This window comes from Drosophila teissieri, chromosome 2L (assembly GCF_016746235.2).
Source record: "Drosophila teissieri strain GT53w chromosome 2L, Prin_Dtei_1.1, whole genome shotgun sequence".
Lineage (NCBI taxonomy): Eukaryota > Metazoa > Arthropoda > Insecta > Diptera > Drosophilidae > Drosophila > Drosophila teissieri.
This window is the reverse complement of record NC_053029.1, coordinates 12808650-13097007: the sequence shown is the minus strand read 5'-3', so window position 1 is coordinate 13097007 and position 288358 is coordinate 12808650. Positions and strand designations below refer to the sequence as shown.

The 288358-nt window shown below is 41.3% G+C and overlaps 17 protein-coding genes across 31 annotated transcripts; 4 read left to right on the top strand and 13 right to left on the bottom strand.

Annotated features, from left to right (window-relative positions):
* Window positions 1-544: 544 nt before the first annotated feature.
* Window positions 545-56394, bottom strand: LOC122620482 (CUGBP Elav-like family member 1). 6 transcript variants are annotated; one of them, XM_043797968.1, is made up of 10 exons: window positions 56169-56377; window positions 51616-52735; window positions 46068-46285; window positions 44639-44721; window positions 41655-41703; window positions 12366-12544; window positions 8196-8676; window positions 4212-4679; window positions 2159-2299; window positions 545-1853 (listed from the first exon to the last, which is right to left on the bottom strand). In XM_043797968.1, exons 2-10 carry the CDS (start codon window positions 52449-52451, stop codon window positions 1582-1584), a joined length of 2727 nt encoding a protein of 908 aa, XP_043653903.1. In that variant the 5' UTR covers window positions 52452-52735; window positions 56169-56377; the 3' UTR covers window positions 545-1581. The 6 variants fall into 6 exon arrangements, with proteins under 6 accessions (XP_043653903.1, XP_043653911.1, XP_043653935.1 ...); XM_043797976.1 differs by lacking the exon at window positions 4212-4679 and having other exon boundaries at window positions 56169-56376; XM_043797984.1 differs by lacking the exons at window positions 545-1853; window positions 2159-2299 and having other exon boundaries at window positions 4311-4648; window positions 56169-56387.
* Window positions 24749-37442, bottom strand: LOC122620473. Its single transcript, XM_043797956.1, has 2 exons — window positions 34136-37442; window positions 24749-32515 (listed from the first exon to the last, which is right to left on the bottom strand). Exon 2 carries the CDS (start codon window positions 32305-32307, stop codon window positions 27088-27090), a length of 5220 nt encoding a protein of 1739 aa, XP_043653891.1. The 5' UTR covers window positions 32308-32515; window positions 34136-37442; the 3' UTR covers window positions 24749-27087.
* On the bottom strand, window positions 46332-47856 carry LOC122620519 (ribokinase). Its single transcript, XM_043798020.1, has 2 exons — window positions 47700-47856; window positions 46332-47645 (listed from the first exon to the last, which is right to left on the bottom strand). Exons 1-2 carry the CDS (start codon window positions 47753-47755, stop codon window positions 46472-46474), a joined length of 1230 nt encoding a protein of 409 aa, XP_043653955.1. The 5' UTR covers window positions 47756-47856; the 3' UTR covers window positions 46332-46471.
* Window positions 56395-65506: 9112 nt separating the features above from the next.
* Window positions 65507-66052, bottom strand: LOC122611450. The gene has a single exon (XM_043784554.1). It carries the CDS (start codon window positions 66050-66052, stop codon window positions 65507-65509), a length of 546 nt encoding a protein of 181 aa, XP_043640489.1.
* A 27781-nt stretch (window positions 66053-93833) lies between these two features.
* LOC122611714 (CUGBP Elav-like family member 2) lies at window positions 93834-199474 on the bottom strand. Of its 3 annotated transcripts, XR_006325548.1 has the most exons (12): window positions 199362-199474; window positions 169086-169993; window positions 134942-135447; window positions 127988-128070; window positions 124377-124425; window positions 108094-108275; window positions 107734-108031; window positions 107444-107650; window positions 102151-102300; window positions 95593-96021; window positions 94179-94264; window positions 93834-94120 (listed from the first exon to the last, which is right to left on the bottom strand). XR_006325548.1 is itself a non-coding variant. In XM_043784988.1 (10 exons), the coding sequence occupies exons 2-10, from the start codon at window positions 169787-169789 to the stop codon at window positions 95753-95755; spliced, it is 2448 nt and encodes an 815-aa protein (XP_043640923.1). In that variant the 5' UTR covers window positions 169790-169993; window positions 199362-199474; the 3' UTR covers window positions 94775-95752. The 3 variants fall into 3 exon arrangements, 1 of the variants encoding a protein (XP_043640923.1); XR_006325549.1 differs by lacking the exons at window positions 169086-169993; window positions 199362-199474 and adding an exon at window positions 135778-136191; XM_043784988.1 differs by lacking the exons at window positions 93834-94120; window positions 94179-94264 and having other exon boundaries at window positions 94775-96021.
* On the top strand, window positions 145771-149026 carry LOC122611745 (protein toll-like). Its single transcript, XM_043785037.1, has 2 exons — window positions 145771-146507; window positions 146560-149026. The coding sequence occupies exons 1-2, from the start codon at window positions 145771-145773 to the stop codon at window positions 149024-149026; spliced, it is 3204 nt and encodes a 1067-aa protein (XP_043640972.1).
* On the bottom strand, window positions 194704-199497 carry LOC122611715 (2',5'-phosphodiesterase 12). 2 transcript variants are annotated; one of them, XM_043784990.1, is made up of 4 exons: window positions 199362-199497; window positions 197347-197657; window positions 197180-197288; window positions 194704-197114 (listed from the first exon to the last, which is right to left on the bottom strand). In XM_043784990.1, exon 4 carries the CDS (start codon window positions 197087-197089, stop codon window positions 195407-195409), a length of 1683 nt encoding a protein of 560 aa, XP_043640925.1. In that variant the 5' UTR covers window positions 197090-197114; window positions 197180-197288; window positions 197347-197657; window positions 199362-199497; the 3' UTR covers window positions 194704-195406. The 2 variants fall into 2 exon arrangements, with proteins under 2 accessions (XP_043640925.1, XP_043640924.1); XM_043784989.1 differs by having other exon boundaries at window positions 194705-197288.
* A 29674-nt stretch (window positions 199498-229171) lies between these two features.
* Window positions 229172-231637, top strand: LOC122625911. Its single transcript, XM_043805970.1, has 3 exons — window positions 229172-229326; window positions 230139-230309; window positions 231308-231637. The coding sequence occupies exons 1-3, from the start codon at window positions 229272-229274 to the stop codon at window positions 231511-231513; spliced, it is 432 nt and encodes a 143-aa protein (XP_043661905.1). The 5' UTR covers window positions 229172-229271; the 3' UTR covers window positions 231514-231637.
* Window positions 231638-233286: 1649 nt separating this feature from the next.
* On the bottom strand, window positions 233287-234382 carry LOC122625954. The gene is made up of 2 exons (XM_043806025.1): window positions 234239-234382; window positions 233287-234167 (listed from the first exon to the last, which is right to left on the bottom strand). The coding sequence occupies exons 1-2, from the start codon at window positions 234297-234299 to the stop codon at window positions 233773-233775; spliced, it is 456 nt and encodes a 151-aa protein (XP_043661960.1). The 5' UTR covers window positions 234300-234382; the 3' UTR covers window positions 233287-233772.
* Window positions 234383-234821: 439 nt separating this feature from the next.
* LOC122625052 lies at window positions 234822-236314 on the top strand. Its single transcript, XM_043804909.1, has 3 exons — window positions 234822-234965; window positions 235083-235268; window positions 235731-236314. Exons 1-3 carry the CDS (start codon window positions 234914-234916, stop codon window positions 235955-235957), a joined length of 465 nt encoding a protein of 154 aa, XP_043660844.1. The 5' UTR covers window positions 234822-234913; the 3' UTR covers window positions 235958-236314.
* Window positions 236315-236450: 136 nt separating this feature from the next.
* LOC122625045 lies at window positions 236451-237130 on the bottom strand. Its single transcript, XM_043804898.1, has 2 exons — window positions 236803-237130; window positions 236451-236746 (listed from the first exon to the last, which is right to left on the bottom strand). Exons 1-2 carry the CDS (start codon window positions 237043-237045, stop codon window positions 236507-236509), a joined length of 483 nt encoding a protein of 160 aa, XP_043660833.1. The 5' UTR covers window positions 237046-237130; the 3' UTR covers window positions 236451-236506.
* A 440-nt stretch (window positions 237131-237570) lies between these two features.
* LOC122626475 (probable G-protein coupled receptor CG31760) lies at window positions 237571-262633 on the bottom strand. The gene is given in 13 exon segments (XM_043806750.1): window positions 237571-239295; window positions 239359-239543; window positions 239603-239852; window positions 240812-241020; window positions 241090-241234; window positions 241294-241403; window positions 244827-244980; window positions 245405-245706; window positions 246845-247256; window positions 247681-247873; window positions 253229-253415; window positions 255003-255481; window positions 262548-262633. Coding segments are annotated over 12 exon segments (3303 nt in total). The 5' UTR covers window positions 255462-255481; window positions 262548-262633; the 3' UTR covers window positions 237571-238598.
* LOC122626471 (uncharacterized protein YFR016C) lies at window positions 241306-243994 on the bottom strand. Of its 4 annotated transcripts, XM_043806745.1 has the most exons (3): window positions 242662-243994; window positions 241497-242389; window positions 241306-241403 (listed from the first exon to the last, which is right to left on the bottom strand). In XM_043806745.1, exons 1-2 carry the CDS (start codon window positions 243944-243946, stop codon window positions 241524-241526), a joined length of 2151 nt encoding a protein of 716 aa, XP_043662680.1. In that variant the 5' UTR covers window positions 243947-243994; the 3' UTR covers window positions 241306-241403; window positions 241497-241523. The 4 variants fall into 4 exon arrangements, with proteins under 4 accessions (XP_043662680.1, XP_043662681.1, XP_043662682.1 ...); XM_043806746.1 differs by lacking the exon at window positions 241306-241403 and having other exon boundaries at window positions 241448-242389; XM_043806747.1 differs by lacking the exon at window positions 241306-241403 and having other exon boundaries at window positions 242221-242389; window positions 242655-243994.
* On the bottom strand, window positions 245953-246721 carry LOC122626472. Its single transcript, XM_043806749.1, has 2 exons — window positions 246636-246721; window positions 245953-246561 (listed from the first exon to the last, which is right to left on the bottom strand). Exon 2 carries the CDS (start codon window positions 246490-246492, stop codon window positions 246031-246033), a length of 462 nt encoding a protein of 153 aa, XP_043662684.1. The 5' UTR covers window positions 246493-246561; window positions 246636-246721; the 3' UTR covers window positions 245953-246030.
* Window positions 262634-267665: 5032 nt separating the features above from the next.
* Window positions 267666-270313, bottom strand: LOC122626483 (gustatory and pheromone receptor 33a). The gene is made up of 5 exons (XM_043806759.1): window positions 270284-270313; window positions 269785-270221; window positions 269028-269429; window positions 267906-268371; window positions 267666-267847 (listed from the first exon to the last, which is right to left on the bottom strand). The coding sequence occupies exons 1-5, from the start codon at window positions 270311-270313 to the stop codon at window positions 267761-267763; spliced, it is 1422 nt and encodes a 473-aa protein (XP_043662694.1). The 3' UTR covers window positions 267666-267760.
* A 4582-nt stretch (window positions 270314-274895) lies between these two features.
* On the top strand, window positions 274896-277768 carry LOC122626368 (protein rhomboid). Of its 4 annotated transcripts, none has more exons than XR_006326702.1 (4): window positions 274896-275183; window positions 276838-276981; window positions 277272-277441; window positions 277510-277651. XR_006326702.1 is itself a non-coding variant. In XM_043806608.1 (4 exons), exons 1-4 carry the CDS (start codon window positions 274935-274937, stop codon window positions 277729-277731), a joined length of 795 nt encoding a protein of 264 aa, XP_043662543.1. In that variant the 5' UTR covers window positions 274896-274934; the 3' UTR covers window positions 277732-277768. The 4 variants fall into 4 exon arrangements, 3 of the variants coding, with proteins under 3 accessions (XP_043662543.1, XP_043662545.1, XP_043662544.1); XM_043806608.1 differs by having other exon boundaries at window positions 277262-277441; window positions 277510-277768; XM_043806610.1 differs by lacking the exon at window positions 274896-275183 and adding an exon at window positions 275942-275978 and having other exon boundaries at window positions 277262-277441; window positions 277510-277763.
* Window positions 277769-278756: 988 nt separating this feature from the next.
* On the bottom strand, window positions 278757-283413 carry LOC122626584 (mucin-2). Its single transcript, XM_043806901.1, has 5 exons — window positions 283326-283413; window positions 282756-283091; window positions 282615-282695; window positions 280127-282553; window positions 278757-279886 (listed from the first exon to the last, which is right to left on the bottom strand). Exons 1-5 carry the CDS (start codon window positions 283411-283413, stop codon window positions 278757-278759), a joined length of 4062 nt encoding a protein of 1353 aa, XP_043662836.1.
* Window positions 283414-288358: the final 4945 nt, after the last annotated feature.

Sequence of the window (288358 nt, the reverse complement as noted above, 5' to 3'; positions counted from 1 at the left end):
AATCCAACTCCGCTCGCAGGTAGCACGTGAAAAAACAATATTCAGACAACAGCTGCACATTCGGCGACTCCTAGCATATGCATATTTCATGCGTTAACGCCAACATTTGAATTGCAGCAGCCGAAGGAGTGGAGTGGAGTGGCATGGAGTTTAAGGACTTCCAGCCAGCTCAGGATGCTTTTGATTTATGGCAATGGGAACCGTTGCTGGATTCCCCCACCCACAGCCCCACCCACTGCTCCACCGACTCAAACATCCTGGCCTTCTGGTCCGCAGCTATCAGCGCCAGTTGAGTTGTCAGTTGGCGCATAAAGAATGCATGTACAATAGCATAAAAGTGATAAGATCTCTTTCAACTTCTCGGAGGATGCAGGCTAAAGTTCTTTAAGCCGACTCCACAATCTCAACTTAATCCTGCATTTTAAGATATTTTTAGACCGTATTGAACTTCACTTTTACTGAAAATCTGTACCGTCTGGTTAGACAGAACAGGCTTAGAGTGAGTTTTCATACGCTTTTTCTTGAAAATAAAAGTCGCTACATGTGTTTTGAAATATATAATATTTTATTTGTAAATCTTTGAAACCGCTTGACTTTATTAATATGTTTTCTATACCTTTCAGTAAAATGTTAAGCTAATTACAGACTACATTACATTTTACTGTTTATTTGTCTGATTTTATTCAACTAATTTTGCCCTCTAACATCAAGAACATTTTAAGTACAAATATGACAAAATTTTGTTTTGCATTAAGATATCGTCTATATATATATAGTTTTAAACTATTAAAGAATAAAATATAAGTTTAAATAAGGATGACAAGCTAAGCCAGAAGTGAAAAGTTTCGCTTAAACTTCATCAGCTTCATTTAGCTGGATAAATTAGTTACTTGTTCAGTTTTTCACATGGGTTTCAAAACGATTTTTAGATGAAATATTTTTAGCTATCCCCTTAAATGTTTTTCACTACGAGCGGAATTTCGAATGTTTTTTGTTGGATTGCGCCCCGCTACATTTTATTATAATATTTATTTCCTTAAATTTAATCTAGTGATTATTTTCTATGTTTTATCTCTTGGTTGGTGCAAAAGTTACATTTTCTCTTCATTACTGGTTTTCCTCTTCTGTTTGCTTAACTATTTGGCTTTGAAAAATACTTTGGCGCCACAACGCAGTTAACCATTTCTGTATTTGATGTATTTATATTTTATTCTGTAGGATTTGTTTGCTGACCACGTTGAATAGTTAGGTGGATTTAATGAAAATGTTGATGGTATTCAGCAAATGTGATTACAAGAGGGATGCAACTTTTAAGCTACTTCTTTGGTAGGGTTAATTTTTGCGGTTTGTTTTTGTGCACTCGACAGCTTTAGTTGTAAGCTTTCTATTTATCTCTAGTTTTGTGTTCACTTATCAGATACATTTTTGTAATTGGTCCTTTGGTTTCAGAACGTTGCTTAAAAGGCACAATTGTTTAAACTAGTTTCATTCCATTTATTTGTGAATTGCTGGTGTGCTGGGTGCCTCCCTGGCCACGCCCATTGAAGCCATTTCAGCCATTTTAGCCCACTTCTTAGCTGCCTAGTACGGCTTGGCCGCATCCTTGGAACGTTTAAGTTGGACCTTCAGCCGCTTGGTGCCGATTTGAAAGCCATGCATCGCCTGGATGGCCGCGTTGGCCGAGTGTGGATTGTCGTAGGACACAAAGCCGAAGCACTTCGACAGGTTGGTCTGCTTATCGATGAACACCTTGGCCGAGAGGACATTGCCGAAGGGCAGAAACGTCGACGCGAGATCTGTGTCAATGAACTCCTGAGGTAGGTGATAAATGAAAAGATTGCTGCCATCGGGACCTGGTTGGAGAAAAATAAATTTTCTTAATATTTTTTTATAATATTTTTAGGGTAAGAGAAGTTCTTTGATTGGGAAAAGATATCTACACTGCACTCAAAATTAAAATTATTTAAAATGAAAGATATAAACATGGATAAAACCTTTAAACATCCTGAATAAAAATGTTGTGGTCTTATTCTGTTATCATTATAATTGCACATAATGTTTGAGGTCCTACGTAGCTGCTCTCTTATACATTTATTGTTGAAAAAAGGTATGCTTTACATATATTTCTTAGCTCATTAGCTATGTAATTGAAGCTTACCCTCGATCTGCTTGCCAGCCACGCCGGCAGCCGCCGCTTGAAGGGCGCTGGGGGTCAGAGGTTGAGAGGCGGCTCCGTAGGCGACTCCATTTGTCAGTCCGCTCAGGGAGGATGAGTAGGGGTCGGCGGCATTGGGGGGCCCTAAAATGTTGGACGATTCAATTAAAATTATTGGCTGCAAGTATTTACTTTGAACAACTGAAAAGAAGTGTGTAAACAGTTATTTCGTTTTCCCACAGAACAAATTTTCCACAAACAAACACTTACAAGGAGAGAAATGGACAAACACATACACACACACACACATACAGTGGGACACAGAGAGATACACGCAGAGAAATATGTATGCAAATATGCACGAGAAGCATATCTGAACAATAAACGAACCCAAGTTGACTTAACGCATATGAGATCTCGCTTCCTTATTTATGATTATTTTTAGTGTTCCTTTTCACACATTGTGCTCAGCCATTTCATGCTATTTTTTATCCCCTTTTCGCGGCTCTCGTCCCTTTATTATTAAATTTTATTTTATTTTTTCCTCTTTGTTTGTGTATCATGGAAAAATTTGTTAGCCTTTGTTGTTCGGGTTTTCCCGCGTGGCGCCTGTTTTTTAATTGAGCCTGCCAGCCCATGAAAAAACTACATTTTTGAGGCGCCCCCGCAGTTCGCTTTGTGCATTGCCCAAAATTGTTGTTCTTTTTCCATAATCTGCAACAAATTTATTACTTTCCTTTGGGCTATAATTTTATTTTATTGCATTTGACGATGGATTTTTTTGTCGGAAACGAGAGCTTTGCATTAAGTGCCATTTGGTGTGTAAAAGGATAGATCAAATTCATAAATCCATTAAAGTTGCTAATTGACGAGCTAATTGCCGTGGGCAATGTAAAAATATGCTCCCAAAATGATTACTAACTTACCAATTGGGATTTGAGTGTATGTAGACTCCTGCATTGAAATATGACTACAATTATAACGCCCACTTTGTTTTAAAAATTTCGAATCTACTTGCATTATATATTAAATGCGCAATCTACACATTTCTGACATTTCTTCGAAAGCTTTCTGCGTCGTTATTTAAAAAGGATTCCTGCTAGAAGTCAATTTTATGCGTACTGCTACGCAAATCTTCCCTTCCATATTGTTTTCATATTTTCCGCTTTGGTGTTTTTATTAAATTTTTCCTTTTTTTTTCAATGCAATCATGAATGTATTGTATGAAGCACCATTTATTCATTGTTGTCAGTAACACGGACTTGATTTTTTTGGCGTGCGCTGGTTTCCTACCATTTTCCTGTTTTATCAATTTAACTTTGCTTTGTTTGTTACAAAAAAATGTTTTGTTTTATTGACAGTGATGGTCAGAACGTAGAAATACAAACATAAAATGTTGGAACTAGAAATTTTCACACAGAAATTTAGCCGAAAATTGTAATCAACTGATCAAAAAAGAAAAAGTAATTATAAAAATATGGTAGAGTTTGTTTTGGCGGAAACTGAAACATTTCTCTTTAATGACAAGGGAATGGCTATAGTATATAGCCTCTGCAATTTGTAGATAATCACCTGCAACATCAACTAAAACGAGTTTTGTGTAGAGTTAGTACTTTAGATATAAATAGGATAGGACATGGCGGGGCGAGGTAGTAGGCTCATGCTGTTGGCAGAAGGGTTATATTACTTAGGATAATACCGCTTGGAGTTAGTGTGGTTAAGTGCCAGAGATAATACTCTGTTTGATAACAATACACAACAAACAGAAGAACACAAAAGATGTACAGAACACATACAAATACAAGAAAAGAACAGATCGTCCCATTACCCAATACGACTGATATATATTTTTACACTACTTCAAATCCTTTGAATTTTAATAAATGTATAACCCTTTCTGTTATTACATAAACTATTGAAATTGTCTCGAAATATAATTTTTTTTAATACTTCATCAAAGTAAGTATAAATTTAATGATCTACAATTTAATAGCAAAAACTGTCTTTGGTCCATATTTTTCTATGCGAAAGAAACCCTTTTAAGTGATCTACTTACACAGCGCATTGAAGGTCAGCGATTGGCCGCCGCCCCCCTGCTGGGTGGGCGTGGCCGAGTGACCGATTAGCTGCGGCATGTTGTAGGTGGTGGCGATGGGTGGTGGTGGGGCGGCCGCGAAGGTCAGCCGCTGGTTGTGGAGGCCGCTGGTGGCGCTGCCGCTGCTGTTGTTGTGGCCGCCGCTGCTGCTGCTGCTGTGGTGGAGGGACAGCTGGTGGTGGGCGGAGGGCGTGGCTAGTAGGGTTACCAGATTCTGCATAGACATGGATGGAGCGGCGAGCAGTCCAGCGCCAGCAGCATGCCCGGCGGCACTTGTGGGTGTGGGTGTGGGTGGTGGTGCGCCGCCAAGTGGGTTAGATGCTGCTGTGGCTGCTGCAGCCGATAGAGATGCTGCTGATGCGGCGCCGATGCTGGGACTGTGCTGGCTGTGGTGGGCACTGTTTTCCGGTGGGTGGTGGAAATTTAGTCCTGATTTTCCATAGTTATTTTTTTGTTTTGTTTTGTACAGTTTGAGTTGGTTGGTTTATGGTTTAAGGTTTTGGTTGAGTTGGTTGATTGAGTTGATTGATTGTTTTGTTTTTTTTTTGTACATGACCACAGAGTCAATCATAGACATACCAAATAATGTTCAACGAATATTTATATATAAAAAACATAGAAGAAAACACACACCCAATTGGATTATTTACATATACAAAAAAATTATAAAAAATTAATTTTGATTTAATTTTTTGGTTTTGTTTTTCGTGTTTTAATTCATGTAAATACATACAAATCAAAACAAATAAAAATTAAAAAGTGTAACGAAACATGAAAATAAACAAAGGGGGGAGGGAGAAACAAAAACAAAATGAAAATGGGAAACATGAAATGTAATATAAACTAAAGTATTTAAATTAAAAAGTAAAAACTGAACAGCAATAATAATAAAAAAAAGTTTAAAAATAAAAATTCAATTTAAAAACTTAAAATTTAAATTGTAAAAAATGAAAACCAAAAATAAGAAATCAATTTAGAAAAACAAAGATGCAAAAAATACGTATGTATGTATGTATCAATAAAAAGTAATCAAAATCAAACGTGTAAATGCAGAGACATAAATTCAGATCAATCGAATGCAGTTAGACATAAACTAAATAAAATTATGTATATTAATAGCATAAAGTAATTAAAAATCTAAGAACGCTAGCGGAAGGAAACAGGAAATGAAAAATTCTCCATTTCCCATTTCCGGCTTCAGTTATTCTTTTATATTGCATACTTGGCGGCGCTGGCAAAAGATTGAAAGCTGTTCTACACAAAACAAGAATCCTAAAAACACACACAGAGACAAAAAAGAGAGAGAGGGAAAGAGAGATAGAGAGGGGGATAGAGGGAGCAGGCAGGTGTGGTATGTGTGCGAGGGATACAGATGAGCACAGACATTCACATAAGGAGCAGGGCATTGTCTAGCATATTTAAGGAATATTTTTCAAATTGCTTCCTCGCTTTGAATGAGCTGCCAGTAGATGCTTTTATATTCTATGTGTGTGTGTGTGTGTGTGGGAGCATAGTTTTCCCATTCCTGGCTGCCACGCCCCCCACGGGCAGACCCCGCTTTTGTGGGCATAATAAAACTTTAAGTGTTCTCACCTGCGGATAACTTCAGGTTGTTGCTGTTGCCACATTGGAATTGCATTTGTTTACCTGCCAGACCTCGGGCTATTGGGGCAGTCTCTTTTACCATACACTATGTATGTACGTATGTATGTATGTATGTGATGCCCCTTCTTTTCGGCCACCTTTGATGGTGCTTTTTGCCCTTGGGGCCTTTGGCAAAGTCTTATAAAAATTGCAAGTCGGAAAATGGGCAAAGAAAAGCAGGGAAAAACCGTAGGCGAAGACGCTTTATTCGGTATTCCTTTGTATTTGCTCTCATCTAAGTAAGTCTTCAAAACTTTAAACATGGCTTTGTTTACTTATTATTCACCAAATTAGGTTGTGCTTAAGTTCTATGTGGTTCGACATTAATTTAAAAATTTCCACGCATTTTTCTTGACTTTTCATCCCACAAATAATAGGTCTCTACTAGAAAAAGCCACAATTAAATAATGTTTTCTGCAATCTCCGGTTCCCCGAAAGTGGTCAAATCAGCAAACGTTTACGAGTCTGCCGCATCCACTTAACGGCTTCATTCGGCACTTAAATATAGAAAAAATAAAGGAACGAAGGAGAGCGCACAGGACACGTTCCCTTCATTTGCTGGCCATCACAGTGCGGAGTCGTCGAGTCCTTTGTGACCCCTTCGACCGACGTCTAGCTCCTGGATCTGGCATTTAAAAACGTCATTTGTTATTCAAGTGGCATACGTCGTCGCTCTAAGTTCCCCTAACTGCCCAGCAGTTGCCCCCCCTGTCCGCCTACGTTTACTGCCGTCCATCGGTGGCCATCGCCTCCTCCTTCTTTTGTCACTTTTCCCCAGTCCGAATGCTCTTTCGCATATCCTGTTTCTTTGATGGATGTTTCAGCTATAGGATGGCTTTCGACTTTTCTGGTCTACCATTTGAAAGCAATCTATTTCAGATCAATAAGGTTCACGACAATATATATGTATTAGTTTTTAATTTTAGTTTTAGACCTCCTATTCCATAACTTAACGTAAGCAACCCGCTATTTTTGTTAGAGAATCTCATCCACCTCAAAGTCCCCATTTCAGTGGCAGATTTTTTGCGCTTTGTGCGATTACATCACGCGCCGCTCAACATTTGGTTGTCTGTGATTCCCCTTTTATTTCATTTTTTCCCCTCGCCGGTGGCTTTTGCTGTTTGTTCAAGCTCTCGAGCTTGATTTGTTATGCGCAAAATGTCCACGTTGGCGTCGAGACTGGACAGGGGGCGGGGTGGGCGTGGGCGTGGCACGTCGGTCATTCTAATGAAGCGGCGTTGCATATGCAACACGTTTGCATGGACGCCAGAAATCTGGAAGCCCGTCTGGGCCCATCATCCTCATCATCGTGTCATCTCGTCATTGTCGTTGTCCACCTTTTAATCCTATTACAATGTTTTTGTTTTATTCATCAGGCAGCTGAAGAGCTTGGCCTGCTATCCTTTCCTTCCTACTCCCAACTTTTCCTGTTTACTTTGCCTTCCGTCTCTGACTCTGTCGGCTGCATTTATGCAAATTTTGTTGCTTAAATTGAAATTAATTATTTGACAGTTGTTGCTGAATTCTCTTCTGCTGCACTTCCCCTTTGCTTTTTTTCCTAGCTTAAGTCTTATAAATAAAAAACGGAGTGATTTTAACTTTTTTGAGCAAACTAACCTTCGGGATTATGAATGTCGTGTATCTTGTAACCTTAACATTTCGCCATTTAACTAAGATTCATTTTCATATTATATTCCTTATATAATATAATAACAACATTCTTAGATAAGAGAACCTAATAACGTGGATTTAATGTTTAGTGACCTTTTAAAGCGATTGACACAAGTTTTATATTATTATTTTTTCAAGCTTTTCACAATATTATTACACACACTTAGAATACCACACATATATATAAAATAATTAACAGGCCGCTCATTCAAATATTTTCTTAGAAGACATAAAAAATATTTTAATGCTATAAATACACAACATTTAAACTGCCTTTGAAATCGAATAACTTTCAAAGAAATGAAAACAACGATGTTGTGAAACCCGTTGGGTTGTAATAAGAAACACATATAAAGTGCGCGATTGGAAAAATTAGGGATAAACAAAGAGTAGAACACACGTAGTGAGCAACGAGCAGATGTGTGCAGGAAACGAGGACAGGTTGAATGAATAGTTACGGATAGAGAGATAGATAGAGGTTTATAGAAAGGAAGATGCAACGATGTTGTGATAACCCGTTGGGTTGTACTAGAAGGGTGTTTAGGGGGGGAGCAATTTGAGGGGTTGACTAGGAGGACGAGGCCTAACGGAGTAACCTAGGCTGGAACCTGTTTCGCGGAGTCCACTCACCTGGCAGATAGTGCGCCGGACTGAGTCCGTATCCGTGAAGTTGTTGGTACAGCTGAAGGTGGGCCGCCGCAGCGGGATCCGCCCCCAAATAGGCGGCCGCTGCTGCCGCCCCCTGGTGGGCGGCGTTGCTGGCGAGGAGATTGGGCGCCAAGGACGCACTGAGGGCGCTGGTGGAGTTCAGGGGAACGAGGGTGGTGGGTGCCGTTGCTGCAGAGCCAGCCTGCTGAACCTGAGGCACTGCCGCCAGTGCGGCCGCCATCGACGGATTGGGACGTCCCGCCGAGGGCGGAGCGGCTATGAGAGCCGTAGCGGCATTAATGGTGGGCGTGGCCGCACCTGCCGTCGCACCGCTCGGCGTATTGATGCCACAGAATGCGTGAATCTGCTGCATCTTCTTTTGGTCTTTTTCCTTTTGCGTGTCCGCGAACTTTACGACCAGCGGAGCTGAACAACCCTCCATGGTCTGACTTTGATGAAGGGCCTGGAAAGGATAAGAAATAATCACAATAATTAATAACAAAGTCTGTGTGTAACTATTTTATTTAAAGCTATAATTTTTAATTTAAGACTTTAATGTTTTCAGTTCGCACACCTGGCGTGTAAGAGATGTTTATATATTTGTATTACGTATACGCAGCATTGACAGCAACAGATCAGTGTTTTAGTAAATTAGTGTTGTTTATTGCTCTTAACTCTTTTGACTTTTAAAGCTTACTTTTATGTTAGCATAAATACTTTGTAAGCTAACTCGAAGTGTATCTAGTACATGTAGTCCTTCGTAGTTTATTATATATTATATTATCCGCAGATTTGCCGTTCTTTATAAATGGTTGTAAAAATTAAATTGGATTCAGTAAATGTGATTAAAGTTATAAAAAATTAAGTCTGTTACATCTATGTCGTTTCTTTATATTCGAAGCTTGTTTTGTATTAAAGCCTGTTATCTTTTATGTCGTTTCTTAATTTTGAATAATGATTTTCCCACGCTCTTCCAGGCCAAAAAATCCAGCCACCCTGTGCCACTCTGTGGAAAACTCAGCTTCAACTGTGCAGCCATGGCGACCTGTTTAAAAACTCGGAAATTTCCCTAATTACTTTGTAGCCAAGAGCAGCAGCAGCAGCAGCAGTGTCGCGATGGCTGGAGAGCGGGGTGGGGCAAAACAATGCGCCGGCCATAAAAGTCGCGCCAGAGCCGCAAGAATTATAGCCAATGTAATTAAAGAGCACTTCTGGTGGCTGCCACGATACAGGCGAATGGGATGCAGGAAAGGATGCAGGCCAGAGTTGCCACCGCCGCCACAATTGAGCGGAAGTTTCGGCCCGGGTCGCCATGGCCCCGGCTGAGTTTCAATGATAAAGTCTACATAAACCGGAAAATAAGTAAAGTGGCTTGCCAAACCCCCTACTCCCTCATCAGACCACGGCCTAAATGCCTTCGCTAAATGTTTGGCCTGGTTTTCGTGACGCGCCCAGAGTTGCCAGCCTCCCCGATTCTCGGCCCCATTCCCGTTCGCAATCCCAATCCCGTTCCCGCGCCATTTTGTTTGTTTTCGGGCTTAGCAGAAAGGTGTAAATTAAGTCGCCTAAGCGGACAAATGGCTGTGTGGCCTAAACTATCTGGGGGGCATGCTGGTGGGTCACTGTGGTTGCAGGAGAGGGTGGTTGGATGAGTGGGTGGTTTGATGGTCGGGTGGACATGCGGAGGCGGCTTAAGTGCGCGTCATTATTCTGAAGCTGTAAGCCGACTTGCCGCTGCCATAAAACTTATCAAAACTGTTTTCGACCTCTTAATGCCGCGAATTTGTGGGTGGAGCTTGCATAGAAGTTCTTGCGGTTCTGCATCAAGGAAGGCAGAGAGAAGTTTATGTTTAAGAAATTACCGGGACAGTTTTAGGATTTCAATTTGTTGCCAGTCGATTGACTACTGAGAATATTATTGTCAAAGTATTGTTGATGTGCTTACTTTTACAGAGGCTTAGAATCTCGATGTGACTTACAATGGTTGGCTAAATATTAAACTTCGTGTATTTCAGCTTTAAATTTTAAGTGTATGGTATATAGATTGGTAAAACGATAAATGGCATTGTTCCCTATAAAAACGATTAATATAAAAGTTTAATTCTTTTTTCAACAATGGTTTTCTTGTTCAAACACAGCTCCTTGAAAGCACTCCATTTCTTGAACATTTCTTACTTGGAACACTCCCAAGTCACCTACTAATCCCCAGTCATTTTTCACAGCTTGGCCTAACATCTCACTTCCCCCGGAGCAGCAAAAAACGGGTTAAATGACCCGTTGGGCAACAGTGGGCACTGGAGACTCAACCGCATGCCCAACATGGCCAGAACTCGGCGTCAACCACTTGACAAATTAGCGAAACGAATGCGAAAAATAAAATCTGCATGCGTTGAAAAATGCTATCATCATTTAACCACCCACCCATGCCAGCTCGCATTTTGTGCTTTCATTTGGGTAGAGCATTTTTGTGGGGCAAAAAAGAGACTTAATGGAGGAGCAGAAGCCGAGAACAAATTGCCGGGCTATAAACATGGCACATTAATATTAAATGCACTTTGCCAGTAGCTTCAGCTTCAGCTGGAGCTGGAGCGTCTTTGGCTTGGGGCTGCGTATTTTGATGGGCAAGTCGCACAGCTTTTGCATTGCATTTCATGGGTCCGCATACTTTCAGGCGTCAATAGACTGCAATGACTTTGCAACCCTTGCTTCACTGCGTCGATCCAAATCATTTGGTCCTGGACAGGCTGCTCCTTACTCCCCTTTCCTGCTTAATATCCTTGGACCACTTGGCCCCAGCTTATTGCTGGCGTGTGCGTGCCTAGCATCCCGTAATTTGACTTCAAATGCATTAAAATCGCTGGCGCACACACATGTAAAGGTACAGTAGTAACCGTAGGAAAGGATTTAAGCTTTTTTGTTTACTAAATGCTGCAATAAGTTATCTGATCGATTTAATACCTAAAAAGTATTTTTGGTTCAAGTAAGCCAATTGAAAGAACTAATTGAAGTGTTCAGAACTCCTTTAATCCCTTCAGTTAAGAATTAATACGTTTTATTATGGCGTTTGCCAGTCTATCAAGTACATTCGAGAGGCATAGGAAAATATCCTTGAGGCATGTTGTAGCCTGTGCAGAGCCCACTCCCATACATTACATGGCCATGTTGGTGTTGGTGTGTGTGGTGGTGTATCTGTGTTTCTGTGTGCTGTAGTGTGCATGTATGGCTTTATAATGGCAGTCCGCCCACAACAACATTCATCTTGCAAAAGGCGACAAATTATGTGCAATATACACAGGACAGAGACAGCATGCTCGGACTGTCCTGCTCTCTCTCTGCCCCCAGTTCATTTCCCCCCCTCCCACTTCCACTCCCCGCAACGCTGCATGTGTTTGTGTTTGGCTGTCGGAAGTTTGTAATTTTGCCTGTTTCCGGCACAAAACTTGCATTAGTCTCTGCCATTGCGCTGGTGTGAGTGTGCTGGTGTGTGCTGGTGTGTGTGAGTGTTTGCTTATAAGTGGGCGTGGCAGGAGCGGAATGTGGAAGCAGGATGGGGGTTACTTGGTTGCCAGGATTACCGTTGACTTCTTCCGCTGCCAGAGGCGGCGTCTTGCTTGCGTTCCAGCTTCCTGTTTGCAGTTGCATGCGGTTTTTGTTGTTGCTGCCGCCGCCGACGCCATTGTGGAATGAAGCTGTGCTAGTATGCTACTATGCCTGCATGTGTGTGTGTGCGTGTCACCGCCTCTGTGCTGGTATGTGTGCCGTGAAGAAACGTGTTTTATATGCGCGACTCTTGCCGCCGCTGCAATTAATCATTGCGACAGTTTTTCCCACACTAGCCACAGCACCAAAAGCCAATGCAGCGCTTAAAGAGGCAAAGTGACTTTAAGGTGATCGTTTCGGCATTTGCTTATCATTTCTATCATCATTTATGCTTTGCTAAGATCTTAAATTACTAACCCATCTGATTTAGTTTAATTGATATATTATTCAAGAATATAACAAGTGTTGGATTTTTAAAATTTAAGTGTCTAAGAGTATGCAACAATTTTAGGCAACTTCAAGCGGATTTCCTTTTATTCCCATACATTTAAGTGAATTCCCCTTAACTAACACCATTTTAATAGCTGTTTTTAGGTCATTTTGAAAGCTTACCTTGATGGCTCCGATGGCGTTCTGCTTGGTGGCGAATGTGACGAAGGCGCAGCCCTTGCTCTGACCAGCCTGATCCCGGAGCACCGTGCACTCCTCGATGGTTCCGTGGCCCGTGAAGAGCTGCCTCACATCGGCCTCGGTGTACTTTTTGTTCAGCATGCCAACGAAAAGTTTGCGTTCTGGAAATACATCAACGGAAAAGGCGAAATGAAAGAATGTTTTCCACTGAATGCTTACAGTAATAAAGATTAAATAAATGCATGTTCCAAGTAGAGTGGGGAAATTAGCATAAATAACAATTGTGGTTGGGCGAGAGCGGGTCAAGAGGTCGTCCAACTACAAGCATTTGGCTTGAAAACTCCAACTTAGTGGGCTGCCAATGTGGCAGGAACTACTATGACGCACTGCACGGTGCTTCATTCAGAGCCGTAAAAATGTTCTACCAACTGAGGCTGCTGACTGATTTACTGACTGACTGAGGAGAGATGCAGGCGTAATGGTCACCATAAAAATGTCATTAAAACCGCGAAATGAGTACATGTTTGTGGGGTTTAACGGCTTTAAGGCTTTTGGGCAGGCCAAAACGACATACGAATGAAAGAACAGCAGTTTTCGAGACAGATTTTGAAGTCAAAAAGAAGGTTTTAAAGAGATATCTACCTATTTAAAATCCTTCTTAAAGTATCCACTTATAAAATTTACAATAATCAGTAGAGTAATTACTGCAAAATATGTAAAATACTAAATATAAAATAAGAGCTGATTTAACGACAAATTGCGACATCACTGACTCGCTTCAACCTACAACAGGTAACCACATGTTTGGTGGATTTTTTATGAACTCTTAGCTGACGCTTAAATTCTTTAATGAGTGTTCGTGTTGACTCCATTTAACGATCGGTCAGCGGGTATTTAACCTAAATTGTGGCACACCCGGCGTATGAGTGATATTTTGGGATATTTCTTTTGGGAGCTCCTTGGTGCGAGAGAGTTGCAATTAATCAGGGAACAACTTTGTAAGCAGCTGGGACCAGTAAAGGCGAAGCAACTTTAAACTGCTCCAATAAATCGCTTTCGCCTTTGGTCCTGCCATAGATTTGAGATCTCTCCCCTCATCGAAACGAGAACATTTGTAAGGGAAAAGTTTTTATGCATGGCAATTGTTATGCTTTATCTTGGTCCCCATGTGAAGCGGGGGTGTTGCAAACTTTTTTGGGAGCGCACATGCAAAAGACTAAAAACGCAATCGCAACAAATCGAATCAATGCAACAAGAACTGGGGAGCTGCAGCAATAAGAAAGAGGAACTTTTCCTCCTGCAACACTTTCGAGCACACACTTCTGCGTTCTGCTCTATCTGTAACTGCCCTATCTTGGCTTAAAGTTTCCAGAGACAGCACATACAGCGTACTATGCACATAAGAATTCTCTTAAAAACAAACTAAGCGTGCGTTCAAGCCACTTTTGGATGCCGTAACTCTGCAACAGGGTGGCTCAAAAATGTAGCATTTTAAAAGTAATAAATGTGGCATAAATATTTTGTAGGAACGTGAATAACAAGTAAATGGGTGAAATATGTATTTTTATTTAACATTTTTATAAACTATTTACCGAAGCCTGTGAGACCGAAATTTGTATGGGTATGGGTATTCCTGGTAATGATATTTTATTTCAGGGTGAAGGGTGAAGCGAGTTCTACCATGGCACACTTGCCATCCCACCTGCGTCGTAAAGTATAAATATAGAAAATGGTGTCGCTGCAAGGGAAGTGATTGGAAATTGTTGCTTTCGCCTGCAGTTGGCATCGCAGAAGGTGATGGTGATGGTGAAGGTGATCCTTGGAGGCCCCCAGCCAAGGCACTCAGAACGCACTCAAGCCGCCCAAGGGGGCGTTGGCAATGGGTCTTATCTGTGGGCGTGGATGAAACTTTTTTCCAAAAAGAGTGCAAGGCGCAAGGCATTCCTGTGTGCTAAATACATACGAAGTTGTAGTACTTCCTCGCCAGGTTTTGTTTGCCATTGGAGTAAGGACTCCACCACATCCACGTGCTGCACTTGCCCACTTTTGGGTCTCTGTCCGGCACATGTGGAAAATTTATTTGAGGTTAGTTCAGGTGTGACACAAGAAGTAACATTTTATATATTTATTGTATGGATTTGCCATTTTAATTTGAAACTTTGCCAGCGCAGATACGAGTGGCACGAAGGAAAAGGGCTATGACAAAAGGAGGTTCAAACTTATTGCAGGCACCTGAGTCTCTGCGTTTTCCCCCTTTTCCCCATTTTCCCTATTTTCCCCATTTTCCCCCTTTCGAGCAGCTTGTTAAGGACCTCTTTTGTATTTGGCATCGCTGATTGGAAAGTTTTATGCGCACGTGATTTTTTCAGCGCTGATAAAAGCTCGCTGGGAAAGTCCAGGGCAGCGAGAAATAAAACCCTCAAGAATTTCCTTTTGTTCTCGAAACTGATGTGCGCTAAATTGCCTGAAGTTCTATTTAAGGAATTTGTTTAATTTGAAAACACCTTAAAATGTGTCCAAATGTAAATTGACTTCGATTTTAATGCGTATGAGCAGGTCGCTTTACCAGGTTATTGCCGGTGCAATCTCCGCATTAATTTGGCTTTAGGCAGTTTATCATTTTCACCTTTTTCGGCAGCGGCCAAGAAACCAGAGTGTGGAAACTGACGCCAAATGGCAGGAATCTCATTTGCGGAAAGTCACTGCCTTCTGCATTCTGCCTCCGTTGGCTCACACTTTCGGTGCATCTCTGTGTCATTCCTGCGGGCCATTACAGTTGCAGAAATTGCAATTTCACGACAATTACCACAAATTGGTTTCCTCAACTGGCTGGGCGAACATTTTCGTTGCGTTTCGTTTCGTTTCGCCCTCTTCGTCCCGCTTCGTGCCTTCCGCCCCACAATTATGCAGCAAAGTTGCAGCCCCTCGGGGGGATTTTTCAGGATGCGGGATGGGCGGGCGATCGGGGGGAAGGTGAAGACTTCCGCCTGTGGCATATGCATTGTAAGTTCATCCTTGGGAGCCAACTCTGCCATATGATGTCGTTAACTGTCTTAAGATTTATATGCACAGTCAAAAGCGGAAACTGCACTTATGTGTGTGGGCCCAAGGGGGGGTGAGGCTGGTAAGGGGAGGGAGGGGAGGCACAAATCTACTGGGTCCTCATATATTTCACTTCACACTTGAGACATCAACTTTTGTGTCAAGTCGGTTTCTGGCCCCCAAAAATGGTTGGCCCCGGGCAAAGTTTGTCATGTGCATAATTTACTTTTTCCACACACATGAATTGCGTATCTTTTATCTTATTAGAGCTTTTCTGTGGAGTCAGCCAAGCATTAGATTGCATTCAATTTGCATCGCAATTAAATTGCTCGCCTCTTGCCTCTTGCTTCTTGGAAAAAACCTTCGACAGCTCTTAATTATTTGCCACAGTTCTGTTTGTTTGGCATAAACAAATTAATCGCCTTGTGCAAATGTTTGCGAGCCAAGCTTCTTTCGATTCCAAAATCCCTTGCATACTTTTCGAAGTCAGTCAGACGTGAATGCGAATATGAGGCTTATAAGGACACCCTTTAAAAGCATACACTAAGTATATAAGAACTCTTAGCACCAAAAAAATACAATCATTTTGACAAATGTTAGAGATTTTAAAGTATATTTATATGTCTATCAGATGTACCTAAATATTGTTACCTTCCCTTAAATGATTTTTGCATAGCCGATTGCCCCGCTTTTACTCTCACTCGGTGTAAGCCACAAACAAAAGTCAAACGCATTAACCAGAACAATGGCATCCGTGCTAACGAATGAAGCGCATAAAACTTATACCAAAGCCACTGAAAGTGGGGTAAAATTCCTCCGGAGGGCTGTCAACCGAGATTTGCATACATCGCAAGTATGGATGGCGCAGAATTTGCTACTAATGCGAAGCACATTAAAATGAGGACATGAGGAGTGGTGGAGTGGCGGGGAAGCGAAAGGATAAATGTTAAACACGCCAGCCAGATTTATACAAAACACACATTCAAATCACACTCGGAAATACGAGATGTGGCTGTGGAATTCGAATTGGAGGAATGCAACATTATTCAGAACATTTTGGCCAGGGGCTCAGGAGGAGCTGCGAAGTAATACATATGTAAAAACAGATGTGAACAAGTTGGCTAATGGCTATGACTTTGCTCTTCCTCCTCCGCCGCCTCCTCGTTTCTCGTCCACCAATAAATGCCACATGAATGCCGTTTAAGCTGGGCATTCTTAAATACCAAACATATATATTCGGCTGAGATTGTAGTTGATCAGAGAGATGTTTTGCCTATAGCCTTGACCTTAGCTCTTAAGTGGTAGTTCTCTGCGCTGCAGCTTAGTGTTAAAGTATGATTCGAATCACGAATTAATTAAGGCACACTATAATGAAGCTTGTCTCAGACTGAATCTAATCACATTTTAAGCTACTTAGGCAGCATACCAGCTCCTCGTCCTCGTCTACCAGGTTTCAATTAAAATTGAGCACAAGACGCGGCCAGCCTTAAGCTCAATGGAGTTAAGGATATGTGGAGGACTCGGCAGCATCCTAGTAGGAAGCTTCTCTGCCGATCCGCCATCTCTAAAAACAGTTAACGTTTTCAATTATAACATAAACACGCCGGCAACACTGTGCATACAACAATGCATAATCAAGAGAAAGTCTTAACGCATTACACTTGGCATAAACTGGGATATCAAGCCATTAATTATACTTTGACATGATATGTGTATACTATTGGAATTTACCCACATTAAAGCTACATTAAAGTTTTATTACTCAAAATCAAACTTTTGCTATGCGCTAAACTGGGAATGTTCATCAGATATTCGCATTTTCGTGCCATTCCTTAATTGATAAATGCAAATTGTTTGCATGCTGTCAAGGAAATTATTGTTTTTTCAACTGTAAGTGGCATGAGTTGCAGCTCCTGCTGCTGTTGTTATTACTGTGTGTGTACTGTACAGATTAAGCGCTGAGCTCACACGAGGCCTGATAAATGAAAATGGCATGCACACATGTGCAACAGCAGCAGCAGCAACAACGCAGCAGCAGCAGCAACAACGCAGCAGCAGCAGCAACAACAACAGCTGCAGCAATTTTGAAGTGCTGCACGAGTTGGAGGCAACTTTTCACATATTTGTATCTGTTTGTGTTGTTAAGTAGTTTGGGCGTTTTCAGCTCGCAGTCTCAGCTGCATAAATATTTATTGCAGAAAATTCATGTGTGCCGTGGAAGGCGCAGCCATTTCACATACGAGTAGCATACTTTTCGCCGGTCTTGTCATAATTAATTTAAAGCCCCGCCAATCGAGAAAAAATGTTGTAAACTGCTGAAATTATGATGCTCATTCGTGGCCATCAAAATGCACTAAAATGCGAATTACATACTTACAGCCATATACTCGTATGCTTGTTCATATTGTTCATATATGTATTCCCCCATGGGCGGAGTTTATGGCCCGGCCCAAAGGGGGCAGGCAAACTTATTGCGGTGCAGAAATTTTTATGTTTTAATTCAATTAAGCTCCCTGGCGGTTCCAGGAGGAAGGATCCCAGACGGGCGAAGCCTTTGTGGGCGACGCATTTAATGCGCACAAATTTTCGACATTTCTTTCCCGCCCTACGCAGCGTATTTGCATAATTTTGCAATAATTGACAAGCGGAAAATGTTGATGCGGAAACGGAAATTAAAATGGAATTTTCAACTAAGCTTTTTTCATTCACGACACGGAGTTTCGCCACCCGGTGAAACGTCACCGTAAGGAATAATTATGTGCATGTAATTAAGTTGCAGCAAGAAAAGAGGACTTGCAGGTGCAAGAGTTGCTATGATGATATTTTCCTAGAGCGTTACTTATTTAAAATGTTGAGAATGTTAAGAACGGGCTAATCTTTATACTGATACATAGTTACAAAATCAAGGAAAGTTGTATATTAAGCGACTCAAACACTTTCCATAGTACAGCCTGTTCTACACCTCACCACTTTTCCTGGCCACAAAATACAATTAACCGCCACAGAAGCTAATGCCATTGGTTGAGCCAACCGCTGCGACAAATGAGCGAAATCATTAAAATCATCCTGCCCCGGCACGAGTCCCAATCCCCGTGACTGCCCACTCCGCTGACCACGATCCACTGCCACTCCGTTGACAGGAGCTGTGCGCCCGGGCACGTTTCGATTACGTTGGCAACACTTCCGGCCCGCGAGCGCCGCAATTTCCGCAGCTGCAGCAGCAGCAAAAAAGGGGCAGCTTCCCAGAAGATGATGTGGCAGGAGGAGCGGGATCGGAATTGGGAGTGGAGTGGAGATGTTGCAATAGGCAAAGTGCCAGCAGCCAAAAGGGGATTTCGACAGGAGCCAGGGGGAGATGCTCATTTTTGCCATTCGCTTGAAGGGTTCATTTGTGTGCTGTGCGAGCAATATCTCTTGTGCTCCATTTCGATGCCCTTCATAAGCAGTATGCTTACTTTTAGAAAGGGTATGTGCCCAATATTGGGGAATTTAGGCCTTCAAATCAAAAGATTACGACGCAGTTAGTAAGTTAACTAGCAGCTTGCTGTAATCGAAGAGCTATCGACATCAATATTGAAAACAGTTTGGTTTGCTTTTATAGTTAACTTGTAGTTATGTAAATGTTACTAGCATCACAACATCTGAAAAGAATCATAACCTTTGGTCGTAACTTAACTTTTTCAATGATTACTTTTAAAATTATTAAACAATGGAGGTAAAAGGAGGTAAAAACAGTGAGTACATTTAAATATTAAAGGGTATTTGAGAGCTTTGTCTCCCAGTTTTGGGACTTTTTATAAATATTGTTTCGATGCTGTTTTGTTTTTCATTTCTGCAGCCATTCGATGACCGCTTCTGGCTGCCTTTGTGAACTTCATTCAATTACCGCTGCCAGTGGCTATTCCTATTCTAATGTTTTCCCTCCCATTTTCCCAGCCCAAAGTTTCCTTGGCCCCGACGATGTTCTCAAGTGCTTCACTGGCAACTTGCCCTAAAGATGAGAAATGCCTGGGAAAATGGGGAGAGGGGAGCAGAACAAAGCGGCAAGTGCAATGACGAGGGGTGGGGGCATGCCACCCAGTCCATAAACATATTTTTCCTAATTTTTCCTATTCCTTCTATATTATTTTTTTATGTATCAACATTTTACTTAAGTTCTTGGCAAGAGGCAGCACTTGGAGATTGTTGAAATGGAACTACAAAGAAGTTGTAGTCTCAAGTGGAGCATGGAAATGACTTAATGAAAAACCACTTGACCAATATCAATCAGCAAAATGTGCACTCTGCGTTGGATTTTCCCTCTTTTTGCTGCCTATCTGGCGTCGACTTACTAATTGACAACATAATCAAGAACTAAAACGTCAGCAAAATGCAGCAAAGCATCTCGTGGATATGCAGTTCGGACAGGTTAAGCAAGAACACCGAAATAGCTGACAACTTAAGCTCATTTGGCAGCAGCTACACGATTAGTTCAATTTCCAATTCGAAAATAAATAATTTTTGAGCTATCTCATTATTTGCCAGGTCTGTTTCGGGCTCTGGCAAACTGGTTCTGTGACGCACGTGCTCCGTAGACAATAAACGTTTTTGTTTTCGTGCATGCGAGTATTGCTGAAGGGGGAGCGTTCAGACATTCATAAGATACATTTTGACGTCGTATCTTATGTCATTTTATAGCTCATGCCTTGCTGCACATTTAATCTCGTAGATTCCCAACACTCCCCACACTCCCCCCACCATCCGGTGCTTCCAGGTGTTTCTGCATATTTGCGGCTGTGAGATGTCACGTCAAAGGTAATTTTGATTGCCAGACAGTCAGCCAGGCAGCCAGTCAGCATCTTTCCAACAAGTTGCTCAAATCTTCTACCCAACACTCGTAAAAAACTTCAACGTGTCCCTGGTTTTTGAGCTGCTTTTTTGTTTTTTTTTTTACCTTTTTATACTTTTTAACATGCCTCAAAATGCGCTTTGCATAGTAATCAGTTGGAGATCTTTAGTGAATTTTTGGAATGGCCTTAGGCGATTACTTTCCTGACAAATTACAGAGAGGTGTGTTTATAATAGTGCTGATTTTATGTAATACTATCAATCTACATTTTTGGTAAAGATTCAATGACAAATAGGCTTAGGACTTGGGATCTTTTAGCACATATAAGTTACTGAAATAACTCAGTGAAATGCAATGCCAATTTGTTTAATACTACCCATCACGCAGTTTACGATCAAAGAGATAATTTTAATTGAAAATTCAAACTTTAGCTTTTGACTACCTCCATGAGCACACTGACCACTACGGTAAATGGGAATTTGCTTAATCCTCCTCGTGGCATCTTCTCCGCCTTCTGCACATATTACCAGTTTGTCCCAGGCCGGGCCTATAGGGCATTCCCGGCACATTCTAGACTGGCAGACCTAATTAGCTTAAAATTCCTGGAGCGGAATTCATCTTCCATTTGCGTAGGCTGCAGGCAGGAGGACCCCAGTGCTGCAGCTCAAGGATAACAGTCTACCAGATGCTAGTGCATGGTATATCTGTGTATGTGTAGACGTATTAAGATGCTTTCGGGCTCGACTTTGCTCAGATAAATAGGCAATAAATGCGAATTTGTCGGAAAGTTTGCATATCGGCAGCATTTTGCAGCAATCAAAAGTTCGGTGCTCGATTGTTACGAGCTCGCTTTGTTTCGGGCCACATGTAAATATATGCAGATACGCCTCACAGATACGAATGTATCTGTTTGAGTTGCCCCCCTGCCACATCCGAATCAATTGATTACGTATTCCGCATTGTTGTGTATTTGTCGCGACAGAATTTCATTTCGTTCTTATGGGACTTTCAGTCGTTCTGTCGATCAAGCGACCCATTGAACCCCTCGTGTCCCGCCCTACCCCTTAACCCCCTGGTGCCCCACCCCAGTCAATCGCTATTGAACTGTAACGCATTCACCATTTGTTGCTCTCGTTGTATTGTCTATGCAAAATTGCGGCTGCTGCTCATTCTGCGGTGTGCGTTGAACTCACTCGTTGTTCAACTTTTCGGTCACTTGTCGCCCGGCATTCGATGTTTGATTTTGAGAATAGCTTTGGGGCTACCAAGGGGTTAAGGCACATGTACATGTATGTGCCTTCCCGGCCAATTGTCAAATGGCTAAGAGTTCGCCGGGAATTAGTTGCTTATAAAGAAAAGCGACTCAATAATCAGATTTTCCATGGACATTACAATATTCCTAATGTTGAGTATGGTTTTGTATCAGTACCATTTATAGCACCAGCTTATTAATTGGCCCATATTCTGTACATTCCTATGCATATTCCGGCTTTACATACATACTCCAATTTGCATTCAAGTCTGTGAAAGGTTTTTGAAGCTTCAAGAACTCAGACATTACCTTAGCGTTTGGGGAATTGCAACTTCTGGCTGCTGACAGGGGTTCCTTTGCTACTTCTTCTCCATCTGTCTAGTAGCCCCCCATTCCCAGGAAAGCCCCACCACGCCCATGTTAACCCATCAATTGTGCTCCGTCTAACTCGGCGCATGACTTGCATATTTATGTGATATGTGTTTGCGAAATGAATTGTTGACTTCGACTTTGCGTCCGACTTTGACTGTGACCAAAAGCAGCCAAAGTCAAAGCGTTGATAAATAAGCAGCCAAAGGGGAATTTACTCGCAGACACGGAAAAAATAAAGAACAAACGATGGTGAAAAAAAAAGAACTATAAATAAATAAAGTGCATGTATTTCGAAAGCAATTCGATGCAGACGAGTGTCGAGCGGGAAGTAATAATTGTATGGCAAGATCAAGTGACTTTTGGGGGGCGGAACCCAGAAAAGGGGGCGTGTGTGTCAAAATGGCTGTCAGTCAAAAGTGAAGTGTAACAGCTGGATGGATGTGTGGATGGATGGGGGATGGGGAGTGTTACATAAGGTTGTTGGTTTCAGAACTTGTGGCAAGGCATTATAAATGAATTTTCTCCACCACTCTCCGCCCCTTTCTCTTTTAACGTGTGCAAATGCGTTAACATAAATGTAACACGTTTCGCTGTGGTAACACAACTGCAACAGCAACTATCCACATGTCACGTAGCTTTTGCATGCCAACGACAGGGCCCAGAACACAGAACCCAGAACTCAGAACCCCAAAGACCCCAAAAATCATGTGACCCAAGGCATCCCAAGGAACTGTCACATCTCCGAGAGCAGACAGGAAGCCAGCGGCAAGAGGAAGAGCGAAGGAAAAGGCGGAATCAGATGGCAAAGTCACTTTCCTTGTCAGGCGCTGCAAAATATTCTAAATTATGTACTTATGCACACGTTTCGTTCTACATAGCAGAGGTTAAAAATACGAATCCAAAACCACTTCAAATTGATTAAAATCCCTCGGTTGCTAGTTGATTAATTTTTTAGCACAGCGGTGCTAATCAACGAGGCACGAATGTGGTACTCAAGTTATTAATACATAAACGAACAATAATTTGTTGAGATCAAACGTTGAATATAATAACACGTGCTTTGAATACTGCTTTGTAAAGGTAAAAATAAATTACAGAAAAAAGTGAGTTAAATATTTAGTTTATTTTATTGCTCAGAACTTATTTCTTTCTACAAACAACGCAAAATTACTTTACAAAACCGAGTAAAACACAGTAAAACCGACAAGATCCATTTATCCAGGATTTTCCCCACCGAAGCGTTTTTTTCATACGCCTTTGCCGGGGAGTTCAAAAGTCCCATGACAAAGCTAAAATTTAATTAGCCGCCTAGCAAGTGGCGTTTGCAAATGAAATTACCCAAACACATTTACACACACACACAGAGCAAACGCAACGCAAGCTCAACATGTAACATACAATTCCACATGCAACCCCCCTCACCCCCTCCACCGCATTCATACACACACACATACATATTGGTTTAACATTTAGCCACTTGGCGCGAAAAGGAAATAAAATACACGACAATCCAACAAAAGAGCAGGAAAATAAAAACACGAAAGTTTCATCGAAACATGGCACACTCGCCGTTTCGCCCCGTTTCCACCGTCATGTTTTCTCCGGAAAATTGCTCTGCTGGCGCCCCCTAGCGGGCGGTCCGCCCACCCGCTCTTGGCTTTGTAATCCTCGCGAGCTTCACAATAAACACGAAAATATAATTTGCAACGTTTTTGCAGGCGACGCGCTTCCGCTGCCAAAGCGCAGAAATGCAATGAGTTTTAGACAATAGTGGCCACAGTGAGTGATCATTAAGAACAACGTGTGGAGTGAAAATTTGTAATTAATTGCAATTTATAAACAGAGAAAAAACTTTTAAATACAGTTGTTCTATATATGTATGTACACAAATAAAACCTTTGGGCACTTCATTAATTATTTATAGTTTTTAATTGTCTTGTTAAAGCTAAGCTGTCAGATGCGAACGATAAAATGTCATCAAGCCATATCTACTTCGTTATAAATTAAACTGGTATAAAGAGGTTAAAGAAAATCAATTCTGCATGTGGAAATCTGGTATTTCTGCCAATTAAATGTATATAAATGTATGGATTTTACTAAGTAGTTCCTAAACTAATTAATTAAGTTCTTAAAAGATATACCATATCTGATAAAGTATTACTAACGTCAATGTTAAATATGTGAAATAATTTAAGATGTATACTTTTCTGGTCCATCCGTCTTACGGAGGCCCCACTGTGCTCGGACCGACTGGGCTTAGCTGGACGGTGGTCCGTGCAAGTAACACTAATTACCTGGAACTAAATATGGCGCCGGATTCGGCGGCGGGAGCCAATACGTTGCCGTTATCGCCGGATACAACTGATGGCCATTTGTGGCCATGTTTGTGGACATGGAGGACGGCTGCAGTGGGTGGTTGGGGTGGTTGGGGTGGCTTTGGTGGTGCATCGACGGTGGTGGCGAGTGCTGCTGATGATGTGGCGGCGACGAGCTCGCCGAGGAGCTGCCCGAGCTTAGTTTGTTGTAGCGGACTATATGATTATTGTTGTTGTTGTTGCCGACGACGGGCGGAGGAGAGGCTGCATGGACCTTGCCCGATAGGGGGCGCTGCTCGCTGACTCCGCCATTTCCATTTCCGTTTCCGTTGATATTGCCGCCAATGCTGCTGTTGTTGTTGTTGTTTAAGGAATTGCCGCATTCCATGATATTTGGGTTTTTCATGTTATTTATTGGCCGCTAGATGGCGCCACAGCAAATACAAAAAAAGGATTGGTCAAAGGACTCAAATATTTTTGTCTAACTGCAACTTTGCTTTGCTTTGGTTTTTTATGGGCCTCCTGGGCTAAATTAAAAACGAAAGGCAATATTTTATTTGCAATTTTATTAGCAAGGGCCGCCATTAAAATGCCACAATTATTCACTTGTGCATAATTTGAATTTTATTTGCACACACACGCGACCGTTTCACTATTTTTTAGCACGACGTTTTATGGTCTACCATTTTTGTACAACTAATTAATTTGCCATATTGTCCGGCGAGTGCAGTTGGCCTTTTGCAATAACGCAGTATTTTTTATTGCCGTTCTGCGTTATTTACTTTCAATTTGTTGCACATCCCCCATCAACGCAACGAGTGCTAATGGGACGGACATGATCCGCCCGTACGGGTTGGCCATACAGATGGACCATATTTGCTTTTATTGTTACGATTATTATGGCGATCGCATAGCGCAGTTGTTTGATTTTGCATTTTTATGTGCGTTAAGGAGCCTCGCCAGCGTTATTAAAATCATTGAAAAATCCAAAGCAAATAAACAAAAATTTTAATCCATCCAGCTTTCGCTCGAACAATTTTTATTGCCGTTCATATGACATTTTGAGGTGTATCATTTGGATAATAGCAATATTATGTCATTGAATATTAACTGCACTCTATGAAATGTGAGCAAACGTTTAATATTCAATTTAAATGTGGAAAAAACTGCACAATTCAAAACTATTTTGGCATGTAGCTTATACTTGCTTTAAACATTTTCTCCTCTGCTTAAATATTCACAAGTGTCGCAACTTAGCACCAAGGCACTCCCACTTGCTGGGCTTTCTACATATCTGTGTATATAACACCTGTGCGAAGCTCTAATCAGCCTGAGCAGAGTTTTAGAGAGACGAATGTCTGTGTTTATACAATAAATGAGAAGGGAGCCCAGGGTAAATAAGTAACTTTAGACCCAGGCGGGGAGTTTTGAGATGGAAAACTAAACAAGCCGACAACTGTTCGACACCTAGACATATACGAGCGATAGGATTGTGAAATTTCAAGCTTATTTATCCAGCTACAGCAACGCCATTTGTTTGACACTGAAGTTTGGCTTGTTTCCTTGGGAAGTTTCCCTCAAAACTGAATAATAGATCAGTTGGTGTTTGAAATTATCATTATACTTCTCTTCATGTCTTGTGAAAAGAGCTATACTTCAATATTAACATCTTTCAAATTACTTGAATGATTTGGTTTAGTTTGCGATTGATTGCACAAAAGTGCAATATTAGGGATTTTGTATGTTTTTTGGATACAAGTTTGCAGTAGTTTCAATTTCATTGGGCATTTCATATCTTTTCGAAAAGCAATTGGCCAGAATTGACTTTGCGGCTTCAGCTCTTGTGCGAATTCTATGAAATTTGACTTGAAATTTTTCTTGAAGCACTCGTATTTTCCAATTTTTAGTTTATCCCTCCTGACTTTTCCCCCCTCCCCCCTTCCACCTGACTCGACTGTCTATTTTCAATTTCTTCTGACCCAGCTGAAATTGACGTTTGCCAGTCTATTGACAGACGGCCCAAAGAAGATGATGATGATGATGACGATGATTACGATGCTGGGACTGATGTCGGAGCTGATGGCTTCTTGTTTGTACATGGCCAACATATAGACATAAATATGCGTAAATAGACAAGTTTGCCCGCCTGTCGGCCGCAGCTCTCTTCTTGGAATGTAACTCAGAAGAAAGTGCAAATATTGACGAGAGTTTCCATTTTGCAGGTGGCCCGAAGTGGAACAGTTTTCTGTTGATGGCTTGTGACATATGCGAAACCAATTGATTCGTCGACCGAATGGCTATTACTATACATATGTATACACACGTGCTCCATGGGGACATTTTCGTAATCATTTTGTTAACGCTTCGCTGCGTTCCAGACGATTTTCAAATGTGGAGTACTTTTTTCCAAGTGAGCTAATTTGCTGTGTATTTTTGTAGCATTTTCTAACCTAGTTTTGCGTTAACTTTGTATTATTATCTTGCTGTCTCGTGCGCCTCAAAGTGCAAATTACCTGGCAACAAACTCGCTGGCAATTATCGCATAAACTTCACATTTACACTTTGAACTTTGCTTCTGCCACAGCACCTCATGTGGTTTGTTATCTGCTGTTGTTATTATTGTGGTTTTTTGTTATTATTGCTGTTGAGGCACTAATTGATTTGGGCCTAGGGAGAGCAATAAGAAACAACCTTTTGTAGCAGTCACTTATTTTTTATTTAATTTATTTTATGCAAGCGAGCAGCTTTAAAAAACTTTGTTTCTTCTCCTTCGCCAGTGTTTCCTCAAGTGTCGAACAAGTGTTGCCCTATCCAATAACCGCAGATCATGGGTAACACTTTTACCAAAGTTTTCAGGGTTACGTCTTTTTGGCCTAGTTGGCGGTTGAATTTAAATTACGGCGGTAACATTCCCCCCCCGTGAACGTCCTTCTGATCTTCACCAATTTTTAAACCGACGTCCAGGACAGCAATCTTGGCCACTGGGCGGACCATGATGCCTTTTGGTGTCCATATTGTAGCTCTGCGTACTTGTCCATCTTTGGCCATCACTACGTCAGTAATACGTCCTTTTGGCCACATGTTCCTCGGCAGTTGATCGTCGACAACGATAACGACATCACCGATAGCTATTGGGGGACGTTTGGTAAACCACTTGCTGCGTCTGGTTAAACTTGGGGTAAATTCCTTAACCCAGCGATTCCAGAATTTGTCTGCGAATAACTGAGTTTGTTGCCAACGCAGCCTTAGATCGGTATTGCCATCTGCCATACGCTTATAGCCGTTCGTCGATCCCAGAAGTAAATGATTCGGGGTGAGTGCTTCGTCGTCGGCTGAATCTAAAGAGACAAAGGTTAGTGGTCTGGAATTGATGATACTTTCCGCTTCCATAAGGGCGGTTTGAAGAGTTTCGTCGTTGAAGTTGTTTGTTGGGCAGATTGCTTTCAAAACAGTTTTGACCGATCGGACTAGTCGTTCCCATGCGCCTCCCATATGAGGTGCTGCAGGCGGGTTGAAGTGCCACTTAATTGCTTCGTATTTTATGGTGATTTCATCAAAGTCGATCTTTTGAAGTTCTTCTTTCACCATTTTCTCCGTGGCTTTAAAGTTTGTGCCATTGTCAGAAAAGATTTCTTTTGGAGTCCCGCGACGTGTCATAAAATTCCGCAGACACATAATGCATGAGCTTACATCGAGTTTGTGGGCTACTTCTATGTGTACGGCTCTCAGCGTCAGGCAGGTAAAGAGGACTCCCCACCGTTTTTCCTTGTGCCTGCCAACGTTGACCAGTATGGGACCGAAGTAGTCGACTCCCGTGTATGTAAAGGGCCTCTCGAAGCAGGCTAGTCGGGCGACTGGTAATGGAGCCATTTGAGGTACTTCGGGGCTGGCGGTGGCAATTTTGCACAGTTGACAAGCCTTTCGAACTGTTTTATACAGCACTCGTAGACGAGGTACGTAGAAGTCGTTTCGAATACGATTTATCGTTGACTCGTGCATCATGTGATGTGATTTTTCATGGTAATATTTTGTAATTAAAAATGCGATTTGGGAGTTCTTTGACAGAACGATGGCGTTGTCAGGATTTATGTTATCGTTTCTTCCCTGAATGCGTAGTACGCCGTCTTCGTCCAGGTAAACGTTCAGGGCAATCAACGAGCTTGACTTGTCAATGGCTGAATTATTTTTTAGAGCGGTTATTTCAGCTGAATACACCCTGGATTGCGCCTGTTTATATAGCCACGATTTTGCTCTATTTATGATTTCCGGGTCTAACGTTGTCGGTAGTTGATTTCCGAGACATTTGGCACGTATTCTTTCAATGTATAGCACGAATGTTGCCACAGCTCTGTATAGGCGTCTCCAATCAGAGAAGTACTCTACTGCAAAATCAAAATACTTTAGTTTGTTTACAACGAAGATATGCTTACGTAGTTCACACGGCTCGCTGTTATCGAGAATAATGTCTTGTAGTGGCCATTCGCTTTCTGGCTTGACTAGGAAGTGAGGGCCTTTTAACCAGCGATTAGCGTCAGGTGTTTTGATAAATTTGGTAGCTGAGTCCGCAACGTTTTGCTTTGTGGGAATCCATCGCCATTGGTTTCGACTTGTGTTATCGATTATCTCCCCAACTCTATGCATAACGAAGGCTTGAAATTTCCGTGGGTCCATATCAAGCCACTGTAGAACGGTCTTAGAGTCTGTCCAGTATGTACTTGAATTGATGTTGAGCCTTCTAACATTCATGGCCTTTTTGGCGAGGCCCACTCCAATTACAGCGGCCAGTAGTTCCATGCGTGGTATTGAGACTGGTTTTAGTGGGGCGACCTTACATTTGGCTGCTACCAGTACTGTGTCGACGTCTGCTCCTCGCTTGATACGAAGATATGTGACTGCTGCGTAGGCGTACTCGCTCGCGTCTACAAACGTGTGTAGATCAATCTGGTCGGCATTCGGCAGCAAAGTGGAGTAGAAGCGAGGAAATTCCAGTTCGGTAGCTTGAAGCAGGACCGTTTTCCATTGTTGCCATGACGTGAACAGGGCGTCGGGCAGTTCTTCGTCCCAGTCTATGCCTGCACGCCATACTTTTTGCAGAAGCATTTTAAGGCCGATCGTGTAGCAGGATAACAGGCCCAAGGGATCAAAAATCGACATTAATACTTGTAGGGCTTCTCGTTTTGTTGGTATGGATTCTCCATTTAGGACGTCTCTTTTAAGTCTCGCGAATCTAAAAGTATACTTAAAAACGTCGTTTGAGGGTTCCCAATACATACCAAGAACCTTCTCCGGGCCACCAAGTTCTTTGGGATGTTGTTCGGCTATTTGCCACTCTCCAAAATGTTTGAGGATAGCGGTAGAGTTCGAGATCCAATTTCTTATAGTGAATCCTCCCTCAGCATGAATGTCTCGGACTTTTGATGTTACTGCGATCGCCTCAGAGTCGTCGGTGTAGCTGTCTATAAGGTCGTCCACATAATGAGCCTTTGTAATTGATTCGAAAGCTCGGGGACATTGATCCTTAAACTCCTGTGCGTTTTTGTCCCGCACATAGTGAGCAATACAGGGCGCGCAGCAAATTCCAAATGTCATTGCCCGCATGACGAATGTGCGGGGAGTTTTGTTGCCCTTGCTAAGCCACAGAAATCTTTGAGCATGCATGTCGCTTTGCTGGATAGTTATTTGATGAAACATCTCAGCGATATCCGCGCACACGCCTATACGACCTACTCTGAATGCCATAAGAACCTCGGTTAGCGGGTTTAAGAAATCGGGTCCGTTCAGCATAAAGTCATTAAGGGATTTGCCGTGACTCTTTGCAGCTGCATCCCAAACCAATCTTATTTTATTTGGCTTGTTTGGGTTTAGAGCAATGAATATAGGGAGGTACCACACACGGTTTATGTCCTCTGCTATATCTTTGGTTTCCAGTTCGAATGCGTAGTTTTTGTCGACTAGGTTGTCAATTTGGCCTTGAATTTGATTGAATAGCTCTGGATTCTTGTTAATTTTTTGTCGAAGACATTCGAGTCGTTTAAGTGCGTTTGAATAGCTTTCTGGGAGAATTACATTTTTGTCTCGCCAGAGCAGTCCAACTTGATAGCGACCATTTACTTTCTTGCATGTTTCCTCCAGAATTTCCGTAGCCTTTTTGTCGTCTTTAGAGAAAAGCTCCCGCGGTGTGATAGGGTCTGTGTTGAAGCTTTCTCTTACCGTCTTGTCGATGTCGTCCCAGTTGCAAACGCAGTGATGAAGGGAATAATTTTGGGTGGCATTACTTGTGCCCTGAATACTCCATCCTAGCATACATTTTGAGGCGATAGGCTCATTGCGTCTTCCTTCGCGAATTTTGCGCGGAACAGCAAAGGTCCAGTTGTTTGCGCCAATTAGAAGCATCGGTGCAGCATTCCAATATGATTTTATGGGCAATCCATGTAGGTGCTTGTATTTGCTGCCAAGTTTATGTGCGTCAACGGTTTGCTTAGGTAGGGCAAGGTGTTTGATTGAATGCACGTTGTTGAGCCACAGTTTTCTTCCACTCCCCATCTCCGATATTTTTACCTGGGCTTTGAGAGACATTTCCTCCGTACGGGTGGTGTCTCCGGTCCACTGCAGACAAAGTGGTTCAGAGGACACAGGAACCTTGAGGAGCTTCAGAATTCCTTCATCGATAAGTGTTACAGATGAGCCCTCGTCCAAAAACGCATACGTGTCGACCTTTGCTCCGCTCCCATATAGTGTTACCGGCAGGATTCGAAAGTATGATTCACCGAGGCCAGTTTCTTGATGGTGGGTACTGACGAGTTCGGGTTTAGGAGCTTCCCTGTGAAGGAGAGGGTGGTGTTTTGATTGACAGTTATCAACGCCGCAATCGCGTTTTGAGAAACATTTGCGACGGTGCATCTTTAGGCATCTGTAGCAGGCCTTGGCGTCGTTGATTATATGATGTCGCTCCGGAACAGGCAAACTTTTAAATTTCTCGCATTGGGCGGCGTAATGTTCGGTGGAGTTGCACATGACGCATGAAGGGTTCGGTTTGGCGTCGTCCTTCTTCTGATCGTCTTCGGACTCACACATTCCTCCGGTTGATAAGTGCGTGTGGGTATTCACGCTCCATGAATTTTGTGCAGGTATGACTGTGGAGGCTGCTTCTGCTAAATTGTATATCCAGTCGCTAAATGATTTTACAACAGGGATAGAAGCACTGCGTGGATGCATGGCCCAGCTTAATTTATGCTGAGTGGGCAACTTGTCAACAAGCTCGCGCAGAAGCATTGGGTTGTCAAGATGTGCGTACAGGTTACAGGCCTCCATTGTGGCGCACGCGTTGCGCACTGCCATCGCAAAGTCGATTAGGGACTCCAATCTATCTTTGTGTATACTAATTTTACGGATTTTGTCGATGAGCCGGTCGAGGATCTGTTCTGGTCGTCCAAAGAAGGTTTTTAGCGTCTTGATAACCTCCGGGACGAGTGCCGGCAGTAGCAGCTTATCACGAACCAATTCGTAGGCTTTCCCTTTGAGACACTTCTGGAGACGAAGCATGTTTTCAGCGTCTGAAAATCCAGCTACCGAGCAGCTGTTCTCGTACATGCTTATGAAAATTGGCCAGTCTGCTGGGTTGCCATTAAAAGTCGGCAGATCCGCTGGTAATATTTGCCTTGCTGCTAGTTGGGATGCAGTTGGTCCAAATGATAGGATGTGTCTTTCCTGTGTCCCCTGCTGCTGTGCAAGTATTGCATATTTCTGCTCGATATATTTCTTTTCCACTTGGCGTGTCTCTTCTAGCATCTCTATCATCAAGTTTTTTGAGCATGGAATATATGATGTCTCAGCTGGCTTATTGGGATTGGATTCGGTTTGTATTATGTCGCCATCTTTCGGCAAGGTATTTGTCAGTTCGTTGCGTTGTAAAGCGGCTTGCTGTGAGGTGGAAGGGGTATCGTCGACAAGTTTGCACAAGTCGCACGTCCATTGTGACTGTGCAATAGAGGCATCGACTCCAACGCAGGCGAAGTGGTACCATGCCTTGCATACGTCGCACTGCACCCAGTTTTGGACGCCGCTGGATAGTCGGTTCTTATTGCATGAACCGCAAAGAGTTACATCTCTCTCCATTTTCGAGGTCGGTTTCTTCGTCGTGATCTACTTCAACAGAATTCTACACATACATAGCCTTCATACGTGTACGTGTGTATCTTGGCTTATAGGTATGCGTGTGTTCCGTGTGAATTTCACAAATGGTTGGCGTCACTTTTAATTGCGCTTAATATTAAGTACTAACAAAGTTTTTTAAAGAAATGTTGAGGCACTAATTGATTTGGGCCTAGGGAGAGCAATAAGAAACAACCTTTTGTAGCAGTCACTTATTTTTTATTTAATTTATTTTATGCAAGCGAGCAGCTTTAAAAAACTTTGTTTCTTCTCCTTCGCCAGTGTTTCCTCAAGTGTCGAACAAGTGTTGCCCTATCCAATAACCGCAGATCATGGGTAACACTTTTACCAAAGTTTTCAGGGTTACGTCTTTTTGGCCTAGTTGGCGGTTGAATTTAAATTACGGCGGTAACAATTGCTGTTAAATGAAAATATTCAGAGCGGAAAGTTACGCTTTTCCATTATAAGCGCCCCATTCGAGGCATGATAAAGTCTAACGTGGAGGTCTCCACTCCGAAGAATATCGAAAGTGGGTTTGAATAATGTGAGACGGAAGAGGTTTCGGCATAATTCAGCATAATAGCCCACTTATGTAATCGTAATGAGGAAATAATCAGATCAACTTGGCTCTATTCAGTAAGTGAATATGCAGAAGCCAAAGGATATAACTATGAAAATTCAGACAATGTTGGGAATACTAGGATTGAATAATATTGAGCTCCCTCCTTTGTTTATTTGTGTAGATTCTAAAATACATTCAAGTATGTTCGAAAACGTATTTGAGGTTTCGAGGCTTTTGAGGTTTTGACGAGCCGTTGACATTTTGTATTTAATACGGCCTGCACTCAGGTTTTCTTTTCTGTGGCGTTTGCCTCGTGTGAGGCTCCTCTAAACTGAAAGCCAAATGAAAATTTGACAAGTGACAATTTCCGTTTGTTTGAGTGATTATTTTTTGAGGGACAGTTTTACCCAGCCCCATGACTCATCTTCGTTACGTGAGGGAGAAATCAGATTACAATTAGTGGAATTTCGTATTAGAGATCTAAACGCACTTTCTGCGTTTTCTCTTCGCCCTAAACACTGGAGTAAAGTTATTTCAATCACCTAATGGGAAGCTGAGTTCGGATGACCTTGTAGGTGAGAGCGTGTCGTAGTGACGAAGGGTGACGCAGGGTGCTGAAGGGGCAGAGCTGAAGGGGCAGAGCTCATCGACAGCCTTCATTGGAGGCTATTTATGGCCCGGCACACCCAGCTCCAAGCTCACACACTCGAGTCAACCGAGCGGAACGCCAATTGGATCGGAAATCGCCTTTTCGTCTGTTATTTTTGCCAGCTTACATCGGTCTCACCCATCCCTCCGCCCAAATTCCCGAAATGCCCATTGACTGTTCTGTATTCAGTGTGAATTCAATTATTTTCTACGCGATTACTTTCAGGCTATTTTCACAGGTAAATATAGTTGGGCAATAAGTTCACGATATGCAGTGGCAGTGGGTAATGATTGCAATGGCCCAGGTTATTGGAAACTTTTATGAAATATATTTTAACAAAGTTCGAAAGCCTTAAATCGCATTATAACATTGCAGTCTGTAATATTTTTGCAATGACCCCAGCTTTTATCTAGTGCCCACTGTACTTTCGACTGAGTCAAGCCAGGTTCTTATCCGTCCACTAATTATGCAAATGCTATGTGCATTTCAAGTCTCATTTGCACACTCAAAAATGCGCTTGATTTGCGTATTTGAATCGAATTTTCTCAGCTTTTCGTCGGGTATCTCGATCCGAAAGATACCTGGTAATTGATCGCACGTCTTGAACTTAAACTTTGACACGCGCGTGCGCGGCAATTGTAATTTCCGCTTGGCTCACAAGTGGCTGTGTTTCCCCGATTACGGCGACACGTCTCCGATTTGAGAGTATCTGTTAGATACTCGTTCAGAATTTCAGCGATTTGTTGCTGCTATTTTTTCGGCGCTGTATTTTTTTCGCAGTCGATCCGAAAACGCGACTGATGTCTGGGCGATTGAGTGACAAACTGCTGGCGACGCTGTTTTTTCGCTGCCGTTTTTTCGCTTCGTTCTGCGGTTTATTTTACTTGATTTTTGTAGTTGTAGTTGTATCTGGTATGTACTTTAGCCATTGTGTACTCAGTTCACGATGAGCCGCATGGCGACGTCAAAGCAAAAGCAATGGCAACAGCAACAGCAACAGCAACAGAAGCAAACAGTTCGAATACAAAAAAATATTATCATCATTGCCGCCGTTGCCTTTCGGGTTTTGTGTCAAAATGGCAATAAAAAAAAGCGTGCTGGGGGAAAATGTGCTCGGGATAATGTGAAAATTATGAAGATTAAATGAGCTTTAAAGTGCACTGCGGTGGAAACGAAAGGACGTGTTAAATGCACTTAGATTCTGAGGAAAATGTCTTTTAGTGTTCAACAGGTTGCCTAAATGCTGCGATTTTTAAAGCTATAACTGAATAATCAAACTATATCCTGGTTATGAGTGTTGCCCATATACACCATACAGTTGCACCATCAATTTCCCTTTTTCATGCCAAGTCTACGAACTGTATCTGTTGTTTCAGTCATATTGCTTATATATTTCCATAATTACTCATGTTCGCTTGTGGCTCGGAACTTCTACCTGAGCGAGGCACCAACTTTATGTTTGTTTTCGTTTCGCATTTCAGCAGTCAGATACAGTGCGTCTCATTCGCGGCAGTTGTTTAATTAAACAGTTAACAGCTTTTGGCTAAAAGCTTTGCTAGCCAGATCATAATTCAGCAGAAAGTTATACACAATGCTGTCAGCTGACTCGTGAAGAGTAATATTTTGGGTAAATGCAGGTTGAAGCACCACCGTTCTTATCGCTCAATGGTACAAAACATTTCAATAATATCAAAGCCATGTGCCATATGCCACGAGCAAGTACTGGGAAAAGGGGCGTTGGGCCAGTGGAATTATAAAACAATACGCCCCCTAATTACAGACAGAGATGTGGATACAGATACAGCTACTGCTGCGTTGCAGATACAGATACAATACGAAAACACTTGAAAAGAACAGACGCACAGACCATTTTCGATAATTGAAAATAATAATTAAAATTCCCTGAACTGAAGGGGGAGGAAGGAAGAGCAGATGGATCGGAGCTGACGTCCACAATTGGAGTGAAAGAAGCCCATAAAGGCGGCAACAACTGCAGGGCATACATAATACAATTTGTATCTGCTAGTGTATGCAAAACATGTCGCAGTATTCCCTCATTCTTTTGGGTCATAGAGCCCGTTAGCCGTATTTGTCCGTCAGAAGTCATCATGGAATTGGTTGTCATTCACTTTGCGCCTCTGTTTTGTTCACTTAGCTCCACCTCCCCAGCTCCCCATTTCCATAGAATTTATAACCCCTTTAGCCCCTTTGGGCGTGCGTGATTTCTTCAATTAATTGTTGTCTCCAAGCACTTTGAACACTGCACAATGTAGTTCTTTACAGAACTTTTTCCCATCATTGTCTACACCTAATTGGAGGTCCGAGAAGAACGAAGAACTAGTCGGTCCATTGTGCTCGTTGCAACAAAGGTCCATGAAAATATGCATAATTCTAACTCAGACAATGACAATTGCCAAGGTATTGCAATTCATTCTGCAAAGAGTTTTGTGCAATGCGGATTGCTCAAGAAGCTTGGTAAACATTTGAACGAGGAACTTATCAATTATGATGGAGTGCATGTAACAAAGGAAAATTGAATTTATTCAACATGGAGTCTCAACTTACTATAGTATTTACCAACTTATTGATTATGTTAGACTAATTCAATTGGGACGCCGATTCTAAACATTTATGAATATAAAGTTTCAGTCAGTTATCTAGTTTGTTATGTTTCATGTTTGGGTTTGACTTAATAGATTGAAATCTCAAGCGCATTGCAATATATTTAAGACGATATGAATCTTTAGGATACATCGCCAAAGTATCCCCAGTATCTATAAGCCAACTCCGAGTGGAGAAATTTCCCCGGTCATTTGTCATCTCTACAGCTTTCCCATGCATCTTTCTTCATGCGGCTTGCCATTTTGGCTCACAAATCTAGCAATTATTCACATATTTCAATTACCGCTCGTCAAGCGTAAGAAATGCCTTGTGCCACACATGACAAACTGCAGCTGCGAATGTGAATGCAATTGCGAATGCAACTGCAATTGCAACACAGAATGCAACGCACTTTCAACACGCAACCGACGAAATTTCTCCATTTTCAGTGGTATTTCCCACTCGATCGCAAGTGGCACGCAATCTCTGCCTAGAATCTATAGCCCAGTAGAAAGATATAGATACGAGTACGAGATGGCCGAAGCAAAACAAACTGCAAACCAAAACACCAAACAGCTGACTTGCCGCCTTATATAAACAGAAGCCCGGAGAAAAACGCTAATTTCTTTGCGAAAAAAAAACAAGCCCATTATAATGAAAACGAATTTAAAACTGGTTGAGACCACAGCCGGTTCGCTGAAACTATGAGGAGAATCTTGGAGAACTGGGAGCTCTGGGAGAAGCCGGCGGAGAATGACTCAAACTGCAGCCGAGATTATAATTTATTTAGCTGGCTCTCGTTTTTGCTCCTTTTGCACTTAATTATTCGTTTGGGAAGAGCTTTGCATATTGTTTTCGTTTTCGATTTCATCGCATTCTCTGTTGTCATTTCTTCCGCCGTGTTTACTTTTTGGCAATTGCCAAACGGGATGACAAATCCAATCGACTGGGCTGCGAATGCCTTCGCTGTTCTGGCATGAGAAATTAATGTTTTAATGGCATTTATTTCGGGCACCCCCTAGAAATCGAAATTGAAATATGTCCGAGGTATGTCTGCCCGATATTTGCGGTAGATTTAGCAAAGCTATTAACTTAATGTGGGCTAAATTTTGAATTATGGGCAAATTCTTCAGTTGGCCAAAGAATATAATAAGGAATGCGACTTTTTAAGATAAGTGGATTGATATCTTAATGCCTTTCATAATATTTTTAAGGTAAATGCCATGTTTTGTGTTGGATTTTAAAAATAATTTTAACAACTATATCTACAGGTTCAAATACTATAACAAAATAATGATCTTAATAAAAATCTTTAAATATTTGTGAAATTGTATAAACTTTCTCCACAAGTAGTTTTTATTACGTTATGCGGTTAATTAATTTTATTGATTTATTTTGAGCAAGCTAACAGTTAGTTAGCACACCGCACAGTTGTCAGTTTCGAAATGGTTTTCTTAATTACTGAATCAATAATGACTAAGTACGATCCACGCGTATAAACGTACAGCGAGACATAAGGGTGAACAATTCAATCAATTGGCTGTGCCAATAGTTTATCAATATCTTCGAGATACACAGTGCGAACGTTTCGTTTTTCAATTAAGGCTTTGCGGTCGGCGTATATTTAATTTAAAGAATTTCATTTGTAGTTGACCAACCACAACGTGCGGCGAAGATACAAAGATACGGCGATCGTGTCGCGAATGAATGACAGACTACGGCACGTATCTCTCGGATAGTTGAGCGCGACTATCGACTAACGAATTACGAGTAACGAATAACAATTCCCGATCGACGATCACCGATCGACTGAAAAGCCCGCGGGCACTACACTTTGCCCCGCGATCAATTGCGCTGCACTTTGAGATACAGATACATTTGCCACTGGCAACGCCGCTCTTGCCGGCTCTCTCTTTCGCTCTCTCTCTATTTCTATCTCTTTCTGTTTCGGTATCGCGCTCTCTGTCTAAACAGCTGTTGCGGACACTTGTGGCTCGCTCACATGAAAGCCAATTAGCCACGCTCGTTGCCTTTGGCTATTTGTTTATTTATGTTTGCTGGGGAGTCATCAGCGGTTGACAGTTTCTGGTACATATGAGTATGAGTAGCTCTCTCTCTCTCCCATTCGGCCGCTGCTCTCTGTCTCTCTCTTGGAGCCGTATTCCTGTCTCTTTCAAATCGGTACCGGGTTGACTCAGCAGTTTTCCGCTCGGGATCGGAAACACGAATCGATTACTCTAGGTTACTGATATGATTTCGTTATTACTGGGTTAGCTTAATCAGTTATTAAATTTATTAAATTTCTTCACTCGTTTTTGCAACTAGTACTACAATCAAAACCATAGCTATATAAAATCAAATTAACTTAACTCTCATAATTTAAAAATATGTTTGCTATGAAGTCATTATATCAGTCAGCTAGCTTAGTGGCTTTTAATTTGCAAGCGAGTTAAACAATACATTTTGTATTCACAAAATAAGTTTGTGAGTTTACAGCAGCCTGAGCCGGTATGACATTACATAAATCACTGCACTTTAGCTTAAATCTCTTTGGCACGTCTTCGCAAACGAGTCTCCCCTGGACCCCCCCGTCCCGCCCCCTTTTGCGCCTCATGTGAAGTCCAAGTCGAGATTTAACAGCAACAGCAACAACAATGACAATCGTCTTTTCTAACACATTTAATGCCAAGTCAAAGTTGTGTGCCCGCTTGACAAGATCGCGCCGACCTAAAAGGTTTCGAGACGCGAGCAATTAACATCTGAGCTACAAAAAATACTGGGCGTATAGTTGTGTATCTTGCAGATGTATCTACATCTATGTATCTAGCTAAACGAGCGATCACGCCAAGCGGGGAGCTCGAAAATCAATTGAAGAGCAGTGCGGAGCGGCCAACTCTGTGAACATAGAAAAGCGCTTTGTTTTCGCTGCCAGGCCCGCAGAACTCTTAGTAATTGAATCGAAAAGTGTGCTAATGCGACCGGCAGTTGAGCTTCACAGTATCTCGCAGATATCGGGTCACACACAACTGTGGGCTGTAACTGCAACATGAAAATGCATTCTCAGATCTGAAGATACCGCCACAGAAACATTCGCTTAAGTGCTGAAGAATCTGACGAATGCTAAAGTCGCAGTGAAGATTAATAAGGTGGCATACATATAATATTTATATTCCTTAGACATTTTGTTCCTAGCAATTTTGAATTAAAAACACACTTTCTTTGTTCATTCTTGTCATCAAAACAGAGCGGTGATTTGCAAATTGATTCGTCCTCTGACAATTTGCCAAGCATAGGCCCATTAATTCGAAAGCCAAAAGGCATAGCAATAAAATGGTGTTCATAAATAAAAACCTGCCTAAGAGTATCTACTTGCATTTGCTCGCATCTCATTAATTTGCGATGATTTTGCATGCGGATAGTTGGCCAAAATGTGCGACAGAGATGGCGACAATCGATGGCCAGAAGATGCCGGCAAAACCAGCAACAAAACAAGGCATTCTGAGCAACTCGACAACTAAGCCAAGCCAAAAGGGCAGGCTAAAAAGGCGGACAGCTACACAGACGACGACAAACGGCAGCTAAAAGTATTTAGAATTTCTGGCATTTTGTCAAGTGTCGCCAAAACATTTCGCACAACACGCACGGTTCTAAGGAGAGAGTGAGTGAGAGATGCACAGAGTGAAAGAGAAGGCAGGCAGTGGAATGAGAGAGAGGGGGCGATATTTGTGTGTAGTAAGGCGAATCTTGCACTTGTTGCATTTTGGGAAATTTGTGTAGCATTTGAAAATGTTGGGCATTTGTTTTTTTGCCAATACACTAACCAAAGTGGATAGTCTTGCTTTGGTCTAAAATCTTTTAAATATAATGGAGGAGATTGGGATGTTTTGCACCTCAAAAATTAATAAAAGCTATGATATAAGTAGAAAGTATAAGTATAAAATATCAAATTGACTTGTATTAAGCATTGGTTGTTTCCACATTTTGTTACAGATTTTTAATTTAAATAATATATTAAATTTAACTTTTCGTAATTTAATTTTTTTAGGTGCCTGTAATTGTCTTAATGCTACAATAAAAGTACTTATCTCTGTTTCTTAAATTGAGCAAACTGTTTGTTCTCTTATGCTAGATTTAGCGATTAATTTCCGCCAACCCATTGCAAAATCGGTTCGAAGTGCATTTAAAAATGTTGTTAATCGAACCGTAAAGTTAAATGTGAGAACATTTTTCAAGAATTCGCACTCTCGGCTATTTATCTTAATTTTAGTGAAGCCATTCGCTAATAATTCGTTTATTAATCGCTGAGACCAAAAGCAAAAACCAAGAAGCGAACGGAGAGCGAGATTCTCGCTCAGTTGGGTGCCAATTTTTCGTTAATTTACCATAAAATTTCCGTGTTACGTATTTTTAATTTTTTGATTTATTTTTGTCACGCGTACACACTTGACGCAATATCGGACGCAATCGAGGAGAAACAAAAGCAGCGGCAAGAACACGCTCAAATGGCTTTTGGATCACTCGCATATCTATAGTGAGCTATGGCGGTGGATAGGGGAAAAGTGCTTTCTGCGAGGTGGTTGGCCCTTCAGCCACTTGAAAGCAATCGCAGGCGAAGGAAAGCAATTATGTAAGAAGGGGAACACGGGACACGGGAAAACACAAAAGGAACAGCAATCGATGGACATCGAGGTGAATGCGAACGATGCCCTAAACATTTCCGTTGCATTCGAGCAATGCGAAAGACAACAACAAATTCCGAAGTCACATGCACGCACTGCTACACTAACACAAACGCAAGGACACACCCAAGCGGAAACGGAAACGCAGCCCATAAGCGGAGAGCCAGAAGGAGACGCAAGAAGGACACGGCGAACAGTTGCCGTCGAATTTGTGGGATTCCAAAAAGGAATAATGGTTTTGCTAATCTAAACAACATAAAGAAGTGGAAGGATTTTGAATATTTTGTAAGGTGTACTTCAAGAACCCAGAACATTTGGTGCTCTAAAGAAAATAATATTCTGCCAGCCGCACAAAATCCGCTGTGCAAGCTTGAGGCACTTTTTTTCTAAAAGTAATATTTCATCAACTTTTGCTGGCGTTTTTTCAACGACAGACTTCCATGTTTTCCCCCTTCTTTTCAGCACTCACCCTAATCGATTTATTGGTCTCACACAATCCAACTAATACACGATTGTAGCCAGTTAGCCTTCTCCATTCCGCTTTTTCCATCCACCCGTCCTGTCAGTTTGAGCATTATTCATTTTCATTGCCGCATTCCCTGTTCGAATTTCTTTTCCATGTGTTGTTTTGTGTAATCAAATACAGGCACCCCCCATCCTAGCTTGTGATTAAGCCCAAAAGGCTCATGCACACTGATAAAAAAAGCACGAACTAGCAATCAACCGACCGGAGACAGGGACAGGGACAGAGACAGGAGAGTGGGACAGAGACGGAAGAAGAACAAATATCCTCGGATTCGATGTCTAAAAAGGAACTTACCATTTCTGTTCTCACTATCCGCCGGCTTCATCTGAATGGGATGGTGCATCTGTCAAAGAGAAGGAAAAAGCGAAATTGTTAAAAAAATGGGTAATATTTTTGAGATGTGTGATTGGAATACACAAAAAGTGTTAACTTATATATAGAGGCCCCTCTTTCAAAATCCTAAACGAAGGAGGAACCGAGAAAATCTATTTTAAATCTTTCATTTCAAAGCTCTGTAGAAAAACTTTAAATTTATGCTAGGTTTGCTTAACCCAATCCCACGGATGCAACGAGCAACAGATCAGAACCCTTGTGAGACAAACAATGATTTCAATCGTTTATTGAAGTGTTGCTCAATCTCATTAGATTTGAATTTGGCCAAATGCAAATGGAAATCACTAATGAAACAGCTCGCAAGGGAAAAGGAGTGGGCGAAACTAAAAGGAACCGGAGAGCCCATTTCATTAACGTGGCCATTAGCACTTGAAAAATGCAATTCAATGCGAGAAGCTTTTAACAAATTTCCCATTTATTTTACATTCGTTGTGCGAACTGATAAGGTCCTTGGTCCTTGATACTGAGTCAGTATCGGAGTTCAGTCAGCCGGTAGTGGCCATTACTTTGATTTCAATTAACTTTTCATTCAAACGGTTCGAGCAGCGGAAATGATAATAATAATACTTACAACGATATTAGAAAATGGAGCTTCAATTGCAGGAAACTTTTCCCATTGGCAGGACGAAAAAATAGTGGGGGGTATGTGGCTGTCCAGCTCCGGACAAAGTGACTCAATGACTGAATGATGTTCGGAGCAAATTGAAATGAAATGCTTACGGGTTGAGGCCTTCCCGCATCTCTATTCAAACCAAATAAAACCGAGTCGAACCGAACCGAAGTGGAAGCCAAAGGGTTTTTGCACAAATTACGAGAAAATGTCACCGCCTCTGGTAGTTGGTCCTTGGTCCTTCGTCCTTGCTCCTCGTCCAGCCACCGACTTGTCCCCTTTGGAACCCCTTCCACTTTTATTGTTGCGCCATTTTGCTGCTCTATTATTCAAAATTGACAGTTGAATGAGTAAAATGGCCGTCTGGCTCAATCTGAGTTGCTCCTTTCTGGCATTTCATTTAGCTGTCCGTCTAGCTAGTGTGGATGTTTGTGTTGGCTAAATCCTAAATGGAAAACCCTTTTCAATTTAATGACATAGAGGCTATAATGCGATTTGCAGAAAGTTTGTTTTTAGACCTTCTCTGATTGTCAATTAGCTTTACAAATATTGTGGTTGGTAGTTGGATTTCGTAAAAAACAACAACAGATTGCTCAAATAAATTGTGGCAACACTGAAAAAAGAGTTTCATTTGATGTGAACTACTCGATAACTTGAGATGGACTACAAATATAAATAAATAAATTTATAAACCTAAGTATTTTAAGATATTTAGGTGTCCAATTGGTTAACAATTTCATTTTTCATTGCATACTGGCGGGCTTTTCATTTAAAAGTTCTAAATAAATGAAGCGCCCCATTTTCTTGGCAAGGCGTGCAACTGTATCTGTTCACACGTGCCTGCAAAAGGAAGAATGTGGAAAAGGACAGCACTTGCCCTGGACACTTAACACTCACACATATTTATTGAGGGAAAGCGGGCAGTTGAAAACAAAATATTTATTGTGGCCGTTGACAAGCTGGCCATTTCCTACACGTGTGTGTGTGTGTGGTGCGAGTGTGTGTATGTGAAAATGGGGACATTTTAACGTCTGTTTACCTATCGATTATTTCAGGTAAATTAAGTAGCTTCGGAGCTGACGGGAACCCCACGTCCTTGTCGACATCGATGTCCCTTACGTTGAGGGCAGCCTGCCAAATGCATTAAAGGATCAGACATGCTCACACACTCACACCCAGTGGCATGCATACCCACACAAACACACATAGCTGGACGACCAGGCACTTACTTATACAAACAAAGATCCACCTTGCCCACACACACACATGTGGTCATTATTTTGACAATTACACACGTGGCGCCATTTGGCCAGGTCCTTTAGCCCCATTCCACGTTCCTCCCAAATTCACTGCTTGAATGTGTGAGATGGGGTCTTTGTTTTAGTGCTGGCCGAACGTTCCTATATGGATTTTCCATTAACGATTTGAATATGTAAATGATGGAGCGAGTGCCAACTGTGGTTGCAAGATAAGCGAAGATTGGTTGAATGTAGTAACATCTCCCTTAAATATATATATTAAATAAGACGATTCTATTTATGTAAGTTAAAGAGCTGATAGATCAACCATCTACAAAATGTATCTACCCTTTTATTTTCTTATAAAACTCGCAATTAAGCTTCGTAATGTTTGCTTTACATTAATTTGTGAAAATGGTATGTCACTCATAACATTGATTTTCACTGCATCTTTTGCAGATTTCAGTGATTGAACCACTGTGCAGGGTAACATCAGTCGGTGGCTCTGCCACTCCCCGTGCCCCCTGGTGATCCAATCCGCCCGGCAATCTTAGTGTGTTTGCTTGTGCGTGGAACGCTTCATTTAATACGTTAACAATGAGATTGTCCTCAATAATTGAATCCACTAATTGACTGATGATTACATTTTGTGTTGGCCACACACCAATAGTCCACCAATGTCCACCCAGCGCACCCAATTTCGATGCCCGACCCCGAAAACCATGCGTTGAAAGTATGTCATCGATCCATCGGGTAGCAAGCGGTTGACTTTCTCAAGCTGTATTATTCAAAAGGGCGCACAAACAGTAACTGTACTGGGCACATGTGTGTTGTGTATGTGAGCTACGGAGAAAGGCACACACACGCGCACACATACATACGCAAATACGAAAAGAAATGCACACATACATGGAGACAGAGAACAGGAAAACGGGCAGAACTCAAGCTACATAGATGGTATAGGGGTGTTGAATCACTGTGTGTGTGAGTGGGTGTAGGTGTAGGGTGTAGGGTGTAGGCTGTTGGGAGGTACTTACCCCATCCAAGGTCTTGATGTTGTGCAACGCGTCCTGGGCGCGCAGGGCGGCCTTTCTTGTATAGTAGGTGACAAAACAGCACCCTGCAAACGAAAATGAAACAATCGAATACAAATCGAATACAAATCGAATACATCTCAAACGAGTCGATAGACAGTAGCACAGAACATATGGATACAGAACGCACACTATATATAAACTGTACTATAGATATTTATTAATCGGATGCATTAGATATTATTTACTTGGGACCAATACAAAGTTAAGCTCTTATTTCGGTAAATATTGGCTTGTAGCCTTTTTTATAATGCTTCTGGGGCAAGGCTTATCGGGTCTTAAAGCTAGATAGATATAGATCTATGTTGGCATGCAGAGTTTTGGACACGGGACGAGAGCTTCATGCAAGCCATGCGGAGCAAATGGGACGTGGACAAAAATCATGGGGACTACGGACTGTGTGAGGATTCAAATAAAGTATATTATTTCGTTTCTAGGTCTAGAAGTTTTTTTTCGTTTATGTTTGCTTAAAAGATCCTAAGGTTCGCCAGTATAAAGCATAGATTCTTTTACTTAAATTTGTAATCGAAATGTTTTCCTTATCTCGTAATTGAATTTAATGTTTTGCTACGTATTTATCTAAACTCAAGTTCACATAAAATAAACAATAAAACGTGTGTAATATATGGTACAACATTTTCAATAATTAGCATTAAAAGTATATGCTTTCCCTTATATATCTGTGTTTAACCAGCTTTATGTACTTTACTTGTTTCACCAGCGATAATGTCATGAAACTTCGAACGCAAGCCGACTCTTCTGACCCACATAACTGAACACAGCTCCATTATAACGATTAAATTATAATCCTTCTCCGACTCGAAGCCACATAACTCAAACCCCTGAAAGGGTGGTCATCATCGAGTTAGCCGTGCTCGAACACCTTGCTCTGAGGATTAATCCACCCATACGCATACTTTGGGGCAGGACTCACATCAACCCCTCTAGACCATAAATATGCATAATGGAATTTACCTTTTCGCTTCCGAGGAAAGTTTGCAAGCAAATGCGCATATTATTCTAATACAGTCAAAAATTAACCAGAGCAACATGCTCATGTCCTGCATCCTGCCTCTGTGTGTGTGTGGTTGTGGGTGTGTGGAAGTTTTTCCCGTTTATACACGCACAATTATGGCCAATTACCCTGGCCAAAACTTTGCCCAACACTGCATTCCTGCCCCAAACACCTGTGCTCGGGAGTTTGGGCTTAATGTTGATGGGTTCGCCATCAGCATAATCATATTACTTGATGCTTATCCGCACTGCCGGGGGACCCAGAATGGATGGACATTGTTGAATTTCATTGAAACCCTCCCAGTAATACGCCCATTTGTATGCCCCGGAGCTAGGGTTTCCATCTTGTGGGACTCACCTCGGCTAATCGATGTGACCTTGTCCCGCAGGACATTCAGTGTGTGCACGGGTCCAAACTGCTCGAACATTTGGCGGAGCCTCGTCTCGTCCCAGGTCTTCGGTATTTGGCCCACGAACATTTTGATGTTGTCCGCATCCGGCTGATCCTTGATCGAGTCCGGACTGTTCGATTCCATGAGTTCCATTTTGATCGAGTCACGCGTGGGACTTTGGGTGCTGCAATGCACAGACAACTTTCAAGATTAATAATTTCGTAGATGTGTTTAATAAGTTAAATATATTTATATATATTTTCGTTTTCTATGCGATATAACGCTAGGCAATAAAAAATTATCAAATGAAAGTATGGCCCTCTAAAACCTTAGTAACTTATTTAATAGTTTCTATGCAAATAATTGAATTTTATGCCTTATTAGCAGGTGGTTCATTAGCAGTCTCCACGGCAGTTTTGGGAGCTTCCTCTGCGGTTTCCGCAGACTTTCGAGGTTCATCGGTGGTCTCAACGGGCTTCGGTGGTTCGTTGGAGGTTTCCACTGCTTTCGTCTGATTTGCTTCTAGAATCGGATTTTCTGGTGGAGGTGCTGGTGCTGGTGCTGGTGGTTTATCCACAACTTCTAGTTCATTCCGAGAAGTAGAACTAGAACTAGAAGTAGAACTGCCACCACTAGGTGGAATGACACTGAAGGTGGGCTTCGTATAGCATAGGTCATTCCTGGCGCTCTCCTTGCCGGGAAAACTGGGCTGAGTGCCGCGGCGGCCCATGGAGTAGGCGGCGCAGGAGTGGGCCGCACTGATGTGATGCTCTGTGGACAATTTGGGGAACCGGGCTATGTAATAGGCCAAGCTGCCCATGAAGGCATCTCCTGCCCCCGAGGAATCGGCCAAGTGCGGCACCTCGGAGGCGGGCACATGAGTGCACGTATCCTTGGTCTTCTTCGACATGTAAACCGCTCCTTGTTCTCCCATGGTAATGATCACGCTTTTGGCTCCGTTTCCAATAAGAGTTTCGGCTGCTGATCGGGCCTGGTCAGGAGTTTTCACTTCCTCCATGTCGGTTAGCTTGGCGGCTGCCTCCTGGTTCACAACCAAAATATTGGGCAAACCAATCATGCCCTTTGGTATGTCTTTTCTCATGGGCGACATGTGGAGCAGGGAAACCCCTTTGAACTGGCGCAACGCGCACATGGTGGCATTCATGTCCGTTTCCAGTTGGCAGAGCAGCACCTTCGCGTCCTGGAAGGATTTCTTAGCGCGGCTCACATCCTTAGCCGTGAGAAAGGCATTCGCACCTGCCACGTTGATCTTGTACTGCTCTCCCTCCTCAGAAACCGCGATTTCGCTCATGCCCGTGGGATTGTTCTCCACCTGCTGGACGTGCGTCACATCCACCTCGTGCTGCTGCAGGTGGTTCAGGTAGTCATCGCCGGATTGGTCCTTGCCCAACTTTGCGACCAGGACGGTGGAGGCCCCCAATTTGGCAGCTGCCACACACTGATTGGCCGCCTTGCCGCCGAAACTGGTCTCCATGTACGTTCCGGCGACCAGTTCACCAGGTTTCGGCAGTTCCGGGACATATCTGAGGTAATTACTTGGCAAATTAGGGGACTTTCTTTTCCAATACAGGACTTACGTTATGTAGTCGATGTTTGCCGTCCCGAAGACAACCACATCCACCGACTTTCCCATTTAGAAGGACTGCGTAGGCCGTAAACACAGTACAAAACTTAATTGAGAATTTGGTGTGGGGGAGAAAAATCTACATTTCTGACATATAACAATACAGATTACTTGACCTAGATCTGAGGTATAACTTGATTGATATCTTAAGCTAGACATGAATTTATTTGCCAAAATGTAAGTATGTTATTTTTAGTAAATAAATGCCACCTTGCCAACTGCTTCTTCTCGATTGAAACATGTATTTCCATCACTGGCAGATAAAGTGATAGAAATTCTCAAATGGAAGTTTGCAACTTTTTCATTGAACTTTCATGGACAACATATTGTGTTGCCGACCCCACAGAATACAACTCCAATACTCCTCCGCTTCCTAACTTCATTTGCTAATGACCATAAAAAAGAGAGGGGATAACAACAAGCTGAACCATTTGTTCTCTATCTCTGTCTGCTGCCGAGTTGGCTAACAGCATAAAATACAAATACTAATTGTTATTAGCAAACTAATCTAATCTAAAAAGTTGTAAACGTTGTTACTTTTGTTTTGTGGTTGACCAGTCTCTCTCACTGCGAGTTCCAGGATGGAGGTTCCTGCGCTCAGGGGAGGATTCGGGAGTGCTGGTCCTTGAGTGACTGGGAACGCATTGAACGCTCCACTTTGAGGTCACTTTCAGTTGGTTTTTGTGTGCTGCCGAAAAAGTTTTCCCTTTTTGCCCAGCCGATGTTGTTCTTGCCCCTAATGGGGGTTTATTGGGTGCTCTTGATGGTGTACGAAATTGACTTTTGGTTGGCTGTCAATTTGGCCGGGGTCTCCGTTACGGAACCGATTTGCCGTAAGCAGAAGTTGTCAAGCAGCTTGGCCAATAAATTTGGCCGCTTAATTGGCTAAGCCAGTTAGTTGAAATCGCTGAGCGACAGCGGTATGATGGCATCGCTGATGTCTCGCTCATTTAATGGATAAGTTGGGTGTTTAGGAGACCAAAATCAAATAATTAAAAATGCAGAAATATTTACAGGCTTTTCATATAAATAAATAGTATTTTTGGCAAACAAATCACATACACACTCTGCCAAAATCACCTCACGTTACTCTTGTTCATGCTACTTTAAGATATTTAAGATAATTGGAAAAAATTAAAAAAAATATATATATTTTTTTTTTGGTAAACAGTTTGATTGGAAATTTTATTTCAACGAGATATGACATTCCATTTTTGGACCAATATTTCGAATGTTTTGGTCAAAATACTGATATTTAAATGGCCTGAATTATTAGAAAAGAAGGACACAAAGAGCTCCAAGATTTCCCCGTATGCCTTCATAAAATAGCATTGCATACTTTCAGGCTGACAATTGAAATTGCCATACATTTCTTGGCAGAGTGAGTGACAAACTTCTCCCCGCTTCGGTACATTATTAACTCGAGCTATCGCACGGAGTCATCTGAAACGATGCCATTTAGGAAATTACTTCCAATTTACTTTTAAATTTCTTCATTTTCCAATTTCCTGCGTAAGTAATTCCAGCGCTTGCAGCCGCCATCCATCTACCCTTACTCCCTCAGCCAGTTATGAACTGCCTCCGCACCCTGAATGAAAACGCTGCGGCAGTCGGTGAAAAGCCGCGTGAAAAGCGCCGCGGCAGCCGCGGGCCATCGAATGACAAAACGAAATTAATCTATTAGGGCCGGAACGAGGATGAGCCAAATTGTCTATGTCAAGGTGATAAATTCAGGCCTGCCTGCAGGTGAATGAGCCAAAATGGGGGCGTCGAATCAGCTGGGAAAAAAAAGGAGAAGGGCTCCCGAGGTAATCCATCGCGATTCCTGGCCCTGCAGCATAAATCTCCACGCATCTAAGCATTTACGCATCAGCCAAATTCTCGGGTGTGTTAGCATAAATTTGAAAAAAATAAAATTCTAAATATAAAACAAAAAAAAAAGATTTCTGGTAAAAGGAGCAGCGACAGGTGTGCTGCCCCTGGAGTCGAGCAGGCAATTATTTCAGCCGGGCGCGAATCCTTCGGGGAATCAGGTGAACGCTCCCCGAGCTCCAGCCTCCCTCCAACTAACTATCCTCCTGCTCCACCTCCGCAGTCTCCGCCAAAGTTATCTCCGTCGGTCTCTCGGGGCTGCGCCTCTGCATTAATAATTCAGTCTATTTAAATGCGACCAGGCCTAATGAGAAAATCGCCTGCGGTGGGAGCTGAAGTGCGTCGCAAGGTGCGAAGGGAGTGCTAGTTGGTGGTAGTGGGTGGCAGTGGGTGGCAGCGGGAATGGGGGATTTGGGCCAGGACAGCAGGTGTCTTCCAGCTCCACCGCCAATGAGCTTGGCGATGATGGTGATGACGATGTTGCTATCGCAGCTCAATGCGCGAATCAACAGCTTGGTCCTCGTCGAGGGGCCTCAAATGTCCCCGAACAGTGAGTCAACAAAAAAACTCTACTTTAATGTCTTGAGTACACAGAACTCATTAAAACAGGTGGTTATATGTACATTTGCTACCAAACTGTGCAAAGGATGCTTCAGCAAGTAAATTAATCCAGATTTGGTAGCAAAAGTTTGGATTGCAAGCTATCTTGAGCCACAAAATCTATAGATATATCAAATATATATGTATTTTCATTTCCCCACTTGACTGGACTTTTAAGACTCTATGTTATAACTTTATTCGTAACCACTGTGCGATGCGGCGACATGGCTATGACGTGGCACTTAATTTATGATGGCAGTTTGTTATGCCGCGCCCGTCACAACAAAAACAAACAGCTGAAGGATAGAGGACGCAAAAAGTATATATATTCACAAGAAGTCGGGGATGGATAAGGCTGCAGACTCCCTGCGTTGGACACAGGCCGTATAAAAATGACCCAACATAAATTGAATCATTTCAGTTTTATTATTTAATGGTCGAGCACGGCAGTAGAGAAAGTTGGATAGATGCTAGTAGGAGTCCTCTTGAACTTATCGTCCTTGGGATCTTGAGGATGCCATAATATTATAATTACAATGTCCTGTCAATAATCATACGCCATTATCGCTGATGACTCGGGCTATGTGAAAATTGTCGCCTTGATGACACTGGCCAATTAATAACATTAATGCAATGGCAATTATCATTAGCTACTTGATGGCAGCCTCGACCTTCCGCCCACTCTGCCTCCCAATATAAGCCCCGTCCCTTCCCCCGTCCCTTGGCCAGTGCACATTGTCACTTATTTTAATTAAATATCGCCGGTGAAGTGGGCCGCCGATGGATTCAGCATTCGGTGGGAATTTTTTATAATTTCCGGGCAAAGGAAGCGCACAAATAGAAAATGTGGCGCACGTCCGAGAAATAACCATTTGAAATGTGATAGCCAAAGTTGACGGCAGGATGGTGGCGGGCTGTGTCCTGGGAAGCTGTAGGAAATTGAAATGCTCCATAACGGCAAGGTGATATGCAAAGTGATAAGCGACGAGGATGTGGGCATGAAGCTGGGAGTCTTCTTTTTGGGGAAAGGACGACAAAAGGGGTTGCCTACTTCAGCATGTTTCCTCACTTTGGAAAATATTTAAGCACAACTATTAAGTGACTTTCTATGGTCTTGTAAGCTGTTGTTTCCATTTTCTGTTACATTAAAAACGTATCCCTTGTATGCAAAACGAGACTGCATAGTTGGCAAGTGAACCATAGTATAGTATACTTAGCAGAGCTTGGACAAATGGAAACGGCTATCTGCATTTCCCTCGATTTTCCGCGCAGCATCAAATCATTTGAGTGTAATTAGCAGTCATTAGCCAGCAATGATGCGAAAAAAAGGAAACAGAGCCAGGAATTCGGATTCGGATTCAAATGATGGGATAAGAGGGAAGGGGAGTGGCACTCACCGATTTGGGCCGCCAGTTGGTGGCGGTGGTGCGAGAACGGGTGGTGCGGGGGTAACAACAACAGTTGCACCACCCTGGTCGCCTAATGAAGTTCTGGAATTAATGCTGGAATTCAGCTGCGTTGACGGTGCTGCTGCTGCGGATGCTGCTGCTGCAGCTGCTGCGGTTGCTGCGGTGCCTGGTGTTGCTGTTGCAAGTGGTGGTGGTGCTGCTGCTGTTGCCGCTGCAGATATTGCTGCGATTGCCGTGGCCGCTGGCAGTGCTATTGGGCTGGAATTTATTTGGGTGTGCAGCAGTGTCTCAAACAATGTAGTCGACATTTTAGCCGCTGTTGCTGCCGTTGCCGTTGTTGTAGATAACGCTGCGATGCTGTTGCTGTTGCCACTGCCGCTGCCACTGTTGGTGGGCCGCAAATAGGGATGGAAACTTTTTGCAGCTCCCGTGAAAGTTGTTGGCGCTGCAATGGCACCTGAAGTTGCACCCGAGCTCGTTAGATTCTCTAAATACTCGTACTTGACCGGCAGTATCTGCGGATGTTGCTGCTGTTGTTGCTGCTGCTGCAGCTGGCTATTGTTGCCTGTATTTAAATTGTTATTGCTGTAGAGGCTGTGGTTGTTGCTGCTGCTGCTGTTGCTGCCGGCACTAGAATTGCTGTTGCTGCCATTAGCAACATGGGCAACAGGTGCCGTTGCAAGCATTGTTGTTGCTGCTGCCGCTGCTGCTGCTGCTGTTGCCTCTGATGTTGCTGCTGCTGCTCCAGTTGCTGCTGCTGCTGCTGCTGCTGGTGAATTGCCGCTGAGTTTATCCGCGTGCAGACTCAAGGATTGCAACATCATTTATTACACCTCCGCTTTGCTCTTACTGCCAACTCCTGCCGCTGCTGTCGCTAATTACTTTTAGTGCCGCATTTGGCGTCGCTTGCTTTTTAATTTGCTTCGGGTTTTAGTTTTATTAAAATGGTATATTTTTTGCTGCCGGCAGGAGGGTTCTATTTCTGTGTTTAGTTGTGCTCCTCTTTGTTTATGCCTTCTTTATCACAGTTTTTTCGCTTTCACAATTAGCCTCTGTGTTTACGCTTTTTGTTTTTCAACTTTTATAGATGGTTGAGCTGCAGGTTCAGCTGTAATTAAATAGAGAACAAAGTGGTTGCCGATTAAGAGACATGGTCAAGTCTTTTTATTACTCATTACTGGGAGTTGAGCTAAATAGATAAATGGCAAAACCTATACACATTAACTGATTAAATAAGTTTAGATCTAACATATTAACATTGTCTACGTAAGAGCCTTTAAAGATAGATTAAAGCCCAATGCAATTTATTAAAAGCGTCAGCTAAATTGGAAAAATTGTATATGATTTCCGAAATATGAGCAGCTTTTGCTAATATTAATTAATATTTTAAGTATCCACTTGGAAAACCGCAGTCAAAATGGCCGCTCTTGGAGCCCAAACCACGCCCACTTTAACTAATCCCGCCGCCCACCGCCCCTCGTAGCCAAACTGCATAGCTAAGCGCATTTGAATGGCAAGCGTATTGACTGACAGACTGACCACAGTACTTCGGCCACTCGACTGTCTGCATTCAAGTGCCCGCTTTGATGTGCACACCGAAGTACCTCGCTACACACACACTCTGTCATTCAGATGCACACCAATGCAAGCACACTGAGAACAACTGAAACGGAAGTTCAAGAAATTTAAGTTTTGCGCTTAAAGCACTTGCACTTTTATGTCATTTCTATTTAAATGCGTGGAATTGCGTTTTATAAGGATGATTTCAAGTTATTTTAAGTTTGTGCATATATATTTCTCTCTGTGCAGATGCTGGCATCTGCCGCTAAACAGATAAGCATGTCGAGTGCTCACATGCCGAGGAGCGAGGGCTCAGTTGGCCGCATAATGTTGAAGGCTCCAGCTAATTAGTTAAATTGAAATCAAATTATTTGTTGTCGCACTTGACTGGCCACAGGCATGGGCGCCTTAATTAACGCCCCTGCACATACAGCGATTCCGTAGATATCTGTGGATATAGCCTGATTGCTTGGTGGGTAGTTCGGCGGAAGAGCATATACATGTGTATGTACACATGGAATGCCATTACGGTTGGCCTTATTGCTTTACGGCCCGAACAGCTGCATTAAAGCCCAAATTTAAACATCTTAGTGAAGGCGAGTGAATCGATTTTCTAGTTATTTACGGTGGTGTCACAGTTAAATTGTCGGTCCAAATTTGGTTGGAATTCTCTGCACATCGGTTCAAATTCCAATCGAAAGTTCAAATTTGTTGAAAAACATTTCTCTGAATAATAATGTGAGGTATATGTATAACTTTAATGGCGCCCAGCTGCAGTAGATACTTTATACTTTATACCATTTAAGAAGGTTCAATTTCAGCAGAATAGTTTGGTGAGTACCATAATGTTCCTAATCACCTCATCGCATAACTCCTAAGTTAACCAGGACTGGCAGCTTTCAAAGCAACATCCTTTTGCCCAAATTTAGGATTCACTTAAGGCACACACTTTAAGTCCACGGACGAGATGCTCTCGTCCTCCGGATAATCGCGACGGAATTCGACGGTTTTTCTATTATTTTTTAATAAATTTCAGCGCTTGCATATTTTGGCGCTCTTCTATTTACGTTGCCCGCTTATTTATTTTCGCAGCGCGCTGAGCGCTTTGTTTTATTTTTTGGCTCCGTCCGCTCCTCTTGGCCGGGCTGTGGCAACTGTCGTCGTCGTCGTCGTCATCCGCATCCGCATCGCTGTCGTGCCATGGGGCGCTTGTTGCATCCCCCACAACGTGCCCCCGAGCTGAGGCAAGCGTGTTAGGAAGGCAGTCATCGGTTCGCCAGCGGCGTGCTCCTGCTCCTGATTCTGCCCCAGCCACGCCCCCACCGTCGCCACCGTACCCACCGCCCACCGCCTGGCTCCTGCGGATTCTTGCCACGCGCTTATCCCAGCGCCATCAAACGATGGCGACGACAGCAGAGTCGTTGGCGTCAGGGTATGCGATATTTGGGGAACATTTTGGCTGTATTATCAAACTTTTCGAGGAGACCAAATGGGATTTAAGACTTTAAAGGATCATGAAAGGTAAATATATGAAAATGTGCTGCTTAAACTTTCAGTTAAGACTTTAAAGTTGGTGAAGAATAAAGTTGCAACTGCTTTTCAACTTTTAAGTCATATATAAAAAAGAAATCAACTCAGGAGACAGCTTTTAAGTTAATGTGGAGGTTGGATTATCAATCCAAACCTTTAGTGGATACTAAAAATCATTACAACAGGGTATTAGCCGGTCGAGGTGAAGCTGCACGCGATTAGCCCGACTGCTGCATTATGAGCAGTTATCGGCGCTGTTGCTTCTCGTAGCTTCAACGCACATACAGCCAGTGGATATAGCCATATATATATATGTGTATAGCAGGAGATCTGTGGGGGGGAGGCGACCAGCTGTGCCGTCCTCTATGCTGCTGCTGTCACCTTGTAATTTTATTTATCTATTGATTATTGAGTATCTCTTTTCTATTTATTTGCCTTTGTTTGCCCACGCAGCGTTGACAGAGAGCTACCCCCAAAGCCGGGGCCCAACCACCGTGTCTCCACCCCAACCCCAAACACCAGCCCCAACCCATGGACACCCTTTGGCATTTTTATTAAACCAGATTCCAATCCGGCTGGGTGAGGGTGTGTGAGTGGGCCCCTGGCTGTTTTTTAATTAACTTTAGTGACAATATTTTGCCCAGCTGCCTTTGAGCTGGGCAAACCATCACCACCACTACCATATCCATCCCCTTGCTCCACCCATCGGAACCGAGAGATAATCAAACTTTGGCCATTGTATGCAAATGTTGGCAACGGAGTCTTGGTCGTGCTCTTGGTCCCAGGGACACTTTGACCCCGATTCTCGGTGCTTTCTCTGTCAGCGTCTTGCCATTCTGACAGTTGACATTTCGTAAAGATGTCACTTGTCCATGGTTGCATTGTGAACTGTAGCTGTAGCTGAAGTGTATGGTGTGGTATGGTATGGTATGGTAGTGGAGTAGCAAGACATGTCTCGTTCACACATCCCCATATGTCCGATTCACAATCCGACCCTCCCAGCGTTCCCCCATTCCCCCATTCACTTGTTGAGCGAGTTTCCTTATCTTATCTCGACTTTTATATGCTTGCTTTATTGTGGTTTTGCTTTTTTCCCCTGCTTTTTGGAGACAATATGGTGTACCTTTATATCCAAGTTACTGGAGTTGGACGACCGGGGATGAACAGGTCTTTATCTTTAGTGCAGACAAACTTCAGATAGTGTCTTAGTTTCTGCAGAAGTATGACTAATCCCGCTTGAACGGCGGAGAGACAGGTGAAGATAAGTGGATTTTACATATGAAGTAGGACCGAGTATCACTTCTGCGATTAAGAGCTAAGCCAATGCCATCTGTGCTATTTGCTATTTGCGTGAAATATAGTTCAACTGCGCACTTCAGTGAGTTTGCTTTACAAAAAGGCACTTTAAAATGTGTCACGAGTTTGTTTTCCTTTGAGCGACGAATACTTACATCGAAATGTAAAACTGTTCACTTGATTTTAAGCCAGTTCTGTATCGAATTTGATCACACCTTATGCCACAATGCCTTATCTGGGGCAGATATCAAGGGCGTTTAACTGCAGATACCAGGTAAATCAATCAGGTAAATCACTCAAAAGCACTCGCGATCTGCACTGGTCGAGTTCAACGAAGGGGACAACCGCACGTAGACGCCAACGGAGTACAACTAACGTAGCCGAAATTCCGATTCCGATTCCGATTTCATAATTCTCGGCCACAAAACGCAGCCGCCTCTCGCACGGAAAAGTGTTATCTGCAGTCTGATAAGAGCTTATCGCATAATTGCCCGCTGATTGCCGCGGCAGGTAAGTAAATTTCACTCTGCCTTTCTCTCTCACGCTTCACTGTGTTGTCTCTGGAACAACATTTGCTCCGTCCGGAGCGACGTTCTCCTGCTACCAAGTCGAGTTTTTTTTATCGCCGCGAATAGTACAGGTTGACGAGCTCTTTAATTGACTATCTTATCGACGATGCAACGATGACTGGGGAAGGGGAAGTGTCTAACGTCTAACGAATGACCGGGCTTAATCAGTGCAAACATTTGGCCCGCACTGGCTACCAAAATGCACGACAACAACAAATCCCAGTGCGAAAGCGAGCTCACAAAACCGGGCAAATATCTATCACAAAGGAGTGCAGGCAGTCGCAGCAATTACTTTCCAACTCTCGACTTCGCGCTCCATATATCCGCACTATAATGCTCATAAATATAAACTAAACTCATGCGAGTGGCCGCTCTGAATTTATATGTACGGATATATCCTCGGTCCGCTCCGCCTGTCCGTCTGTCCCTCTGTCTGTCCGTTCGTTTGTCCGTCCGTCAGTCCGAGTGTCTGCAGGGCCATTACACAAATACCAGTGCTGCCGGGGGAGAACGGAGAAAATGGAGACCAATGAGCTTGCCACGTAGCCAAAGCCAAAGCCAAAGCCAAAGTATCGATGAGTTTCGAGTGGGTGACTTGTGGGGGTCGTGTGACCGGACAGCCGTTCTCAGCCGTGGCCATAACAGCGACGTCGACTCTCTCGAACTATATACTATATATATACATTTATATCCTATATAGAAGCGGTAAATAACCGATACGTGTCGGTGAAGGAAAGCTCGGTTTTGTGGGTTTGTTTGTCATTGTGCCATCAAATTATAATAAGCGACTGTTTAGTGGTAAATGTGTGTCACTTTACATACGGCCTATGTCTCGCTCTATCTCCCTCCCACTCACTGTTGCCATCCCCCTACCCCCTCCAAGGACTATAATTATGGGGTTATTGGGTAAAATTGGTTTTCACATGCCTGGGCCGGAATCGAAACTGAAAAAATCGAAAATGCAATTATCTATTCACGGGCTGAGTTACAAAATGGTTCTATTCTTAGGTAGACCAATTAAGCGGAAGTTCTGAGATGAAGATACAAAATACATCACATTAATATAAATCAATTGCTTTGATCAAATCAAGGCTATCATGTACTTGTAGTTTTCAGACTTCCATTCACAAAAAAGTTCCCTCAGTCAACTATCAGTTGATAAGGTTTTCGTGCCAAGCTCTTAAAGAATTTGACAATTGTACGAAATAGTAATAGAACTCCCATGATAGATTAGTAATAATGCTATTAAAGCGAACACAAATACCTAGATAGTGCAGCTATTATTAAATAGAGTAATATTTGAGGATACACGCATTGTTTTTATGGTGTACATATAGAAGATCCCACCACAGTAGTTTTGGGCCAAATATAAATTAACGCAGTATACCAAAATGCTCTGATTCCAATCTGCTGCTTATCGGGAGCTAGCGTCTGTACCTAACTGTTTACCGATTTATCTAATCTGAGATTCTTATCTCGACCAATTACTCCGCACTTCCTCCGATGCCATTTGCCCCGTACCATACAAAAAACCTAGCCACAACTCACGAGTTGCGACATATACAGTGGGTCACGTCTGCTCCCATCGATTTACAGGTACAGTGGCCGCTGGTGAATGGCCGCCATGAAAAGTCCGCCATTGAAAACAATGATATACGTTGGTCTATTCGTATATGGATAGTTACTTTAGATACATACGTGGATTGCTTCTTTTACACGAAGGAAAACACACCAGAAAAGGAGTGAAATCTTCTTCGTGTAATACAGTTCTCTACTCAACCTTAAATCCCTACGAACTTTTTCAAGTGAAACCCATAATGAAACAACAATATGGAAACTACTTCAACAAATGCTTTTTAGAATTTAATTACTATCATTTTGTTTACTAAGTCTTCTTTTTGAAGAGTGTTCATGTAAGGCCAGCGGTAACCCTTTTTGTTCTGGCCATTCGAGTTTCGTGTCCTTCTTAGTTGGCCCTTCTACTTCGCCTGCCCCGAACAGCGATCAATATTGAATTGAATTTGACCAATGGTTATAGCCACGTTTCGGCGAAGACCTCGAATAGACTTTGGTCTGTCGGCGGGAAAGCGTGTTGGTGGTAAGCGGAAAACGTTATTTAATAATTTACGCCGAGGCATTTCGGAACTGAAGTTGATTCGAGTCGAGTCGAAATATGAAACGCCATACTCTTACCCTAAATTCAGAATTCACTCTTTGTGCTTGCTGGCTGTGAGTGAGAACCCTTCAATTCCAATAATATTATTAGAAACTCAACTGGAAAATCGAAGTTGAAGAAGCCACAGGAATGCGGTTGGAAATGCAACAAAAGCCAAAACACAGTTTAGTGGTTGAATAACGACAACAGCAGGAGCCAGGACATGCTCGTAGTCCTGTTTCAGATGGAGGTCGAGGAGGGTCGAGGAGGGTTGGTGGACCAATCGACAGACCAACAGACCGACATACAGACCGAAAGACGGACAGCCAGACAGACGGACAGTGAGCTACTAATAAAGCCAGGTGAACGCAGGTGGAGAGCTGGGTCGCCGGCCAAGGCAGACAAAAGGAAGCACAAATAATATAAATTAAATGTGGGGAAAGTTGCCGCATCTCCGCCACCCACTCCCCCTCCTCCCCTCTGCTCCCCTCTCCGCCGTCGCCCACTCGAAAGAAAAGCAAGCTGAGTAATTATTTCCGGCAGAGCGGGCAGCCGAGGAGGAAAATGCCGGAGCCGGGGAGTCCTTGCGGCTTGGCTGCAACACATGGCCGGACACTTAAACCGAAGTGGAAGTGTGGCAAACGGGGTTGGAAAATCTATCTGGGCAATAATTTCGGTTGACATGCTTGCGGTAATTATTGACCGTAATGACAAAACCGTATACGAATACGGCAGCAAATGGAAGCCTCAAACCAATCCCGAAACCCTGACAAATTGCTTTAGTTTTTGGGGTCACCTGTGTGTGTGCTTGTGTCTGCTAATTGGATATTGGACTCGGGATAGGCCATCACCATCGCCATCGCCATTGGTATCTGCATAATTCAGACCATCTCACCTCTAAACAAATAAAAATTGTCAACGGCATGGCGATATAAACAAGCGATTCGCGAGCCATAACTTAAAGCATCTTCTTGTTATTTGCACTGGACGCTCGAGATTTATGGACCACTGTGCCTATTTATAGCGATGTTAATGAAACGGAGCTGTCGAACGCAACACAGACCGAAAGTTTGTCCAAAAATTAATTAATAATACTTTGCATTGCTTATTTTCGGATGGGCTCTCTTAGCAATCTATGCTCTTCCCAATTTTCCACGATCTATTTTCCGATTTTTTGTCTGATTTTGCTGATTTTGCTCAATTCATTTCAATGCCGGCTATTTCTGTTGCAATATGGCCCACATGTTGGACATTCGGGGGCAATAAATACTGAATGCGACCGGCAGAGTATCCCGAAAGTATATTCCCAAACGATCAGCTGGAATTTCTTTAGGTTTCTACTTAAGTAACTCACTTACTTCGATTCCAATTGGCCGTATGTGGGGGAACTTCCGTGGACTAGAACGATTCTTTTGTGTGACAAATTGGACGGGTGATTGAGTTTAGTGCAGATACAAGATCCCACAAGACACACGACCGATGACGAGGAGCAGACGGATCGGGGATCGCGTGAGTTGAACGACAAATGAATTCACTTGATGGGTGAAGTGCGAGGTCAAATCTCTCTTGGATGCGACATGCCGAACGCACTCGCGGAAACACAACTCGCAGTTAATGATACAGATACGCACACGATGCGCTGCAGATACAATCAACAAACAATAGCCAAGGCAAATTACCAGCACTTCGAAATAAATTTATTGCATTTCTAGAGGCGTAGGTGAACCTTTTTTTGGAATTAATTGTTATGTTTAATTTAGGGGCACACGAGCATTGAGTAAATCTTGTGTTTTTTTAACGGTCTAATTTTTGAATAATAATTTTTAATAAATTTCAAATTATAACTTGGTAATATTTTGTATTTATTTTCTATTTCGAGATCGGTTGGCACTTTAACTGCACTTCCTTACGCGCCACGGCTAGAATTTCCACACTTTTGAGCAGGCACCGCCAGTCACTGCAGTGACATGATTTCCAAAAAACTGCACTGGGCCAAAATATATATAAAACATTATTTTATATATACTGCACTTTAGATCCGTGTGTGCTGTTCTTTTCGGCCGTGTGAACGTGAAAACGCGAGTGGGCGGCGACGACGATGCGCGCGATTTTCTCGCGTTTGGCTGGCGGAACGTTCAAGATGGCACTGCCGGCGATTCGCGGCGATCGGATCGACTTGACAGTCCATGGAGCCGCCCAGCGGACGGACCCGGACCCGTCGTTATTTATTCCGGAATATAAATTATAAGTATAAATAATATTTGGGGGGAGTAAAACTTATGCATGTTCCATGTATTTATTTAGAATTTAATTGAATTTGCCGGCGGCGATGTTGTGAATACCGCTGGTGCTGATCATAATTTAAATCAAAACACAAATTAATTTGACGCTCCGCTCTCGCTGCACTTGCTGCTCTGTTTAGTACCTCAAGTTTTTGTGGGGGAAAACTGACGGCAAGTGTCCACCGCGCGGAGAGCAAAGCGTCGCTGAGTGGGCGTCATCGGAAAATTTGGAAAATCTGAGTGAAAAGTCGCGAGCCGCATCTCTTGGCTTCTGCGATCGATTTGCTGCTTTTACGAGCTGTCCGAGCAGAACCAAACAAAACCATAATAGAACATCTGTTCTTCTGTTATTTACGTGTTTTCTTAATTTCTTCCGATGGTCCCACAATGCCGGGCTAGGTGAGTTTCCTGCTATTATTTTTATTTTTCCGTGACATTTTGTCAGGCGGATTAGTTTGGCCGTTAGCCTGACAGGCTCTATAAGTAGACACTCAAGTGGGTGGCAATCTAATTTGGCTGCGCTGCTCGAACAATTTGAATATTGCTCGGGGGATTAATGGCTGTGGATATGACCCATTTGGATTGCACTCTATAAACTAATCGAGCTGAGATCGCTGGCCTTTTTTATGGGACTGTATTATAAATATTAAAACGTAAAATTCATTAAAAATCGGGAAGTATTTTCCACACAGCTCTGAGAGGTTTTCATGGATCATTCGAATGGATCATTCATCTCGCAACAATGTCAAGTTCATTCCCTCTTTTCATGCACATATGTACCTACATATAAATCAGAACAAAAGGTCTTATTTTATCCCACACAGACATTGACATGGTTACCGGTCCAAAAAAGGCTTAAATTAAATGACATCGCCAATTATTCAAGGCACTCACTTTGCGTTCCATGTCAATGGCTGTGAGTTCCATAATCTTTTTGTTATTGCGATTTTACTTGCAGCTAAAGAGATATTTAAGAGCCTTAAAATTGCGAAAACAGAGCAAATAGCTGTTGGTCGTACTTATTTTATTTACTCCTTTTCTGGCCTTCTGGACATATAATTATCAGCAGTCAACGCAAGGGGAAGTAAGGGATTTGGATAAGTTACGACTATATGAGTACTGTGTACTGATTGTCTCCTTTATACACTTTTATTCAAAAATCAAGAAACTATTTATTATGAATACAACTAAACAACTATTGAATATGATAAAGCACATTTTATTCAAAAGACAATCTTGCCGGTTTCCCTGAAAACATATGGCACATTCCCTCTTATTTGCTTTTCATATTAAACTTGTATAGAACATAAAAGGGCGTTTTCGAATGGACCCAACCAAATCGCAGCGCACAGGGTATGCAAATCCGAGAGCGGCCAGCATAATTTTGCACGTGTTTCGAATAAGTTGAAACTTTCCTTTGGCAAACTTTGTGAGCAGCCACGAAAGCCACCACCAACCAACTCCAGCCCTCGGATAGTTTTGTGGGCGTTTAAAAATGCGCGACCGCATTCATTAGAGAAAATGGCTTAAATACTTGGCCAGTCGAAACTGATGAATGGCGGCTTAAGAATCCCGGATTCGGGAAGCAGAACTCCCCCAAATGCAACTCCGAAAGCGAGGCATTCGTTTGTTTGCTTGACTCTGGGCTCTGGGGTCTGGGATTAAGTTTTCTCGGCGGGAAAAGTTTCGTTTTCCACTGCTGAACCCACTCCAATGGATTTGTGTTATCGCCCTTGCTGCATACTTTTGTAGCTCAGTGTCGACCAGCTGCGAGTGCATTTGCGATTGCATACTTTCGGGCGAAAATATTTTTGCCTGCCGCTATTGGAATTTGCAAATATTCTTATAAATTATTATATCAAAGTTCGGCATTACTTATGGCTGGCTGGCTTCGACAGCAAACTTTTCCCCACTTTGAGCACTTTTCCTGCACTTCTCACAACTTCTTCACTACTCACTCTCTCTTACTTGACACTTTAGTGTAATTAGTTCTCCTGCGGTTGCAGCTTTGTGGGAAAACCTCTTTGGCTTCTGGCGGTGAGGAAAATGCACTGGCTTGAGCGGGCATCCGTGTTTTTGCGGCTTTTTCATGCCCTTTGATGTGGCAAAAATTTCAATTAATGCAATGCAAAATATACCTTTATACCTCCTTATAACTCCATTGCTCTAGTTGTTAATCTCGGATAATCGCTCTTGTGCCGCAAGCAAAAACTGCGTAACTGCTTAACTTTCCTAAGGTATTTATAAATGCTTGATTAGGCAGCCTTGAGGTTGGCTTAAATAATTCTAGACACTATTAAACTGTGTAACAAGTTATTCATAATAAACATTTACTGTTTAATAAGCAAACTTATTAATTTCCCATAAGAATTGGGCATTGAATTCATATGTTATTAAGCAGTGAAGCAATTGTAGCAATATCTTGGCACTTAACTTTGTATATATTAATAAATAAAAATCATTCATTTCAAGATTTAAATGATACAGCTTTTTAAAGGTCCTATCAGAAAAGGAAAACATTTAATAACAAAAACTGATTTTTATCAATTAATTTCATGGCCATAGAAAGGACAAAAGTCATCGAGTTTGCCACAAGAAACTTTCCGTTTTCGGGCAGCTTTAAAGATATTACACTTGACACTTTTCAATTAGTGAGGAAAATTTATTTTAATTGTGACAGTAACATGTTGTTGCCATCGCCACCCAGTCCAAAAAGCAGCAACAACAAACGGAAACTTTGCCAGGACAATACAGAAGCCTGGCAAACTAAGGCCGAAGTCAAGGAGCACCCTAGGAGCCACAAAATGTCAAAAGAAAACTTTTCTGGCCAAGATTAATTACAATTGAAAACAAATGAATGCAAAAACGATAAGCAGCCGAAAGGATTTCCACAGCACTTTCCCGGGAGCGGGTTGCGGGGAAGGCCAAATGGAAATGAAAACCCAAAACTGAACTTTGCCAATCGAGATTGGAGGTGGAGTGAGGAGGAGTGAGGCGGCTGAAGGAGCTCTAATCAGAGAAATGCTGTTGAAATAAGTGTTCACACCTACAGCAGAAGCCAGAAATGCAAGAGCATTAGCTCTGCACTGAGAGAAACTTGTTGCGGGACTTTCAGTCCATGACATAGGGTATTTCTGCAAGGACAATCTAAGGAAGGTATGGTTTTTTTGTTTTTGTAAATAAAGAAGATACGATTTTTTAAGATGAGTTCTAAGATCTAAATATCTACTCTGCTATAATAATTATATTACTTTTTTCCAAGTGCTGGTAACAACTGTTTGGTAGTCTAGTTTTTGGGGACCCCAACTTTTGACCGAAAGAGGTGGCAAAGTTTCGGTGGGGTTCGCTGGCTGGGCAAATATTTTGCAGGCCAGCCACGTGACCTGTTTAGTTTTTAGCAGGGAGTTAGTCTATTTCGAATAGGCCCCAAGTTCTTCACTGGGTGTGGGCTCTCTTTGTTGGTGGAGTGCCAGCGGTCAATGGGCCAACATTAGCACCACTTAACCCGCAGCCCGGTGCAGTGTTTTCAATGTGAAAAAGTGGAGGAGCCTTGGGAAAGTTTTCGTGCATAAATCATGAAATTAATTAATTTTGACACACATTCCCCCCAGTCGCTTTCTTATGGAGTAGCGCCATAAGCAACTTTGCCATCAAAGTATTTTATTCCTCCCTTTTTTTTGTGCAGCGCTCCTCTTTGCCAGAAATTAAAAGTAGAATTGAGAAGTGAAACATTAACACCAACAACAACTGAACGGGAAAAACTTGCCTTGCCACGCAAACTTTTCCAACGTGTAGCGGGGGGTGGTGGGGGGAAAAGGAATCAAGTTGGAAATATGTGCAAAATTCATTCAGTATTCGAAATATTCCCAACTTGCTATAAGTTTCGTATGTTTCGCCTTTTTTTCGTTCCTTCCAATTTTCGCAGTTTTTGTTGCTGCCAAAAATAAAACTTGCGCCGTGAGTTTAATTTTATTCATGCTGCTAAGTGAGTGTTGAGTGAGTTTTCTGGGGGAGAAAAAAAACGTAGGAAAAGGTAGGCGAAGTTTGCGCCCAAAATGTTTCACTATTTAATTGCATAATTTGAGAGCGCACTGAGATTACACCTGCCGGAAAAATAAGTTTTCGCGGACGATGGATATACAGTATACATTATGAAGGTGTATTCACACAACATAAAGAACGAAAGAAAATAAAATGAAATATGAATGAGATGGTCAACTCAGTGGGCTATCATCCTTTATACAGCTGCGTAATATTTTGGGACAAAGATCAAGAGATCATAGAGGTGCTGAATTATGTATAAGAAAGTAGGGAAAATTATCGTAAGTAAGTTTTTTTTCATTTCCAGCATAAGAAGTAAGATATATTTTGGCTATTTTATATGCTAGAATTTCAGTTTACAAAAGTCAAACTAATAACCACATGTTTATGCTGCAACATTATTCTTTATTTAAGTCATAGAAAGGAAAATGATGGATATATAAGAATCAAAACAAATCGATGACATGGCCCCACAATAGGTCCTTGTCTTTATCCGAGTCCTTGTCCTCCTTGCCCAACTCGTCCAGCTTCTTCTTGAGCTTTCTCAGCTGCTTTTCATCGCTGAAGATAGCGTTGAATACGCGAACAGTAAAGTTATCGTAGATGCCCAGCCTCTTAAGGATTCTCAGAATCCTTTTTTCGAACATGGTGAATGTCATATCCTGTCGCAATAATGGTCCATCCTCGGAAAAGGTGCCATTTCGGTCCTCTGGCTCGCTGGTTGAACCCAAGGAGGCGTCAGTTCGCTGGAGAAGATTGAGCTCATTATATGCCATTATTTTTTCGTCCAGTTGATAGATCGGAAGATCGGCAGCTTCTTGAAGTCTTTTAAAGTGCTCAGAAAAATCGGCAGCCGTGGCTTCTTTGAGGCGCTCTTTCAAGCGGGAAGTAACGACATCGTTTAGCTTCTTTAGTGGAGCCAAGGATATATTATCCTGGCTGTGGATCCCCTGGGCAAATACCAAAATCGTGGCCAAAACAATGACTGCCATGACTACTCTCAAGCAACTGCTTGGAAAATTCACGGATCTGTCGCCTTATAAAGCTCGTTGATGGTACTGATAATCATGAATTATGTACAACTGACAGCTCGTATAATTCTGAATGAATGTGGGCCAGGTGAGAGATGAGTGATTTGTCGAGGTAACAGCATAATTGCATTTTATGGGTTGTGTTATTACCTTACATATTTACGACCTGCCAAGAATTGAGGTTTGTGCTTCTTAGTTATCAGTCAACGCATTTCCAGTATTATACAAGTAAGCTTAAACGTTATGTCGTACGATTGTTACATGCGTCTAGTGGTATAATGGTATGTATTTATGTTCGGATTTAGTTCTGCATAACTAAAGAAATCGTTACTTTCTCTGATTTGCTCTCTGAAAGCATCGAATATTATTAGAAATATCTTTATTGCCTAACTTATATGTTTTAAGATTTAACCAACGTTAACCTAAACCTCCATTTAATACCTTTCAATGCTTTCTTCTCAGGCAATTAAACAAATGCAGCACAGTCTTTTACTGCTGGGGAATTGTAAAGCAAACATGGGGAGGAGTGCTGCAGCTGGGGAATGCGAATGAAATGCAAAAACATTAAGCCCGGCCCAGAACTGGGCCCAGAGCAGAGCCAACTTCGCATGCAAAGAAGAGCGGCAACTGTGACAATGTAAGCAACTGCGGAAAGAACTGCTGGCAGGGAAGACGGGTGGGGAGGGGGTCTGCATTTGGGGGGGGGGGTGCTGGGCTCGGGTGGTGGTGGGAAATGGGAAAAGTGCATACAAAATTGGCCAGTATGGGGGAACAAAGGAAACAAAACGACGCCGTCAGCTGCAACGCAGAACTGCAGCTAACCGAAAATGGTAATGGCCTTCGATGGGTGGCGCAAAGGGGATAGAGTTTGAAGTGGGCGGAGAAGGAGGAGAAGGGGGAGAAGGGGGAAGTTTCAATGTTTCAGCTTAATGCGAAAATCTTGTTGCACGCCGCCTGCAGCAAACGATTCAGCCTCCAGACCATGGCGAAAAGTCTATTGTTTCACAATCATAATTCTCCTGTAAGCTCTCGGTTGAAGGGTTTACAGGGGATGGGGGAAATGGGTGGGAGGGGGGAATTGGGAAATATTCCCGGTTGCAGGAAATGAACATCATTAATTTTGCCATTCTGCATTTGCATTGGAAATGGCATTTCAATATACGCTTCGCTTTCAAGATTGCCAAAACCATTTTCCGCTCAGCCAAATAGCCTTTATTCCAGCTACAAGCTTTCGTAGCCCCCTCTCGCTCACTCCGATTATCGCCCGTCCCGCTCGCACTCTCTGTCGGCGGCTTGGAAAAACTTTCAACTGCTGTGCGCGATTGCCGCGACGTGACTTAATTTCCACCGCCGGCAGGCATACGGCTAAATATTTGTTCTATGCGCAGGGGGAGGGGATTTTGGGCAGAGGTTAGTTAGACAGCTGCACTGAGAGAAAAGTTGTGGAGCAACTTTACTCACTTTACTTTCACTTTCAGTAGTTCCAAAATCATGAAACTGACTGCTTATCTAGTACATAACATTACTGTATCATTCCATTTAAACTCATTTATATCGAAAGTTCATATATTGTATTATATTTATATTATATATTATTATGATTATTACATTAGAAAAATGTTTTATTTTTTAATTTCTCTTTAATTTTAAAGTTATTATCTGACGATTCTCCCTTAACAAAACCTAGAAAATCAGCTAAGTAACTATGTGTTTATCATATAAGTAATTTATTGCAGTAACCAAAAACAGATCATGAGATAGCCAGTAGTGTCTGCCAGTGTATGTTTCACTTTGAGCATTTATCAATATATGGACATGTCCTGATAACTCTGTCGATGGGAATTGCGGCACGTAGCGCTCGACACTCAAGTGTCCAAGTTACCAAGTGTTGAAAAAGCCGTGCATAAAAACTAACACGTACGCACCGATCTGATCCGAACTGAACCGAACTAAGCTCCCACTGCGGGGCAATCCCACACCCGATGGCCAGCTGGGGGACTAAGCCAGTCCAAATCAGATATATACTACAAATATATATATGTATATATACATATATGTGTTATATAGTAGGAGAAAGTCCGGCAGTGGGCTGAAGAGCGAAAATCAAAGCTAAGCACTTTCAATTGGATTTATGCGTTTGCGATGTGCCCAAAGATGCGAAACGGAATCGGAATCGCGTGCCCAGCTGGCTAATGTCTCAATTTCCCTGGTTATGGGTCTCCATAATCCCTCCTAACCCCCCGCCCTTTCCCAATGGACTTTCTTATTAATCAGCACAAAAAGTTTGCCGCACCAACTTGCAGTTCTGCCGATAAGCAAATAGCCCAAAAACTGTTTACACAACGCATACATGGCCAATTATCCTTACCCCAATCCCTATCCCTATCCCTATCCCTATCCCTATCCCTATTCCTATTCCTGTGCCCATGTGTGCGTGCTAGAATTAGTGTTTGAGTGCCTTTGGTTATTAAGTTTTATGATCAGTTTGTGTTTTGCGTTGAAACGATTTATTTAGCTAGGCGGAATTAATTGGAATTTTACGTGTTGATTTCCTCCGCACTTACACAAGTGGAAATGAGTCGGCAGGCGGGGAAAACCCCCGAGGCCAGCCAGGAAAATCTCCTCTACGCTCAGTTTGTCTAATCGATTATAAATTGGAGTGAATGGAAAACGGAGAGGCTTGGGGAAAATGTAAACATTTCACAAAGGACCCTTTTCCATCTGCTCCGATTCTCAAACATCTGATGAGAGTCTAGAAGGGTTTCTTTAAATTACAAGAGCATATGCTTCTTAACTCAGCGAAAAGTATCTGCAGATATATATGATTGTATATGAAAGTTAATATCTTTTTAAGTCCTCGATTATTGTATGTAGATTTAAGCTCCTAGGGTAGTTTAAATATTAAGGTAGCTTAAAGATATCATTATAGAAAGTGGTTTTAAATTGCGAGCTTAGCGGTATTAATATTGATTTATTTTGAACTTTTAAATTTGGAAAGAAAATACCTTCTTCCATGAAGCACATACAGTTGTAACCCTGCAATGAGTATAACTCCTTAAGCGACAAGTGCAGTTTCCACGGTATTTAAGAGGAATGAGCGCCTGTGTCCACTCACTTTGAACCAGTCTGTAGTACTGCACCATTTTGGGCGGGAAACCGCAGTTAATGCCAGCAACAAAAGCGACCCAAAACCAAATCGCTTAGCAAACAATGCGAAGGTCCTTCGTCCTCGTCCTCGTGCTCCTCCGCAAGTCGAAAAATGGCCGTTACGACCACACATTATATGCGATTCAGCAGCTGGGCAGTCCGAAATGCTTTATGCGATTATTTGCTGAAATGTTGCGAGCGGGTTTCGCTATTTGTTTGCCTTGGGCAGTTTCCTTCTCCATTTTGTGGGATTGGATTAGGGCGGTGGCATTCGCAAACATTCCTGTGGCCGGCAACAAAAACGATTCTGTGGCATATTTCATGTTTGCTCCAGGAGCTTTCCTTGGGTCTACGGATCAAAATCGCTCAAGTGTTAAAGTTTCCAGGCCGAAGATTTGCATGACAAGCGGGTAAAAGTGGCTGTAGTGCCTGCCACATATACCTTTATTGAAAACATAATACGCCTTTCGCATGCACGGTTTCCATTTCATTGCTCTCGGTCCCATTCGATTCCATCCACTTCGATTTCATTCTGTTTTTTGGCTATTTTTTCGTACGGCGCGTGACAAAACTCAACTTATGCCGGCTTTGAAATTTACTTTGCCCGGCTAATCCGGGCGAGGTACTAGTCCTGCCAGAGCAGGACTCAACTAGTGAGGGAATTGAGGAAGCAGGGCCAAAAGAAGTGGCTCCTAAGCCGACTGTCCAGTGCGTTTTTTTCCGAGGGTTCGAGTGGCTGTCACAAACGATTCTGGCCAAGAGCCATCGCAAATGGTCAGCACCATGGGGTCAACGATGGGAGGCGGCCATGTCAATGACCATGAAATGGCAGGATGGCCAGGAAGGGCGGATTACCGAGGGGTTCAATCAGAACCGGAGTTCAGGACTCAGGTCACAGCGGCATCGAAGGGCACTCAACAAAGCCGCTGGCTTCAATCTCATAGGAATATTTAGATTTCACTTCTAAGCTGCAGATATTAAACGAATTTATTGCACGGGTATGAGCAAGGTATACATTTTATTATAAACTACTCTATTAAGAAGACTTGCACACCAATTTATAGAAAGTAAAATGAAATAACTCTTTAACACCTTTGTTAAAGATTTTTCAGGGAAACCATTAAAGTTTCCTTCCTAGGCTGGCCCTTTACCTTGAGCCCATTTTTACAAAAACATTAACCTTAACCCTCGAGTGTCCCCTGGTAATCCTTTTATGTCCTGTGCCCCAAGTAAACAATCTGCGCACTTCATTTGGCCAACAAAAACACACCGGACACACAATTTACAAGCTGAAAATCTCCGACAGCTTACAAAGACATTTGGTAAAAAAAATTTGGGGCGCACAACTTAATCGAAAACTTTTTTCTTGGAAAACTCTTTGGAGGGTTTGTCATTCCTGTTTTGGTTTTTTTTTTACGAGCTTAAACTTCTGTCCGAGCAATGAAATTAATGCAAAAAGTTGGCTGCTTGTTGCGGTGGCCGGAAAAGCGAAAACCTTTTCGAATTTCTAATGAGCAAAACAACTTTTTTCGGACACACTTCGGCCAGGTGAGAAGCTGAGGAAATTTGATTTGAGTTGAGGGCCAGCCAAGCAAAAGTTTTTAAATAAAAATTATAAATTGTCAACGCGTTAAATTAGGGTCTGCCATCCGCTGTTAAAGGGTTAAAGGTTTAAATTGAAATTGAATTGGGTGTCTGCGACTGACAGTCGAGGGAGATATTTTGCCAGCAACATATTGGAGATTTTCCCTTCAAAGGAAAACTTGCAAGCACCCAACCCATCCCGTAAAACTGAAGGGTTCGGCATTTTTTGCCTTTCCACCGTCTTTGCCCGCCCCCGGGACTCATAATCTCCCCGGTAATCTTTTAATCCAGTCGAGTGAATTTCGTACTCGATTGTGCAACAAAGTTGCCAAAGGCTGTCCAAGGAAGCGGGCCGGAGTTAACTTTCGACAGCAGCTAAACATGTGAGCGAGCTTCCACAGCCTTCCACAGTTTTCCACAGTTTTCCCATCCCCTTTCCCCGCACCTGCCATTACATTAAACTCGCCCAACTTTGATGTCATCTTTGTGCTTAGGCCCCACAAACAAAGTTTCCCTGGTCGCTCTAAAAAAAACTTTTTTAATAGTAATGGACTTTACTTCTCTGCCACTCAGAGCACTTGCCTTTTTTTTCACCAGCACAACAGCCCACCAGCACGCGATTGCTCTTTTTTTGTGCAGTGTAAGCCGAGCGGGCAAAGCGAGTTTGCAACCAGGTAAAATGTGACTCCACAGCTTCAAAAAGTTATTTCCGCCACAAATGAACACGAGATGCATTTTTTCAGCGTCTCCCATCGATACGATACGAGTGTGATGAAAGTGGTCCAGGGTTCGGCTCCTATGTCCTCGCTCCCGGATCCTGCCTCCTCGATCCTGTGTCCTGGTTCCTGGTTCCTATTTCCCCAGCACTTAGCTCGCAGGCCAGACTGTCTGCCTGACTGAGCTCCTTTTTCATGTTACCTGGCTGGCTGGCATAAGCCGCTTAGCTTTTAAGCAACTTTGAGCATGTAAATGGCAGACAAATTCTGGTATTTTTGCCATTCGGCTGGCAAATTTATTAAATATGATGCGACAGCCCGCACACGTTTGACATGTGTGCAAATGATTTTTTATAAACTTTTTGAAAAGCGGGCATAAAGGAAATTAAGTCGATTTTAATTGCAGATCTTCCGGATTCCATAGTATTACGCATACGCCCAGTATGGCATGTGTTTTTTAACATTTTTTAATTGCCTATGTCTGCAAATATTAAATTCTTTTTTTCGACATTCAAAATGAATAAATTTAAACAAATGCCTTTATAACATACAAATGCATTTATAGGTCTCTTACTTTTATGCTTAGTGTCACAGTCTAAATGAAGATGATAAATTGATGAATGAACAATATTCTTATGATTTCTATTCTGTTGAAAGAATCCTGTAAAGCAAAGTGCATATCACCTTAAGTTCTTGGAAAAATGTAATGAAAACTTCCTGGGTGGATTAGGAACTAGTGATAAATAATGCTCATAAGCCGTGCGTAGAAAAGCATGTTTATCAATTATCACAGCTTAAAGTCAGCCAGTTGGAAAAGATACCGAAAGAAATAAACTACAAAAAACTAAAAATAAACTAAAACCGAGTTTCAATTCTTGGCAAGTTTTCCAGGGTTACAGGGGACATAAACTAAGCTCTAATGCGCCAGCTAAGGATACAAATTACGAAACAATGACGTCAACGTGCCTGTCAACAACTTGGCCAGACAATAGTTGTGCTTGGGGCAGACAGTCCCGGAAAATGGAAAACGGGGAGGGGGAGGGGGCGGCGGGTACGAGGAGTCGGAAGGAAAAGGGAGACGAAGGTTAGGCGACAGGTGCAACGGACATTTCTGTCGCATACATACAAATCACGTGCGAGATTATGCCGAGTCCGGTTTGGACTAAGCACTAAGGAGCTGGGCGAAAGGACGCAGGACGCAGGACGAAGCTGTACGGTTGCTATTGGTGGTTACAGCACGTACGGAAAATCAACGGAACGCAGCGCCACCTGGCGATGACAGCGTGACTCACGATCGGCTTTATATGGTATTTTTATTTATAGGTATTTTCCATTGTATAAAAACATACAATTGTAGTTACCATTGGCTAATGATACTAGCCCTAACAATTTGGAAAGCCCAAAGCAGGTAAATAAATTTCTTCTTAATATTCCCCAACCATTTCGAAACACACATCTCCATTAACATTGTGAAACACACAAAACTATCTGAGACCTCCGCCCCCCGCCGCCCGTTTCAAGTTCAAATGGAACAATGCCAAAATAAGGCTTTCACTCCGATGGAGCTGAACTGAGGTGATAGGTCATGGGAATGGGAATGGGCATGGACATGGGCATGGGCATGTGCATTGGTTGTGAATGCGAACGCCTCAAGTAGATTTAAATGAGCTCAACATGCATTTAAATGCAGCCTGATTTGATTACGAAGCACGGGCTCCAACCGGAAGGGAGCCACTAGTATGTGGGGATTGCCAACTGCTTCTTTCTGATATTATGGCTGTGCACACAGCCTGTCACAGCCATCAACAATGGCGCATTGTGGCTTCGGCTGGCTGCCTGGCAGGCCGAAAACAATGCAAAACGCTGCGAAAACAACAGTCAAAGGTGCGAAAATTAATATTTGCCCTGGAAAACCAGAACCACAGTGGGAGGAGGAGTGGGGTGTGCAGGTGTGCTGGAAACTACTACATCTGGAAACGCATTGTCTGCCCCAGCAAGTAAGTGTGTAGTAATTAGTTTCCTTGGCGGGCACAGCGATGTTCGGAGCTTGAGATCAAGGCTATTTCCTAATGAATCCGTGGTGAGCATTGAAGTTTTAGAAGCGAAGATTCATACATACTTTCGCACTCAAACTAATTATTAATTATCATATCTATTATTCGTAATTTCTATTATTTGTAAATAGAAGAATTATACAATTTATAATTCCAAACAAGGTAAGAATTAAAAAATAAAACAATTTTAGAATTTGATGATCCCCTGGCAAAACCTCTTCGCAAGGCACCCAATCAAGCAAAGAAGTGAATGAAATAAGGCGAACCAGCGGGGCGAGCCGAACTTAGGAAGTTCAAGTGCTTGGCAGTTCTGAAACGAACTCCTTGGCCCCGAGGATAACCAGGATATCCACCTCCCCGCACCGCGCACTCTGTCACTTTGCTGGTTTCGGATCAAATGCATCACGCGGCTCAGTTTGGGGTTTCTGTTCAGTGTTCAGTTGGGTATGATTGCGATGAAGTGATGGTGGGACGCTGGGATGCTGGGGAGCTGGGATGTTGAGATGCTGGATTTCGGGTGCAGGAGTGGCTGAACTGCTGCCAGCTGTTGAAGGAGCAGCCATTGTTGTTGCTTAGGAGTGGGTGGATGTGGAAGTGAAAGTGGATGCGGATGCGGTGCTGCCCTGCGGTGGCTCATTGTTCGACTGCAGCGCGAAGGATACGCATGTTGGTGGCAAGTCGGGATTGGATTGGATTTGGTAATGGGTGGGGCCATTGGCGCAGGCAACTTAAAGTGAGCTGGCTGAAGTGCCCGGGGGTGGGGATTTGGGTTGCTAAGCCATAAGATTCAGCCTGCCAGTGCCTTTGACTTTGACTTGGACTGCACTTGGCTGGGAGCTTCGAATATGGCTAAACCATCGGCCACATGATACTCACGCAAAAGGCATTTTCGAGAACTTTCCATTAATTAATTTAATGAACTTTTGCCCGGGCTGCCAGTACGTCAGTACGTCAGTCCGCCAGTCAGTCAAGCCAAGTCAAGTGCATTAAAGCCTTTTGGACAGCTGCATTTCCAAGCGGTTGGACAGCTTTTGCAACACAACAAACTCGGTATGTGGGCTAAATAAAATAGTTATGCATGGAGTTGGAAATATAATTAATACGCAATTAAATTACCTGCAGCTTAAATTAAATGAAAAATACCATGCTGAGAACAAAAGCTGGGGAATTATGTTTATTCACAGCAATTTTTTTGCACAAAGCTGTTCAATTTCATTTCTACTAATGAATTTATACAAACTTTTAAGGTATCGAATTTTAGTTTAATTAGAACAGGTAACTAGTTGGTATCTACAAAAGGAGAATCCGATTACCAGTTTAATTATTAATTTGAAAATAAGCATTCTTAAATCCCGCAATGCGCGGAAATTATTTTTGCTGAACTAAAAAATCTCTTTAATTATACAGAAAAGACAAATTAATCAGATTAAGTCGAAAAATCAGGTTCTTGTTACATGATATCATGTAACATTTTTTGCATACTCAATTCTACTTAAAATAATAGGAAAGCCGTTTCATTACCTTTACTATTTTTCCACAATGTCTAACCATTAAATTATTTTTCCACAATGGCAACCATTAAATCCACGCCATCTGGAATCGCTCGCCATTTTCCTTTGTACAAAACAAAGTCTCTGCGAGTGGGGAAATCTTTCATTATTTCGTTAGAAGCATCCAGTTTCACCTTCGTGCTCATAACGTCCTCGCACAATTAAATTCGAATCGGGAAAGCTTTCAGCTTTCAGCTGCACTCTGGGCCACAAATTATGGCCATCCGCCCCAGCTCTTCATGCCAATCATTTTGGCCCATTCAATGGCAGAACAAATGGCCAAAAGCGGCTGCCAAATGTCGGCCTACAAAACACATATAGAGATGGATATACAAAGGGAAGACATTCGGCCGCAATTTAACTGCTGTGCAGTCGCGCATGAAGATCCGCTGGCAATCTCCCTCTTCCCCGTTTCCACTCTCCCCTGTCAATTATGGTCTATGGACATTAAATGTCATTACGCAGCAACAATCAAAAAGAGCGACAGAAGCAGCAGCGGGGGAAAGTGGGAAAACGGGGGAAAACCGGGGGAAATGTGGGGAAACCTGGGGGAAGAAGGGCGAGCAAGGGAAAGCCGGGGAGACAGAGAAACAAGCAAAGCATGAAATTAAAATGCGCCTAAGATGTATTCTCAACTGTCATGATGCTGATGATGCCAGGAGTTGTCCTGCCAAAGGAGTGGCTCCTGCATCCCGTCGTTCTGCTTATAATTTCATTTTTCACACCCAACTCTCATTGACAAAGTGTGAAGGACGCAGGCCAAAGGCGAGGATACTTCTTGGCTCCTTGCCGTTGCCTTTGCCTTTGCCTTTCATACTCTAGCCAGGATTTGCCAAACTGGGCTTACACAATGCCTAGATGGCCAAACAGAATATCTGCGATGCTACAAATTATTATAACTACAATTATTATAACTAATATATTTATAGTTGAATTCAAACCAACCGTATTTTCTAAGGTTTTTCTTTTGTTCCCGTATCATTTTCTGTATAAACTTTATAAGAGTACCTCAGCTTCTACACACTATTGTCATAATTTGGTATCTCGGCTCTTGGATTTTTGTGGGAGCCTTGCCAAAGCGATAATAACAATAAAATAAAATGACGAAAGTGCCAGCGGCAGTTGAGAATCAGCCGGTGGGAGCAAGGACAATGCTCGGCAGCCTTATTAAATTTATATTTAAATTTCTCGTACTGCGGTTGGCACTGCGTACTGCGTAGTGCGTGAGGGCTGGCTGTAGAAATTTAATTAGTTTCAAAAACAAAAATTGAATTCTCGCCTCATTTGAAATGCAAAACCGAAAGAGAGGAGTCAATTAAATGAATGTCAAAGAACAACTCCGAGCATTCGCAATGTGTCTCCTCTCCTCTGTGTTTTCGGGTCCTGCCTCAACAATTCCTTTGACACACACTGGAATTCCCCAGAAGGAGGAGCCTGGCCACCGTGTCCTGTCAGTGCTGCTGCTGTTGTTGTTGTTGTTGTCTTTATGGCAGTCGCCTCCTGTGGCCGCGCCCTCTGTTATTGTAGCCATGGAAATGAATATTAATGCCACCAGGATTCTGGCAGTCGATGCGATGCCGAGCATCGAGAATCGAGGCCAGGGACTGGGGACTGAGGACAGGACACCAAAGTCCTTTGCCCACAAGGGCTCAGTGCGCACTTTGCACAGCATTAATATTTATCAGCCCGAATTCGGAGTTGCTGTTGATACGGGAACCCCCTCTACACCTCTGTCCGTCCACGGGTAGGACTACATATTTTGCATACCCTTTGCCCTTGTCCTTTGCCTATAGTATTTCAATAAGCGAATGAATGCGAATCAAGAAACATGTCTGTGGTGTCCGCAATTGCAGGGCATGAATGCATAACTAAATTATAAAAGTGCACAGAAATATCAGTAATATCAGTAACTGGTTTTCTGTTTTTGCGGTATCACAAACAGTAAGGTGCCAGCATCATTCGAAATTCTTGCTCCAATTGGTTGTAATTAATTCGAACTTTATTAATTGGCGTTGGTTTCAATTAATTTGTAGAGCTTTATTTTCATGTTACCAGCTGCACTTTAAATAGAAAATTCGAGTATTTTAACTGGAAAAAGGAAATTAATTTCTCCAAAAATTAAATGCTCCGTAATGTCAGTTTTGCCAGGGCAAGCGAGCAATCTGTATAATCCCGGGGCTCTGGACATCAGCGGCTATCATTGCCCGACACTCACTGCACACTCACCTCGCACCCTCACCCCTCACCCCTGACCCCCCGTTGCTCGAGGACACTCTCTTTATATGGGCCCATTATCAAGGGTAATGAAATTTACTTGTACACGAAATAAAATTATATCATTAACACCTGAAGCGTGCAGAGTCACACATGTGTCCGCATATATGCATATACTCGTACATATCGATGGAGGCATCGGTGGGCGTGCATTTATTCCACCCACTGTGCACATGTTTACACTGTCTGCACGGCGACTTTCCGTATCGCTTAAAACACTCAGAAAAAACGGCTAAAGGGATGTCTCGATTGTTCCTCGAATAATGCAATTTGTTAACATTGGCTATGCCGTGTTAATCAGCCCCGCAGCGCCGGGGTTAAAGCAATTTCCCTCCGCTTTCGACTTTCGATTGAAATGGCACTTTAAAATAGAACTTGGTCTGCGGATGGACGAGTGTTCCTGTGGCTCGTCGCACGTCGGATTGGTGGCCGGAAGGGAGGGCCCCCAAGTGCAGGAACTTAATTAATTAGCTGCCTAAACTTCGTTGTGAAGTTTTTGGCCACAATCTGATTTCTTTTGAGATTTCTGCACTGCACTGCACTGAGCCAAGCCAACAGATGGCATGGCAAGACCATGCAAACCAACCTGGACCTGGCCACAAGGATCATGGCCTCCAGTTGCACCATCGATGACCATCGAAGGGCTTACGGGTGAGCTGAAATAGATGAAAGTTCGCAATATTTCAAATTTCACATATATAATTTAATTTATTAAGGAGCATCTTAGAACTAACTAACTACTATAAACTGCAATCGTATCCCTGAAAGTTTGGTATGTAAAAACTCTTTCTCATTCTTTGCCTTACTGAAAGATAAAGTGCCACATACAGCTTCAATTCAAAATACGTCTAATTAGAATGTCCAGGGTAACTACCAGTCGACTCCCCTTGGTAGCTTTCCCTTGTCCACTTGTTACTGTTTTTCTTTGGGATTTTCGGCTCGGTTTTTGCCTGTTAAGTGCAGGACCTGAGCCGGACGGAGCTTTTGTGTTTTAGTTTCCAGCTGCAAGCCGGACACGAATGCGGCCCAGTGAATGGCCAAAGAGGAAAGTCGGAAAAGGCGGAAAACTCGGTGGGGGAGCGGGAAAGTAGGGATTGGTAGGGCCACAGCCACAGCCACAGCTGAGCCCTGACCGCAATCGCATTGTGGCATTGTCCACATCGATGTTGTCGCCCTTTATTTTTGTTACCGGTTCGGGTTTTCCCAGGCTTAATGGCCTGCAAAGAGCAAGGAGCCGAAGAAAAGGGGGAGCTTCAATTGATTTTTACTTTTGTTTTGCGATTTCCGACAGCTGAAGGCGACTCCTCGAAAAACTCCGCCCGGAATCGCAACACTCAGCACACAAATCCGCAGTAAATGAAAACCAAAGCTCGAAAACTTTCCACGGAACTTGTCATCGTCTCTCGTTGCGCTTCCCTTCCGTTAGCCGAAATTAAATTTTAGTTATTAAATCATCAATTCAATCAGACAATTAGGAAAGTTGTCAGCTGCAAACTTTGCCAGCCACACAAACTTGCTGACATATGTGAAAAGCCAGGGCCCTTTACGCCCAGCCCCCATTTTCCGAGTGACAAAAACTTTGCCGAAGAACATTTAAGGAAAATATTCCTTAGTTAAAAACTCAATTTGTTTTTCGAGAAAACTCAATTTGCGGCTTTTGAAGTAAACTGCAAATTTTCAACAGATTTTTAAGGGAATTAGAGTCGGTGTTTTTTCTGTAGTGGCAACCAGAAGCTGGTTGCTGCGGTCACTCTGCAGTCGACTTTTGGTCTCTCGATTGATTTCAATTTCATTAACGCCTCGACTTCCACCATTCCCAACCTCGACAAACTGTCTGTTTGTTTGGCTGACAGCTGTTGCCAATTTCTGCTTTTGTCTGACTTCACGACCCCCGAAGATTGGCAGATGACGTCGAAAAAGAAGGACATGATGTGGTCTTAAAGACAATGCCGATTTATCAGGACTCAAACTGCCATTTAAAGTCTAATAAGTTTTAAAGATCAGCTTTTAATTCAAAAATATAATAGGTAAACTGTCTGGTGGCTTTTTTTAAAATATCTGAGATAAGACATATTTTAAATATTTGCTGTTTTATAACTTCACTCGAAATTCCACTTCTTTTATTCCATTCGTTTGCCGCTTGTTTCACCGCATTTGTGCAATTGATGGAAATTGCCTTTGAGCAACTAATGAAAATGTCAGAATTTCTAGTCCATTTCCCTGCCCACGGTGGCCAAAAGGAAATGCTCAGATGCTAAAATGCTAAAATGCCTGGGTCCAGGCTCGACCTGGGCATGATTTTCAATTTGTGATCTTAATCAGCAGGTGTCCTCTATGGCTTTCTCTTTCACTTATTGCCCCACCTGCAGCCTGTCCTGTGGTTGCCTATCAACGGCACCGTCATTGTCGTCAGCATCGTCATAGCTTTTTATTATTTTCATTCGGGCTTGACTGCCTACTAATAGTGGATGTTGCTCTTGCTGCCGATGTTGCCTTTGTTGAAAGGTTGCTATGCATTAACTTTTGTCATTCGGACCATCCCCACAATTCCTCCCTTTATTCTCCACCGGCCAGCGAACAATGCAATGTGAATTGGCAGGACAGCTTCCACTTTTACGGCGTTTATGCGGCACTCGTATAGTGAAAACCTGCTAAAAGCGCTGTGCATAACGTCCCTTTCATGAAAATACCTAAGCTTTAAGCAATTACACAGATAGTGAAAGAAAACTTACTTATTGCTGCTAACAAAGAAGTATTTCTATTATTTAATCAAAGTTCTCAACGAGGTCATAGTTAGTTGCGTAGTTATTTGGACAGAAGTCAATATGAATTCATGAATTCTCTGCCATAAACGCAGTATTTCATCTAGATAGGCCGCTGTGGTCCACTGGTCCAGCCAGAATCGAAGAATCTGTACGGACTCCAGAGTCCAGGATCCGAAGTCTAGACCAACTTGAGAGCTCCTGCCAGTCCCGCTGCTTTTTGGCCTGCTGCTGTGCCCGTTTAATTAAATTACACCAAATTGTTTGGGCCGTCCTTTGCTCGCAAAAATTATATGGGGTGAAATGTGTAGAAAATGATAAAAGCATGCTACATCGAAAACATTTTTAAAGTCGGGTTAAGTCCTGGTAATTGCTCTCTGATTTTTCACTGTTACAATTTCACAGTTTGCAGCAAATAATTCTCTATTTGTTTTAAATTTAATTTTAAGCAAAGTTCATTATGATACACTTAATGCGGTATTAAATATTGCTGTTAAGTGTATTAAATATAAGTTCTTTGAATACTAAGGTATAGAATATGATAGCTTATATTAAAGATATCTAGTTGTCAGTTTGTAGTTAAATTGAAGCACAAATTGAAAATCTAATTTGGAACATCTGCTACGCACATCAACCTCTTGTTTGACGATTCAATGCGTGGCTGATTTCCATACGAGTGCCTGTGTGAGTTGTGCGTGTGTTGCTATATGTTATTAAAATACAATTGACGTTTGAGTTATGAAAACTTGAATGCGGCACATGTTCAAGTATTCTATGTGAAATATATTGCCGCAAATTCAACACGTTGCCAAGCCAAGCAAATTGTTTGAAAACAGAAGCGAAATCAAATCGCAAATAACGCACAGACCTCATTTTTTGAGTTTTTTCCTTCCCCCAACCGGAAACTTTTACATTTTCAACTAGTGTTGACGAAATGCTAGCAAAAAATAGTATGATTTTCGTAAAAGATATAATTTAAATCAAAATAATATATAAATAGAATCCTAAACTATTAAAGATCAGATTTAAAATAGCAAGATACAAGATAGTTTAAAGCAGTCCGGCTTTTTCTAGCATTTATTTTCTTTGGCACACGATGCTGTACTCATCCCAAAATTTGGCATCTCTGCAGCCCACTTGAAATTTACATTTTGCTTGCCTACTTTTTGGGGCACGCAATTCAAAGTCATAAAATATAAGTTTGCACTGCGTAAATTGTGGGCGGGCTGGTCACAGCTGCCTAAATGTATTTTAATTTGTTTGCCTCGACTGCCGACTGTGTGCAGCAGTTAAATGGCGAATACATGAAGCTCAAGTTTTTAATTTTTCGGGGAGGGAAAACTTTTGCGAATCCCCGCAAATGATTAATCGCTGGAGCGGAAATACAGCCGGCAGCTGGCTCTCCTTCGCCAGAGAACTGGAGAACTGGAGCAGCACCGGACAGCCCGGCAAGAGTTGACAATCCAAGTTGGGTTAGGTAACTGCGGCGCTCGTATTGATCAATCACTGTCACCTGGCTGAGGAAGTGAAAGAAAAAAGGGGGAGGAGAAAATCTATAAACAATATGATAACCATTTGGCAATAAACTCGAATGTGATGTGTCTGGCGTTGTCTCTGTTGTCTCTGCAGCACTTTGAGTGATTTGATATGGCATCTATATCGGCGATGGATATAAACGCGGACATCACCCCGCGGCTTCTCTTTGATTGTAACAAATTTCCAATCTAAGCGAATGCGGAAGAACGGAATCGCAGTGACGGATGCGATGAATGTGGAGTGTGGAGTGGCAAGTGGAAAAACTGGAAAGCTATCGGAGCTTGCCACCCAATTTTCCGCCTCCCCGGCGCTTTGCGGAGCGCCAAAAAGTGTCACTTTTTATGAGCGATCATTTGTATTTCCCCCTTTCGCTAGTTGTATTTGCTTGTTTGTCGTTTGTCAATACACTTTTTGCCCTCCTCCGCTTTTCCGCATTTTCCTTGCGCTTTCCTTGTAGCTTCCATTGTAACTTTATGCTCTTGACAAATTCGAGTTTAAGTGGATTACTTTCCACTGTTGCATGTTGTTCGAGGAGCCATTCTGATTCCACATCTTCGTCCTTCAGCTGATGACTCATTAATTGTCCGAACGGAGCGTTCTTTGCGCAATTAATTTTCATTTTCATTTGCATTTTACGACGCCGAGTGCTGGTCATAGTTTCAGCTGAGGTTCGAGAGTGGTGAAAAATTTCAGCTCGTGCTTACCATTTGTGCTAATGTTCGCTTATGACTAATGAGTTAAATCTTAAATGGTTGCTAGTTAATTAAATTGAGCTTACTAATGAAGGTGGGTGTTGTATCAAATAGTTAGTCTAAACGGTAAATACATTTTTTTAAAGGCTTACATACTTATTAATTGTCTTCATTTAAGGTGAACTGTGTTAGAAGAAGGAATTTTCAAATATTTATAGTACTTAGCTAGAATATAAATATGCTGCTATGAATTCAAATAACTATTTTATTACACAGTTACGCAGTATAAGAAACACTTTAAGTCATCGATTGATTTTTCAAGTACCTCCTTATAGAGAACATTCTGGGTAAATCGCCTGATTATACCCTCCAATATCGCCAAAATCTGCAGACACTTGGCAATTCCGTTTGAAGGGAAACCCTTTTCGCATTCTTAAAGTCCTCCCATGTGAACGATTAGTGCCCCGAATGGGAGCATCGACCACCCTGCGACACGTGCGTAAGTTTTCAATTTCGCTTTCATTTGGCTCTATGTTATTTGTGCCACACGAAAGCGAATCGCCACTCGGCATTGAATACACTCGAGCACACGACCAGAAAAGGAGGAGGACTCATAAAAGATTTAGGCCTCGCTGCCATTACGAAATGCAATTTGCAGGAACTTTTGATTTCGCCGGCAAGCAGCAGGTCGGGTCAAAGGACCAAACCTTTTATTGGTCTCATTAAACGAAAATGTTTGCGAGCTTTGAGTTCCCGGAAAGGGAGTCCTGTCCCTTTCGATTCCCAGCTTCCCCCGACCACGCCCACCACTTATTTTCGAGTCAGTCCACGTTCTGCGAAAGGTGAGCGGCGTTGATTTTGAAAAGTTTCTGCGGCCCACCTCGAGGAGCAAAGTACTCCAAAGATTTGAATGCTCTCCAAGGCTGACATTTTTCGCTGAAGTGGACGTGATTCGATTTGGATTCGCTTTGGTTGCCATGCCCGCCCCGCCCCCTCAGGAAAAACCCGACATTGGGGCGGAGAAACTTTGCAATTAAGCTGGCAATGAAGCGCAAACAGGCAAGCCGGAAAATGGAATCGAGAACGCAAACTGGAAATCATATTAAATTTCAACAAATTATTTGTAATTTGTTTAGGTCGGGAGGAAGAGAGCGAGATCGAGAGCGTACCTCATCCCCGTATCTGCATATTCATATTCATAGGAAAATTGAATTTTCCCAAATTATTTGCTTGGTTAGTTTTGTGGCTTCCACAAAATTGTTTGCCAGCACACAGAGGCGCAGCTGCAGGGGGGCATCTTCTTCATTATCTTGCGAGCACAATGACTGCAAACCGGACCTGCTCTGTCATATTCGGATAACTCTTCGAGTCGAGTCGTAATTGAAATGTGTGATAGCGCACACAATAGACATTAGTTTCCCGGCACAAAGGAGCTACAGAATGGAAATATTGCATTGCAGAAGAGTGTATTCTGAACATATAATTGGAAAACTACGGAAAATGGAGAAATCTGTACCAAAATGTAAAAGGGGTATTTTCAAAAGAGCAAATCAAAACACAAGTTATGTGTTTGGTTGTAATTACTATTTAATTATATAGTTTTTACTTATGCTGTGGTATATTTTATGTCCATCATAATATCAAAGTTTGAACAGAGTAAAGTTTGTCCTTCTACCAAAGTAAGATATCCTTGAGTTATGTGCGGTGCTCACTTTCCGTCAAATGCAATTTCGATTCTAAGGCAGAAGTGACTACCGCCAGCAGCAAATCGTAGGATTTACTCTTGGAGTTAAAAGAGGTATACTAGATTCAGTAAGAAGTTTGTCGATCTCAACATGTGTGCTTGTAGAGATCTCAGGCGCTATAAGAGCTAGAAATATTGAGCTATAAGCTAAACTGTTTAAATCTGACTAAAAGAAGTTTACTTGAAGTTAAGTAAAAGTTATCAAGGGAAGAGCATTCAAATTTTGCTAGCTTGCTGCCCACATGACTTGTCCTTTTTTTGGGACATGTTCAACGCCTTCTGAGCGATTAGGTGCCACATCGAGGGCGAGGAGAATTCTGCTGGCATGTGTATCGATAAGAACCCGGTAATGACGACTAAGTCGCAAAATCCAATAATGAAAATTAATTTCACACTCACACATTCACACATACGAGCACACGCAAACAGAGTGTATGTAAGCCACAGGCCCTGTGGCAATTTATGCCAATTTGGCAGGGGGAGCGATGCAGAAGGATGTGTAGACAGTCAGTTCCATGCCTGAAATATTTTTGACACCTGCAGAATTCCTATTGACAGCTGTGCAGGCGAAAGGGGCGGCGATGGGCGTGTGGGAGAGTGGGCGTGGTCTTTGGAAAATTCACGCTTGAATTTGAAGCGTTTCGAGCTCGGGATTTAGGTTCCCAAGAAGGGGTTTTCCCCGAGTTTTTCCACGCCGCGTGAGTGGGCGGGCATACGTGAATATTTTTGACAGTTATTTTAATGAAATTATGCAAGCACACTTGCACACATTCAACCATTCAAAGAGTGACGAAAGGCAAATGGCAAAGGGGTGGCAATGAAGGGTGGCTCTTCGCCTGCAGCTGATTCGTGGTCTGTGGGAGTGGGTTATTCACTCCGCATGTGGGTTAATCATATGCATTTCGAGGTTTTGTAGGCGACCAACGCTTGCCACGCAGCATTTTGGTTATTTAATTAGCGCTCCACAAGAGCTCCTAACTGGAATGCCTGGCACACTCAATTAAAGCTCACGTGTCCGCAAACATTTTGTGTGAACTTTGTTAAAGTTAAGGCAATGCCCGATAATAATGTATATATGCAACGAGTTGATATGGTATACTGGTATATATCACTTACATGATTTAAATATTTAGGAACAAATATTTTATTAAACAGAAATCAAAGAGATTGAGCACATATATTATGCATTTGTGTAGGTTTACAGATTCAGATTGTTTGCCAGCTAGCAGACAACATTGTTAGTTTGTTAAAAATCAAACCTCGAGTAAATCCTACTCATTCAAATTCGCAAGCTACATAGGCTGTCTGAAATCGGGTAACAATTTGGCTGGCACCATGTAATCGAAATTGTGTTTTTCAAGTGCTCGCCCCACTTCTTTTCCTTTGATTCCTTTGGATGCCGTGTACCCTCTGTGATTACGCCATGTCATCTCTAGTGTGCCAGCGACTTTTGTGAAATTCCCCGAGTGGCTGTGCTGCCCACGAAAATTGTCGCACTGCCGGGGAAATTATCCCCGGGGGTTGGCGAAGGTGAGCACGTGTTGAGTTCGCAAAGGAACACGGAAAAGAAGGAAAGTACAAAGTTTTATTTGATACGTTTTTGATTTGCGTTGTCAGACAATGTCAATGTCTATCCCAGGATCTGTCGCCAGCTCCTGCTGAAAACAATGACAAGTCCTGCAGGAGCTGCGAGATTTGCTGATGCGGGAGATACGGGAGCAGTTTGGGGATATAAGGGAAGGAAGGACGCTGGGACAGACAAATGCGCCAAGTTCTCAAGTGCATCATGACACGTGAGTTTTTTGCTGAACATTTCGGTTGAGTTTTTGGTAATTTGATTTCCACACCGAGATTTTCCCGAGGGCGGGCGAGGAAATGGGTGGAAGTTAAAGTTAACGCTACATTTGATGCCAATGGCAAAACAAATGCGACAACGTGTGAGGAATTCTCAAGTTGCCATCCGCATTTCACCTTCGCTGGGAAGCGTACGTATTATTCTGCATATTTGATATGCTGGGCTAATAGAAAGAAAATTGCTTCGATTTTCCCTAAGCCAGATAATTGGTTTGGGCAATTGTAATTTGTTTACGTCGCTTTTGGGGGGTGAATTTCTGCCGCAAGAGGAATAAGATTAGTGGGTTTTAATTCCAAGGTGGAACCGATTTGTTAAATTGTAAATTGAACAACCGGCATTTTAATTGTTAGTGTTTCGAATGTATTTCAAGTAAAATTTATATCACAATTCTTATATCCCCTTTAATATGAATCCTTATATTGCCTAAAAGGCTTTAAAATAACTGGCTCGTTAGTTTTGCTCTGTATCCTTGATATTTCTCTTTGTACTACTCATACTGCGACTCGCCGCCCTGCGAGCTTTAACTTTATTTTTTGAAAAACATCGCACGTATTTGTCGTTTCCATTACAGTTGTGCTGATTTTGATTTGCTGCCCTTATGTCGGCTGCCTGATGTTGCCCCCCATCCAAAAGTGCCACCCACACCGCCACTGTCAGTCAATCTCAAATTCACTCAATCAGTCAGCCCAGGCAGTTTCAGTTAGTCGTTGCGTCAACACGTTGCCAACTGGCAGGAGGGCAGGAGGGGCGGCAAACACCTGCCACGCCCACACATTTGGGTTATATGTTTTGTTCGAGTCACGTCTGTTGTTGTTGCGAATCCAACCATTTTTTGCAGCTCGTTTGCCGACTTATGACTTGTGCGCCAGCACTCATAGGCAATCTCTATCCCCCGCCGGAGGTGGGCGGCTTCAGGTGGGTGGGCGTGGCACATTTGTCATACTCAAATTTAAAATTCAATTTACTTGCGTCATAAATTTAATAGCATAGCCAGAGGCGAACGCCACAGGCACAAATGCCAGTTGATTTACCCATATGCGAGTATCCGAACGTCAACGTGCGAAGGGTTAAGACTGGCGGAATGGGTTAATGGGGTGGTGGGAGTGGGCTATATTAGCCAGGGTGCTCTGAGCCACATATAAAAATGACGATTGGATCACATTGGAATATTTTATTGGTGCTAACGCAGTGAAATCAGAGGAAATATATTACAGAATTCGCGGAAATGAATACCCTAAGGCAAATCGTAAACTGGAATCAGATTTTAGAAACAATATTCAATAGGAACGCAATTCTCGTATACTGAAACAAATCATATAACGAATAGGTTGCAACAAAAATTAGTTACAGGCATATTAATAGGACCTATACAAAAACCAGTTGAAATACGAATTTTTATTATTTTAAAGATAAATAGTAATATTCCTTAATTTTAAGTAAGCACACCCAAAATTGCACACTTTTGCCGAAAGAAGAAAGAAGCCCCTTTAAGTGGAAGCCCCCATTTACTTGAACTGCCTCTCATTAGGCATATAAAACATGGTAATTGCTTAGCTTGTTAGACGTTTGCAAGACTTTTAATCCACACACACAGACTCTAACCGAAAAAAAATGCTAAAACTAAAAAGGAAATCTGCACGCAGTCCTCAAGGCGTATACGTAATATGCTAAACAAAAGTGCGCCAATTAGAAGGAAAATTCCAGTTTTAAGCCCAGCCCCAACCCCAAAAACCGCAGAAGCCAGAAAGTTGATTTCTTAACAGTACCCCTCACCAAAACCCGCAAACCGAATGTCAGAAGGAGACAGTCGACGAAGTTGGAGCAGCTCCAAAACTCTAAGCCAAAAAATGTTGCTGCAGTAGACCACAGAATTAAGCAGAAATGAGTCTGGCTCAGCGTGTGTGTGTGTGTGGAATTGGGTGTGTGTGTGGAAATGGGTGTGTGGACATGGGTGTGTGGAATGGGCGAATGTGGGCGAGGGATTTGGTGTGTTGTCAGTAACTTGTCTACTTGTTGTCTGTATCGTGTGGCAGTTTTTGGACACTGGGAGCCCAAATTTCAAAGCCCCCACTTCGAGACATATGCAGCAAAAAGATGAATGCATTACAAATGAAGACAGCTACAGGCAGGTCAGATGGAAAATACCCTTAAAAAAGAAAATAGCACAATGCTGCTCGCTTACTTTTGTACATATTTAATTTTTTAAATTTTAATACGATGCTGAATTGCGCTTAAATATTTAAATAAAAAGATAATTTACTTTACAAACCCTAGTAAAATTTTCTTTGTAAGGGCATCTAATATTCTTATATCACATTTTTGGAATAGCTTAGACACATCTTGCTATATTTATATTTGATGTACATTTTGTGGCACGGCCAGAGTTTTGAACAGAGCGATGGAAAAGTCGACTGACAGTCGGATGGAACTGAGTGAGATATTCTGATTTGCGTCTTGTCACGCAGAAATAAAGCTAAAGTCCATTTTAATTGAGTTTTTCTCATGCTGCAAAATGCTTTCTGCAAATTTATGACTGCACACCGACCGACCGACCGAGCAGCATAAAATTGGACAGCAGCAACTGAACTGCACCAAATCCAAGCGAACCGAACCGAACCGAACCGAATCGAGCCGTATGAATGGGGAATGTGTAATAAAATGCATTTTAAGCCATTTTGTCACATGAATTTGATTTAATTTAGATTGGGACCGTCAGCCGGCAAATATCAAATGAAATGAAAGGAGCGTTAAAGGAAATGCTGAATATGAGTGAAATGAAATGGAATTGTGTGTGGCTCAAATTTTATGGTCGAATGTGAGGCAGTTAAATTGAGCATCGAAAGCAGCAAGTACCGAGTATTTTCATGGAAATATGGAAAAGTTTTTCTCTCCTGGGCCTCGACAGCTCCTGGCTCCTTCTTATTTTCTTATTTTCTTGCTGGTGTATGACAAAGTTTTCCTCGTCTGGCGCTTGTTATTTACCACGTGCACCGCTCCATTTCAAAGAAAACAACTGGCAAGATTTCGAGCAGCGGATTTCCCTCCTCTTCATTTCCATTTTTCCGGCCGACCCCCTTCGCTACTTCAATTGAGCGGTGGCGGCTGCTTTTAATGTTTCTGTTTTTCCGTTGTTTTATTTTTATTTTCCTTTTTATTTTGATTTGGCCGGCGGCTTCTTGAACCGCTCAGCCCCTCCGGAAAATCTGCGTAATCACCGGCAGACGGGCACGGGAAATGCGAAACAGGAAAAATAAGTTTTGCCGCAAAAATAAATAAATAAATAACATTTTGTATAATAAAACGCAGGCGGCAGCGGCGGCGGCGGGGAAAAACTCGAGTAAACAACAGGAAGCATAAATTGTGTTATTCTAACTAAAAAGGAAAACCGATGCAAGCGGGAAAACTGGTCGAACTTTGATGTGATTAGGGATGGTTGGGCGGAAGTGGTTAGCTTCGACCACATTGGATTTGGCCAAGATTGGCCATAAATTCTCCAATATTTGCGTAGATAAACGACGTCCCACTTTTTCGTATAGGTACATATATTTATATTTATCCCCTGGCGAATTAAACATATATTTAACATGCTTACACTGCAGCGTATAATCTTTTAATCGATTCAAAAATTATGGTATGATCCCCTTGAGATCATGATTTAATCAAAGTTTCAGGTGAGGGGTTTTCCAGAAATAGCCAGGATCTCCCATGAATTCAACTCCCAACAGCAACTCCCCGGCACATTTGCCAAATCAATATGCAATATCCCACAAGTAAAGGATTTCAAACTCTCACTCGAATCCAAACACACACACATACGCCACATACACACACACACACACACACTCAGTGGGCAATCATATTGATGGGTGGAAAACTGAACCGCCTGTCATAAAAGCCGCACACACAAAAATACGAGTAGTTGGCTGCATCGAGGGGAAGTGTGGCATGAAAAGCACAAAAACTAGGTTAGTTGCCGAGATTTTTTACCTTCGCTAACATGACCCCTCTTGCCCTCTTGTCCTCTCCCCTCCCTTCTCTCCTGACAAGCCACCCCCCAGAAAAATAACAATTGCACCTCCTAACCCCTGATCTCTTGCACTGCCACTCGCCGTCCCAAAGCCATCCGTTCATGTCTCTGCCAATGCATTTCAAAACAGGAGCTACAGGAGCTGCAGGAGCAGCGAATCGGGAAAGGCGTTCGGCCACGCCCCTCCGCCGCCCCCACCATATCTGTCAAGTGAACTGGAAGTGATACGGATATATAGGGGTCGGTGTGGCGGAGGAGCCATGGACGGAGGAAGAACGCTGAGCGTGTTCACGTGCAAAATTGCAGCGATTCCCCAGCGAGTTTCGGTTTCTCCTTCAAAATCGAATTCACTTTGCTGAGTACACTGAGAGGAAATCATGAACCAGCTGGAAAAGGGAAAAGTACACCTTACTTAGCTTTGGTTATAAACGGAACTATTTCTAACGTAAACAGACATATTTTCTTACTTTTAATTGAAAGAATCATATTAGGACTGAAAACTAAATATTGTGGTGAAGTAAACTCCCCTTTTTTCCAGTGCACTCCATGTATGTGTGAGGCTGTGACGTTGTGCGTATGCGAGTGCAATTCGAGTTCGATTTGGAGTGTGATCGATGACGATGACGGGCAGGATGCGATAAGGGCCAGGATGCGATGGGAACAGGAAACGGACTGCCAAGGATTTTAATCAGCTGTTGTCGCTCTCCATGAAGTTGGTTCATGGGAGAAATCCGATCGGTTGCGGTAGCGTCCATAAGTCCTGCGAACACCAAAGATATGGCCAGTAGGAAAAGCAATTGAGCTGCTGATTGATTTGCGCTGGCCTTACATAGAGTTACGATGCACTAGGTAGGAAATCCAAACGAAAACCTAAAGAGCTTCAAACGTAGATAAATAGTTTCTTCATTTCTTTTGATGAAGCTATACCGCTGGTTTGTAATTCTATCTCTATCGCTTCTTCCTAAGTTAGTTGTTATATTGTAAACACAGTTTATTTATAATAGCTAACAGAACAAAACTGATTTTAAGTAATATGTCACCCACTGTTTCACATCCTTTGGTAACCCTCACAATTTCCAGTGGTGTTGAGCAATAGAACCCATTAGCATTTGCCTTGTTTCGTTGGCTCCTCGTTCTAAGTCACTCCCACGGCTTTTGTATTGCACACCATCTTCCTGGCCACAGATTGTTTGTCGACATTGCAACGCCGCTAAATTGTTTGTCTTTTGTGTGTGCGTTAGTATCTGTGATGCTGCAAGCCCCATTCCCCCCACTAACACTCCTCTACATCTCTCTCTATATCCCCTTAACCCGGCCTCTTGATTTTGGGGGAGCCCCATCGATGTGCGTGCAATGCCATTAACAATACGCCCAATGCCAAAAACGGGCAAACGCGCCAAATCCATTGTTATTTCGGTGGTCGATTGTTGTTCTTCCGGCTTGCGTGAGCTTAATGTGGCCCCAGCCACGCCCATACTCCATACCCCACGCCCCTTCGGGTAAATTGTGCAAACAAACAGCGGATGCTGGAGCGCAGGATGGGAATGGGCTATTCGGGAAGGATGCTGCTAACTGCACTCAGAGAAACCATTGTGTTTTGCATAGTACTGGGACTCACTTCCATTTCGTTTTCCGATTACAAATTTAATGATTACTACGGAAACGTACACATTGCATATTGTTTTTGCCAACTGTATGCAGAACTTGTGTGCCACAAATCGGTTCAATTTTGGTGCCCCACTCTGCGCCACTCCTCTCCTCTCATTGTCTGGCACAGTAGGAGGATAATTTGGCGGATTGGAGGGCGGTCGTAGTGGGGCTGGGCTTTTGTTTTTTCAGCTCGGTTTGTTCTCAACTGCAATAATCTTATTAGCAGTTTGTTGTTCGAACCTAATCAATTACCAACGTAATTACAAACTTTGCTAATCTGACTCGGTTTCCCCAGAAACGCTTTTCCAGCCCAGGCCTTTTCCCCCATATTGTTCATGACCGTGTCAGTGTTGGTGTTGCTGTTCGTGTTGGTGTTGGTGTTGGTGTTCGTGTCCCTGTCCGTGTTCATGTTCACGTCTAGATGGGAATACATCCTGCATACATGTTCTACCAATCCCACGGGGCCGTGGGTGAAACGCGCTTCGTTGATGCGGCTCAAATTTAGTGGCCTAAATAGCGATTTATCCAGTGGAGCATAACAAAAGATCTCATCAAACGTTGGCAAATTGTTAACCAGAAACTGATGGAGATGGACGGGAAAGCGGTTCAAATTAAGCGCTAGTTAAGGGGTTTTCCATTAAAACTTTGTCTTATTCCCACCCTGGTTTCAGATTTAAAACCATTTAATTGTAGCGCGCATTTGGTAAAGAAGATAATAGTACGCACGCATTTAAATATAAATCAATATACATTTCGCTGAGCTAAGCTAAATGGGTTTTTATAATATTAATGAATCAAACTACCAAAATCTTTAGCAAAACAAACTAAATGAAAAATTCGATGGCATGATCAATGAGCCGCTTATCGTACGCCAACAATAAAAGTTTAAACCGTCTTACCACTGCTACGTTTATCTGTTGGGATTTGGCTAGAGGATTGCCGAAACTTTTTGGCTTAATCAAATGCCAAAATATTTGAATATGCCAAGACGGAATTATTGCCGTGTATGCCCCGTCGCGCCCCTTGGCATTTGCTGTCGACAGAAGCTGAGGAAAAGTTTCCACGCATGATTTAAATGGGAATAAATCTTGCGTTAAGACTCGACTTGGATTTGGATTTGGATTACGCAAGGCCTGCAGAGGAGCAAAACGAACTGCTGCGTCACGTAGTTGGTAAATTTGTTTACACGTCCTCGCACCCGGTTTTTAGAGTCTCGCCAGGACCAAAACCAGGATTCAGCACCCTCGGTTCACCCGCCCGCGGCAGCTCCACAATTGGCACAAAGTTTCTCATATGCAAATCGCAAGTTTAGCAAAATATTTCGTTTATTGTTGAAGTTTTCCTTTAGTTACTCTCGTTCTCTCCCTCAGTCGTCAACATTTTGTATGTTTTCCGTTCATTTTTCTTGACTTGCGCTGGCTGAAAGTTTTCCTCGCAAACTTTTTTGGCTCAAGACACTTTTTTGATAAATTATCCAGCGTCAGTTTGTGTAAGTTTGGGCCAGTAAAAACGCGCTCTCCTTTTTTTTTAATAAAAATCATGACACCTTTTATTGATTTACTTATTCTGTTCGGATGCTGATGTGTGATTGTGTGTGGGGTTTGGGTGTGTTGTGTAGCAATATACACTGAAGACTCAATAAATACATATAATCCATTCGCTTAACTAACTGCGTTTTATCACTAGAATTACGTTCTCGCTGTTTACTGCCTTAAAGTAGCCTCGGCAAATAATATCTAATTCGAAACTTTTATTTCCGCTCTGCATCTATTTTAAATTGCATTCTACTTTCATTTGTCCAAAAGTGAAATTCGCTTACATTCTAGTCAGAACACACAGCCTTGCTTTGTTTCTCTAAAAAAGTACACTTACTTGCTAATTATTAATTACACATTTAATTACACACAGAACACTTCATGTTGTCAAGCTTACTCCTAGGGTGAATGCTAATTTCTGCGCTGAAATTATGTTTAATTTAAAGCCACATCCAGATAGTTTGTATAAAATGCACACAGCTTAGACTCTACGTGAAACAAAGAGTAACGATCAATTTGGAAACTCAGTTACGAACGTAAAAGAACTTAGCTATCCATCTGATTTGTCAATGCTTTGTTCAGCTTCAAAACCAATTTATTGAATGCGAGACGTAGATATTATTCCGTATTCTCATAAATTTACTTTGTTAAAATTAGTTTGCTTTACAAGCTTATAAAATGGCTTTCTTGGCTATCGTACAACATGATTGCATATTAGTTTTTTGTTTTTTTTTTTTTTTACAGATTTTCCATTATTTTTGTGGTATTTAAATGTACAGTTCTTGGAATTTTTTTTGCGACAGCAGTGGAATAGGCAATCTCTTTTAGGATTCTCGAGACTCAAGCGGTTATTATTTACATATTTCAGGGACCAACGCGTCTTAAAAAACGATTTGCATTCAACTGAAAAGATATGAAATTAGATTTGTATATCCAAACAAAAAGATATGGTTCAACTTACCTTTCAACTGGCGGCTTGCATCAACCACTTGACATTGCCTTTCCAAAAATTAAATAAATGGCGAAACTTTGCAAACAACATACCATCTATGGAATAAAACGGAAGTTTATAAATTAGTTTTTATTTGATTTAGTTAGTATACGGTTGTGTGAATAAAGCGTGTAATGTCTGGAAAGAATAAAATCAAAAATATCATTACGAACTTAAGAATAAGAATGCATTAGCATGAATCACAAATAATTACCTTTCTTAATAATAACCAAAGTAACAGAAACCAAATTGTAAGCACGCTGTTTAAGTCGAGTTTTTGTGCATTTGAAACAGAGAACAAAACTTTATTTAGATATGTATGCTGTGGTATGAGTGTTTACATATGTGCATGATTTTTACATAAACAAAGTATGCTACATAAGGCACTTATCTACTTCAAGATGTGCAACGACAAAAAGCCAATTAAACTTCAACTAAACAAAAAGTTTACCATGAAATGAATCATATGTTATAATATAATACCAGATTTGTGTAAATTTGGATGATGTGGCAATTAATCAAAACTAAATAATAAAATAATAAACTCCATTAATAAGACTTCAACATAAATAACAAGATTTCCTTTTTTCATTTTCATTTGGTTTTTGTCTTTTTAGGCATAGTTCGTTTCCTTTACAAATCGCATAAATAACACTGAGAAGCGTATGTGAATTTGTTTGTTCAACTAATTACAAAACTAAAGAAGTATTAATTATAATGTGGTTAACAAAAACATATCCATTTTTCATTACAAGTAAAATATGTGAGTTAGTTGGGGGGTGTAACAAATCAGATAACTAAAAACTAATTATGCGAGTCAGCATAAATGTAGATATATAAAAAGAGATAATCCATTGAACAAAACGAGTAACTTGTAACTATAACTAGAATATATATCATGTGGGTATATATTTATAATAAAGAACTTCATTGTGACTTGCAACATGAGAGATGAACAAATCAAACAGAGAAAGAGTGTGTATTAAATTATTAGTTATATCAAAAACTTAAACCTAACACTTGAACAGATCTATGTAATTATTTTTTTTCTTTTTTGTTTTTTATTTTTTTTACTTTCGTTTGTGAGTCATGAGGATGTATACAAAATATTTAATAAAAGGCAATGGTTCAACCAACTCGTACGACAGTTTAAAATTAGAAAAACGAGTCGTAAAAAATTGGGTTCGAAGGGAACTTCAACAGAAAGTTAACTAATCTACGGTCTAAGTGTTGTGTTGTTCGTTTCTTTTTGATTTTTGTTCTTTTTTTTCTTTCTAATTCAACATTTAACGTGCTAAATCATAAGTGATTCTGTCTTTTCTTTTTTTGGCACAGATTTCATGTCTTTTTCTGCTCTTGTTTTTGGTTTTTGTATGATACGTACAACGTTGGCATTCGCATCATCGTTTGCTCTTGCAACGCGCGCTCTACACGGGCAACTCTTCATTCATTGACTACTCCATATTTCACAAATCTCAGTGTTCCTCTCTACTACTCGATGTGTCCGGGGATGTGTCCTCGCTGCCGATGGTGGCTTCGAAGCCCTAGTAGGGCTTCGAGTCCTTGGGCTTCTTCAGCTGCACCTTGAGGCGCTTGGTGCCCACCTGGAAGCCGTTCATCGCCTTTATGGCCACCTGGGCCGAGTCCGGGTTGTCGAACGAGACGAAGCCGAAGCACTTCGACAGGCTGGTCTGCTTGTCGATGAACACCTTGGCCGAGATCACATTGCCGAAGGGCAGGAACGTGGAGGCCAGATCCGTGTCGGTGAACTCCTGCGGCAGATGGTAGATGAAGAGGTTGCAGCCCTCGGGTCCTGCAATGGTATAAAAAGAAACGCAATATTATATAATATTTCTCTATCAACCAGTTATATGATAATATATGCATATTTCCTTAGTTTTCTCCCTAAAAGTCTACTCTGTAGCACACAATGTAGCCGCCTCCTCACCTTTCAGGTGATAGCAATTAATATACCAGAGGCAGCAATTCACGCTCGAGTTTTCCACACAGCACCTGAATTTCCCAGCACCAAACCGCGGAAAAGTGAGCGAACAAAGTGGCAGAGATAAGGAGAAGAGGGGATAAGGGGGGAAATGGGCCAGTGCCAGCTGATTGCCAAAACGGAAGCGGATATGATGCGCCCTTTCTATCTCTTTCGCACTTGTCTCGCCATCTCTCTCGCTGGTACGCGTGTGTGTGGGTGTGATACTCTGTTTAGGAGCACGTGCAGTTGCAACTGCTGACATCGTCATCATTATCTTGCGCAGCATTATCACCGCCATCCCGGCATTATCATCGTCACTCCGTCTCTGTCACTCTGTCGCACTGCCATATCCCTGTCCCTGTCGCACGCGCATTAACATGGCTCGCGCCTCGTGCTGCGGTTGCACTTTTCGTGCAAATTACTGTCAACGTCACTGGCAATGAGCAGTCAGCAGTCAGCAGTAATACAACCCACCAGCATCCAAAATCCGTAAGCAACCGGCTCGGGGTAGAAAGAGACGGGGCGAACGGATAGACAGAGAGGGAAGGTGTGGTGGAGAGGGAGAGGGGTGAAAGCTGTGTCAGCAGTCGCGTTTTCACTTTCGAGATGCTTTTTAATGACAGCAAAACGCTTCGAATGGCAGCTGGCATTTTGCGGTCTTTCAATTTTACCAGCATGAAACAGAAAACAGGAGAAAGGGAAACAATGTTTGCAGTAAGGATGATTTAAAAATGCATGTGGCTAAAAAAACCCAAGATGACAGCTCATGGTTAACCTCAAAATGCAATGCCAAACAAGCTATAGAGTACTCATTTGCAAAGCCACATGCTCGGTGCAGAATTTATGAAAGAAACGCCATATTTCCGTTCGAATTGTTTGGAATTTCGGGGTTTGTTGTTGCCAGGAATATACTCATTGATCAATGGGAATGATGTTTCAACTCATAGAGATATTAATTCTCCCCCATGAAGACCTCTTTATCAATAAAGCAAATGATTACACTCTTTGATGTGCCCACCCACAAACGCTGAGGTTCACACTCACTGAAATCGAATAGGTTTGCAGTGGTGCCAGGACATTCAACCAGGAGCCACACGACCCACTGCCACACGACCATAACTCTCACTCCATCATCGTTCGCCAGGAGCAGTGCCATTGATCACCTTGATGTATGAGCTGGCCACCGTAGGCCTGCAATCCCAGTGGCTGCGTCCTCAATCCGCCCACTCCACTCCACTACGCACCACTACATTCCACTCCACTCCACTCCACTACCCTTTACTCTGTCCAATGACACGCCACCTCAAGGTAAACTGACTGCTGACAGATTGCCGACGCTGATGCGATTACAAAATGAAGCCAAATTGAATGGCGAAGAAAGCTGCTGCTGCTGCTGCTCCTCCGGAGGCATCTCCTTCGGTCGCAAGCCGTTGACGTTGCCAGGACTTTAATATTAATTGACTCGGGGCTCGTGATGCACACTTGTTGCTTTGTAATTTGCACACCCATCAATTAATTTGGGCTCTGGACAGGGTGAGGTGAGGGGTGGTGTAGGCAAACGGGGAGCAAAAAAGTCCAATTAAAAATGCTTCAAGCTATTGAATTACGCGACTAACAAGCGACACGTGTGGCTCGACACGGCATATAATTAGATGAAAGGACGAATGTGGAGGGCATGTGGAGCAGGAGTTGTGCTCAAGGCAACAAATGAAGGCGACAATTTTGAATGGCACTCGATTATGATCTAGTTAAATTTCAAGTGGGTGAAAAAAACGTAACAGCGCTAAATAAAAGAAATTTTTTGTTTGAACTTTGTATCTTTGAGGAAGCAGAAGTAATAAGACTTAAGGCTTGTATACTAACTTCTATGCTTCAACCTATTTACTCAGCAGAGCATTTCCTTAAACACCAAATTTATATTCAAAACTAAATCCATGTGCAGTCTGGGGGTTCGACTCAACTTTCTATAAATTCAGTTGGCTGTCAACTGCAAAATGTTTTCCACACATTTTGGTAACCAGAAATGTGCAACTTCTTGGAATCCGCAAAGGATTCCCCTCCACTGTTGCTCGGCGGCACCTACAAATAAACTTCCTGTTTTGTTTTTTCTTAAATCACAAGCTTTCTCCCCCCTTTTTTCAGTTGGAATTTTTCAGTGTGCGAAAAACGATTTCCTATATTGCATTTTCCTCTTCCGCCGAGCAAAGATGCGCCATCCGCCATCCGCCTCGGCAATGTCGCCTGCCCTTTTCGCCATTGATGCACCACTCGCATTCTGGCCGGGATTGCTGAAGGGAGATGCTAGTTGCAGATGCACATTCCCGGCTCCTCCCCTCCACTTCACAGTTTGAAGCAGCATTTTTTGCCATTTTCCTGGCTGTCGCGCTCGGCGAGCAGTCAGCTGGGGAAAGTCTTCCTCTATTTTCCTATTCCTCTCAAGGGCACGAGCGAGGCGGAAGGAAGCCAAATGGAATCTATGGCACATAAGCTACAGTTCCAGATCTGCCGCACATACATCTGAGTATCTTTATTGATTTTAATGCGACTTGTGCATAAAGATGCGTTGCGAGAAATGTGCCAGCAATGTTTTGAAGCCAGAAAATTGCTTACTATACTTTAATTATGATTATAGTACGGCGTAAACTGAATAAACTTGTTTACTATCCTACAGTATTCTTGTTCAGCTCTACTACTAAGTAGTTTGATACATAATTTTTAAGTTTTGTATAAATGCGGTATAAAATGTGGATTGTTTGTGTCTTAATTTCTGTTTCCTCCTAACCACAACTACTCACTTTCAGGCACAAACTCTTTATAACAATTCCGCCCAACTCCCAGCGCAAAAGTCGCAAATCTGCGATGTCCTTTGCTCCCAGAACCGCCCACTACGGCCACTCCGCCCACCTTCTGCGCACATACAACATTTGGTTATTTTATATTCCAACTTCCGGCTTATGCACATGACTTTAATCCGGATGCAGCCGGAAGAAGAGGCGACCACTGCCGCCTTAGGGTCACCCATGCGAAGAAGTCGGAGGCGGAGGCGCAGACGGAGGATTCCCATCGTCTGTCACTGTCACATTTGTCCCCTTCTCGGCCAGAGTTCCCCCTCCCACCTCCTGGTGCCTTAAAGGGCAGCCCAGTGCCGCTTATGATTTTTTTATATTTCACAACATATTTCTCATATTTTCATATTTATTTATTTCATTCTGCCGCTGCTTCTGCTGCTGCTGCCTGTGTTTCCTGCTTAATTTTGTGCCTGTCGTCTGGCCCTGTCTACATGCTTATAAGTTGTTTCCTGCTCCCGAGCCCATCCTCCTCGTATTGTGGAGCTGTCGTCATTTGATAAATTTCGCATGCTGAGAGTTTATCTTCCCCAGACTTTGTTGCTGCAGTTTTTCCTGCCCAGTTGTGCCACATACATTGCACAAATCCGACATTTTTACAGTTTGCTCAAACACAATTTTCCAGCCAGCACAGATGGATCATTTTGCATTTAACAATATAAATATTTCCTTCAAGTTACATAATTAAAATTGGTTTAAATTAACTAATGGGCTACTATCCAATTATAAATTCTTCTTAAATTCGGAATCTATTTACACATTTATAGAATGTTGAAGCTAATCTTCTGATCGCACATGTACAAACTGTCCTTTTAAATACTGCCAAATCAGAGTCATTCAGCCATTTACCACTTCCTGTCTATAATCTCCCGCATCCCACCCAATAATTATGTAGAGCTTAGTTCCTGCCTTGCCGCTCGTTACTTCGACTTCCATTTAAGCAGGTCCAAGTCATCTGTGATAGTTTTTCACAGTCCAACCAAGCGACGCGAAACATGGCAGCTCACATTTCGCATTTCGGCTAGCAGGAGCAATTTGTTGTGCTTCCACAGACAGGACCGCACAATCCTCATCCTCGCTCCTCGCTGCTGCAGGACTTGTTACTCTCCGCGCTCCCCGGCGAGTTGTTGTTGCAGTTGGTCAGGAGGGAATTTCGGCGACGTCATGAGTCAGCAGAGCAAACAAGGAGTCGCCCAAAAGGACGAGGCAAGCAAAAGTGAAGAGTCACAGGATGCGAAGATGAAGTTGGGGGGTGGGGCGACGGAGGGCGAGCGAGCGACGGAGTCACTCAACTGCAAAAATATATCTCACTATATGGTGCATCGTACAGAGGGAGAAATATCAGAAAGCCAACAATAGATTAAACAGAAACTGGAACAGCTGGGATCTGTAGTTACAAACAGATCAAAAGGGTGTGTCTTTTGCAAAAACTTTACTTCATAAAATGATCAGGTAAGATAGATGTGCATTTATAATTATCTCTGCCAAATTTGTTTCACTGCACGTACATCACACGGAGCATCCAGCTCACAGTCACACCCATGCACTCAAATGATGTTTGCTTATGTAACCGGAAATATGGCAAAAAGTGCAATGCCAAAACATTTTCCGTTGCATTTTGGCCAACATTCCGAACATCTCCCTGCTGCAACTTTAATGTTATGTGTGCCACAGCACAGAAAGGGGAATGCTCAGCTGCCACATACACATACATATAAATGTACGAATATACGAGTATTTCCCGATATCGACAGCGACGTCTGACTAATGGAATTGTGTGTCAAGTGTGTGTAATATTTACACTGTGTCGGGAGCTGATAAAAATTTAAGCCCCCCCAAAACGCTCCTCATAAATTCAACTTAGCAAGTGCGAGATGGGATGATGGGGAGCACAAGAGGAGCAGTGGAGCAGCATACAGGATGATTGATCTTATTGATTTTTGCTACATCTCATCTCTCCCAGGCATTGGCTTATGGCATTGAAGGATTTGTGTCAGCAGAAGACATTCGATTGCGGATTAAGGGGGCGTCCTGCATCCGTACACCCATACATCCGAGTAGGCGTGGCAAGGAGATTGAAGTGCTTGTGAGAAGGTTAAGATGTTGGGGATTTTGATTTGTAGCAGCTCGCAAAGCCGCTTCTCTCAGCTATGAGCCATCTAAGGCCCAGTCTCATCCCGAATTGCACATTCTATCCAGCTGCATAGCATTTGATAGATGACTTTTCATATGAAAAATAAGGCCCCCTCCGCCTCCAGCACTCCAGTGAGAGCGATGGAAACAATGGCACAACTAAAACTAAGTAGATTAGACAGGCATCCACAAAATGTCCATGACAAGTGGGATTCGGAATGAAGGCTGTGAGGCCGGGCGGCAAGTGGGTGGACATAATGCAGGGGCAACGAACAGAAGGCAGCAAAAAAGGATGCAAAAGGATGCAAAAGGAGGGAAAAAGGATGCAAAAATAACCGCATCACGAGCGAGTGACGCTGACAGCAATGAGCGGGTTTAATGCATGTGATGTTGCATCAGCAGCAGAAGCAAATACAATTGGAGATGCGAAAATGGCAGGGAATATACCCTATTTTTCACTTGCCACATCGATTTGTATCGTTACTATGGCAAGCAAGAAGTTGTGTAAGATTTTAAATGTTGTATAGATAGTTTAGCTAACAATTAAGATATTTAACTGTTCAAATAACCCTATATGCCACATATTTGAAGTGTAAAAAAGGAACAGCGCGCAAGATAAAGTGCAAACGATTTGGCATTGGAGTGGCAACCGCAGCGGCACTCATTCGGCCATTTTACTACATTTATCAAAATGTCAGGCTGTTAGACATTTCTATTTCTATCGTGTGCGTGTAGCTCCCCGCCTTTTCACTGTCCCCAACAACACTCTAATTAGCTACGAAATTAGCAATGTATACCGGATATTAAATTTAACCTTTACGCACACAGAATTCCTATTTACTTTCAAGGATGTTTTTTAATTATATGCGTCGAGCTATTAAGTCAGCGGGATTTCTAAAAAATATCCTTTTATGTATCTGACCATAGTAAAATACAGTAAAATATATTTCTCTCAGTGTGTGTTTTCGTGGGGACTCACCTTCAATCTGCTTTCCCGCTGCGGCGGCGGCGGCGGCGCTGAGGGCAACGCTGGCCAGCGGAGAAGTGGACAATGCACTGGCGCTCCCGAATTGCGGCAGACCGGCGGCTGTTGACATATAAGCCGATGCCAGTGGATTCGGATCGGACCCTATAGAATGAGAGAGGAAAGCCATTATAGTTGCTGGTAAATTACATAACGAAATTATAAGTGCATCTTGGACAGTGTGCCAAACTAATATTTGCTAAAATAAATTAAATAAATAAAGCATTAATATAAATAAATATTCCACAAGCCCTTTTAGTATCACATACTCGCATATTTATTCAAACAAAAATCTGCAGGATTTATATTGTAACTTTGTTCTTTCTGAGAGAACTCCCCTGTGGAATAGTTACAAAATCGAATGTGGCCACCTCTGCTTTTTGGCCACTTTGCAACCAGTGGCCGCCATGTTTCATATCCAATTTCACTGTATAATTATTATTTAGTTTGTTTCGTTTCGTTCCGTCAGACGTAATTAATCATCGAATTTTGTGCCCCGCCACGCGGGGTGACATTTGATTATTTTACAAAGCACACACATGACATCCGCAATAGCCAATCTGAAATTAATTTGTCTCCGAGTAAGGTTGGTTGTGTTCTGGTTTCGGGTTTTGTGTAATTTGACGCCTGTTGTTTGTTATTTAGTTGTTTTGCGTGTTTCGCCATTGGCCGTCATGCAATGCAATTTTGTGGTTTGCAATCCGCCCATGACCACCCCACCAACCCCACCCCCTTGGCCCGCCTAACACCCCCTTGGGGTCGCCGCCCGCGATCGTCGTTATTAATGAGTTTTGCGAACCATAGTGTTGTATTTGAAAAACGTTAGCCATGCAGCTCTCAATATCCTGAAGTGGGTGTAATGAAAAAATATTCAAAAATAGCAACAAGCGAATATTGCAATATGTATATTACATTTTAAATCAATCAATCGGAAAACTTTACTGATTTAAAAACAAGACAGACAATTTGCCATAGCGATTAAGTGAAAAGTTGTGCACATATTTGAACCGGAAATTGTTTAATTGTTGTTCAAAGTTTCTCAAAGAAAGGCACCAAAAGTCAGCCGGTGAAGAGTGGAATATACACATACTCGTATATGCTGGACATACAGCACAACCAACACTCATCAAGGAGCTGGCCAACTAAGTTGGCCAATAATAATCCACATGAGTGGACCGGGCTGGTCGGCTAGAAACAACAAACAATGGCAAATTGAAGAAACAGCCGAGGGGATGGAATAAGAAGTCGAGAACATTGCCTAAAACTATTTTCTGCCTCGGATGTTGTCTGTTTTGTATTTGCAAGTAAGTTTTCAGTTCGGAGTTGGGAATTTGTTCGTCGAGTTCAAGTACGAAATTGTACAATTTCCAGTTCCTTCTTCATCTTATTTGCCACTTGCAGGCACAAGACTTTTTCTTCCCACTGTTATTGTTATAGTTCCTGTTGATTTTCAAGTGCAAAAAGTGCAAAAAATTGCGTATAAACAAACGTAATGGAGAGCGGGTCTTGGAAAAGGAAAAGACCATGAAGGCAGTGGAGCTCAGAACGTGTTGAAACCCTAAATCAGTTTGAAGGGCCAGAGGTTGGTAGTATAAACTACATAGTTTACTGCACTTCAACCAAACTTTGATTAAGATTTTCGGTTGTTGCTGTTGGCTTGGCTTTTCCTACTTTTCTCCTTTTTTGTTTTGTTTTTTGTAGTTACTCAACTCAGAGGAGAGGTCAAAGGAGTAGCTTCGAAAAACTTTTTGAATTGGATGCTCTTAAGCTTTTGTGAGCGGTGCTTGTGGAAAATCAAGCAAGGGTTTTCAAATTCACGCTACACAAAAGGATAAAATGCCTTGTCGTCTAAATTAGGTAATTCTAGATTTAAATTTATACAACTGCTATCACTAAACTTTGCTTTAAATTACTATTAAAGTCGCGTCAATCCTAGGAACATTTCCCGTTTGTAATTACTTCTCAAAACCCATTGTTATCTTCCCTGATATTTCCCTTACCTCAAACGAATTAGTTTTTTATTCCACTGCCGCTGACTTCAATACATTTTCGATAAGCAATATGCGGTGTGGCATCAACAAACAAAGCCGAGAGCTCAATTTGTTTGTCCTTTTTATTTGTGGCAGGCAGAAGCTGAACGCAACAGAAAGTTTGTTACTCGTGGCAACTTGGAAAGCGATTTTGTAGTTTAGTTTATGTATCCGCACGGCAAAGAAAATAAAAACCAAGCCGGAAAGTTTGGTTTCTCTGTATGAGCTCTATGAAGAGGGTCTCGACTAAAAAGATATTCTATATTAAATGGTTTATTCTTCAAAAACAAAGCAGTTCGCTTGGATGACCTTTAGGCACACGTAGAAAAATGATACATAATTATAATTATACAGCTAGCTAGTACTGGGTACGAAAAGAGCAGAAAGGATTCACAGATAGGCGCATCCTGGCTGTCCAGCTGTCCTCGCTGTCAGCTGCACTTTCTTTTCATTCGAAGGGCAAGGATGTAACAGACGGAGGACATCTCCTTCGAGTCCGGTCCGAATCGCCGGACTCCATCCGCTCCCGGGGCAAAGAATTTTTAATATTTCATTAAATGAAGTGCCCGGAAATCGTTCAAGTGGCACACGATGAGCACGCACAAGTGCACAAGGGCCAAAACTCACGAAAATCCCCACAAGATAAGCTCTGAGCAAAGAAGGCCGAGTGGCAAGAGGAGGACGAGGAGGAGGAGTCCCTGGAAATCCGCTTAATTTTTGGCATTTTTCTGGTTAAGTCAGCCGCAGATTTTTCTTCTTATTTGGCCATGGTTTTTGTTCGCCTACTTCGCAGCTAAGATCCTCTCGGAATGAACTGGCTAAGAAAATATTTAAGAAGTGAGTGTGGAAATGGCGGAAAATGCGGTCAACGATGCCCACAGATAGGCAATGACATTTCCTTTGCTTCTGTGGTCCGAAAACGTGGCGTTTAATTTTGTTTGACAATTCTGTTTGTCTTTCATTTGGCTTCTTTCGTAGCCACATTTAAGAGGAATTTTCTTTAGGTTCTCGTGTGATTAAGTAGAGACGACAGGCCACAATTCATTTTATAGCATTCAAGTGCTTTGTAAAAATAATAGTATATCCCTTGACTAAATCATTGTATTTTAATTATAGAATTTCAGAAATTAATTCGGCAAATAACTCCTTTGTTGCCAAGGAAATCCTGTTGAAAGGACTCAACACTTGACCTTAATATTTCAATTCCCTATTGCGGCTTTTACTTCAGCAAGTGCAACTGAAATTCGGAAGTTGCGAAGTGAGAAATGAAAACCGTGAAGTGAGCAGAAAACATTGCAATTTCCCCAAAGCGAAAAAGTCAATGAGGCCAGGAAGGAGCAGTGCAGCAGCCACTGCCTGGTTCGTCCTTTATCCCCCTTCTCCCCCTTCTACCCTTTTCCCCCTTTCCCCATTTTCCCAGCATCGCGACCCTCGTAACTCCATTCCCCTCCCTCTCCAGAGGCTTTCGGTGCAATAAGTTCCGTGTTGTTAATTTCGCAAGAGAGTGTAACTTGTAATTTTGTACGTTGTAGGGTCTCCTGTACTCCAGATAAAGTCGCTCCTTCGCCAAACCTACCCCCCTTCGTCCCTCCCCCCTCTGCAGATACGGCCATCAAGTCTCTACGGACTGGTGACGTAAGGCAGGCGACGTTAAGCAAGCGCGTTACGGCGCACGTGAATGTTACGTCGAATGGTTCGTTGACTTTAGCTATCAAACTTAATCGCACACACACTCTTTATGACAAAATGAAAACGAAAGCCACATCACTAGGCAAGTGGCAAAAAATTTAAGAAAATGGTGGAAAACTTGTAAATATTCAAAAGTGTTGAAAAACTATTACAAACTATTTTAATAAACAGATAAGATAATTTTAAAATGAAAAGGATAGAGAATCAAATGCAAGAAACAACACTATTAAACTGTGCAAATATTTAGTAAAGTTCTCACCTGTTTTTTTGGCTGCGTTTTATCAATATTTATTCAAACGATTAGCAATGTTAAAGAAGAGAAGAGGAAATGCATTTCTGTCAGACCATTTTTTCAAAGGATTGCAGTGATGGTAAGCGGATTTTAATAGAATTTAGTTTTTGTTGACAATTTAAGCAACATAAATCATCGAAATAAAACAAAACAAAAGTATGAAAGCTTTGAAAATTTGTACAAATCCAAGAGAATTCTCACCTGATTTTTTGGCCGCAGCCTTTTTACCCAAGAGGCCTGCATTAAATCCATATTTATTTAAGCGACAGGATAAGCAATGTACAAGTAGATCAAAGAGAATACAACTTTGTTAGCAAGAATTAAAGGAGAATCTGCTAAGCTAATTAGAATGGACAAGCCGATGACGTCAATCTATCTCTTTTGGAAGAAAAATTCCCATTTGCCTATTTTAAGTCGATTTCCTTGGCAAAGAAGCTTGACTGTGAAGCCTTGATTGTAATTGGATTTCCTTGGATAAGCAGATAAACAGAAGACCGTGGGCATCGGAAGGATAAGCGGCTCTTCCGTGAATTAGGCTAATTGGGCACTTTGATTGTCACATGATGACACATTTGCTGGCAAAGACACCAGAAATAGAAAAGCAATTTCTCAGAGGTGTTTTCGAGTAGAAAGTTTACCTCATTAATGATGGATTAAATTAGGAGACCAAATGAATATTGATGAGTTTATCGATCGATATATTTCATCTTATAACGAACAAGTTAAAGTATGCGTTTCTCGCGAAAGTACGTAAATACGTACATAATCTCTGTGTAGTACTTGTCATAATTGTCCAATATAGACATTTGTCCGAAAATAACTTTATTATAATCCAAAAACCATTCGACACTCATTAAAGGCAATAACCAGGACAACATCGAGAATATTTGAGTGCCGGCGAGTTAATTAGAAATCGATAAAAGCAACACAAGAAGTGTTGGGAAAAGGGAAAGTGTGCCGGAAAAGAGAAACTAGCAACAGGCTAGCAAGAAAATAGAGAAGTGGAAAAACCCAGTGACGCACAAGGAAAACTTCAGTACGGAAATGGGAAAAAATTAGATAATTAGCCGAGGCAACTGATGGCCGAGATACGGCTGGGGGATTATGGGCTGCGGTAAGCCCTGATGAATTATTAACCATGGAGCCGCTTCAAGTGTCTGCCCCCCCCTTTCCACCACCAACTATCTGAGCTGCTTAAGTTGCTTAAATTGTTAAAGGATGTGGAGGAGTAACTCACAGAGCAGCGCAGCCGTGTTGGTAAGTTGGGCGCTTCCAGGCGATGTGGCAGCGGCTGCTGCCGCGGCGGCATTCGAGAGACTCGGCTGCGTCATGGCCGCAATGGCCGCCAGATTCTGGACGGTCATCGGGGTCAGAAGTCCTGCGGCCGCCACTGCGCTGGTGTCCGTCGCCGAGCTGCTCTGCTGGGCTCCGAGTCCTGTGAGGGCTGCAAAGAAAGAATAATCGATTAAACAGGACTTGATACTATATTCAATCCAAAGCAAAGTTCAAACCGAACAAACTACTCACCTTGCAGCAACTGCTGCTGCAGCCCAACCGCCTGCAGTTGCTGCAGCAGTTGGATGGAGGCCGGGGTGATGGCGTCGGCGCCGAGGACCGGCGAAGGCTGCTGGGGCGGGTTGGGCAGGATGGGCGTGGTCACGCTGGTGGCCGTTTGGCCCAGCGGGATGTTGATGTTGCTGGCCAGGTTCCAGAGGTTGGCCTGGATCTGCTGGATCTTCTTCTGCTCCTTCTCCTTCTGCGTGTCGGCGAACTTGACGACCAGCGGCGATGTGCAGCCCTCCATGATCTTGTTCTGGCTCAATGTCTATGGCGATAGCATAATGATTCCATATATTCATATACCAGATTAGGATGATCAGTACTCACCACTTTGATGGCCGAAATGGCAGCGTGTTTGGTGGCGAATGTGACGAAGGCACAGCCCTTGCTCTGTCCGTTCTGGTCCCGAAGAACGGTGCACTCCTCGATGGCTCCGTGGACTTCAAATAGCTTGCGAACGTCGTTCTCGTTCAGCTTCTTGTTTAGCATACCCACAAACAGTTTGCGTTCTGAAAGTAAATGCATTTCATTAGTTACCATTGAAGGGGCGCATTCATACTGAGTGGATTGGGGGAGAAATGAGAAGCTGTCTAAGCAACGTCATCTACTTTAGCCTCATACTGTTTAACGTACTTTCTAAACAAAGAACTGTTTGCTTTGATTAACAGCATGCTAAATTGAGATAAATCTAAGACCTTGGCCTTGGTAAGTTAATCGCTGCGTGAAACGCTAACGGAAGCCCCAGCTCAACCCTCAACCGCATTGTCGAGTGTAACCCTATCGCCGGCCGAGGAGATTGCCTTGGCTGGGAGCTCGGTGTGTTGGCATTGAAAAGTGCCACACTCAAGTGGGTTAGGGCCAGGTCTAAACTGAACTGAGCTGGACTGGTCTGGACTGGTTTGGAATGGAGCAAATAGAGAGTGTGGGCTGGGAGTCGCTTTTTGTGGGGAGTCTGCGTGCTCAGCCAGGCTTAGTTAATTCCAGTATTTGGCAATGCTCAATTAATTTTACATAAATTAAAACACTGGCTGGCTGGCTGCTAACTGGCTGGTCGGTCGGGACTCGATAACTAATTGGCAGGCATTTAACATTTCGCCAAATATTTGCACTTTCCATCGCAAAGGGCTCCAAGTTTGGCGGATAAGGAGAGGCGAGGCGAGGAGGGCAATGTGCAACTAATTTATTTGCACAAACACGCAAAATGCGCACTGCACAAATTAATTGTTATCAATTGTGCAATTGGCTGAGAATGTTTTTCCAAATGGCGAAAGCGGAATGCCATGTGATGTGGTTGTTTGTGCGGGCGGATCGAATAGGTTCGGTTCGCTTCGGTTGGCTGGACACTCTATCTTTTAACTAAACCAAATTGCAAATCAATTGGCTTAAATGCATTTAAAGTGCAGGCGATTACTGCTAGCGGATTAAATTTGTACGACTCGAACAAAATAACTGACTAGTTTGAACCCTCTTTCAATTGGCAGGATTTGCCTGTCGTCTGCTTTCCACATTAATGATTTATTTATATATATATAAATTTAATTTAAACAAAATAATTAGTAACAAATTAGCTCTTGCATATTTATTCCCCCTTTCATTTCAAAAGAACCCAATTAGTTTTCGCAGATTTTAACTGCGCTAGCAGAAATTTTTGGATATAGTCATTCGAAAAATCGAGTAGCGCTTGCATTGTTATAAATTATTATATTATCGCTTCAATAAACGGGAAATTTTTAGTCAATGAAAATTATGTTTTATGGCCTGCAATTTGCCGCAACTTTTGTTGTACAGAGCCCGTCGCCGCCCACTTGAAAATCTGTTTTTGGAAATCAATTAAAATTATAATTAAGCTGCTTATGGGGTGGAAATTGATTTTAAGTAGCCATTCTGGTCATTGACTTTGCCGCCGCCGTGCTGATGGCGGGTATTTAAACTTATTATTATTCGAAACGTAGTATTATGGCAACTTTTATAGTCGCGAGTAACCGCAAGAAGTGTTGAAATTCAGCTTTATGGCTGGGGATTCTAATGCTTGGTTTCTCCCCATTTCGGTCTGCCACTTGCACTTGGCGGTACTTGCCACATTTCGAGGCATCATCGTGCTGCAATGCGGGTCTATCCTTCCACTCCATGGAGCGGCATCCTCGCCATCCTCCGACTGCCTCGCTATCGCCCCCAATTCAATTGCCATTCCGGCTGCTGATGCTGCATCATCATCATCATTATTATCATATTCCCCAAGCGTTATCAAATGCAAAAACCCACACACACAGTATAATGATGGAGATGGGGCGGAGGAGCACTTGCAGCATTATTATTATGATTATCGCAAACTGCAAGTGCAACTGCAGCAGCGACATCGACTAACTGCACTTGAGCTATATTATCATAATCCTAGCAGAAATTGCGCACAGTCAGCATCAGCAGCAGCAGCGCATCCAGTGGGAAAAAGGAATTTTAAAATTCATTGAATTCGATGCTTGCGGTGGCGGAATGCCAATACCCCATCCAAAACACAACCACCCACCCACCCAACCAGCCAACCAGCCAACCCACTATCCAATTTCGTAATTCAAGTCCCTCTTCCCGAAAAAGTAAACAAACTTGGATGGCGTGGCGTGGCGGTGACCTCATTAGTTTCGATCAGCTGCAAATTGTAAGCGTTTTCCATTGCCGTCGCGGGACTCAAGTCAAGAAGCGTAATAAAAAAATAAATTTAAATTATAATAAATGCTTCAGAAGGAGCATACAAGTGTCACTGGACAAGAATCTTTAAGATGTTCTACTCAATGGCTTCTAATACTTATAGCATGTTTCAAGACCCAGTTATCCCTTTATCCTAGTGCCCAGGTGTATAATAGTAAGCACTCGCAAATCTTAAGCGGCATTCAATTTAAAGTTAAATTCCGCCACCAAGGAGGCGGGCAAACTTTACCTTTAAGTTCTGCCAGCGAAATTGCTTTAGTTTTAAATTATTAATATGCCGGACCTGGTTCACTCGGCGCAGTTATTACTCCCCCCTTCCCCGCTCCACCGCTCTTGGCCCGGCCAAAATGGGGGTTTTAATGTCGGGTGGCTGGGAAATGGACGAGTCAGTGAGCCGGCTTCGGGGTAATGCAACTAATCTGCTTCTAGTGGCGCACATTAAGTGTTGCCACGCTTTCGACTTTAATTTGAAAACATAAAGCAGAAAAGGAGGGACGGAGGAGCGCCACGCGCAGGGAAGCGGCTAAAGTGCGGCCACTTCTGCAACCTACACACACACACACACCATCCACACACACACACATTCAGGCAGGACTTTATTTTCCTTGCTCCTGCGTTGGCCATTTTTGCATGCAACTCAACTTAACCGAGCGACCACTCGAACCTCGAGCCCCCAGCCTCTTACGCCAGCCCCAAACCCAAAGCCAAACTCGAAACCAGAGAGTGTGGGAACCCAGAACCCAGAACCGAGAACCTCGAACTCCAAACCGAAACCAAATGCTGGGCGAACGAGCCATGACATCGACGTACTGAACGCTACTCTGCTACTCTGCCACTCTTCATTCGCGCCCACTTTTCTTTGGATGCTGCATGTAATGAGTGTGTTATGCGCGGTATTTAGCGGGAAATGACTGAAGAAATACCCACTAATTTTTAAAGATATTTAACAAATTTCTAAAACGGAGCTCAGCTCAGAAAGAATTCAGCAGGAAACTCTTTCATTCATTCAAATGCCATAGAACAGTACGAATTCACCCTTATGAATTACACGTTATTAAATAACTAATGCATTAATCCTAATTAGTTTAATTTTTCACGTAAAAACAGTGTTAATTAACTAAAAATGCTGTTAATTCGTTTGTAGTACCCTTTAGGTTACAAATCCGACACCTGGTTCATCATACCCGCAATAGAATGTGCATCCAAAAATGCCAGCCGCGCAACGCTCGAAAAAACGGGTCATATTTGCCGGCATTTCAGTTGAGAGTATATATATGTGTGTGTGTGTGTGTGTGAACGTATGTGGCCGTGCATCCTTCATTCAAACCACCCCCTACCCCCACAACCCCCCTTGTTAGCCAGCACACTTGGCTTAGCTTATTTATGTCACAAATATGAGCAAACGCGTACGCAATGCCACGGCTGGATGGACTTGCCTTGCTTCGCTGGCAGCCCCCTGCCTCCCATTGCCACCCCCAGCGCCCACTTATCCAACACCCCCCACCACACCACCCCCCCCCTCCTCGCGCTTTACCCACCTGGCTGCTTTTGCCACTTTGCATGCATCGCTGCGTGTTTGGCATATTTAACAAATTTTCGCAAAAATAATGTAACTCTCCATGCTGAACTCGCGTTGTTGTTTTCCCCCTGCAAGTTGTTGTTATTTCTGTTGTTGTTGTTGTTGTGGCTGCGGTTATACGCACACAGTGAAAAACGGGGGGTGCTTAGTGGGAGGAGGGGATTGGGCGGGAGAAAGAGTGGCAAAATCTAATCAAGCGCTGCGGCAATAGTCGCACACTGGCATCAGAACCCATACATATGCACAGCACCCAGATACGCACACACACACACTGACAGGTTCAAAAACCACACGCTTGAAAATTGGAAAACAATTTAGAAATATATAACAAAATGTTATGTGTAAGAATTTGCAAGAAGCACGAAACTCTAGGAATGATTCTAGAAAGTAAAACATTTCTCAAAATTAGATCTCGTTTAATTTCAAGCTTTTGTATTAGAACATTTCATTAAATATACATTTTCTGTTTCAAATTTATTAAGACTTTCTGCTTTTAAAATCATTGCTGCAATTTTTAAGCTCTACAAAGTATCATAACTTTCACTTTTGGAACAGAGAATGCTTTTCCGAGTTCTTATGGCTTTTAAGCTCTGTATATGTATATGTGTATGTATCACTTTTCCACCTGGCTAATGAAATTCTCTCCGCCAATGCCAACATAAATCCGATGCATTATTAAATTTAATTTGGAGCGGAGCTGCCGACGAAATTATGGCAAATTCGTTGCTGGATGTATAAAATTTAAATTTTAATCGCCAGCAGTCGGCAGTTCAGCGAAGGGCAAAATGTTCGCAGGATGTTCTGTTCCTTTTTATTAAGAACATTTATTTTCATGTCTATTACGCCTTTAATATCCCTTATTCGTTAAGCAAGGAAGATATGTAGTTGGTTTTGGGTAGAAATCTCTATCTCACATTCATTGGCTGGCTAATGGGTATCTAATAGTCGATGCACTCAACTTGTTTCTTATTAATTACTTGCAAATATTTCATAAACTGCTTGTCAACCACGTCGAAGCGTCTTTCCTCAACGTCTCTACTTAAGTCCTTTTCCACTTTTAGACACAATCGGTACCCCGCATATATTTAGTCCCTTTTATTCCTGGGAATCCTTTGCCGTTCCCTTTCTTCCTTGCGAGTACAACTTTTATTTTCTGCATATATTTTGGGAATGCATAAAAGAAATTTACATTTTAATTGCATTGAAATTGTGTTGCTTTGTGCTTAATCTATTTTCCCCTCGTTTTTCTGGGCACAAAAAAATATTGAATATCAAGTGGAGTTGCGGCGACGTTGAAGTGGCGAAGGACTAACAAGGATTATGCATATATATCAAAGATAATTGCACCAAAAAGGGAACTTTAGCGTATAAATTTCCATTATGAGGCAGGCGGACACGAATGAAATAAATTTCAACACCCCGCAATAATAAAATGGAGGCGAAGACGAAAACGATTTCCACAAACTTGGCTCATTTATCAATTCGGTAGCAACGATGGACAATAGTTCGTACAGGTTAATAAATCGATATGACATGAAAGCCACAAAAATGTCATTGCAACAACAGAAATAACAGCCGGCCAATAAAATGAGCCACAGAAAAAAGGGAAATGGAAGAGAAGAGGCCAAAGGAACTGCCCGGGAAACATAAATTTTCATGTCGAGGCAATAAAAAGGACATGTTTTTCCAGCATACACGAGCAGACACATCCCCACATATCCTTCCTCACACAGCAACATAATCAAGAGCATAACAATAAGGCAAGAAAGTGGGAAAGTGGGAGCGAGGACGATGGCTATTGCTTTGGAAATTATTTGCATTTTTACACATTTTGAGGGTCAAGCAAAGGACACGAAGGACGCCCACACACACACACACACACACATGGGGAGAACGGGCAAATATGAATGGATGTCCATTATGGCGGTGTATGTGGGGTCAAAACTTTTGATTTGAACAATGAGTGTGTGCGAGTGTGTGTAACTGTGATAATGGGTTTCTGTGTCGAAGAACTTTCAACTTCCTTTATTGTATTTTATGGCTCTCCCTCAATTTTTTGGGTTACACTTCCTTTTTATTATGCTTTTCCAAAAAGGATAAGGAACACAAGAAGGGGAAAGTGAAAGTAAGTAGTTCCAGTTTGATTATGATAATAACATATATGCATAAAAATGGAAAGAAGGGTTCGCTTTCATGGCCCCAACTGAAACCATTTTTATCAATATTATATGGAAAATATGCAAATACTTTGAATGGGCCTAAAAATAAGTAAGCACATTGACGACGTTGAACGAGATAAGCGCAAAACAATTGAATTGGTGGCCGAATAAACTTTTTATTCTTCTTAATATTATATATTTAACAACATACTGCTTAAAGCAACATGAAAGATGGGTTTCTGGAAAATTCCTTAGCTCAGCTCATAGTTATTCAAAGAACTGTGAGTAACGCAATATTTCTAAGCCAAATTCCACTTGCCCATTAACCAACAGGGCTTAGTATGCGGCCATGCGTCACTCAGTTGGACAGTCAGTCAGTCAGTCAGTCGGATAGTCGGTCATTCCCTCAGTTGGCTCTGCAATCATTCAGTCAGTGCGTCAGACTGTCACTCCAACCAACAACTGTCGGCCCAGGCAGCCAAAGAAGCTCTGGGAATGCAGCTGCATTTGCATCTTGAGTGCGAATACCCTGCCCCTGAGATATTCCACCAGGACTCCGTCTTCTCCCAAGCCTTTTCCACCATCCTGTTTGGCCCCAAACAAAGTGTGAAGAATTCCCCCAAAAACCAATTCATTTGCATAAAATGGCAACTAGTCTGGCCGAAACAGAGCAGGGCAGGGTGTTTGCGCGCAACTATGGAATGGAAACTGAAACCCGGCTGGCTCTTAGATTAGGCAATGCCATGGTTTCGCCATCAGACTCGCAATGGAGGCCAGGCCAAATCATCCCAGTTACTTTACACTGGAATGAAAGGCAGTCACTTAGGGTATTCTATTCTATGAGTGCAGGTTATTCTATTCTAAGTAGAAACTGACCTATTTCCAATCATCATTTAGGCTGTTTAATATAGTCTCGCAAACAAAGTTCTAAGATTATGTTTTATATTTACTACCACATAGCACATATGCTAAGTTTATGAAAGTTGTCATAGCTCATTTATGAACTCATTTGACCTTTTTTTTGTAGTGCATCTGCGCGTCTGCGGGTAGAAAGTGGCATCTATGTGGGTAAATGGCACACGTTTGTGCTCTCTGAATGTGAAAATGCATTAGGCTGCAACAACAAAAGGGTGCCGGAATAAAAAAATAATTTTATGCGGGTCCAGTAGTCTGGGCCATGCCCACACACCGCCCATAGGCTATTTGGCGTTTGTGGCCAGGATCACAGGACCACCCACCGAGCCAGGATCTGAATCGTAGTGCCCTACTGGCTGCTGCACTTTTTTGGGTCAAAGCAATTAAAGGTTATAAATTTCTGCCGTTCTTTCGCTCACTCCCCTTTGTGTGCGAGAAAATTGGTTTTTAAAAAAACATTTTCTGTTAAACTTCTATACTCTTCTGCGCTTTGTGACCCAGTCACGTTCACGTGGTGGACGGACACGGCCTCTCGGGCAGTTTATTTAACGTTTAATTTAGCAGAAAATTAAAGAGCAGTTAAAATTTGCATGGCAATTTGGCCAGCAGTGATTTATGGAGTAACAAGTGCGCAAGTCGAGGGTTCAGAATCCTTAGAAAGGATGGGTTAACACATTGATGAACAGTAGAAACGTGATTTCATTTTATACCAATTTTGTGACATAATGTAAGTGAAAACAACAGAATTGGGAGTTAAGATACGCATACATTTTCATATTATCTCTCACAAATTTAAAGCCATTTAAGCATTCCCTTACGTTTTCTGCACATTGCCCACATAAAATTGCACACACTTAACTGAAATTTTACGCACACACTCATTGAAAATAAAGTGTAAAATATAAAATTTTACTTTTCCCATATCGAGAGATGCAGGCACAATGTCCTTCATTGTGGTGTCCTTCTGCCACGGACGGCTTGCTGAAGTGTATTAAGCGGAAAAAGTGTCAGGCCGGCAACACGTGTATGTCAGGGATAAATTATTGGTAAATATACAGCGAAAGTTTCTGAGCGCAATAATGTCGAAGTCAAGTGTAAACTTGTGGCCGACTGATGACTGCGTGGGCGAAAGGGGCGTGGCACTTCTGGCTCGGACACAGCCAGGTGATAAAGACCCGAATAATAAAAAAAAAATGTAAGGTTTTAAACATGTTTACCAGATGTTGCTCTTTTTTGTCTCGCTTGTGGTTTGACATTAACAGATAATAAAGTGAGGAGCGGAAATTGTGTGCGTAAAGGTTGAAAAATTCAGTGCGGCTGTTGATGAAAATATCCAGCCAATTGACTTTAGCGAAACTCGACTTTAAGGGAAACTCAATTCGGAGATTCAGATGTGCAGATGAAGAAATTAGAATAGAAAAGTAGTTTCTCTGATTACAAAATTCCAAGTTGGAATAACACAACTGAAGAAACGTTATTTGCAATCCGCTCACATTCCGAATTTATTTTGGCAACAATTAAAAGACCAATTGGGTCATGGGCAATTTGCTTAATGCCGATGCCTTGGCCATTTGATGTCCGAATCCTGCCTCAATCTCAATCCTCCGGCGAATGACAACAAGGACGAGAGGCGCGTGGTGCAATAAATTGCCTTAATTACCCAATTTTAAAAGGCAGCCAAAGGAGACTCGCCAGCGGAGAGGGATATATGTACATCGTAATGTGAATGTAAGGCAATTTGGCCGGCTGACGACTCCTGGCAACTCCTGCGACAAGGTAGATAACACTCGAAATCAACAGACCATCAATAAGGGAGTGGGCCCACAGGGCGGATGAGTGGGTGGTGGTGGGTGGCGGAGAGGTCGGCAGGTCGAGAAGGTCGGGTGAGTGAGCGATAACTGACATGGACTGCCAGAGATGGCACTGGTGAGTAAACAAACTATTTAGGCACTACTTCAATTGGTAATAGTTGTGAATAATACCATACAAAGCACAAACTATATTCATTGTTATATGATATCTTTAGCATCCTCAAATTCTGGGAACCAATTTCTGGGTATCTATTTTTTTATTTTATATTTCAAAGATAAGTTTATTAAAGTGAGCCACTCAATATAACTCTTCCATTTTGTTTACGAGTTAATAAAAGCTTAAGTAACTGCGATAGAATCACGATTTCATCACTGGCTAAAGTTCGCATTTTTCTGGAGCGTAAAAAGTGGGAGCGTGGAAAGTGGGAAAGTGGAAAAGTGGGGAGCATCGAGTGGAATCTGAGAGGAATCTGCGGCTCCTACCTGGCACCGCATACGGTGATGGATGCGACGATGGCAGCCAATATGCTGAATTTATTGGCGGATAGGATTTATGCGTGGAGCGGTGCGTTGTTGTCGAGGTGGATCCTGCTCCTCCAGCAAATAATGTTAAGGCTGATGCGGCTGCTGAGGCTGCTGCTTCTGGTGATAATGATAATGATGATGATGACGACGCTCCTGGGTGAAAGGACAATGCGGCTGCAACGTCGCTGTTATGGGATAAATTCTCAATTACTGCAGATAATTGACTGTTGCCACTGCCACTGCCACTGCCGCCAATGAAGGCAACATTCTCAGATGCTGTTGGTTCAGATGGCTCAGATATTCGCGCTGCTGTTGTCTCTGCTATATTTCCCTCACAAAATCCGCACTCGTCGCCACATCCGCATCCGCATCCGTTGGCTCCTTTTTGGCTATTTACGAAACCGATTGCAGTTGAATTATTTATCATGTCAGATGATGATGAGATGACGACGACGTTGGCGAGCGGAGAAGAGAGAATTTCTTGAAAATATTTCACACTACACTCAGGCTCACACAGATACTCGACACGCACACGTACACAGTTACGCACACACCCACACACACACACAGACAGAGAGAAAGAGCAAGAGAGCAAAGAGCGTTAAAAACAGAACAGGAATCGTGAGACTCGAACAGACGAGTGAAGTGGAAAATTCAATAAGCAAATATAATAAATATTAAACACGAATATTCAACTCAATTATCAGCAAGTTAACACTTCTTCCCAGACGTTGATTATTTATTATTCAAGAATTTTATTATCAATATTTCGAATACACGCAACTTTTTTTGGGTGTTTACTGTTTACTTTTCTTTTTTAGCCACGCACAATTATTAAGTATTATTTGTTTTACTTTGATATTGGATTCCTTTTTTTGGATCGATAGTTTTTATTAGACGTTTAACGTGTAACAATCAGATATATATGAGTACACAAATGGTTTTAGTTTATATTTTCCGACTCGATTCGCCATAAAACAGTAAACAAAAATTATTTAGTGAGTTTCTCTTGGAGATTTCGCACTTTTAGCGTGTGATTTCAGTCTTTTCTTTCAGACAATTGCTGGCATCGAGAGTTCTCCTCCGTGATCGCAATTAAAGCGTTTGGCAATTCGTCTTCGGTTTTTATACACACAGATGCCGCCTTCTTTAAATCGATACTAATTATAGTTCTGCAAAGTGACACTAGAAGTGGTTCGAAGACAATGAATCCGCTGCCCGCTTTTATTTTGGATCATTTCAATTCGAATCGCTGCAATGCGCTGCGATTTATTTCAGGCATGCGACATTTGCAAATTGCAGGAAGAGGTTGATGGACTGTTTGCCAAAGGGTGATATACATATATCGGATAATATATCGCATGTTAATTGTATTTTTGTTACAAATCAAATATTAGTTAGCCTAAACAAGGATTTAAAAGGGAAGTCCTTGCATATTTGCGAATAGACGCCACATAAACTAAATAAATGTAAAAGTTCCAATATGGACTTACTTATATTGATATTGATTTTCCGTGAAAATCCAATTTATTTGTAAGCTTTTGCAGAGACACCCGTTTAATGTAAATATTTTTGGTTTGTTTTCCGTGGTTCTTCGTTACTTCACTTTCACAGCCTGTCCATCACCGATAAGTTTCGCTGTGATTTAAATAAATTCCTTTGTGCAAAGGCGCACTCTCTATTTACTTTTTCAATTTTTTTGCCCGATTGCCCGACGTACGAGTAGTATTGGCAAAACTCGATCCACTAAAAATAAATTGACATCAATCAGGGGCCGAGGAAAAAGGAAAAGTCATCAGAACCAGAACCAGACGATGGCGATGGCAATGGCGATGGCGATGGCAACTAATTAAGCAACGTCACACATGCAACGTCCATTAATGAAAGCGAATCAAACAGGACTGGATGAACCGAACAGGGCAGACGAAAGGGATTCGCAGCATCGAATTTAAATACCAAACAATAGGCTCAATTAAAAAAGGCAAAATAAACTCGGAAACGCGAAACGCGAAAATTGGAATTTTAGCACGTACGCGATGTGGGGAAAATAAATCAAGTTGATTGCTAGCCAGCCAGCCAGCCGTCTGCTCTCCTCTCGATTCGAACTGATTGACGTTGGAAATGCAACTAACCTGCGCTCGAGATCTAGACCCTAAACTCATCGCATATTAGATCTAATTTCATCTCGTACAAAGATGCTTCTCGGCATCTCGGCTTCTCAGCTGCAGAAACTTGATTAGCAACTCTGGCTGCCTTGTGAAATTGTTGACTCTGCGTTGAGCTCTGTTAAGTGACTTTTAATGTGGGTCTAGCTTAGCTTACTTTTTGTTCTCTTCTTCAATCGTCAACCTTTGATGAATGTGTGTGTATTCTTGCTCATACACGTCTTCCGAGCGCCCACTGTACTGGTTGTTTCTTTAGCACCTGATGCTAATGAGTTAATTAACACCTTTTGCTCCGTTTCGATGCTCACAAAAAAGTTGGTTTAGAGCCCCCTTGCGACGCACAAACGCATTGTGATTGTAAAAAGTGCTTGCAAAAGAAAGTTAAGAATTCATGTGAAATATCACCATATTCTAATTACGTTCGATATCTAAAATGGAACTTGATGATTAACAATAAAACCATTTTAAATATTAAAGCACATTTTGTGAGGTGTTTATAAAAGTTAATTAAGCTAATAGGTTTCAACTACATCAAGTTCAACTTTCACCTTCTAGTGGACTCATTGATTTATAGAGCAGGCAAGGAACGAGAAATGCAAATACAATACGTAATTTGTTCAAGGTTCCTTTGTACACTTATGGTAAAAGTTTGTGCGGTAATTTCTTGGCACATTTTGCATTTCAGCGCCACAAAATGAAGACTCATACGAGGAGTATGTGTGTGTGTGTACTCTCCTTGACTTGCCATATATTATGGCTAATTTGAATTTTTATCATGTTTACAAGCAAACAATACGTGCATCATCATCATCGTAGCAGAAAGGAGCCGCCAACGTCGCTGTTTTTTTCCATATTTTTTGCTCTATTTTTTTTTTTCTGTAGCTGTTGTTGACGCCGGGGAAAACCTCGCACAACATTTGCATATCGATTTCATATGCAGTGGGCAAAAATTCATATGTTCCCCCACATTTCCACGACAACAACAGCGCCCACCATCATTTCATCCTTCGGTTTTGGCTCTGCAGTTGGCAAATGGATTCGTCTTATTTCGCTGGAGATCCGAAAATTCACGTAATTAACGTGAAGATGTTTACTTCCCAGAGAAGGTCATTTAAATGTATTTTCTAGTATTTTAGGTGAATTATTTAAATATGGCAATGCCATTATAACATATGTATAATTCCAAAGATATTATCGAATAAACTGGGCTATACATATGTAAGTAGAATGCTTTATTTGACTCCGCTGTTGGTTCTGATCAAGAATATATACTATCGCAAATGTCCTTGACTTCTAAAGGATTATACATGTAAATTATATATATAAATCCTTCAATATATCTACAAATTTCCGCCAGAAAATGAAAGCTTGGTGCAACCTACACAAGTGAATATTGTGAATAACTTGAAGATTTAATATCACCCCAGTAGCTTCCTTTCCCTTATCCATTTTCCCCCATAATCCCTCAAAACTTGACATTGTCTTTGGACTCGTTGCTCCTTATTTTTGTATTTTCCGCTTTTCCTCGTTGTCTGTTTGAAGTTTGCTTGCATGTAAATTGCTCTGATTACCACGTTGCAGCTTTTCTCACCTTCCCCTCTTTGCCCCCTTTTCCCCGCTTTCCCCACGCTTTCCACTTTTGCTTACTCATTTGATTTGCTTGCACATTTTGCTGTTGTCTCGTTTGCCATCCTTTTTTTACTTAACGTAATGCAAATCGCTGTTATTATGCACTTTTTCCCCTTAGACAATATTCCCTTTGTTTCCCACCTCCTCCCCTTATCTACTTCCTTGAGGTATTTATGTCCTTCTGGGTTTCCTTCTTTTTTGTTGAGGGTTTTCGGCCCAGGGTCAGAGAGGAAAAGCTCCGGAGTCGCAGAGTGTCATAAAATTTGAATGCAATTTTTCCTTTTTCCTTTGCTTCAATTTAGGTGGAAATGAGAAGTCATTTGTTCGGTATTTATGGCTGAGGGGGAGTTTTCAGGAAAGCACTTTCTGTGGCTGTGGGTTCGGGGATTTTATGTGCAAGCTGCAATCGTTGATTGAATTTGTGATGAAAGATCAAAGGTAAACAAATCGTTGGGGATAATTCACTTGATTGTTTGACTCGCTTTAATACGCAGTATTACTTTTAAGCGAGCAAGATGTGCATTGTGCGAAATGGGAAATCGTATGGTTGGAGTTTCAAATTCTTGAACTGCATTCGTAAAATTGATTAAAAAACACCGAACGATGTTAGGTTAGAATGAATAGCAAGTCTAAAACGTTTTAGTTCGTTCTTGGGAAACCTATTATCCCTATAATGCTTTTCTGAGAACACTATTTACAGCACCAATATATATTCCGTGTTATTTTGCTGTAGGCGGCTGCTTCGATTCCCACGATTCTTTAAGCCTTTGACTAAAGCGCCCTATAAAAGACATTTTAGAATCTATTATACAAGGCAGTCGAAGAATCGAGAATAACAATACCTATGGCAAAGGAAACGAAAGAAGTAAACCAATCTGAGGGTTGTCCTCTTTAGCGATTTCCGCCTGCCAAAAAGTATGCAACACTTTTGCGAAAAGAACTTTGGCCAAAAAAAGGAAAATTCGGAGTAAGGAGAGGAAAGAAGCGTGAGCCAGCGCCAAGCAGGAAACAAAACTCGGCGACTCACTCAAGCATTTTATTAAATTGCCACCTTCCGTTTGTTGTTACGCTGAGACGACAACTGAACTGTCTCTTCTAGGAATACTTTTTTCGATTTCTAGGCTCTGAACACCGCCCACATACCCAGCCCCAAACACTTTGGCGGTAAACCATAGAAAAAAAGAGGAAACAAGGGGGAAAAATATTCCTGCCATCTTTTTCTATTATATCGCTTCCGCTGTGGGCTCTAGCCAAACTTTTTTGTCAGTTGTTTTCGTTTGGGGTTTTTATTTAAAATGTTGTTGCTGCTGTTGCGAGGTTAAAGTGCCAAATCACGAAACAAGCCACATTTCTCTCTGTCTAGTTTGGAATATTGAATTGAATTGCAATTTCGCTGTTTGGAGTCGGAGAGTCGCCGTCTATAGTCGTCTGTCTATAATGCGGCAAACATTGGATGGCGTCCAACTTGAATTTGCATCGAATTTGTTTTAGGCGCAATGCGGGCGGTCGCTACCAAAGGGCTTATCTGAAATTGAAAAGCCCTCGCAGGGGGTTTCGCCCCAAAATGCCCCAAATGGGTCTAAACATGTTGCTGAATTCACAAAACATTATAGAGAAATTAGCAGAATTGCACGCCAACGTAGTTAGCGTCGTCTATTTACTTGAGAAATAGCATTAACCAAATGGGAAAAGCTGATATTTCCCAACCTACAGCAGCTACGTAAAACTATAATTTTCCTCATTACCGTCATTGAGTGTACTTATCCATCAGTAACCCACTACAAAAAAAAAGGATGGGAAAAAATTAGTAAAGCACACACAGAGGAAAGAGTGCCGAAAATTATTAAGCATACGCCATGTTGTACAAGCGTAATTACACATCTCTGAAAAAGCAGATGGTGGGGCCTTCGAAGGAGGAGTTTGGCTGCCAGGAAGACTCGCAGTGCCAGCGAAACTTTTTTGCATTTTCTGTTTTTTTTTCTTTTTTTTTCCAACTTGTTAACAATAAACGCCACGAGGTCCCCCAATTAAACGTGGCATTCTGCTCAGTCAACTGGCCCTTTCCCCCCTTCCCTTCTCTTCCCCTGTGTGTGGGTGTGTGTGTGTGGGGGATGAGGAGCAACATTTTTGTGGTCACTTAAGCAGATTAATATCATGGGTGTAATTAAAAGAAGCCGCCCCGAAAGTGTAAGCGGGTTGAAGCTTCCTGTCTGAAATTAACATAAATTAAAAAATGTTCAGCAACTTTTTTGTCAGCTTTTTGAACACTCCTTTTTTGCGTTGGCAATTTTTGCTGGCTCACATAATTGATGGTTTTTAATTAACTGCCAAGTGACCGACAGCTGACAACGAACTTTGAAACAAAAGGGCTGGAGAGGCGAAATGCAGAAATGAAAGTTCAATGAAAAATCCTCACAAAAAATGTTCGTTTACGCACACACACACACAACACGCTGCCTTTCCATGTTTTTCGCAATTTTCCCTTCCATAGAGCTTTTCATCGTTTTCCCCTTGACCATTGCCAATAAAAACTGTCAAATACTATTGCCCGCTTTTGGGTTGACCGCGTTTTCGCACGCAATTTCCACCGCCACCAAAATTCTGATCGCTCACTGTCTGTCTCTGTCACTCACAGCCCCTCTCTTTCCCACCTGCATGCGTCCTTGCTTTTCCCATCAAATGTGGAGCAGATGCGGATTTTTGGGCTCTTAGAATATGTATATACACTTACGTGTAGAATATGTTAGAATTGAAAATAAATACTTTCAATATACGAATATGCAAAGAAATGTTTTAAATGCATTCTATAAAAAATACACTAATTTAGGAAAATATGTTGCTTCTATCCTTTCCGGGGGAGCATTTTCCACCCATAAGCCCCCATTTGTGTTTGATTTTCGATTGAACATCGCACACATATTTCTCACGCCTCACTGGTCACTTTGTACCGCGTTTTGTTGATTTGTTGGCGGTGGAAATATTTTGGCTTCGCATACTTTTAGTCGCCCACATGCACAAAACACCGCATCTATTCACCGCATTGTGTGCGTATAGCTTTCTATTTCGACTACACTTTTTTCCTACTTTTTTTGGACTCGTTTTTGTGAATTTAATAAAAACTTACCATTGCGATTCTCGCTATCGGCGGGTTTCATTTGAATGGGATGGTACATCTGAAATAAAACAAAATGAAGAGAAAATTTAATGAGAGTTTAAACTGAAAACTATTTGGTTGGGTTGCGAATGAGTCCTTGACATAGTTGGGGTTAGTAAATGAATTAATTTTTGATTGGTTTCGAAATTCACGGAATTATTTCGTTGTTCTTTGCTATCACATGGAGCTGCATAAATAATGTGAGCATAAATGTATACGTATTTATTTTTAAATTGTACAAAATCCCTCTATCTTTCGCTTTCCATTCTTAGCATCATGCTAACTTTAATCCTACCCTTTTCTCTCGTTAAAATCAAATCCGTTTTCGGGCTGTGTTAATCACATTTGAAATATTAGAGCGCAATATGCTCCGTGGTTCCGGCCGAAAGAGAGAAGGCCGCGATTAATTTACAGAGCTTAGGGCCAAAATGCAGTCGCCGAAAACGGCGACAAGGGAGTTTGAGTTTGCTGCAATAGGGGAAATCGGAGGGCAGACACCATCCTTCCTTTCGACGGGGCCACCATCCACTTAAGCTGCATAATGAATGGAATGCAGGCAAAGGCGGAAAGGAGCCTCGCAGGACACGGAACAAAGCCTCCGCCTAAATCCTTGACAAAAGCCAAACACATTTATTCAGCGGTCGCTAAAAAGGACACGGGCGGTGTGTAAAATGCGAATGGGGGCATGGCATGGCAGGGCAGGGTCTGCAGCAAAAATCCTAAAATATGCGTTAGACTTTGCAGCGTGTTTTAAATGTAATTTTTCGCACACACAGACACACACACACCCCTCGTAGCGTCTTCTAATTAAAACAAGCTTAAAGCGCACCCCACGCCCCTTTCCGCTTTCAAAGAGACCGCGAATCGGGCACGAGGTCAGTCTGCACTCCGTTCTTGGAGATGGCACCGTGATTTGGGGCAAACAGGAAACGGATTGAATGCCTTGCAACGCAACGTACATTGTTGCATACTTTTAGACAGCTTCATCAGTGCCACATACATTTTGCGACTTCATTGGGCTTTAATAAAGATATTTCTTGAGTTGAACTGGTCTTTTGCCTTTAGTTACTGAGTATGTACTGTATAGGTTTTAATAACCTCTCACGCGTGTCACGTCCTCACCTCCGCGTGAAACTACAACTCGGCTAATGGCGCGTGATTTATTAGCAAACGGGCGGCGAACAAACGACGACAGTCTACGCTAGAAGGCAATGTCCTTGTGCTTCCCTCGGGCGCTGCTCCCCTCCTACCACCCAACGCTTTTCCTGCTTTTCCTACTTTCCCGGCCCAACCTCTGCTGGCCGTAAATAATACACGCAACGCGACTGGTTACAAATTGCAGCCAAAGTCAACCTGGCTCTCCGTCGCCACCTTGTGCCTTTCTTATGCTGCCAATTTATTTATATGCAGGAAGTAGCAATTACCAGTCAAACACAGGCGGCATTCACGCCCCCTCCAACAGGAGAAGCACTTTCGAAGGTGGAAGTCCTTTCCTCGCTTTGTCAACCAGCTTTCGTGGTTGGCTTTTTCCTGCCACCAAGTAATTGGGTGAAATATCGCAGGCAACTGTTTTCTATTGGGCCAATTATCGGCCGGTGTGCAATTGATCTGTGAAATGTGGCCCATGAAATGCAGCCCTGCGATATGTTATCGATATGGAAGGGAATGGCAAGTAAATCGATTGATAAATAACGATACATTTTCTGATAGCAATGTACTGAATTTAAGAGCTCCCTAGCTAAAAGTCAGCGATTAAATAAAAGTTGAAATAATTCTACCGACGTTCGCCGGCATTTGAGCAACAAAGCATTTTCCCCATTTTGATAGCAATCGCAAATTGTGCAAGAAAATTACAAGCCAACGTCAAAGGCTGTCAGGGGAACTGCCAAAAGCAGCAACAACAACAACGGGATGGGAATCAGATGCAGCACGCACATGTCCCGCCACACGCCCTTTTAGCCGTCATCGCCACAAATGTGGCAGAGCAATTTTCTAAAATAAATATCGCAGCTGCAGCCACGGCGCTACATGCAAATTATGTCAGTTCCTCTTTTTGGGAGCCGATAACGTGATGACATAAGCATTGTCCATAGGAAGCTTTTCCGCTTTTTCTCCCCATTCTGCTGCTTGCTTTTTCGCAGCCAACACATGGCTTTCAAATAATAATAATATTCAATGCTTATTTGATGGCGCTACAGAGAAAAAAGGGTACGACACGAACAAAAAAGTGGCAACCGAAAATAAAAAGCAACATTGCCAAATGTCGCTCCCTTTTGCTGACGTTGCTCGCTATCTCCTGACCTCTCCCCGCAACACCCATACCCCTACCCCTCCCCAACCCTTTAGACCATACCCAACCCACTATATATTTTCCCTTTGCACTTGTGCTGACAACTTTTCCAGAACTCTGCTTGCTTTTCCGCTTTTCAGCTGCTTCTGGTCCAAAGTGCAAATTGACATTTTTGTGCCTGCGGTTTGGCTTGCTCTCTCCCCGCCAGAAAAATTACGGAATAATGATCGACCTATTTGGTATCCTAGCAAGGATGCAATGATGCATTCCGGAAAATGTTGAAAGTACACAGAAGTGATTCATCTGAAACACAACTATGTACTTAAGATTGTTAGATTCGTAACCTTTATTATTTTAACTTAAAATTCATATGTGGTTTCCTACTTAATTGCCCAAATATTTAAAATATTTATGAATTTCTTAAGAGAACTTGTCGACAATTTCATCATACCTCAACAAAAGCACGACTGGAGGAAATACCCTTGGCGCGTGTCTTGTGCTAACAATTTTCGCAGTTTTTTAAGCTGCCACAGGACACAGGGCTAAACTTTTAAAATTACTTGCATTTTATAGGGAAATATTCAGCGTACAGCGTACAGAAGAAAAGGAAAAACTATATTGGAAAATAGAGGAGGAAGAATTTCACGTTCCACGATTTTTTTGCAAGCGCTTTACAAAAACATTTCCCCCTGCGATGCATTTTATTTGAGCCCCACAGTGTTTCTGGCTTTTTTGTGCGGTGTCATGGCTCTGTCAGTCCAAACGCCAGTCAATCTGTCAGTCAGCGAGTCAGTTAGCCATAATGAAGGAGGCGAGAGGAATCACGACGATGATGCTGCCGTTCCGCCCCAAAATATCCCGCTTGCTGTGCTGTCAGCCGGATGATAGCGTTCCATGATAAGTTTATAGAGTTTTCCCTTGTTTGTGTCGGATCAGCGAAAATTCCAATTAAAGCCCGTGATGCCCGTGTCCCTTTCACTTCGCTGCCAAGTGCCTCAGTTTAGGCTCGAACGCATTTCAGGATGACTAATAATGTCCTATTTAAAGTGGGTAATTATCAGGGCTTTAATGCCTGATTCTAATTTTTAATTTATCTCTTATTGCACTGCCAGGTATTCAAATGAAAACTATTATTTCTTATTAAAGCTGATTTAAAAGAAACGCAGTTTTAAAGTGTTTATACATCCATTTGCAACTGCTTGGGGTATTCAGTGGGGTATTTCCATTTAACTTATAATGAAGTTGAGAGGGTTGGTCTGGCAAATCGTAACACAAATCAAAATTTCCTTACCCCATTTAGCGTTTTAACATTATGCAAAGCATCCTGAGCTTTCAGGGCGGCGCGTCTCGTATAAAACGTCACAAAGCAGCAACCTGGAAAATAAAGGGAGACGCATAAGATTAGCATGAGGGTTAAATTGAGTTTATTTGCGAGCTAGCTTCGTAAAAGGTGGCACTGGGAAATTATGAAAATTATTGTTATTAGCGGCGGTGGGCAGGGGAAAATGGCCGAATGGAAAACGTGTGAAAACTGAGTAAGCCATGGGCGTTGCCTGCGGGAAGGCGAGAAATGTGGCAACAACATGACAGCCTGGCACTAAATTGAACATTATAGCCCCAGCAAATGTGTCGCGTTTGAGATTGGAGTGCAAGTTTCCTGGCAAGGATGTGGGGTGCCTCGAAGGCGTTTTGGGCCGACTTTTGGGCGGAAAACGGGTGGCAAAGGTGTTGGAATTTATGAGGGTGCGCGCCGACGGCAAGTGTGACCAGCATACTAAGTGATACTTAAACTTAAACATTAGTTTTCTCTACCCACTTTCATACATGCATACGTATTTTGCAGACTTAACATGTAGATGGTATAATAAAAACCCCTCTAACTAAGCATTATTTGAAGTATCCCCAAAATGCTTATACATAATTTCCGTCATGTTTAAATATATTTTGAGTAAATATTTAAAGTTTCCCCTTAAATGAAACCCGAAAACATTTCATCTACCTTTTTATTCGACTCGCTTTTCGCATGGCATTCCATTTCCATTTTACCAAAATACGTTTTTGTAGGTTCTGTTTTGGATGTGGCAGAAATTCCCTTTCTTTTATGCGCGAAATCTGTGGCCAAGTTACACACACACTACCATCCAGAGCTTTGGTTAAATCCATTTCCGGATCCTGCACACTCACACACACACACACCTATACTTTTCGCTGCATCCCATTTCCCGCACTTGCAATTTTCCCACATTTTCCCACAACTTTCCCGCCCAATTTCAAGGCCTACCTCAACCTCGGGCTCAGCGGTGTGTGATGGCAGCGCTGGTTACAACAAAACTTAATACGGCAATGCAATAGTTGCATAATGCAATTACCCACCAGCGTATCGGCGGCATTTAGTGGTGGCCATTTTGGCTGCTCTACCCCCCACCCCCCTCAGCCGTGTTGGCCAGGGGGCTTTGAATCCGGCTCAGAGCGAGAACAACCAACCCACCCCACCCCACTTTGCCCACACAGGTAATTCAATCTGTCGCAGTTTCCTCTTTTTATGCCATGTCACCACCAACATTTTTCTGCATTTTTCACATATTTGCAAATATTTTCATTTCTCGTTGCGGCCGCCTCTTTTTTTTACTGTCATTAAATATCTGGCAGAGTGAGGTTAGACGCAGTCCTCGGCACATCCGACGTGTGAGTGAATTATGAGATCTCCAGTTTTTCCGTTTCAAAGAGATACTACAATTTTAAAACGCCGCACCATTTCCATCCTTTGGGTAATAGTTTCTCAGAAAATGTATACGATTTAATAGTGAATAGTGTATAGTGAATAGTGAAACCAGAGATTTTAAATCAAAATTTAATTGGTATTATGTTATAATACAAAACAAATCAGGTTACATCTCAGACAAAGCTTTTTGGCTCTATTATTATTCCATCGTAAAATATCGTTTCAATGAAAAGTGAAGAGGGCTGGGAGAAAATATCGCATTCAACTTCACTTCAGTGCAGCAGATTAAATATCACTTAAAATTAAACTAGCGTTAAATGTAACAAATGAAGGAAAATCGAAACCATTTGGAATGCAATAAAACATAGTCGCCGAGCAAGGATACTGCATTCTGGTTCTGGCTGATCGGCGCTATAGATACGGAAAGCAATCGAAGGATAACGAAGGAGGAGGCAACGGAACTGCACCAAAACAACGCAGAAAACGAAGAAAAATCTAACACAACTCCCATTATGTGCATGTCAACTGCAGTTAGAATCAAACCCAAGACACACACAAACACACACAACCAAATAGAACAAAGCGATAGAAAACAAGTTTGCCAACGGAGGAGAAATAAAGGAAACGCCGAGGAAAATCGAAGAAAAAGCAGCAGCAACATTGATGAAAACGACACCCAGTCACGTTTTTGGACAAAAAGAACTTAATCCCGGCAAGTGGGAGGAAGATGAAATCGAGAGCCGCCAGACAAGACGTGCCAAAGTCCGGCAAAAACTAAACTTACGTATATATGTAACGTATGTACATACAAACCCACCTACATTTATCCCGACCTTTATATATCACCCATAAAATACAAAAACCTTGGAAACACGTTTGAGAACGAAGAGTGCAACGAAACGAATTAATCGAAGTTAAATAAATCAATGTCCTCAAACATTGCCACCCACAGATTTACCGACTACGACTAAAGGAGCACAAGTAAATGGAACCCAACACGAGATGCTGCACAGGATCAAGGATGCAGCTGAAACAAGCCAATTTCAAATGTATCTTTTTTGTATACGATGTTTATTCTTGGGATTAGGACTGCAATATTGCACTAACTAAGATTTGCTCTTTCTCTTTAAATGCCAACATCAATTTGGTTAACTTAAATTATGACCGAAAATAGATTTCTTTAAGTTAATAAAATCTATACCGAAACTATACTGCCATCTCCCACCCAAAGCGTGACAAAGGTTTAGTAATGCTCCAGTGGCAACTAAAAGTCATGACCGAATTGCAATTTAAAAAAGAAATCAAACTCAAACTGCTCGAAATTTACTTCCTCGAGACCTGCATTTGAAATTGAAATTCGCCTTTTCCTTTGGAGCGCGGCAAAGGCAAGGGGTGCGGAATAAAATTAAGTGAAATTTTATGCATTTTTCACGCTCAGTGCAGCAGCTAAATAAAAATGTCAAGAGCACAAAGTTCCTGGAAGAAGGCAACTAAAAAAAAGGGAACGACCGATGAAGGCGTTAGATAAGTGCGTTACTTTTCCTTTTTCCGGGGAGACATTGGACATTGGACAGCTGGTCTTAGAGTTGGGAAAAGCTTTTCAAAATGAAGTTCTCAAGGCAGTCGAAAGATAACTAAAACGGGGACGAAGGCAGAGGACAGCAAACAACCAAAAAAATCTGCTAACTGACCAAGGTTTTCCCGCTGCTTCCCACCACCTCCTCTCCCACACTTCACCCCAAAGAAAACCCCACTTAACCCCGATTTCTAACTCAGTGTGAATTATATTATTTCTTTTCCTTAGCTTTGGGTGGATTCTCATCTGGGTTTCTTCGTTTTTCCTTTTCTGGTTTGGTCAGCGAGTTAGTTTTTTATAAGGCGGAGGTCATAAATCACAGGCTCGACTAAAAAAGTGGGCGTTGGGGGTGCGTTGGGCGTGGCTGCCTTGCTGGGGAACTGTGACATATGGTCTTGTTTGGGGTGGAGTAAGTTCACAATTGAATACGTTCAGGGTGGTTTATCTGCAAAAAGCCCAGCCTAAGGGCTTAAAACTAATGATTATCGCAATAATTTACAATTCGTAATGTAATTAAGTTGATTACAAATGGAAGCGATAAATAAATGTTGAGTTAAAGAAATTCAATTAAATATGTGAGCTTTTAAAAATCATTTGAAGTGCAATAGAATATTAACCTCATTATAAACTTAAATTAAAGAAATTGTAATATATTTCAAACAGGACTTCCTTATGCACACTAATAACGTGTTTATCTTATTTGTTTGCCTTTCCATGGTGAAAATCGATTTTCTTTTATACCAACTCAATTTGGGAACGAAGTTTCTACGAGAGAAATCTCAATTTCTTAATAGTTCGCTGCGTTTCGTTGCCCACAAAGCCGCGAAAACTTCAAATTCCAAACCAAAGAGACCACAAAGCATTTTGCAGCGCTCCCCTCTGGCAGCTCATTCAATATCAAATTAAAAGCTACCTGTTTCTACCTTTTCTCACCTGAAACAATCCGAAACGGGAACCGCAGAAAATCCTTCTCGCTATGCTCCAACTCCTTCCAACCCGAGGACCCGACCCCGCAAAAATAACGCCCATTTATCCCGTATTCGGAAAATACCTACCATTCTATCGCCGAACCGCAAGCGCTAATAAATTATGACCCAAGCGCTTAACCTTGTGCCGCTGGTTTCCACCTTTCCCCCCATTTCCACCTTTCTCCTCTCTCCCTTTCCCTTGTAACCTTCACACCTCTCACCTTTATCTCTTGGCCGCAGTGCAACAAAAACAGCAACCGAAAAACCGCAACACCCGCAACAACGTCGAAAATCCAAAAGAGGCGGAAAAGTTAGTGAGGAGGGGGGAAAATGGAAGGAAAACTGGCCGCTAACGAAATTTAGTGCCCCAAAAAGGATAACAATTTCGGGGTGCCAGAAGGAAAGGGAAGCATTAGCCCAGAAATACTTGTCCGAAACGAAAAGGAAATTTTTTGGTCGATTCTTTTTATTTTTATTTTTATTTTCTTTTTGCTGTTGGTATTTTTAGTTATTTACGACTTTCTGGTTCAGAGGTCAACCATCGCACTTAAAAGTGTCATTTTGCATTTTGTTTGGTTTAAAGGAAAAAGCGAGTCAGCAGCACCAACAAAAAAATAAACTAACTCGGAAAAAATGCAACAGACAAAAGCCAGCAGCTGAAAAAAGTTGCACAAGTCTAAGGATATGGATGAGGTCCTTTAACCGACTGGTAGCCTAAAACTGGGTTACATTTTGCCATCTAAATGGAAATGTTGTTAGCAGGAAGTTTTGCTGGCTTAAACCGAGAAAAAAGCAGCCAACAAAAATGCATCATGCAAGAGGGAAAATGGTGTTCCCAGAAAAGGCTAAATGAAAAGTAGTTCACTACACAATGTTTTGGAGTTATTTACCAGAACTGTAGGTTTATATTCTTACTCCTATTAAAAGTTTATTAAAGCTAAGTTAAAAATGAAATATAAAAATATATGTATATAATATATCTGAAAAGTCCGATTATACATGAAAAGATGTGTAACCAAGAATAAGGAAAGTTCGATCCACTTTATTTTTTCACCACCACTCGTTGTAGGTCACTGGCACGCCCACAAAAAAAAAGGAACCGCCTCCTTTTCCTTCTTTGCGCTGACATAAATAATAACTTTGAAATGCAATTTGTGTCGATTTTGTGTTTGTGACTTGCACAAGTCTCTTCCAGCGACAAAAATACCAGCAATAAAAGCGAACATTTTCACATGAGCACTTTGGGAGTGGAAAATGCTGTGACTACTTTTCGTTGCTTGTCATAAATCATCAACACAACGCGCCACTTAAGTGCATCTAAAACTGTTTTTCCCACTCACATTTCCCCCAGCCACGCCCCTTTTTTCGGACACTACTGACCAGAACAGCAAAGCCACGCCCACTTTTACAAAAATAAGGATGAACCTGTCAGCGGCAGTCGGAAAACTAGACAACAACAAGACAGAAAAAATGGGATAAATACAGATGGAAAAGCTAAATAGACAGTTGGATACGGAATAACAATGACGCTGAGTAAACAAAACGTTTTCGAAACACAAAATATACAAATGCACAATGGAAACGAGACAAGAATGAATCCTCTTACAGAAATATGAATGGAAAAATCGGAGCCAAATGGCAATTGGAAATGAAAAAGATTAGAAGTGGAAATGTCGTTATGAATGAATGGGGGGAAAAGAGCACATCAATAAATATAGAAACTTGACTGCAGTTGAGAGGCCTCAGAAAAAGAGGCGGAGAAATGAACAGCACAATGAATATATTGGAATAATGAAAAGGGAAACCGAACCTTATCTTCATTCGCAGAGGTTTCCATTCCAATGAAAACCGAATGACAGGTGGGTAAATGAACAGGAATTTTGCATATGTATATATTCGATGCCTTAGACTAATATATTTCTTAATGAAGATTGCGTACAAGTATTTTTAAGAGGACCAAAAAACGTCAGAAAAGGTATATATCTTTAAAAGAATCATTATTCAACTAATTTTAATTGAATTCCACTTTATAGATTGCCCCTGAATCGCGCACACCGCAGTACTAGTCTTTTTAGTCCTTGATCCTTAAACTCTTAAATAAAACCCAATTGAATACTCTGAATTGTATTATTTAAATCAACACATCGCCTCGCCGAGTTTCGGTGCAATCTCCATTAGCAGAGCTCAAGGCTATTGAAATGTCTGCTCAAGCACAAATAGCGAACAAAAAGCAATTTGCTGATGAAATGAAATGGCAATTGCAAGTGAATGCAATTAAAAGGGAGAGGAGGAGACATAGAGACATAGATGTGTGCACCGAATGCACGACTTTGGTGTATTTGTGTTCTGGCTAGACCAATATCTCATATTAATTCTGTCTGCGCTTCCCTCATTTCCATGAAGGGTACGATAAAGTTTTGGCGCAGCTTCTAGCCATTTACCGCAACAAATTCGAGGGTAATTTATCAGCCAGACAAAGGCGATGCACAAGGGGAGAGCAACCATACAGTGGTCTTTCGCTAACAGGAACATAACTATAGGAAGCTTGACCAGTAGAACACATCGGCTAATGAAATCCAATAGCATACTTTCTGGCGACTTATCCTGGGAAATATTGAGAATGACAAACTTAATACTATTTTGTGACCAAAATATTTGGCCAACTGATCTGAAATTTAAAATGCAGATTGTCGGGATTGTGGTGTTAGTCTTTACGTTAGATTTCTTTTAGGCGGTAGGAATGAATCACAAGTATCTTTAGAAGCTCTAAACATCATATCATATCAAAGAAAAAGAATAAAAAAAATATCTTAAAATAAAAAGAGTTTTACCCATTATTTTTAAGTTCTGCATAGTTATTTATGCCATATTGACATTATTCTTGGGACAATACATTTAGTAGGGATCTATGAGATGGGGAAAAGTGCGACTTAGCCCGGCTTAAACTACGAACTAACAGATCCAACTACAAACACTCACCCTTGCTAATTCCGGTGGCCTTGTCCCGCAGCACGTTGATCGAGTGGACGGCGCCGTACTCCTCGAACATCTCGCGCAGCTGCGACTCGTCCATCGACTTGGGCACCTGGCCGACGAACATCTTGATGTTGTCCGGATCCGGTTCCTTCTCGCCGTACGTCACCGTGGCGTCCGTGTCCAGCCGGAAGCAGGCGTCGTCGTCGACCATGGCGACCACATTGCGGTTGGCGCTGCACGGATTGTTGTTGTTGTTGACCAAACCGGCGGCGGACATTATACCGTTGCTGCCCACGGAAACGAGTGCGTTGCTGTTGCTGCCGCCCAGGCTCGGATTGCTGTTGTTGTTGCTGCCGACGTTTAGGTTGTTGTTGCTGCTGCTGGTGCCGTTGCTGCTGTTGTTATTGTTGTTGTTGTTCAGCAGCGATGGATTGTTGTTGTTGCTGTGTATGGGACTATTCGGCAGGCTGTTCGTTGCACTGCTGCTCTTATCACTCATACCAAAAGCACTGGAAGAGATTGGAAGGAGAGTGCCAGGATTAGTACAGTGAAGCCACGATAAGTGAGACAATATAATTATAGAAATTAAATTTATATAAATTGTAAAAAGCCATTAAAAGTTATGAAGTGCATATTTCAAGTGCTTGCTATATATGATATATGATGATATATATATAAAATTAAAATATTAAAAAATGTATGTTTTTATTTAAAGGTATTCAGCTTTGAACATTGTTTGCAGTTTTGAGATGGAAGTGTTGGATTGCTACGAATCCTCACTGTACTCGAATCATTTACAGTTATCAGCAACTAGCACACACACACAAGCGCACACTTACTCCAAGTAGATGTCGTTGTTCTTCTCGGAGAAATCGAAAATCATGCGGCGATTGGCCAAAAACGAAGCGCGACTGGTGAACATATTTGCGATCTCAAACTTAATTTTTACACGGTCGACGCGAATAATGAACGGGAAAACTTGAAACTTTCAATTTAGCGGCAGCCAATTACCAATACCAATACGCTTCACGTTTACTGTTAACGCACACGGACACTCGAGGTCGGATTGATTAAATTAAGGGCCTAAATAAATACTTCCACTTAACACGGCACTCGGAACTCAACGTGACTAATTAAAAAAAAGCTATATATTTAATATATAAACGCAGCGTCTTCGCTTCTCTTCTCCTCCCTCTTCCTCTTCTTCTTCCTCGCACTTCCTTTTCGGTCAATCGTCGATGGACAAATGAACGAGAAATCGTTGCGGTGATTGGAATGGCGACAGGTGGAAGAAGTGACCTTCCAGTGCATTCCAACGAGAGCGTGGGAGAAAGAACCAACTTCAAGGTCAAAAGCTCGAGGGAGAAGAAGAGCATGCAAAGTGGAGAGAAAACCAGGAGCGAGACAGAAGATATCTCCCGAGCATCCAGAAAGGGAAAATATAAATGTTCAAAAATCGATATTTTATAAATGAAAAATTAAAAATTTTAAATTTACGAGAGGAGATCAAGTTTAGAAATAGCTCTGATCAGTTTACTCTATTCCAAGTCAGTTAGTCACACAACTTAAATTTTATATCTGCAATATTTTTGATTTTTAAAATAATTTAGCGTAGCTATCGACATTTTCAAAAGGGAAATAACGTTAATTTTACGAATATCGTTAACAGGATGGAAATTCGGGAAACTTATACTGCGGAAAGTTTCTCTTCATAAGGAAACCAGGTAAAAACCACAAACGACAGGACGGCATCATTAGGGTGTGTTCTTAGAAGCCTAATTATGTGTAATGTGATGCGTTGCGATTTGTCTTTCGTGCTCAAATGGACTTTAAAGCTAATTCGAATGCCTGAAACAACTTGAACTCTGGCTTAGTGAGCCAACTTGTTGGCCTTGTCGATTTTCTGGCCGAGTAGACCTCAAATAGCATTAACCTAATGGCCATTTGCTTGTGTAAATAAACGATTTAAGCTCTTTCGAATGGAATTGGGTCGGCTGAAGCGCGATGAGCAAGCACTTGGGCAAGGACCTCCAACACACCTGGTGATTAAACGCTTTCTGTCTGCTTACATGCACAGTGGTGAACCAGAAACTTAAAATGGAGAAGATTAAAGAATAATTATATGAGCGAAAAATAAAAAAGTACAACTACATTGGACATCATTGTAAGTTGTGGAGTGTTAGGAAAGTAGATTAGCCTAGTTAAGGGTAGATTATAATTGGATTGCAGTGGCAGCAATAAATAAGACTGACGTGATTGGTTAACATGAAGAAAGGAAAAAATTACAGTGCATGCAAATTTATGCAAATTTAAATAGGAATTTTTAATGTTTTATCTGTTTCGGGTTAGAATCTCCCAATAATTTATATTTCCGTAATAATTTCGGTGTTACTTTTTTATTTTGCACTGTCTTCTAATTTCTTACAAGTTTCACTTTTATCTACCAAATTCTTGTCATCCCATTCCAGTTCTTTTTCGCCCTTTGCGACTTCTTTGTTGCATTTTGTAATTTGAACTTTTTCTTTGCTCTGTGTTTTTGCCAGACTCAAACTTTCATTCTCCCTCTCTTCCCACTTAACCCTCTCTTAGCTTTTTCGTCTTGACTTTAATTTAGTTAAAGTTTGTCAGTCACTGGAGGCAGGGGGCGGATGCCACGCCCCTACACTAGACTGCAAAACCGTGGTGCCTCTCTGGGGAAGGTCTGTAATTGCAACGACCCTTTGACACATTTATTGCATTTCTTACTCCACTCCACTGATAGAAAATCAACTATAATTGTTTTTAGGAAAATCAGAAATATTAATTTACCATGATTCTAGTAATAATAGGTTCTTTAAAGAGTGCATTCTGCAGGTTTCATGTATAACCTTTAAATATTATTTCTAGGTATTTTGAAATAGAATTTCCATTTCTTCTCTTTTTTCGCGGTGTAAAATGTACATGATCCGAGTTCAGCTAAGGTTCCAATAAAACATGCAATTGCGACAATTTTATCCAAAACTTTTTTAACCGAAAAACAAAACTTTGCGCAACCCAACGAAGAATGAACGAGTAAAACGAAGTGAACTTTGTTGCTATCAAAGTTCAAACTGCAATTCATCTTCATCAACAAGAAGTATGCAATAAAATTGGCAGCCAAGTAAAATCTGCGATATTTTGACCCGAGTAGTACCCATCAATGCTTGAAGTTCTACAAATGTTTTAAGGGTAAGTTAAGTAATTGAAAATAAGTGATTTGTATATGCAATCAGGGTACAGTAGACAGTAGACATCCTTGAACTTCAAAACGACTATCCCACTTGTTTGTTAAGAATGCATTGTCGCGGCTGAAATCCAGCTACAATGCGAAGATTTCCCTCTTTAAGTTTTAAAGCCCACTTTGGTCCTCTATGCCGTCGTTTACTTTTCCTCGGCATTTATCTTCATTTGTCGGAGGAGCCGAAGGAAACGCAGAAGGACCTGGTCCTGCAGCAGCTGTCAACAATTTGCCAACCGCAAAATTGTCGAGGGAGCCAAGTGGGTGTTTGAAATTCGGCATTGGGATTGGGATTGGGAATGGGCTTGGACCACGCCTGCGATTCTCTCGAGAAACTCACTAATTTGCTTGATTACTCCAGAGAATATCCGGCGGCTGAGAAATTTGAAATCTATTATAAAAGTTTTTTAGCCCCAAAATGAAGGCCCACTTGGGACAGCCGGCTGAGATGCCGAGTTGTGGAAAGGAGTTGTGCGGGGGAAATCATCTTCGACGGCGTCGACATGGGTCAACACTTTGACAGGCACAAGGACAAAGAGTCGGAACTTTTCCGACAAAGGTGAGGAAAATTAAGAAAGAAATAGGTAGTATGTAGCAGCTGTGGGAAACTCGGAAAAATTAGTGATAATACCTTTTTAATACTTTAGCAAATCCGAATAAAAGCACTTATATTATATTTTTACACCGATATTCCTAGTATTATTTTATTTGTATTTATAAAATGAGTACATTCTTATTTATGAATATTAATACCTTTGAAAGTAATTTTTAATTATGAATAAATATTTCTTTCAGTGATGGCAGCAGCTGAAAATTCTTTGAACAATTTTTGCTGGTCTTCACTTTTTACTTTATTTTTTGTTTTTCGGATCTCTCTTATTTTGCAGGTGAGCTGGATAATTTTTTTATGTCTAGCGTCTGCTTCACAACAAATCAAGTGCAAAGTGGAGTCCACACTCCATGTTATTGTTGTTGTTGCTGTTGTCGAGCAGAGTGAACTTTTGATTCTTGTTATTTTGTTACTCATTGCTCTTTGTTCTCCTTGATTGGTTTTTGTTGGCAGTGCGGTATACTAGAGGTGAAATCAATGGGAATGGAAAAAAACCCAGAGGATTTTCTGGAGTGCTGCACATTGTAATTTCTGAAGTGGGGCATCGGGACTTCACGAGGACGAAGGTTAATCAGAAAAAGGCAAGAAAGCTTAAAGATTTTCTCAGTGAATGCGACATACTCGAAAAACCATAAACCTTCAATATAATATAACAATTGCTACATTCTTTTGGTATTATCATCATGCATAAGCCCCATTTAAATCTCATATTTGGCATAATCCCCCTTCATCGCTAAACTATAAAATGAAGTATGCACCTTTACCTTTATTTTCCTTGAGTTAATAACCAACATAGCGGTTTTTAAGCAGCTTAAACTCGCACCCCAACCAACTCGGGGTTTCCTTTGATCTGGCCAGGAATAACCTTTTAATGCGACTCAAGTTCAGAAGACTATAAATTACTGAACTGCGCGAAAAACAGCAGACAAGGCAGAGAAAGCAGAGAAAGCGGGGAAAAGCGGCAGATGAAAAAAATATGAGAACATTTCAGCACGCTTATCAAAGATAATTTTAAGCCGCATTTAAAAATGATTTCTTTGCTTTATTTTCGCACAGGCCCTGCCACTTTCTCCAGCCGCTTTCCCGGCGCCTTTCTCTCGCTTTCCGTCGAGCTACGCGACTTTTTCCGCTGACTGTGCGTTGTCTGGCAACCCTGGAGGAGAATGGACCGGGAAGGTGTACGATTTTGGTGGGTACCAGAGCGGAAGGAAAGGCGGAACAGGGTGAACCGTGTGGCTAGGGTGGCCCAATGTTGACAGTCAGTGAACCCCGAAAAAGGCAATGCCAACAATAAAACCAAGGAGCGTTGTTTTGCCGAACGAAGTCCTTGATACCCTATAAGCCAATAGACTTAAAATGTTTTATAATTTATATTTTTTGTGGAGATCTATTCTATTTTTGTGGTATTTCTCTTATCTAAGAAATGTTGTATATAACTTTTTATGCTTCCATAGGATATATTATAAGAAATAGTAAAACTCTTTCTGTAGTTTATTCCACCAACGCGCTGTTCTTTTTTGGTCAAGGGTCCGTCGTCCCCATCCCCTCATAGACCCAAAAACCTGAGCGAGGACTTGCCCTGCTTTTCGTCCTTCCACTGCGACAATTGGATGAGCAAATGCTGACGAAGGGGGTAGGAGGAGATGGGGCTTATGGACATGGAAAAGAGGAAAAGGGGAGCGCAGCTTGGACTTTGCCCAAATATTTGACATGGCCAAAAGCGGACAGCGGCCAAGGGAGGGGGAGTCCTGTCTGGGGGACTGCGAGGATGATGAAGGTGATGCAGCTCATTTTTTGACTCTACTCCAGGGATTTCCATGGGACTTTCGGCGATGGGACGATGGGGTCCTTTTCAGCTTAGGACTCGTGTGTAATTAAGCAAAAATTCCAAATCGTTTGTAGTTGTTGTCCTTGTCTGGCACTCCCACTCCCATCCCCAGTTTTGTTGTTAATAATCACTTGTAAATAGATCAAAGTTGGCATTTTATTTGAATTCCTCATCACAGTGGGGAATTTTTGGGCTCTAGTGTTGGCACCAGACTGAAAGTCTGAACCGGATTATGTTTGCTAATTAGAGGTTGATGAGGGAGAGTTCATTGGGGGAGTGTGGAATGTTCGGGTTGCTCCAGGGAACTTTTGAAGTTTAGTTAGGACTTCGACTTCTTGACAATAATTTATGGGGAATTTCTGGATTATTTTTTCAGGACATCCTTGGCAACCATTAAGAAATAACAACGTCTCAAGACGTTCATTTCATCGTATATAAATTGAAAAAAGACTGCAGCATTTCATTTACTTAAATTGTTCACCCATAACTTTCCATCTTTGCAACTGAAAATGACATACAAATTAAAAGGCAGAAGGACGAAAATAAAACGCCAACGTTACCGAAGAAAAAAGTGTGCAATAAATATCCGCCACACAGGAAACCAAATTAAATAAGTAAATCTTGTGGCCATGTAAAAAATGAAACCGAAAAGGCAAAAATAAAAAGGAGCGAAAGCCGAATCGAGTGAAAAATATATGTACGTATGTGTGTCGAAAGATAAAACACAAAGGGATGCCAGGACTGGGCTCTCAATGTCACTGCGAAAAAAGAGCAAAATCCAATCCAAAAAAAAATACAAAAAAACGAAAATTAAATTGTGAAACGTAATGTTAACGCAGCCAAATGCCCAAAAGTCCAAGAGAGGCGATTCGAGCCCGGCCTTAACCACAATGAAATGAATGGAATACATGTGAGCATACTAGCCAGAAAAAATATATATTTATTCCCCCTTTCTGGCCTCGATATATATATACATATACCTCTTCTTTTTTTGGTATATTGAAAACTTTGGGTCCTCTTTAAGAGAAGCAGCAATGACACACATGGCCAAAAAGGATCAGGGTTCTGGTGTTAAAACAAAAGTACAGGCATTTCGCCCAACTGCGGAGCAAAAATTTCAGCAATGCCAACGGCTTTGGCAAGCGGAGGCAAAAAACTGAAAAGAAACTCAAAGGGCGAAGGTGGGAGAAAGCGAAGTTTAGATACGCTTCAGTAACTAATGAAATGATTTAATAAAAGTATTCAAATATGTGTTTAAAGTACATATAATAACTAACCCTTTTTAGCAGTACTATTTAAATACTTCAAGAATATTACTTTCCAAATTCAATATTCACGTGAGCTAAATTGAACAGTTCCCAATTCTTAAGGGTTCCCATTTCGCAAAGATGAAATTCTAGAACAAAAATTTTCCCGCCCGGGGAACGGAATTTATTGATTCATTCTGAAAAATCCCCAAACTGAATGCGAGCAGCGACAACTGGGGGCCTTGGATGAAAAAGAAAATGATTTGCATGGCTTCGGGAGACAAAACAAAAAAAAAGAAAAATGAGAATTCCACACGCTCCCCCGAAAACTCCAACCGACCAAGCGGAGCAAGATATGCGGAAAATTGAACCAAATGATTTTTATTTTCTTCTCCCGGCTGTGAAAAAGCAAGGGGTTAACACTTTGCCAGCATAAGTCTTGGCAAAAAAATACAAAAAAAGGTGGAAAATTATAAATGAAAATTCCAAAGTGCCAAGGGGGTGCGAAAATAAAAGAAGAGTAATGCCCCGCATGAAACTTTGCAACTTGAGGCAGACAAAAATTGTCGCCACTTGCTGCCAATTGTTGTTTACCAACGAAATTGAAACAATTCGATGCTCTTAACTGCATCACTTTCTTTTTCCACCAACCATCACCATTTTCGTTTGGAAACTTTTGATTTTAGCCATTCGATGCAGAGGCGCATAAATTTGGCTGCGTTGATGTGCATTTGTAAAATGGATGGTAGGAGAAAATGCATATTTATTGAACAAAAAAAGCCTGAGAAAAATGTAGTAGTCTCCTGTTGTTGCTCTTTTGAGTATGAATGTCTTTTGGTTAATATATATACTAATATTATAAATACTATCAGGCAATTTTTCGGGAAATCTAATGAATTGCAGATGCTTTACCTATATTGATATATATTTATTAGTGCTGAATCAATTCAATTGATTATCTCGTTTATATAAGAATTTAGCGCTTTAATCGCTTTTGCATGTGTAATTTCCTTAAAGCCCATTCTGAACTGGAACACATCGTTATCCTAGCCCGGAAAACCCACTCATTCCGCTCTTGCTGGCCGCCTTGGTCTCTTTGGGACCATTACCTCAACATTGTGACAACAAAGTAGGGCCAAGATTGGGAGGAGAATAAAAAATTAAGTCCCCCCCACTTTTTTCATTCTCATGCGGGAGACATTTGTATAATTTGTTTGTGTTTTGTGTGCATTTTTATGATTTTGTCAACGCGGCACAAAGGAAACGAGCTGCGAAAGCGAAACCGAAAGCGAAAGGATGCTGCCGTGCTAGAGAGGGATGGAAGATAGCCCACAAAACGACCAAGCGATAATCATAATAACGGGACATGGCCAACGAGGCCCCTGGGAAAAATGTTGACCGAAAGGATGAGGGATAAGGAAAAGCGCCGGGAAAGAAAAGTCGTTTAGCCGTGTCTCTAATTGCCCAGGAAGCAGACCATTAAAAGGACAAGGACACAGCATCATTCGCCGTCTCTTTCAGCCAGGTGGATCCTTAAGCCAAAGGGAAAACGAAAAACAGAAGGACCATCTATTTATTGAAAAACAATCTCGGGACATAAATTGGCCAACAGCCAGCGGCAAGAAGTTGACCATATTTTAAACGATCCTTCGGGGCAAAATATTTAACGATGCTTTTTATCTCTTGATTGTGAGCGTAATATTGAAAGATATTACCTAGACAAAACAATTTGCAAATAAGCGACGAAATAAAAATACCACATTATAGCTACACACATATATAGATATATATTTCAGTTTCTGGCGGTTTATTTTTAGAAAAGGCAATAAGAAACTTTCGCCATATCCTGGAGTGCAACAAGAGCAAATACAACACACGAAATCACGCACGCCCACTTGTCGAAAGAAGAAGTCGCGACATCAAGTTTGCCATGTCCTTACATCCATCCTTATCGCACACACATCAGACGCTTAGTTGCCGTCTCTTTCTCCGGCTAGGCTCTACTTGACGCATGTCACGTGTTTAATTATTTACGTGACTTGGCGGCATTTTTTTGTAGCTTTTGCGACGCTTTTCTTGGATTTTGCTTGGAATAGAATCATTTCTTTTGGCTGTCTTGTGTAAATATTTATTGCCATTTTGTGTCGTGGCTAAAATGTATAGAAGGGGAAGAAAGGTTCCAAAAACTGCCAGGAGTTTTGTTTATCTTGGTTCAACGAGAAAAGCTCCATTATGGTTCAAGCTTTCGCATAAACATATTTTTATATAGTTAATATTTTACAAATTATTCCCACTACGAAATTCATGACAATTCTCGCTGCTTAAACACACACATGCACACCACAATTAAGAGGACAAGCAGTCATTAAAAATTTAAGCAGCTTTTAGGCTTACACGCGAGAGGAAAACAAACACAGATACGCAGAAATAATAGACTTTGCCGCGCTCTGTTATTGTTTATTAAGGCAACAAAAGGGTAAAAAATTACTTTGTATGTCTGAGCTGCTGCCTCTCCATTTTTTGTTGTTATTTTCGTCTGATTAACATGAGGCGGGGATCAGCTTTCACGGATTAAATGCTTGGGGACCCACAAGGAACCCTTTCGCCGGCTTGATCAAATTTTATTAATTGAGTGGAGCAGACACAGCAAATATTTGCATGAAAATTAACCCTTTCCTTTGTTGCTTTTTTCTAATGGCTTGGCTTTCCGGAGGGATAATATTTTCAAATTAATTAAGTTTTTCCTTTTGTGCGAAAGGGTATATTAACCTTAAATTCTGCAGCTTAGAATCGGCATTTGAATTTTCCGTTTCATAAATAAATTCAAAGCTCTGTCAAAAGCAAAAAATTACGATGCAAGTATGCAACAGAAAACAATGGCACTTTGTATTTACACGTGCGATTGCCCAATTTCAGTTTCAATTCGTTTCAACATCAATTTTTCACACATTTCGCATCGAGTGTTTGATTTTTGCCATTTTATTTGCCCTTTCATATTTTATAACGCAAACGTCTCGGCTCCATTGCTCAGCATGCCCTCAAAAGCTGCTGCTTTGCCATCATCGAATGTGACACACTTTTCCACACACACACACACACACACATACACCTGGAATGTACAGGAAAAACCTTTAGAATCACTTCACTTGAAGACAATTCCTTGGGCCAGGCCACTTACGATTTCTGCTCCATGTGTGGCCCATAAAAAGTGCCTTAAAATGGGAAAGGGGGAAAGTCTGAGTGGCACAAAAGTAAACGAAAGAAAGTGCCACGTTGTCTACCCAATACAATAAATATTTAATGCACATGTTATTACATCAATAAGTGTGTCACTCGCCCACACATGCACACACATAGACACTCAGCTCACACAGATACTCCGATGTCGAAGCTTTTATCTGTTGTCTGTTGCAAATTGCTAGAGGCAAAAATCGCGGGTCGAAACGAAGGCAGCGAGAAGTTACTCCAATGCGGTTTACCAAGTAACCAACATCAATATGTATATGTTTCTATGGGAATTGTAGGTTTTAAAGAAAAAAAACAAGAGAGAACGCTATAGTCGAGTTCCCCGAATATATATATGTATATATATATATTATATATTATATATAATATTGCATGCATGCAGCCCCAGCATCCGGCACCTTGAGTTAATCTTTCAAAAGTGGCAGATTTGAGCTGTTGCATTTTTATTGTCCAACAGGGACTAAAATTCTTACCATTGCGCTTTTTTCCCATTTATTAACTCACTCTTGGGTGAGCTTATAATTGCAAAACTGATTTGCTATTACTCCTAGTGGATTTATTAATTTTGCTTTTGGTATTCAAAAGCAAATCATAATTCCAGTCAATTCAGTGCAGTTTAAAGTTCGGCCCGCGAAACATCGCACAATGTCGAGTCAAATAATATTTCTGTTTGTTCTTATTTTCATTCAACATTCTGGAATTCACTGTGCCAAGCAATTGGACAATATTAGAAAGGATTACTGCGAAATTTATTTTGGCGAAATTGGCGAAAACAGCTCATGCTCAATAACGGATAATATTGTAACTACGGAAGATTATGAAATGAGTTTAGTTTTTTCTACTCTAAAAATAAATTGGACAAGCCCAGTGTTTCACGGTTGGAATATTTACAAAATATCTAATGAAACTGATTACGAACTTGTTAAAATTGCTGTGCATGGAATTCGAAGTGCAGTCGATATGAGAATAGGCCCTGGCGTACATTATCTTGGCCTACTTGGCATTCGGGAAAGTGTTGGCTACGATATTTACCTTCCATCTTTGGTGATAACCGAGACGGATGTACAGTACGCAAATGGACCGCAAATTCTAACTTTTAAATATGTAACTGGTGACAGTTCACTTAATTCCATGATTACAAACAATTACATTCGGAAAACCATGAACGACACCAAGCAAATCAAAATTCATAATCCAAATACTTTTGAAAAACCGACGCTAACAATGGAAGAAAATGTTTTTCAAGGCAAATATAACATGACCGCCGCCACATTTACTGGGCTAAATGTAGAAGGTTTGACGACTAAAACCTTCGAAAATTTAACAAGCTTAAGTCGGCTTAATTTCGATAATGTGGTTTTAAAAGATCTTTCGTTTTTGAGGTAGGTAGAAAAAGTGTCGCTTTGCTTACATTAATGTGAGCCTGCATTTCAGATCTTCTACACTTCAGGAATCAATAACATATTGCGTTATGAATGTAGCGAATAAGGTGGTGGACTTGAAAATCTTTGACAATTTCACGAATCTTGAAACCATCGAAGTTAACCGATATAAAACCTTTAAAAATTTCACTGCTTTCATATGTGAACCATACAAAAGTCACTGTAAATTTACATTCGGAATTAATAAGGTTGCATGCCCCTTTCAATGCAGTTGCACATATGATAGAGACAATTCACGCTTAGAAATTAATTGTTGGCGGCAAAATCTCACAACTATTCCTTCGCTACCGGTTCCGAAAAAAGGATATTCAGTTCTGGTCTTTCAGAGCAACCGGTTGGCTGAACTGCCCTACAAATCACTGGAAGGCTATAAGAACATCAAATCCTTGGACGTGTCATACAACCAACTAACAAGTCTAAGCGTGGGCCAACTGCCCGAAAGTCTTTACTATCTGGACATCAGACATAATAATATTACTACCCTAAGCCCACAGGTTGTTGAGTATCTGCACAGTGTTAGTATTTTCAATCAGTTTGGCAACAAATGGATTATCCACTGCGATGAATACTACTTACAGGATTTCTTTTGGAATAAAGCCAAATTGTTACGGATAATAGCGTCCAAATTTGACGCTATAATGGACTATATGGAAGTGAGTTCAAAAGGCTCATACTTGAGCTATTTTTTTTCTGAGCATATAGATCGTTTATATCTAGAAGCAAACGAAGATGACATAATAGGTGCCCTTGGCAGTTCGGATATATACTTTGATTTAAAGATAATGGAGGCTCTAAATCACGTCATTTGGCTGTTTTCGGGGGCGTACGATAAAATTATTCTCCACCATCTCAACACACCATGTCCTTACAGATGCGTATGCTGTTTCGAACGGCAGACGGGTGAATTCTTTATAAATTGCCAGAATTTAACTCTTGACTTTTATCCAACGCTACCGAACTCGATTCCGTACAACACGACATTATATCTTGATGCAAATGAAATAACTAAACTCACTAATCCGGAAAATATAATCGTCACTGGTCATGCCTCGATACAGAAATTGCACATGTCCCAAAACCTGTTAAGAGAACTTCCACTTCACCTGTTCCCAGAAAACATAACCTACCTAGACGTACGCAACAATCTCCTAAAGTATCTGGATGATGGTGTGGTAGCCTTCCTCGAATATCGGGAGAACCTCACCGAGATAGAACTTTCTGGGAACCCATGGGAATGTAATTGCAGGGCAAAGTCCTTCCTGTCTTATCTCAGGAAGCACGAGCCGATTGAATACGAAACAGTCCTGCGCCGCGTTAACATAACGCAGGATGAGTGTCCTGTAGACTGCATTTGCTGCGTCGACACCTCCAATTCCGAATTGCTCACACTGATGATCGACTGCAGTGGAAAGGAGCTACGCGAAATACCACCATTACCCACACCAACGTATGGACAAACAACTCTCATCTTTGAAAGAAATAATCTCGAGAAATGGCCATCCAGCTTGCTACCAGGATACTCAAGAGTGACCCGACTTTATTTGGCCAACAACCGACTTTCCAAAATTGATCAACTACCAGAGAAACTTATGCACCTGGACATCAGTAACAATAAATTCTCGGCTCTAGACGATCGAGTACGGGGATTCCTGCAGAAGAGAATGAATTCATCCCAGATGAAACTATCATTATTTGGGAATCCGTGGACTTGCAGTTGCAAGGAGAAGGACTTCCTGGCATTCGTAAAGGCGCAAGCAAAAAATATTGCAAACGCCTCAGCTATTCAATGCAGTGGTACTGGACGATCGTTGATTGAGATCGAAGAGGCTAATATATGCCCCTCAGTCCTTATCTACTTCACCTCCCTCGCCGTCTCTCTGCTGATCATTGCCGTGTCAACTAACGTCTTCATCTGCTTCAGACAACCCATAATGATCTGGTTCTACGAACACGAAATATGCCTTAGTTTGGCCGCCCGCCGGGAACTCGACGAGGAGAAGAAATTCGATGCGTTCCTTTCATTCACCCACAAGGACGAGGAGCTGGTCGAGGAGTTCGTGGATCGCCTGGAGAACGGCAAGCACAAGTTTAGGCTATGCTTTTACTTGCGAGATTGGCTGGTGGGCGAGTCCATTCCCGAATGCATTAGCCAATCTGTCCAGGGCTCAAGGCGCATTATCATCCTGATGACGAAGAACTTCCTCCAGTCCACCTGGGGTCGCCTCGAGTTCAGACTGGCGCTACATGCAACCTCGAAGGATCGGTGCAAGCGCCTGATCGTTGTCCTATATCCCGATGTAGAGAACTTCGATGAGCTAGACAGCGAGTTGAGGGCGTACATGGTGTTGAACACCTATCTGGATCGAAATAATCCAAACTTCTGGAGCAAGCTGATTTATTCAATGCCACATACCAGGCATATGAAGAGAAGTCGTTCTGATGCAGAAACAATGGTATAAGAAGAAAATACACATCCAATGCTATGAAAAATATATTATACTTTTTTCCCGCTTTTCGATCAAGTCTGAACAATATAGTATCAGATCCACACTCTGTCAAAACAAATATAATTGCAATAAAATTACGTTTGTTAAATGCTCGAAAATGCCAACTTTAGAGTCCTCTCTTATTTATGTAAGGCCAAGAACATTGTTTGAATAAAATTCAATTTTGGAGGATTTTTGTGGCCTATATAACTAATATTCAATACATCAATATGAAGCTTTAAGCTTTGGAGCATTTTTTGTTTTAAACTTATTTTGTTATGTATCAATGATTCCCGTCCGAAGGCATTTCCTTTTGATTATTAAATTGTCAGCTTGAATTGCTCTCCACCCGGTACATTGATAAATCGATTCGATTTTATTTTCATGCTCGAATCAACTCTCGTGTATCGTACTTTATTATTCATGAAAAAAGGTTTTTGCGTTGGTGGTTCTATACTTGTATTTCGTTGCTTAAACAAACGTAAATATGAATATGTATATTTAATCGAAATGTGGGTCAATTTTTTATGCATTAGCAATCGTTGGAAAAGCGTTAAGCGAGAGGTAGAAATACAAAAAATAAGTAGAAAAACATTCCGTACTACTTGATGTTTGCCCGTTTGTTTGCTATTATTTTTGGCCATATTTCTGTGTGTGTTGGCTGTCAATCGCATTTCGGGCGTCCTTAATGCCACATGACAGGGACAAAGCGTTGCATATTTTAAGGCGCCACAGGAAATTGGCGCCAACAAAAAATAGTTTGTTCAGTGGTCACCTTTTTTTCCATATTCAACGGACAAAAATTCACAAAAATGTCACAAAAATTTGGTTTGCAGAATAAAAAAAAAATTTAGCTTATCGCTCAAGTGACCAATAAATATTTAAAGCATGCAGCAATTTCACGAATTAATGGATTAGAATGAACGGCAAATTTGATTGATTATCCTGGGGATATTTTAGTTTGCACTAGAGTTTAGTTCGATTTGACTCACCTAATTTGGAAATAGCAAGAGTACATGAAAAGAGAAGACCATGAAAGATTGTTAGATTTTTAATTTGGCATTTAAAATAAATGTACTTAAAAATATAGCATAGTCCAAACGGTTCTCACATTAAACAAAAGCAGCTTAAAAAGTGGTTACAATGAATAAGTGCCCTCTAAAAATGCATAATTCGAATAATTTCCAGTGTAATTAGAGCTGCACTTAAATGGTCAACAAGGAGCAGGACTCAAAAACAGATTACACTAAACACAAATGTGAATGCAACTCACACACAGGCAAATTGGAAAACAAAGGAGCAACATCATCGAGCAAAAAGGATGGAAAACCAGCAGAAAAGGCAAATAGCCTGGCCATAAATGTACGACAACCGCAAATAAAACGGCTGGCAAATTGTTCCAGGACGAAGTCAGAGAATGGGGCGAAAAAGGAAGCACAGGAGGAGGCAGGCTTAAATTATGTGCTTGTGTTCAGAAGGAGAAGAGGTCCTTTAGCTGCTATTTACTTTGTCTATTCGCCGGAATTACCAGTGCGTCTGATAGTTAGACTGGATTAAACGAGGTTACGCTCTGGTGGGAAGAGTTGAAGTGCGTTCAGAAGGTTGTTCTTAAAAAAATAATTAAATTAATTGTGACTGCTTTTTCCCTTACAAAATAAACAATGGCAATTCTAATACAATTTATACAGTTTGCTGTAACAAAATTTCGTTAAATGAAATTTTAAACTCTTTGGTTAAAAGGGCTGTAGGTATTTTCATGCCACATCAGCTTGTTTAAGCAACAACTTTCTGTTGATATTACGCCAACTTGCTTGATAATATATTTATCTTTACTCCTGCTTGTCGTCTGTCGAATTATATTTTATAAGCACACAGAAGTAGCAGACAATTTGGACCCAAAAACAAACCAATTTAATGCCGCGACGCCAAAAATTTTCCAGCGCATAGACAACAGCTTGGTAATGGGTGTGTGTGTGTTTTTTGGTCACAGGTGCCACTTATGCGGTCCTTAAAATGAAAACTGGGAAAAGCGGTGAGAAGGGCGGAAAGTGGAGGAAAGTGGAGGAAAGTGGAGGAAAGGCAAAGTAGACTGCGCTTTTTGTTGCCGCTTTTCGCAGTCGCCGCAGTTTCGACGCTTATTATAACCGTTTTTATAGCCAAGTAAAAGGGAAGAACCAACTTTTTTGATAAAAATATAAAGGGTATCAAAGGCAGGAAGAATTTTCTATTCTGAATAAAATTTTGGCAACAATGTCACTTTTTAACATAAAAAAGTATAGCGTTTATAAATTACAAATTTACTGATTATATTTAGTCAAAATAACCAATTACTAGTTAGACCCAAAAATCCTTTTAAAAATGTTTAGACAAGCTTTTCTTTATCTTTTAAATTAATGAGGTATTGGTATATGGTATGGCATATGGTATCCGAATGGTCGACTTTCCTGAAAACCGCCTTTCATTCGCTTTCCCGCTGCTGGCCAGACTTTGCTAGTCATTTCGCTTTCCCCCTTTTCCTCATTTCCCTCCCATATCCTTCTTCTCTTCCAGACGGCGGCGCATTTTAAGCATCTTAAAAAAGTTTTCACTCGGTTTGGGGCCACACACACATTTGCGGGTTAAAGTTTCGGCTGGGCTCCTTCTGTTTTTCAGAGTTTTTGCTTTAATAATTCATTCGCTCGCTATTTATGTGACAGGTGATAGCCGTGGAAAGACTTTTCCTCCGGCAGCCCCCCGCTTTTCCGACCATTTGGTCAAGTAGAGAGCGTGGAGTAGAGTGGTCTAGACTTTCGGCACCCGCAGATGGAATAATTGCTGCGATGTCTGTGTGTCTCGTTCCCAGGGGTCCATTTTGGCACTTTGAAAAGGGTGAATGTGAATGTGAAGGCAAAGAATTTAATTTGGAGAATTTGCAATGGCCATATGGGTGACTAATTGAAGCGACCCTTGAGCAAAATAAAAAGCAGAGCTTCGGAAAAGATTTCAAGGTCGGAAAAAATAAACCTTTTAGGTTGATTATAAATGTTTAAAAATCATAAAGTTGGTTACTCATGGTTTAAGGAGGCTCTTTTTTCATTATTTTAACAATATGTATACAGTTGAATAGAGAATACCTTGTAATATTAAATTTCCCCGTTTTCCTTCAACAAATATTGCTTTAGATAAGAAACACTCACATCGGTTAGCGAGAGTAAAATGTGAGCAAGAGTGAGTTTGGGTGAGTGCCACTACATGGTGGATCATTAACTAAACGACAGTTTAAGCATTTCTGCCGCACAAAAGGCGAGTGGATATAGAATGAAAAAAGAAGCCGGGGAAAATTTGTTGGCCAACCCGGAGCAAATTTCTTGGCAATCTACGCTGCGGCAGCATGGAGGAAATGTGCCACATAACATTAACCAACAACTCATATCCTTGAAAATTTAGCCAGACCACTGAGCGCCTGTTGATGGGCAACACATTTTTCCTACTTTATTTTCTTCTACTTGCGGCAAGGTCTAATGAAGCGGCAATGAGGCGTGCCAACAAAATAAAGAAAAGTTCCCTCGTGGAGGAAAAACAAACATCGTCGTCATCGTCATCATTATCGGCGAGGGGTGAAAAGGGGGCAAGGACACGTCATGACCCTGCTGCAAATTTACATATAACGAAAGGAAACTTTTGCGGTTTATCAGCGAAAAATAATCAAAGATACTCGAAAGACCCGAATGCCAAATGAGGGAAGGGCTAAAGGGGAAAGGGAAGGGGATGTGGCCAAATTAATGAAAAAGGCAAGGAAATTCCACTTTGATGTTGAAAGTCAGGTTCTTTAAAGGAGAGAGCATGCATTTAATCATTATTTAAAAAAATATACTGAGCTCAACGATTTAAAGACAAAGTTCGCTGGGACTGAAGCAGAACATTTAAAAAATATTCCTCCTTGCCAAAGAATAAAGCAATCAACAGCAGGACTCAAGGAGCCAGCAATTGAGCAACAACAAGAAAGGCGCAAAGAGCACAATTACAACTACAAGTGGAGGTCCGACCAACAAGCCACCCAAAACCCCAAGCCCCAACCCCCAACTACCAACCCCAGTCCATCATCATCCCCTCGAGACTGCCTCAACAATTAAAACCAACTGAGTTGCCATATTTGAAGTGAGCCAGCGAAAGGACAATAATAATGAGGGAATGGGAGGGGAGTGGGGAAATGCTGGGGGAGTACTCATAATCATAATTATGGGCTTCCCTTAAACAACAAAACCTAGTAGTAGAACTACATCAGAAACAGCAAAACCTTAATTGTTCTCATGTGTTTTTCCTGGGGGGGCGTGGCCTCTTTCATATTTTGCCTTCTCATTGTTCGGCAAAAAGAAAAGCACATGCATTTAGCCTGGTCAAAGGAAAAGTTTCAGCATTTATTGTTGCCTGCTCTTTTCTGTTTTACAGCCAAGATAATTAGATTCTAGTTGCTCCCCCATCATCATCATCTCATCATCATCATCATTATCATCTTCAAGCCTGACCGAATTCGGTTTTAATTGTTTCTCCATCATAACTCGTAATGACGAAGGTGGTTGGGTGCCATCAATGAAACTAATTTGGAGCAGCATTCTTCGGCCGAGACAAATATTTCATCACAGCATCTGCCAGCATCCTCTAAACACAAAACGAGACAATTAAAATGACCAGAATGGTGAACTGGGGACACCCAGATGACATAAACAAAGGACTGCAGAGAAAAAGAAAAGTCCTCTAAGTTAGAATAGAAGAATAGTTTCGTTTTAAACATAACTTTTAGATTTGATTTACTGCATAACGAAAGTATCTCACATTTCCTTTTAGGAAGTATTCACTGTAACAACGAGAGAATTCTTTTGTTTGCCTGGCCCCATGTGTGTGACAATTAAAATGGTTTGTGTTTTATCTTTAGACTTTTTAATTGTAATTACACTTGCCTCTAGTTGAATAAAGTAAGTTGTAGTTTTCATGAGAAGTGGGAATTGGTTTTTATTCCACTAGTAGTGTGCATTTAAATTACTATAACTTTTAAAGTTCGATCTTAAAATGTATCCTAGTTTATGGAATGTATTTAAGCAACATTTTCTTGACACAATTTTCCTGCATTTCATTATATTAGCATTACACTGTGCATCCATGCCACTTGCCCATTTTTTTGAGCAAGTCAAGTGGGAAGAAGCAAGTTTCCTAATTACACCAACGTCGACGCATCCTCGTCTTCACTTGACATATTTCCCCGCCATTGAAAAGGAAAATCTCACGCTGAGCGGAAAAAATTAGGGTGGAGTGCGAGTCCTGGAACCACTGCACAAATTTCGTTTTAGAAAAAATATACGTGACATTTTTTGGATTCTTTTTGATGACGCTGAGCTTGTGTGTAAAACACGCTCAAACTCACATATTTACACTATAGAAGCTCTGCTCTGTTCTCCAGTGCATGAAAAACCCCTATTTAGCACAAAAATGAAAACGAAACCTTTTCAAACGCATTAACATAGATGTGTGTGTGTGTAATGCTGGTAACCCAAATAGGGCTCATAAAGTGATAATTAAATAAGTTTGTGCACAAAAGCCCTGGATAAAACTCTAATTAAAAAAGAAAGTGGGTGTGTGCCCGCCAATCATTTAGTTTTCAAAAATTAACTACTAAAAACTCAAAAATTTGTCTACTAATTTGCAGAATTTTAACCGCCTAAACCGTTTAAATGCGGGAAATAAATTTATGTTAAGAATAATTGTATTAAAATTTCAGTATAAGTTTATGCATTCGTAATCGAGAGTTTAGTTTACAAATGCCTAAAATCGTTTCATACTTTGATAGTTAGTTTTTTAATATACATAACATACATTTTAAGATTTACCAATCCTAATTAATTTATCCAAAGCTAAATCTATCTTTGAATTACCATTGCTTGTGCATACTATGCTTATTTAGCAGATAGGATACAATATTTTTCAGGAGGTTCGTTTCATTTCAGTGACTTGGAATGAAAATTGAACTAAATCCGAATCGGCTTTTCTGAGCTGTCTGTTTTTCAACTAAATTATGGCTCTTTCCATCACAGTAATTTGGGCTGAAATTAAAGCACACAAAGCTCGTGAAATATCGAACCGATGTCAAAAACACAGAACGCAACAACCTGACAGTTGCACAATGGACGGGCTAACTAGCACAAAGGCAGCAACATGGACAAGGGTCTCCTCTGCTCATTGACCACTTAAAGACAAAGCCCGACAACGCTGCCCCTCGTCCGTTGGCCAGTGTCCGTTGGCCAGTGTCCGCTCAGTGTCCGTTCAGTGTCCGCCAGTTGCCAATCGCCGGTGCAACGAAGCGGCAAATGCAACACCACGACACGACAGCAGCAAGGCAACAGAGGCACAACGGCAACATGAACGGCAGCAACACGAACGAGCAGCAAGTTGCAGCTGCAACATGAACACACTTTAACCCAGGAGTCGATATCATTTCCGGCCAAATGCGTTTACAATGTGGCACGGGCATTTCGCCCACCAAAAAGATAGAACGGGTATTTTCGAGGCAAGCATCAGGAGCAGACGCACAAACAAGCTGGCGAAGTTGTGCTTTCTCCACCGCACTTCTCCGACTTTCACAGTTGGCTTCTATTAAAGCCCGACGCACACACGTAAAACTGCATTCAAAATATTTCCAAGTCAAAAACGCTGACAGACTGCTTCGTCTGGGTTTGTATTTACTGACAGGCCGCCGCCGTCTAGCCGAAAAATGTAGTTAGCCCGTATTCGTAAGCTACACTAATCGAAAATATGTGAAAGAAAGTATTAATGGAATGAAAGTATGGAATGGTAATGAATTGAGAAAGGGAGAAATTGTAAAAGTAACTTGTAAAAGTTGAAATAGGGAATATCGCTCATACGCAATGTTGTCCCACATGACATCGTAAACATATTAATTAAAGAACAGCTTGCCTTGAATACTTTGAGAAATAAGTTTACTTTAAACTACATTTCGCGTAATCTTTTTCAATTGACTGTGGATTTTTGATCAGTGCATGGCCCGTCCACAAAGTGAAGACCACACAAACAAGGCAACCCAGAGCAGTCGTCATTGCAGTCACTCACTCAGTCAATCAACGAGTCATTCCGTTTGCCAAACACTTCGGCCCCCTTTTTTTGGCCGCCCCTGCCGCAGGTCGATCCCCCCTCAGTTGCCGCAAACAGAGGCGCCTCCTGTCAAGTTGTCGTCTGGTGCCTGTGAAATTAGCGGCTGCTTGCAATTATGGCCTAAATGCGATGAGAACAGCGTTAGACAGACGGGGGCGAAAAGTCGTTCACAACTAGAAACGACCACCCGCCCACCTTGCCACCCACCAGATTTTCCTCTCCTTTTACGTGAAAACTTATACCATCGGCACTTGAACGCCGTGGCAGTAGTGCACTATAGTGGCAAGAGCAACAATTTTCGGGCAATTCTTTACTGCCAGGCTAATTGTTGTTGTTAGCCGTATCCGTTTTGGCAGCAAACTGGGCTAATTGGCCTCCGCCAGAGTTTGTATGGATTTTTAATTGAAAATCAATACGAGTGCGCAGCCCCAAAATAGTGGGGGCATTGGCTTCGGATAGCACAGCTGGTGCTTCGAATATGCCAACATAATCCATGGCCCGATTTTGGCACACAAAACAGTTTAGCGGCTTTAAAGATTTTCCCCAGCTGGAAAATCAGATTCAAAGCAATGAAAACTGTTGGGAAATGCAATCAAAAATTTAAAGGTATTCTTTTCATGCTGGATTGTTTTAGTAATGGCAAAACAATAACTGGTTATATATCCAACTTTATCGAAACAAACACTCTCGTGGGGTAAAAACTTCCTTTATCAGGAATCACTGTACTTTGTTTGCAGAGTGAAGGCGAGTGAAGCCAGTGCGGAAGATAGAAACATTGCTTACAGCAATTTTGCAACACTTTGGCAACTCAAAGAATGTTTTTAATTAAATCAAAAAAGCAAACTGGCTTCTCCACCCTCCACCACCCCCCCTTGCCAGTGTTCTGCACCTATGAGAAAACTTTTCGCTTCGTGAAAAAAATGCATAAAATTTAATTTTCGCTCAACAAGTTGAAAAATGAAGGACCAAAAAATGCACGGCAAAGGGATGTTGCCAAATGGGAACACGAAAGGTAGAAGAGATCGCACAGAATGCACTTTGCTAATAAGTTTCGGCGCTTTTCGATTATCAGATGACGCGACTGGGGGAAAGCGGAAAAGCGGAAGTAGCGAGAGCGAGCTGAAAGTTTGCACCGCATGACAGGCGAAAAATATTTTTCAACTCCTGAAAAAGGAAAACAGTTAAGGGCAGAGTATTTTTGAGTGCTATTTTTAGCCACCTCAAGCGCTTTTTTCACCTTAGCTCTGCCGCAAGTTCTCCCCATTTCTGTGTCAATGTATGCCAAGAGGAGCACCCCTTTTAGCCCCACCCCCTTTAACTCACACAACCCCCCACACAGCCACCCCATTTTCAGTAAAGTGAAGCCTCGCTGCACAGCAAAGTGTTTGATGTTGTTGCTGTCGCCGCTCTCCTCTAGCTGTTGTTGCTGCTGCTGTTGTTGTTGTTTGGTGCGCAACGGGGCATGCATATGGTTTACATTAGGCTAAGTAGCACACACACACACACATGCACATATGTATACACTCGCATCCACAATGCCCCCAAACACACACACACAAACACATAAACACACAGAGAGCAAACTCACATGGCGCCTACCTGGATACCAAAAGTCCAATGACTGTGGTACAGATAATACAAAGCTATAGAAACATAATGGTGAGATACATGTGGAACATTTGCAAAAGGAGAATAAGAGAATATTATTTACTTTTTATAAAATATAAATATTTAATACAATTTTTTTGGAACCTAAGCTCATTTCGTTACTAAAATCATATCTACTTATATGTGAACCACCAGTCATCTTCCGTAATCACTTGCTTGCATTTTGATTTACAATTACTGGAAAGTTCTTCCGCAAACGTAGGCATATTCACCACGCCCACTGTCAGCGCGGCACAGTAGCGTCGAAAAGGTTTCGCACAGAGCCGAGTGTTTGTGTTTTGGCATAAACGCGCCCTGATAAGCTGAAAGGCTAAGGGCTGCCAACGCCGCCACATGTGGCTCAAGGGTTAAAGCAAAGGGCGCTGCAGCAGCTGCCCTTAGATAGCAAAATAAAAAATAAAAAAAAACTCGGCGAAAATTTAGAAAAACAAAATGTGGCAAGAGGGGAAAACAACAATGTTGATAAGCGACCAGTTTGCCGGGCGCACTTAACATATTTTCCAGGGGTGAAAGACGCCTGTGCATTGTCTATAAAAATTTATGTCTAACGGGGGCAAAATGCCGCAGCTCTTGGTTTAATGGTGTGAATTATATTAAGCGACCTACACACGCATGTGCTGGAAAAACCATCTGCTTAGGTGTGGGTGTGGCTATGAGCTGGAAAACCCCCTTTTGTGTGTGCGTATGGGTGTGCCGCTGATTTGTTTTTATCACAGCTCCCCGGAGGCATCAATTATGCGCCGATGTCAGGGCGGGAAACTCCTTCTCCAACTCGGTGGTGGAAGTATTTAATGGAAGGAAAGAATACGGCTGGGGATGTGGGGAAATTCTTTTCTCTTATTTTTCCGAGGGGTTGCTTAAAGTGGTGGAGTCACCACCCCACAAGTAAAACCAAAAACTTAAAAGGAAAAGTAAAAGCGCGGAGAAGAATGCTTATTTTGCTTTTTCAAAATAACAAACAAGCCCAGAGCAATCGAAATCGGTTTGGGACCACATCTGACAACATAGATAAGCATCTTAACAAATCAGTTTATAAAACTTCTTAGACTAACGCTTTTAATTTAATTTGATGGATGAATAACAAACTTTGTTAATAATTTGTTAGAATTTGGTCAAACTAAATGCTATCGTTACTTAAAAAACGTATGCCAAACAAACATTTCAAAGCCGTAGAAACAATGATCTATATTTAATTGTGTATAAAATAATAATATAAAGGTGAATTTAACAAAAATAAGCTTCAGGCCAATACTTTCAAAAATAAAACCCCAGAATTTCCGCATATATATTGCTCTTTATATGCCACATAAAACTCCGAGTTATAGCCAAAAATGTAAATGTCAACAATTGCCCAGTAATGCGCTTTCCTTTCAAGTTGCTCGCCTAATCCTCACCCTTCGAGGAAATTTTCCGCCACCGCAGACGCACATAAAAAACCATTTCGCGCATTCAAAAGCACAAGGAGGCAAAACGAACATAAAAAATAAAATACAGCAGAAAACCGCTTTTAATTCTTTTTTAAGCAAACAAATAAAATTATGCTGAATGGCTGGGGGAGCATAAACACGGCGAATAAATATGCCGAAGGAGTAAAGAGGGGCTGATATTTTCCCCAAGGTCCCTCAATGCGGCCATTATGACGAGCAGAAAATTCGTTCTTCAAAAAAAAGAAAACACATTCCGTTTGCAAAAGTCTGGGGAACAGAGGGTTTTCTCTCTGAGACAGACTGAAGGGGAGTGCTGATTCGACGAATTTTTCCTTTTTGGTGTTTAATGAGCTAAGCGGAAGGAAGTCAGTCAGCGACGTCGAAGTTGACGTTTGTGAAATAAAATAAAACCATACCAAAAGTCGCAAGGAACGTTTTGGAGACAGGCCCCATTTTTCTGAAGGCCCCGAAAATTGGATGGGGAAAAGGAGGGAAAGTCGCGGAGAAAAGTTGAAAATTAAGGCGCTCCTGTCACTTTCACTTTTCATTGCTTACCGAAGAATTTTGCCGGATTTGCTCGTGATTTGCTTGACGAATTAGAGGGGGTTTTTTGGAAAATTTAATTTCTTTAAGACCTCTGTTTAAGGGCCGCATTAAGACTGACAATAAAAGGGCACAAATTTGTGGGTTCATTTTATTTGAGTTTAAGAAACATTGGAAAGGCATGTGGTTACTTGTGGAGCTCCACAATGTAAAAAATATAAATTAACGTCTTTTTAAGGCACATTTTTTGCATTTATTTCCTAGCTGAAACCCAAAAGCGAAAGTATCACCTCACAATGCCCAAAAATATGTATATCTTCCAAGGGATAATTCTCAGTCTTGAAACCATTTAACCCACCTCAAAACCTGAACCTAAAATGGATCCACTTCATCCCAGTAAGCCCACCACTCACTCAAGCCATTTGACTCAACCAACTGACTTAGTTTCCCCATGTAAAACACCCGCTAAACATGGCAAGTCACTCTAAAGTAAGCGGGAGCGAGAGGAAATCAGGTAATAAAACACCGTCGTTTAGATATTTGACTTAGATTTTCAATAAAATACTGTGCCAATCTACGCAGCCAAATGCTTGCGACAGCAACAGCCAGCCAAATCCTTTGCATAAGCCAGGACAATCTAATTTTATAGCCAACGAAGAAGGAGCAGCAGCAGCAAGGCTGCGAAAAACTGAGGAAATGCGGGCCAAATAAATTGCCTCAGTTGAAATGTAAGCCCGGACCTCATTCCCATTCCCATACCCATCCCCATCCGCAGACTTGCCATTTGAATCGCGTGTAATGCGCTCAATCAAAAGTCAAATGTCTAAAAATATTATGAAAAGCCCTTTTGCCTGTTAGCCAGGCCCAAAACAGAACAGAACAGAACAGACCGGACCAGGATTCGTCCAATCCGTGGCAGGACGTGGCCAGGACGCAGCACTTCCCAGGACAGACTGAGCAAGAATTCCCCAAGGGGTTCTATTCACCGCTGCCGGATTCGGAAACTAGTGTTCGCACAGTGGGTGCACACCTCTCAATTGCTAGGTAAAAACTATAACTCATATTCAAAACATATTTCTAAAAAGTGGGATAGTTGATCATAACATATAATAAAGAATTTCTTTAAAGCATTTTATAAAAGCACACCATTATGTTTCTTAAGTATAAATTTTTTATAGAATTATAGATTCACAAAATTCATGTATTGATTAGTAACGAAAGTTCTTACACAAGTTAGAGCTAATAAATATGTTTTGCTTTATGACATTGCAATATTTTTAAGATATTTTGATTGGTTCCATATTTTGATATTTTCTTTTCAGATATCCCATACTTTGACCCACTGTGCCGTGCACTTGCCTGCTTAGGATTCATTTATGCTGGCTGGCCCCGGGTTCGATTTTGGTCCGTTTGTGCTGTTTGCGTTTGACTCCTGGCTGCTTATCGTTCACGTTCCTCTGCCCCGTAACTTTGGTCGAAACGGTTTCGATTTCTTTTCATTTATACACTTTCCTGAATTCAGTTTTTCCCCCGTCCGAAATCGAATATATCTGGAAATCGTCTTTGCTTGTTATGCTTTATTTAGTTTTTTTTTTCCTCGTACATTTCATTTTTTTTTTGCTATTATTGGCTCCATTTGCTTTTGGCCTGTGTTTGTTTATGCTTCATTTTGATTTTCTCAGCTCAAATTGTATTTGTTGTTTCCATTTCCGTGGATGGGTGGTGGCCCAATCTACTCCCCTTAGTTTACACACAGCCACTACCAGTTTTCCTTACCCCTTCCTTCCTTCTTACCCCTTTTTTAGTTTGCCATTTTAGCCTCTTTTTCTGCTCTAGTCTGCTGGGTTTGTTTTGTTAGTTGAGTCGTAGCCGTTCGTCGGCAAGTTTATTTGTATTTCGGTTTATAAAACCCCAGCTCGGTGGCTTGTTTGCCCTTTTTTTTTTGTTGGCCCGGCCAATGGCAAATGACTCGCCGCCTCGCTTCCTTAACTTGGCCTCCTTCTCAATGTCTAAATTTATGTGCAGCCGCAATTTATTTAAATTTATGTGGCTTTTGTCAAATTGATTTCAACGCTAAAATGGGTTGACAAGGTAAAATGCTCAGGCCAAAAGGGCGTTGGCTATGCGATTTTTCAAGAGTCCTGATTGAGTTAACATTCGCAAATGGCTGAGCGGATAAGGTGGTGCTGGGTAATCAGTGGGGCGAGTGGATTGGATTATAAGCTAAGTAAATGATTGCGCTTCAGTGGGCTAAGTTTCTGGATACTTTGGAATATTTTAGGCAAGACAATTCAAGGTCTGCGTTGAAAATGGCTAACAAATCACCAGGCAACGGCGCAAATACTATGTTATTCATAATTGGTTATTTAACATAAATTCCTCCTTGTTACGTTCAATCAAATCGATGACTTGTTATTGCCTTCGATTCGCATAATGCCCGCCAAGAACGATTGTATGTGGATGGCAGGAACATACATACATATCTGTGAAGCCCCCATAAAGATGGCAAACTAGGGGCACGAAAAAGGTTCCATATCAAAATGGCAATAAATAACAAACAATGCTGTCTGCAATTTTCCACTTTATAAAAGAAAACCCATAAACAAAAGCGGCCTGCTGGAAGGGGGACGGGGAAGGACAAAACGAGCCCGAAAATTACCATGGATGTTGCTCCTTTTTTTCCAGGCAGGGGGAGGGGAGGGGTGTGCTCCCTTGTTTTTGTTATTCCGACTCATAAATGCAAGGATAAGAGTTAAAGCCAGTGGGTGGAGTGGAGCAGGAAATGACTGACAGTTGTAGAGGCCTCGTTGGGCTGAAAAAGTGGAGTCAGCGGGTCGGAAGGGATCTGAACTTGTAGCATATTTCTGCCTCGCAATTAATTAATCTCCAAGGTAATAACGAACAACAGCAGACTGGATCACAGGGTAGCAATTGTTGGCGCTTCTGTTTTGATTGTTTTCATGTGCTGTTCCTACCACACTGAAAATTATTTAAAGACATAGTATATATAGCATTTTATGTTTAAATAAATTGTTTTCATAATTTTGGAAATCCAAATAACTCTCACAAAGTTGCACATTGGAATGTAAGAGATGTGGAACAAAGTTTTTTTCTCTGTACTCATAAAAGGGTCTACTTCTGTCTGCAACTCATTTTTGGTACGTCATGTGTTTGGCATTTTGTGCATTGCCGCTGACGCGTCGTTTTAATTTATGAAAATGTTTTTGCACAAATAAAACAGGAGTCAGCACCATCAATGTCACGGACTGGAGATGAAAGGTGTGGCATGGACTAAGAGTGGGCGTGGCCAGTGGGGCGTGAACAAGTCTGTACTTTGAAATTGAACTGGGTTTGGTTTAAACCTTTTAGGCGGATTACGAAAGGCTCTTAGTGGTTTCTACATAAAGCGTTGAAACCTACCTATACGCCGAAAAATAGATATACCAAGTGAGTATGAAAACCACTTGTTAACCCACTGCGATTAGTTATCTAAAACTGAACTATATTAAAGCTATTATATTTACAACTTTCGTTTGCGCATAGTTTTGGCCTGAAAACCCAAAAATTGCATACTAAACAAGGCAACAAGGAACCGCAACATAAATAAAAGTGAAAACAAATAATGCTTACAAAGTGCCGAAAATCCACCAACAAAAACCAAAACCATCTATAAGAAACTACTGTAGAAATACACATACATAGACGATAGGGAAGCAAGTGGAGGTCGCTGGGTTTGGGAAAAAACCAGCAAAGTTCATTTCCACACCAAAATCAATGAACCGACAGATGCAGGCAAAAGAAGTGGGAAAAGCAAGTGAATTGCACTGGAACAAAGAAGATCTAACATCTATAGCCATTTCTAATTTTGGCTATAAGAATATGTAGCCTACGCTCTATTTTACGTAGTCGTTCTCAAAGGTTATGTATTTAAGACACAATATATAGGATTTAAAAGATTTGGTTTTGAAATTCCAGTTTTTCCCAGTGTAGATTCAGACGGGCCACAGCTTGCGTGGGTCGAGTGGAAGGGAGATAAGAAATGGGGATTTTGAGTCGATGGAGAAGGTTATGCAGGGGAAAAGCGAGCACAGCTTTCCAGCTTTTGTTTTTCCACTGAAGCAGTCGAAGACCGCAAACGCAGTTACACAAACACCCCACACCCTATACCCACACACACACACGTCTATGCACACACTCAAAAACGCACACTCTCACACTCGGCATGTGGCAGAGAGCAAACACCAAAAAATGGTAAAAGGAGAACCCGAAACTAACCGCAATTTTCGAGGCGCTTGCATGCGATAGAAATAGAAAAGGCAAGCGAATAAAAAAGGGATTGAACTTGGCTTAGAAACAACGAAGAGTTTTATACCTTAAGGGTTTATAAATAGTTAAAAATTCAAATATATACAAGAACCCACTCTAATTTTGACGAAAAGTTCAAAATATGAAAATAAAATATTTTGGTTAATTTATACATAACTGAAAAGGTTATAATTTGAATTAGATATATTTAATGACAGTAATAGTACATCCACAGGATTTAGAAGCCATAAACGCAGCTCCAAAACGTGGAAAAAAGTATAGCATACCAAACGGCGCCATTTTATTAATGCTTTCTGCACCAACAGACTGCGGCTGCTTTCACTTTTCGCTTTTTTCGCCAGCCGATATTTTTTATAGCTTTATATTTTGTTTTATGTGGGATCACATTCAATTGCTTTTTGTTATTTGCTGACCGAAGAGAAACCACAACATAAAATAAACCGAGAATCCACATTTGGAGCAATTTCATTTAGTAATTTTTTTGGTGCGGAGGACCTTTAGTTATTGATTTGGAGGGTTCATTGATATGTGTTTCGAAGGAAAAGTTTGCAGACGAATGCTGTGGCCCACTCTCCCTTTTCAAGTGTGTGATTAATACATTTGGTCAGGCATTAAAAAAATACACCCAGGGCAACCCACTCAAGCCGAACTCTGTTTTATTTGACTTAACCACTTCAGATGGCCATGTGCCGTGTGTTTTTATCCCTGGCGTGCCCCTTTTTTTATTATTTTTATTCGGCCCGAGTTTAAGGACTCTTGAGTAATGATGGCCAGACCAAAAGCGAACTGAATTCATGGCGGGGACTCCGCAAATTTGCGGCAACCAGAGGTCGAAAGGGAGAAAAAGCAGAAAAGGAAAAGTGCTGACATGTTATTTGTGCAGTTAACGAGCTGAGTTATTTTCCTGGGAACAAACCGCACTTGAATACAATAAAATAAAGAAAATAAAACCAACAGCAGAAATCGAGTGAAAATATAATAAAAAGGGGTCGAGCGGGCAGGGCAGGCAACCCAAACAAAATTCCCCTCGACAATTTCGGTTGCAGTCTAACAAATTATATAAAATGTATTTTGCTGGCGGAAAGTTTGTTATTTGTTTATTTGATTGCTGCTCATTAAAATTGAAAATGTAATATTTATGCATTGACCCCGCAAACTGCCCCCATTTAATTATATTTTGTAAATCAAATTTTTGGCCAGCATTTGAACAAATAATACTCGTTTGTTTGGAACGCAGGATATCTATTTATTCACTTTGTGGCATTTGTGCAAGGAAAATGTTTTAATTGCTTATCGAAAATGTTACGAAAATCAAGAACTGTGTTATTGTGAAATTCCCACAGAACACTACAAATAGCATATTAGCTAATAGTTTTTAAATATTTTACTAGAACATAAGATATTTAAATATTGTTGTTTGATGTGGAGAGATTTCCCAACGCGTAAAAACAATTTTCGCAAAATTCTCTTCAGGTAAAACTACATAGCTATGCACGTAGATTCTGTGCAACTTTCTATTTTTATTTAAATAACAAATTCTGGAAAAAGTGAGCAGATGCAAGTCAACTCAAGCCAACCAACACACACCCGAACAAATATTTAACATATTTTTTGCAAATAAAATTTTCATAAAACAATAAAGGTGAAAAGTATGCAGACACACATGACTAACACAAATGCATGTTGAGCTCGGCTCGAATTGCAACTATGCAAATGGCAAACATGGAACATCTGACGCGTCCTGTCTCATTCGCAAAACATATATTCCTACGCAGGCACTGAAAAAAATAATCTTAAAATAAATAAACTTAAGTTAAAGGCGGAATACCTATTTAAATTACGTATTGTTATTAAAGAAAAAAGACCTCTTTTTGATAGGCTTATATACAAGAACGACCACCTATTTTCGTTCAGTGCCTTGGGAAATGGATGCACTGGCCCTTGTCTGCTGGATTTCGATTTCACTAGAACAAAACCCAACAAAAAATCGCGGGAGCCGAGCTTACTCACTGGGTTATCCTTGAATGTCCCTCAGCCAGCAGCTAAATTAGCTTTTCCCGGGTCACACACACACACAACCGCACCCACGAATAAAGAAAAGTTGGATGTTCTCAGGGGATGGGGAGTGGGTGGCAGGGCGGTGGCTGGGTAAACAAACAACAAAACAACGCAGAAGCAAAAAGCAGCAGCAACAATTGAAATGATACAAACACAGAGAACGCTGCAAAGTGAAATGCAATGCAAGAATGGGCTATAAATAGACGGCCGGGTGGAAAATGTGGAAAAATTGCAGTAGGTGCGTTTTCCAGTTTGTTTTTTATAAGGCTTAGGAGAAGAGGAAGCTCAGCATTCTTTTCAATTGCTTTTGTTGGCTGAAAAGTGGGGAGGTGAAATTGGAAAAGGGAAGAAAATGTACTTGGGAAAATTCAAGAAAGTGACCTTCAGATTATGATGCATAATTCTACAGCATTCTGGGTCGAAATTGTAACAGAGATTGCGGTTACTTTTGATTTCAAATATAGTAAATCAAGGACTAATATAAATTGGATACTTTAAGCCATAAGAAATAATTTGAAAGTTTTCTACGAGTGAACATTCTTTTATTTAAAATGTCCTTTCCTTTGGCTCACGCAGTCCATTGTCGCCTTACCTTAAGCCACAGCAAAGCTGCACTGCTTTCTAAGAGTCCTTTTCAGACCTCCTCCAAACATCCTTGTATTCACCACATGTGCTGGGCATTATTTGCCTACATGGCCAGAGCTCCTCATCTCACACAACCACCCACTCTTGGCCACTTTAATAAATGAAAAACCTCTCTGCGTTCTGTTTTTGCACTTCTATTTGTTTAGCGCTGCTACTGTTTTCCTACATTTTTGTTGTATTTATTGTTGTTTCTTGTTGTTGTTTGTTTGTTTTGTCGCGCATTAGAACAGAGTCATTTCACTTTCAGCTGGGAATATTTCCCGTTGGGGATGAACTATTATTATATGAGTCCCGATTTATTTTATATCTGCTGTATCTGTATCTGAAGCACCACCGCCCAGTCGCCAACTAATTGAATGTCACATGCAAACGCAACATTACATTTACCCCGAGCTAATTGCATTGCAACACGCGCTTTAAAGTCAATGAACGATTTGGTATTTCGCCATTCTACTTGGCCACAATTGCAGGCACGCAAATGTCAAAGCTTTTTAAAATAGCCATAAAGTGCCCAGAACGAAGGGGGCCACGAGAATAGAAGCTAAAGTTGTAAATTGCTGGGGTAGTAAACATAAAATGTCATACTCAGTGGGTTATAAAAAATTTACGCATGTTTGCCTTTTTGTGAAAGGCGTTAGAGATGGGAGTAGGTGAAATCTATGCTAGTCACAATAAATATGTACATATCTATAATAGAATGATGGTATGGTAGGGAAATATTTTGTTTAAATAAAAATTCCCAAAATTCCACTCTTCTATAATATACTCTATTATTTCTCTAATATTCTCATTCCTAGTTTCCTATCCCATTTTTGTGTATAAATGATATCCTAGAGGTAACTGTCAGAAAGGCGCCAACTATTTGCATGTGTGATAAGGTTCAGACAGCGTGCGATGGGAAAATGGGAAAAAGGGGTTAAATCCAATGGCAAAGGGCCACAAATCAAAGGCAGAAACATGAAAACAATATGTCAAATGATATTACACATTAAATTAGTTAAGACCAAACAAATGTGAATAATAACGCCGCCTGTCGCGTGTCTGCGGGGGTGTTTGGCTGTTTGGGTGCAAGGAAAAGCCGTTTTCGTGTCGAGCATGTGCTCGGAAAACTCGATTTTCCTTACACCTACACCTCCGAACCCACTTAACTTAACGTAACCGCCGCAGGACGATTTTCCATCGCTACTTGGCTTATATGCACACATATTCGCCCTGCGGCAATTTGTCACGTGACATTTTCGTTTGGCCAAAAATTACAAATGTTTTTATTATTTTTCTTGTTTTTGTTTTTCGGATTCGCGATGCCATGCAGGTGCTTCAAGGCGGTGCCAAGGTGCGTGTTTCAGGGTTTTGATTTCTCGGCGTGTTTACACTCAGGATACAAAACAACATGACAGCACACCAATGAAGAAAACAAGTTCGAGGGAAGGGGAAAAAAGCCATTTCCGTTTAAGGAAAATTCATTAAAATATTTTTGATAATAATCCTCTTAAATTTACAAAAATGCAGTGCAGTTTTCAAAAGTATCACCAGTTTAAGCCCCAAAAAAAGCAGAGCACATTTTATCCCATGCACCTGACTTTCGATGCTTATTTATGCATTCACCCGAACTAACGATGATTTTAATGGATTTTTCCTGTATTGGTTGTATATTCATTTACATTTCTATAATTATATAGCTTCTTGTCCATTGCTGCTAATGAATTAAGTTGGATTTCAAAAAGCAATCACGGCGTGCACGCAAACATGCAATGCAGTTAAAAACTTGCGCAAAAAACTAAATGCAAATGGTTCACAATTGCTGTTATTATAGTTTCTTATGCGAAGGGAAAGCTCGTTAAAAAGTGAAAATTATGATTTATGACCGAATGCAAAATGTATTAAGAATGCAGAGTGCACAAAAACAAGCTATATTGCTGTTAATGATAGTATAATTATATTTTCTTTTTCAAGTTCGCTTTGCACATACTAAATCACATGTAGTTTTTTCAGAAAATAAAAATTATAATTATTATAAAATTATTATTATGACAGCGTTTTTTTCTGATAAATTAATATTTAAAAGGACCTAAAACAGTGATATGTTAAACAAGAAACAACTAAATAAGTAAACTATTAAAACTAGTAATGAAAACACTTTGTTAGAGGTTAGTGTGAGTTGGTTTGGGATCCGGAATGGATATGTCGGTATGATGTCGGTATGATGTCGTCTTTCGCACACTCACCTATCCCTCAGGCAAATTTTGAACTCCGTCTGGGAATCGTAGTCGCTGTTATCGATGAAGCTGCTGCGATCCCGCTCCCGTTCGCGCTCCCTCTCGCGCTCCCGCTCCCTTTCCCGCTGGTACTCCTGCATGGTGGCCAACTGCTTGTGGAACAGCTCCTGCTGCGTCTGGAGCAGATCGTGGTGGTCCTGCAGAGCGGCCAGCTGGGAGAGTTGCTGCTGGTAGGAGGGCGTCTGCTGCTGCTGATGCTGCTGATGCGGTGGCGATGTGGGTCTGGGTCGCTGGTACGGATGATGGTGGTGGTGGTTGTGGTGGGGCTGATGGTGGTGCAGCTGCTGCTGCTGCTGGTGGGGCGGCGGATGGCGCTGCAGCTGGTGGTGGTGATTGTGGTTGTGGTGGTGCTGCAGACTGTGGCTGCTCTTCAGCTGCGTCAACTTGGCGTCCACCTCCGCGAGGCCGAACTCCAGCTCCGCCTGGGCCTGCTGCTCGTAGGCCTGTTGGGCCTGCTGCAAACGCTCGCGTTCGCTGCGCGGGGAGTTGGCCAGTTGTTCCGCCGGTGGTTCGATCTCGACCGCTGAGTAGTCATAGTCCAGGCGGTGGTGGTGGTGCAGCGACTGTGTGTTCTTGCTGTCCGCCGTTACCGCCCCCGTTCCGGGCGTGGCAGTGGCTATTTTGCCGGCCAGCGCGTCCAGCGAACTGAGCATCTTAATGGATCCGCTGTTTGATCAGAAGTTGTGGCTATAATCGATCTGAAATCTCACGCCTTTCGGTGGGTTTTTCGCTGACATGCAGATTCTGCGCGTAGAGTCCTCGACCTCAAACCCTTCGCTTTGGCACTGACTCCTCTGGGTTTCCTTAGTTTTGTTTATAAGTTTCTTTAAAATTGTAAAATATTGCCTATAATTTGCCTGAAGGAGAAGTTGAGAGGCAAATTGCAATGGATTAGTAAGTTTAAATGAATATTTATTAGTTAAGGTAGATAAATGATGGGCGGATGCGACCTTGGGACACTCAGGCATGCAATTCCTATTCCCCCCGTCTATTTTACTGCTTGGGTCAGCTACATTTCACTTAAGCTCACAAACTCGAATATAAAGAACCAGTTCACACACACTCGCACACACTCAGGCACCCACACAAGCACCCGCTTAGTGTGTGCTCCTCTGTCTGTGTCCGTCTGTGTCTGTATGTGTCTGTCTGTGTCGGTGGTCGTAAAATGCAAACACTTGAACTAGAAAGGCAGAAAAGGGGTTTCAGGGATAAGAGCATGGATGCACTGCTGGAGTGTGGATGCCACTCACATTGTGTGCACTGTTTGTCCACCCCGTTGTCCCACCCAATCGTCGCATATTCGCAGCACCCACTTTCCGCATGGCCACCCCCACAAACACAAACATCTCGAGGGGCAAAAGTCGCTCTTCTGGCTTCTGTGGTCACAATAATTGGGGGACACATTCAAATGAAGAAAATCAAGAGGAATGCCAAAGTTGTACCTCTTTAGCAGCCCGTTTCTAGAATTCGTTGGAATTCGTTTCACACTTGCTCGGCTGCAAAATGAATATTCATTTTTCATGTTATTTTTAATAATGCTTGAAAAGTTGACAGCGAAATCTCCAATGAAAATGTTTGGGAATTTTTAAATATTTGTAAGATGCAATTAATAACGTTGCATTGGTGGAGTGTAAGAATTTTCATTTCAAATAGGAATATAGCACCAAATAGATAACTAAACAAACTCTAAGCCTGACTGATCCTATGGTCTCAGAGTCCTTATCCACTCTGCCCAGCACCTGCTGTATCTTCAATCAAGTGGCAGCTTACAACAAAAATCCATTGTTGCTGTTGAGGCAGCAGCAGTTTTATATCTACAAAAAACTACAGAGTTTGCTTAGTACATTTTGCCAGCAATGATTGAGGTGCTGATGGGGAAAAAGAAGTGCAGAGTGGGTGGCTGAGTGGATATCGTCCCTGGGATTTTGTTGTATGACATACTATAAAAGTCAACTTGAATGCGGTGTGTAAATTTCACCACATCTCCTACTCCAAGGATACATACATACTGCAAGGCAGTTCTCAGTCTAGTGGAATGCAACTTTAAGTAGTTCTCCCTGCCACACATCCTTTCTGCATCCGCAGCAATGGTTGCATTTGAAAGGAATTTGCCTTTTACAAGATTTTACTCTTTGCAATTTACACGCGTCGACCGCTTTTCCATAAGCACACAAATGCATCTAAAACACACTGCGTACACGACGTTGTGCCCATGTGTTTGTTTGTGTTTGTTTGACTGTTGCAAGCAGTTGGCTTTTGTAAATGTTACTTCCTTATTACATGGTATTATATTACTCCAGATACACGGAGCTGGTCCCGGCTATACTTTGATAGTCGCAGCCACAAATGGGAAACAGACTGCGAATAGAGAGGAGGCAGGAGTTCCAGGAACAAAAAGATGTGGCTTGCAGGCGGAAGATTTTCCTAAATGCTTTCCAGGATGTTTGCTTACACAGGATGTCTTTGCAACAGAGCAAAAGCAGCGGAAAGAAAGAATTCTTTGTGCTTGTAATTAGCGAGAGGTAGATGTGTTGTGCAACTCATTTTGAGGTTTAGTTTAAGGACCTTAAATTTAATTAGGAAATGCACATTAAAGTGACAGATATTTATTAATTAAGCGATGTGAGTATTTTAATGAGGAAATATTAAATTAAATATCTGTTCAGCTTGTCGCCCATTCAACTTTTATTGATGCTTTTAAAACATACATTTAAAATTTTAAGTATTACGGCGAGTTAAAAAAAAGCTCGTTTTATTTATTGTGCAAGAGGTGATAAATAATTACCAGCACAATATTATTTCAAAAATCTGTCAGAATAAAGCACAAAATTACCGAAAAAAATGCAACAGCTTTGTCATTGAAAAAGCTTAATTAAGTGCACAAAAACCGAAATTTGCATTCATTAGCTTCGAACGAGTGTAGCTTTAATCCTTTAAAAACAATTCAGCAACTTAATTAGGCAAACAGCTAATTGCATTCAAAGGATATCAAGCTCAACCCACAGCCTCAAGGCAAAAGTGCCAGACAGTTGAAAGTCGGCTGCTTTTTGTACTTTTCATTAGCCCTCTCATAATAGAACTTGAAAGAGCTTTAAGAACGACGGCACACTCACTCTGTGTGTTATCAAAACTAACAAACGGAAAACTAAGAGGAATATGCACGGAAAACTCGGAGAAAAAACTGCAAGGGAAAATCGCGCCAGACGGGAAAACGCTCGTTCTCTGGGCTTCAAAGACAAGCGCGCCGCCAAAACCCAAAAGCATAAATCCTTTGGCGCAAAATAAATAAAGCAAACTGGCACGAGGAAAATGAATATGCTCTCCTTCGGAGACAGAATAGGATATATAAGTGGAAAAGAGTTGATAAGCGGCATCTGCAGAGCAAAAGCTTTTTAACACCCAGCCAGAAAGGAAAGGCGAAAGAGACACATTGCACGCGGATCCGCAAATAAATGAAAATAATGAGATTTTCCCGGCCATTCCAGTGACAGAGAGCGACTTGGAAATTATTGAGCTCTAGAATAGGAATAGTAAATGAAATGGGTCAAATAACACACTCTGCTCAGATAAGATTCCTTACAATTCATTTGAATGCATTTACGGTAGATTTCATTCGATATGTGCACTAATTAATTTACCCAAACAAAACCCAGCCCGGCTGTTTTACTTTTCAAAGCACTGCCATTCCTGTTTTGTGAATAAATATGTACACAATATGCAATTATCAGCCAAATCTGAAGCACAATTTCCTAAATTCCATGGTGAGTGCAAACTAGTGCAAACATTCACTTTGGCCAACATTAAATCAATCGAATCGTTTGATGCATTGTGTCACTTTGCCATATATAATCTTGAGCATGATATAGAAACCCATAGCCGACCTGCCCCCGAAGACAATGGCATAAATTGTCAGCCGACAATTTAATAAACAATGCAAACTCAGGGCTAAAGTAATTAGACATTTATGGATGTGTGTGCTCGAGGCACATGCAAATGTGAATGCATCGACTAACTAACTAAGCAGCAAGAGATGGCCTATTTCGATATTTTCCTTGCCTTTAAAGCTGGAATCCTCGAAATTAAATATCGCACACAATTACTGCCTTCGCCGTTGGGTCGTAAAGAAGAAAGTCTTAACCGCAACAAGCCAAAGTCACGATGAGCGGGAGAAAGCAATTACTTTCTGCTTTGCTTGTTGCTTCTGCCACAAGGAGACGTCTCTGGGTTGGTCCTGCCCCCGAAAAAATGGGAATAGAAAACTTCTTGTGGCCCTGACAGCAGTTTATGCTACACTTGCTCCGACTCAAACTGTCAATATTTTACTTTAAGACACCCAGCCACAAGGAGTCGGGCAGCAACCACATCATTTGCTATAAATTTACTTCATGCTGCTGCTGCTTCTACTGCTGCTGCTTCTCTAAGAACCCAAAACCCAACGGAACAGAACAACAAAGTGGCAACTTCTTGTGGGCGGTTCCAGACATAAATTCCTCCTTACTGATTTTCCCAAGCTGGACGTATAATGGGAATTAAAATGAAAAAGTGCTCAAGATTCCTTCGTTTGAACTTCAAATAATGCTGTATTTATATTTTGTTGCAAGGGGAAAAGCTTGTTATTCCAAATCACTCTCTAAGGTGTACGAAAGTATGCAACACTCTATTGTAAACTGGGAATTACAATAGATTTATTTGGAAATATTTCCTGTCAATTTAGAGCAGTATAATCGAAGTGCCCGCCTAAACTTTTGTATAAAATAACCTATTTAGCATTTTCCTATTTCCCAGCTACCAGAAATCCTACTGCACTCTGTGGTTGAGGCCGACGAACATGTTTTCCTGCCAAAGTTGAGGCGAAACCTGTCCCACCACCACACTTCCTCTCGATTGAACCATCCACCCAAGTGGACCACAAATTTTGAGGTCAGTCCTGGACGGTCTGGCATAAATCTGAGTGCAAACTACAGCGAGGAGAAAGCGTCTTGGACGCAGGACATCTCGGTCTCAGACTCCTTTGGCCTGTGGCGAGTCCTTGGGAAAGGACTTTGAACCCCACGTTGATGCTGGTAATCAAGGCATTAAGTGTGTTTACTGTTTATTTTATTAGACTTTAAGGCTTAATAGCTTTTTCGAGAGCGTTTTTGGGCTCGCCTTTGTTTAGCTGCCCCAAACTCGAACTCGCCTCCCCGCCCATTTAAGTATTTAATTAAAGTCAACTTTGATTTAATTAAAAGTTCTGGCGCTTGCCCAATATTTTGCTCATGAATTATTTATGCCAACAAAGGCGCAAAAAACAAAAAAAGGTGACCAAACTGATTAAGTCGAATAAACATAAAAAAGCGAGGCAATTGCTGATGGTAGAAAACAGGAAGTGCGACAAGTTACAAGTTTCCACCGCAAAATAAGAAGAACTCTTACTCTCATTAGCGAGAAACTTTGCCCAGGACTAAGACTATAACCTTACCTATTTTCCTTAATATCCTTCCCTTCCTTTTTTGAATGGCCAACTTTTCCTTAAACTTTTACAGTCCTCTTTACGTTCTCTCACTCCTCCTATTTGTCTTAGCCAGTACTTGGTCAATTTCCTGGTAAGTCTCGTAACTTTACTGACGTGTCCTGCGATCGACTGCCATTGACTGCTTCGCTGTTGTACGTGGCGCTAGTCTCTCGATTTTTGTAAAACAGTATCTCCAATAAATATCTCATCTTTTAAAGATATTGCAATACTGCATACCACCATTCATGTGCCTATCTACAATCTAACTTAAAAACTCGCATACAAAGATGTTTTCTGTATATCAAACAATGGTTACCTAAGAAACAACACAGAAACCTTAAAATTCTTTAAACAATGTTTGGAAAATTTCGATTTCATTTGGTTTTCATTTGGATATCCATTGCCACTTAAAGCAAACTGTTGTTTGGAACACTAAAGCATGTGAAACATATATTTTTGTGTCGTTACAACAATTTCAAATAGAATACCATTAATGTGTAGTTTCTTTTAGAAACCACTTACAGGGTAAAATTGACTTATTCGCTAGCAAGGGGTAATCTTTAGTCTATACCTTGTGCGCTGCTTCTGAAGTCTGGGGCACAGCACTGACCTAGTATAAATATTAAAACAGTAGCTGAACGAGTTTCGAGCCACACCGAACCAACTGGGGAACATCAGCGACGACTCTGTAATAATTTATATTTATTTTCTGTTATCTGTTTGACCAAAAATTGCAAACTGCTAAATTGCCAAACCAGAGCACCAGAGTCAGCGAGGCTGTGCCTCATGAAATTTCTATTGGCCGTTGGTCGTGTTTGTGGGTGGGTGGATTTTCCAGCAGGTGGGTGAGGTGGGTGGACAGGACAGAGCTGCCATTGTTGTGTCAGGGGCATGTTCATGTTTCATGTCCATATGCACACTCGGCTGTTTGTTGTTTATGCAAATCTCAAATGCCTCGTAAAAGTAAATGAACAGACAACAGAAGGCAACAGAATAAAAAGCCGCAAAAAAAGCGAAAACAATTTCATATTGAAAATAAGCTGTTGCCCTTTGCGGCTCAGTTCTTGTGAGTGGATGATGAAAAGTGAAGTGTTTGCTGTTGGGATAATAAAAAACTCTGTGGTTTGGCTTTGTTGTACATATTTTCACTGTGAACCTACAGCATTGATTGTAATGAATGGAATTTACGGCAAAGTAGACCCAATTCCATGACTATGGCCATTTTAGGCTCATTTATTTAGAAATACTGCAGGGGACAAACCATCCCATGGATTTCTTCAAGCAATTAACACATTGTCCACCTTTTTAATGCTTCGAGGCAGTAGGAAAATGCCAAAACACTTGGCATTTTGACTTGGCCATCGATGGGAATTGCGTGCCAAACACTCGCAAACTGAATTTTATATATAAGACCTTTTATTGGGCAGCATTGGGGGATTTATTTATGGAACCCACACACGCAGCTGGCGGCACATTTCTCATTTAACTGCCTTCACCATTTGCTAATTAATTCGAGAAACTCCATTTATTTCAACGCTGAAACAACTAAATTTCACTCCCTATTTGTTCTCATCGGCCTCTCGAGTTCTTGAGCCGCAAGAATGTCGAAATCAATTTGTGTTGCGTTTGCTTTCTCGACTTTGGCAACGAGATTTGTGTTTTTACGACTTCTGGCATGTCCAGCGGGAAACGAGGAAAACGGCTTTTCCACAATTGCGTGTTTCCTCAACGGGCGAGCGAGCAGGTTAGGATCGTTTAACTTCTGACCAGCTGCTCACGCAAAAAATATTTTTACGAAATCAAATTAATGGCCTCCCGTTGATGTTTTATTAATTTATACGGCTTTCCTGCGCCGTTCGGGGGCTGCGAAATAAATGATATTGCTCATACGACGTGTGGTTTGCATTATTGAGTAATTAAATACTAATTAAAGCGTAACATGAGCCAATTCCCTTGATTTTAATGTGCAGCCTCGTCGCCGAGAGTTTTGGTCGGGGTGGAAAAATAAAACAAGTTAACGAGGAAATGGTCGACTTTGTTCTTATCCCCAGATTGCGTCAGCATTAATTAGTTGGCTGAGTATTTTTAAATTGCCTATGCTGCGCAATAATTACGCGCAATAATTAAACATATTGCAGTTGGTCGGCTCTGGGAATAAATAATAAACAGTATATTATTTTAAGCACATTGTTCTGAGCAGTCACTTAAATTGACTGGAGTTTTATACCTTGGGATAAACCTTTTAGGCGAACGCATTAAATCTGACACGCAAAGCGCCGTAAATAACAAATTAGACGAAAGAGCCCAATAACCATTTTGCACGGCTAGACGACTTTGGTCCTGTTTAATTGCCCCTCAGTGATTTGCATCCTGTTCGGGCATCGTCGTGGTTGCTGGCTAGTGAAACCAGAAGCCAGACACTGAGGGCATGGGTCTCATAAAGGACACTTGTCTGGCTTTCGCTCCGGTTCGGAAAACTCCTCAACTGAACTAATTACTCGCCGAGTTTCCCGACTCCCTTGAGTGTGTTGTTGCCAACTGAACAGAACAAAAAATATACGAATATGCATGCGCTTTATACATTGATAAATGCAATAAACTTTGACAATATTGTATTGTCGCTGTTGATAAAAGTGTATAAATAAATATATTTTTCGCTGCACCATTCCCAGCAATGGGCTTTTTTGCACATTTCGCTGCTCTGTGCTGACATGTCACTCAAATTGCGCGACGTTCGATTCTGTTTGCCCGACTTCCTGCTCCTGTTGTTTGCTCCTGTTGTATAATATATCCTATCATAATCTTTCCTGACACGCGATGCTCCCGCTGCCGCTTCAGTTTCCTTTTTTATTATCCTTATCTTTAACTGGGTTCGTTTGTTTTCCATCCAACGAACTGTGTGTGTGTGTGTGGGTGACTGTGTCTGTGTCCCTTCAAATGTTGTTGCGAGCCATCAAGTTGATGTTGTCAATTTTCGTGAAAATTTATTGTTTGTTGCTTTCGAAATTTGACATTGTCATGCAGTTCGTTAGCCATTTCTGGCTCAATTGTGATGTATTAAAACAGTTGACAGACCATTGCATGGTCAGAAAAATAAGCGAAGGATATTTTCCTGCCCGAGTACGCTAATATAGGTTAACTTTGTTTAATCCATCAAAAACCATACACAAAACTTGCAGTAATTGATGCATGCATACTATGTATGAAGGTACAAAAGTAGACACAAATTTAAAGCCGCCAGCTGCCAGTACCAAAATCGAACTGTCTGCGAAATAATTCTTCCCTCATCTAAGCGACATGAAAAATTCTGCAAATAACCTACACAAAAGCCCAGGTTTTCCCCAGTATTCGATTTGCCGAGCCGCATTTAAATCCTTCACTCGATGTGTGTGCATCTGGTGTGCTTATCGGGTCTGCCATAGGTTTTTGTCAAATAAATATTGGGTGCAGCACTCGCACATAAAATACACAAAAACAAACCAAAATGCGCCAAAACCGGTATAAAGAAAAATAAAAATAGGAACGAAAGATATCCAGAGGGGGGTGGTGGAAAAAGCAGGTGCGGGGAGCAGCACACAAAGCTGTTGACATTTTGTGGAGGATATTCACGGAGTGGATGCACCAGATACAGATACAGCTACAGATACAGATACGGATTGAATGGGGCTATACAGCTTATGGTGGGGATTCCCCTGGCCTGCTACGCCGTTTGTTTATTTTCCGGCTTCATGTTAATTCGTGTGTAATAGACAATGTGGCCGAAATCAGCAAAAAGACCAAAGCGACTGGCCCGAAGAACAAAATACAGTTAAAATCCTTTTTGCTTGCGTGGTGTTTCGTGTCCCTTCTCGATTTTTGTCGACGTGCGCTTATCAAAAAGGGTTGTGCTTTGTTTTACACACAATCTGCAGGTGTCCTGTGACTTTGACCAGTCACAGGACCTTTCTCTGTCTGGGCATATCTGTGTCTGTGACTCGCCTTTCTGTCTGTCTGCAAACAAAAATATTATCAGCAATTTTCCCCTCCCTCGTTGAAACGATTTAAAAAGGGTTCAGCGTGGAATTGAATTATTGTGTAGATTTGTTTTACAAAAATAGATTTAAAGATTTAACGCTGATTTTCAGGGGTTTAACGGCGGGTTAATGCAAAGCTTAACTAAGTAGTCCATTAAACATATTATATTTAATTCCTTGGGTGAGCGAAATGAATAAATGAAATTGAAGTTTTGCTGATTTTCTGCACTCATTTCGTGTTCATTTAGCATTTATTATTAGCATGCTATTTATGTGCATGAATATTTCACGAGGCCGTGCCCAACTCAAAGACTTTAATAGTTATCTGCAAAATACACAACATTTATTTAACAACAATCGAGAGATTAAAGCTGGGCCAAGCTCCGCTTGCTAAACTGAACTACATCAATAATTGAATACAATAAATGTGCTCCAGAACACAGTGCGTATGAGTTATGTTGTCGTTGCCGACGTCGCCGTCGTTTGTCGCTTGTTAATATGGCTCATAAATAACACATTTATGGCACAGACACACGCACACAGCGCAGTTCAGGACGCATTACAATGAACTCACACAGACACGCGGATGCGGGCATGTGTGCGTGTCTCTGAATTTACACACACACACCCATTTGTTTGGCCGGTCCGTGTGTCTCTATTAGCAGCTTTGATATGCAAATTTTGCGCCTACATAATAAAGTTGCACCAGATTTTTAACCCGCCATCCTGCCAAAGCAGCACCAATACACGCACACACGCACACCACGCCCAGTTACGCACACTAATGCAAATCCTAATAGTTTAATATGCTTATAATTGTTGGCTAAAATGGCATTGCCCTGCTATTTGGTTTTCTCTCTCTCTCTGCCTTTTAAATATTTTATTAATTTCCTATATAGTTTTGACCATTTAAATTTTCGTCGGCGCCGAGCGCTGAGTGCATTTGACAGACAGACAGACAGGCAGGCATTGTTTAGGCTTCCAGTACGCATTTACCCTCTTGTATCTCGGGTTTGTTTTATGTTTTATGCATTTTACCAAATGAATTTAATTTATGGTAGAATATTCTATTCTATGTTTTTTTTTACAAATATTCGCTGTCAGAAATGCTCATTTCGAGCTCGACGGAAGTGGCGAACGTTTGTTTGGTTTTCGGGCGATTTTTACTATTTTTGCAGTGAGACGTGAAACAAATTGTTTTGAGGGAATAAAATCGATTTTAAAACAATGCGTGAAAAGGATATGAGGGTTTTTGCATTCAAAATTCAATACATTTTTAATTGAGGAAATTGTGTAGGAAATTTAGAAGTATTTTCAGGGTTTTTTGTAATGTGTAACGCGGTTGCAAATCCAGTTGCAAAGAATATAACTTTATATGAAACTGAAACTGCAATTTACCAGAAAAACAGTTAACAATATATGAATGCAGTAATGTAATAACTATTAATATACTATCCTGGAACAAGTTGGATTTTTCTTGAATTTCCCTTTGATGCGATATCGATTCAGGCAGTTCCTTTCACTTTTACACCATCAAATTGAAACATTTCCACTGATTTCACTTGCAGAAATTTCACAGAATTTTCCTATAAAGCCCTGGGAACTTGGCCCAATTATGGCCCGGCACAAACAACACAAGCCGATGTTGTGCCGCGGCAGACGCCCAAAAGTCGGCAAATGTTTTTTGTTTGCTCTGGTTACGGGAACTGGATACTGGATTCTGGGATCTGGCTTGGCAGTTAAACCGCACTTGCGGCAGTCACCTTGTCGCTCCGCTTCCCATTTCCTCTTGCCCTCGCCTTTATGGAAAAACCATGGGTGGTTCGGGTGGTTTTGGTGGCAAGTGGGCGGTTATGCATACAAACATACATACATATACACCCTGTCATAAATCTCACAATTTCTGCATGAAACTCAGCTGCGTTTCGGCTCGGCTTTATTGCCGCCAGTAGACGCGACTCGTTGTTGCTCCTCCACTTCTATATATTTACGTATATATAAAGTTCAGCGTGAAATGTCTTAATAAAGTCTTCTGAGCGCAGAGATAGCTGTGCAAAAAGCCAGAGTGAGATGCCCCGCTAACATCTTTATGTCAAGGACATTTTTATGCCTCTCACAGCCGTCAGACTGAGATAGAGATTAGATGTCCGGTGTTGTTTTTACGCTCAGATTTGACTTTATGGCCGAAAAGGCATTTATTTTGAAAGTATTAACTATTAAGAGTGCTTTTATATTGGAAATATGGCGCTTAGCACATTCAAAACCATTGGTTAGTATGGTACTATGAAATTAAACAACATTTGTAGGCTTTTCCAGTAGAATATGATAAATATATTTAAACTCAAGAAAAAGATGATGTGGTATGTTATGATCCATTAACAGTGCCCAGATTATGAGAACTGTATGTATATTCCTTTTAACGAAATCTGACTTCATCAAGAATCCTTGCCAGTGGAAAATCTTGTTTGCCTTTCAGTTTTTACTTTTTATTTGATGTCGCAACTGCTGCTTGCACCAATTTAATAATGTCTAGTTAGGGGCAATTTCCACACCCAATTTCCACCCAGTCCAATTAGCGAGCGTCTTTGGCAACAGCACTCGCCATGTGTCCTGCCTCCTACTCATGTCTTTATTAAATGCTCTCGATGTCTGAGCATCTGCCATGACCATATGGAGGAGGTCTATCTGTGTGTATAGATGTACATATATAGCAAACATATGTCGAATGTTGCGTGTGTCCGTAATTTAATAAATTTAATGAACATATGCCGCCAGAGTAAACAAGCTGAGATTGAAGAGAGAGTCAGAGGTGGAAAAAGATGTTTCATGTTCCCTGGCTGAAATACACACAAACTTCAATGTCAATGGGCATTTGGCTGGGAGTAATTTTTCACTGCCCCTCTAGAAATATACATAAAGACGAAAAAGTTTGGGGGAGAAAGATTATGTGGACGTGTACCCACTGACTTATGATTGATGTCTTTTGTTATTGTTCCCTCTTTTATGTATTTCTCATCTCGCTCCCCGCCCCCAAACATTTTTTCGGTTTATTAGATATAATATTTTAGTGGCCTTTTGTGAGTCAGTGTGTTCTTATTTGATGCTTTTCAGCAGACATGTGTTTACTCTTGTTTCCGAGTGCAAAGTGGAATAGAAGGAAAGACGGACAGGGATACATATATTTTACGGAATATTTTTCACTGTGCATAACAAAAGGCGGCACTTAAATGATGTCTCTCTCCTTGTTTTTCCCCTGCAAATTATGCTCCTTATGCTCTTCATTCTCCTTTTCCTTCGACAATAAATGTTTGCCACATTTTTCTTAACAATTTCATGGAAATTGCTCATTTTATGTTCAAATTTTGTGAGCTCCCTTTTCTGCTTTCCTCGTTTTGTTTGCAGAAATTGTTTATTTTTATTTATATGGGCGGGTTTAATTGGCCGCACACACACATAAAAAGGGGAAGGAATGCGTGTAGAGGCTATAAAGATTATATTAATGCTTGTAAAAAATTCGGATGAAAACGGTTTTAGAGTCATAGTAACTAGAAGGAATTTGCCTTAAGGGTGGCCATAAATCACTTAGAAAATGGCACTTAAAATGATCTACGCAGCTGACTATTACACGCATGGAATTTAAAAAGGTTCGTAATATCCAAAAATATATTTAATATAAATACAAAATAGGTGAAATTAACTGATATAATAACAGCGCAGAAAAGTAGGCTTTAATATTTGCCTGTCCTGTTACATTTAATTATAAATATTACGCATACGCAGCATATGTAACAGAAAAAGAGATATTTATTTCTGTATCACATAAACTTCGTTTTTTCCTACAGTTAAGTTCAGTTTTAAGCCCACACTGTTGTTACGGTTATTTATTTGGCTCAGATGTTGCACAATTTACTGGCTATTTTCACTGCATTTTTTACGCGTTGCATTGCGGTTGAGTTTCCTGCGTCTTTTGTTGCTGTCGCTGTTTGCTGTTGTTGGAGAGGCGTCAGCTGACGTTGGCACATATTCAATACATATCCTTTATGCCTGCGAACTGGAGCTAATTTGTTTACTGTCGGCTCCAGAGCCATAGCCATATACCCCATTTGCGTACACAGTTTTCGGTCCAATTTTCCCTGCCGCCATTCATTTGTGCCAGCTGGTCAAACCGTTTCCATAGCACACAATGTGCGTTTCCATTGGCTGGCGAAATTAATTTTTAAATACGTCCCGAAATAACTTTTTTAATTAAATTTCTGCCATGCCACGGAGTTGACTTAATGCCACGAAGTTTAGCTAATACTTAAACAATTAGCAGAAGAGCGCCTCGTCTTTTCCTCATTTTGTTTTTCTTTTTCTTTTCTTTGTGTGTGCAAATTCTTGGGGAGCTTTTGTTTTCACTGGTTTACCGTTTTACATATCCAATTTTAGGACAGGGAGGATTAACTTTGGTTTTATTTTAGCTTGGCTGCTAAGATCTGTGCGGATTATAAAGTTAATTGTACTGTATATAGATTTACTTGAGGAATTGAGGCACTTGCTTAACTTGCCACTCCGTAAATGCAGGTTATTTTTAATTAAATTGATATTCCGACGAGTGCCAGCAAAAAAGTATTTCCTTGTTAACTTCCAGCGCAGAGTAGTTACGGATTTATTTTATTTTCATAACAAGAGCTTAACCTGAATTCAGCGCTTCGGCAGCTGTTACACACGATTGCTTTTGTTTCGCTTATTGTTAAACAATTTACAGGCTTAGCCTCGAATGCACAAAAGTTGAATAAAAATGTTTTCATTCGCATTGGGCGAGCGTTTATTCATTGCCATTTATTAATTAACTATAAATGGAAACGAATTCCCTCTCTGCCTTTCACTTTCGATTCAATTATTGACGGCAAACAAAACAAAATATTTTACAAGCGAATTAATTTTTATAGAAAACAATATTTTGTTTTACTTTTTACCGAGGAAATGGGGGCAATTAGTAGAGAATAAAACGTGGTAAATAAAAATAACTGGCGACCTCTGTACGTGGCACACTTTTTCACAGTGAGCCCAAATAAAGCTTTTAATTGTTGCGAATGGATTAAGGGTTCATGGTGCGTATACTTAATGCAGCCTAAGTAAATTCATATTGATGTCAGCATTAAATGTGTGGCTGATGTTTTTATAAAGCGCTGTACGCAGCGTTTGTTCAAAATGATTATGCTGTTATAATCATACTCTATATAAAGGTACCATATAAAAAACACATTGGGAGTACTCATTATATTTACCATACTACGTTGGTGATTGTGAACTAAGAGTTAAGTAATGTCATAGAATTGTTTCCTATTTTGATGTCGAGCATGAAAAGGTATAGCCCAGTTCGTATGCATTTTCCTTACTCCCCGCTGATAGTAATTAAAACTATAAATATAATATAACACAAAATACTTTAAACACAGCGCATTGCATATTTATATTGTTTTTGGTGTTGAGGTTTTTTTTTTGATAAGCAATTAATTGAAATATGATTGCCAATTAAAAGCATACTTGATGACCCACAAGCAGTGGCATATTTTAACATTTAAATTCATAATTAATGCAGCGGGCAATAAAAACTGCATAATAAAACAAAAACAGTGTATTTAATTAAAGTTTGTGGGGATATTGAAAATCCGTGTCGCTCTCTTTTAATGGGACAAATGCGCAAAGGCTTGTCACGTGCAGTCTAGTCTAGTCCCAACAACTACTTGAGAGGCAGACGGAAGGAAAAGTAAACAAAATTTCCATGCAACGGGAATGGACGGAGGATGGGAGGAAGGACGACGAGCGAAGGACGAAGGCCTACAAAGGATGGCGGTGGAAAGAGCAAGGATGGAGGAAGGAATAAAAAAAGTGGAGCACAGCTGCCGACCGACGACGTCCTTGCCCATCGTTATTATCCTGTTATCTCTCTAATAATGCCTCAGAGAGTTTGTAATTAAATTTTTCAAACACTGACGTCGCCGACGAGAGTGGCTGGCAGAGACTTGCGATCCGCAGACCAAAGACCAGATGCAAAGATACAGCGAGGAGGGTGTATTCAGATACAGCTACCGAGCTTCGGAGCTACAGATACGCTCACATAAAGAACGTTACGCGCACGAGTGCCACTAGTTAGTTAGATAATAACGCTCAACGGAAGCCGTTCAAAGCGGAAACGGAAGTCAAGTTAAGCGCACTACTAAACAGATACTTCAACATCGCAGCACAGGGATGGGGATGGGGATGGGATGGGAATGGATTGAAATTGGATTGGAGAGCGGGGGAGAATAGGACGGCAGATGGAGCACGGTATTGATTGACTGCTGAAGCGACGTAAACAAAAGCGATTGAATCCAAATGACTAAACGAAGGAGTGGATTGAGTTATGCTCAATTCAGCTCTTAAGTCTTTTTTTTGCCAATTTTGCACAATAGAATTCATTATTCGGAATAAAAATCATATGTAAGAAGATGTCCTATCCAAATTATGAATAATTTAAATTATTTTTAGTGCCCATTATAAGAAAACATTTAATTTCTTAATATTAATCAAATCTACATATTTCCCTAGACGGATTTAATAAAAAAGTGGATATGGGTTTCCCTTTTGTGAATATTTGTGCAGTGGCTTATCGCGTTCCCTGCTCCTTTCCTAGCTCACTGTTGAGTTTTCTTTTTGAATGTGTGTGGTTTCTGGCTCACACCAATGCAAATTAGTTACGTACGCAGGACGCTTGGGTCCTTGTGGGAGAGAGACGGCGCTAGTCTGGCAGCGTTCGTCCCTCTCCCTTCCACCAGTGCAACCGCAGGAGACTGGCAGCGCAACAGTCAAGTCACGTCAAAGGCAGTCTGTCTCCCTTGCTCATTTGCGTGTTTCCGATATTCCGTCTGCGTATTTAATTTCACTCTGAATCCGTCCGATGTTCTATTTAAATGGTTACGTAATTGCATAATTATGGGCAAATGTAAGTTGAAACTTGTGGTTTGTCTCCCTCCTCTGTAAACAAGATTTTCACAAAGAGCTTCGCTGTTTGTTGTGGGAGGAAAATGAATTCGGGGAAAGCATTCAGGGAGGTCACTGAACTGGCAGGAACTTTTCAGCTCGAACTTGGTGGACATTTGTGAGCGGCAGCACATAAATGACGCTTATAATGCAGGTTTTTAAATAGTAAGATAATCTGAATATGTAAGGCGTAGGTAACGCTTTAAAATTGGAAAAAGTAGCCATTAAATTGGAAAATATCCATTCTTTTCTAACCTAATGCAGAGTATTCTAACTCCACCTTATAATTTAAAAGCAGTTCCAGATGACAGACATTTAATTAAAAGCAATAAATCAAATGGCTGACAACTTTATGCAAATATCCTTCAACAATTTCTAGCCTTAGGTCAAAATACAAGGTTTGCATTTACACATCAACAAAAAAACCAATAGAGATAAATGAATAAATGCAATGTATACAAAAAGAAATTAAAATAATATATATTAGGACAAGAACCATGGAACATTTTTTATATGCCCTTCACGTTTTTCAATTAAAAGCACGTTTCCTTTTTCCGGTCTTGTCTTTTATCTCGCCTTATATTTCCCCAAAAATACCCGCAGTCTTTTGCTGTCAACAGACTTCGCGTAAAAAAACGCCAGCAAGAAAACGCACCCGCGTTTATTTCCGCTAGGCAACCGCGCCGGCACGTGATTGGCGACGAATTTCCATTTTTGTTGATTTCTGCTGTTGTTTGTTTCCCCGCTTGCGGCCACCGGCGCCAATTTAAATTTTGCGGTCTAACATTTATGCAATAGATTGTTAAACACCCGTTTGTGCCACATTATCAAATTTAAAATTTTATTAAAATCGTAGTGCAGAATATGTTTTGATATTTGCTTGCAGTTATTTGTCAATTTAACATGAAATTGATTTATTTGGAAGAACATTTCTTAAGCTGTAACTCGCTTAAAGTTGTGTAAGGTGTCTTGGCATCCACCCTGAATTTTCAACAGATTAAATTATATGAATAATTTTCACATCGTTTTCCCCAGCAAAATTATTTTCAAATTTGATATAAACTGGCATTACTGCGGACCAGCCAGATAACATAAACGCTCACAAATTATGCGCAGACCATTAAAACGAAACGAGATTTCGCTTTGCCACCATATATACCACTCCCACGGCATATTTTTCTCAGCCAGGAGCCGGGAGCCGCCAGCTGCTGCCCCAAAGAAATCAAAACACTTATCAAATATGCATTGCGCATATTAAAAATCAATTAAATATTTACACAAACACACAAAATGGCGGCGGCCAAGAGCACTTAAAAATGACTGGCATGGCAAAAACAATGCTCACTGCGAATTTAACAAAGGCAGCGAGCACTGTAATGTAATTGAGGCAGCAGCAAATATACAAGGGCGAAATGAAATCATAAATTTATTATGCCCCAGCTGTTGTTCTTTTCAGGGAGGTAAGGCGGCATTGTTCAGATGCACAGATAAAGGAGCTTTAAAAAACACCTAAATTCCGTGATTTATACGTTCTTCAAATCTCAAAGGACAAACAGTACATAATATATAAAGGAATTTATTGTGGGTATTTCTTTGCATATAAACTAGATTGTAAATGGAAAGTGTTAGCAAGGACTATTTTAAGGATAATAGCCAATAATATCAAGAACATGTACTGTTAATACTATCAGAACTGCATATTTCCATTGGCAACACCCCTTCCCGCTTTGCAATATTGTTTACTTAGTTTTCCAAATATTTTAAACAGTTTCTTTGGATTTTTGAGTTTTATTCAGCCCGGCAACCACGGTAACGGAAATGGAAATTGCAATTGCAAAACAGACGCGCAAACACATCGCAGGAATGCAAGTGTGGGAAAAAGCGAGGGAGACGGCAAACGGAAAGGAATAAAGGAGAAAGGCTGCCATTGCTGTTGTTGAAGTTTTGCATTTCCGGTATGCAAACACACACACATGCACACACACACACACACACACTCGACGGCAGAGCTCTGCAGGTCAAAAAGAGTGGGAAAGACACAATCTGAAGACGTAACAATGTGTAATTGTTGTTGCCCATTGATAAAGCTTAACAGTCAAAAAAGCCGAGAGAGAAGCCAGCCACAGAGCCACAAAACTCATTTGCATTTAACACGTTGACACACAGCAGGAAGCTACAGTGGCAATCGGCTAAGTGCAACTTGCGAAGTCACTTCAACGCAGTGAAAGATTACACACAACATAGCTTAATTGTTGGCACAAAATTGTAACCTACATGTTGCAATCAACCTACCATAAAACCTTCTTTAAACATTTTCTTTAGCTACATGGTTACAGAAAAACTTTCCCAGCAGTAATTAAAGCCCAATGATAACTATTTTATGTAACACTACATATTGAATTGCTTACTTTAGCGTTGCGTTGAAATACACTTTAAGCTGCACGGGGGCAATCGAATTTACGGCGAATCAACAAAGGACAAAGGCCAACCGAGAGCCTTTGATTACGACTGTTATCATTCGAGCCTGTCTCTCTTCTTTATTGCACACACAGACGCACTCCTTTTTTATATAGATTTCTTTTCCACTTTGACTGATTGAATTTTCGACGGCGCACCTAATTGTACACTTAACCGAAAGCGAGAGAAAGGACAAGGACCGAATTTAAATAATTAAAGAAGCCGGGCTCCTTGGTAATGCTTTTTTGGGTTAATTGCAGAGTTAAATTCGAGTCTTACAAAAGTGTTGCCTACTTAAAAGGGCACACACTGGCGCAAACGTCCGGACGCGATAACGGTACCAAACGACAACGGCTAACGACAATCGACAATCGACGAACAGGACGAGCAGGACGAACGACGCAGGATAACACCGCTGATCAGGACATCCGCACCGTTTGAAAGCACGATTTATACTAAATACTGATTTCGCTTCGGCAGCAGAGTCGGCGATTGTCAAATTGAATTTCGCACACTCACACAGGGTCCTTTGGCGAAGGTCCTGCAGGAATTGGCTCTCTGTTTACAGGCGGCAAACGTTGTGTGTGCTAAAACCCAGAGTAAATAATTCGATTCTCTGCGGGACTTTTTCTCTCGTTCGCTTTCAGTTCGTTTTTCCTGGCCGCCTCTTCTCTTCCACATGTTGCCATCATAGCAACCTGTTAGACTGAGCCCTTGGACTGCGTCGTCCCCTCCGAAAATTGTCAATTGAATTAATGAATGGAAAACTGGATAAATGGAATTTAACTCAGTTCAAGAAAGAAACAAACAAAATGTAATTAAAACTAGCTTTAAAACTTCCTTAGTTGCTTACTTCGGTTCGAGTATTATTAAAAATGTATTACTCTAACTCGATATTAATATTGCTTAACTAAATTCCAAAGAAATAGAAGAAAACCTATTAAATAGTAAAGATGTATAAGATGTTATACAAGTGAAACTACTATTGCTCATTTTGTGCATAATTCGACCATTTAATAAAATTTATTTACTTTGTTAACTTTTTATAAAACATAATGAAGATGATAATCAAAACATTTAAATAAAAATTTAAAAATAAAAATATAAATCTGAATAAAAAGAATGAAGGGATAAAGGGATATTTAATGATTTAAAGAGAAATATAACCCAAACAAAAGAGCGCGCCTGCGTAGGACTTCGTAACGGTAAAGGGAAATTTAGTAAACGAAACGGTTTGGGAAATATTGAGTGCTCCCAAATAGACCAAAACAATAAGTTCTACGCACCAGATGTAAACAATGAAACATGGAAACAAAACCATTATTAAATATAAAAAAAAAATGATTACATTTAATAAATTTTGTATTATATTAATAGCAACCACTTGTTTTTGCAATAAATTATATCTTAGATGAAACAATTGTAGTGTTATGTAAGACATATATATGCACTTATCAAAACTAAGTAAGTAACTAAGTATGTAAGTACTATTACTTAGTAACATCTTACACGTGGGTCCAAAAGTATCTTTTAGGATATTTGCCTGTAATTGCAGAGATGCTTGTTATCCCCACAAACGGCAACCGACTAACCAACTGATGGGCATACAACAAGGATAACAGCGAACAGGACAACAGCCACAAACGTTGACAACGAACCGTGTGGCCAGCCGAGGAACAAATGCCGGCAACTTTAACCGCGAAAAAACAACAGCAACAAGAAAAAAACAAAAAGTATTCCTCTATATTACAAAAACCCTTTTTAAATACTCTAAATAATTGTTGTTCTAACTCAAACTGAAATAAACATTTTAAAAAATACTTCTTTATAGGCTCTAAAAAATTAGTTAACTTTCAGCTTGAACATTATTCTAATTAAGTAAGTTGCTCAATAAAATTGTGATGCCCGCGAAAAGGGTAAAACCACGCAACGAAAAGCCTGAATGAATGGGGCAAGTTGAAGTGGAAATGGAATGTATCCAGCATCATCCAGCAGCTGAATGTGGCGATGTTGAACCTAGACGACAATAAATACGCAACAAAAACTACAACCAAAATGGGGAAAGGCTGGGGTAATCAGGTGAGAGGTGGGGGGTGGGCTGTGGGGCGGTATAGAGAGCAGCCATAGCAACCTATCTCTGTCCAACTCCCAGAGCCATATCATCGCCGCATCATGATGTAAAAACTTTGCCGGCTTGCCGCTTTAACCCGTAGGAAAACCACTAACCCAAGACCCCCGATTTTCCACCTCCCCCAGCGGAGAGTCTGGCCTTTAACACAATTTTTGTTTACAAACTTTTGCTTGTTTGTGTATTCCATCCAAAGGCAGGGGAGGAACGCAGGGGAGAAGGCAAAGGACCTCGATCCCCGTCCACAAAGGACTCGAATCCCTCACCCCGCCAGCCACGCGCTCTGTTGACTTTTTCTGCGGCGACGCGACGCCCGCGAAAGTTGCGAAAATGTGTTTTTTTTTACGTATATATTTTTTTTGTTTTTTCCCTGACGCTTAACAAGAAAATTCCTGATGCGATTATGAGGCTCTTGTTAAGGTGAGCCAGAAAAATGGGAGGCACAACCAGATCGCATGACACAGAGAGTGGAAATTCCTTTGTGGCTGCTCCGGTGGTCTACCAAAGCCGAAAACTTGATTGGGAGGCAGGACTTTTCCTAGCTGCTGCTTAAGAAATTGAAGAATTTCCTAAAGTATGTATATCCATTCTTAATTAAGAACTTTAATTGAATGTTTTGGGTATATAATATATATAATATACACATCAATGGTGAAACGAATTTTCTAGATTAATAACGAAAAGAAAGGCAAAGATTTTAGATTAAATCATTTGACTTGTTTTATATTGGATACAATTCTCGAGAAGGTGCCGTTTATTCCCAAGACTTATAAGAAGAATAATGCATAGGTACATATCTGTCATAAAAGGGACCTCACTTACTTGCAAAAAGCAAAGTACGTATCAATTAGCTGGCTCAGAGACTCATAAAATCGCCCCTTGAAAACGTATCAAATTCCAAAACGGGCAGCTCCTTGGGAGCCCAATAAACTTCTTGAGCATCTGCAAGGAGCGACCGCAGGAAAATGCACTCAAAAGTCTAGGTGACATCGCATACCGCCCCCTGCCCTCTGACCCCCGCCCCTTTTCCAGCCACCCACCTTGGCGAGCGACCACACAATGCAATAACGCCGGCAGATTACAAAGTGCACATGTGGTAAGCTCTCGAAGTGCTGGGCGCATTGGGTAGCTACGTGGATGCCACTGGAGATGGGCTCTGGAAATCCATGTAAGGAGCAGCGGAAACAAAGCACTTGGAACCTTGCGGTTGAAACCTTGTGCTCCCTGGTCCTTCAATACCCTTTCCCTTGGGAGCATTCGGTTCCCAGTTGGACTCGATGAGAAATAAGGATTTTGTAAAGATAATTTTTACAACAAATTGTATTTAAAGCCAAATATTGCATGGAATCTGTGGTAAATCAGATCTCTATTGAGCTAGCATATGATCTTGAAGTACTCTGGTAATAATAATGTAAATGCATAAACTAAAGCGTACTTTTAAACTCGGCTTCTTGGTGGTGTGTTCCTCCTCTTCTTTAGGTGGCCTTTTGCCGAACTCCATTAAGTTGACGCGAAGAACTTTGCGTTTGTGGTCGCTGCTTGTTGCTCCTGCCATTGTACAACATTCATGTTGTTCGGAGTGTGTCCAAAATGTATCGTTGTCTCCATGTCGAGACTGCGGCCCCAGTTTTCTCAATGGGCACAGGCACTGGGGGTTGACCTCCACCCAGAGCAGTCTCATACACAGACGCCCACAAGGGAGGATATTCCCTCTTCAGAGCCCTCGACTTCAATGGGCATTCAAAGGATACGAAGCTACTCTATTCATATGACTGACCTAAGGCAACATCTATTCAAAATCATGCAGGACTTGTGCTGACTTCCTGATGGAAGCTTGACACAAATAAATCAAATGCAGGACCTCGTTGCACGCATTAGTTAATACTTTTCCATAAAGTTGATTAGAAGTGCTGCCATAACAAGCTGCTGGCTGGTAAAAGCCCAACGCAGAAAACAAAACTAACTCCGAAGTTGCCTGCCGCCTAGGTTCCTTTTTTAATGCGACAAAGAGGCAGTGAATGGCACCGGACTTTTCCTTTTTCTCTCAATCTATCCATTCCAATAAGCTGCTACCGGAAAAATTTCTGCACAGGGCCTTTTACAAAAAATATCAACGCAGCCTCGGCGAAGAGCAAGCGGATGAACTTGCCACACGGCGGGGAATACAGGACCTGAACTGGGAGCAAGGAGCTGAAGGATGAAGGATGAGCCGTCTCCCCACACACACACAAACACACACACGTACACAGATAAATGGTAGCAAGTTTTTAACAAAACCAACGGAACGGGCAGTGCATTGAGCTCAGACATTTCCTGCCCCATGCATCCTCAAACAAAATAAGACTCAGCGGCGCAGTATCGACTATTGGATACCCAGCAGCCAGTATGCAAATCAGAAATTATGAGTGCAACGGAGGATACTTCAACGCAGCGCTTACATTTAGGCTGTTTTCAAACGTTTCTACATGCATGCTTGCATACCCTGCGAGTTTAGAGAACAGGGTACTCAAAGAAAGCTACAACGACAACATGTAAAATTATGCGTCAGTAGGAAGGCAAAGTTTATGGGGGAGACCCCAGCAAAGTCGAGGCGAAAGAAGATTCGCAGACAGTTACGGTCCAAGTGCATGCAGTGCCCCTCCAACTGGCAGGGGAAAAAGGAAAATCGCAGGGGGAGCTGGAGAAAAAGCAGGCAGCCAAAAGGCCAGAAAGAGAGAGGGAAAAGGGAAAGAAAGAGACGGGGACAGAGCACGCAAATATGCCAAAGCTTGCAGAGACAACAAACAGGAAGTACGCATTTCCTGCACTCGAGCAAAGAAAAAAAAGCAGCAGATAAAATAAAAACATTCCAAGGAGCAGGAATTGCTGGGAAAATATGGAGAAATCAGGAATGGAATCTGGGGAAACAGGGAAACGCAGTCGAGACACAGTAGAAATGTCGCGACGACAACTTTTTGACACAAAAGTGCCCGGAAAACAGTTTTTCTTTAGTTTTCCCAGCCAGTCGCCCTTCGCCGTGAAATTAATTGAAACCGACTAGACCTCTGGGGGAGTGAGCGAACGAGGTGCAGACTTGATCTTGACACTGTCCCCTGGCGATGTCCCTGAATTTGCCAAGTACCACAGCTCCAGCTCCAGCTCCACTCTCCCCATTTCAATTACAACTGACCCTTTAGTTGCAGCAAAGCGCTGGCTTTGATAACGCAAGAAATGTTTTAAATTGTGTTGCATATTCTGCAGAAGAACTTAAAACCTTTTTACTTGTTTACTTTTTATATATTTTACAGACACCACAAATATGCACCATATTTTCCAACAATTTTTAGGTTTCAGGGTTTGAATCTTGGTTAGCGAGTCTTGGTAGCGAATTTGCTTACTCAGCAGTGCCTTCCACTTCACCCACCCAATGAGTTTGGTGTCTCAGGTTGACCCCGTCGAGATTAAGTGGGCGTTTAATTTGGCAACTTGCAACTTGCCCCCCGAAGACCCCAAACCAAAACCCCTCCCCGCAAATCCCATTCCGCACCACCCTCGTCTATGAAAATACTGCGTTAATGTAATCCACGCTCCTGGCATTTCCGTATGCTTCCGTTTGCTTTTTCTTCGCCGGTTTTTTGGTTTTTTATTTTTTGGGTGGTTTTTTCTTCTTTTTTGTGGGGCTTTGTCCTTGGCAGTTGCCTCGTAACTTTGCCACTTGGATGATCTCTCCCCTGCTGTTATGCTATTTTAGCTTAATCAACAAAGTAAATAAAATGTCCTGGCGATGACCCTTGGCTGGAGGTTATTTTCTGTCATTTTTTTATGGACTCAATGTACGAAGTGAGTAACGTAAATAAATAAATAAGTTTAGCATTACCGTTTGCACATAAATGTTGGTTTTTATAATGCAAGCATCACAAGTTAAATTTCTCCAATCGGAAGTAATAAGTAAAGAAATTAATGAACGGATTTTGTTTGAAATATTCACCACTTTCCACCACTCAACCATACCCACAAACTCATTAAAATCTTTTGAATTTGCCCTACACATGTTGCCATGGAAAAATCAGAACTAAATCAAGCGAATTCACTTTGATGTGCAATAACAATATGCCTCATATGCGCAGGAAAATGAGGAGCTAAAGCAAACCAAACCAAACTCAACCAAACCGAGAGTGGAAAGCTGAGCTTCCTCTTTTCCCATTCCCATTTTCCGCGCTGCAAGAAGTTAGTTGTCAACACGGTGCCACGTAATTATAGAGTTGCAGGGCTTATAGAACACCACACGAACGGCTACAGCCGAAGAAAAATGAATAGCACTTCCTTATATGCATCTATGTGCATATTCATATTTATTGAATAAACTTAAAAGCTTAATTTAGAGCTTAAAGCAATTTATAGGATATTCTCAACAATAATGTATTGTATTTGACAAAAGGATTTAACATCGATTAGTGATAGTACTATTACCTTCACCGAGAGTGTGTGGCGCACATCGGGCCACATTTCATTTGCTTTCTAATAATTTCTGTGGAAAATTCCGATTGCACATGTGGGACTTTATATTGGCAGCACTGTGGAAACCAATTAAAATGCTGCACTGGCTCTGATTATGGCCAACGACAACTTTGCGGGGGAGTGGCGGCCTGAATAGATTGGTATGTGTCAACTAAGTGCAGTTAATTAGTGCGAAAATCACTTCAGTTGGCTTGGGATATTTTTTCTCACTCGGATTTCTTTTCAGCTTTTCGCGCCATTGTTGTTGGCGCCACCTCCTGCGATGGAGCGTTTTTCCTTGGCGAATTTTCACGTTAATTGCTCTGCGTCCTGCAATCAGCCGGAAAACAGGAGCAGAAGCCCTGAAATTCAGCTGCTTGCAGACGGGCTAAGCCACTCAGGGATTTACTCAATTTGTTGTCACTTCATTCCGCAATTTATTTCGGTTTATTTTCCTTGTTTTAGTCTATCTTGAATCTACGCAGTTATTCGTTTATTTTCCATGGCTTTTAAAGCATAAGAGATATTAGTTATTAGGCCGAATTTGTTGCAGGAAAAAAGTACTTTAAACGTATATTTAAAAGTTAAATATCGTAAGTATTACATTACATGTAAGCATAGTATTTGGCTTTCTAATATATTTATTTATGCTGATAAATCCCCGAGATATTCTAAATGCAGTATGCAAGACCCAAATTTAAAGAAACTTAAGATCGGCTACCAGAGCCACATGATCGGATGGAAAAACAGGCGAAGGTATGGCAGCGTTGGCTTTCAGCTCCTCCTCTGTTGGCAGTGGGACCACCTTTAGCAACTCGAAGCGATCGTTTTGGTAGAATACGTAGTCCAAGCAACCCGAAAACAGGGTGGTGTAGTGGGTATACTCCGGTGCCCCGTAAGCAGAGCCCATCTTGAACGGCTGTGAGAGCTCCACATTCGAAACAGCCTGCTCGGAATTACTTCGCCAATCCTCCAGAGTTCTGTCCGCGAGCTGCTCCGTCATCAACTTGTAGATTCCGCACTCGGGAACGCTGTTGAAATCGCCACAAAATACCAGTCCAATGTTCTTGGGGCTACTTATATTAAAGTCCTTCAATGCTTTGCTAATTGAGTGCTCTATAAAGAGCATGGAAAATCCCATCTGCAGCAGTCGAATGTGATCTGCATCCGGATGGAAATATAAATGCGTGTTGGCCACCAGCACGTAGTTATCGGTGTCCTTGATCCTGAGCAAACAAGTTTGCAGAGTGGTGGACCGATCACAGATTCGTTCTGCCAATTGTGCGTAAACTTTGATCTTATTCCAGAGGCTTTCAAACACGGGCAGTACGGGGATGTTGGATCCCAAATGCAGAACCTGGGAGTCCAGGAGGTCAAAGCGCGAGTTGCGATAGAAAATGGCCACTCCCTCGGCACATTTGCCTTTGGGGGCCATTAAGCCGTGATAGTCATACGGAGGTTGTGCGAGGATTTCCTTTAAATCAAAGTCGAATATCCGCTGATCGACCTCTTGCAGGCAGAGAATATCGGCGTTGTAGCCGATGATCTCGTTGATGAAGAGCGGTTTCCTGTAGTCTATTTGCAGATACTTCGCTGGGCAATAGGAGAACAGAGTGCTACCGGCATAGTCACTGCTGGCATACAGATCGGCCAGCAGATTGTAGGACACCACCCGCATTTCATTGGGGGCGCTCAAAGAGTGTGGCGTGTGCCTGTGGCGATCTTGGAATGGACAGGATCCGGGAGATTCCTGCACCGCAGAGTTGGATATCTTCTCCAACACCGGACCAGCCATTCCCTGTGCGTTTCCCGGCGTTACCACTAACTTGAGATGGTAACCAACGTTCTCAGGCGCCACCAGATACTGAAATCCCTCTCCGCACTCCTCCCAATCCATGTCCGTGGGTTTCTTGGCCTTGGACCAAACTGCTTTGCTGAACTGGCGATCTCCGAACTGAATCTGCACATTGGTCGGGTAGGTGACGAATCCCGCCAATATGCACGAGGGCAACTTGAGGGCTGAAATCCATGGCGGATTGAACACCAAATCGTAGACTGTGTCCAGCACCTGCAGCTTCACGTTGCTGACATCCTGGGTGAGTAGATCGCCAAAGGTCAATTCACTCAGTTTGCCATCGTAGTTGTCGTTCAGGAGTTTCACATTGATTTCGGCGGGTGGTTTGGTTTTCAGTTTCTTGCACGACTTGGCCAGCCGGCTTTGAATATTGCTCTGAATCCGGGCCAGAATCGCATCGATGGGCTCGTTCATTTGGCGACGGAAATTGAACTCCCGGTCTATCTTCAAGTTCGCATTCACAAAGCGAAACACAATGTCCAGTTCCTTGCTATCACTTGCGTTTCTGAAGTAAACCTTCTCCATTTTGCCAGCGAAAGTGCCACAAAATCTGGACAACAGTGAAACTCTTTTATTTCCGAGAAGTTTATCAGAACTGCCGACTATGTTTTTTACCAAAGAAACTGCCAGACTTTTGGAGCCTTGGATAAAACCCATCAAAGTTGCAAATCGGTTGAAGATCGCTGTTGCATAAAGGGGACTTCCCCTGTTTTTCCCGATTTATCTGCGAAATATTTGCATTAGCCCACTTCACTTGGTGCACAGACTTCGCATCAACTCACTTGTGCAGACTTAGTTGCAGAATTTGTTACTTTCATATAGTTTTACACCTTTTAGAACCGGCGAGCAGTCGTTTTGCACCAAAACACCGCAGAAATCGGGGGAAACTGCGCCGATTTCGATAAAACTAAGAGAGTTTTTCACCTTTTCGCTCTGCCACGCTGCGATCAGCTGTTGTGTTTGCCATTCACAGTGCAGTGCACCGCATGCTCGGCATGGAGAAACAGCTGATCTTGAGAGAGCTTGGCCAGCAGTACCGTTAAAGCTTTAGCGTAAAAGCTTTCATATATGCAAGCTTTACTTGATTTCAAATCTTGGAAGCAAATAAATTACTGTAATATTCCAGGGAATATTATTCATAATATAATAAAGCTGATTAAACATATAGTTACTTTGATTAAAAAATCAAAGCCCTCTTGAAAAAATAAACAATTTCTGTTTCCAATTTGCTAATTTGAAAGAAATTCATTTGAATTGTATTTTTATTACGAATACTAACATTCAATATTTTGTATACCATTGGGAACATATACAAAATGAAATTCTGCACAGCTATTTCCTTTAAAGTTTATAATAATTCCACCATCTACAGTGTGCCATTAGAAACTCTATTATTCGCGAAAAATACACCCTAACCGAACTATAAAACCTCCTATTTTACTTCAGGCGAAACTATTTCCACGGCAAACGTCATAAACATTAAGCAAAGTGTTACGATCCAAATGAGACATGCTGCCCGGAACTCTGATGCGATGGGAACTCAACTTTCGGCCAAGTTAAGAAGGGACAACTGAGACGGTGGCCATAAAAATTCGAAACAGAAGCCAGATCATATGTGTGGAGCGTATTTGGGAAATGGGTGGCCATAGGTAGAGGGAGCACACAAGTGCACGGAACGCCGAAACAAGCCAAGAGTTGACTTGGCCAGGCCAAAAAGGAATTGGCTTGGCCCCGAAACAGAGTCAACAACTGTGCGCCACACCAGAGTTTGCCAAAAAGATTGCACTACGAAGGAGCAAAGGCAAAAAAAAATAGCAAAACACCAAAAAAAGCAGAGAAAAATCACATAAAACTCTATAAAGGACACAGAGGACCGAAAAGGACAACAACCTGACTGGCAGGGCAAACGAAACCAATTGAAGAAATGTTGCTGACACCAAAAACGAAACTGCAGCAAGACGCCGATGATGAGGATGAGCCAGGGAATGAGTCTAAGCCCGAGGATGCCAAGGATGCAGAGAGAGCAGAGTCCTTGGGCCAGCGATGTGCAGGATGTGGAGCAGAAGCGGTAAGGACAACAACGAAATTAGTTAGCACTTGAGAGAAAGCAGCTTTGGCTCAGCTCCAGCTCCTGCACTCGTTGCTGGCTTACAACACCTGCGGGAAAGGACGAAGACTCATTCTGCTCGCTCCTCCTTTGTCCGAAAAGCATCGATTAGGCACGGTGCATTGGTAAAGGACTAGAAACTAACTAAGAGTTTCCATTTCAAACATTTAGGAATTAAATTAAGCAATATTTTATAATCTTCATTTAAATCTTCATTTTTGTAGAATTTTGTACCAGCATTTAAAATGAAAGCAATTATAGCTTTTATATTCACAATATTTACATATATCTCATATATAATAACTAACAAAATTCAAAAAATAGGGCTAGTGCCGCACTTGCAACATCGTTAGCTCATCTTCAACAGAAGTGGAGAAGAAACAAGTTCCAAGAGGCAGGCGGCAGCAATTAAATAGCTTCGAGCACTCCGAACTCAATTGCAGCAATTTCAATAACCGTCGAGGACACTCAAAGGACAGCAAGGTCCTTGCGATAATCTGTCATGCAGCGAGGAAGCCCAAGCACCTTGTCCTACACTCACACACACACCAACACACCCACAACACACAGGACGACGGATGCACACCAACCCACTTTCCATTCACACCCAAGGACAACTAGAATATCCGCTTTTGGGTCTTGGGTCTGGGATCTGAGGTCTGGACACTCGAGGAACTTTCTCGCACTCACCTATTTCACTTGCTGCAGGAATTGGTTATATTTCTGCTTTTTTCCTCTTTTCACTTGTAGAATTTGTAGCCGAAAGCAGAGAACTGGGCTATTCCATTTGTAGTCTTGTTGGGCTAACTACTTTGTATATTTTTTTGTAGATTTTCTTCTTAAGTATTATTGATAAAAGCATGGGAAGAGTGACGCGGTACGGCCGAAAGTTTAACACATTGAGAATTTTGCCACCAAGAAGCCGAAAAATTGATGAACTTTTATAAAATTATATGTACGCTACACAATCTGATTTGGAAACACTACAACTAAAAATCTATATTGAAACGTTTTGACAAGCTGTCAGCGAGGCCAACTGAGATACAAAATTTGTTTTTAATTTATATAAATATTGCTACATTTTCATACAAAATATTTTTAATAACGAAACATGAAACAAGGTCTTAAATTAAATGCCATTGATTGCTATCACTGATTCATATCAGTCGCTCAGCTCAGCAAATCGAACGTTTGACATTAGCAATCAATGAATCAACAAATATAAAAGTTTTGCCATAAAAAGTAATTTGCTAAAATTGGCGATTCGAAAAGAAAGTCAAGAGGGTGAGCGAAAAATACCCCAAAGAAATTCAATGAGGCTGAAAATTTCCTGGCTCGACGCCAATCGAAGGCAAAGAAACAAAACAAAACTCGAGTTTCTAATCAATTAAAAAATACAACCAACTTGGGGCAGGGGAAAATCAAGAGGGGGGCAACGATTTTCGGCAGTAAATAAATTACAACCAGCAGGCAGTCAAAGCGATTAAATTGATGGGGTGGCTTGCAGGAGTATCTCGTGCCGAAGAAAGTACAAAACTTCAGTACGTCTGCTGCAATTTTAATTACGCCTGCGATAGGAGCAGGTCGCAAGTAATGGGAAGGCAACCAGTCACGAGCTGCACGAACTCGTTTCGACTGTGGGAGTGCCCTGTAACTTTTTGCCTTGTTAATAGAAAGTAGAAAACTATTTTTCTGTCGATTAAATGGACATTTTCAGTACAATGTACTGGGATAAGCTAAACTAAACTTTGCTAAATGGAAATTCTACAATATACTTTAATGTTTTTATTTAAAGCTATTAATCCCTAATAGGAAATATCTGATTTATTACTTCTGTATTGTATCATTTACAAAATGAATAAATTTTAAATCGATAGAAAAGTCCCTTTACCATTTATCAAAATTGTGCATATTTGAACATAAAAGTTTAACTTTCAACTACCTTTGCAATAAATGCATCCCATTTGCATGAAAAATTACTGAAAAAATAGCAAACCTTGATTGGTGACAAAGTGCTAGATGTGTCTTATATCCTTTGCACAACTTTTACAGGGTACTGCAGGGCGAAAGGCGCCGAGTCGACTAATCCTTTGGCAAGGACTTTGACAGTTGTCTTAGATTGCACAACAACAAAGCCGAGCAGCACAATAACATCTTCATCATTATCATTATCATTGTGCCCAGCACTGTGGGATGAAAAAGTACAATAAACAAAAGCAAACGAAGAAACAACAAACATTATCGCACATCATTATCGTTGTCATTCAGGGAGCGTTCCAGCTTAAAAACACACCCAACCCACACCCACCAGGCCAACAAGTACATACATATATATACGAGTGTACATATACATTTGCTTTATTTTGGTGTTTAGTTAGTTTTTATGAGCGTCATTATTTTCGCTTGCCATGGCGCTAAGCATCTTAAGTGGCTCCTCCTCCCGCATTTTTCCCCACTTTCTAGTGGAGCACTTCCAGCAGTTTCCTTGTGTATTTGTTTGCATAGGCGCAAAATGTCTTCGTCAACTTTTGACGATTTTATAATTTAACTTTTGCCGGCAGCTTCTCCCACTTCCGCCCGCTGGTTTTTCCTCCTCCTAGTTTCGAAAACAACTTAATAATAAGTGAGTGGCTGAGTACAGAGTGCTGGTTGGTGGAAAGTTGACTTGGTTGGAGAAAGACGCCTGCAATTAAGGTGGCACAACCGAGGCTGTGTGTGTTTGTTGGGTCTTTTGGGCTAGGCAATTATTACAGGGGATCCACCATGGTGGGCTGCATTTAGAAAGTTTTCTGTGCGGAAATAATTGTCAAGGATAACCATGGTAATTGTAGGGAAAGGAAAAACTGGCAACTGGTAAACTAGAAAGCAAAGACATGGCTGCGATCATTGTTGTCTGTTGCACACAGAACTCTTGGCAAAATGGTTATAAATAGGGGCATTGTAAATGCAAGAAGCCAATACGAACGATACGAATAAAATTGCCAAGCAAAGCATCATTAAGAACAAAGATACTTCACATACTCCAAAATCCATATCTTTTAAGGCATATTAAGATATTCGGTTGTAGTTAAATTAAGATAAATTCCTGTATTATCCTCAACTGGAAAAACATAATAAATGTATTCTTCAATATTAATCATAAAATGATTTTCTTGTCACAGAAAGGCCCAAAATTATTTAAAATATTATTTTGAAGTTAGCAGCGTGCGAAATTAGATTATCAATCAAAGCGGTAATATATGTAAATGTTTTTTTAGGAACTGTCTAATTTTATTCTATTTTTAAAACCTTATTTTAGGAACATAACCCAGTGACATTTGAAGGCATCTTAATATAGAAAATAAAATAAATGGGGTTGCAGGAAATAAGATTCTCCTTTGAATAACATTTTAAACATCTGGAAGTGAAGTCTACTACAATAATGCCATCTCCACTTAATACCTGAGCTTACTCACCTGTTAACTTCACCCGAAAGGGTTGTTGTTACCAAACTTAAATTAGGAGCTCAAAGTTTACTGTAAGTAAGCTAATTTGATAAAGGAAAGAGGACTGGCCATCTGTAAAGGCATAACGAATTAAATGCCACAGTTGATACAGCCATTTGATACAGCCGCTTGCATACATCACTCCCAGGCATCGTCATCAATATAAATTTGCTTTGTCAGAGCTGCTTTATGTTGTAAATATCGAACCGAACAAATGGCTTGAAACACACATAAGTGAAGCATATGTTAAAAGCTGGAGGAATAGAATCCGAAAAGCGTAAACAAGCTGCTTTTCATGTTTGACATGCGTTAGGGAAGAAATGAGGGAACTAAGAACCCACAGATACATTGCATTGGCAGCATATTACAAAAGTCAAGCAAGTAAAAACAATAAAAAGACGCACAAAACAATGACAATTCACAAAGAAGACAGAGTAAAGAACACTGGAGGCCACGCCGCAAAAGGTTGCTAGCAAGCGAATGAAAAGGAATCTTTAAGCTTCTTTTTTATCTGCCCCACCAACACGGAACCTTATATGCGAGGGACTGGGATCCCTTTCGTTACCATAATAATGAAACATCTATAAATTGCCAGCCACTTTCATCGATTCCCGGCTCCTCAGCTTTTCCTTCTGCCCGGCGATGTCCTCCGGAGGACCATAAATAATATTATTATGGCTCCAGGAGGCAACTTGTATTTGTCAAAGCAAACAGAGCTGCTCAACTGAAGCTGGAACTGGAGCAGGAGCTGGAAGAATCCTTTCCGATCCCCCCATTTGGAGGCATGCCTGGCCTTGTTAACGGCATTATTATTGGCAGCCATTATTCATGCAACAAGTGATGCTCAGTGGCAGAGCGGCAACTTCCGTCTAATTACGGCTAATTGAATGGCCCTAAGTTCCGGGATTTGCCAATTGATTTGTAGTGGGATTTCCGTAAAATATGACAGTCTACATACCATGTATGTATGTTCCTTCGCAGCTGTTTAAATGTGAATGTTGCAACTACAATTATTTATTGTTCCAGCCAGATAATCCCGATTATAAAATATGAATGCCACAAATTAACCAAACAAATCTATTAACACACATGTGAGCAGTAAAGATAGTTTTTTCACAAATGTATCTATAAACTGAATAAAAACTTGTGAAATTAATCTGTCACGCGAGGAAAGCCGATATGTACATAGCGACATTTTAATCAATTATAATGCCATAAAAAAGTAAACACAGTGCTGAGGATAAGGAAACCTTTATTGGCACATCGACAGCAAATAAAAACCACAGCATCAACATGAATAACAACAAATAGGCGAAAACAGATAACAGATAGCCAAGCAACAGAGATTTATTGCATTTATAAGCACATTTATAGACTTTATACATATATTCGCTGATTTATACAGCCGAGTTAAACCCATGTGGTTTATAATGAGACAACACGTTTAAATGAGGTTAGAGTTGCGTTCGGTTTTGGCCATAAATTGCCCAAATTGCCGGATAAACACAACGCAGAACTTAAAGGCTTAAAAGTAAAGATACTCCACTCGACTCGAGGTGTACTCACATAAGACTCGGATGCATGTAGGACACAGACAGTTATAGTAAATGATAGCTGCGATATCGAAATATATATTTGAATCTATACCAAAAAACCCACAAAGAAAGCAAAACAGTCACTTTATTTTACGTTTTACGGGAGACGTGACGTTACGCTACGCTACGAGACGTAATGACATAAGCGTACAACACTTTCGTTGTTCTATTTTTTTCAACTGCGTTAACGTCCACGACAATTACGGCACTTTTCCAAGTAATTTTTCAGCAATTTTAAAGCACACTTATAAAGAATTTCAGTTTTTAAATGAGCAGCAGTTTTTGTATAAACGCACAACACGAAAACGCAGACGAAACACACAGCAAAAGTCGAATTGAATAGTATAGCAAATTAGAGACGATCAGCAACGTTATCAAGACAACAGACTCTGACAAACTAAAAAAACACAAGACGAAAAAAACGCAACAAAAAATTAAATAAAATAAATGAAAATGCCAACAACAACTGATCGGTGATAATGCTCACATCGAATTAAGAGGCGGCAATCGGCAAACAGAGAAATCGCCTCGAAAAGAAGAGAGTTTTTCTAGCCAGATCTATTTTCGAATAGTGATAAGACCGCCTCGAATCGATCCGTTTGGCATTTGGTTTCGAACGAATACAATCGAATAGCCATCAATGCAACTGACGGCAGAGACCGACTATCGAACTGAATCTCCGAGCGGAGCGCTTATCAGTTCCAAGTGGGAAAAATGTGAGGAGGGATCTCTGAGTTCTTACGAAGATGATCCACAGACTCGGTCAAGGGTAATGACTTAATTCTGACCTTTGGGTATTAAATAGTATAATGACATTTTACTGCTTGAGGAATATTGTAAGCATTTATTTTACTTGTACTGCTTGCTAGAAAACACTCATTTGAACTGAAGAAATCAGCCGTCTTAAGAGGGGAAATGCAAGAGTTGAAAATGTATTGCCAATCCCATTAGAACCCCGCAATTAGGCATTGCTCAGCTGACTACTTGGCACTGCAGTTTATTTTTTCCGTCCCATTGAGCTAAACGCCTTTCAGGACGACTTCCTAATGGACTCCATTCGCCGATACTCAGTCCGAGAACATAAGAACCAAATCGATTTACAGGACATGGGGCACGTGACCACCAGGTATTATCACCGACTCCAGACTGGATCGAAATACCACCCACTCCCCCACGGTTTCCACTTCAATTGGCTACTTAAAACTTTAACAGCCGTAAATTCGCAACAAGCAAGGGCTATGAAATTTAATAGCAGATACCATTCTAGAGAAAAAGGAAAACACCCTGGAAATGCCTGACCAGCCAATACAATACGCAACTGTATTAGCTCACGTATCAGTAGAAGTACGTATTTCGTCTGGTCATTATTCCGATGTTGCTGCTGCTACAGCGAAACACACACATTATTGACTTTTATGGCCGTTGCTGCGACTCCGACTGCGTTGTATCTATGTATCTTTCGCAGTCAAAGTTGCGTGGATTAAGAAGGGGGATGGGTTACACCACAATATGTTTAAGTATAATGAATTCCCTGAAAATATGAGCTTATTTATCTAAAAACCATTTAATTCAATCATATTACTGTTTAAAAATTATAAAAGTTGTTATAAATTACCAGTCCTTTGAAGCTCCCCTCAAATATCTCCTTGTAATTAGACATTGCTTGGGCTGTCTTAAGGAGGTTCCACTGTGTTCCTGGCTTTCCGCTTTTTCTGCAGCAGATACTTCTGTTACTGCTGCCTTTTCCTTAGCCCTTTGCGTGTGTTTACATTTTCCACTATGTAATTCGTTGCATTTTGTTGCATGCGTGTGAGTGGGAAATATTTATGGGGGTTGCTCCTTTGTTCAAGCACATGACCAAAACAGGTTCCTCCGATATCCTCCCCTATTCTTGCGATTCTTTCGCTCCTGCTGCTCAAGTTTAACGAAGTGTTAAATGGCCAGGAGCGGCGAGTGGGCCAAGAAACGAGGTATCCGCTTCGATTTCATCTCATCGCTGGCCGTGCTGGTCAACGCCTTTTTATCGAAATTTGTCACGCACGGCGGAATTTTTGCGCTCCTTTTTGTTCTGTTTGGTCTGGATTAATAGAACGAAAAAGATTTTCATTCGGAAAATGTTTGCTACATGAGTCGCATGAATGACAGCTGCGAGAAGGAAAAGTGTCGATGGGCCAAGGCAGTTGTAGCTGGACTAGGAGTTGGAGTTGGCATGTTGACACGGCTCAAGGCGCACGTGTGTGGTCTAATACCTTTGGATGACAAAAATTGCATTACTCTCACTTTCTGCCCGGTAAGGAGGCTGAATGGAGCTTAGGAAGTATACTTCTTTGTTTGCCCATAAATGCCTGGATAAAGGTAAACATGATTCTTGGGATTTCCTATTTGGCTCGGTGATGAATGTGCCTCGTTTAATGGACGTTTATTGAATTCGGAACAGGTAAAATGGATGAGATTTCCGAGCCTCAACTGTCGTAAACTAATTTTATACAATTCCCAAATCATTACATTAAAGTCATTTTCGAGTTTATTTAAAATCATGTTACCAGACATAAACTCAACAAATGCAACAACAAATTTTATATGTTTCCAGTTTACCCCTCAAATTGTATACGTATTTTTCTGTTGCGTAATTTTCCCAGCCACGAGGAATCAATAATGACCACACAATAAGTTAATAGCTTCATTTACCGACCAGAAAACCCTCCACTTGTGGTACTTGGGTGGCGGTTGTGTATCTTCGGCTCCAAGGTTCCATTCGAATCTAATAACCGGCAATTTGCCAAACACCCGAGGACCGAAGCATTTTAGAGTGTTGCAAAGAAATTAGCCATCATTTAGTGTAATGAGCATAATAATGGCAACTAATGGCCACCAACAACTAACCCAGCAACACAAAAGCAGCACGAGTCGATCCGCCATTTGATTAAACAAAGATTGACTGAAGTGCGATTAACTTTGGGATAGGGCGCCAAGTGTTATAAATGTGGTGCAATTTGTACGAAAAGGAAAGCTAGCCAGCGAAATGCTGGTAAATACATATTAAGCAAAAAAGAAAAATATCCAAGGCCATGTGAATTACTCAATTAATTCAGCTCGGTCTGCCAATAATCATAAATAAACTCCCACACGGAACCTAGAACCTACACTCGCTACACTTTTAATTATTTTCGCTCTCGTCCCTAACAAATTTAATAAAGAATAATTACAAGGAAACCAATAACACCAAGCACCCAAATGGGTGTGTGTGTGTGTGTTTGTGTGTGCGGAAAAATAATTAACAAAAATCCGCCCAACAGCAGGCAACTTCTTTTGCCGACATCCACACAAAAGTATAACCACAAATGGCATGTAATTAACATATAAATTAAAGCCTAATACATATTTACGTAGCAATAAAGTGCTGAAATTGCTGCTTCAGCTCACTTTGCCATTCATCAAGGATTTCGGTCGAGCCCGTAACATAAATATGCGTTAGATTACTTGGTCAGCAGATTTTGTCATTTTTAAAACGGGCAGATATCATAATCAATTTTTAGATAAATCATATCTTAAGGGAACTTCTAAAAGTTACCATGAGCATTCAACTTTTCATATTGATTACTCACAAAATATATAGAAATGGTCCAAAAATAACTAAATAATACACATTTCACAAAGTCGGGGAAATGAAAATATAATGGCGAACGCGACTGACGGCAAATCAATTTCCGCAGCGAAATTTTAAAATCAACGAACAAAGGATAAAGGAAAATGTCAGTGAGTGGCACAGGCTTAAATAATTTTCGCTAAATTAGTTGACATTTTGCGTATTCAGTGGATTCGAGTAGGAAATGGAGATGGTTAGCTGTCAGTTTGGTTTAACAAGAATCGAAAAAAAGCAGTAAAAGCCAGACAGAAATGACAGATAAAATAAAACCCATTTTACACCAGAATCATTCATTTGCGGAGCACATTCGTAAAATCGTCCATCGCATTGTTTTATGTCAGCTTCATCAGCAGGAACTGAAACCGAACTGGGGCATCATCGAATGGGGATTCAATTGTGCTGAACAGTAGCAGTAAAATCAACAGCAGGTCGCCGAATATCTAGCCGAATTCTGTATGTCCTAGAGATTTGAACTAAAGATTTAATACTTATAATAAGAGAATTAATAGATTGATTCTTAAACTTTAAGTAAGAATTTTTATTTAAGTTTTGCTAACCTTTTTTAAATTTTTCTTGATAACCCTTACCAGAGTAAAAATGCGACTTCTAAACGAAATACTCCTTCCATTTAACTCGAAATCCATTGATGACTTTAGAAAGCACAGTGCTGATACTTGCTGATGATGATTTTGAAGTCGGTGACGAGGATATTTCGGTTTGACTGCAGTTTTTAACATGGCACGTTCCTTCTTACTCCCCAAATGCCCCTCGGCGATTGCAACAAAATGCTGACGGATTCGGCACTGCCACACATGGACAAAACATCACAAACAAATTGAGACAGCTGCACTGCGAAGAAATTTGCATTCTATATTTGATGCTAGAAAAGCACTGGGTGGAGATGTAATTATTTTGCATTTTTACCCAACATAATCTTTTAATTTCCCAACATTGTGAATTGTTGAAGCCAGCTAGAATGACATTTGGTCTTGCTATTACTTATTTAATCTTTTTTAACTAATTTTTGCGTTATTTTTGTTTGTGTAGGAGATAAAAAGATCTGCAGTGAAAACAAAAACAACAGAAGAGACCCCTGTAGGCGAGGGCCTCGACTAGCAGATACTTTAGATGCAGTCAGTCGAAAATACAGATAGACGGACATGATAAGATCGACATGGCTAGTGATTCTGGTTGAGATTATTTGCATAATAGAGTAGGAAAGGCCTGCCACTACCTATTAAATACTTTAAAACGAAACTACTCTGCAAGTAAAGGGTATACAAATGGCGGGTTGTTCACATTGTGTATTCGAAATGATACCCCTATCCGACCTGTTTAAAAATGTTTTTCTTTGAAAACTAGGTCGGTTGTGCAGAAAAAGGGCTCTAAAATACACGCTCGTATTGAATTAAAACATCGAAAATAATTTTTTAATAAACAAATATTACAATTCTGATCGACATAAATATTATAAAGAAAGAAATTAATAATAAAAATATTTACATCTATCCAATTTTTTTTTATTAAAAATTTAAATAAAAAAATAATACATAGAATGCATCACCAAAATTTTTTAGCCTTGTTTTATACCGTTATCGTAGATAAAAGTATACTAGATTCGTTGAAAGTATTAACAGCAGAAGAAGCGTTCCGACATATAAATATATATATTCTTGATCAGATCAATAGCGAGTCGATCTGCATGTCGTCTTCCGTCTGTCCGTCTGTCCGTCGTATGAACGTCGAGATTCAGAACTACAAAAGCTACAAAGTTGAGATCAGCATGCAGACTCCAGAGACATAGAAGCAGCGCAAGTTTTCGATTCATGTGCAGCCATCTAACGCCACAAACCGCCAAACTGCCACGCCACACTTTGAAAAATGTTTCGATATTTTTCATTTTTGTTAGTCTCTTAATTTCTATCGGTTTGCAAAAAAATATTTGCCACGCCACCTAACGCCACAAACGCCAAAAGCTGCACCCACATTAAAATTTTAATTTCATTTATATCTTTAAATTATCGATTAAAAATTACATAAAAAAAAAAACTAATACATAATTATTCATTAAAACTTAATTATTAAATAAGAAAACAAAAGAAAGCAAATAATTCAAATAGAAACCCGTAAAAATCCTTAAAAACTTTTGTCTTATACACTCCTAGAAGTTTGTCCTTTAACAACTTTATTCAATTTCGTGGCGGTCCTTCGCCCCTTCGAAAGATTATCGCTGGTTTTCCATCAACCACATCAAATGCTTTCTGTGCTCCATTTCCCCTTGCAAAACTTCAATGCAGCGCAGGACCGCAAATCCCGAAAATCAGTCACAATTATTACACCCAGACTGAGGAAAGGTCGGCCCTGAGGTTAAGCCCGACCGCCCCTCTTTATTAAGCCTTCCATTTGTGGGCAAAAGCAAGGAGCAAATACCGTGGAACAATGCTAAAACTATTCCCCATAACAAATGCGAACCGAAAGTGGGTTGCCCCTTTGGCGGATGTTGTGGGGGAGGCAGTTGGGGATGCGAAAGTTGGTTGGTTGGCTGATTGATAGACAAGGAGACAGTCACCGACACCATCGACGTCTATAGTTCCACTCCATTCTAGCTCGGTCTTTTGAGCCCTCCCCCCTCTTGGTTGTTGTCAATTAACGTACGAAAATGACTTCCGCTTTGATTGTGTGCCCCCTCCCCGCTCCCCCATTCCCTTGCCGCCATAAACCTCATCCATCGATCGAATGTCAACTGGTTGACTGCCTGCCTAACTGTCACAGCCTGTTTCCGTTTCCGATTAAAGCTTTGGCAAATAGTTTTGAGAGTCCTGCCAGCCATTCAGCCCCTTATCGTGATCGTGGTGGTGGCGAAAGGCTTCATTCGAAATGATTTCTGCAATTGTTGTCGGTGCTCCACCATCATCAATCGCTTGATTAATGACCGGTTAATTGTCCCTTTTATAGAAGGGAGCAATAGCAAATTCTTTGCTTCTTTGGGGGGCAGAATTGTTAGTGTTGATTTACTGAAACACTTTTTATATTTGCTAGTAGTGAAACAACTTAAAGATGCTATGATACTCTTATAATATCTTATTAACTTAAGACAAGTACAAGAAGTCTGAAGGTGTAAAACAATTAAAATGGTTTGATCGAAGTAGTTTCATTGAAGTTCCAACGCCAAAGCACTGATTCCAATCCACTGCTGGAAAATCCCTTCGCTCTGCAAGAGCCGCATGCAAATTACTCTGGGAAAATCAGAGTCGCAGGGCATCACTTATACACTGGGCGACACCTTTTGGGAGCAAGCAAAGCATGAAATTAGGCAAACAACTTTACCCAGCCAAACAACAGCAAAAACACAGAAGGAAAAGCGTCGCGCCTAAGCTGCAAAAAAAAAATGGAATGCCAAGGAAATAAAGACAGTGGCAGACTGAGAAAAGAGCAAACAAAACGAAACGCACTGGAGCACTTAAAACGCAAGAAGCATCGAGGAGAAGTCATACACTCAAAAAAATATTAGCTGCATCCACTCAGATAATTAATTGATATTTATTATATTATTTAGAGATGTCTCTTTGCATTCTTAGGTGTAATGATCCTGAGCCTCTGGAAGAAACTTTTGAGTTGTAAAGCTACCCACAGTTAGTCAGTAAATTCACAAACAGCATTCAATTATAGCCATTCAACAACTATCAAGTTTTTCTTTCAGTTTGGGGAAACGGTCAGTGGGTGGAGAGTGGGGTGGCAACAGTCGTGGGGGCAATGAAAAGCTGAAGACGTCGCAGCCGCAGTGCAGACGACGCAAACAGAACGCCTAAGTAATTGCAGAATAAACAAGCATCAACAAAAGATTAAGACGCGCTCGGGGATCCGCCTTTAATCGCCCAACACACACCGCCCACTCACAGCCCAACCCCCCCGTTTCCCCGCCCACAGGGGGAATAAGCCCAAATAAATAAGCCAAGAAAAACATAAACAGCCAACAGCCAAGAGTGAAAGGCAGCGACAATTGCAAACATTCGTCTGCTTCGCAGTTGCAGTAGTTTTTCATCCAGCAAAACTTAAAACGATGAACCAGAGAATATACTAAACTTAAATATTAATATTAAATAATTAAAAATTATAATTTATTATTAATAGTTTTATTTCTAAAGCCAATTATTTATCTATAGGAATATTTATGTTTAAAATAATTGAGCGCACTCATATCTTACCTTAAATGGCATAATGCAATTGTTTAATTTGTGGCGTTTCCAAAGTAATTTAGGAAAAGTTTAAGCATCTTAAAAGCCAAGAGAATCGCAGACAAATTTAACGTTATGAGAAGACGTCGGTGCTTTGCCAAAGAAAATGCGACAGAGATTCGAAACTTTCCCTACATTTGCGGTCGATGTGCAAATGAAGCTCGACGCAAAAAGTGGTCATTACACAACCCGTCCACCGTTCACCTTCCTTCCACCAATCGTTTGTAGAACTTGTCGCTGCAAAAATGTTTGCGAAACTCCTCGAAACTCTGCAGCTTCCCCTCAATCGTCGGAATTTCTTTGGATTTTTGGAAAGCACAAATTTTGGCGTAAAAAAGTTTTAACAACTGCGTTAAGAAAATAGAGCAAAAGGAGTTCAAGCGGCGCTTTGAAGCGTTAAGCAATTTGCCAGTTTCATTCACATTGCCCCAACTAACTCTCTCTCTTACCCTCTTACATCTCTGTATTTTGGCCTTAGCCGGGTCTTGGCCTTAGCCAATTTCGGTCTAACAGTTAAGTGCGGGATTAAGAAAAGATAAACATTTGTAAGGATTTGGCCGAAAGTTTGCCTTTTGGCTTGCTTGTTTTTGTTTCAGTTCTTGTTAGTATTATTATTTTACTTCGCAATGCCTTGCGCCAGTTTGCTTAATACTTTTAAATTCCAGAGGTCAAAACTACAGTGCTTGCAGATGAAAGGTTAAAATCCCTCCCTCTCTTACATATATCTGAAATAAATTCGTATTGTACTTTAAGATACATATCGGTCCCAAGGCAGCTTATTTCAACATCCCTATTTATTTGCCCTTCTGTAAATGGTACTAACTTTTTACGAGCGAGTGCTAACTCAAGAATTTCATATCCACAAACAGCAAGCATTGCAGTGGATGGACCATTTGGCCGATGACTTGTAGACAAGAATCGTAAAATATCAACGCCAATAACTTTGGCCAAAGGCTGTCATGCTGCCAACGGAATCGCAATGAATTGTGCATGTGGCGGAAGTTGCCCTCTGTCCATGTTCCTCTGAAGATGAGCACGAGATGCAGCAGCCAGCGTCTGCAAAACGAGACAAATGGAAAATCTGGGGGCAAACGATTTGCGACACAGAACCAAGAACCAAGTATGACAAGACCCCGGAGCCTTCTGGACCATGACACGCCCCCCGGCAACGGCAACGGCAACGGCAAACGCAAGACAAGGGGGCAAAGGATCTCTGGGCGGCATTATGCGTGCGGATAGCTCAACCAGGGAAATTCTTTCTGCCCCAAGGCGTCAGTCATACGCATATGGACCTGGAGCAGGAGCAGCAGCAGGAGCAGAGCTGCCATATTGATGATGCACTTGCTGCGGCCAATGCACAAAGGTTGCCCATGCAGCCGCAGGCGGTGCCTGCTGCTCTTTTTTTGCTGCTGTTGCATACCAGTTACACTAGACAAAAATATTGGAGTATTTGGTCTTACCTATAAATACAAATTTACACTCCTATGAAACGTGAGTAAGCAGATGATGCATGTATTGATTTAAATATAAATGAGCTCTTACAAAGCTATAGTTCAGTTTTTCAGAAAACACAACTTACTAGCATAGTTTTTTAAATTAATCCCACATTAAGCTAAATGAAGTTCATATTTTCTTGTACTTTTAGTTTTTAGGTATTCAGCTTGATCCCTATTGTTTCTCCCAGTGCAGTCGAAGTTTTGTAGCCTTTTTGCCATTCTTTTCGTCATGCAGTTGGCTGTCTGATTCCAGGGGCGTCGAAGTCTGAGCCCTCCGTTTTGGAGGCGCAAAATGTTTGCACAAAGGCTTAAGGCAAACAAAGCTGAATCAGCAGGACAGAGGCGACTACTGTCTGTCAGCAGGCACTCTCCACTGTACGGGGAGACAATACGAAACGCGGAGGACTTTGGGTGACAAAGGCGAGCGGCGGGGCTGGAAAGGGAAATATTCATTGGCGGGGTGCGAGTGGGAGGGCTGACCCTCCACTTCTAGTTTACTTATTTTACTCTTTTTTTGCCAAGGCAAACAAATGAAAGTGGATCCACTTGAGCGCAGCAAATGAAGTGCCATAGTTGGTTGGCAGGATATGCGGGGGAAGGAGTTCAAGCGGGGGGTAATCGGGTACAAGGAGCAACAGCAGCAGCAGGATCGGGCAGTAAAAGTGCAACGAAAGCGAAAAAGAGCACATGATACAGAGACAAAAAATCGAAAAAAGGGAAGCAAATGCACACAAAATGTCGATGTTAGCCATACAAATGATACAAGCGAGGTACAGTGAAAAGCCCTATAGAGATACTTTTAAACACATCGAAGTAATTTTATATTTTATATAAAAATAACAATGTAACGTTGCTATTAAAATAATAAAGCTCAAGACCTTAACATACATGGGCTTTCATTTAATAAATACTTCACAGTTCTATATTTTGAGAATTACAACCGATTAGCCTTAAGTATTTCAAAACATAGTTATAAATAAACAGTAAATTTAAAAAATATAATATTGAATAGGTAGTTCTTATTCGTATGTACTACTTGCAAATTGTTCGCATCTAATATCTGAAAAAATAGAATAAAAATGATTTAGCGAGTCTTCACTGTAACCATTCAGCTACTATATGTGTGGGTTCGGGAGAAAGTTAGTTGGCAGCAGCGTCGTATGTGTTGCACACTAGTTGACGATGTTGCTGACGTAGCCAGGAGAGGATAGGTCAGGACTCGAGCGGTTGGGAATGGAGATGGAGAACTGGAGTGGGTATGGCCCATTGGGCTGCTTACATAGGATGAGCCGCGCTGGAGCACAATTTTCAAGAGATACGTCAATATTTGACAAGTCGTCATTGTCGTTGGCTGCTCCCCCCACTGATTTCCCACCCCGAACTGCCAATCCCACCAACCTCATTTCCCGCGCGACGTCATCGTTGTGTATTAAGCGTTATTTTCGCTTTGCTACTTGCCGCTCCTTGTTGCTCTTTTTTATGAATATTAGCTTGTTTGCTCGCTGTTTCCTGTCGTATGTCGAGTTCTTGTGTTTGCCATGAATGCAATAAGCACAATATCAGTTTTTCATATACATTTATTTTATATAGAAATTTAAGCAGAGAAAATCAAACTGTAATCAGAAATTCAGAAATCTCTTAATGCATGCTCGGTATAAGTTATAAGGCTATAAAGTCTAGATACTCAATTTTAAGTCATATCTAACCCACACGCTGAATCATTTCCATTTGATAGGTTTCGTCACTATTCTATTCTAACATATGTGCGTCTTTCCCAAAGCACCCAAAAACTTTCCTCTTCTCGTTTGGCTTATTAAGAGTGCCTTGCAATATGAAACTTGTTCATATACCCTCGAAGCGAAACAAATAAATGGAGCCGAACACAAAACAGTCTAAGCCTAGGGCTCAAACTCTATTGAACTTCACTTCAAGCTTGGTAACCCACACCAAGTGTGAAGAACTCTGTTGGATGATGAGTCGAGAAATCACGAAGGGAATAGTGCACTGATAATATGCAAAACTATATAACAAAACCGAAAGTTTTGTAATCCAGTTGATTTTACAATGCTCGTATGGTTTTAAGACACATTTTAATAGCGATTTTATCGGGGCAAGGGCTGAGAAAAAGACTTGAGAATTTTTTGAAGTGTATTCCTCGGCACACCTCAAGCTCCGTAGAGCCGCTACTCAATGCCCACTGAGAGGGACAAGGACATAGACAAAGGACAGCCGATGAAGAGACAGCAGCAGCAGCATCAGCAGCTGGTACTCATGTTGCATTTGATGCTGCTCACCTAAATGCAATGGCAAAAGTTTTATGTTCGAAACACGAGCAGGCAGACAACAACGACCAGGACCAGGACTAAGCTCACTTCCGCCAGCATTAACGATGCACGCCCATGGGTCGGGGTAGATATGGCTGCATAATGGAGTCTGGAACAGCCAATGACCATTAGATGGGGCCCAGGCCCAGTTGCCGGGGGCCAAGTTTGTCTGGCGGAGTGTCCTGGCCATGGGATGGACAATAAGGCAAAACGAGTTATTAATAAGCAAGGTTGGGCTACGCCAATAAAATAAAGCTGAAGTGAAAATACACTTTCCCCCCATTGCCTGAACATGATCAAAGAGTACTTGAAAAGATTATGAAAAATCTTTTCATTTCAAAGAATAAAAACGTAATTACCCTCATTTTGTGTATGGACTGGCTTTTACTCTTTAACGCAAGGTATAAGTAGATGTTAAAAAAGAAGTGCAGCTCTAGTTCTATGTTTTGTATTTCTACTGTATTATATAACGAACTTTTTGCATTTATGCATAGTATTATCCCTTCCAGTTATGTAGAAAGAGCTTCAAAAAAACTATTCATTTTAAAAGCTTCGTAAACTAAACAAAACTCAGCATGAACAATATTAGCCGCCGTGATTATGGATACTAGATCATAGGCCAATCCCCGTAATTTCAACCAGAACAAGCAAAACAATATACACTTACATCGCCTGATTGGCTTATCGTAAGTGTATTATAAACAAATATGAAGTGGTCTGAGCAAAATATTCTGGCCTAATACAGGAAACGGAAGTGCCGACAAACACACACACACACACACGTGTAAACAACAGTGAACAAACGGGGAGGAGAGATGTGTATGAGGGAGAAAGGAACAGACGGAGTGATAGGCAAACTAAATGCAAACAAATATTGCAAAAGTTTCTGCTGTAGCACATAAATTTCTGTCATGGGCATCATTAATTAGCGCCCCATGCTCACCTCTGCACCCGAAAAGGAAAAAACGGAAAAGAGATACATTAGCTCAAACCGGAAGTACAGTAGCGTTAACATAAACAAGCTGGCGATAAGCAGAGAAAAACGCAGAGTTACAAAAAGTTAAATTAAGTTGGATGGTAATATGAGGCTTTTTTGCCGTTTATGCATCACCACTTGACACGAAAATTCTAATTGAAACCATCAATCATGCTGTTGGAAGTCAGAAAAGATGAAAGCAACTAATGAAAACCAAACACAGCAGGTGATGTTGATATGTTATTAGAAAGAAGAGCAGGTGCAGATGAAGGTGGAGCACAAAACGCTATCGCTGCATTTTGTGGTGCCTTTTCCTTTGCCTCACTTTTTGTTCCGTTTTTCTATTATTTTTTTTTGTTTTTTAGCTGGATGCATTTTTTCTTCCTTTTTGCATTCTGTTTGCGCGGCGGTATCAGTGTAGTAATCAGAAATTTTAATCAAGAGGAGAGATGCCCTCCTCGTCATTTGCCTCCTGATGCCGCCTTAACGCTTCACTTAACTTGGCTCCCAGCGTCGAGGTAAACATTGCAATTATGTCGAGCACAAGAGAGCAGTGCGATCCAGGTGAGCTATGATTAAAAACAGGGCATGAAAGCAGGTGCGACGAATGGAGGCGGACTGCATTTCGAGTTTATGAGAAGCGCAGAGAGAGGCGCTGTAATGTTAACGAGTCAAGTGTTTGCCAAGCTGTTGACTGTAACATTTTGATTAATGTTTGACGAATAAACTACTAAGCCCGTGGAGAAAAACATTGAAAAATAAAATGTTTTGATTAGAGGAATCTGCTGAATATGTAATTTTAAATCATTAACATTATCATTACATAACCCGACCAGTTTAGTGTGAGAATCCAGCTTGCCGCCCAAACAAAAATAGAAATGTTAAGGCACCCACAACCAAAGCGCATTCCCCAAAAACAATTGAAGAAAAGTAAATACAGGCAGCCAAAATGGAGAAATAAACGCATTGGTGCATAAGTCGCACGAGGGAAAGAAAATTGGGAGCGGAAGTGTAGATATAGATGTGACTGGAGGGTCCGGGAATCCATGCAAAGCAGCCACGTGCAAAATGGCGCTCAGCTGCCGGGCGGAAGTGGAAATGCCCCCATCCCCCCGTCCCCCGTCACCGCTGCGAATTTCCCATGTGGAGTGCCTTTTGTGGTTATGATGAATATGAATGCTATGTGATTGCATTAGCAACTTCAACTCCTCGTCCGGCCCTCACTTCTCGGGCATTCAGTACACGACATGACAACACACTCATTTTCACATAATGCCCCACCAAAGGATGGGTAATTGGGGCCGGGTGGCAAATGGGGGTGAAAGTTGCAAAATGGAAGGCCGTTGGCCAACAAACAGAAGCTTTTTGAAAAATGTGTTTAGTGTGTGACAAAAGATGAGGAGAAAACTTCCGAATGCAAAGAGGAGCGAAAACGTTTGAGGACTGGTTCCATAGCTGGATCATAGAAAATGAATTTCACAAAATGTACAAATGATGCAAAATATTTAAAGAAAGTGAAGTGCTCTTGTACCTAGTTTTAAAGATTACAAATGTAATTAAACTTTTCTGATTCCCAATTTCCGATTTCAAATATATAATATTCACAGTCTAAACTAAAATATTAAGGCTTGAGGACTTGAATGCATTCAACATTCAACTTTTATTATTATGAACATAACTATACCATTTATAACCACATTCTTCACAAATAAGTATCAAAAGACACAGTTTTCGCACCTGTTAAGACCTTCAGCCACTTAAAAAACCATTTAAATACCAATTTAATATTCGTTAGACCCGCCAGGCTAAAGATCTGAACCAGTTCCATCTGAGTCCCCGAAATGCACCTCGAGTTACTCCCAGCTTCATTCACAAGCGGAAGTGCAGTGCTCCAGCATGCAGCACGAACCGGAGCGAGTCCTTTTTCACCCCACCATCCGTCTGGTTGGCGTCCTGTTTGCGGTCAAAAACTTCACTTAGTGGCATTTTAGTTTACTTGTTCCTATTCGCTGCTGTGTTTTTACTTGCCTTCTATAGTGGTGTGCGTATGTGGTGTGTGCATGTGTTTATTTAAATTATGTCCTGCGGTTTCTAGACTTCCGTTGGCTCAATTAGTGGTCAGTTAGTTACGGACACTGCTTTCCGCCGTCCAAACACACGCCGAAAAAAAGAGAAGAAAAAACGGACAGACAACAAGGATACACCCACGCACACTCGTAATATCACTCGTGCAAGTTTCCGGCATTTTTGCTGCATTGCGTTTCATATTAAATGTGATTACTCCTCGCCCAATGCCCAGAAGATTGGCAGGACCCAGAAACAGGAAGTCCGCCATCCAATGAACCGTTAAGCAAACGCATTGTGGGCGGGGGGAGTGGCAGGCGGCCCTACGCCCTACGCTTCCCCCGCAACAACCGCCAATTCATTTGAGTGCCGTTGTCGAATTGGCAACATTTGCTGGCCTCTCCGTTTTTGGTCCTGCGGGATGTCGGTCAAAAAGGGTTATGGCTTACCTTACACAGATATGAGCCCACAATAGCGGACGAAATACTAGTGCTTGCAAAATTATTAAGAAAACTGTAAAGCAGTAGAACTACACATTTACCTAAGTCACACAATACAAAATATAATTGTATTATTTTGTTGTATTCATCTTCTGAAAGATAACTTAGGGAAAAATATTTAATTTATTGAAATAATTTAATTCTGGTTACTAGCATTAGAATCATTTTCTAGCAACATAAAAAAGTATTGGTATTGCTAAAAAATTCACTTTTATTCAATTAAAGTTGACGAAATATATAAAGTCCAAAGCTATGTATGGGTTCCGTTCTTGAAGTTCTAAGATCCGATATTGCATGTGAGGCTTACCTCACTCCTAATAACTTGACCGCAGCTGTGCGTGTGTGCGTGAGTGGTGGAGCCGAGCCAAAACAATCATAAAAATGCCTTAACCCAGCGGCAGGCGAGCCATCAACATTTGATTGAAAAAGTCTGCGACCCCGAAAAGCAAAAGGAGTGAACGAAGGGGAGAATCGTCATCAGTTGGAGATTTGATTGCATTTGCTCGCTCAGCCGCTTGCTTCAGAAAAAAGGATATCATATTCGCACTGCTCTCCCCTGGGGCACTCAAATTTTACGACACTAAATTTAGTACTGCATACTAAAAACGATAATAAGTGCCTCTGGATGTGAAAGATTTTTCCCGCCTCTCCTGGCGAATTGTTAAATTATTTGTTGATTATGAATATGTAACCAGGTCAGGGCGTGCCGAAGGGCATTTAAGCGGCAGTGAGCACGGGAATTTATTGCAAAATTAATGTTCATTAGGCAGTTGCGTTGGGTTGTGAAATTTTATTTAAAGTACTCGGCTTGCATAAATCATGAATTGCATTTAGGGAATGGGGGGCAATTTATTTTATGTACAATGGAGAAAACCAAATCATCTAAGGAGGGTTTTTCAAAAATATACGTATTTGCAATTATATTTTCATATGTACATAACTAATATCTGTGGAATACAGAGAAACTGGCTAATTGAAACCAAGCTGCCACTGAGATCCATTCATTTAATCACAATATTCGCAGCTCATTGAACTGTTTTGCATTTGGACAATCAAATACGGTATACAATCCCAGATTTGGCTCAGTTACTGACCTCATTCGAAATCGCCAACCTATCTATTTATTTGCACCTCGATTTCCCTGTGTTTGTGGGGGAAACACATTGTGTTTGGCTCACGCGATGCAGCCGAAACAAATTGGTTTCATTAACTTTTACTATAGCATTTTGGCCCGCTTGATGGCAATAAATTGTTATCTACTCCACATGATGTTCCCTGTTGCTCTGATGCTCCTGCCACCTTTGGAAGCCCTGCTAGTCCTGCTCGCTGGTAGCTACTTCAGGCTAAATGCCAATACATATTCATTTTGTTGCAACATTTTCACACATATGCAGTTGTCCTGCGGAGTGAGAGAGAGAGAGAGAGAGAGAGAGAGAGAGAGAGAGAGAGAGAGCAAGCGAACGAGCGAGTGAGTGGGGAACAGTGTGTTACGGTTTGAAAATTGTGTGGGGAATCAGTTTTACAAAATTGAATTTATTTCGCCTGCGTTGCAGCAGCCCCAGCTAAAGGGGGACCTGCACTGAGAAATAAACTGCACAAGCTTATAAAACCTATTAGCAGCATATTCACAAGGAAGGAAATGGTCAATTTATGCATAACAAAGCATATGATAAAGTTAAAGTGAGTCCTCTTTCATTTGCAACATGTTAAGTGGCTCTTTTTCTTTAGAAGAGTTATTCTTTTACTGTAATCAGAGTTTAATGGCTGCATTTCTCTCGGTGTATGCCAGAGGGAGGATCCACTCGATGAGTCTGTTGGTGTGTGGTGCTATAAGTATCAATAAGTCCAACGGCAACATCAGCTGGCGTGTAACTAAGAAGGATAAGTGCTCTGCTCCACTACGTTCTGCTCTACCCAACGCATGCCATCGAAATTTTCATTATTATTTTTACGGGGCCTTTATCTATCTATGCATCCATCTAGCTGGCTGGCCATCTCTGTGCCGTCCCGTGGCTCTATAACAATTGTTTAGTGGCGCTGCAATTTATTGCTCTGTTTGTGCGCCACCAATGGGGCCATAAATTGAAACGTGTTCCCCGGAACGCATTATGTGGCAAATAATTGTAAGAATTAGAAAGTCCTACAATGTGCAGCTGTTGAAAAGTACCAGCTAATTTGTATAGCCTTCATTGCGCATAAAAATAGGCTTCAAATATGAGCTAAATGAACTTGAGTGTGCAAGAAGTCAGCACTGCAAGTAAAACATTTAACACAACTAGTTTCTTATGTTCCAAAAACAATGAAATTTGCAAAGGATCAAAAAAGCATTTATCCAAACGAGAAAAATAACTTCCCCCACAAGCAACACATGAACCACAAGGAGGATCAAACCGAGGAGTTACGAACACACAAAGTCTATAAACAATGGCGAAAGTTGTTCCAGGCCGCAGCCACGAAAATACCAGCAACAGGAAAGGAGACACAGAAATCCTTAAATGCCCAAAGAGTAGTAAATATCTGGGAGGATGAGGAGCAGGCTTAAGGAGCAGCACAAAAGCCACAGACAGGAAGTGAACTCACAACGAGTCTGTGCTCTGTGTTCTGTGTTCCTGCCAATGAATTGCAAATTTCACAGAAATTGTTTTCCAGCGTTCAACATGGCGTATGCGTAACGCATTCGCAGTCCTATCGTTTTCCAACTCCTTCGACCTTTAAATGCCGTTTTAGACATGCCATTCTGATTTCATTCAGTCGACAACAACAGGGATATAAGAATGGAGCACCGAACGAACGCAGACGTCAACCGAACGACGTCACTTTTATTGGTTTGTTTATTTGTAGCACAAATTTTTATGATTTTTCCTCACTTGTTCGTCGTAGCTGCTAAACTGATTTCCATGGGGAAATCATAAGGATACGCTCGGCAAGTTTCTTGTTCAGCTAGATATTTTTGCTTTTGTGCCTTCCAATCGGCTCGCTGCCTTTTCGAGCAGCTTGATTTGCTTTAGTTTATTGAGTTTTTTATCGTAGTTTAGGGCAGTGGTGAGTGAAACAGATTTTTGATTGGCGTTATATTCCAGTTATTTCTTGCAACTTAATATTAGTTCTTGCCAACCTTTACTTAAAAATGTGTAAGCCATTTCGGAACATTCCACCTCAATAAGTCCGACATCAACTCGAGCTTCAAGAACACGAAATCAACTTTAATTAGCTTCTGAAATAGCAGGGCGCAAGTGCATGTAAGCCCACAAGTAAAATGGACTTTTAAATCAACCGCACAGGACTTTGATCCCTCATTCCTGATGCAGGATAATTGCAACTTAGCCACGCCCAGTTGGTTAAGCAGAACGCCCAACTCAGCCGAGCCAAACACTATTAAGGAACAGATGCCGGAGGTGGACGGCTCTCCCAAATGAAATGTAAAGAAAATGTTATTTATGGCCAATTTCACGAGTGTCTGATGCTGCTCCTCCTGCAGCTCCTGCGGAAAGTGCAGCTCCTCCTGTTGCTCATATTGCTCATGTTGCCCATGTTGCCCTTGCTGCCCATATCCTGGCAGCTGCACCGGATAGTTCTTGGCCAGAAAGGATGCGGAGGCATCTCCCTCCGGATCACCACGAAGGATTCGCCCAGAATGCGTGCGTATTTGAAGGCTCCACATCGACGAGGAATGCAATCTGTAATGCAAAAGGCGAATCAAACGTATTTTGCTGAGCCAGCGCCAGCAGCAGTGCTGCCTGTTTAGCTGTTTTCAAGCCAATTCGTAACATATATTTCCTTTCTAGTATCTGTAACTACAAGAGGTTTTTTTCAGAAATAGTAAAATTCAACAAAAATAATGTAATTATTTATAATATACTTGTTCCTTAAGTTAACAAAAGATTCTCACCTTAAGTTGGCATTATTAGAATAATTTACAATTAAATTAAATAATTCATTTGGTTAGTTTCGCTTTAATTTTCAACTAATAATCAAAGTCATCTCTAGCACTTATATCGGCCTTCCTTAATGGACACATACACTTGAAGAAAAATATTTGATATAAATGGTACTTTTTTTTCATTCACCAGCGAGTCTTTCAACTTAAAGATTTCCGCTATCAAGCTTTTTGGCATATTAAAAAAATCAACAAGACATAAAATGATAGCAAAAAAAAAAAAACATTTGTTAGAAGTTTTAGGCGGCTTGTGGGTGTGGCAACTTTCTAAAAAAAAAAACTTGCACATAATCTTGCTAAATGTAAACTTTCTTGCTTGTATAGTTCCCAAGATCACCGTAGCGTTTATACGGACGGACATACGGACACGGCCAGATTAACTTCGTTTACATATCTTCTTGATAGGTACGGAAAATGGAGGAAGTTGTTCTCAGTGCACACATGTACGCACATATGCAGTCAGTATCTGTGGGTAGCTCCATATCCCTTCACTTCTTCGATTCCTTCGCTGTCTGTCGGATTCTCTTGGTGCTTGGGAATCGAATGCAGGTTAAATGAAAATGTTATTTCATTTGGCCGCCACTTAGAGTGTCGGAAATTGAAATTTATATCCGTGTTTCTGGCCAGGATGCGGAGGACGACCCGACTGCGAAGGAAAAGCGGAAGAGAAGTAGCCCATTGAGGAGCGAATTCATTCGATTGTGGTTTATTGCCCCGATTGCTCAGCTGCTACCAAACTCCGACTGCCAATACGCCCCTTTGCCTTTGCAAATTTACAATGGTTGCCACGCCCCCTTTTTGGGTGCTCGGACGCCCCGTATTTTGAGGGTAATGCCCTGTGACACTTTTAGACGATACATTAATATCGAATTTATTCCTCAACTTTGTTTTAATTTATGACACTTTTGGCATCGTCACAGATGTGGCTCGATACTGACGGTTTTCTATTGGCAGAGTAATAATGCAAGTTTCACTTAAAATGTAAGAAGTATTTTAAATTTAAAAGTTCAGTACAAATATATTTGATATATATTGAAATATATATTTGTTAAATCTGAAATAAATATTTAAAGGCTTTGAAATCTTGAATATTCTGTATTTTCGTTAACTGTTTAGTTATATCTGCTTTGGCGAATCTCCGTTTGTCCGCTTTATCCAGATTTATTGTTATTTTCGTATTATGTGCATCATGTAAACACATTGGCCTGTTTCACCCTTTTGGGAAAGGTCTCAAATCTGCCCGGCAGTGCAGGATATATATTCCATTATCTAGGCTGTAGCCTGTACAATTTAATTAACTTTCAGCAGATGTGCCTCCTATCAATTGGATGGCACTGCTGTTGTTCCTTTCGGTTGATTGTTTTAGTTTAGTTGTGAGGGGAATGTCGATGTATTTATATATTTACATGGACAGTGCATCGAGATTACCTTCAATGGCTTTCGGCACAAAGAAGACAAATAAAGTGTGTTTGAGACCAGATTCGCCTGTATCTTGTGAGGTCAAATTACTACAAAGGAAATGAATAATTACAAAGTAATGAACACGTTGTAATTAGTAATTATAGAAATATATTCTAACTTACTCAGTTTTTTGTAAAAATATTAAATTTCAAAACAAATCAATTTGCTCTTCAGATTGAGTCCCGTTTAAACTCAATTCTATCAAAACTGCAATTTTGGTTTTGGCCAAGTGAGCTGCTGCTGCCAAAACAAAAGTGCACTATCGCTTTGCTCCCCAAAAGTCCATAAACACGTGCCACTTTGGAGACATCTTCTCTGCCATTTTGGCCCGGCCAGAGCCAGTATTCCACACCCCATTCCCCAGAGCCACTGCTTTTATGCCCACGTGCCAAGCGACGTGTTGCAAATTATTTCGACATCTGATTTTAAGCGGAAAACAAGAGATAGAGAACCTAGACGGGGCGGGCCAGCGGGCCAAGGGATTTTCTCGTTCCCTCTCTTTGGGTCTAAGCGCAAAATTACTGGCTAAAAAGGACAACAGCCAGGCAGGCCAAACGGACAAAGGGACGGACAGAAGGACACCACTCCAGTCGCCAATCTCCATGCTCGATTCGGCCATAGCTGAGCTTTTCGGGGGCCACTTATGGCCATCCTGTGTAAACTTTTGAGTGCATTTTTCGTTGCAGTCCAAACAAAAGACCGGGTGGCAGCGATGGACTGGGATACCCGGCAAACGGGCACATTATGGAGCGTTAGTCCAGCTGCACTGGCAGAAATTCCCATCAAGAACTCAACTTAGGGTCACTTTAACTATATGATTGTATTTAAACAGATGTATGAGGGTGCCAAGTAGAAATGAGCCATTGCATTGATGCATTAGCCAGTTTAGCTTAATTTGTGCACATTTGCTGGCAAGTAGAGAACTTGTAATTCTTGCAGTGGTGGCAAAAGTTGAGTCTTCATGCCCGAGCAGCAGTCCAAGGGGAGTGGCACCAAAAGAGGCGGACTGGCACTGGCGAGGCTCCATCAGAAAGTGGTGCAGTTGGTGACATTTGCATGAACATAAAAAGCTCATGCACAGCAATTTGCGACTTTGCCAGTGACATTAAACGTGGACAGCAGCAGCAGTTCACCAGTTCAGCAGCTCCAAGTTTGGGGCATCTGGAATGGGATGGGAATGGTATGGGATGGGATGGGATGCGATGGCTTCGGATGGAGCGGTGCATAAGTGCGAAGTGGTCGGGGGCTCATTTCGGAAAAGAACAGTGGCAGCTGCAAGGGGGTTTAAACTTGAATGCATCAAGCCATAAAAAAATAATTAATAGCACACTTCACCAAAAGTGACATGACATGATTAACATTAACTAAGGGCACCTACATATACCTGAATTTATAAAATTATTAAGAACATCATTATCATTAATACACCATTACAATTTTATTCAGTACTCAAAAAACATGTGGAATGTTTCTCGAATGTTTTTATTAAATTTTCTGCTTCGCCTGCCTGATAAAACAGGCACACATCTACGCATCTGGCAATGGGAATGGCAATGGAACTGGGACTAAGAGTGGGAACTACCCCGCATTGCATACGAGAATGGACACTGAGGTGGGGGATTGGGGCTGGGCAGACAACACTTTGCACACTTCATTAGATCGCAAGTGAAAGATAATGGAAGGCGACCGAAACAATGCCCCGAAAAATGATGTGTTAACTGCAGCGTTAAAAATCTAGAAAAATAAGCAAAGGAGCGAACGTAAAACCTTAAACAGCCCCGGGGGTGAAATTGAGTACAGTGAGGGTGGAGTGGAGCTTGGATTTCTTTGCCAGTTCACTCTATCGCTTTTCTGCTGATGTTGCGTAAAATGTGCAATTTATGCCGCCCCCGAAGTGTTGAATTTTAAATTTCCCTATAAGTGCGAGGAGGAGGCGAACGGACCGACCTTCAGGTTCAGCCAACAATGGCCAGACATTGATTTCTTATCGTTGGCCTGGAAGCCTCTGAGCTCTAAACTCGGATACTACGTACGACTACACACATCCTGCAAAGTCATTTTGATTTACTGGCAATGATTTTCCAAGTTATTGAACAGATTAGATGGGCGTGCCTTAGTTTGCCTGCAAAGTGCCAAACAATTTGTTTATGTTTTTCGGTAATGGACTTGGCTTCCTCGATCCTTCTTACCCGCCATTAAATGCAGGAAAGTCCTGAGACGAAAATGAACATTTTCAGCTCGTTTCTGGTAGAGCAAGTTTTCCAAATGAAATGACAATTGGCCAGACCAGACCAGAACTGAACTGAACGGAGGACGAAGAACGGAGCCATATTAAATTGGGAAGACGAAATAGATCCCCCAGCTCCGAGCTTATTAATATTGTGAAAATTGTGCACAGCAAGTCAAATTTCCTTAAACGGATTTTCTCCAATTTGTTGCTGTCCGTGTGCAACGAGAAGCAGATTGAATATAATAAGTATGAAATAGCTATAAATATCATATTGCGAAATGGTCAGCAACAGGCAACTGGACACCAGATCCAACCTGGAGCAACTGGTCCCCATTGGGCAGTAGAAGTATGAGACGAAGAAGGGGTGAGACCATCATCAACCACAACATGATGATAATGTTGATAACAACCAATAACGCCGCAGACAAACTGAAAAAGTTTGTAATCATAGGCGACGTTTAATTGCTCTACAAATGCAGTTTATCAGTGGTATTTTATAGCAAGGAACTTACTATTACTTATCTTAATAATAAGTAAAATATTTAAAAACAGCTTTTAAATAAAAGAAAAATTCGAAAAAGGGCATCCCACGAAATAAGTGACTGTCTGATTTTTCCATTCAATTTTAGCCCAGCTTTTCCCCAATATATAATTGAATTCTAAACCAACGCAAACATCTCCAGAGAAATAAGTCGACAAAGAATGCAACTGCAGCTTCCAAGCCCCCTCCTCATCAGAAATATAATAGAAAAAATTCTATGCTCCTCTATGCGGTGGCGTAAAAAAAGATAAAGGAAATTCAATCAGAATTCTCTGCTGTAGCTGACCACCACAAAGGAGAGCCGAGCGAAGTGAGATGGAGATGTGGCCGAAATGGGAAAAGCAAATCCGCTTAAGATATTGTATAAATCATGGGCCACAACATTCGACTCCCTGCCCCCCATCCCCAATTCCCCCCCTCTTCGCAATTTGCAATTATGTGGCAAATTGGCGGCTTGACAATGCAATTGAATGCAAAATATTTGAACAATGAACGGCGAAAACCCGCCCAGAGGCCGGAAATTGAAAATGTCCTATGTCGACCACCCAAATCCGAACCCTTTGTCATTCAAGTTTCTCATTATGTTGCTATTACGTCGATCCAATGACACATCGCTAATTATGCGAAACAAAAACGAGTTGAAAATATATTAGCAATTTGGATGACTGAAATGGATGTCGCCAATTTCTAACCAACACAAATTTAAAAACTATTGAACTATTACTATTACAGTCTGTGCAAATATTTAGTAAAATATATATAGTAAAATATTTTAAATAATTGTTGCTGTGTGGTTGGTAAAAAAGTTGTTAATGTATTCAAAAGTCAAATTTACTGAGAAGAGCTCTCTAATATTTGATATTCCATACTCATACTCATTGAGTTAAAAATTCGATTTGTTTTTTGCGGCGCAATTGAAACAAGTTTCGTCACACAAACAAATTTTGCACTCAACAAAAATTGTCTCAAAAAGCTTCAAGACGTGAAAAGTTAATTTTCCATGAAGAGCTTCTTTAATGCGACAATTTTCCAAGGGAAAAGCAGCTTTTGAAGTTAAATGAAGCTGATTTATAGATACCTACGTATCTTCCTAGTGCAATTTTGTGACTTCCATACACACACTCCATCTTTTTCTTCCCGAATAGGATTTGTTGCTCCCCAGACGGCTGGTCTTATCGCAGAATTTTCCTCTTAGTCGAAAACTGCCATGACAACAGACAAAGGAGGCAGATTCAATGAGTCGATTGCTCAAATAACATGCAACAAAATAAGCAATCAGTGCCCAAAAAAAGAGCATGAGAAGACTACACATAAAATTGCAAGGTACTTTTTCCTTTGGCTGTTTGAAAATAATACGTAAAGATTAAATGAGCTGAAGGTCGTTGAACTGAGAAAAATTTCCTTTCTTTTTAAGATTGCCAAACTCCAGCAGGAAACCTAATGATTCATATACAGTTTTTACATGCAAGCAAGTGAGTTTATAGTAGTTCCTACTTATTCAAAGATCTAGTGAAGCTATAGATACATTATTAAACTCAAATCAATATGGGAATATCTACTGTAAATATTGCCGCATCCAAACCAAATATTTCTGGTTTTCGATTTGAACCCATTCTGCCGATCACCTTTCCAATAAAAGTTCGATGGCCCTAATCAGAGAACTGTGTCACTTTGCAATTTAATTCCATTATCCGCACCGATTTTAATTGAGGAAAAGCCCCACAGTTCAACCGCAGCCAATTCACACCGCTAACAACAATTAAACCCATAACAGTAGTAGTAAAAGATATAAACTATATGACCGCCTACGAAGCTGCTGATCAAAACAAAATAGTTGCATTTTTTAGTGACCCCAATGCGTGGATCGCCGGATTGACATAACAAACACACATAACTCGTTCCGAGTGAAAACTCAACAAATGCCAGTTTCTTGAGTGAGTGAGCAAAGCTTTTAGTGCCGATCGCACTCGAAAACAAGTTGCAAATGTGGAGCGTGCTGAAAACAAACCCAAAACTAATTTCAGTTGTTCAGCGTCTGGCAAACGGTTCAAACCGAAAGTGACTCGAATACATTTTCCAAATATTCAAGATTTTTAAAACCCCACCGAATATGATGAAACAAGTGATAACCGTGCTCCTCATCGCTTTGTGCATGATGCACAGTGGTAAGTGGCTTTTCTTTTGGGATTACATTTCACTGTTTTTTTTTTTTTTTTTTTTTTTTTTTTTTTTTTTTTTTTTTTTTTTTTTTTTTTTTTTTTTTCATCGGAAAGTCACAGTTGTGAAAATCATTTGCTAAACTGAACCAGATATTCTGATAGCCTGTGATATTTTTGTTAATGAAAATGTCGGGTAGGATTGTCATAAGATAACAGAACACGATATTTGACTGAAAATATTATGAAAAAAAAAATTAAAACGTGGATAATGTATAGAAAAAGATTATTAAATCTTCTACAATTATTTTTCAAAAAAGATTATCAACGATGTATATGAGTAAAGTAGGTTAAAGTTATTTTATTTTTAAAGATTATCAGATATAGGTAAAGTAAAGTAAGAATTTCAAAAATTAAAAATTAAATAAACAACTGGAACAAGATCATCCGCATTAAGTCATCACGTCCACCAAAAAAAGTATTCAAATAACACCCACAATTATTTCAAATACCAATGCACACGCAAATGATAAGTAAATAAATCAAAAAACAGACATAATCACGTATTTTTCCGTACGTTTTGGAATCGCATATAGAAATGACTTCATAGTCGCTAAAAAAAAAAATCAGAGGTCTTGAGAAGTTTACGAGCTTAGTGTTATTGTTTATTCGCGCTGAGGGCGTTACATAAATACGAAACGAGTGAGATTGCCAGCGAAATGGAGATCTCAAACTGGTTACAAGCCAAACACATTCAAATGGCCGTCCTTGACCAAGCCATTGAATTTGAATTGATTCTAACTAACTTCTGCCCACTTCAGCCTCGGCCATTAAGTGCTATCAGTGCAAGTCCCTCACGGATCCCAACTGCGCCAAGGACAAGATCGATTCCACCTCCAACATCCGCACCGTGGACTGCGACAGTGTCCCCAAGCCGAACACCATGGAGCAACTGCAGCCAGTGACCAGCTGCAACAAGGTGGTCACCAGCGGTGAGTGAAATCCCACGAAGATCTCGTTTTGCATACCAATTTTACTATTAGAGACGCACGCACCTTGAACGCAATGAAATAAATTAATAAGACGTGATGTCACCCGTGCAAAGTAGTCGAGATATGGAAGGTACGAGTTCCAATTAACATATGGCAAACGAAACACAAACTCAGAAATCGTATGCAAAGCAGATACAGTGCGTTTCGCAGTCGTAAGACCAGAAACTGACATAACTCATTAAAGAGGAAGTAGACAAAAGCAAGCAAATAATCAAACTATGTTGTTTGTACTAAATAGCTAAATATAAAAAACTTAAAATAAAGTCAGAATTAGTCAGAATAGAAATAGAAGTTCAATTTAAATGATAAACCAATTAGTAATCAAGTGTGAACTAATTTTAAATTGAGTCTGTGACTCATTAAAAGTAAACAAAGTTGTGTATTTTTTCGCACTTGTTACAGTGGGGACTGAAATGTAATTGTTAGAAATAAAGTCAAATTTACCTAAGGCGGCGTTTTGTAAAAGATGTAATAGTAACATTTGTATTTGTTCAACTGCAGTGGATTATTGTGGCTATTCCACAATGCTACTAAATGGTATATAAGTCACTCGCATTGTTGATAGTATTACTAGTATTGAGATATTCATATAGCTTTCTTGTATGCAAACATTTCTAACCGAAGTTCATCTTGCAAAAATAAACAGGGATACAAATTTTCTGTATTAGCAAATGAAGTTATTTTAGATTGAAAGCTCGCTACATCATTCAAAACATTCTTAAAATTTTCAATGTATGATTTAGGTATATATATATTTTAGCTTAGCTTAATTAAGCGTTTAGCTAAAATCATCATGGTGACTTAGTTTTAATCACCGCCAGTAGCTGACAGGCAATACTTTTGTTATAAAGGCCTCTAATCAGGCACATATGTTTGTTGAATATATATTATAATTATTCTATATTAAATGTATAACTATTTTGAATGGAATTCCACAGACCGAGCTGGAACGATCGTATCCCGCGACTGCCACTTCGAGTCCATCGGGCAAAAGAGCAACGAGTGCACGGTGACCCACAGCCGGCAGGTGGAGAGCTGCTACACCTGCAAAGGTGACCTGTGCAACGCATCCGGAGCAGGTCGATTCCTGGCTGTCAGTGCCACTGCTCTCCTGGCGATCCTCGCCCTCCACATGAGCTTGTGATCCGACTCCCAATCCGATCCGGAAGTTAGTAAAATAAGTGTGAATAACATACCTGTACAAAGGAGAAATGTAAATGTTAACTATAATATTGATCAAAATAAAGTAAACTAAAATAAAAAACTAACGTATTTTGTGGGGGATACTAAGGGGTACGACAGCATTGCTTATTTATTTATTAAGGAAACCAATTAAGTATTAGAGTTCCAACAACAAATGTTTAACAACAAATGTTTATAAGTAACAGCACCTGTACCTGTGATAGTCCATGAGCTCCAGTCGCATCTGGTTGAAGTTTAGCAATATGTTGCTGGTAAAATCGTCGTGAGTGGAAGCAAAATTAAAGTCGAAGTTCGAATCCATTAGTAGGTACTACTTGGTTTTAGTTTAAACGATTTACTCGACACAATAACAATAAGAATACGGTGGACAAGATTACGAAAATAAAAGAAAATGGCGACAACGGGACTTGCAGATTTCGCAATCGGCGGATAAAAAACACAATTAGGATCGAAACAAAACGCCCACACACACTTCTCGGATCACAAGCACTTCATTACGACTATAAAATCCACATTTTATCCACGTTCTTATTGAAAGACAATTAACATGTTAAAATAGTCAAAAACCGCACAATACGAACAAAAACGAAAGGAGTTAAAGAGGAAGGAATTAGAGATGGCACGAAGAGTCGAAAGAAGGAGGCTTTTATCGATAATGCAGCCCTGCGCTATTTACATAACCAATATAATTTACAAAATAACTTTAGATTTTACAAATTTCCGTGAGCATATATGCAAGATTATCCCTAAAATCATCTTGCACATCACAATGCTGTTCGTTCCTTATAGAAAATATAGAAATTTATAAGTTTTCCCCATTTACCTCCATTATCAAGATTTCCCAATCGGTTCCAAATCGAGAAGAATTGACCATAGGTCAAATATAAACTCATTGAATGGAATATTTTTAATCGTTTCAAAACACTGACAACGTCATGCCATATAGAGCTTAATCGATCCTATTGAAAAGTTGCTATTTTCATCTCTGTCATTTTTCGTCGTTTGCGAATAAGAAAGTAATTTATTTAGGACAAAGTAAAGGGTTTTTGTTTGATTATTTCCTTTTTTTAATAGATGGAAAACAATAACTTCTTTACTGCGGCTCAGCAAAATCTAGAGAACCTTCCGAACTGTGCCGTAAAACGCAGATTGGAATCCTGTTTCCAATCTTTAGAGGATTCCGAAGCTCCAGGCTACAAACGTCATAAGTACGACGATTACTTGAAAGCAAGGGAATATGTTGTTCCAGAAAGTCCAGGCAATCATTGCTGGAATCAAAATGAGATTCCTTACCTAGATTCTACGGATGTTTCCTCACCAAATGAGATTGTTTATCTGGATATGGAGCTCGATTACCCCATTTCTATTAGTCCTCCTCCTAATAGAATCGTTTCAAGGAGGTCTACACTTTAAAACAGCACCAAAGGTGTGGAGATAGGTTCTGGATCCTGATATTAAGCTGGATTTCCCTATATATATGTTCTTTGGACAGAAACCTCCTTGCTAGATGACTAAGATCCTTTCTTGTTCTCAAGGAATGGGAAACCAACCAGTATATACAATTCATCTGCAGGCTGAATAAAAAATTAACTAAATTTTAAGACTGTTTGTTTCATTTCGGAAAAAGGATTTCCAAACCCACGCTTAAACTTTAATAACCTTATGAAGGGCGAGAATCAATGGTCGACTGGTGTATAAACGTTTATTTCAATTACAAAAATGTTCTAATTGTCTTTGCATTACAATAAAAACTTGTAAGCCTTTTGGCGACTAAATCTAGGCGTTTCTTTGTAAAAACATTACAAAATACATGTAGAAAATAGAAAGTATTGCAAGATTCAGTTTACGAGATGGAATGTTAAATGCGTAAGATACTTTTTGGACGGAGATAGTATTTTAGGCTTAAGTTACGATTCGAGTCGTTTACAGAAAGGCACTTGATTACACATCGCTCATTTTTCACAAGACTGTCAGTACATTAAACAAAGGACTTTTAAGGAAGTTCATTTACAAATTTTAAACATATTTGGTTTCTCACGGTTGCAATTATACACTTTTCCAGTTTATATCTATGTTGAAAACACAAGCAAAAAAGCTAAACTGTTAGCGAATAATGAAGTTTTGGATGCTTTCCAGTTACTGGACAGTCTTGCGGCAAATAAGGCGTGGCATTGGCTACAACTGGAGCAGGAGGATCCACCTATTGCCGCAGGAGATGAGCCACAATTACGGAGAGCAGTGTGCCAGAGAGCACGCCCATCAGACCAAGCCGATGGATGCCCGCCGAGTTGCAGCCGTCCTTGCTGTTGCACGTGCAGAACTCCATGAAGATGTTGTAGCTGCCAGTTCGCATCAGGCAGTAGCGTTCGTCGCCCTCGATGCCCGGCTCGCCCATGTAGGCGCAGCTGCGGAAGTACCGCCACTCCCCGTGCACCTTCTGCCGGATCTTGCGGCACATCGTCGGCCGCACGCCCTTCAGGTGCTCCAGCTCCGGCGCCTGCTGGCAGTCGGTGATCGCCAGGGTGCTGTTGTCGAAGGGATCCCCGCACTTGGGGTCGTTATCGCTGCGACAGTCCCAGCATTTGATCGCCTGGCCTGGAAAACAAGTTGCGCAGGTGGTTAGCACTGTCGGTTGCGCAGGCGCAGTTTCGGCTTCGAGTACTCACCCACTTGCAGCAGGCAGCATAGCACAATAGCAGATAAGACGCATTTCTCCAGCGTTTTCATCGTTATATTTGTGTTTTTCTTCGCGTTTCAATTGATTGAATTTTTTTGGGCGTGTAAATAGTAGTGTGACCGTGTGCGCTGCGTTCTAGTAATACTTCAAAATATGCATTATCATGGACACAAACCAGACAAGAGAACGAAACCGAGTGGCAATATTGTTTAAGTTTAAAAGCACCGTTAGGAATTTTTAAAATATAGTTTTCATTCTATGTTTTTATATCGCAGAAAAATACATATTTAAGAACAATAAATTACAATTTTTTTTTTTAAATGTAGAAAGAAGTTATACATTTTATTAATGAGTACACATAGAACGGGTTAGAGAAAAGTACAAATTTTGTAAAGGGAGTATGACGTTTAAAAAGTGAAGAAGTTATGTATTGCATGCATATATCTTCGAAACATCTGCGTATATATTTGTAATCATTTAAAACCATATTTGAAATATAAATAATTAAGACAGCCGCAAAATCAACTAAGTTAGTATTTTTCTTATTTGGTATTTTACCCCTACTCACCATATGGTCACACGAGGGCTTGCGTTATTTATTTTCTTGGCTTAATCCCATTTTATTTAAGTTAATCGAAGCGCACAATACAGTTTTAAGTATAAAATGAATGTCATGCTCCGTTGCACGTTCCTGCTGCTCACCCTGGCCATTTGCGGTAGGTCATGAAGGCCCAGTCGTAAGAATCCCAATAAGCCACCTTCTAATCTCGGCTTTTGGGTGTGGCTTTGACAATTGTTTTGGTTAATTTTAACTAATTGGTGACTTATTACAGGCAGCTGGGCCATCCGGTGCTTCCAGTGCTCCTCCGACCAGGATCGCAAGGGGCACGACAGCTGTGGCGCCTACAAGAGATTCAACCGCACCGAGCACATTTCCATTGAGTGCAACAGCGACGAGAGCCACATGCCAGGATCCTTCTGCATGAAGGTGGTGCAGCAGGGACCTCGAGGATTTATCTGTGAGTAGGAGTAGTGTACGCCCTTCAGGGATTTCTAGTTAGTGCCCCGAAAACCATATGCATAGTAATCTCCCAGGCTCCCATATGCATTTTACTACGACACTCGTGGCCAGTCCATTGGTGTGGTCAACTTTATCCTGAATAAGATGCACCCTTTATGCCTTTCGTTCTTCAAAGTCACGAATCTGGTATGTTATTCCGGTGTAGGTTAACTTTCGCATCGGTCAACATGTGGGATATATCTGATAGTTTAGGATGTTAGTTTGTTGAAATACCTAATGGAACCCATTAATGAAATATTTATGCATATGTATATGCTTACTTATAATTTTATCTTGACTGTGGGATTATAATAATGTAAGAGGTATAGATGTTTGTTAAACTGTCTAGTTTTATAAAGGATTGTCTGACTCTTTTGGCAAATATTTTTGTACATATTTTTAATCGAATTATTTTTTCCAGGGGACGGTCGTTGGCGTCAGGTGATTCGGCGATGTGCATCCGTTTCCGATACCGGAGTGGTTGGCGTCTGTAACTGGGGAGTCTACGAGAACGGAGTGTACTGGGAGGAGTGCTATTGCTCCAGCGACAGCTGCAATGGCTCCAGCTTAGCTCAAATGCATGGATCCCTGCAGCTTCTTTTGGGTCTTCTGCTAATTGGCGCTGCCTCCAGAATCTTTAGAAGTTAATAGGAAAACCAGGCTTACCCTCACCACAAACAAAACACAAAAAGTGCCTTTTCGCCACGCTACATGTATTTAAGCTAGAATTGACTTTTGATAGCAGAAACACATTCCGTCCACTCTTCCTGTCTATAATTAAGTCGAAAAGTTTAAAACAATTAATCGTATTGGTATACTAGTTGTCTAGTTACCCACACAGTGGCAGGTAAATTTAAAAATACCTTTACTAGACAACATATTTCAATCAGAAGTAAACATAAACACTTGCAAATTTCGTATGTCCCTTTTCCTTTTTGTTAAGTTAACGTACATGCGTTTTTAAAAAGGATTTTACTTCATGCTTATCTTACATAAATTTATAAGTAGTTTGATTTTCCAAAAAATTTACCATTCCGAAAATTGACAATTGATAGTTTTTCCCATATTTATTACTATAATTTACCTGCCATACCAGAAGAACCTCCACATATCGAAACACCAGTAAATTGTACACACCGAATCTCGAGTTAAGCACCTAAAGTGGAAATATACACTATATTAAGAATATTAAACAACTCAATTTTCATTTCTATCTAAAGCGCAGCCAATTTGCGTGTCCATTAGAGTTTTCAGACCGTTTTCTGACCAACCAGCCTTCGGATCTTTGACCACCGCTGAGTAAATGGTGGTAGAGCCATCTTCAAATGTTTTCATGGCGTAAAAGGACTTTCCCTCCTCCAACCAAACGCGCAGCTCATCCGCAGAATTGGCCGCTGACGAGGCGGACTTGATGTCATTGCCAAAGTTTTGACCATACTGAAAAACACAGAATTACCTTAATGATCGCTGCTGAACTGCAAGACTGAACTAACCCATTTGCGATACAAATCCGAAGGCTGGTGCTTGTGCGTCCATCTTAGAACTTTCAGATAGAACATCAGGAACTTGTGCACATTTTCCTTAATCCTGATCGACGATGCCTGGTGAAACTTGGCGAGCTCTTCCAGGGTGCTTCGACATATCTCCCGATCCTTTGGTCTTCCGAGATTCTTGCAAATGGCCAACGCCACGCGGCGCAGATTCTCGAACTCCTCGTCCAGCAGCTGCTGCCTCATAATGTGAAATTTTGGAGATTTGTATAAACCTAGAAAAGTATTTCCAAATAAAATGAAGTGAAAATGACTGGGCGTGCTTTCAGTTTAAGGAAAATGTAGTGAAAAAAAAATATAGTAAAAATGTTACTTGTAGAGGGTATCCCAGGCGGGGCGAGGTGGGGTTGGTGCAGGGCGGGTTCAGTCCACAACTTACTAGCAGTAATACAGATAATCGGGAATCGACATATCGTTTATTTTTTTTTTTTTTGCAATTCTAGGTATTCAGAAATGTTAAACTTTCGTTAGCTCCATCCGAGTACGGGTTCGATAGTCGGGGAATCAATAATTCTGAATCTAGAAAAAGGTATTGATTCGTTTGTATAACATTTATTATTTACGTTTTGATTTTGCCATATTGTTTCCATTACAATATATTAATTTAACTTTAACTTACTTAATAAAAGTTGAATGTTTCGTATTCATTTATATTATATTTGTGTTCTTGTTTCTTGTTTTTAATACTTTTCATTATACGTATTGCCCAACTTTACGAAGAAGAATTGCGCGTCTGTTAACACTTTCCCAGCTTAAACTAGTACGCTAAAATTTCAATTTACTCATTTATAATATCAGTGTATGTTCATCTTGTACACTAAAATCGACGCTGTGCTAAGCCTATCTGTAGGTAATTAAAGATTATGACCGTGGAAATCATGTAAATTTAACTACAAAGCAAATAATAATTGTCCTATGAATATGAGTGCAACGAGAACAAGGAAAATACAATTCATTTCGCTAGGTGCATGAGAGATAAATGAGATTTATTAATGCCAAGTCCCTAGGGGCTCCGATGGACTCTATGAGACCCACCAGACCAACTGGCTGCCTACGTTCCTCTAAACAACTTCCTTCTGTCGATCCGAACGAAGTGAGAAAAATTTGCTCAATGTTCATACTTTCTGCGGTTTCGCAAACGATGAAGATCCCGGATGATGGGATAATGATTGGGTGTATGGCTAAAAAGCGAACATAAAACGTTACACATGGAGTCTGCGTTTATGCGGCTCGAAAGTTTAGGATGATGGAATGCTCTTAAAGTTGAACCGAAGTTATGTAAAAATTAAGAATTAAGAAGATAACGCTTTCGAATAGCAATATATTCTTTGGGTAAAGATATTTTTTAAAAGTTTGTATATCATAATCGTCTCGAATCATGGTTACATTTGATATTTAATTAATTAACTAAAGTTTTAGTACATTCTACAAACGTTCTAAGAAATATTTAAAATGTATTTGGTGGGATATTTGCTAAATTTCTGGGTTTCTATAAGTATTGGAAGATTCGTTTGAAATAGTTTAAGCAGTGAAGTGATTTTAATGACTCGAAGCAGAAATACAAGTTCTTCCGCATAAACGCCTTTAATATTTAAACAACTTTGACAGACACATACACACAAACATTATTTAAGACTATATTAAACATTAAGCGGCCTATTTTTCGCTAACTGTTTGTTGTAGCGCTAAGACTGTGTAAACATAATCACAAGTTAAGCAGATCGGGATTGGAGTATCCATCAGACCACGATGGGGGTGCGACCATCCAGGGTCTTGCTATCCGTCAGATTCGATGACAGCGAACAGGACGTGTTGTTCTCGTCCTCGAGGAGCTGCAGATGGTGTGGAGGCTCATGCAGCTGCACCTGCTCGGTGATTGTGATGCCATCACTGCCGGACAGCATCGGTGACTCCAGATTGCGGGCCACCAGGAGCACACCACTGGGATGAGCCGGAGACGGAGTGTGAATGGCGTACAGAGAACTACTGGCCGTGGAACTGTCGCTGGAGAATGGCAGCAGCAGCTCCACCTCCACCGGCGGTGATGGCGATGGGCTGTTCACCTGGGTAACCATCGTCTCCTCCTCGCTGCTGGTCAGGTCGTTCATCTGGGCCACCGTTTGATGGATCCTCACGTGCTCCGCGTCATCCAAATCGTTGAGTTGGTAGTACAGATTCAAGCTGTCATCCAAAATGGGCGCAAAGAGGCGGCGAAACTGTGCGATCAAGGCCGCCTCCTCCGCCTCCCCTACTGGCTGCTCACCTTCCTGGATAGTCATCCCCTCCTCCGAATCCGCTAGGTGGAAATTAAACGCAATGGCATCCTCCACCTGGGTGGTTGTGCCCTGCCCCCCATCGACTTCTATTGAGCAATCTTTAACACTTCGTTGACCTCGTCAGACTTTGCCTTTGGGCGATTTTAGTTTCGTTGGCGTGCTAATGGAGGAAAAATATAAAAAATAAGTTATATTAATTAATCCTTTTAAGGATATGGCTAACCTGTTCTCATCTTTGCCAGTTTGCGTCTGCGCAGTGGAAACCGTGTTTTTGCTATATGGCGCTTGAAACGAGGTTGAAGTTATGGTGAAATATCCGCCCGGCTTTGGCTTCAGATGCCTGTTGTTCATCTGCATGTGCACAGTCTTCATGAACTCGATTTGGTGGGCCAACTTCTGGACTTGTTCCTGTGAACGTATACCATGCATCATTAGCTGTCTAAATCAAGAACTCCCTATTTGCTTACCTTGAGCTCTTCATTCTCCTGGTACAGATCTGGCGACTCCTCTGGCACCAGACCCACTCCATTTAGCGAGAATGAAGCTGTTATGCTCCTCACCTTGGCCTTCTGATCCCACTTGTCGCCCTGTCCCTTGAAAACACGCAGAATCTTTGGCCCGAATACGAGGGCAATGGTGGTGGTGGTGGAAAGCTGGGTGCGCACAAATCCCAGCATGTATTTGTAATCGGGTCCGGCGTTCGGAAAGAGCATTACACTACAAGGAAAAAGTAAGTAAGGATAGTATGTAATGAATCTATGACAAATTAAGTAAATCACGAAAATAGGGGGGTTTAAGTAAGGAAAACAATGCAAAACATTAAATATAATGACGTGAGGAATGACTAGTATATTATTTTCAAATATTCTAGCTACTTCGTGAGTCAGCCAATTAGGTTTAGATACACAATAGTCACCTAACCCAATTGAAATGGCGTCAGGTGCGTGCCAACAAATTGCATTAATTATTAGGACTTCATCGAGGGGACTTCAGTTCTTCCACAAACAACTTGAAACCAGGCTGAATGTGAACCAGGAATGTCTGTGCAAACAAAGCGACACCCGCATGGAAGCCCGTATAAATGGAGAGGGGGAGAGGGGATGCGAGTCCTTGCGGGCCAACAAAAAGGATTACGCGCGAACACGAGCGCGCACAAAGCAAAGGAATTTAATTAAAACCGGGCCGCGTAAGACGGGAAGCTTTTCATTTCCCCAAATGGACGAGATGCGTTCCCCAGCATCCGGGATTACCCGACATGTGTCAACTGTTATAATTCAATTTAAGGGAAGTGGGAGCTCCCCAGGTGGGGATTCCCCTCGTACGTCTAAGTAAAAACATGAAAATACTTAAGCGAAGATATGCCGCTTTTACTGTATGTATAAATATTATTACTCCAGTTGTTAAAGCAAAGTTGTAGGATTTCAAATGCATTCATATAGGTGACTAAAGGAATGTATCATCATATTTAGAGTTTACAACTTCGAAAGGTTTGCTTAAACACAATTAATAACACTGTGAAATTATTCAAATAATTTATAGGTAGCTCTATTTAGCACTCTATTTAGCACCGTTTAAATACCAAATAAAATTAATAAACTGAAATGAAATAATATTTTTTTGGCTTAACCAAGGGACACTTCTTATAGAATAATTACTATAAAACTATAAATACTTACTGGAACACCACCATGGCGATGTTGACGAGGGCTATGTTGTAGATGGCGTAGGAGATGAGCCGAGCCTCGTTGTACAGACTCTCCGCGTTCCGCACATTGTAGCACACCCGGATGCCCCAGGCCAGGAAGAAGACTTCTCCGATGGCCAGGCTGTGATCCCACCAGTTGTACGAGCACTGCTTGAACTTCAACTGACTCTGGTCAAAGATCTGGAAAAGTATACGAAGATATACGCACTTCAGGATTCCTTACATATAATTTTTATAAAATGCACTTACCACTTCTGCTGTGGGCGTGGCCGAAATCGTCCATGTGCCCAAGTAGATCAGCATGACCAACAGGATGGGCACCATCCACTGCAAAAGTTGCTGATCATTCAGTTTTATTTTGTGGGCCGACTTGACTCGATAAGTTAGGGACACCCTTTAAGTGAAAGCATATACTTAATATATATAACATAAATTGTTGTATAATGGTCCTACCGCCAGGTTTTCATAAGCAGCGAAGTGTAGGTGATGCAGAAACCCATATGACGCGTCCATTTAGTAGCAATACACCAAGTGGTATCCAGATAGGGAAAGATAGCTACCATCTAAAAACAATGAAAAGTATGGATTCAGATACTGTACTGCATAATTAATTCAATATAAATAAGTTTTAATTGAAATATTTCGAGTACACTGACATATAGTAACATGAACCAGTTGTAAGATTACTCGGGATCTGATTTATTCTTATTTTTTTCCAGATCCGGATTAGATCCTTTTCTGCGTCCAGGACCTCCTTCGCCCATTTCCGGGTCCAAGGATTTTCGTTTTGCGTTTTTCTCCGAAGGACTTAAGCATTGTCCGCAGTCCTCCATACCCGGCGAATACTCCTCGATTTGAATGGTAGTCTCGAAGAACTTGAACCGCTTGTGGATCAGTGTGGTGGCCTCCTCGAGGATCTTTTGGGGATCGGCTTCCTTGGAAATGGCCAGGTGGGCGGATAAAGCCACCTTATTGATGGATAGTGCCCATATCCTCAGGTTATGCACGTGCTCCACACCCGAAATCGAGAGAAATGTCCGTCTCACCTCCTCGTAATCCATGAAATCCGGCGTGGCCTCCATCAGGACCATGAGGACGTCCCTTAAGATTTTGAACGTAACCACAAGAACGAGCACTGAGAAGATGAATGTGCACACCGAATCCATGAAGGCCCAATCCGGCCTAAAGTATATTATCAGGGCGGCCACGAAGACGCCAACACTCTGGATGAGATCCCCAACCACGTGAATAATGGCAGCTCGCACATTGATGTTCTCATGTCCTTTGGCTGCACACTGGGTGGAAACGGACTTTCCCAACAATACGCGATTGCTTTGGAACCCAGCGATCATCTTACTTTCTTGCAGCGACCCCATGTCCTTTGACTTTTTGAACTTTACTGGAAGAGAGTGCGAGTGGCCGTGTTGCAGCTGAAGGGCCATTATCACATTAAATAATATGGCCAGAGCCGATGTGATCAGCATTATCTTGGCGTCCAGTTGGAAGTCCTCGTTAACCCAACGCATTATAGCCATGTACACAAGGATGCCTGGCATGGAATTGTAGTTAACATTTTAGAATTACAGGAGACAACGGATTTGCATTTTAAGCAGATAACATGTTGTGCCAACATTTTAAAATTCGGCTGTTTCTAAACTAAGCATGATAATGCTTGATCTAATTGTAATATTTATATTGATATATAAGAAAGACTTAATTCTTAAGTGACAGTAACCCACTGACCGAATGATTGGGTTGGCAATATGTTATCTATGTTTTTCGAAAGCATTTCATCTACCAGGACGAATAATTACCGGTCACCTGTGACTACCCAGATGAAAAACACGGATACCATGGCCCCGATGACCTCGGCACGATGCCATCCAAAGTTCAGGCGCTCCGAGGAGGGTCTGCCAGCCAAGTGTAGTGCAGAGATTGAAATAAGGAACGAGGCCAGATCCGTCAGCAAATGGGCAGCATCCGTGGCAATGGCCAGGCTATTGGATAAGATGCCTCCAATGACTTCGAGTATCAGGAATAAGGTGCATAAAATACAGGCGATGATCAACACCCGCCTAGCATTCTTATCCACTCCAGATTCCTTCTCCTTAAAATGGCAGTGGGCATCCCATTTGGCGGTTATGTGCGAGTGTCCTGTGATTGTGACTGTCCTTTGCGAGTCAGATTTAATACTTTTTTTGTCCTCCAAATTCTCTACATTTTCAGGCGTACTTTTGTCAGCTTTTTGCGCAGAATCGGCTGCTGAATCGTCCACAATTTGATTTGCTGGAGTTTCTGGTTGTATATCTGAGGTTGCAGCATCCTTATCCTGACGAGATGGTTCTTCTGCAGCATAATATAAATTACGATGGAATGGAGCCTTCAAAATATTTATGTACCCATGCATTGCTTCAGTATCTGTTTGTGGCTTCGTATCCACTGCCTTTTCACTCTTTTTGGTGGTAGAATTATTCTGACTTGGCTTTACGACTATCGGTGTTGGTCTCTTCCAAGATTTGGGCTTCGAGGCCTCCTCAATTCTTTTCAATTTGTCCAGGAACTCCGGAGATTCTTCGCCCGATCCCTCATCACTTAACGTATTTTTACAAGACTTGGTTGCTTCGCCTTTTATTTTAGAATTCTCAAGGAATTCAGCTTGTATTAGACTTTCCTTAGAGGTGTCTGCAGTAAGTTTGTTACCATTTCCTTTGGTTTCCGTTAAATCCTTTAAGGATTCTTTGATACTCGGTTTATTTTGGTTATCTTCCAAAGGAGCTGCGTTAGTTTTCGTCCAAGCAAATCTTTTTCTGAGAAGTGCCTCCCAACTATCATCGCTTTCCAACTTTTTTAGCTTGGTGCTTGAAGTTGTATCTTTTTCATCACCCGTTTGCGATCCACACTCAGCTTGATTTCTTTGAAGCACATTTCGAGGCGACTCTTGTTCGTTTTGACCCTGAGAAAGACGTCCACTGATACTTGGTTCTATATCTATATCGGGAATCTTGACCATTTCCTTAATTGCTGCCTGTAAGTCCTCCTCATCCTCTTCCTCAGAATCTGTATCTTTTGCATGATCATCTTGTCTTTTAAGCGATCTCTTACTCATAATACTCTACAAACAATTTTAGAAGTTTATCTGTGCTCATTTTGATTAGAAAATCGACACAAATTGGTTCTTGTAGTTCCTTCTGCTTCTATTCCACCTCTTAACCCATTTGTTTTCTGGTTCTAAAGCCGTGTATTGCCATTGTGTGTTGTTTTTATGGCTGGAAGGTGGTTTTATGTGTCCACCGGGGAGTTTAGCATTGTTGGTTTGCTAATGTGGACAACATAATTGCCAGCCAGTGAACTGGGAACGGAAAGCTAAAGATTTCTGTTTGGTGAATGTGGTATACCTTATACACTTGTAACATTTTTTATTTCAGAATAAATACCTTATACACTTGAAACATTTTATTTAGAAATAAATACCTTATACACTTGTAATTTTAATTAGGAAAAAATGTCTTATACACTTGTTAAATTTTATATAGGAAATGATATTTCACGCCTTTGCAATATGGAATCTTGGTTTAGCTCGAGTTAAATGGATTTTATTCATGTATCTTAACCCCTTTTAAGCCAAGATATTTGGCTTCTTTACTTTACTATTTTAGTCACGCATTAATCTGGAAAATCTGCAATACCCTTTCGACGCGCAAGTGCCTAAAAGCCGCATTTAAAAACCCATAAGTGGAACTCTTACGTGGTGGTTTGTTCGCAGATCCCTTTACCGCCAGAAATGGGAGTGGGATAAGGGCCAAAACGGGTGCACATGTGGGTTAATTATGAATGAGCGCGTGCCGACCACTTTGGGCCTTTTGTCGCATTAGCAGCATTGTTTTCAAATGGCCTTTGTGTGTTGTGTTCCTTGCCCCCTCTGCCCTTCTGCCCCTTTAATGGGTTAAGAGTGTTGTCCCCAATGGCCCAATGGGCCGAGTACTCACCTCCAGATACATGATGGCGCAGCCGATGAGCGTGATCATCAGGAAGATGGGGCTGGCCACCTTGAAGACCTTGACGCGCCGATGCCGGAAGAGATAGCCGGCGAGGACAAAGGTGCCGCAGGCACAGCCAATGGATATGGTCAGCAGGGATATTCTAAAGGAGCGAAAGGACAGTCATTCACATGGATAACATCGAACAAACAGCAGTGATGGAGTGAGATGCCTTTGCTTTATATCTCCTTCAGTTATAGCATCATTTTTAAAAATAAATATTTGCTTTGGAAATGGCAAGAACAGATTTTATTTGGCTTTTCATTTGAGTGATTAAAACTGCCAATCAAAAAAGGAAATCTAAGCTGCAAGAGCACTTTCTTCAGAGTTCGCAGCGCTTAGAAGAGAATCTGGAATTTACGTTTTATTTGGCTTTAACGATAGTTAAGACCTTCATACGAAAGATATTTATTGTACACTCCACGTTTTCATCCTCTCATCGTTATTTGCCAACTGAGAAGGCAACACACATAGGTATCACATAGGTAGCCCATCACTGGCAAATAAAATCGGACACGGATACTCACCTGAAGGGCCAGTGGTAGTTGGCCAAACACGGCTCCGGACCCGTGCACGTGTCGCAGCCGGGGGCGCAGGGCAAACACTTGAAGACCTCGGAGTAGTAATTGCTTATGTTGTCCTGCTGCTCCTGCCAGGCAATCTCCATGATGGTGCCGTTGAATCCGTCCGGATGCCGCAGCGAGTAGAAGCCCCCGCGGCAGAGGCACTGGTAGGATCCACGGGTCCAGCTGCTGCTTCCGGTCAGCGTGGTCAGCAGTTTTCCCCCAGTCAGCGTCGGTGTCTCCGCACTCGGCTGGCGGTAGTCGCACTGCAAGGAGGCAAACAAATGCACTCGGATTAGCCAGCCGCAGGTGGAATCATTACAAATTGGACAGAAGGTAAGACTCTTAAAGCACCTTGATTCCACATAACACGACTTAGGTTACCTTAACATTAATCACGTTATAATCAGAGCAAGTAGACAATAGTTTTATAGTAACGCCTTGAATAAAGGTTTATATAAAGTGGCACAATAAGATCAATTTAGTTTCATTTTAAAGTAAGATTTGTTATAATTTTTTCCATTTTAAATAAATACATTTTTTGTGATTATTCAACTTTTTACATATGCAATTTGGGAAGCAATCAGTAATTAGTAAAATAAGTGCATGGCCCTATAAATCGCGTTTAAGAAGTAACCAAAAATGGTGGGCCTATTGACCGTTCTCGATTGGTTGTTCTCAACTGATGGCCCTGGAACTATATCTTCATTGGTAATCGGTGGTAATGACAGAAGTTCCTCCTCCCGAACCTGCGTATTTGTGGAAGGATTCTCATGCAATCGACCCGTGCTGCTCCGTTGAAAGGGCTGCTTTTCTTGGGGGCTCATTTTGCGCCATATGGAGACGCCCTCCACTCGCAACTTTCCGGGATTGTCTCTGCTGAATTTGTTAATAAAATTCTTAAATGCCGAGTAGCTGCGAGTTCGACGCATTGGAGCAGTAGATCGTACTTCCCGCCTGGTGCCAGATCCTTTGGGGGTCACAGCTCCTCTAACTCTTCCGTTGAGACGCTTTACGGGCTTACGCGACGGCGGAGTGCTCTTCTTTCCCATTTTCTACTTAGTTTCTAGCCTAGTTGCGCCAAGTTCACCTTTGTTGAGTAGCTCCCGGAGGTCACTTGTCTATCAAAGCGATTCAGACGAGTAAAGGATAATATACCTTATACATGTTTCTTACACTACTTTAATATATTTACCTTAAGTTGCAATTGAATGTATAAACTGGGAAATGTAAAGTCAAGGGTAACTGGAACATTATTCCAGGTTTTACACATTGTAAGGCTATTGATACATTTATAGATAGAAAAGCCCACCTGAAAAACCACCTAACTAACATAAATAATCTATAATAAAGACTACTCTATATAAAAAAGCTTTCATATTTAATAAAGTTCGGTTTACTAACCACCATGGAGGTGCGATGACACTTGTGGGAGCTGTGGAAGGCCTGCAGATCGTTGATGGTGCCCTCGTCGATGGCCATGGGTGTTATCCTGCCGCCCAGGAACGGGGATCTCCGTGCAGCGAGGCGACTGTGCGGCTGCATCTGCTGCATTTTCTGGCGGCGACTCCCGAATGGATAGGGCTCCGCCTCGCACTGGTTGACCCGCAGCGTGGACACGTCGATGTCGATGCTGATGAAGCCCCTCAGCCCGTGGCGCCCAGTCGGCGGGATGGCGATGCTGTAGGACACCAGCCAGCGGCTCTGGGAGCACGAGAAGTAGGGGTAGGTCCACCAGCCCTTGTAGTAGTTGTTGGGCGGACTGGGCGCGAACTTGGGCGAACGCAGGGTGGGCGAGGAGGTCTCATCGTCGAACCTGCGGAGGAGATTCCACATGAGTGCGGGTGAAGGATGTGCTTGTAGAGATGCCACTCTAATCGTTACAAATTAGTTACGAGTATTTACTATCCCTTAATAAGAGAGCACTTCAAATAACAATAACTCTAATTGGCGGAAGATTGGTTGTTTTAAATTAATAATAAAGCACACTGAATACAAATATTCAATTCTTGTTGTAGTTCTTTGTTTTAAAACCCTGTATGGCATCACTACTTGCTTTACAAGGTACTAAACAGTGTTCATTTAATGCTTTAATAGGAATATAGTGCAAAAGGAGTATAGTGCAATAGGAATATACATAGTGCAATAGAAGTTAGTTGTGATTTAAGGCTGTCAGCCACATGTCTCCACTGGCTGATCCAATCTACCAACTCGCCACCACTGACGCCTGTTCCACCTACCAGGGATAACTGCCGGCGGGCTTCTTGCCAATCTGCAGTCCGTCCTCGTCGTACCGCTGCGTTTCCGCCGCCGCCCCCTTGACCCACCAGACGTAGGACTGGACCGCTCCGTTGGTCAGATTCAGGGCCAGAATGCGGGCTCCGGTTGTAAAGTCATCGGTGAGCAGGCCTTTGGCCAAAGCATCGGACAGGCCTGTTGATGAAAAGCGGCAGCAATCGTTAGTAGTTGTACGCTGGGTGAAATGGCCAAAATGTTATTTCAATAATTGGTGGCGGAAATGAAATGAAAGTGCGCAGAAAGTAATTACGCATCGTACTTGCAATTGGTCGTGTCACTTGACTGCTCGTAATTGCTGATTACGGAGCACAAATTGCCCAACTTTAATTATTTATGTTGCGAGGGCCACTGCTGCGGCTTTCGTTTTCCATTTTCCCTTTTCCATTTTCGGCCTGCCATCGCTTCGATTTCCCAGAGGGAAATGCATTTCCATTGTTGATTTCCCAGCCCAGCGACGTGTTTCGTTTGATTGCATGCTCCGTGATTTACATAAATATTTTCGCAATTTCGACATTGTTGAGCGGTTATTGCAATAATGCTTATGTTCGCATGCGGAATTATTAATCGAAAACTACCGATGTTTTTTAAACCCCCGAAGGATAATTTGAGAAGAGTTTATTCCTATTACATTACAATAGTAACTTCATCCGAATTTAAAAGATAAAGTTAAGTTATAAACTGTTATCCTTTAAAAAAATTCAATATATCTGTTTTTAATTCAAGCTTTTAAGTTTTCGTTTTTCAGCATTTAATACACTTCTTTATAACACATTCCGTGCAGCAACAATGGCTTCTGTTTTGTTAATTAAAGCGCAGCTTTTAATTAAACGACGATATGCAGTCACATGAATTATACATGTGCAATTAAATGTGTTAATCGCTCTGCGAGACTTTGGATTGTTTACCCAATTGAGTGGCATTCGGCGAAACTTTAAGTGCTCAACGTGCCACATCTGTTATTGTTGTTTGCGACCTTGAAACAGTCATTAAAATCCGCAGTCCTTGCTGCAGTTGTTCTTTTGGCCTTGGCGGAAGTGTCAACCCAACAACAATGATTAATATGCGCGGCAGGACATCAGAGGCCTTCTCTTTCCCTCTCCTTCCCTCTGCTTCCCTCTCGCTCCCTCCCTGGCGAGTGCGTGAAAGTGTGTGGGCGCCGACTGTCAAAAGCTAATATTTTTGCAACACTCGTTCGCCCTTCGCTTCTAGTGCTGTCAGGATCTCAAAAAGGAGTTAAAAAAATAGCTAAAACCATGCTGACACTCATAGCTTTTCATTTTTCAAAGATATTCAGCTGCTAGTAACTGGTTTTTATTACTTTTAATTTTAACAAATTTTTAGGAAATTGAAATACGAACTGTAGGAATCACAAAGCAGTTTCTTTCATACTGTCAAATATTAAAAGATATTTTAGCTTGAAGTAAAAGTTTTCAGTTCCCAAAAAAAACCAAAAAAATGTATCTTTTGAGGATGTAAAGTGCAGCACAATTTAACAAAATTTTTTAAAAAAATTAATACAAAAATAAAAACCAGCTAGATTAGCGGAAAATCACCCAAAAGTATCTCACTGCTGTTTAACTTTCTGCGATGAAAAAAAGTGGGAGGAAGCCAGAGCGAAACGAGAATTGTTTACAAAGTAAACTTATTTAAATTCGATTACCGCAACTTCCGTGGCACTTTCTTTATTTTTATGTTTTAGTATGTATGGGGTTTGCTTATTTTCCTTTTCCTGTTTGCTACTCTTACTGTGCTACTGCACAAGGTACGCCGAACATCTCGCAAAGTTTTTCTCTTTATCTCGCAGAAAGCAACATAAACCGAGTACGTGCGTTTTTTAGTTGGCCAACTTTTTGGATTCCCTGCCGCGGGAGTGAAACTGAAACAAAGGATCTGTGATAGGGCACTACATGTGGGAAAAATGCGCTTTATGTTTACTTATTCCACCCGATTAGTTACATGTTTGCACTATCGCTGGGTTTTCAAATGTGTGTGCAGTAGATTATGGCACACAATTTAAGATAATATAGGGAAATTATATCATAGATTTAAAAAAAACAAGAGAGAACGCTATAGTCGAGATCCCGGACTATCTGATACCCGTTACTCAGTGGAAGTGGCCCCAGGGTATAAAAATGAAAGCGAGTGTGGAGATACTTCCTGAACTTTAAAACTTTATTTCAAGTTCAAGTCACAAAAAGTTTATATGTCGAATTGTTGTAGTATATATACCTTTTGTTAATAATTAATAAATACATCAATTTAATTTATGTGTAGCTTTAATATTAATATTTCCTTAGCACCTGTATTTTACCCTTTCTTTGTGAGATGGTTTTCATAATCAGTACAGTTTTTTTACCGTGTACACATGTGTGCTTACTTCTTATCCGATTGCTATTCTGAAAATTGTGGCCGCGACAGAACACTTATGGTAAACAACATTTCGCAATGGCTGTCAGCTGGTTTTCACCTGAGAAGGTAGCAACTGCGACAGGACGAGTAACGTGAAAAACGTGAATGAGGTGGACGATGTGCTTATGGGTCACGGGCTCATTCATCATCCGCTCAGCCGTTTTGTTCCGCACTCATTCGTTTTCCGTCATCAATCTTTTTTCCACTTTTTTGATAGTAGGTGGATTTACTGGCTCCTGGGCCTGTTTTTGTTTTTATTTTACTTTTTTTCCTTTGCAGGCAAGGTGTTGCAGACGACATAACAACAATGGTAACAATTTGTGTTTGCCTTTTTTCTTGGCTGTCCGGACAAACAGAAGTTGCAAGGCGTGTAAAATTGGCAATTATTCAAACTACAGTCGGACATGTTTTTGCTGCCTCATGTGAGTTTTTTGCAGATGCCAGGTGTTTCAGGAATAATTAAATTTAACCGAGATTCGGTTTGCCTGAAACTAGACATTTGGGGCCAATATTGTGGACCCACAAGTGGAACATTCAAGTGTAACATTCAAGTGGGAAAGGCGACTAAATCATTTAAGGAAAGCCTTAAATGTATTGTGTGATATATATGCTCAATTAAAAATGTAACACTGCACAAGTGAAGACCAATTTTATTTAAATGGCATTTATAAGATACTCCTATCTTCGCAATTGAAATATTCAGGTTTCCTGGCCTTTCTGGTTGCTATAATCTAGGAAATTGTTTTTAAAACCTAAAGGCAGTCCAATCAAACTGTTTCTTCTTCTCCCCAAATAAAAAGGCGTCTTCCACGCGTAACCCTTTTATATATTTTTTCACAGGCTGGCAGTGGATTTTTCACTCAGCCTCTTTGCACTTCTCACACTTCGCACTTCGACGCTAGCCAGATATCCTTTTGAGTGGCTACCGATGTTGGCCCTTTTAAATTGGCTTAAATTTATTCGATTTGCGAGGGCACTCTATGCGAATAATTTATGCGCGGCATCAAAATTTCAAGAGTCAACATGGTCGGACGAGACTATGGAAATGGAGGCAAGTGCCAAAAGTGTATACAATTGGCCGCCTCCTGTTGCGCTCCTTCGTTCAACATGATGATGGTGGTAGGTGAAACACAACGGCAACAAAGGACACCAATTTGCCCTCGCCTTATGCGATTTTCGCTGACACGTCTCACCTTTTTGAGCACGAAAGGAAAGTCTGATATAGCTGTCAGCCTGTTTCAAGACGGTGTGGAAATCATGGCCATAATGGCAACTTGTGCGCCCCAGCACTTCCAAGCTACCCTTACTTTCCCAATCCGAAGCCAAGCCCGAGATCCAGAGTCCTGGCGATGAGTTCATTGTGCGTTCGCTGCTCTGGCTTGCCCTTGACTCTGCATGACACACTGATAGCGTTTTATTGCATGATTTCTACACTTTGCAAATAACGTGACGTGCTTAGCCCTGTTTAAATTGCTCGGCGACTTATGGCAAGCACTTTAAAGTGAAGAGAACAAAGGGTAGAGTAGAAGGGGATACTAGACTCCTTGAAAAGTGTGTAACAGTGAGAAGGATGCGTTTCCGACCAGTAATAGGACTACTAGCCTAGTCGATCTAGCCATGTCCGTCCGTTACTTTGGCTGTCCGTCCGTATGAACGTCGTAATCTCGGGAACTATAAATGCTAGAAAGTTCAGCTTAGGCTTGCCAATTCCAGAGCCCAAAACTGCCGCATCTACACTTGTGAGGAATGTTTTTATTTCTTTTTTCTTCTTCCTGGTACTCCCATTAGCTGAGTAACGGGTATAGTCTCTTGTTTTAGTACCTGATACAGGTTTTCGGCTTCCAAAGAATAGATTTCTAAACAGTTTCTAAATGTTTAAATCTAAAGTCACCCCATGTTCCATTCATAATTTCTTTCAGTTCATCACTTTGTTGGGCATTGCCAAGGCTGCTGTCGGGCGACTGGCGGCTGGCAACTGGATCAGAATGAAAGTCTTGTCCTGACAGCCGTGCAGCAGCATTGGGCTTGACAACGAACGACGCACTTGTGGCGCATCAAGCGCTGCCGACGCTTCGTCCTTTTTTGCTTCGCCTGTAGAAACCCCACCCACCACGCAGCAGCACCCACGCAGTGTCCTTTGCCGTTGTTAGACCCAATGTGAACGTTGTTGCTGTAGATTTAATTTAAAGTTCACATTGTGCGTTGTGTCATCCGTCGCATTCGTTCTTGTATTCAACTGTGATTTACCCACCAAGCTTTTACGGGAACATCCTCAACGAGAACAAATGGATAGGAGGGTTCCAAAGGAGCAGATTTTGTAAAATTAAGCAAGGACATGTATGGCAATAAGTACATATATGCACAGCATTTTACAAGGTTCGAGAGCCAAATGAAATCTTTACACAGCACAAGGGCTTCAGATTTCCACTTAGGGAATAGGAGGATGGCGTTTGAACTGGAGAGGAGCCACGATTTTGTGGAATGTAAATTCCTTTACTTCCGAAACATTCGTAAAAAACATAGCATTATATAATGTTGTTTAAAAACCTTTATAATAAATATAAATAAATAGCGATGGAAGTTTCAAGTATTTCGCTCTTAAAAGTAATGGAATTTAAAAAAATAAACTCAGATTTCTTTCAATATTTAATAAAGTTAACCATCAAGCGAATGTGCCATCCGCAAAATGCGTGAGGTAAAAAGTAAAAGCCGGAAATTTAAAGAACTCCGCGATTTCGAAATCCACTTCAGTGTGGCATTCCCAACGTGGTCACCGAAATAACTTTAAATGGCCGCCATTCAATAAAAAGTTGTGGAACTGAAACCATATCGATACAGTTAAGCCCACGCACACATACTATATGTATTTTAATCGGCCGCATGTGGGCCACGCGCATTGACTTGGGTATATGAATTTTCCCAGCAGGAAAATGTCATCCCGCTGCGATAACAGACCAAACATTGCCCGCACGCAAACAAAAACAAAATCAATAATCGATGATGGGATAAAAAATATGGCTATACTATATGACTCGTATGCTGGCTGGAAGGTAGGTGGAATTATTTTGTGTCCAAACTCACCGCCGTGCCGAATGATGCCCACTTCCTGGAGTATCGAGGCGGCCAAATCGGTTTTCTGTCTGGAGCTCTCATATCGTTCCGAGTTGATGGGCACTTGTAGGGGTCGATATAGGGTCGAGATGCACAATGTGCCCAAGTTCTCGGTGGCAATGTCGTGTATAGTCACCAGCGATTGTTCAATGGCCGTCTGTAAGTGGTGGGGGAGTGGGTCATTATTATTATTTAAGTCGGCTTAAAGGGGGGTGGAAATGGCCTAAGTACTGTACAGGAAAAATATATTCAAGTTGAAGTTAATGGCGGAATAAATCAATCAATTTCGAAATACAAATTTGGATATATTGTAACAGATCCAAACCTTTTTAAGTCTCCCCACAATAGATAATTAAATATATACATATATGTATGTTTTGAATTATATGTTCTACGTAATATTTATTTGATTAATTCCCATATATGTACATATTTTTTAAACAAATTTTGAATTTCTTTGGCTTGATTTTCCAACTGAGTTTTTCCGAGTGCATACTCCTATTTTGGGTCTACCCAAATCACTTTTTGCTGTCTATTCAAGTGATTGTGTCGCTGGCAAACGCAAACGCATTAAAAATTTCTTTTTTAGGCTGAACAAAAATTCACGGTGACCATCATTTGTTAAGACCCTTTTATCGTTTGATTGGAAAATTACGTTATTGACTTATCTTTTTATTTTTGAATTTTTTGTTGTGTGCTCGGCTTTGTTTCGACTTTAAATTGCTAAAGAAAAGAGAACAAAATTGCATTGAAAACTTTTCTGAGAATTTTCACTCGAAGCTTTCATTGTTAAGCAAATGTTTTGTGTTTTGCTTGACAAGCCAAGACAATAAAGTTTCGGTCCAGAGAAATGGAGCCCAGATGCGGAAGTTAAGTTACACTAAAGCTTTTCCCAACGAAGTTTGCTCGGCAAGTGTCTATGTACATCAAAATTCGCTTGTCTCAACTGCCAACTACTTAACTTAATTAACTGGGCCTATTATTCATGAACACTAAACCGCAAGAAAATGCACGAAAGTTGTTTGCGAACTCAACTTGTGGGAATTGCGGCATTTAACTAAAGGAATGTTCTATATTTAAACTACCAGAGCAATTCAAATATGTTGTGCTTAGAATTGAGAATTATAGATTAAAGGTGATTAAAAACTATTTTGTTGTATTGTGTAAAATCTTTGAGGCCATATACATTATTGCCAAGGGTTCTGCATTTGGCAGCTCTTATCTGCCCCCTTGAGCATTATTAAGTGCACACTAAATAGCCACTTTATTAATTTCGGAGTGGAAAGGGGGCTCAAGTGTGCAAGTGGGCTGAAATCGCAATTCAATTAAATTCAGCCGAGTGCCCCAAGCTGCAGAACGCACCTTGAACTCAGCTCCACATTTGAAGCCCCTCATTCCCACTCCGGGCAGCACTCATTCCCATTATTTCAATTGCACTCCTGCGTAATTGCGGCTCCAATGGGGTTAGCACTGAGCAACATGGAGTGCCTGCCAACGCGGCATACACCTTGCTGTATGTGCAAATGTGGGAAAGTAATCGGGAAGATCCACCTGTTAAGCAAATACAATTTGTAAGAAAACTTAAGCTTTGGATTCTTTTCTTCTATTTATAGTATGCTGTAAACCACACAACGTAATTGTTTGGAGAGGTATTAGAATATAATCAAAGGAAAACCATTATACATATAGGGTAAAGCAATTAAAAACCGATATCTCTTCTTTATCGATGGGATTGCCTACTGACCCGTGTGACCGTGTTGCCATCGCCGATCCGCACGATGTTCCTGAACGAATCCTCCAGGATGGCCCAGTTGTCGGCAAACTTATCCCCCGCTGACGCGGATCCAGGCGCTGATCCCGATGAAGTGGCCGCCGTGGATGGGGATAGAGCAGTGGTCGTCGTCGTGTAGTTGCTGCCTGTTGTGGTGGTGGCCTCGGGATTGGTGGCGATTGTAGTGGCAGCAGCCGCATGTTGTGCAAATGCGACCAGGAGCAACAAGTGCAGCCACAGAAGAGGGACTGCTCGTGTTGTCAGCCAAGTGTCGCTGGCCACTTGTTGCTGCCTCTGGCAGATGGCATCTCCATCTCGAGGACCTGCCACGCCTTCATGCGCCTCCTTTGATCCCTCCCTCGCCGCTGCCTTTTCCTCCGCTGCCGCCAGCTTCTTCTTTCTGCGCCTCACCGCATTGTGCCAGCATCTCATTGTTGTTTTCGCATTTGCAACTGCAAGGAAAGGACACGGAACACAAAACGTGGATTAGAGCCAGACAATAGTGGCCATTAAACGCGAATTGAACCCGTAACACCGCGAAAATGCAAATTGTAAAGGTTCTGGAATATGGAAACATTATTCGCAGTGCTAATGATTAAGCTCATGTCCTGGTAAACTGTGTATAACAGTATCGTTTATAATTTAAAACGCTTTATTTTTTAAACATCATGATGTCAGTTCTCACACTCCCACATTATTCCAGCCATAATGCATCACTTTAATAGGCAAAAAATCGGAGAAAGGACTTCAATCGATAAGGACTTTATGGCGCACGTATATGTTTTTTCAGCCAGGTCCTTACCACACTTTCTTACAAATGGCTGCCATTTTTCTGAGTTTGAAAGCACTGCAAATAAAAAGGAAGCAAGCTGTGGGTGTGCGACTCTCTTTTGGGATTGGAAAAGCCATTATTATGACAACTTGCGCAGACAGAAGTGGTCTGGAAATCAAGTCCAAAACTTACTTCCATGCCTTTCAGCCCAGCTCAAACGCAAATGTGTGGCATTTCCTTTCCCTGCGCGTTTTATTTGATATTTACATTTCGCTCGCTTTCACTGTGCTGACGTGGAAATGGGTCGGCTCTGCAAGTGTTTTCCACCCATACCCTCTTATTTTATTTATGCCTTCAGTATTTATTTACGAGCTCGCTTCATTCAGAGCAGAGTTGTAGGCGTTTACGTTAAGCAAATGTCTATCTGTCCATGCACTTTCCCTGCTGTCATCGCATTCTCTAGTTTCTGACTCTTTCGAGTTTCTTTCGGTTCGTTTACACTTTCCCAGGCCATAAATAAATATTTGATAAATTTATTTATGTGTCGGCTTAAGATTTTTCCATGTGGTAGGTGCGAAAGTGAAACGGACGAAGAGTAATTGAGCATGGGTTCGGAAAGCAAACAAATAATATTAGTTTTGATAAGTTAATATGCCACCTTCATTTACAATTTATCGTATCTTTAAAATTTTATTTGCTTTTTTATAAGGATTTGGTAAATGACTTTACTAATTTACGTTGACATACAGGTCGTATACGTAATTCTATTTATTTCGCTATTTAGTTTATTTTAAACTTTGAGATAATTTGTCACTTTAATGTTTCGTATTAAAAGATAACAACTTTTGCAATTGATCAAGCGAAATTATTGAAGGCAGCAAGGAATAAAAGTCGCAATTTTCAGTGTTATCTTTCATTATGGATAACTGCTCCCCTGTTTGTCCAGGAACCCCATCCCCATCCCCATCCCCATCAGCTCGTATCCACTTTCTAAAGCTGTAACCACCTCTTGGCCCCCAACCCTATATGCATTAGCCATTTGTTGGTATATGGTAAATGTTTATAAAAAAAATTTGCCAGCCATTTGAACTTGACTGACGACAGCATGTGGATAATGACGATGATGGCGATGGCATGGGATTATTATGATTCCACCCACAGCGCTCCATGTTTATATTTATTGTTTACAGTTGGCAAATTCCCTCTTCTCCATCTCCATGGTCGCGTTTTTCGCGTTTCATGAGCATGACTAAGCAGCGAGCCAGGAAAAAGGACCACACACACATGGCAAAAAGTGCAGACAGGCAGCGATGCTGAAGAAATATGAGCAATATGCAAAGGATTGAGTGGATAGCTTTTGACTGGCTTTGCCACCAGTAGCTCGTGGCCAAATGTTCCGTGGCCAAAGGATTCAAGGCAAACACACACACAAATACACATACACCGCACCCCACACACACATTCATCAAAAACCGAAAAAAAGAGAGGTATAAGCAAAAATGCTGTTGAACATGCCTGCCAGTTGTTGTTTATCCTTTTATTTGCTGGCTAAAATAAACATGAGCGGGGACAAAACCGAAAGTCCCTCTAAATCTGTGTCGGTCACATGGGGAATATGTACGAAAAACTACACTGGACAGCAAAATCATGGTTGGCAGCTTGTTCATTCAAAAAAATATCCTTGAAAATTATTGTTAAATGTATGCTTTAGCCATCTTTTCTTATTGTATGTTAAATATAGCTTTCTATTGTTTAAAATCTTGTTAAGAAAATTGTGTTGGCCAGTGTTAGCATGCATATTGAAAAAAATCGTCTACCGTTTTAAGTTTTAACATGTTTTTTGAACCCTTCAGCTTGTCGCATTTTTGTGGGCTTCCTAAACTTTTGTTTTGTTTTATTTTCTGCTAACCTCTTTTCATGCATAAAAAATGTTTTTGGATTTGGCTTCCCTGGTGGAAAACACACTTTTTAAGGTTTTGGGTGGCTCCATTTGGTAGATATAGATGGATAGTATACCTTTACTACTTTATTCTTCTTGGATTGACATTTGTGTGCTATAAGGTGAAGAACATTTTGTAGATTGTGCTTCATTTACAAAAAATATTCAAGATATGAAATGTCATTTGCATTGAAAGCACCATTTGAAGTAATAATCCGTTTCCACTTTGCAAGCTATGTATATAATCTAACAAAACGTCTCCATGTTCTCCATACAATCAAAACTGTTCCATGGCTTTTGCTAACTGTGGGGTCCTTGAGGGGTCCTGCCAATCATTGCGGCCACGCCTATCAGGCTTTTCAGATCTTTGGGACAATTTGGCAATACCCGCCGCAGCAGATTTTCTTGAATTAACCAAGGTCGTTGCTGCGGTTTTTTTATTTTTGGGCTGGGGAAAAACTCCTGAGGCTTGCATTAATTTAATGAGGTTTCTTCTGCCTTTGATTTGCCTGTGGTTAATTTTTTTCGGCCATCCCATCATTTTTCAGTTTTTTTTTTTTTTTTTTTTTTTTTTCAAACGTTTCAACGCCTTTCAACTGGATTTTCTTGCCGGCTTTGCAAAAAATAATAAAAATATATATTTCCAACCCTCATTCTGTCATGAAACTGCGTTGAAGATATTTTAAATTTACTTTAAAGTATACTGATGCAAAATATTTGCAAAAAAAAAAAAAAAAAAAAAAAAAAAAAAAAAAAAAAAAAAAAAAAAAAAAAAAAAAAAAAAAAAAAAAAAAAAAAAAAAAAAAAAAAAAAAAAAAAAAAAAAAAAAAAAAAAAAAAAAAAAAAAAAAAAAAAAAAAAAAAAAAAAAAAAATATTTGCAGACCAGCAATTGAAATAAATAAATTCATAGTCCGATTTATGTTTTTGATCAAGCAAAAAGGTATTTTGTGAAAACTTTTAAGTTCAATAAATGCGAGAGGGGAAGCAGTGCAATTATGAACCAAAGCAATAATAATACCGACAAGCTGCTACGCCTGAAAAACCAGGAACATTTACAAGGGCATCGCAAGAGCAAAAGTCAAAGGAGCAGAACCAGCAACAGAAACACTAGTGCCAAATTAAAAATAAACTTATAAACATGTTGACAAATTTTGTCTCTGCTCGTTTTACTCGCTCCTTATTGTTTTTCCCTTCTATTTCCTCCATCTCGTCCCTTTTAAGCGCATGTCATGTGGAAAAATGCGCTGGAGGACACAACTTGAAGCTGGCGGAAGGAATGCGCAAAAAGTAATAGTCGGCTGCCCCAAGAGGAGCCGCACTAAAAAGGACTTAGTACGCGCAGCTGGAATAGCACAGAATTCAGGAGCAGCTGCGTTTGATGTCTTTACCCAGGAAGTGGGTGGAGCTGGGCTTCGCCATTGCATTGCCCCAACGGCATAGATATTCTATGTAGTATTCTTCTTTTAGGCGAAAAAGGAGCGGAGGCCACCAAAGTACAAATACTGAACATTTTTATACCCATTACTCGCAGAGTTAAATGGTATACTAGATTCGTTGAAAAGTATGTAACATGTTGAATCCATCATCCTTAAAATTTGTACTTTATTAGATTTACTATGTTTCACTTTTTTCTCGCACACCCACGAGCTGAGTAACGGGTATCTGATAGTCGAGTTGCTCGACTGCAGCGTTCTCACTTGTTTAGTTCTAGGATACTTAAAATGTGGATTTGAGCATCTAAATTATGATATTGCAATTTTCTTATATATAGTAGAACAACTGAGAACTGCTAGAACAAAACCCATTCAGTTTGGTTATTTAGTAAATTTAGCATCTTGAACCAAGAACAACTTTCAATAAATAACTTAATATGAATAAAATGTGATGTAAGGAAAGCTTGTTTTATTGTATTTTTATTGTATATTGTTAAATGTTTCGATCTATGCTTAAATACTTCATTCTAGTCTAAAATCGATGTACATGCATTTGTGAAACATGAGTCACCACAGACGACGCATATGTTAAACTGGATGAGGATGAAAAGGAGCTCGTTAGAGGACACGATCTACGTCGCCATCGACCCCGTCGCCGTGTCAATTGCAGCTTGCATATAAATTAGCGTAATTAAATGTCGAACAAGTGCTATAAAATTACAGCAACAAAACTGTGCTTAAATGTGCTTTTTATGATTTGGAAGTAAAGTGTACACAGTTTGTTAGGTGGCTTAATCTAGTTCCAGCGGGTGCTCATAGAAAATATTCACTCAATTCGCTAGCACAAAAGTGCGTTTACGCCTAGTTGGTTATTAATTTCCATCACCTCTGACATTAAATTATAATCCTAGTTACAAATTCATCACATAATTTCCCCATTCACTTCGTGACCTTTTCAACCCATGTATTCAATCCACCTTTTCGCACTCTGGCGACCATTAAGTGCGAAAGTTCCCTTTAGAGGAAGGATTCTGACTTGTTTGCACCAGTTTCTTGGCACTTTTAAAGGATTTGCCAGAGTCACTGGGCAGAAGGCAGGCGAAATTAAAATGGAAGTGCAAATTTGTTTCTGTTGTGAGGGCAACTCTTTGGCGTTTGACTTTTGGGCCACGCCCATGGCTGCCCACAGGGAGATGCAAATGAATCTGCCCAAGCAGTTTATAAAAAAATGCACGCCCTCCAGGATGCCACGCCCCTTTCGGCTCGCTTTTGGTATAACCATTGCTGTTCACTTTGCCGGCATTTAGTTATTTTCCCTGTGTAGGAAATTATGCAGATATATACATATAGATTTGAGTAATGAGAAAAGTTGCGATTGGGGGCAGTGCGGATTATTCATTAGCAGTGGTTTTTGCTCGGTTTTAAGCTTATTTAAGACTACTCCTTTTATTTAGCTCGGCTCCCTTGCATCGCAAACTTCTGAATTTATTTAGTTTTTTGGGCAAAACTTGTTTAATGTATACCTGATATGCTCATGGGATTTATTTTGCTCACACGCTTCAGTATGCGTATCCTCTTGTTTCCTCTTGTTTTAATTAATTGCGTAATGTTAATTAGGTAGTAAAAAAGGAAAAGTAATTACCGTTTCACCATGCTTATTATTTTTATGATTTTATTGTGGCTCGTGGCAGGTCAATAATAAGGTAATTCCCCGTTTTCATTGGGCGAAAACAATCAACACCCAATAAAGATGGCTAATATAAGCCTATGTCCTGGTTCTGGCAAGTCGATACCAAATACATGGCTTCAACAGTGAGTTAAATTTGTTTAAATATCTATTAACTCCGCTGGTTATTACTATTTACTGTCATTGGCAGCAGACAAAATGTGGCTCCGTTTTATTTTGTGTTTTTCTCCGTCGACTGTGATTATGGTAGAAATGAGTAAGCAGCTAATAAGCCCAAAGAACATAAGCAGACTAGCAGCTCAAATGCTTACACACTGACACCCATAAGTTCGCATACACTTGGGGCTTTTGTGAGGTCTATTATTTCCCAGGCTCTGTTTTCCGAGCTGCTGGTGGGGCATTATCGTCAGACATTGAGTGCTATGATTGATGTGGAAAAGCAAATGCCTTATCCTTGCAGGCTGGGCTTTGTTTAATTATAACAAATGAAAGGGCTTCAAATGTCCTACATTGCATGAGTGTTACAGTTAGTTGCATATATAAATAAATATATTTTTAAGTTCTTTAATAAATCTAAAACGCTTTGAGTTAATCTTTTGATTCTCTAAAGCAGCTACAATTCTATTACTTGGGTGCTAAGCGCATTTGTTAGCTTCCACTAAACAATCATTTTCAATTAAATCTGCCATGTTTTCCATTTAAGTAATTAGTCCGTCGGGCAGAAGGTTGTCGTTGCCATTAAAATTGAGTCATTGTTTATGTATGCTAGCAGGCAAAATGTCTTTAATTAGATTAAAACGAAAATGATGTTATTTGGGTAGCTTTATGGGCTAATAATTGGAACCACTTTATGGGATATTCCAATTAAATGCAATCTACTGAAACTAAATCGTATTATATCGAATGTTTATTGGGCTTTAGATGATGACATTGAATGCAATAAATTTAATATCGCTTGGGATTTTAAAAGCGATTATACACCGCATTGATATGCAAATTTATACTAAAATATGGGATTGATGGTTCAATGCCTTCTTCAGCTTAGAGTCCTGAATATTTAGTGAGAAGACATGGGTACACTTTTCATTTTGGTCTCAGGAGACAAAAAACAAGGTGAACGAACAGCCAAACGCATACACACAAACCGCTGAGATACATCACTATTCCGTTAAGAATTCGTAGCATACTTTTCAGGAGCCAGTCGAGTTTGCGTTTGAGCCTTAAAGCCATTTAATTTTATTACACTTTGCGGACTTTAAGAGCCAAACGGCGGTTAAATGCCGCCTCCCTCTACAACCCCAAAGGCTCAACGAGTTAATAATTCAAGGGATTCAATTATGTACAATAATTTGGTATATGCTCCACATAAAGTGTATATACACACACAGGTTCTCGGAGGCCTGGGCTAAATTTAAATCTCTAGAGTGCTGGTTTCGGTTCTCATTTTGCTAATACATTTGATGAAATGGAATATCTATGCCGTACTTTGGGGAGCTGCTTGATGTTGTTGAATGAATTATGAAAAAAGGTCGTGGGCGCATCAAAAATATAATTTAAAAGGATAGCTCTGAACTTTAATATAGCAGTGCAGTTCCGACAATACTATACAAGAATATGCTTCTGATTAATTTATGCATTGCGTAGAATAACACTTACTCATCACTTTTCTTACTTCCATAAACTTACCTCCTTTTCCTGAAGCTCAAATCATGACTGGCACTTTTGCTTGCCTTCTGCAAAGTTAACGACGTCTGATTTTCAACTGTTTTTCCTTCGTATCAGTTATCACTGATTTTGTTATTTTCACTTCATCATCCCCTCCTCTTCAGAGTTGTTTCTTTTATTGTTTCGTTTTATTCAATTTTTTTTATTGTGTGGAGCTGCTTTCTCTGTGTGCGCACAAACATTTAAATACATTTTTAGAAATGCTATTGGCTTTTGCCAGCTTTTTGAATTGCTGTGAACGTCGCTTTGGCTCACAATTGTTGAAATTGGCTTTACTTTAAGTTATGCAATGTTTGCTCATCGAGTTTATGCGTATCTTGTGCCGAGTTTATTATTGGCTTAATACTTAAGAAGTGTGATAAATATTTCGAATTGGTATTTATGTTTCTTGAGTGCTAGTTAAGTCTATTTCTACAAGCGCAAATTTAATTTCGTTTTATGTTGAATCTTTCTGATTCACAAGTGCCGTTTTTAAAGAATTAATATTTCAGTATTAAGTCATAATTTATTTCTAAATCTTTGTAATTTGAGGGCGCACTTTAGCATAAAATACCTGTCCCAAATATCACAAGTATTTTGATTAAAATTCCTTTACTTCTCCCTGTAGCCTGCAATCAATTGCCAACTTTTTGCCAGCTTTCTAGCAATTTCCAACTTAGCATCCGTGGAGCTGAGCACATATTATCGTTAATAATTAATGGAACTAAAAGTTTCGTGCAGCCCACAAGGACAACGGAGAAAAGTTGGTGCACAAACTTTCTGCTGGGGCAAAAAAATAAAAGTTTTAAATACTCTTAAAATCTGCTAAAGGCAAATCGCAGGAGGAGTTTATTTGCTCGCTAGTCTTACGTAAAATGCCCACAGCTGAGCTGATATATTTATGAATATTTATTAGGCGTGAACTGTCGGTTATTAAAAAACTTAATTGATGCTGCCGCGGAACCTGTTGCCGCCTCATGGAGGCAGAAATTTCCATCGGTTTGCCCGTTGGCAGCAAAGTTAATTACAATATTTCATCGCTCAGACGTTGGTGGCGGTTTGGGTGTAATTTTTATATCCAACAAATTGCCAACAGCGCATTAAACACAAATGTACAAAAAACGACGAGGACGACGACGAAAAACTGGTCCAAAAAGCAAAGCAATTTGTAGTAAATAAAAAGCGGAATGCTAAAATGGCGCGCAAATACGCAACTCAAACAGGAAGGCAAACTTTTCACGCCCCCACAACAAACACCCGTATAACACACACATACATATAAGAATCTGTGTGTGTGTGCGTGTGCGGGCACTAACACAGAGGCAATCCGCACAGATGGGGCCAATACATTGACATTGGGCACACGGGGGACTTTGATTTTCATGACCAAGTGAAAGCGAGACGCCAAGAAGAAGACGCCAAAGTGCTGGAGAAAGCTGTGGAAAGTTGTCTTTTCTTTGGCAGGCAGAAGGCTGAATGCTCTTAGCACACCAACGTTTTGAAAAGGTAGAACTTGCAAGGACTTTTGCAGTGGTCAAAACTACAAAATACGCAACAAAAGTGGCTGAAAAAGTTAGCCCTGCAGCTTGTATATATCTCAAGATCCAAGTAGTTAAGATCCAAAGTATAACTGAAAGGGCAAACAGGCTGGAATCGGTTATTACTTTTAAATAAGTCGAAATGTTTCTATCCTAATAAAGCAAATGATAAAAAGTTTGTTAAAGAAATAGTGGTTTTGTTTACTTTTATTACAAATACCTTCTATATAATTATATTTTTATTAACTTACAGCAAAAGTTCCTATGCACTGGAACTACTTAGGATTAGATACAGAGGAAGTAAATAAGTTATGATAATCAGAGGTGCAATTTTTCGTATATGATTCATTACTTCGGGGCAAAGATCTTGCGTTTGCATAAGACTCCTGCAGCAACTTGTAAGTAAAAATCAGGGGCAGACACACCGTTTTCTGTCTAGGAGAGATTTATGTATTTCTTATGTTCTTTTCTGTTCGTTTCTCGGTTTTACTTCTTGTATTTTTGGGCAAACGCCCACGCGGCGCCAAACTGCGCAGTCTGCTCTGCTTGATTATTCAACAGCGTTCATGCCAAAACATATTATTTTTTATTTAATTGCAGTCATTAAATTGTATTTAGTTGATTAGTTTTCGTATATAACACATATTGTAATTATTCAAAGCATCTATTGCGGAATTAACGAAGTTTCAGTGTTTTTTTTTGTATGCAAAGAATTTACATATTTTTTTTTATGACTTTATAATAATATTCATAAATTTCGGCGGATGTCATTTTTATAGTTTTTTGACAACAACACTGATGCTGAGACACCCACACACTCACACACACTCACAGACGCAGGCTTGCTTTGAAGGATGTACCGTTATTTCGCTAGGGCACAACCGACACACTCGAAACTCCGCGACGAACTGTCCCGTTATCCGTGGCTCCTGCTAAAGGAAAAGTTCGCCTGGCTTCGTGCTTTCTCCGCTCTTCCGCTCTCCCGCAGTCGTGTGCGTGCTTTCTCTTTCTCTCTGTTATCAATTTGATTTGATTTCGCCCCGAGTCCTCGCACAATGCGCCTTCGCTTGGCCAAGGGTGCCTGCGTCCTCAAGGATGTAGCCGAACTCACCACACTTGTCGCTCTTTCGCTCTCTCGCTCTCTTCGTGTGGTGCTCTCGCATCAAATGGTCGCAAAGCCACCTGTAGTGTGAAAGCTTTCGTTTTGCGCCAGTGCTGTCATGCCAAAGTAAACAATTAGCATACATCAATTTGCATCCTTGAGTGTACCTTTCAATTCATAAATTCAAAGATTCATTAATGCACACCCAAACAGTTAAACATTCAATATAAGATAACTATGCATTTATGCTGTGCATTTGTTAATATGTATTACTCTTTCAATTTAGCTCCTAATATTAATGTGTAACGTTAAGCGGCGCAGAATAATGACTACTTATTTCCCTAATGTATAGAATAACGAGTAACGGGTATAAAAATGGCTTATTTAATTAATTCTTGCATTTAAAGCTCTCATTCAAGGATATTCATGCAAATGTGTATATTTATAAACTGAACAGCGGCCAGCTTACCCCAAATGAGTTATAAATAAGTCATGCCACCGTTGAACACACTGAGTTACTGTGTCCAGGGAACTGCTTTCCCCGAAAAACCATTACATTTTAATCCGCAATTACTGATGCAACAGAAACAACCTGTTGACATTTGGCTGCCTGTGTTTACCGTTTTTTCTGACCCCGTACTTTCCATGCACATCCAGCACATTGCCTTGCAGGGGTCACGTGGCTCATGCCGAGCTTTTCACTGAAAAGAAATCCACTTCATTGAAAAGGTCAATTAACTAAATTGTTTGAAAGTTTGTATAGTCAGTAGAAAAAACATAACATCTATATATACAAGAAAAATACATTTTACCAAACACAGATATTTAACATTTTTTAACACAGGTGAATAATAAAATATTATATGTCAAACTTGTTTTTTCTTGACTTGAAATAAACTACATATAGACCACATATTTGAAAGGAAATTGCTTAATATCCTTCCTCCTCTTTTTACGGTGAACTTTTTGTAGCTGCCTTTTTTCCGTTGAAGAACTGACCATTTTAAGTTGAAGCCACTGCCACTCCGGGTCCGACCTCTTTTAACCTGACCCTCATGAGCGACCCAGCAACAGTTGACGTAATTTGCAGGTAATGTGTGTGTTGCCAGTTGCCTGTTGCTTCTGTTTCCAGCCACTTTGCTGACCAGGACAGCCACATTTCATCCGCTTTCTCCCCAGGCCCCTGTGGCTCCTTATTTATTTCTGCTTCATGGGTGGGGATTCGTGTGCAAACGAGCCAATCGAGCCACATATTGATTTACGTGTTCAGGATGTGTTCCAGTAGTCAGTGAAACCAGGCACACAGAAAAATTGCATAGAGCACAAAGTTTTTAATTAGGGTGTCCACTTTCCCCGATTGACGGATTCATTGCCATTTGTATACTAAATTAATTAATTTGTAGAGTAAAAAGAACCATGGGTAACTATGGTTGTAAACGGCTTACATTCTATAAAACTTTAATATCTGAATATTATTATTCAAAGATTTTTTAAATAAATGGATAAGCTTCTTTGTAAAACTAAGACATGTTTTTAAATATGTAAATATAATTATATTTTTTTAACTAGCTTGATTTTTTGCTTATATTTCTTATTCAATTTTATTTTTTTAATATCAGTAAATACTTCTCAGTGCCTTGATAAAGTGTGTAATGTGAAACACGCCGTGTGTGTAACAAAAAGGGAGAGAAAGTGTGATAAAAAATCAATTGAATTGAAGACTTCTCACACATAATGTGCAATTAATTGAGTTTCCCCTGACACTCAATGGCGTTCGATTGGCCCTCTTTTCCGTGAAAATAGATGGAACCGCACCCAAATGTAATTTAAAATCTAACCTCATTCCGGGTGAAAAATTTGCATTGGAAGAGGGGGAGAAGAAACAAATTTCTGCACACATTTCCGCTGCACTAAACGTGATTGAAAGCGGAAATTGCTTCATGTCCTTCTTTTTCTGCCGCCGAGCATCCTTCCTCGTCCCCGTTTTCACTTTTCCACGAATCCCGACTTCCGTTCGATGGTCGCAAACTGTGGACTGGGTGCGGAATAGAGGCCCTGACTGATGACTGGCAAATCGGGTTTCAATTGACATTTGATAGAAATTGCATTAGAAACCTCTGTAGCCGTCCTCCACTCCTCCACTCCTGCCCTTCGCATCCTTCATGGAGTTTCGGCTGATGTGATTACCGCGAGGCTCAACCTCCCGCCCCTTGCGGATTTTCCGCACCTCGTTTTGGTTACTCTCGGAAAATGGCGTTGGTTGATTGATTTATGAGCTACCAATTGACTGATAATCGCCAAAAACGTGCTGCAAATTGTCCATTTAATTATATTGCTACACTTCAATAATGGTTTTATTGATTCATTCATTTGATGAAATTTAATTTATTTATTTATTTAATTCATACATAATTATAACATTTATAGTCAAGGAAATAAATGGTTATTTTTTGAGCCAAATAAAAACTTTTTTATATAGTGAGAGTGTTTCCTTGCCCACTTTTTCAAGCACTTTTTTGCAAAAAGCTCAATTTAATTGAGTTCGACTGGGCCTTTTATGACATTAGCCCCTCGTTGCGCAAAATGGCAGTCATGTCAAACTGCAGCAGGACAATTAAATAGGATGTGGCTGCACTTACAGTCTGAAAATGGACGCCAGCAATTAGTTAAAAAAAAAAAGCAAGTAATCTGAAAACGCACCGAGAAAATGAAAGTGTAGTCCAGGGCAAACAGTCCCACGCCGTTGAATTGAAAGAAACCCTCCCAGTGCAGGAATTGCAGTGTAAAGGACTTCATTTTGTTGTAGAAGAGATCGTTGCTCAGCATGAATGCTGGTTTCTTCTGCATAATCTCGTGCACTATCATCGCCGATTGCTTGGAGTGATTATTGGCATTGCAGCAAAGTCGGAGCACTATGTACGCCACCACCATGGTGGTGAAGCTCCAAATCACATACAGATAGGTCATGTAATCCAGCAGGCGACTCTTTCCGCCCACAATGAAGTTGACCTTGGTCTCCAGGAAAATGCCAAAGATGCTCACCACAAAGCAGGCCGCCATATAGGGTACACACTGTGGTCCAAACTCGCCGTTTGTGATCACGCTGAGCGCCAGGATTTTATCGTGCAGCTTGAAGAGATCCGGTAAATTCGCTTCGGATGTGTTTCTAAATTTCAAATGAAATTGTTTAAAATTATAATGCAAAAACAAAAAAACGCTATAGTCGAGTTCCCCGACTATCTGATACCCGTTACTCAGCTAGTGGAAGTGCGAAGGAGACTCTTAAACACTAACAGTTTTTGGAATACTGTATTGCTCACTCCTATAAACTGCTTGAAGTTTTTTATTCAATTCATTAATTAATTTCAACAAATTCTGATTCGCCTAAAAACCTCTTTTAATAATGTGCTGACAAATAAATACATATTAGATAGTCACAAATCAATCAAAACTTTTTTAAATAGTCATAAATTAACCAACCCTTTTTTGTGAAATCTGAAACCGTGGAAACCGATAAGTTTGCATATTGCTTGCCTTTGCAAAGTAATTAAATGTAGTAAATAAACAAATTACAAAAAAAGCCAGGAAAAAAGTACTTGTCAAAAATTTCGAGGTTGACTTTGACTTAGGGAATTCAATTTTCATTATTTTATGTTGACAGATTTTGATTTGCCTGCTGACAAGTGAATGCGGAGAAAATAAATGTCCGCTTAGCACAAATCGAAATGCATAAATTAAGGTAGCCAAAGAACAAACGTAACCATTAATCAAACCTGTTTTTTGTTGGCCAAAACCAAGGCCGCCAAACTGCTTTTCCCTTACCCGGTATTTTCCGCGATGGTGGCATTGTCATAATCAAAGTCATCCTCGTCCTCATCGTTGCTGGTGTCCGATTCGTCCTCCTCGTTCTTTTGTTGGCCCTTCTGGCGCTTCGTTTCGCCGGCCAACTTGTGCTCATTGCCAAATGTCGTCCTGCCGTCCATGGCCGCAATCGGTGTAACGGTCTTCCGCTCCTTTTTGCCCTCGCTCTCGATATCGAACACGGTGAGGGGGGCGTGGTGCTGGCGCGCCTCCTGGTTAATCTTCTCCAGCAGCGTGTTAATCTGCTCGAAGCGCTGCGAGATGACCGACACGTGATAGATGAACTCGCCCTGGATGATGCTGCCGGCCAAGTACGGGAAACTGGACACCATGAACGGAATGAAGGCGAGATTGCCGAAGGTCCTAAGCCGAGACAATTTGGCCAACGTTAGTGGGCTTTAAAGTTAAACTTTAGAGTTGGTAAGGATTTTGTACAAAATTCCTATGTTTTATGCGAGTAAAAATGAACAAACTAAAAGGTATACCATCTAATTAATTGGAGCAAGCCAAAAAATGTAATTTATTTATTTTACCTTTTAGTTTATTCATTAGTTGGTTTTTTCGTGGTTTATATCTATCCACTGATAACTTCAACAAATTATAATCAATAGCACCTCTTTTTTAAAATTACACCTATCCCACTCTCTTATGTGTATGGTATCCAAATATTTAGTCAGATTTTTAGTTATTTTATCAATTAAATTCCCAGAGTACTTACAAGTACAACGCTCTGACGTCATAGTAGAGGGCAAAGGTGAAAACGCAGAACAGGAAGAGCCAGGTGAAGTGGTAGGCCACACTGTGCTTCACCTCGGTTACCTTCACCTTGTCCATTTCCGCCACCCGCTGGCACTTCTGGATAACTGCATCGATGTCACTTAGTTTCTCATCAAACTGCAGGAAGAACTCCTTTCGGCGATAGAGACTCATCAGGGTGACGGTCAGATATAGAAATGCGCCCAAATGCATGAAGAGGTGGTTGCTCAGCTTGCAGACACTATTGCAAGAGTCCAGAAAACAGATGCCAACCAGTTGGCTAACATTTATTAGAAGGTAGCAAGCCACATAGAAGATGGGCACAATACACATCATGGCATAGTCGAAGATGAAATTAGTTTCCGATTGCTGGCGGTTCAGTGGAATGAGGCCTATGACCTGGTTTTTGGAAGATATGTGGTTAGGATGCACAGCAACTACGCATATTTGATTCTTTTCACCATTGAAAACCAATTCATAATTTGAATCATATTGCTGGAATTTATTTACCACTCCGTTTGGGAACTTTTCCATATAACTTTTCTCCTGGTACTGCCACTAGTTGTTCGGTTGGAATTCCGAAAGGGTTTCCATTTTGCCTATGTACTCACTCGATTGTTGGTATAATGAAAACGCTTATACGCAGCGAAGGGGGAAAATAATGCGCATATGGTTAAGATAAATATCTTCGGAGGGGAGCCTAAAATGCTTTTAGCTTATTAAATGTGAACTGTGCACCCCGAGAAATTAGTGAAGTTAAGTTAGTGAAGAGAAAAGGGAAAGTTAATATAAACAAAACTCACTCACAAAGTGTGTTTAAGAAGCATACGTATTCCATACATTCCTTTAGGGCGGAATTAAAATTGCATTATCAAGCATTGTATATTAACTTAATTAAAGGGGAAAAGGTTTAACACCACTTTTTGTTTAGTGCTTAGACCTTTGATCCGCTTATGTATTGATTATTAATACTACTGGTCAGTCGACACTGAAAATTATTGGATTCAATCGAAGAATATTCAATAAGGTACACTGCATTTAGAAAACTAAACAGTTCTGAATAACCCATGAAAATAGGGTTTTAATTTGTATAGAAAATATAATAATCTTTTTAAAAAACATATGTGTGGTTTTGCTTTCCTAATTAACCTATTTAATTTGCTTTGATAGCCCTGCGTTTCATTTATTAATCTCATATTGAAATTCCGTGTGCGAATTCCCAGGATATTCAAACACCCGTGCTATTACTCCCACATCCTCCACTGCCTTTGTGTCGAGTCCTTGAAATCTAATAATTTCCACATATTTTCCCCGTATTTTACTTGCTAATTAAACAATTATAAGTTAGTGCCGCCTAACAGTAAATTAACAACTATGTAAGACAACACCGGCAATAAGATTTCCCCCTCGTGTTGCCAACTAGCTAAGACGTTTCTCGCCTAAGAAAACCAATTAAAAGCAAAGCCCTTCCTGGCAGCAATAACTGGCGACAGGGGACGCTGAGGGGTAGTGGAAAGTGGTAGGGGCCAAAACCATGAGATGATAAAATGCAAATTTCCCCAGAGTTGGGCTTTCAGCGCGGGGTGGAGGAGGGAGGGGAGTGGAAATGGTGGAAAAGGGGCTTACAGCAGTTACAACTAAAACAAGACGGCAATGGGCGAGAGTGTAAGGTGATTTGCCCGCCTGCCGAATGCCTTTTGGCCCACTTAGTAAATAATTGAGTTTGCATCGGAGGCACGCACCAACCAACATTCATGCACACGCACTCACACATATTCAGCGAAGGGATCCTGCGAAGGCGAGAAAGGACTTTCGTGAAAAGAGACGGACCAACATCCTGTGCATCTTACTTATGCTCATGCACGTCCAATAGACCGCAAAGCCCTCGGTTCTACATGTCCTAGAGATGGCCAATTATGGGCACGCGACTGAAGCTACTAGTAATTTATAAATTATTTTGGTTTCTCATTTACCAAAATACCTTTAATTTATATGTCTTCAAATAGTAGCTTAGCTTCATTGCTTAATTTCTTAATGTGAAACCAAAAAGTTTAGCACACAAATATTACTTATACGACTGTTAGCCACGAAAAACTACGTCATACATAAAAATTAAATTAAAGAAATTAAACTTGTGGTGCTGGTGTATTGAAACCATGTATTTATTTACACATGTATCGCCTAGTTTACAGCAAGTCATGTAAATACAAAAAATACTCATTCGCCTCGATGTCCATAAATTATATTTTTGTAATTTTAGGATGTAGGATTGTAGCTACTTTCTATGTTTTCATTGCTATTCAGATGATTATTAATGTAATATTACATACACAAGTTTTTAAACTCGTTTATAAAATAATCCTTTGTGAACCCATCTCTATCTACTACACACCAGCTATGCCAATGAAATGAAGCTGGTTAATATTTGCCCATGGAGCATGTTGTCCCTGAATGTCGTTATTGGCTCCACGTCATGGGGGCTTTTCCGGGAAAGTCTTTTAAAACGCCGCCGAGTTGAAGCATGCAAATTTGATGCGCACATTAGATTAGTTTATTGTAGTGCTCGCTGGTGATTGTTATTGCCTTTGTTGTGTTTGTGTGTTTGGGTGTACGTAATAAAACCGCCCAGCATTGCAGGCGAACTCTCGACAAGTTGTTCCCACTGCGCTTTATAGCCGGCAATCCATTGAGATTCCTTGGGGCTTCTCGCTTCTCTGTTCTCGCTTCTCGGATTTACCCGATTTGGGTTGCTTTATTTTATTTTGTATTCGCTCCCCTTGGCGGTATCAATAAAAGTGCGGTCATAAACTGCGACCGTAATGCTCTTCAAAGTCTGCCACGCCCCCTTTAGCCGCCTTTGGGGCGGGCGGGCAAGTCACTCAATCATGTGGCACACTTAGTTGCCTCGCTCACAATTTGGCCCCGACTTATTTTGGCTTCCATTTTATTTTTGTATTTTGCCGCTCTGTAATGAGCTTGTTTGCCCAAGATTTTGGCCGAAAGATTTGCCTAAACGTTTTCTGCTTCCGTAAGTTGACTGTGCGGAATCTTGGCATTTGGGATTTGGGACTTGGGTGCTGCTAAAGTGGAACATCTTGGTCCTGTTTGAAGGAAAACCACTTGCCTCGAAATTATTCTTGGCCCTTGGGGAAGAACTGGCCTGTTAAAGTGTTTCGCCTACTGGCAATATAAGAGTTTCATCATTTGATAAGTGCTAAGTGCCTAAGTGCTGATTAAAATATTACTAATCAAAATCCTGTAGAGCTAACAAAGTGTTAGACAACTAATATTATTAATCTAAAGATGAGGCTGGCTTTAGACTTCAGACACCACGTTTTCTTACAGGATTGTCTAGCCACGTGATGCGCCCCTTGTGCCTTTGGGTGAGTTGCATGTAAGCCGGGGGCGAACAAATAAAGCCGCACAGACATATCAGACACATCAGCCGGGATATGTTCTGTGTCTGGCTTAGCCAACTTTCTCGCTTTCCTCTTGGCCTTGCCGCATTTGTCAGTTTGTCGTTTTTTGGGTGTAGCTCCCACTCCTGTGGCACGTAGCCGTTGACTGTTAATGACTTTTGGCAACACAACCAGCAAAGGAAGTTTACGACAAGCACTTTGAAAAATTCATTTAAGTTCACTTGCGGTTGAAGCGAAAGAATTAGCTATCAAATGACAACCAATGCTAAAATATTTATATATTGAACGAACCTTAAATGTTATAACTAACAGCTTATCAGTTTATTTTCTTGTTAACACAAAACGTACCTTAGTAACAAGAAAATTGATTCAGTTAGAATGAAAACATGCAGCTAGATTAATATATAGTCTTCCATTTTACCAGCAATGTTGAACTATTAACTTCTATTAGTGTGTCCATGGCTGTGTGTTGTGCCAAGTGTGTGTTTCCCCGTTTATGTGTTTGCTTTATCTTAGTTCAACGTAGCGTCAAACTTAACTAGCCAAACAATTACTTCCAACGCTCTCGTGCTTCTCCCTCCCTCTCTTTCTGCATTTCTATTTCGCAATGCAGCCATCTCTTTCGCATCCGCCCAGAAGCCAAAAGTGCTTCTTATTGCTTGTTAAATAAATATTTCATTAAAAGCCATTCATAACCAAGCATTCGGTGTTGACAGACGCCTCCCACCATCAACGCCCACCACGTGTCCAGCCTGAGCGCAGCGTAGAAAGAGACGGCTGCTGGCAAACGAAAGAGACGGGGAGAGAGCTCGAGGAAAGAGAGAGCGCAAGCTTTTCACCACATTTCTGTGTAAACAAGTCGCTGGCGTGTTGGAATTGTTGCTGCAATTTGTTGCTCCGTGCAACATCGTTCGCACCAAAATGTCAAATGCCAAGGATGGGGCTGGGCCAAATTAAATTCGAGCTACAAGTTGGCTGGAATATTAAAGCGTTTAGCGGCTGCCCGCAGGCAAATGGGCATAAACTTATGAAATTCAACAGCGAAACGCCATTATATGTTCTAACACTTTTCTTGAACTATTTCGTCTACTGCTTCTGACTTGAATTCATAAGTAGTATAGCTTTAAAGAAGCATTTAATCAAAACTCACGGTACTCAGTTTTCTCTTAAACATTTTGTAACAACATTTTGCTGCTTGGACTTGTAAAATATATTATTGAATGCTTTAAACACATTTCTTCTTTAAACCTTAGTTAAATTAAGAATAATGTACTATAATTTGGGTAGAAGTGTTGGTATGAGGGGTATTTAAAGCAGACAACTTTGAATCTCATTCCTCATAATAATTTAAAGTTTAATAATACATTGTAAAATAATAGCAATGAAATCGAAAAGCAAAGGAAGTGAAGATATCATTCCAAGTGATAGTAAGAATCTCAAGATTTTTCCCTTCAATTAAATAAGAACTGAAGCTTAGTCGAGACGCAAACCCTCGCACGCCTAAAAGCATGCTACTTAAAATCGCAAATCGCTGAATGAGCGCCATAACCACAATCACAATGATATTGTAGGCAGCCGCGCGATTCGGTGGATCGGAATGGATCGTGGGCCGTTTGGAAGAACAATCACCCACTCGGCCTAGTCGCGCGTTCAACGTTCCGCGCATCGGTTGTCGCCGACTGCCAATCGCATTATGTCTGCCCAACTGGAGAGCAATGGTGCCGGCAGCGAAAGTAATAACAATTGCATCAAGGATGTCAGGCTCCTGCTGCTGCCAGAGAATTCTTCGGATTCGAATGGCAATCCGGCGAGTGTCGTATCCAGCGCGGAATTCAACAAGAAATTCATTGATGACCTGAAACGAACCATGGGCCCGGGCCATGTGAGGAGGAAGCGATTGTGGCGGGTGCCCTGGTTTATTTTGCTGATGAGTTTTATGCAGGTTCGATATGCAGTTGCAGTTGCTCCACTTGTTCGATTGTCTATTATTTTGTGTGTTCTTTTTTGTCCGCCCGTCAACGTGGCGTATGAGTGATGCGTGTGTTCCAGAAATCATTTATAAACTATGAATTGCGTCCAGCAGATAAGAAAAATACGCGAAATAATAAATCACCTGTGAAGATGACGATTGTGGTGTTTATCAATGCTAAACTAATTAAGTTCCTTGATGTGAAGCGAAATTTAAATGGATTCTGAAATATACAAGTGCTTTTTGAATCAAAAATGTAGTACTCATCAAAACATTACAAATTTTCAACTGATAAGAACCCAATTTCGTACTCATAATGTGCTAAACAAACCGAACATAAGTGCTCTCTATTTATAATACCGCGTCTTAGCATGAATCTTTTTAGCAGATTTGTTTTAAACAAAACAATTCGTTTGCTTTTGTTTTGTTTACCCGTGTGTGGTGCCATTGTGTGAGTGCTTCATAAATAATTCCTCTTCAATTCATATGAATTTTCATTCAGTGGAAAATTTGTTCAATAGTTTGTGTATATGGATTTATTGCGGTTTTAACTAAGCGGAAAATGGATGAGAGATTACAGAGATTGAATCCAGATACATCCCAAACAGCAAACAAATGAAATATTTGGGTTCTAAGGGGTTTACTTACATCTAATGGATTTACAAAAAGCTGTTGTTTTTAATTAGTCATCACAGATAAAGTAGGCACTTTGATACAGTTTCTTTTTATTGTGAACAAAATTGAATCAAAATTGTTTGGGAAACATAAGTACTTAGGGCATATAAGCCTTGTTAAGTTGGTTCTTTGTCATTTCTGTTAACAAGTGCTCAACCGCTTAATTGGCAATAGCTCTTGGGCAATTGGCTTCGAAACAAAGTCCCACAAGTGTGACCCATTTAATTTGAAACTAATTAACTGATACCTGGCTGCATACCTCGAGTACACACTCTGCACACTTAGTAATGCAGATCGGCGATCGGAAAGGTTTTATTGTTCGGCCCAACCCAGAAATCGATCATGATTGCACAATCGAACGCGTCGCTTAGTCGTCCGATTTAGCAATATTGCCATTTTAGTCATCGGATCGATTGAGTGCTGCAACTTGGAGCTCTGGCATTTGTCATATTTGGTGGGATCGGGATGCATGTTGCACCGATTTGGTGTCGCCGCCGTGTTTCTGTGGCTGCTGTCAACTCATGCGGCGCGCATTGTGCGGCATCTCAACTCAACACTCACACTTCGCAGTTGGCCAAGTGTCGATCGATTGAGCGAAAGTGACAGCCAGTCACCATGACACTGTTCAGCAAAGTTGGGGTGCTTCGTTATGGCGAAGACAACTTACTGCCATTTGCCAAAGTTAATTCTTAATATAATAAGTCATGAATCGTATTACTTTTGAATTCTTATTTTGCATTATTCAAATTCCAAACAAAACGATTATTCACGAAAATGTGTCATTATCAAAGAAATTAAAATCACAGAAATAATTTTCCTGCTTTTTATGCTAAAGCAAAGTTTCTCAGAAGTAGACTAGAATAAGCACCAAGCGATTTATGTTTTTAAGTACTTTGCAGTATGGTGCAATGTGAGTAAAGGTCTTCCCACTGTCTTCTTTGCTCATTACCAGATATCATTGCACTGGATAGCCAGTGAGTGCATGCAAAAACGACTGATCTTCACGCCGGAGTGGAACGGCGACTACTGGCGACTACTGACCTACATGCTGCTCCATTCCGACTATTGGCACCTGACTCTCAACATATGCTTTCAGGTGAGCACCAATCTTTGACCCAATGAACTTTACTCAATGTATTAAATATACAACGTTAAAGTACCTTTATAAAATTAATGCAATTTGTGGATTTTAACTATCCCCAACTACTTTAATAAGCTCCTATTTCTGAACTATTTAATGAACTCCTCATTAGAATGCCATAAAATGCATCTAGTTGGCAGTAATTCGATGGCAAAAGTGAGCTCACATCCTGTCGCGAGCCACCTGTTGTTGCATTGTTAACGGCTGTTACTAAGGAGGTTAATGTCTCTGCCAGTGCTTTATAGGTATCTGCCTGGAAGTGGAGCAGGGTCACTGTCGCCTGGCCGTGGTCTATATGGTGGGTGGCGTTGCCGGTTCGTTGGCCAATGCCTGGCTGCAGCCCCATCTCCACCTGATGGGGGCCTCCGCCGGGGTCTACGCCATGCTGGGAAGTCATGTGCCGCACCTGGTGCTGGTCAGTCAGCTGGAAACCGCAATTTAATTTTGATTTAATGTTTACACGATCCCTACTTTGTCGAACAGAACTTTTCGCAATTGTCGCACCGCTTTGCCCGCATCGCCGCCCTCCTGATTTTGCTCCTCAGCGATGTGGGCTTTACAACTTACCACTTCTGCCACAATCACAATCGCAATCCGCGCACCAGTCTGGAGGCCCATATTGGAGGGGGCGTGGCCGGAATTCTGTGCGGTTTTATCATCTACCGTCGCCTGCAGCCATCGAATCAAAAGGCCATTTACTTTTAGTCTCAATTAAGGTAGTTCTTTACAAATATAAACAATATTTAATTTATAGCAAATAAAAACCTATTTTAAGCAAGTTGAAGGCAGTTATCAGAGACTTTTATCGTATAGTCGATAAAGATCAATAATTAAATGCAATTAATGTCTCAATAAACTCCCTAATCAATTAAAAAACTCATTTGACTCTTTAATATTCTGGCTATCCAGCAATCCTCAAGCGAATAGCCACGAACTTTTCGGTTTACTTGTTTTATGGACTGTCTCTTTTATTTGGTCACAAAATCCGTTGAAAACTTATTATTCTTTCATCGTTGGTCATGTTGAGTTTTGGTGTTATGAATAAACATTAATTTTACACCTCATAAAGGGTGGTTTGTGTTTTATGGCTTGTTTTCATGTGGTCCTCACTTGCCACACATTTAATTGGCCTATACTCGCTAACTGAATAAGTTTCAATAGAATAAATTGATTACTCATCGAGTGGTTTTGGCCAATTAAAGCTGACGGAGAGAGGAATGTTTAATTTAAAGTCATGTATTCCATAATAATCTTGATGTGCAATTAAATTCAACACATTTCGTAGAATCATTTCCCCAAACTAACTAGTAATTTGTTATTTGTCACAAGGTTGAAAGGCGATCAATATTTATAACCCAATTTGTTCGCTTGTTGTATTGGCTTTTCATCAATATGAATTTTTTTTGTATAAGCCCATTTTCAAACAAATAATTTAGTTTTTGTTGATTAATTTGTTAATTTTATTATATTTCGTGTAGTTCTAATCTGATGGTAGCCTTAATTATTATATGTTATAAATGCCAATCTATGTTATAAATATTATCATTAAATTATTTCTTTTCTATGATACAACTTAGGTTCTAGCGAAGACCTAAACTACCCTGTATTATACGATACAGCTAGGGATTAGCGTACGAACTAAAAGCTACGCTACAAACTGACACTTAACCTCTACGGACTTCATGGGGGATTACAATCATGGGGGGGAGGGGGTTGGGAGGATATCTAAATTAACAGTCTAATGGGCCGCACTTGACGCCCACCTCGGTGCACTTGCATTCCAGGCACTGGCTGGACAGCTCCACGATGATGCGACCCACCCGATACATGCGTCCGTAGATGTTGCAGCCCGCCAGTTTCAGCTGACCAAGCGGATCATCGCCACCCGGCAATCCACCCACTGCGCCTCCACTCGTCCGCTCCCTCGAAACGGAACCAGAACCAGAACCTGAATCCTGGCGCACATCCTCCGGGGATGATGGTGGCGCTGGTGGGGCTGCTGTCGGCGGTCGTGTTGCATGTTGGTAATGGTGGAATTGCTGCTGCGGTGGCTGCTCATGTTGCTGCTGCTCATGCTGCTGATGCTGCTGATGCTGCTGCTGCTGCGGTTGCAATCTGTGCGGTCTTACCTCATAGCTGGTATCCATGAAGGGTAATTTGTCGAACGGTGAGTTTAAAAATGGATGCAGAGTGCTCCCCGTTGTTGTGGCCTGCCCCGCGGTTGTTGACGCAGTTGATGCCGCTGATGCCTCTGCTGTCGCTGATGTCGAGGATGTCGCTGCTGGCAAGCGAGTGCTTGCTGGTGTACTTTGGCGTCGCGTGCCACTCTGGACTTTGCGTCTATTGCCTGTGGCCTGTTTGTTTTTCGTTTTGCCGTTTCCCTTTTTGGCCGGGGCACGTGTCGTCGCTGTTGGCCGACCTGTGGTTGATGTTGCTGCCGTGCTTGATGCAGTTGCAGTTGCTGTTGCTGCTGTTGCAGTTGCTGTGGCTGCTGTTGATTTTGCCATCGTTGGCGTTGCCGTTGGCAGTTGCTTAAATGCAGGCACTGTGCTGCTCGCCGTATCCTCTTTGGACAACTCCATACCGAGCAGCTCGTCCAAGAGCTTATCCAATTTATTGATTTCATATTTATCTATCAAGGGGGCTTCCTTTTCCGTTGTTGTTTTTGTTGTGGAAGTGCTGGTGGTGCTGGTTGCAGATGACGATATGGAGGAGGCTGTTGAGTTGCTAACGCTGAAAGTGACGGTCTCAATATGCTCTTCAATCGGCTTTTTGTGCGCCTTGTCGACGATTAGTTCATCGAGATTGGGCGACGGCTCTGTGTGTATGACATTTTTGAAGGGGTCGGGTGTGGTGATTTCTGAAAAAGGGGAAAACAAGTGGTCATCTTCAGTTCAATCTGCATACAGGCACTTCTCTCATGAACTAATAGTTTGTGTGACTTTACAGTAGACTGTTTATTCAGCTAAAAACTGTTACTTTTAGCAATTCATTTTTAATCACATTAGTTCAGTGGAAAGTAAAAACAGGAAACTTTTTAAAAGCTTTAAATGAAACAACAATGTCATGTTTGCAAAAGTTATGACAAACTTTTACTCACCTATGGAAGCAGTATCATTTTCCTGGGCCCCCGCGGTTGTGATGTCGATAATGTGCTGTGTCACATGGAAGTTATCAACGGGGCCTTGGCTGATTCCACTCGAGGTGACGTGCTCCTGAAGGACTTCGCCGTCGATAACCAGCGGTTCCTTGGGCATGAATCCGCCCTCCGTTTCGGTGGGCGGTGAGAATCCATTGTGCGGAGGTGGCACCACAGGACTTTCGAAGTCGAAGTTGACGTAGGCCGCACTTCCTTCGTATTTCCCACCCACATGAACCACTGGTTCTGGCGCAGCCTCCACGGCTGGCACTTCCACGTTGAACTTGTACTTGTAGGCAGCCTGATCCGGCTGGGATTGCGAGTACAGAGCCACCGTGTCATCCATGGTATCATAGCCAACCACATCCATCTTGTCCGAAGCCACCTTCTGCTGATAGAAGTTGGCGGGATACGGCTCCTTGGGAACCGTGTCCACAGCATCGGTTGGGAGGAATGGTATGATCTTCAGGTTGGGCAGACTGGGAGGCAGTGTGGGCTCACCATTGGTGTCCAGGGGCTCAGCCTCCAGGATACTCGGATTAGTTTCGATCACCAGCGGTTTCGGAGTACTGGTAACATAGGGCTTGGGTTTTGGCTTGAATTTTGGCTTGCTGGTGGCTCGAATGGTGGCTTTCGTTGTGGTACTGGTGCTGCTTGTTGTTGAAGTTGTGGGTTTCGAAGTGGAAGGTATCGGAGTTGTGGGTCTTTGAGTTGTGGATTTCGGTGGAGTTGCGGGTTTCACAGAAGTAGTAGGCTTTGATGTAGTGGGCTTTGTTGTTGAAGGTTTTGGCGCCGTTGGTTTAGGAGTAGTAGGTTTTGGGGTAGTAGGCTTCGGAGTTGTAGGTTTTGGGGTAGTAGTGCTTTTTCTAGTAGTCTTCGGCTTGGGTTTCACCGTAGTACTTTGTGGCTTCGCTGTGGTCTTAACTGTGGTGGTATCCACTGTGGCCTGCTGGGTGGTGCTTGCACTGGGTCTTTCTGTGCTTTTGGCTATTGTAGAACTTGTGGTTGCATTGACCCTCTTGTTCACCGTCCGGTGGGTCACCGGTTGACCATATTTGCTAGTCACCACCAACATGGGCGGTGTCACTGTGAGATTTGCCAGCTTGGAGTTGATTCGCGTGTGAACGGGCTTGCCACTTGGCAATGGTCGAAACATGGGTGGTGCATGCAGCGTGGTTGGCTTCTCAGTGGTAGTTGTTGTGCTTGTGGAGCTGGAGGTTTGATTGAGTGGTTCTTCGAGTATGCCAGACAAGCCATCGATCAAGACATTGAACAGACTTGGTTCCTCTTTCGGAGGAGGCATTACTTCTGTGGATGGTGTTGGCCAAATTCCAGCATTCGCGATACCAATTTGCTGGGCCTCCGCCGGCAGTTCACCCACAGCCATTTCGCCATTGTCCAATTGCTCGTCAAAGTCCTCTGCAATGCGTTTTATGCTGTTCGTTGAGGGACTGAAGCCATCGGGTTGATTTAGAGTGGTACTAGTCTCCAAATAGGCTTCTGTTTTGGGGCCAAGCTCCTCCTCATCCGGTCCCAAGAGTATATCCATCCAGGAGAGCGTGTTCTTGGACGTAGTGGATTCCGGTTGCCTTATTTCCTCGTGGCTCGTGGTTTCCGTATTGGGACCCAGGAGCAAATCCAGAAAACTTAATGTCGTGGAGCTCACTCCCTCACTGGATTCCGTTCTCATCAAAGGCGGTTCCTGGGTGGTTCTCATGCCCACAAGGTCCAAGTTATTGGCCAGCATTTTGTTGTTATTGCCGTCTATGAACTCCAGGCCTTCGCGAAGTGTGTCCATAATGCTCTTTTCACTGCTGACCTCCAGGGGATTTCCCAGCGGAGCTCTCGTGGGATGGCGATCGTGTGGATACCTCTCGGCCATGGAGTTCTGGGGCATTATAGCTGTCTCCGGTTGCTCCGGTTCCTCCTTGCCAAACAGCATGTTATACAGATTGAACTGCCTGGAGTTGTGCGATCTGCGATAATCCCGCTGACTGCCACAGTCGTAACTCGACGGACAGCACTGACCCTTCGGCACCACCGGAATGCAGTTCTTCAGCGCCGGCGAGCACTTCTTGGGAGCACATCTCCTCGTTCCCCGGATACAGAAGCATATGTCGCAGGGCTTGTCCGCATCCGATCGCATCTTCTGACCCTCTGCGTAGAACTGGGCACCCACAGTGCAGCCTCGATTGCGCTGCAGGCGCTGTGACATGCGCAGAAAGTGCTTGTTCGAGGTCTTCCTGTAGCGCACCTCTTGCGAGGATTTCCCCGACGTCTTGCTACTGCAATCGTATCGCACGGGACAGCAGGTGGAGTCCACAAAAATGGGTTTGCAACCCTCCACGGGCAGCATGCACTTGGGCTTCACACACTTCTCGGTGCCACCTATTGGGTATAAAAGAAAATTGTTAATATAACTAATGGTGTTATTACTTTATCATTATACCTATGCAGTAGCAGTAGCTGCACAAGTTTGAAGATGACATGGCAGATCCCGACTTGTAGACAGTGCCATTTTTCACACAAACTGTAAAAGACAAAATGAACTTTAGAACCATGTAACATCGAATAGAATATTATTACATACCAAACATATCCGTGTCGGAATCATCTGATCGTCTTTGCAGCATATTATCGTTGACCACCCGGTCGATGGACTCCCTTTCGTAGTGATCCAGATACGCGATGATGCGGCGCTTCGTGGGTATCTTGTAGAACGCATCCAATCTAGCGCAGGAAAGATACGGACAGCAGGAGCTCTTCTTCTGCACCACCACACAGCCCCTGGGCGGTGGCATGGGCATTTCGGGACACACTTTCAGGCGACACACTAGAGTCCGGCGGTTACATTGGCAGTTCAGACACTTCTCCATGCTGGGCACCACCGACTTGTCCGCGAACCAGGTGCCATTGTGATGGCAGCCTAACAAAAATGTAACAAATATGAAATTAATATTAATAATAGATTGTTTGATGCTAAACTAGGCATTGGAATGGTTTGATTTTGTGATTTGCCATGAGCAAGACTAATGGGTCTGAAATCATAGATGAACCCATACCATTTTCCACTTCATCAGCAATTTTCCGCCGCAGAGATGCAACCATCTCACCCAATGCCACACATTTCACAGACATTATCCGCTGGCCCCGAACTCACCTGTATTCGGTGTGATAAATGCATCCAGCTGTGCGGGCCATAGGAGTAGTAATGCCGCCGATAATATGCTGACTAAGCGCAGCGTCATCTTCGTTCGTGGATTCCGTTGCCGTTCCCGTTCCCGTTGCGTAGAAGTAGAAGTGGACGTGGACGTGGATGCCGCCGAAGAGCATGAATAATGCAACAGAGGCGACTTTGGACTTGGGCCAGGCCCGCGCGGAGTCCCCTGGTTGTTGAGGTGCCCCTTTGGGTATGCCCACGTATATATACAGATGTATACAGATGTGTGTATAACTCCCAGCGGATGCGGCAGGGCAGAGCTCCAACTTGTCTGCCAGATGTGTGGAGTCGAATGCTTCTAATGCTCCGAAATGTGTGTCACGCAGAGGCAACTTTCGAATGACAGCGGCGGCCAACGGTGCGCATGACCATTTGGCTGCGACTTAGACCAAATTAAGCCGAGCTGGAAATTACCCGCACAATTTGCTGGAGCATTGCCACAGGTCGTCGCTCGTTACTCGTCGTCGCCAGTGCCAAAGTTCTGCCACACTTTTAATGAACCATATACATACATACGAGTATATATATATGTCTAGAGACGGCGGCTTAAAAGGAAAATTTGTTCTCTTCACAGCTGCAAAGATATGGAGAAAGACGGAGATGTGGGTAAGTGCTGGTCATTAGTGAGTAGTACGATGTTGAATAATGTTAGCGAAACTATGCAACAGGTTGCCGGGGCAAACAACTTCATTTGCATATACCTTTCCACCGAGCCAAGTCGACATGCGTACTACACGATGTGCGAGGGATTGTGAAGATTAAGATTGAGTAAGCAGGCACTCAGGTAGGAACTTGAGTTATTACAGTCCAACTCGAGAAATTGAGATATATATACTTGTATTAAAAGGAAATTTCTAGCTATTCATCTTGATTCATATATAGACAGAAATGAAATTATCATAAGCCATTTTCTGTTGAGCCGTTGTTCGTCTTAATTAAATAAGCTTCCCTATGATGATTAAACATAAACTGCTTAAGCTTACCAATAATCAAACATAATGTGAGTTTCCCTTGATATTAATTATGTTAAGCCCTCACTAAGATCAATGGACTTAAATCGTTCACCCTAATACTTTAAACTTTCAACAAAAAACAGCTGAACACAAAACAGATTTCTCAGCGTATCCAACTTAATTCCCCAATAATTTCACACAACTTTATCGCTTTGTTTACCCACTGCACTTCGAGAGTTTGGCATAAATTCGCACACGCAAATGGGCCAAACGCAAATGCTGCCAAAATCCATCAATAAATACACAAAAAGAGGGGGCCAGCGATACCAAGTCGCAGTCATAAATAATAATACGCCAAGCAAGAGGGGCTCCAAGAGAACTGGTCTGAAGAAGCGTCGTCCACTTCACACTCCTCGGAGTCCAGAAAGCCAGACGCGAGTTGCATGCAAACGCAACAACTGGAAAACAGCCAAACAAACATGAAAATCAAATAAAGCCCGGCGAATGGCGAATGGCGGTCATTGCCAGCGCAAGATGCACCGACTGCCAGACTTCTGGCCACCGAGTTCTCCAAGAACCATCTCCCCAGTCCAGCGGCCATCAGCCAAGAGCCAAAAGCCAACTAACAACACACAACACACAACTTACAACTAACAACAAACCACAATGTCGTTGGACGGAGCACTCCGAGAACTGGCCAGTGCAGCCACTTTCATTAGGAACGTGATTAGCAGCGAAACTCACTGGCATGCAAATGGAAACGAAAAGTCTGGAAAGAACCGGGCAGATTTTCCGGTTGTAGGATAGAGAAGGATTTGATACCCTGACAAAATTGGTTAATGATAAATTAGAAAAATCTAACGTCAAATATTAAAAATGTCTTGTTCAAGGTTAAGAACTTCATTTTATGTAGGAGTTGTGAACTACGGTAATTCATATGAATAAAGTATTAGGAAAACTTGTAGAACTATACAAGACTACTTAAAATGTATGTCTATGTAAGCGAAAATACCCATAACATTATTATATTTTAAAAGTGTTTCTAAAAATGAATTTAATTAATAGAAACTGTAATCTGACACCATAGTGCCACTTTTATTACTATTTTTATTGATTTCCCTATGGGAAATATTTCCATGTTAGTTTTCAAGTCAGGAGAACCCATCCAGTGGCCAGCACCCCCAGTGATCGCTGCAGGAACCCAATCCGCCATGTGGAGAGCTTCTTCGCTTAATTGGAGCTCTCTTTGCATACCGGACTGGTGGGTCCGCTTCTGGCCTTGCACAACTTAGTGGCAGTTGGTTCTCATGACAACTTTTAATCAAGTCATTATCTGAATGTCGGGCCACAGGAGATCTATGCTAGAGAAACTTTCACGAGGCACGAAACCAAACAAAACGAAACGAATCGAGCAGAAGTCACCGAATCAGACCCAGAAGAATTTCAGTTTCACACAATAAATCAGCTGCAGTTGACTTTTATTTTGTTGCGCTTGACTCTGCTTTTAATTGAGAGCCACTTGTGGCTGCTCTGCGGCTCATTTGCATGCCAGTGTCGTGTACTTGGCCATGAAAATGGAGGCTTAGAACGCTGAAATTGCTGGCTGCAACATGCGGTGAATGGATGGGATCGAGGCGAAATCTCTCTTTCGCAGCGATTGCCCTAGGATCTGAAGTTTCAGTTGGTGAAAATCCCCTGCTTAATTGCACATTTTCCAAAAGCTATTTGCCATGGGGGCCAACATAATTCCATATTGTTCCACGCACTCGCAGATAATACCAAGAGATTCTATGGTGATTCTGCCATATTCAGAACGTGTGTAAGCCCAGTCGCCTCATAAATAAATTACTGTAATTACATGGCCAAAGACAATACCAAACCAAGCCAAACCAAACCAAACCAAAGCAAAGCAAACCAAAGCGAAAGAAAGCGAGGCTGTGGGAGCAAATGCCACTCAGGTGTCCAGCACAAGAACCTCTTTAATGGGGCCAAGCAATTACGACCAGACAGCTTTATTTATTTATTTACTCTATTTATTTTGTATCTTGGCCCGCGCATACACTGCGCCAAATTAATCAAGTCGTTTATTAGACTGCCACCGGGCTTCGAGCGAAAGTGTTGAGATTAGAAGACCCTGATTGCTCGATTAGTTAATCACAATGAAGAGTTTCGCTCGGCTTCATCAACCCAGATTACTCGAAATTTCGAAGAAATTAAAAGTTTTTAGGGTTTCGGTTTCACTAACCCAGTTGGATGGATTTGTAAAGAAGGTATTTACAATGCTTTGAAAGCCGAATCTAGCAACGAACTGTTAATACTGTAAAATAAAGGTGTGATCAATAAAGATTCATTACAATTCCAGAATTTCCACTTCGAAAGTTCAAAAGTTCACTGCTTGTTATAACATTGGTATTATAGTCGGCCTGTTATGATATGATATGTATATTTAACTGTTAAAGACAAAGGAAATTTACTCATTAACACTGAAATATCTTCCACTTTAAACTGGAAAATAAATGAAGTGTAAAACTCCACTAGTTCAAAAATTAAGACCAAATTCAGCATCTCAACCGACTGTAACATCGGTACTACTTAGCAAAAGTGAGGACACACACATGATGTTCAGCCAATAAAAATCAACCCAATTCACTAGTTCGACTGTTCCGAGTCGCCACAAAACCACTTGGCCGACAATAAATTCTCTATTTGAGCCAGAAAAGAGCTCCAAGTGGAACTGTAGCCGTGACATCGATTCGGCAACAATAAAATTGGGTATTGAGCATTCGGATCCGATAGATACTCGTACTCTGTTGGCCCGTCCGACCATTTGACACAGTAGCAACGCCCCACTGACAGATTTATTTATCTGGCTTTTCGGGAAGGCGATGGAGAGCACTCCCTCCCATATTTGGACGTTGATTTGTGAAAGGCGAAAAGCCAAACCAACCAAAGTCGAGTGCAGCATTTTGCGTTGTTTTCCAGTTCAAATCTGTGGATCTGGCCTTTGTTTTGTCTTGTTTTGTTTTGTGACTACTGGGCATATTTCTGGGCGCATTCTAAACTTATAATTTGTAACAACTTTCACCGCGCGATCGTGGCTAGCTTAACTAGCACTTAGGATTATGTAAATCTCGGCCAGGTAAAATATCTAATAACAATGGGTAGCTCCGTAGAGAGTCGATCGGATGGAAAGCGAAATACCCCGCCCGAGATTCAGATCTGGGCCTATTTTCACTTTTGCAAATTGTCTTAGAACACGGAACGCGAATAGAAATCGAAGTCAGTGCGAGTCAATAAGCGGTCATTGAGAATTGAAACGTGAGCATGACTACACTAGTTAGCAAAAGTGAGATCGCTGATCGTGTTCATCGGATTGATGAAACTAAACTTCACGTTTTGTTCATTCAAAGATGACAGCTACACATAACATTGCTCAATTAAAATAGCCGAATCATAGCTTATTTTTATCAATCGGGATATAATTCAAAAGCAAAATCTATTTCAAGAGAAGAAATACTAAGCAAGATCAGATATAATTTCTTGAATTGAAGTGTTGTTCTCCTTCCTTTCTCAACAATTTGTAATGCTTTTAATAAGCACATTTGCATATGAGCTCGTGTGCGCGGCTTCATCATAGAGTGAAATTCGTGTCATCATAATGGAAGAAATGCCAACACGCTTCAGCTTCAGAGCAAAAGAAGTAAATTTGGCAATACTCGAGCCATTGAAGAAGCTGAACAAAAAGTAAAAAAAACCTGGCTTACAAACTGTCAGAGCCATCAACATGTGTGGCTCATTAAATATGCTGCGAACACACAGCAAGTACAAGAAAAGCAGTCGAGAAGCAAGGAGTTTAAACAATTTTCCTGTCCAACTCTATTGATGCGACTACTTCTACACCGGCGGTGCACACGAAAAAAAACATGGGCTTGTAATAGGTTTAATAGGCCTTTCTGATATTCAGCAATTACTCCAAACATCCAGCAATAAAGTTAACAGCTTCGGTTAAGTAGAAACCAC

What these genes read in the sequence shown, in the direction of transcription:
- LOC122620473 (XM_043797956.1), bottom strand. Translation starts at nt 32,307, where the DNA reads ATGGAGAGAGATGTAACTCTTTGCGGTTCATGCAATAAGAACCGACTA.
- LOC122620519 (XM_043798020.1), bottom strand. Translation starts at nt 47,755, where the DNA reads ATGGGAAAGTCGGTGGATGTGGTTGTCTTCGGGACGGCAAACATCGAC. An exon ending in GCAAACATCGACTACATAAC is followed by an intron (nt 47,646 to 47,699) that starts GTAAGTCCTGTA and finishes TAATTACCTCAG; the next exon opens with ATATGTCCCGGAACTGCCGA.
- LOC122620482 (XM_043797968.1), bottom strand. Translation starts at nt 52,451, where the DNA reads ATGATGTTGCAATCCTTGAGTCTGCACGCGGATAAACTCAGCGGCAAT. An exon ending in GGATAGTGAGAACAGAAATG is followed by an intron (nt 12,545 to 41,654) that starts GTAAGTTCCTTT and finishes ATGTATTTCCAG; the next exon opens with AACGCAAACTTTTCGTTGGC. An exon ending in ACGCCATCGGAGCCATCAAG is followed by an intron (nt 8,677 to 12,365) that starts GTAAGCTTTCAA and finishes TATCCTTTCCAG; the next exon opens with GCCCTTCATCAAAGTCAGAC.
- LOC122611450 (XM_043784554.1), bottom strand. Translation starts at nt 66,052, where the DNA reads ATGGCAGTCATTGTTTTGGCCACGATTTTGGTATTTGCCCAGGGGATC.
- LOC122611745 (XM_043785037.1), top strand. Translation starts at nt 145,771, where the DNA reads ATGTCGAGTCAAATAATATTTCTGTTTGTTCTTATTTTCATTCAACAT. An exon ending in AAAGATCTTTCGTTTTTGAG is followed by an intron (nt 146,508 to 146,559) that starts GTAGGTAGAAAA and finishes CCTGCATTTCAG; the next exon opens with ATCTTCTACACTTCAGGAAT.
- LOC122611714 (XM_043784988.1), bottom strand. Translation starts at nt 169,789, where the DNA reads ATGCTCAGTTCGCTGGACGCGCTGGCCGGCAAAATAGCCACTGCCACG. An exon ending in GGCCACCGGAATTAGCAAGG is followed by an intron (nt 128,071 to 134,941) that starts GTGAGTGTTTGT and finishes TTTATTTTCCAG; the next exon opens with GTTGCTGCTTTGTGACGTTT. An exon ending in CCATTTCGGCCATCAAAGTG is followed by an intron (nt 108,032 to 108,093) that starts GTGAGTACTGAT and finishes CTATCGCCATAG; the next exon opens with ACATTGAGCCAGAACAAGAT.
- LOC122611715 (XM_043784989.1), bottom strand. Translation starts at nt 197,221, where the DNA reads ATGGGTTTTATCCAAGGCTCCAAAAGTCTGGCAGTTTCTTTGGTAAAA.
- LOC122625911 (XM_043805970.1), top strand. Translation starts at nt 229,272, where the DNA reads ATGATGAAACAAGTGATAACCGTGCTCCTCATCGCTTTGTGCATGATG. An exon ending in TTTGTGCATGATGCACAGTG is followed by an intron (nt 229,327 to 230,138) that starts GTAAGTGGCTTT and finishes TGCCCACTTCAG; the next exon opens with CCTCGGCCATTAAGTGCTAT. An exon ending in CAACAAGGTGGTCACCAGCG is followed by an intron (nt 230,310 to 231,307) that starts GTGAGTGAAATC and finishes GGAATTCCACAG; the next exon opens with ACCGAGCTGGAACGATCGTA.
- LOC122625954 (XM_043806025.1), bottom strand. Translation starts at nt 234,299, where the DNA reads ATGAAAACGCTGGAGAAATGCGTCTTATCTGCTATTGTGCTATGCTGC. An exon ending in ATGCTGCCTGCTGCAAGTGG is followed by an intron (nt 234,168 to 234,238) that starts GTGAGTACTCGA and finishes CTTGTTTTCCAG; the next exon opens with GCCAGGCGATCAAATGCTGG.
- LOC122625052 (XM_043804909.1), top strand. Translation starts at nt 234,914, where the DNA reads ATGAATGTCATGCTCCGTTGCACGTTCCTGCTGCTCACCCTGGCCATT. An exon ending in GCTCACCCTGGCCATTTGCG is followed by an intron (nt 234,966 to 235,082) that starts GTAGGTCATGAA and finishes GACTTATTACAG; the next exon opens with GCAGCTGGGCCATCCGGTGC. An exon ending in GGGACCTCGAGGATTTATCT is followed by an intron (nt 235,269 to 235,730) that starts GTGAGTAGGAGT and finishes TATTTTTTCCAG; the next exon opens with GGGACGGTCGTTGGCGTCAG.
- LOC122625045 (XM_043804898.1), bottom strand. Translation starts at nt 237,045, where the DNA reads ATGAGGCAGCAGCTGCTGGACGAGGAGTTCGAGAATCTGCGCCGCGTG. An exon ending in CGGATTTGTATCGCAAATGG is followed by an intron (nt 236,747 to 236,802) that starts GTTAGTTCAGTC and finishes TGTGTTTTTCAG; the next exon opens with TATGGTCAAAACTTTGGCAA.
- LOC122626471 (XM_043806745.1), bottom strand. Translation starts at nt 243,946, where the DNA reads ATGAGTAAGAGATCGCTTAAAAGACAAGATGATCATGCAAAAGATACA. An exon ending in TTTCATCTGGGTAGTCACAG is followed by an intron (nt 242,390 to 242,661) that starts GTGACCGGTAAT and finishes ATTCCATGCCAG; the next exon opens with GCATCCTTGTGTACATGGCT.
- LOC122626472 (XM_043806749.1), bottom strand. Translation starts at nt 246,492, where the DNA reads ATGGGAAAGAAGAGCACTCCGCCGTCGCGTAAGCCCGTAAAGCGTCTC.
- LOC122626483 (XM_043806759.1), bottom strand. Translation starts at nt 270,313, where the DNA reads ATGATTCAAATTATGAATTGGTTTTCAATG. An exon ending in TTATGAATTGGTTTTCAATG is followed by an intron (nt 270,222 to 270,283) that starts GTGAAAAGAATC and finishes TCCAAAAACCAG; the next exon opens with GTCATAGGCCTCATTCCACT. An exon ending in GACGTCAGAGCGTTGTACTT is followed by an intron (nt 269,430 to 269,784) that starts GTAAGTACTCTG and finishes GTCTCGGCTTAG; the next exon opens with GACCTTCGGCAATCTCGCCT.
- LOC122626368 (XM_043806608.1), top strand. Translation starts at nt 274,935, where the DNA reads ATGTCTGCCCAACTGGAGAGCAATGGTGCCGGCAGCGAAAGTAATAAC. An exon ending in CTCTCAACATATGCTTTCAG is followed by an intron (nt 276,982 to 277,261) that starts GTGAGCACCAAT and finishes TGTCTCTGCCAG; the next exon opens with TGCTTTATAGGTATCTGCCT. An exon ending in ATGTGCCGCACCTGGTGCTG is followed by an intron (nt 277,442 to 277,509) that starts GTCAGTCAGCTG and finishes TTTGTCGAACAG; the next exon opens with AACTTTTCGCAATTGTCGCA.
- LOC122626584 (XM_043806901.1), bottom strand. Translation starts at nt 283,413, where the DNA reads ATGACGCTGCGCTTAGTCAGCATATTATCGGCGGCATTACTACTCCTA. An exon ending in ATTTATCACACCGAATACAG is followed by an intron (nt 283,092 to 283,325) that starts GTGAGTTCGGGG and finishes CATTTTTGTTAG; the next exon opens with GCTGCCATCACAATGGCACC. An exon ending in TTCCGACACGGATATGTTTG is followed by an intron (nt 282,696 to 282,755) that starts GTATGTAATAAT and finishes TGTCTTTTACAG; the next exon opens with TTTGTGTGAAAAATGGCACT.